The sequence below is a fragment of the Columba livia genome, chromosome 5, assembly GCF_036013475.1.
Source record: "Columba livia isolate bColLiv1 breed racing homer chromosome 5, bColLiv1.pat.W.v2, whole genome shotgun sequence".
Classification (NCBI taxonomy): Eukaryota; Metazoa; Chordata; class Aves; order Columbiformes; family Columbidae; genus Columba; species Columba livia.
In genome coordinates this window covers 2,707,130-2,973,598 of record NC_088606.1, presented here as the reverse complement: position 1 = coordinate 2,973,598, position 266,469 = coordinate 2,707,130, and the positions used below count along the sequence as shown (strand labels likewise).

At 51.2% G+C, this 266,469-nt stretch overlaps 8 protein-coding genes and 1 long non-coding RNA gene across 29 annotated transcripts; 7 read left to right on the top strand and 2 right to left on the bottom strand.

The window, feature by feature from the left end:
- Positions 1-994: 994 nt before the first annotated feature.
- LOC135579500 (inositol 1,4,5-trisphosphate receptor-interacting protein-like 1) lies at positions 995-2,645 on the top strand. The gene has a single exon (XM_065063083.1). The coding sequence runs from the start codon at positions 1,030-1,032 to the stop codon at positions 2,494-2,496; it is 1,467 nt and encodes a 488-aa protein (XP_064919155.1). The 5' UTR covers positions 995-1,029; the 3' UTR covers positions 2,497-2,645.
- A 2,173-nt stretch (positions 2,646-4,818) lies between these two features.
- On the top strand, positions 4,819-7,005 carry LOC110356718 (inositol 1,4,5-trisphosphate receptor-interacting protein-like 1). The gene is made up of 2 exons (XM_065063082.1): positions 4,819-4,956; positions 5,387-7,005. The coding sequence occupies exon 2, from the start codon at positions 5,390-5,392 to the stop codon at positions 6,854-6,856; it is 1,467 nt and encodes a 488-aa protein (XP_064919154.1). The 5' UTR covers positions 4,819-4,956; positions 5,387-5,389; the 3' UTR covers positions 6,857-7,005.
- A 329-nt stretch (positions 7,006-7,334) lies between these two features.
- On the top strand, positions 7,335-22,291 carry LOC110360688 (uncharacterized). 2 transcript variants are annotated; one of them, XR_010472673.1, is made up of 5 exons: positions 7,335-7,545; positions 14,146-14,484; positions 15,424-16,782; positions 16,934-17,047; positions 20,845-22,291. It is a non-coding gene; the product is annotated as an uncharacterized LOC110360688 (long non-coding RNA). The 2 variants fall into 2 exon arrangements; XR_010472672.1 differs by having other exon boundaries at positions 14,146-14,672.
- A 22,276-nt stretch (positions 22,292-44,567) lies between these two features.
- On the top strand, positions 44,568-110,361 carry TRIM9 (tripartite motif containing 9). 6 transcript variants are annotated; one of them, XM_065063063.1, is made up of 13 exons: positions 44,568-45,481; positions 83,015-83,110; positions 83,543-83,665; positions 89,550-89,660; positions 90,403-90,556; positions 92,011-92,156; positions 94,451-94,589; positions 99,740-99,928; positions 102,614-102,655; positions 103,273-103,296; positions 104,717-105,020; positions 106,145-106,307; positions 108,623-110,361. In XM_065063063.1, exons 1-13 carry the CDS (start codon positions 44,666-44,668, stop codon positions 108,683-108,685), a joined length of 2,370 nt encoding a protein of 789 aa, XP_064919135.1. In that variant the 5' UTR covers positions 44,568-44,665; the 3' UTR covers positions 108,686-110,361. The 6 variants fall into 6 exon arrangements, with proteins under 6 accessions (XP_064919135.1, XP_064919134.1, XP_064919137.1 ...); XM_065063062.1 differs by having other exon boundaries at positions 91,999-92,156; XM_065063065.1 differs by lacking the exon at positions 99,740-99,928 and having other exon boundaries at positions 91,999-92,156.
- Positions 110,362-112,421: 2,060 nt separating this feature from the next.
- PYGL (glycogen phosphorylase L) lies at positions 112,422-129,742 on the top strand. Its single transcript, XM_005505160.3, has 21 exons — positions 112,422-112,608; positions 113,823-114,075; positions 115,541-115,642; positions 117,325-117,403; positions 118,420-118,523; positions 119,997-120,128; positions 120,606-120,717; positions 120,801-120,883; positions 122,081-122,224; positions 122,407-122,499; positions 123,397-123,543; positions 124,597-124,760; positions 124,862-124,976; positions 125,630-125,731; positions 125,806-125,953; positions 126,067-126,125; positions 126,456-126,597; positions 126,763-126,970; positions 127,051-127,185; positions 128,476-128,542; positions 128,917-129,742. The coding sequence occupies exons 2-21, from the start codon at positions 113,833-113,835 to the stop codon at positions 129,103-129,105; spliced, it is 2,568 nt and encodes an 855-aa protein (XP_005505217.1). The 5' UTR covers positions 112,422-112,608; positions 113,823-113,832; the 3' UTR covers positions 129,106-129,742.
- Positions 129,569-135,231, bottom strand: ABHD12B (abhydrolase domain containing 12B). The gene is made up of 13 exons (XM_065063073.1): positions 135,074-135,231; positions 133,264-133,391; positions 132,692-132,794; positions 132,485-132,604; positions 132,179-132,209; positions 132,002-132,047; positions 131,782-131,911; positions 131,511-131,551; positions 131,168-131,247; positions 130,938-131,020; positions 130,300-130,378; positions 130,038-130,162; positions 129,569-129,703 (listed from the first exon to the last, which is right to left on the bottom strand). Exons 1-13 carry the CDS (start codon positions 135,154-135,156, stop codon positions 129,682-129,684), a joined length of 1,071 nt encoding a protein of 356 aa, XP_064919145.1. The 5' UTR covers positions 135,157-135,231; the 3' UTR covers positions 129,569-129,681.
- A 6,120-nt stretch (positions 135,232-141,351) lies between these two features.
- NIN (ninein) lies at positions 141,352-210,787 on the top strand. Of its 12 annotated transcripts, XR_010472669.1 has the most exons (31): positions 141,352-141,486; positions 148,338-148,541; positions 155,432-155,513; positions 162,736-162,905; positions 169,031-169,070; positions 170,805-170,995; positions 172,138-172,284; positions 173,513-173,680; positions 174,974-175,110; positions 176,526-176,666; positions 176,845-177,019; positions 177,805-177,915; positions 178,993-179,082; positions 180,177-180,330; positions 180,655-180,776; positions 183,068-183,594; positions 184,262-186,253; positions 188,100-188,225; positions 188,846-188,915; positions 189,818-190,033; positions 190,401-190,514; positions 191,378-191,500; positions 192,024-192,137; positions 192,917-193,063; positions 193,984-194,139; positions 195,537-195,686; positions 196,078-196,176; positions 197,277-197,337; positions 199,602-199,784; positions 205,660-205,773; positions 207,015-210,787. XR_010472669.1 is itself a non-coding variant. In XM_065063052.1 (30 exons), exons 2-30 carry the CDS (start codon positions 148,359-148,361, stop codon positions 207,222-207,224), a joined length of 6,252 nt encoding a protein of 2,083 aa, XP_064919124.1. In that variant the 5' UTR covers positions 141,352-141,486; positions 148,338-148,358; the 3' UTR covers positions 207,225-210,787. The 12 variants fall into 12 exon arrangements, 9 of the variants coding, with proteins under 9 accessions (XP_064919124.1, XP_064919128.1, XP_064919132.1 ...); XR_010472670.1 differs by lacking the exons at positions 205,660-205,773; positions 207,015-210,787 and adding an exon at positions 203,431-203,610; XM_065063052.1 differs by lacking the exon at positions 197,277-197,337.
- Positions 210,788-211,530: 743 nt separating this feature from the next.
- On the top strand, positions 211,531-229,030 carry SAV1 (salvador family WW domain containing protein 1). Of its 2 annotated transcripts, none has more exons than XM_065063072.1 (5): positions 211,531-211,699; positions 213,834-214,280; positions 222,736-223,006; positions 223,926-224,069; positions 227,888-229,030. In XM_065063072.1, the coding sequence occupies exons 1-5, from the start codon at positions 211,606-211,608 to the stop codon at positions 228,084-228,086; spliced, it is 1,155 nt and encodes a 384-aa protein (XP_064919144.1). In that variant the 5' UTR covers positions 211,531-211,605; the 3' UTR covers positions 228,087-229,030. The 2 variants fall into 2 exon arrangements, with proteins under 2 accessions (XP_064919144.1, XP_005505216.1); XM_005505159.3 differs by having other exon boundaries at positions 211,692-211,974.
- A 1,041-nt stretch (positions 229,031-230,071) lies between these two features.
- On the bottom strand, positions 230,072-259,171 carry ATL1 (atlastin GTPase 1). Of its 3 annotated transcripts, XM_065063069.1 has the most exons (14): positions 258,976-259,171; positions 247,257-247,504; positions 246,783-246,917; positions 246,017-246,121; positions 245,442-245,492; positions 243,581-243,637; positions 239,871-239,963; positions 238,346-238,484; positions 237,051-237,178; positions 236,337-236,393; positions 235,084-235,155; positions 233,292-233,723; positions 231,830-231,844; positions 230,459-230,796 (listed from the first exon to the last, which is right to left on the bottom strand). In XM_065063069.1, exons 1-14 carry the CDS (start codon positions 259,007-259,009, stop codon positions 230,686-230,688), a joined length of 1,677 nt encoding a protein of 558 aa, XP_064919141.1. In that variant the 5' UTR covers positions 259,010-259,171; the 3' UTR covers positions 230,459-230,685. The 3 variants fall into 3 exon arrangements, with proteins under 3 accessions (XP_064919142.1, XP_064919143.1, XP_064919141.1); XM_065063070.1 differs by lacking the exon at positions 231,830-231,844 and having other exon boundaries at positions 230,072-230,796; XM_065063071.1 differs by lacking the exons at positions 231,830-231,844; positions 258,976-259,171 and adding an exon at positions 251,950-252,375 and having other exon boundaries at positions 230,072-230,796.
- Between the last annotated feature and the right edge of the window lie 7,298 nt (positions 259,172-266,469).

Sequence of the window (266,469 nt, the reverse complement as noted above, 5' to 3'; positions counted from 1 at the left end):
CTCCAAGCTCAACAAGCCAAGGGAGCTCAGCCACTCCTCAGACGTCTTGCTCTCAAGGTCTTGCACCATCCTGGTCACCCTCCTATGGACACGATCTAAGAGTTTGATGTCCTTCTTATCCTGTAGCGCCCAGAACCGCCCACAGTGCTCCAGATGGGGCTGCACCAGCACAGTGTGGAGCGGGACAATCTCCTCCCTCGCCCGGCTGGCGATGCCGGCCTTGATGTGCCCCGGGACATGCTTGGCCCTTTGGGCTGTCAGGACACACTGTGACTCATCTTCAGCTTCCCCTCAACCCAAACCCCAACATCTCTTTCTGTCTGGCTGCTCTCCAGCCTCCCGCAGACTCGACGATCTTAAGGCTCTTTACCAATTTACATGGTTTTATGACTGTGTGATTTAACTTGAAGCTTGCCCGGTGCAGAGTCAGGGGTTGGCCTGGAGAGTCGTCATGGGCCCCTTCCAACCCCAAACGTTCTATGATTATGAGATTGCCACGGGCAGGCAGAGGACAGCAAACCCAACGTGAAGCACCACGCAGGGGCCCGTGAAGAACATGAACTCTGGCCCAGCCTTCACGGGGACAGCGGGCAGCTGTGAGTGGGGCCGAAGGGCGGGGTGGCCGGCGGGCGTGCCTGTGACGCGCTCTGGCGCCTGTGACATCACAGGGGACGAGTCCCCACGGGGCGGTTATCAGGGGCGCCAGCAGCAGCGCTGCCCCAGTCCGGCCTGGGCCAGCGGTGAGTGCGCAGGCGGGGGGAGGCCGGGCTGGACGGGGCCGGGGCAGAAACGCGGCCCCCGGGGGTGGGTTCTCACCCTGCATGGAGGGCCCGGCCGCTCGCGGGAGCACCTTGGCCAGGGCACGGAGCCGCCACCAGGGCCGGGGCAGCTCTTGCTGCCTCCCAGCTGCCTCGGCCCCGCTCCTGACTGCCCCCAGCTCCCTGCGGCCCCTGTCCTGCTCTCCCCACCACCAGCACCCTCCGTCCCGCCCAGCCCCACTGAGCCCCTTGTCTCTCTTCTCTGCAGGCCATGGCTTTTTTGGACGTTTTCTTGGTGATTTGGCAAATTCTTACGCTGAAAGTGCAGTCGGTCGGCTATGAGCCGGACGAGGAGACGTGCGAGCGCATGGAGCAGCGTGTGGAGATGCTGAACCGGGAGATGACTCGGCTGTGGCAGGAGGTAGAGGAGAGGAGCCGTGAGCAGAGCAACCAGGAGCAGAGCAACCAGGAGCAGAGCGGCTTTGCCTGGGCATCCCTGCTCCATTCTGCCTTGCAGCACTGGCACTGCTGGGCCATTGCTGGAGTCCTGGTCCTGCTCTTGGGGCTCTGCTGGTGGCTCAGGAAACGGAGCCGTGAGCCAGAGAGAGGTGCAAACGACCTGCGAAGGCTTTTGGCGCGGCACATCCAGAGGCCAGTTCAGAACTGGGACAGAGAGAGCGAGGCTGTTAAGTACCTGGTGGAAAGATTCATCTTGCTCTTCAAGTATGTCTTCTTCGATCCCTGGTACCAAGTGCTGGAAGATGCCATTGAGGTGGGCAGCGCCTTCGAAGGCTGGAGTCCCCGTCAAGAAGACATCACCTACCGCCTGCTTGTGCTCCTGAAGCCCCCCCGTGGACACACTTTCCACCTGGAGCCGAGCCACCTGGGGCCGGTGAGGAACTTTTGCGTCCGTGTGGACTTGGTGTGTACCTGTGAGATGGAGCGGCCGGCAGGAGAGACACGTTGCTTCCTCCACGACCACGAGGAGGAGCAGTGGAGGAACGAGGGCCCCAGCATCCTACACGACCTCTGCACTGACTCCTACCTAGATGTGCAGAAAATTGCCCGCTGTTTCCAGGACATGCTGAGACATTCCTGGAGGATTCTGCCGGAGTCAGCCACACACCGCCTAACAGTGCTGCCCTCCGACCGCTCCTGCAAATTCCAGGTGACACAAGGCGGGGGGAAAAGGCTCTTCATTGAGTTGATGTTTGGGGTGAGGCAGGGCGACTCGGACATCTTCGTGAGCAGCCAGAATACAGAGGCCGCCTACACACCAAGCACCATGTGGCCAGAGAGCTACGCTGTGGCAGAGATGAAGTTCTTCAGGCATATTGCCAGGCACGCACAGCCTGACAGCATCCACCTCAGATGCCTGCAGCTCTGCGCCCGCAGCCTGCTGGACACAGACTTTTCCACCCGTACGTTAAAGACCGTCGTGATGCACCTGCTGAGCACCATACCCCCGACAGACTGGGGCAGGAGGGATTTCTTGGAGCGGCTGGAGGACATTCTGCAGTACCTGCAGAGCTGCCTGGAGGAGGGACGCCTGAACCACTTCTTCATTGGCAACGAGAACGTGCCTGAAGAGATCATCTTGCCCCAGGCTTTGCGAACGGCTGAACCGCTCAACCTCTTCCGCCACCTGGAGCAGGATTCTGATGCCTGTGAGAACGCGTGGCTTGAGTTTCTCATGCTGCAACGTCGGCTTCGTACACTGGTGCTCCAGGGACGCTGAAAGAGGTCTTCCTGCACAGAGCTGGACAGGCCATCGCGAGGAGGCTTGTGACAGGGACTCCATTACCACCTGCTCAGCGACCGCACCCCCGGCTTTGAGAGCGTCCATTCCATCCGGGAGCTCTGCCATTTGCAAAATCGCCAATAAAAGTTGTGTTTGAACAAATGCTGCATCGGTGTCTGTGCATCACTTGCTCGAGGAACACAAGCACAGGGTGCAGCTTCTCACAGAAGACACCCCTGTAACCCCGGGCAAACAAGACCTTGCCTCACAAAGCCAATACGCTGTGAGCTGCTGCAGAAGCAGGGAGCATTTTGCAGAAGGGCTGATGTGGATGTCAGTCATTCAGTGGCCAATGACAAGTACAGCAGCGACTACAGAGCAACCGCAGGAGATTTAAATGCCATGAACTGACGTGCAGAGCCACAGCTACGGTAAGAACCAAGGCTGAGCTTGGCCACAGATTGAGGAGGCGAGGGGGAGATCCCAGAGCTGCGGTTCCACCAACCGTATCGCCCTAAAAGCAAAGGTGAATACTCCACAATCTACAGGAATGAGGCAGCAACTCAGCCAGAGCTGCCACAGGAACATGCAGCCACCCAGAGCTCAGACTGCAGAGCATGTCAGACCGTTTCATGGGTATGGAGCGGTAATACAGAAAGCAGTTGTGCGAGGTGTGAGCAGGCGGATGATCTGCTCAGCCTGGTCGGAGAGCTGCGATTGGAGGTGGAAAGGCTGAGAAGGAGCAGGGATCTGGAGAAGGAAATCAACTGGTGGGATCAAGCTCTGGCCGCCCGTGGGCAGGTAAGACCACCAGCAAGAAACGGAGATCAAGGGATTCCTGTCTCCTCCGCTTGCCTGACTGAGGAAGGCAGGTCAGCAGCAAGGGATGAAGAGAAGCAAGTCCACACTCGGGGTGGCAGGATGTCCTGGTTTTGTTAAAAACAAGACCGGTTCTCTTTCACTGATTTTTCTTTCAGCTCAGTTCTTTAGGTGGCTGTACTTTTCTGAGTTTTAGCCTGCATATTTTTCCTAGGGTGCTGCACTCGGTGCTGATCAGAGACCAACAGAATGCTGAAGAAGCTCATGGTTACATTTATTACTATGGTAGCCAAGAAAGACTGATCAGTTTTCCCCCGTTCCATTGTGAGAGGGGCGTGTTTGAGGAGGGGTGGATGGAACAGGTGACTAGAACTGACCAACAGAAGTATTCCATCCCATAATCCTCATACCCCTATATAAGAGGGTGATCACAGGGTCACTCTCTCTTTGCCCATGGCCGGCATCCAGAGAGGCCCCTGTCTGTCTGTCTGTCTGTCTGTCTGTCTGTCTGTGATCCACAGCCCTCAGGCCCTGCATCCCTCACCCAGGTTCCGCTTTGCTGTGCAGTCCCGCCCGGGACTTCCGGGCCCTGAGCTGCAGCTGCTGGAGCCGCCAGCCCCGCAGCCCCAGCTCTGCTGCGCAGTGACGCCAACCCCACATCAGCACTGGAGATTGGTTTGGTGTATTTGGTGTACATGTTCTCTGTTTATTACTAGCATTAGTAAAACCCTTTAAAACTTTCCAACCTGAAGTCTAAGTTTCTCTTCCTTTTCCCTTATCTTTTGTTGAAGACCCTGTCAACTGACCAAGGGTCCCACCCCTCCTGCCCATCCGGTAGGTGGGAGGTGAAGTCACCCTGCCCCCAGGTGTGGGGAGGACGTGACTGTCAGCACCAGCCAAGGTGTGAACATTGGCAATGGCTCAGTGGGGCACACAGGGGCACAGCAGCTGTTGAAGAGCCACCAAAGGCTTCGGACATGGTCAGGAGATGTGCAACTGCCACAGGAAGCTGTAGACTGCAATGAGGTCAACCCTCAGCCTTCTCCAAGCTCAACAAGCCAAGGGAGCTCAGCCACTCCTCAGACGTCTTGCTCTCAAGGTCTTGCACCATCCTGGTCACCCTCCTATGGACACGATCTAAGAGTTTGATGTCCTTCTTATCCTGTAGCGCCCAGAACCGCCCACAGTGCTCCAGATGGGGCTGCACCAGCACAGTGTGGAGCGGGACAATCTCCTCCCTCGCCCGGCTGGCGATGCCGGCCTTGATGTGCCCCGGGACATGCTTGGCCCTTTGGGCTGTCAGGACACACTGTGACTCATCTTCAGCTTCCCCTCAACCCAAACCCCAACATCTCTTTCTGTCTGGCTGCTCTCCAGCCTCCCGCAGACTCGACGATCTTAAGGCTCTTTACCAATTTACATGGTTTTATGACTGTGTGATTTAACTTGAAGCTTGCCCGGTGCAGAGTCAGGGGTTGGCCTGGAGAGTCGTCATGGGCCCCTTCCAACCCCAAACGTTCTATGATTATGAGATTGCCACGGGCAGGCAGAGGACAGCAAACCCAACGTGAAGCACCACGCAGGGGCCCGTGAAGAACATGAACTCTGGCCCAGCCTTCACGGGGACAGCGGGCAGCTGTGAGTGGGGCCGAAGGGCGGGGTGGCCGGCGGGCGTGCCTGTGACGCCCTCTGGCGCCTGTGACATCACAGGGGACCAGTCCCCACGGGGCGGTTATCAGGGGCGCCAGCAGCAGCGCTGCCCCAGTCCGGCCTGGGCCAGCGGTGAGTGCGCAGGCGGGGGGAGGCCGGGCTGGACGGGGCCGGGGCAGAAACGCGGCCCCCGGGGGTGGGTTCTCACCCTGCATGGAGGGCCCGGCCGCTCGCGGGAGCACCTTGGCCAGGGCACGGAGCCGCCACCAGGGCCGGGGCAGCCCTTGCTGCCTCCCAGCTGCCTCGGCCCCGCTCCTGACTGCCCCCAGCTCCCTGCGGCCCCTGTCCTGCTCTCCCCACCACCAGCACCCTCCGTCCCGCCCAGCCCCACTGAGCCCCTTGTCTCTCTTCTCTGCAGGCCATGGCTTTTTTGGACGTTTTCTTGGTGATTTGGCAAATTCTTACGCTGAACGTGCAGTCGGTCGGCTATGAGCCGGACGAGGAGACGTGCGAGCGCATGGAGCAGCGTGCGGAGATGCTGAACCGGGAGATGACTTGGCTGTGGCAGGAGGTAGAGGAGAGGAGCCGTGAGCAGAGCAACCAGGAGCAGAGCAACCAGGAGCAGAGCGGCTTTGCCTGGGCATCCCTGCTCCATTCTGCCTTGCAGCACTGGCACTGCTGGGCCATTGCTGGAGTCCTGGTCCTGCTCTTGGGGCTCTGCTGGTGGCTCAGGAAACGGAGCCGTGAGCCAGAGAGAGGTGCAAACGACCTGCGAAGGCTTTTGGCGCAGCACATCCAGAGGCCACTTCAGAACTGGGACAGAGAGAGCGAGGCTGTTAAGTACCTGGTGGAAAGATTCATCTTGCTCTTCAAGTATGTCTTCTTCGATCCCTGGTACCAAGTGCTGGAAGATGCCATTGAGGTGGGCAGCGCCTTCGAAGGCTGGAGTCCCCGTCAAGAAGACATCACCTACCGCCTGCTTGTGCTCCTGAAGCCCCCCCGTGGACACACTTTCCACCTGGAGCCGAGCCACCTGGGGCCGGTGAGGAACTTTTGCGTCCGTGTGGACTTGGTGTGTACCTGTGAGATGGAGCGGCCGGCAGGAGAGACACGTTGCTTCCTCCACGACCACGAGGAGGAGCAGTGGAGGAACGAGGGCCCCAGCATCCTACACGACCTCTGCACTGACTCCTACCTAGATGTGCAGAAAATTGCCCGCTGTTTCCAGGACATGCTGAGACATTCCTGGAGGATTCTGCCGGAGTCAGCCACACACCGCCTAACAGTGCTGCCCTCCGACCGCTCCTGCAAATTCCAGGTGACACAAGGCGGGGGGAAAAGGCTCTTCATTGAGTTGATGTTTGGGGTGAGGCAGGGCGACTCGGACATCTTCGTGAGCAGCCAGAATACAGAGGCCGCCTACACACCAAGCACCATGTGGCCAGAGAGCTACGCTGTGGCAGAGATGAAGTTCTTCAGGCATATTGCCAGGCACGCACAGCCTGACAGCATCCACCTCAGATGCCTGCAGCTCTGCGCCCGCAGCCTGCTGGACACAGACTTTTCCACCCGTACGTTAAAGACCGTCGTGATGCACCTGCTGAGCACCATACCCCCGACAGACTGGGGCAGGAGGGATTTCTTGGAGCGGCTGGAGGACATTCTGCAGTACCTGCAGAGCTGCCTGGAGGAGGGACGCCTGAACCACTTCTTCATTGGCAACGAGAACGTGCCTGAAGAGATCATCTTGCCCCAGGCTTTGCGAACGGCTGAACCGCTCAACCTCTTCCGCCACCTGGAGCAGGATTCTGATGCCTGTGAGAACGCGTGGCTTGAGTTTCTCATGCTGCAACGTCGGCTTCGTACACTGGTGCTCCAGGGACGCTGAAAGAGGTCTTCCTGCACAGAGCTGGACAGGCCATCGCGAGGAGGCTTGTGACAGGGACTCCATTACCACCTGCTCAGCGACCGCACCCCCGGCTTTGAGAGCGTCCATTCCATCCGGGAGCTCTGCCGTTTGCAAAATCGCCAATAAAAGTTGTGTTTGAACAAATGCTGCATCGGTGTCTGTGCATCACTTGCTCGAGGAACACAAGCACAGGGTGCAGCTTCTCACAGAAGACACCCCTGTAACCCCGGGCAAACAAGACCTTGCCTCACAAAGCCAATACGCTGTGAGCTGCTGCAGAAGCAGGGAGCATTTTGCAGAAGGGCTGATGTGGATGTCAGTCATTCAGTGGCCAATGACAAGTACAGCAGCGACTACAGAGCAACCGCAGGAGATTTAAGTGCCATGAACTGACGTGCAGAGCCACAGCTACGGTAAGAACTAAGGCTGAGCTTGGCCACAGATTGAGGAGGCGAGGGGGAGATCCCAGAGCTGCGGTTCCACCAACCGTATCGCCCTAAAAGCAAAGGTGAATACTCCACAATCTACAGGAATGAGGCAGCAACTCAGCCAGAGCTGCCACAGGAACATGCAGCCACCCAGAGCTCAGACTGCAGAGCATGTTCCTCGGATCAGCTGACTGAAGCCAGCTCTGCCGGAGCCGGGAGCGAAATCTCGAAGCTACTGAGGTAAGAGAGGGTAAAGAGAGGGGTTTCTGGTCGCATTTTCGATTCCGCTACCCGGGAGTCCCCGGCAGCCCTTGCGGAACCGGCTGACGTGGCGCGACCGTTTCCACGGTGACGGTAGTCACACCCCTCCCCCTTGCTTTGAAAAAGCCTCTTGGAGGGCAGCGACGTGTCGCTGCCCTCCAGGCGCTGGAAGGTGAAGTGCTTGTGAGGCGGGTGAGCACCACCCACACGGTGCTGCAGCAGCGACTGGGGCTGCTCGTGCAGTAGGGCTCAGAGGTTCTGTCACTCCTCGCTGTTAGACCTCTCACTTGTTGCTGGTGACACAGACTGGGGTGTGGCAGGGCAAGTAGACTGGACACAACTAGCTCTTGTAGGTGAGTTTGTCCGGGGTTTCATTTTGTTTTCTTGTCCCCAATTTAACTAAGGGTAGCAATGGTTTCTAGAAAAAGGAAAGCTGTTGCTGCCGTTAATACAAAGAGTGTGTCTACACAGACACTACCTGCCAAGAAGGATGCAGCCACCCAGGCTTCTGGCTGCGCAGAGTGTCTGTGCCTGGCATTAGTATCCGAGAATGGTATGGGAGGCACCTGTGTACGATGTGACCAGGTGAATGACTTACTGTGCCTAGTGGCAGAGCTTAAGGAAGAGGTGGAGAGACTAAGGAGCATTAGGGAGAGTGAAGAAGAAATAGACTGGTGGGGTCAGGCTCTTTTGACTCCTAAGGGTGTGCAACAGGAGATGGCAAAGCCTTGTCCCTCCTGCCATAAGGCGGATACAGCAGATCTAATTAATGGGGGGGAATGGAAACAGGTCCCTGATCGGAGAGGTACAAGAACCCTCTCTCAAACCCCATCACCACCCTTGGTGCCCCTAACAAATAGATATGAGGCCCTGGACCCTGAAAATCCGGCAGAGGATAGCCAAGAAGATCCACCTGGAGAGCCCTCTGGATGGACCTCATCAACAAAAAGAATCATAACTGCAGCTGTAAGAGGAAAAAAAAAAAGAAGAGTGGTAGTAGTCGGCGACTCTCTTCTGAGGGGAACAGAGGGCCCTATATGTCGCCCAGACCCATCCCACAGGGAGGTCTGCTGCCTTCCTGGGGCCAGGGTGAGGGACATTAATAGAAGACTTCCAGAGCTAATTCAGCCCTCAGACTACTATCCCCTGTTAGTAGTCCAAGCTGGCAGCGAGGACATCAACAGAAGAAGTATCAAGATAATTAAAAAGGACTTTAAAGCACTGGGTCAGTCAGTTCATGGGACGGGAGCACAAGTGGTATTTGCCTCAGTTCCTGTGCTAGCTGGGATGGATGAGGAACTAAATAAAGAGAGGAGCAGAAAAGCCCATCTCATCAACAGGTGGCTTAAGGATTGGTGTCACCGTCAAAATTTTGGGTTTTTTGACCATGGGCCAAGCTCCGTGGTACCCAGTCTCCTCAAATCAGATGGGCTTCATCCTTCTAGGGAGAGCAAGAGGACTATAGCCCATAAGTTGGCAGGGCTGATCAGGAGGGCTTTAAACTAGGTTTGAAGGGGGAAGGGATTGAAACTGGGCTCTCCAAAAATCAGCCTACGGATGGAAAGCCCGAATTAAGAGGGAAATCAGCAGCCCACTTGAAGTGCATGTACACTAATGCACGCAGTATGGGCAACAAACAAGAGGAGCTGGAAGCCATCGTGCAGCAGGAAAGCTATGACATAGTTGCCATCACAGAAACATGGTGGGATGACTCATATGACTGGAGTGCTGCTATGTGTGGCTACAAGCTCTTCAGAAAAGATAGGCAGGGTAGGAGAGGTGGAGGGGTGGCTTTATATGTTAGAGAGTCACTCGACTCTGTTAAACTTGAGGTCAGCAGTGACAAGGTTGAGTGCCTGTGGACCAGAATCAGGGGGAAGTCCAACAAGGCTGACATCCTCGTGGGTGTCTGTTACAGACCACCCAACCAGGACGATGAAGGAGATGAATTATTCTACAAGCAGCTGGCAGATGTCTCAAAATCGACGGCCCTTGTTCTTGTGGGTGACTTTAACCTGCCGGATATCTGCTGGGAGCTCAATACTGCACAGAAGAGGCAGTCTAGGAAGTTCCTAGAGTGTATAGAGGACAATTTCCTTAATCAGCTGGTAAATGAGCCCACCAGGGGCAAGACCCCACTAGACCTACTGTTTACAAACAGAGAAGGGCTGGTGGGAGATGTAGTGGTTGGAGGCCGCCTGGGGCATAGCGACCATGAAATAATAGAATTTTCAATACTCAGAGATGCAGGGAGAACCATTAACAAAACTTCTACGCTGGACTTCCGGAGGGCAGATTTTTGCCTATTCAGAAGTCTAGTTCAGAGCATACCCTGGGAAACAATGCTTAAAAACAAGGGGGCCCAGGAGGGTTGGACATGCTTCAAGCAGGTGGTTTTGAGTGCACAGGAACAGGCTATACCAGTGTGCCGAAAGGCCAGCCGGCGGGGAAGACAACCGGCTTGGCTAAACAGGGAGATTTTGAATGAAATCAGAAATAAAAAGAGACTTTACCGACTGTGGAAAAAAGGGCTGGCTACTTATGAAGAATTTATGGAAATAGCTAGATCATGCAGAAAAAAGATCAGGGAAACAAAAGTGCAATTTGAAGTTAACTTGGCCAATTCTGTCAGGGATAATAAAAAGTCCTTCTTCAAATATGTTAATAACAAAAGGAGGGGCAAGGAAAACCTCCATTCTCTGTTGGACTCTGAAGGAAATATAGTTAACAAAGATGAGGAGAAAGCTGAGGTACTTAATACCTACTTTGCCTCAGTTTTTACCAGTAAGACAGGTGGCCCTCAGGACAACTCATGTCTGGAGATGGTTGGCAGAGATAGAAAGCCAAATAGGCCCCTTGTATTCCAGGAGGAAATAGTTGGTGATTTACTGAGCCATCTGGATCCTCACAAGTCTATGGGACCAGATGGGATCCACCCTAGGGTGATGAGGGAGCTAGCAGAAGAACTTGCCAAGCCGCTCTCCATCATCTTCCAACAGTCCTGGCTCACTGGGGAGGTCCCATATGATTGGAAATTGGCCAATGTTACCCCAGTCCACAAAAAGGGCTGCAGAGCTGACCCTGGCGACTACAGGCCTGTCAGCCTGACCTCGGTGCCTGGCAGGGTTATGGAGCAGATCATCCTGAATGGAATCACACAGCACCTTCAGGATGGACAAGCGATCAGACCCAGCCAGCATGGGTTTAGGAGGGGCAGGTCCTGTCTGACCAACCTGATCTCCTTTTATGATCAGGTGACTCACCTGATGGATGAGGGGAAAGCTGTGGATGTGGTCTATCTGGACTTCAGCAAGGCCTTTGACACTGTCTCCCATAATATACTCTTGCAAAAGCTGGTAGCCCATGGCTTGAACAAGTGTACTCTACGCTGGGTTAAGAACTGGCTGGCGGGCCGGGCCCAGAGAGTGCTGGTGAATGGGGCTGCATCCAGCTGGCGGCCAGGCACTAGTGGTGTCCCCAGGGGTCAGGGTTGGGTCCAGTCCTGTTTAACATCTTTATTGATGATTTAGATGAGGGGATTGAGACCATCATCAGCAAATTTGCTGATGACACCAAGTTGGGAGGGAGTGTGGACCTGCTGGAAGGCAGGAGGGCTCTGCAGAGGGATCTGGATAGACTGGAAAAATGGGCTGATTCCAATGGGATTCAGTTCAACAAGGCCAAATGCCGGGTGCTGCACTTTGGTCACAACAACCCCCTGCAGCGCTCCAGGCTGGGTGCAGAGTGGCTGGAGAGCAGTCAGGCAGAAAGGGACCTGGGGGTACTAATTGACAGGAAGCTCAATATGAGCCAACAGTGTGCCCAGGTGGCCAAGAAGGCCAATGGTGTCCTGTCCTGTATCAAAAACAGCGTGGTCAGCAGGACAAGGGCAGTGATCCTTCCCCTGTGCTCTGCATTGGGGAGGCCACACCTGGAGTGTTGTGTTCAGTTCTGGGCCCCTCAGTTCAGGAAAGACATTGAAGTGCTGGAGTGGGTCCAGAGAAGAGCAACAAGACTGGGGAAGGGACTTGAACATAAGACCTATGGGGAGAGGCTGAGGGAGCTGGGGTTGTTTAGTCTAGAGAAGAGGAGGCTTAGAGGTGACCTCATCACTCTCTATAACTACCTGAAGGGCAGTTCTAGCCAGGTGGGGATTGGTCTCTTCTCCCAGGCATCAGCAATAGGACAAGGGGGCATGGGCTTAAACTCTACCAGGGGAAATTTAGGCTGGATATTAGAAAGCAATTCTTTACAGAGAGAGTGATCAGGCATTGGAATGGCTGCCCAGGGAGGCGCTGGACTCGCCGTCCCTGGAGGTTTTTAAACTGAGATTGGACATGGCACTTAGTGCCATGATCTAGTAAACGGACTAGAGTTGGACCAAGGGTTGGACTTGATGATCTCTGAGGTCTTTTCCAACCCAGTCGATTCTGTGATTCTGTGATTCTGTGATGTCAGACCGTTTCATGGGTATGGAGCGGTAATACAGAAAGCAGTTGTGCGAGGTGTGAGCAGGCGGATGATCTGCTCAGCCTGGTCGTAGAGCTGCGATTGGAGGTGGAAAGGCTGAGAAGGAGCAGGGATCTGGAGAAGGAAATCAACTGGTGGGATCAAGCTCTGGCCGCCCGTGGGCAGCAAGAAACGGAGATCAAGGGATTCCTGTCTCCTCCGCTTGCCTGACTGAGGAAGGCAGGTCAGCAGCAAGGGATGAAGAGAAGCAAGTCCACACTCGGGGTGGCAGGAGAAACACCCCCCTACCCACCCCACCTTCCCAGGAGCCTCTGGCAAACAGGCATGAGGCTCAGCATGTGCAATGAAGCAACTTCAGGAACAGGGGGAAATGGCAGCAAGTTCCTGCCTGGTGCAAAAGGAGGAGGGTCCCTAATGTGACCAGCCCACCCTCCCAGGTTCCCTTGCAAAACAGCTTTGCAAGCAGAACCAAACAACATTGAGGACGGCAGTTCCACTAAGTTGGAGGTACAGCAGAGGATAAGTGACTCTGCACCCTCCATCAAGACAACTCCCACAAGTTAAAACAGGCGGATTGTAGTTGTAGGAGACTCCCTTCTCAAGGGAACAGAAGGCCCTATATGCAGGCCAGAGCCACTTCTTAGGGAAGTCTGTTGCCACCTGGGGCCAGGGTTAAAGATGTGAAAAGGAAACTTCCTGCCCTGGTCAGGCCCTCAGGCTACTACCCACTAATAATTTTTCAGGTAGGCAGTGATGAAAATGAAAAGGGAAAGCTAAAGTTGATCAAGAGAGACTTCAGGACCTTGGGACAACTGGTCAAGGGATCAGGAGCACAAGTAGTGTTCTCCTCTATCCCCACAGTTGCTGGGTATGATGAGGAAAGATACAGGAAGACCCAGCAGATTAATACCTGGCTACGAGACTGGTGGCAACGGCAGAATTTTGGGTATTTTGATCATGGTTTGGCTTACATGGCTCCTGGTCTGCTAGCGGTTTAGTGCTGGAGTTAGGTTAGGTTATGGTTGGACTTGATGGTCCTGAGCGTCTCTTCCGAGTGAAATGATGCTGTGATTCTATAACCAGTCACAGCAAATGCTATAGCTGTGTTAATCTCCTGTGCCTTGTGTCCTGGCCGAGGAATGGGCGAGAGCTCTGGGCACTCAGGATAGGTCGTGGCTTCGTGAGGTGAGAAAAGTGCTGTCCATGACCACAGGGAGAACAGATTTCCCCCACTCCAAGCCCTGCTGCCCTCTCCCACATCTTTAGTTACTGACGGCAGAAAGTAACTTAGCACTTGAATGCTTAGTTCTCAAGCAAAAGCCATGAAAAAGGTTGCTGGTAATGAGCAGACTAATCCCACACCATTTCACTGCAGTCTATCAACACCTTCAGCTTCCCAAGGGAAGGAACCTCTTTTTTCCATATGCACAGTGTTTCTGACACAAAGTTTTCTCCAGCAGCTGCGATGCTCTCACCTTTCCTTGGATCGTTCCTCTCCCTGCATCTTTCATAGAAGCCTTTGCCATAATTCCATATCCCATCATTTAAGGCCTTGGCAGGTGGAGAGAGTTGGCCTGCAGCAGCCATTAGAGCAGAACACAAAAAAGAATAAAACAGCGTTTGTTTGGGGTTTTTTTCAATGTTGGCAACTTTTCCATAGTACAATGTCTATGTTCCTTTTTGTAGAAGAACACAAAGGCATTACCAAGGATTTGATGAAGCTTGTTACTCACTGTTTCAGGGTCCAGCGATAAATCACTGCCTGCTGCACTCTCCCTGCTCGTCTCCGTTCCATTTGAGTCATAATTGAATTTTTCAAATTTGTTATTGATAATCCAAGAATACCCCTGTTTGGTAATGAGACGAGATGCGAAGAAGTGTCTTTGTCTCTTCAGGGTAGCAATATTCACCCTGGTAATTTAAAATACTTTGAAGAATAAGTGCATAAACAAATGTGTCGCATTACCATGTGGAGCAGAGGTTGGGTGATTATTTGCTTTGACCTTGCTTTGACCACCTGGGGAAGGTGGCTAGAACCATGATCCCACCTTTTACATGTGCTGAATAAGAGGATAATTAAATGTTCCTTTCTTCTTTGCATCCAAACAGATGACTGCATGGAAGATGAATCTGATTTAATCCATGTGCAGGTTAACAAAAGAGAAAAAAGGTGACAGCGTGCAGGCAACAACAGGAGCGATTGCAACACAGCCTTTCGATGATGGCAGAGGAGAGCTCTGCTGGGACCCACATGTGGAAGCGTGAGACGGGGGGAATGACTTTGCTATTTAATGCTCCCAGGCTCAAGGGGAAAGGGGCTGGTGGGCATTCCCTGTTAATAAGCAACAGTTTCAAATGCACATCAAGCACCCTAAGGAAACAGCTTGAAAGACCCTGAAAAGTATGACTTCGTACCTCCTTTGCTTGGTTCCAGTAATTATTATAAGGGTAATGACTGTTGTGAATTACTTTTTATCTCCGCTATTATTACATGGACATCGTCTTTTTGCTTTGTACAATTTTGAGGCATTTGAGAACAAGAAGGCCTCGGCTGTATCTTTTATGTGCTCTTCCTCCAGCCTATTCATCTCAGCCCTCCCAAGCTGCGTGCAGAGATGTCTGCCTCATCTTTCAAGGTTTGCAGCAGAATGAAGAGATTTAATAATCAAACAAACATGAGGTGGCTCTGAGTGACCTTAAGAAATGAACATTAGCTCCTAACACTACTCCTTTTCCCTTTTTCTGTGCCTGCTCTCTTCTTGTGACATGAGATTCACAAAAAAAAAACTTATTGCTTTATGACTTATTTTCAGCAATGTGAGGAGGGTGGGTGGCCAGCACTGGTTTCATCACTGGTTAGTCACCACAGCCCAATCCCCTTCTTCCCCTTATGCTTCATTAGGGGCATCGTACTCCTCCATGGAAGCAATGCCAGGTAGTTTTATATTTACAAGGCTGCAGAGCCCTGTGAGTCTGATCTTGACCAACTTGAGGTGTCTGCATGAGGCTGCAGAGCCCTGTGACTCTGATCTTGACCAACCTGTGGTGTGACCATCCTGGCACCGCTCCCTCTGCTTAGTCCTGCATCTAAAAATCAGGCATTGGAATGGCTGCCCAGGGAGGTGCTGGACTCGCCATCCCTGGAGGTTTTTAAACTGAGATTGGACATGGCACTTAGTGCCATGATCTAGTAAAAGGACTAGAGTTGGACCATGGGTTGGACTCAATGATCTCTGAGGTCTTTTCCAACCCAGTCGATTCTGTGATTCTGTGATCTTTGTGATTCTAGACAAGGTTCTTTCCCTCTGTGGGTGGCAAGAGTTAAACTGCAGGCCAACACGTTACATAAGTTCTACTACAGGTCCTTAACATTCTCTCTTATTGCAGAGTTTGTCCACAACTCGTCGCACACTGAAGTGAGAAGAACACATGGTCCTGCCTGTCAGGGGTGCTGTGCTAGTGTTAAAATTCGGTGATAGTGTTTGCAGGAAGAAAAGAGGTTTTTCTGCTGTGTTTTGTGACAAGAACAACTTGTCTTGACTTTACAGCCAGTATTGGCCGCCAATTGCACCTCCACAAAAGTAGGATCAATGGTGAAAACTCTCCCAAGCCCTGAGGATCGCTGTCAGGCTGCCCACGGCTTTCCTTTCGGCAAATGCCGATAACCAGCCTCATCCTCCGATAAAGTCCCAAGCGGTTCTGCAAGACTCCAGCTCCCCTGGTGGGACAAAGTTCCTGTGTTGGAGGTCAGAAGGTGCAAAATCACCCACACAGTGCACAGCAGGGCCTTTCTGGCCCGGGGGGATGAGCTCCGCACTGGTGAGCGATTTTTTCACTGAATAGCAAATGTTTTTAATGTTTTTTTCAGCGCTGCCACACAGTGGCAGTGTTGAGGCTCCTGCTATACGGCAAGAGACCGAAGAAAATCCTCTTCAGTTAGAAATTACCTGGCTCTCCTGCTAGGGACACCCTGTCGTCTTTCAAGGTATTAACGTGGAGAGCATTTTCCTTGTCCAGTAATACTGTTACTCGTGTTTTTAGGTTGTTTTCCTAAGGAGCTGAGATAAAGGGGATGTTATGGCCAGCCTACAGTCCTTCCCCACAACACACAAACACATTAGGGTGGCAAAAGCATCGAGTTTAAGTTTCATGAAAAGAGTTGGCCAGTTAGAGAGAGTGAGCACTAGCAACGTACAGAAGGAGGTCGAAGCACAAGCCCGGATTATTGTTTGACGGAGGGAAAAGGAATTACGAGTGTCTTAACCAGTGGAAAAGCTTCAGTCAGCAAGAACACTTGTCAGACAAGGGAATGTTCAGCTGTGAGGCACTGAGTCCGCTATGTTCTCCTGCCCACAGAGCTGGTTGGTTTTGATACAGGTTAAAATATGATAAAGTGAAACATGCATGTGTAATCAAGAAATCGTCTTTTTCTCGATGACATCTGTGCCTCGGAAAGTCACATCCCACAGGGAGGAGTGGGAGTAGAAAAGCTGCTTCCTTTGGGTCTTCTTTTGAGCTGATTAAAAAAAAGACCAAAATGCTTGAATGCCTCAACATTTTCCCAAAGTTAAAGCCACGGAGATGATAAAATTTTCCAAATCATAGAATGTCAGGGGTTGAAGGGCCCTGGAAAGCTCATGCAGTGCAATCCCCCCATGGAGCAGGAACACCCAGATGAGGTTACACAGGAAGGTGTCCAGGCGGGTTGGAATGTCTGCACAGAAGGAGACAAATGCAGCCAGTTCTGTAAGCAGTCAAAAACATTTAAGAAATCCACACAAATTCACCCACCCTTTTCCTTTTTTTTTTTTTTCTGGATGTTAATTCATCCCTGTTTGAAATGTGAACAGATTGAGCCAGCTCTATTTTTATGTATTGTCTCCCTCTTTTTTTTAAGTGCCCTTCCACGTCCTGCCGATGAGCTGAACACCAGACCAGCAGGAGCACAGCGGCTGCCTGCCCAGGGCCGACCTTTTGAAGGACCACTTGGAGACGGCAGAGGACCGGCCAGGTAATTATCTCCAAAGACGACCCAAGCTCCGCAGTCCCTGGATGAGGTACAACAGCAGAGCCCTGACCTCATTTCCAGAGCCTGAATTTATGAAATGCCAAGAGATTATGCAGAGAGCTTTCCTGCGGGTAATCATATGAGGCGGGAGATGTGAAGTCATCGTCCTAAAGCCCAAGGTGAAATCGGGCTGACCCTGAATGTCCCGCACAGGCCTAGGGTTGTGTTTTGTGCTGCTGTAGGAAGTAAAACTGATCCTGGCGGATTTATTCGGCTGTTTTCTGGCTTTGGCGTTTTGGGAAAGTTGGCATTTAGAATTCCACTCAGAACAGTTTTCTAGGCTTCAGTATTAGAACAATTAAAGTCAAGAGCTAATTACTCTTCTGTAGCTCTGGATTTCATTCCAGGAAGACAATCCATGCATCAATGCTTCCTCCCGCAGAAAAACCCTCTGTATTGGGGGAAATAATTCAACCCTACCCATCCCAACTGAAACCCACAGAGGGTACTACTGACTTCCCAGAAGCCAGACGGGGCTTGTTGCCTGTGAACTTGGCTTTCACACTGTCCACAGCTGGGGAGGATTAGCAGAACCCTCCACCACATGGGACTGTGCTCCAAGAAGCCCCATTTGAAGCACATTCCCATCCAACAGCCCACTCTTTCTGCTCCCTGGTGCCTGAGCTGCCTCAGCGCGGTCTCACAGGGTCCAGAAGTCCCTTGTGTTTGGGGTTCAGGTTCTTGAGAGCTTCAGCATGGGCAAAGAGCTTCACAGTCTCTGCTTCTGCCGTTACACAATCCATGCTCCACTGCATTTTGCGTCAGCTGGTGGAAAACTCTCTGTGCAGCAAGGTTTGCTGCTTCGCGCTTTGCACAACTACTTGGGAGACTTCAGAATTAACAACAGCTCTTCTCACAACCCCTATCCATCAGCCTTTCCTGCTAAGAAACTCCAGTAACTGCTAATTATTCAGTAATTAAGTGTCTCGCTAGGGTCATGATTGGAAATCTGGCGTCTCCCAGTCACTCTTTGCTCATTAGGTAGCAGTTTTCTCAACGCAAAAACAAATTCTCTTCTTTACATTTGATTGGATTACAAAATTGCTTTAAAGTCTGTGGAGATGATTAGAAAAAGTGTGCTTTTGCGCAATAGTTGCCATGGGAACTAAAGTGGAGAGGTCCTTATAAACCAAAAGTCAAACAGATTGTGTTTCAGACAATTAATATTGTCTCACATGTTTATTCATTTTCTTTAACTCTTTTGTGCACTATTTTGAAATAGTTTTTATCTCTTTTTCGGTGTTGAATGCCGTGTCAAGCAGATTCTGCTCCCTTGAGGATTCGTCCCTCTCTCCTCTTGCAAGGCCACCTTGCAGCCCTGGTGAACTTCATCTTCTTCTGCTCTGCCTTTTTGGTCTGGGGACATCTCAGGGTGCAGATTTGGTTTGGGATCGAGACACATGTGTTGGGAGAAGTGTCAAAGCTCTTGTTGTGTCAGTGGAGCCCAGAGAGCTCCAGCAGACCAGGGCGCACTTGTGGGCGAGCTGAGGTGCTGTTTCTCCAGTGCAAACCCCTCTGCTGTCTTTTCTAACACCCAGGGCTCCTCAAACCTGCATTTCTTCTAGTTCCACATTTGACACTTTGGGGAAGAGCAGCTGATAAACTGACTGAGTGCCAGCAGCTGTCCCTCTGCTCTCCTCTCTGTGCAAACCCTCCTCCAACAACCTGACCCTATTCCCACCTCTTGATTTCTCTCTCACCTGCGCTCAGCTCTCTCCAGAGCATCTTGCCATCCTCTGGCTCTCCCCTCACAGCACAGCCTATCACATCTTTAAAATGATTAGCGTTTTTCCCACTCCAGCCGTTTCCATTTGTCTTTCTCCCCTTTGCATCCGAGATGTCCAGAGGCTGTCACTGTTCCCAGCTGCCACCACATTAACAGCATTGCTCTTCGCTCTGGCTGCCGTTGCCTTCGTGCTCCCGTCACCTGCATTCATGGGCTTTCTGGCGCAAGGTTTTGCCCAGCGTTAGTGCAGCATTTCTCGGAGCAGGGTTTTGTTGTGAGCATGCCTCTAAGAATTAACAAATAAGAAGGCAACATCCTCATTTTCCTCCAGACCTCTGCCTGACTCTGTATACAGGAAGAATTCCCCTGCCAAGGGAATTCAGTATTCATGTATTTAACAACCAGCCTCCCCTCAGCCCCCTCCCCTGTGTACTCCTGACCTCCTTCCCCTGCGCTGGATCTGGGATTACTCATTTCCTCAAGGGCTGTTGTTTCAGTTCTTCACAAACAAATAGGATTTCTCTCCTCTGTCGGAGGTGCAGCGAGGAAAGCTGCGTTCAGCATAGAAGCCAGTTCATTTTCAGACTGTGCCGTGCCACAACAGCTGCTAGATTAGATCCTGCATCTTCCCCCACCGTACCTGTTTTCAGAGGAGCATCGTGCAGCCACGGTTTGCCAAGCTTTGGCAGGACTAGCAGAAGGCAAGGGTGGCTCAACTCCCAAATTTCCAGTTCCTGATCGAAACTGGGGAAGAATGAGACAACCTCAGAGAAACGTGGGTGAGAATCAGCGGTGCATGAGGCAAGCCTCCTGTTTTCCCCAGCTTCAGCCTCAGACTGCTGGACCCATTCTAGCAGAAACCTTCCGGAATATTTGTTGCAAGGCAGCTAGGTGGCCTGGAATACATCAGCAGGAGAGATTTCAGCTTAGGAGAGACTGAAAGCAGGGGCTTGCCATGGGAAATGTTGGGCAGCCAGAAATATAAGTGTTGCTACTGCCTCTGCTGATAGCATTTTGCTGCAAAAGATGCACAAACCGGAGCTTAGAGTGTAGAGCAAAGCATGCGTGTGTAAAAGGGGGTGAGTACTGTCTTGCACACTCAAGCCAGGGACAAAATTACATTCTCTTCATCTCCAATTATTTATTTACTCCAGGATGATGTGGATGTAAATCCCTACAGACCTGCTGGTTTTCCATCATTTTGCACCAATGTGAGAGCTGTTGGTTCCAGGAGACAGGGAATGTTGTGCTGATTGAAACCCATTTGCAGTATTTTAGTGACAAGAAACCTGTTGCCCTGAGGCCAGCACAGGAGTCTGCCTAAGGGTGTCTGAAGACATACAAGAGAAAAGGATATTAAAACCATTTTCTTGTAAAATGCCACTTTTGCAAGAGGAAGGTCTGTGCAGGTATTCTTGTACTGACTACATGCACAGGGCTCGTTCAGACAAGACAAAAATAGGCCATAATTAACTCGTATGTCACATACATTCCCATTTGGGTCCAGTTTCTGTCTCTAAAATGAAACCTTCATAACACGAGAAGCTGGAGCCAGACAACAAGAACCAGAAAGAGTTAATTGTGGTCAGTGCTGCATGTGGATCTCTTGCCATTCTCAAGCCGAGCAGACCAGTCCCAGCCTTGCGCAGGCTTTAAAGATCCAACCTGCATTTTCAGTGCGGTCTCTGAGGCTGGAAGAGTTTTCCTGGGGGGCTGGTGGGGAAGTAATGTTGCTTTTGAAGCCAAAAATAATCCTTTCAGATAGGCAACACAATCTGTAACAGGCCAGCACTTCCCAGCTATCAGATAATGTTGGTGAAATGCAGTTCATGACACTCTAGAAGATTATGTTGGATTAGATTTTATTATCTTCCTGGATATTGAAGTCAGAAGGGCCATGGGGACAAGGGGAGATACAGTCTGATTTTCTGCATATCCCCAGACACCAAGCTTTTCTTCGGGGGGCATCACGCCACTCCTCCTTTTCTTTACATCCCTTTTTCATTCACTTCAGGCTGCCCTGTGAGGGTATCGGGGCCAACCTCTTCTGAGTCATGTCCTTGCTGCTGAGATCAAACCCCACTGTGCCAGACAACACCACAAACCGCGCTGTAGCACCTTGAAAGCGGGACGCTTGTCTGCCTTCAGAAGGAGCCAGGCTGGCTGGCTGCTGGCAGAAAGCCCACTGCAATGTAATTGGAAGAAGAGTTTTAAATCAAGTTGGTATTTTTTCTTTAAACAAGACATCTCAAATGGAGTGCTGAGCATCAAAGGATCGAGCAGAGCGGCACAGAAATAGCAGCAAGATCATCTAACGAGGCAGAGAACAAGACTCCCGACCCCGGCGAGGCTAGCAAGGGAGACAGCACTTCCAAAGCCGTCGTCTTTGAGCACAGGGGAACATTTCTCCTTATGAATTTTCTATTTTCCAGCAAAAAGAGAAACACAGTGGTAGTATGGTAACAGAATGAAAACCGTTCTTCCAGAAGGAACCAGCGTTATCCAGCCAAATATCTTCTTATGGACACTGGTGGGCTCTGAATCAGGCTCACAAGAATATGAACAGCACATCACAATGTTGTATTTAGCACCTCTCCTCCACTTCCCTCCCCGGACAGTCGTGCTGTGAGTACCCTGTTGCTGGCTGGTGCTGATGGGTATTTGCTTTCCCAAGCTGGGATTAAGATGACAGGAACTTGCATGGAGCCCAACATAAAGTCTGAGATTCAAACTCCCTGAGATTGGAAGAGTTTGGATCCCGCTCTGGACTTTATTATTTACGTTTTCTTTTCCTGGCCACAAAAAGCCCAGATTTAGCATACAGAGTCAGTCTGCAATCGCAACCTGGTCAACAAAGACCTTCTCTGAGTTGATCACAGCAGGATGAATCTCTCCCTGCTCTGCTGGCACCATGGAATCCCGTGTTGGGCCATGGAGCAGCCGTAAGTGGCAGCAAGGGACGCGGTGGTAGCAGTGTATTCATGCTGCACACTGTTGGTTGTGGAAATGTGTTATAGTCGTATTTTCGCCTGTTGCTAGTGCCTTTATACAGTGGGCGTGCATTTGCCACACGCATTCTAACGGACATCTCGTAAGCTTTTCTAGAAACTTCTCACACTATTTCTATAACCAAGTTTCACTTTGAGAATTGCAGTCGCAGAAGCAGGGCTCCTAACACAATCACCAGGTACCGCACAGCCAGGCCATGGGGAGTGGTGACGGGCAGGCTGTGATGAGGATGGATGTGCTGTGTCACTCACAGGACAGGGGTTTTTGTCACGTTGTACTTTCCTCCACCACTCTCTGCTGTTGCTCATGGCCCGAGGGGTTACACTGAGCTGCCTGCAGAGCAAGAGCTGGCTGATCCTTCATGCCCTCTGTAAATTCAAATGGAAACCTATTTGCACTGACAAAATACAGATTTATTTATCCCTTTGCAATAAAAAACAGAGTGATTTCTATATGCTTTCAGGGAATAATTGAGTCCATGATTCTGGAACAAGAGCTCTGCCCTCTGTCCCTCAGAGGGTGTTCTCTCTGGCACATATATCCGCATTTCTGCTGTGAAGAGCCCTGTACGACTTGCCCACACGCTACTTACCGAGGGTGCTGTAACTGCTGTGTAGGCTGATGCAAAATGTTCCTTCACCCACAGATCCCTGCCTGCCTCTGCCTTAAAATGCCATTGAGAAAGCAACCCAGAAGCCGTGCTTGTTAGAGAAGCTGCTCTCCTAGGAGTCCTCTCCAGCACGTACCCATTTACCTGCAGGTAGCAAAGGTAACACTGGGCCAGAAAAAAGTCTCCCAGAGCAAAGCACACTCCTCTAGTAGAGCTCAACCTGCTGAACCCAGGAAAATAAATGGGCACACTGTAATCATCACAAATGCTTTCTTCAGCCAGAATATGCTGCATAAAACTAAATGTCGCAAGGTGAATCGGAAACCCAACAGGGAGGTGGTGATTATCACGCTTAAACATCTCCTTGAGCATGCCTGGAGAGCGCTACCGGAGTCATTTTCTTGTTATCCTAATGCGTGACGGGCCGGGAAGCAACGTGTGGGTCTCTGATACCCACAGACACAAACCAGCAGCCCCAACACGGAGATGAGCAGCCCGAGAAGCTGAGAAGGCTGCTGTACAATCCCAGCTCTGCTGCAGAATTAGTTTGAGAAGTGCCAGGGTATTTGGTTGCCATTCAAAGGAAAAGCGTGGGGACATCTCGTTATATGCAATAAATCAGCGTGTTTCTGCACAGTGTGGTTCCCACACCCCGCAAGAGGAGAAGGTGCTGGTGATGGGTGAGAAACTGAATATCAAACACGGGAAAAGTGGGACCCAGGGGTTTCTACCAAAGCATCTAAACCAGAGACCAAAGAGACAAGAGGGATTTTGATAAAATGGGCCCATAAACAAGCAGTCTTCCCTAGCACCCAGTCTTGCCCCTCATTTTCATTTATTCGTGCCTTTCTCCCATGTTGATAACAGCCCAGCCTGCTGCACGCCGTTAGAATCAAAACTGAACCTTCAAACAAGAAATAAATGGACGATAAAATACTCCCCAACAGAAACTGTTTAATTTTCTTGGTAACATAATGCAATGCAGCGATAGCAGGGAGGCAATCTGTCATTGCCAGGAAGGTGAACTCTGCTCTTTAACAAAATCTATCATAACCGCCTTCCCTTCCCTCTCAGAGCAAACTCTCAGCAGATAATGTGCACAACAAGGGGAACAGTTTAAGGCTGTTTTACTAGAGAACCAAACCAGCACATGTTCGCTGCGGGGAGGGCAGGCCAGGCTTGCTTTAACCAGCACAGGGGCTGGGAAAGGAGCTGGGAAAGAAAGGACGGGCACCGCTGGTGACGTGTCAGTGTCCCCTCCCGTGGGGCTGCTGCTGAGGACGGGTGAACCATGTTCCCAGGCTGGTGGAGACGTGGTTCCAAGGGCTTCTGGGAAGAGCTGCTGTGCTTCCCATGGGACTTGTTCTCATCTTTCCCACCATACCAGGGGCTGGCATGGGGACAAAGTCACCCTGCGAGCCCGGGTTTGAATTGGGCAGCGCGGGCTGGATTGTGGATGGGGAACACAGGAGGGAGAAGTGGGAACGAGACAGCTGGGACACAGCTGCAGGAACAGCACGAACCACAGCAGAGCAGAGCCCAGGGCCACGGCTCCGGTGTGACATCCCGCTTTGCACACCTTGTCACCAGCACGCACACCCGGGCGCGTGGATCTGGTCCCCTGTGCTGGCACCAGCATCAGCGAAATGGTTGTTCGGCAGAAGAGCTCCCCATGTGTGGCAACCGCAGAGAAAATCCACCCTAATGAAATGCTTCCCTGCAGTAATTGGATTTCCACTGTAAATGAAGTCATTATGCTGATTGTCCTTGTGCGTTTGAAGACAAGCAGCAGCTCTGGCTGATGGACCCATTTGTGTTTCTCTGCAGCAAGGAGCCGTGCAGGGGCATTTCCCTGCTCAGGAGAGCGTGTGCGAGGTTGAGGTGGCCACATGGCTCCAAATACTCACAGTTCTGCTCCAAAAAATAGGCAGGTGAGAGGCTGTAAAGTGATTTGTGTGGTGGCCAGAGGGCTTTCCAGGGGCATGTCTCAGCTGCGGTGACACTCCTGGGCACAGTGTGTCCTCCCTGTGGTCTCCACAAACCTGCTGGCTTTGGAGATGTGGCCTGCCCTGGTACCATCAATGGAAAAGAGGTGACAGCGATTTTGGGGTGGTCTGCAAAAACCCACAATTCAAGCTGGGGCTTGAGCAGGGCTTTGTCACCACGGTGCGATCAACAGCGAGTCACTGCCTGTGCCATCTCCTCCCCGTTTTGTTTTGAAGTTTCTTTAGTCATATAGGAAAATGTCATGCTATAAAAAACTCCCAGCACAAAAACAAAAGCCCAAGTGAAAAGAAAAATAAAGCTGCAACTCTGAGGTTACTTGTCAGGTTGGCTGTGACCAAAATCCTTTCAGCAGGCGCCAGGATCCAGGGCTTAGTGCTGCTGGGTCAAACAAAGCTGCACAGCTGGCAAAGGAAGGCAAACCACCATTTGAGACCAAGATACCTGGTTGGACTGGGGACAGATGAAATAAAACTAATGTAAATTAGTGATTTGAATAATCTGTGAAAGGTATCAGTTTAAATGACTGAGAAATCTTGGTTTGCATCTATACCTCGTTTCTTTCTAGTGAGAATTTGTTGTGATCAGTGATGAAGCTGATGAAGGACACGAGCAGGGGCTGCACCAAGCCTCTGCTCCCTGGCTGCTGCCTTCTGCCAATGGGGACAACATGTTGAGCTAAAATACACTCACAGAGGTGTTGCTCTGCTTTGGCAAGTCTTAATTCTGTATTTATGTAGTGTGATGCTTGTGCAGGCACACTGTCCCTATGGGAGCACTTGTTTGCGTCCTGAAATGCTCTGGACACACGTTGAACCGGGCTGGCAAAGGGACTTCACATGATGCTCATGGCTGCTACCAGCAGGCCCAGGGCAGTGACCGTCCCTGTGCTGGGCACTGGGGAGGCCAAACCTCAAATCCTGGGGACAGTTTTGGGCCCCTCACACCAAGAAAGGCCTTGAGGTGCTGGAGCGAGTTAAGAGAAGGGAACGGAGCTGGTGAGGGGCTGGAGCACAAGTGTGATGGAGCGACTGAGGGACCTGGGGGGTTCAGCTGGAGAACAGGAGCTGAGGGGAGACCTTCTGATCTCTGAACTGCCTGAAAGGAGCTTGGAGCCAGGGGGGTTGGGCTCTGCTCCCCAGGAACAAGCGCCAGGAGCAGAGGAAACGGCCTCAAGTTGCACCAGGGGAGGGTGAGGTTGGATCTGGGGAACAATTTCTTCCCCAAAGGGCTGTGGGGCATTGGAACAGGCTGCCCAGGGCAGTGCTGGAGTCACCAGCCCTGGAGGGCTGGACAGACGGACATGAGGTTCTCAGGGACATGGTTTAGTGGTGGACTTGGCAGTGGTGGGTTAATGGTTGATTATCTTAAAGATCTTTTCCAACCTAAACAATTCTATGATTAAATGGCTTCAGGGTGTAGCTGGGGCCAAACACATAAACGAGTCCAAGAAGGGATTTGAAAGACGGGCTTCTTAGTGGCTACTGAGCATCATGGTCCACAAGCCACTGCCAGCTCCACAGGTCCCTGCTGCCGGGGGGGAGGTTGGTCTCTGCTCCAAGCCCTGCAGCCGTCCTTGTGTCCCCAGGGTAAGCTGGTCCCCTGTCTTCCTTGCAGAGCCCTTATGGCCAAGCCCCTTTCCCTCCCAGAGCCCATCCCTGCTCCCAGAAATGCTGCAGGGAGCTGGGTGCTGGCACAGCCGGGTTCCCATCCCAGCTCTGGGTTCCCTCACCTTCTCCCCAGCCTGCTGGGGAGTCCCCTTGTGTCCCCGTGGCCGGAGGCCAGCGGGCAGAGCAGAAACTTCATGCACGGCCAGCTGGCAGCCAGCGGGAGCTTCACAAACCCTGCGGTGCCGGAGGAGACAGGCGATTTATTTCATCTCCATCCTTTGTGCTGCAAGGGACCGTGTCCCTGCAGAACTGGTGCCGAGCCAGGGCTCACTCCTGCGAAAGCAGCACCAGGGCTCGGGTGGAGGAAAGCAGGGCCAGCCCCTGAAAAGTGGTGCCTGGGAGATTTTAGTGTTTTACACAGGATTTGGAGCAGCCTGAGCCTGTTTTTAACACTGGGCAAGAGCAACTTGGAGACAAGAGGCTGTGTCCCCATTGCTGGATCTGCAGGAGCCTATGGATGCCCAGGGGCCTCAAGTTGCGCCAGGGGAGGTTGAGGTTGGATCTGGGGAACAATTTCTTCCCCAAAGGGCTGTGGGGCATTGGAACAGGCTGCCCAGGGCAGTGCTGGAGTCACCAGCCCTGGAGGGTTGGACAGACAGAGATGCAAAATCATCACATCTTAATATAGCAGAACAAGGGCCTGGGGAATATACTTCTAACACTGCCATTTAATTTATGCACAACAGTCAGATTAATAAATGAATACATGCCCAGCCCTGCCACTGTTACAGTCCATCGATATTTCTCCACGCCTGCATCTGGACGTCTGACAGTTTGTTTACATGATCACCAAAATTAAAAACTCAAATTATTTGGCGTAGCACCAAGAGCAGCCTCTATTTTAGCAGCCTGCAGTGGCAGCTCCCAGTGAATTCTAATAACCCGTTAACGGTGTGTGTGTGCTGTGTTGTTGTCAGCGGAAGCGCGCGAAAGGACAGGGTGACATCGACTTATTGTGGGATATAGAAGGATTAATAATCTCTTTCCCGTGCGTCCTGCATGGCCAAGCTGCCTCCCAAGGTGGTTCACCCCCTTTGTCACCTGGTGGCAGAGCTGGGTGACAACACAGACCCGTCCCCCATCTGGTGGGGTGGCAGAGCCGCGTTGTCCCTTCCCAGCTTGTCCTTCTCGCGGTGACTCCCTGATGAGGCTCATTAAAAAGGAAAAGGGTCACAGTCGCTGCGTGGTTTTCCTCCGTCCTTCTGGAAGGTTCTTCTCCAGTGCTGGCTTGTATTGCCCACAAGGAAGCGGTGCAGGGTCCATTTGGCAGCTGAAGCATCTGAGCCATCAGGTGGGTGTCACTGGGGCTCTGCTGATGCTCGGGTTGGTTTTCCAGCCACCCCGGGGCTCTGCAGGGCCTTGCTGCAGCCTTGGGAAGCAACTTTGCTCCGAGCCCACCCGTGTGCAGCCCTGGGGAGCCACGTGTTGCTGTGGCTGTGTGCCCCCGTAGAATCGTACAATCATTTTGCTTGGAAAAGAGCTTTAATATCATTAACTCCTACTGTTAACCCAGCACTGCCAAGTGCACCACTATCCCATGCCCCTGAGAACCTCATGTCCGTCTGTCCAACCCTCCAGGGCTGGTGACTCCAGCACTGCCCTGGGCAGCCTGTTCCAATGCCCCACAGCCCTTTGGGGAAGAAATTGTTCCCCACATTCAACCTCAACCTCCCCTGGCGCAACTTGAGGCTGTTTCCTCTGCTCCTGGCGCTTGTTCCTTGTGTCCAGCTCAGGGCTGAAGAGAATGCTTTCACAGCAGGGCAATATATATGACATAGGGCTCACTGGCCAGTCTTTTACCTGCTAGAAGCAATAGAGCAGGTTCACACAACATGGGTGAGAAACAGGCGTGTGCCCAGGGATGGACAATGCAGCAGACACCTGGCAGTGCTGTCAGATGTTCAGGTGACAGCCTACCTCTGCTTAGGGGCATCTGTCCATCTGTCCACTCAGGAAACCTCCTCCAGATGCTCCTCCAGCCCTGGGCTGGTACCAGGTTTTGCCAGTGCCAACTAAGGGAGAAGCCTTGAGGCAAGGCAGAGCTAATGGGAAGTGGTGCAGAGCATGGCTAGCTGGTGGGAAGATCTGCTTTTGGAAGTCTGGGTTGTTCCTTCCAACTGATGAGCTCCAGAGGAGGTCACAAAGATGATCCAAGGGCTGGAACAGCTCTGCTGGGAGGACAGGCTGAGAGAGTTGGGGTGTTCAGCTGGAGAAGAGAAGCTCCGGTGAGACCTTATTGTGGCCTTTCTGTACTTAAAAGGGGCCAATAAGAAAGATGGGGACAGACTTTCAAGCAGGGCCTGTTGTGATAGGACAAGGGATGATGGTTTTAAATTAAAGGAGGGAGATTCAGGCTGGACATGAGGAAGAAATTGTTGTCCCTGGGGGTGGTGAGAGCCTGGCCCAGGTTGGCCAGAGAGGTGGTAGATGAACCATCCCTGGAGACATCCCAGGCCAGGCTGGACGGGGCTCTGAGCAACCTGAGCTGGTGAAGATGTCCCTGTCATGGCAGGGGGGGCACTGGGGGAGCTGGGAAGGGCCCTTCAACCCAAACCGTTCTGTGGTTCTATGGGCAGGGGTGGTAGAAATTCTCTAACAGCCAGATCCGAGATCAGCACATCCGGAGGACTGGATTTCAAACAGAAAGGCGTCGAAAGATCTTGGGATTTTATTTTAACATCCTAAAAGAGAAGATTTTACAATGCAAATATTGTAGCTCTGTACCAGAGCCAGGGGACCATAACCAGCACACGGGGATACGGCACATCCACAGTTTGCCCCAAGCCAAGGAGCTTCCAAAAAATATCTCCTAAAACTTCATTTCTTTATGCCCACTCTAGTGAGTGCAAAACCACAGCCCAGCAAGAAAAGCACCCGCCAGGACACAGGTAGCATGCAGGGACCGGGTACGTGACGAGACGGGGTGGTGAGGGCTGTGAGACATCAGCCCACCCGCCATCTGCAGGTAGGAGCCCAGCAGGAGAAGAGGCAGGAGGCTCGGGAGGAGCAGCTAAAAAGGGATTTGTGCGGTCTTCTATTTTAGCAGAGCTTTAGTCAGAGCAACACGTATCCCCTGGGTATTTTTATCTGTTGCAGTTTGGGAGTGAATCTTCGGGTATCCGGCTGGCTTACACAACAGAGCCCATACAGACCTGGACTAACCAGCATGGTGATGGTCTCACCATACCACAGCCCCTCCATGTCCCCTGGCTGCCCTGCTGTCCCCTGTGTCCCCGCGCCATAACAGGGGTCGGGGGGGCTTGGCAAGAGTTTGTGGGGGAACCACAGAATCATTTTGGTTGGAAAAGACCCTCACGATCACCAAGTCCAACCATTTCCCTACCCCTGGCATTGACCCATGTCCTGAGAACCTCATGTCCGCCTGTCCAGCCCTCCAGGGCTGGTGACTCCAGCACTGCCCTGGGCAGCCTGTTCCAATGCCCCACAGCCCTTTGGGGAAGAAATTGTTCCCAGATCCAACCTCAACCTCCCCTGGCGCAACTTGAGGCCGTTTCCTCTGCTCCTGGCGCTTGTTTCTGGGGAGCAGAGCCCGACCCCCCCTGGCTCCAAGCTCCTTTCAGGCAGTTCAGAGATCAGAAGGTCTCCCCTCAGCTCCTGTTCTCCAGCTGAACCCCCAGGTCCCTCAGCCGCTCCATCACACTTGTGCTCCAGCCCCTCACCAGCTCCATTCCCTTCTCTGAACCAGGATCATTGCACACTCTTGCTGCCATGTGTTAGAGGAAAAAAGCACCTTCTGGTGCTTGAAACCTTTAGAAGTTGTATCATTCCCTCTGCAATGACCATTTTGGACAGCACATTGACCAGGCTTGTGACTTCTCCTTGGCTTGAGCTTTCCCTGTTGCCCTTTCAGAGCATCTCTGGAGGTGGTATCATCTGCTGGGTACCTTTCCTTGCCATTAATATATCAGCAGAGACTTTTAAAGGCATTTGGGGAAGCAATCAGCCTGGACAAGTGGAAATGTGGACAGAAAGAATGATGTGTACAATTAATATCAGCACCAGTGGGGTCTCTGCCATATTTCTTTACCTACAATTTAAAGCTCCCTGTGGTTGCTTGATATTTTCCCATGAAAAGTAATTTCTCCTATAAACATGAGTCAGTGATGCTTGGGAACAGTTGTGTGGAAGAGTTTTCTTACCCCTAGAGTCATCCTCTTTCTAAAAGGCAAATGTCTTACCTTTTCCTTACTTGGATAAAGGTTTTTCATTAGCATTTATTATTTCCTTCTTCTGCACTGTAAGTCAGGGCACCTTGCACGGGAACTGTAAGGCTGTGTCATGCTACAGCTGCTTATTTATGTAAGGGTAGATAATTGCAGCCATTAATTGAGAATGAATGAATTGTATGCAATCCTCAAGCAGTTTTCTGGTTGCACAAAGGCAGAAGCAGAGCTGCAATGGGCGCCAGGGGAGAAGGTCCTCACCAGGGCTGCTCAGGACTAAAAACCCCTCTAAAAACTGAATTTTAATGGGTTAATTTGTAAGCCAGCGTAAGGGTGCTTGGAGCTGTTTGATGCGGAGCTTGGCTTCCCACAGACACTCGCCAGACCCTGGAAAATGTTTTTAAAATACAGACTAAATGAGGGCAACTCTAAAAGCCTCCCTAGCCTTTTCAAAACCACAAATGCTCCATATGAAGGACCAGGCTGGGGTGACCCAGACAATCTTGCAGCCAAACGGCCCAGCCTGCCCATCTGCTGTGGGTTTTGGTGCCCTGACAGCACCTTGTCCCCACCAAAGGGCTGGCACGGGTCCCTCCGCCAGGCAGCTCTGGCACTTGGAGGGCTGCCCGGTCCCTCAAACCAGCCGGACCGCGTGATGGGCGCCCGGGACACGGTGTCAGCAGCTGAGGGCAGCAGGATTGTGCCCGCGCCGCAGAATTGTAGAATTGTTTTGGTTGGAAAAGACCCTCAAGACCATTGAGTCCAACCATAACACACCCCTGTCCCTGCCCCATGTCCCTGAGAACCTCATCTCTGTCTGTCCAGCCCTCCAGGGCTGGTGACTCCAGCACTGCCCTGGGCAGCCTGTTCCAATGTCCCACAGCCCTTTGGGGAAGAAATTGTTCCCAGATCCAACCTCAACCTCCCCTGGCGCAACTTGAGACCATTTCCTCTGGTCCTATTGCTTGTTACTTGGGAAAAGAGATGAACACCCCCTGGCTCCAAGCTCCTTTCAGGCAGTTCAGAGATCAGAAGGTCTCCCCTCAGCTCCTGTTCTCCAGCTGAACCCCCCAGGTCCCTCAGCCGCTCCCATCACACTTGTGCTCCAGACCAAGAACATCCAGCCCAGCCGTGCCATCAGCAGCCAGCACAGGCCTTTGCCATCAGTACCACTTGGAGATACTTAAATCCCCTGGGATCATCTTGGGAATGCGCAGTCAAGACTCCCCATCACCCCGTGTTGGTGCAGAGGCTCAGCAAAGCAGCAGCTGAACAGCTATAAATAGGGTGCTTGAGGAGCCTGTTTCCAACCGCAAACGGCAGAGCTGCAGGGACGGCTTTGCTCCGCTCGGATGGTGCTAAATTTTCCTGAGCTCAATAGCAGAGAAGACAATGAAGATCTCAGATGCTGGGATCCTATTCTCTGGCTGCCTTCGCCTCGGTAATTTTGTCTGCCCACCTCCTGCTCCTCCTCCGGCAAACCTCCACCCCTGGGCACAGATGGAGCTGCAGCAGCCACCAAAGAGGATCAGGAGAGAAGAAAGGGAGCTGGGGAGACACTTCTGCCTTCAGCTGCGCATCCCTCCTGGGCCTCATCCTTCTCTGATGGGAGCTGTTTGCACCGAGCCTTGCAGCACAGAATCATAGAATAGCTTGGGTTGGAAGGGACCTTCAAAGGTCATCTGGTCCAAAATGCCAAGATCTAGTCCAGCATGATGGGACATCACACCATGGGGCCTTTCTGCTCCACCCCATTCCTTCCCTGGCCCTCACCACATCCCATCTGAGCCCACAGCCTCCATGGGGCCCTCAAGGAAACATCTCAATAGGGATCCAAGTCCCTGAGCCACCAGAGGAGGTCACTTGGAGAAGGGTGACTCTGTGCTCAACCCTGTACTTTTCCACTACATGTTCACTGTTGACCACTGAAGCTCCCAGCCCAGGGTCCAGCACTTGTGGCCAGCCTTATCCTCTCAAACATCTGCAGCTTTCATTCAAGAGCATCCTTTCATGAAAGCTATTCCCTTGTGCGGTCTCAGCATAAGCAGACATTGCATGGTTTTGATGTCCCTGGCAGACGGGATCATTTGATCTCCAGATTTCTCAGTGAAGTCAAGTCAGAGCCTGCAATTTCCTTTCAGATGCATTAAGTTCCTGCATAATTTTCAATTCACTCTTCTTTTGTGGGTAATGAATAGAGAAGGGTGTTCTCCATCAAAGGCAGTTTATTAAAATGCAAATAAACTTCAGACTGAAGGTCCATTAGAGCACTGAAAATCATGTGCATCAACAGAGAATATCAATTTTGGTCCCAAAAAGAACCAAGGAGCAGATTTTTTTGGGGAGGGGAGCCAACATCATCCCCCATCATAAACACTACCCACCTCCTCCCACTGAAAGACCTTTATCGGTGGCTTCTGGCATCACCCCAAACTCCGGGCAGCCAGAGCTAACACTTCCCATGCCAGGTCTCTTGGGACAAGTTTAGTCAGACCAAGCCAGACACTTCTAAGGAACAACTCAATGCTAAAATGTTAAGTGAATTACCAGGTTAATGAGGATTCAGCAGTAAAAACTGTCAGCAAAATAAAATATTGCAAAGCGCACAAGGACCTTTTCTTAAATGTCCCGGGAGATTTGGGAGCCCCTGCTTGTGGGCTCTGAGCTGAGAAGAATTCAAGTCTGGGCTCGGCTTCTTATCATGCTTGACCACATCTGAACCACCGCTGGCCTCATGGGCTAGGCAGGAACCTCTCAAGCCAAGCGAGGAGACTCCAAAATACCCCAGACTTCAGCCGGTGTTTGGCTACAACACATTCCCAAGGGCCGCAGGGGAGGGTGGACGAGTCCATGGAAGAGGACTCTCTGGACACTTGCTAAGTTCATAGCAACGGCACCTGCTTGTGCTGAGCATGGATGGTGTCTGGGAAGGTCTCCTGGAAGAGATGGTCTCACCTGAATCTACCTGGGGCTCCGCACATGCCAAGTCCCACAGAGCCTGGAGCTGCTCCTTGGCAGGAGTGGGGATTTTGAGTATCATGGGAAGGTTCTTCACCCAGAGCGTGGTGGAGCACTGGAACAGGCTCTCCAGGGAGGTGTCATGGGGAGCGTGTCCTGGGAGGGCGAGCTCTGCTCTTTGCTGGGATCCAGCGAGGTCCCTGCCCGCAGGGGACATCCCCAGCCCTGCTGGTCCCTGGGAAAGTGTGTCACTTGTTGGCTGATGTTTCTCTGGCCATCTGCAGCCGGGGAGACCAGAGGTGTGACCAGAATCTGTCTGGGTTGCCATGGCAGCAGGGAAAAAAAACACAAGGAAAGAAAGGGGAAAAAAAAAAAGAAAAACAAGCAATAGGTACAGGAAAAGGAATCTTCAACAAAAATGAAAAGCCAGCAGCATCTCAGGGCCAGCACAGACCTGGAGGAAGCTCCTGGGTCTCATGGGTCACACTGGGCCAGCCTGGGTACCCGAAAGCTGAGCAGCCACCCACTGCAGCCCTGGTTCTGTGACGCCTTGCAGTGTGCATAGAACCATAGAATCATTTTGGTTGGAAAAGACCCTCAAGACCACCAAGTCCAACCATAACCCACCCCTGGCACTGCCCCATGTCCTGAGAACCTCATGTCCGTCTGTCCAACCCTCCAGGGCTGGTGACTGCAGCACTGCCCTGGGCAGCCTGTTCCAATGCCCCACAGCCCTTTCTGAGAATGATTTTTTCCTATTATCCAACCTAAACCTCCCCTGGCACAATCTGAGTCCATTTCCTCTTGTCCTATCAGGTGACAACAGCAGCACCCGGTGGCATCGAGTTGCCACCAGCACCTTCCGAGGTGCAGAAGGGCTACACTGACTCATTTTAATTCTCTTCCTTTTCGTTTGCAGGTTGATTTTCCTCCAGTCCCGTTCCCCACCTCCCCCTGCTCCCACCTGCTCAGCACTAAGGCACAAACACAAGTCCCCAAACCTTTCATTTCGCTGGCATTTCGGCAGCCCGTTCGAACTGTGTGGTTGCAGCACGTGGGTGGCTGGAGTCTCTGTACAAATGATGCCCTTTTTGCTTTCCTGGAAAAAGCTTTCAGTGTTTTTCTGCTAAAAATTGAAGCCAAAAGCAGGGGGGGAAGCATGAATTACAGGCAAGAGCCTTGAGAGCTAAGAAGAGTGTCCAGCAGGTCCTGGTCCTCTGCAGTTAAGCCGTGCCAGGACCATGGTTGGTCAGTGCTCTCCTCTCAGCCAGGAGACAGCCTTACCCTGCTGATGATGGCCCTTTGGTAGATATACACGTATCTTCTTGGCTGTTTCTGAGCCTGAAGACACTTACTATGGAGCAGACATGAAGCACTGGTGTCCTGGTGTCCATCCCTTCCTCTTCCCATGGTCCAGACATCTCCTTCCCCTCAAGCTCCTTTAGGAGGTTCAGGCTGGAGGTTAGGAGGTTCAGGCTGGAGCCTCTTAGCTCCAGCACGGCAAAGCCACATCTATACCAGCTCAGGTCTTCCCCAACCAACCACATCCACAACCGGCATCTCCAAACATCCCGTCTGCAACATCTCTGCACTCGCCTGGGCGGCCCAGGGGCTGGATGGGTGGTGGAGCTGGGTGGGAACACGCCAAAGAAGTGTCCCAGCAGCAAACTTCAGCACCGCACGTGGTGGCCTTGGTTCTGCCACTGGGGACAGGACAGGCACATTGTAGGGGCCCATAAACCATTTCATAGAACCATTTTGGTTGGAAAAGACCCTCAAGATCACTGAGTCTAACTGTTAACCCAATGCTGGCACTAGCCCATGTCCCTGAGAATGTCCTGAGTTGGAAAGAACCCACAAGGATCATCAGATGCTGGGTGCTGGATCCCCTAAATGCACAGGGAATGTGTGGGTGGTTGGAAATAATACCCCATAATAAAGATTTATGACTTTTTTTGAAGTTAACCTTGGTAGCAGAAGAGCAGGAGGTAGCGATGGTGTGTAGGAGCAGCCGCAATGGACACCCATGGACACACACTGGTCTTCTGGATGTTGACCTGGGTGAGTGACAGCCCAACATCCTCCCTGAGCCCAGCTGCCAGCTGGCAGGAGATGCTGGTTCCTCTGTGTCCTCCCAAGGTGTTGTCCATTTATTGAGATGAAAAATGTGACTTTGCCAGGCCAGAGGCGAGTCTCCATGAGGAGTGGGCTCTCAGGGCTGGGAACATGCCTGGTTTGCTTCCCTCACATCTCCCCAGCACTTCCACCACCTCATTGATTCATCCGAGTGTGTCACTGCATGGCAACAGGCTGGTGGGAACACCCGCGCCACGTTATCCACGACAGGAGGAGAAGGAGACTTGCCAAGAGCTGGAGGCAGCAGTTCCTCAGTGGAAGGTGAGAGTGGGATCACCACCACTGATCCCACCCGGGGACACGGCACCAGGACAGCAGCAACGGTGTCACACCACCACGAGGTGGGACGTTTGAGCCCATCATTGTCTCTGCCGGGGTTTGGCCACTACCATGGCCTCAGGACAGGTCAGATTCTGTCTGCCAGGGTTTGGCATGTGGCCGGCAGGACTCGGGATCTCTCCTGGACACCTGCCCAGGACACCCAGCTTCTTCACCCTTACCTTCCTTCTGGTGAGAACCCACCTTCCATGTCAGCTGTCCTGGAAGGGAAAATACACAGCAACGTGAGCAGGGACAAAGTCTCACAGTGAGGTGTGGTGGCACCTTCTGCTGACCTTGGCAGAGACAACCCCTGAAACAAGATGAGTGTCCTGCAGTCATGGGCTTCATCTGAAGGCTGCTTAGAGCAACAGAAAAACCCAGCACGTGGGTATCAGCCCAACTATCTCATCCCACCTAACGCTAGATGTCCACCATGAAGACATCTACAACTGAGCAAGCCTCTCCAGGCCTTCCCAAGCCCCTGCCTTACTTCAGATGTCGGATTTAGGAGGAGATGAATTGAGCCCTTGGACAGAGGCACCAGACAGGGGTGTCCTCCTGTGAGCTACAAGCTGGTGAGATACCTGCACATCTGGCAGTGAGCAGCTAAAATGTCCACAGGGTCTCCCCCGTGGGCTGGTTGTCCCGGTCCACACGGTGTTGCCACCTGAACAGGCAGATTTTCCAAAAATGTAGATTTTGCCAAGCCCTGGGTAATGGTTTATTTAGTGGTTATTTAGACAACACGGACAACACCAGTGATTTCATGAGCGCAACATCTCCCTTCACATGTAACACATCATCACAGATGTTAAACAGCTCCGCTAAGCATCTAATTAGCACATTAACAACATAAATATCAAAGAATACGGGGAAGCTGACTGACTACCAAAGCTATGCAAAACATCTAACCTGGCGACAATTTTTCCGTGTAATTACTGTAATGTTAAACATAGTTACATAATGATCACAGATTTCAGGTCAGATACTCCATACGTCATGGAAGCCATGGTGTGTTTTGACATTTATGGGAATACTTTTTATTTTTAGTTAGTTTGGTTACCATGGCAGCAAGGAGAAATCTGCACCAGCCTCAGCTATACATTAGATTTGTGGCCTCCCACTTGATAACACCCAAAAACTTTTCAACTGATTTCTCCAAAAATTGTCAGCCATAAGCTGCAATGGGTGGAATGAGGCTTGAAAATAAGATATTCTGCATTCTGCTGTTTAAAGGGGAGGCTATTCCTGAAGATCCTCTCTAATGCCTGGATGAACGCAGGCACTCATTAGCACATCAAATTTTACTTATTTAGATATTTCAACGAAGCAAACTGCACTGCAGAGGTTAGTAGAGGTTGAATGGGTTTAAATCACAATGAATGAGCCGCGTTCTGCTCCAAGCGGGAATTTTGCAAGCATAAATTGTCTGCAAACAGGAATATCTTGCAAATACCTCGGGTCCCATTCCTGAGCTGGAGTTTGCCAGCAGGGATGTGACCCCGGTGCCCCATGAAAAGGTGGCTTTTACAGCGCTCCTAACTGGGAAACGAGAAGCAAAACGCCTTCGCTGTCCTCCTGAGCCTCTCAGCCATTAGTGCAGCGAGGGGCGGCTGTGATAAATAACCGCCCGGTGGCACCGCGTCGCTCCCACGCTCCGCTCGGTGAAATCACTGCGAGATCGCTGAGCTGCAGCTGGGCTGAGCCTCCAGCAATGGGGATTTAACTCCTGGGAAGCCTCTGGAGCGGGAGCACCGCCGAGGGAAAGGAAGGGCCCTGGGTGGCATCTGCACGGGTGGGAGCAGGACACACAACCCTGGGGACAGCCCGCTCTGGGGTGGTGGCAGGTGATGCAGAAAGACGGGGTGTCGTGCACTGGATCAGCCATCACAGAGGGACAGTGTTGGGACAGACCTGGCTCTGCCATTAGCGCCCCCAGAGGTGGGAGTTTGGAGTTGGGGTGATGCTGAGGAGGGTGGTGAGAGCCTGGCCCAGGTTGGCCAGAGAGGTGGTGGCTGAACCATCCCTGGAGACATCCCAGGCCAGGCTGGACGGGGCTCTGAGCAACCTGAGCTGCTGAAGATGTCCCTGTCATGGCAGGGGGGGCACTGGGGGAGCTTTGAAGGTCCCCTCAACGCACACCATCCTGTGATTTTATGATAATCTCCCCTGTGAGAAGCAAGAATGAAACTTTATCATAGAATTCCACGTTGGAAAAGAGCACAAGGATCATCTGGTCCAACCTTTCTTGGCAAAGCACAGTCTAGACAAGCTGGCCCAGCACCCTGTGCAGCTGCATCTTGAAAGTGGCCAATGTTGGGGAATCCACCACTTCCCTGGGGAGATTATTCCACTGGCTGATCGTTCTCTTCATGAAAAATACCCTCTTGGGGAAGTGCGTCTGGTGTGTGTGCGTTGAATCTCTACTCAGGGAGAAAATGACCCCATCCTAAATGTTGAGGGGATCAATCCCCCCAGTGCCCCAGGCTCTGCTTTTGAAGCACCAGCACCACTGAGTCCTGGTGCTTTCGTAGCATCCCGCAGGCAGGTCCTGGCCACGGTGGTTATGGCTGTTTTGCTGAGACCTTTGTGCTCTCCCCCTGCTCCCCTCCTGCAGCGCATGGCCATGGGCTCCTCCTTCCCTCAGCATCTCAACCATGACACCCTCAAACCCCTTTAGATCCCTACTGGCTTATCTGTGACATCCATGTCACTCACATCACCTCTCCAGGTGTAACCAGCTGTCATCTTCTGGCTTGCAGTGAAGAACACAGAAGAAACTTGGAGGTGAGGTTATATTTGTGGAAACCCTCCCAAAACCAGCCTCCTGGGAACAAAGTTTCCCCTCCCTTTTCCCAGCAGTTAATGAATGCTGCTCGGAGTTTCCTTTTCGGTGCTGAAGACGCAGAGGATATCACACCTTCAGCACATCTTCTGCAGCACCAAATGTTCCCCAGCTGAGCCTCTGGGCAGCAGAGGAAGGACGAAGAAGACAAGCCCAGACCGTGGGAGGAAAGACAGATTTCTTCGGTGGGATGAGTTCTGTGTTGCCGTTCTCCAAAATGAGTCACAGGCCGGAGAAGTGGGGCATTAATCTCAGGGGAGATGAGTAAGTGGGTAGCACGCGAAGGCGACGGTAAAGGAGCATCACGATTCATCCTTGCAGCTCAGCTCAGCTGTATTAGCGGCGGCTTCTCCTCCCTCTTGATTGAAATCAGAATTTTTCTACCAGCTCCCCAGAGTAATAAATAAATAAATAAATAAATGATGTCACCTTTGAAAGTATTCAGCAAATTTAGATTTGCAGGTTTTTCAACACGTCTCACTCCGCGGCATCATTTAAGCCTCTCTCTTCCCTTTCGCAGTCCTGCAGCAGTCAGACATCCCCAGGCCATTGCGTGTCACCAGGCTGGGAGTCACTCCATGGAGCAATTTTGCTCTTATTGTCTTATTGTCAGCAGGTGACAGACAGGCAGTGCCACCCCGGGGCTCAGCACCCACACATGCCCACAGTCACTGCTGGTGCCACTGACGAAAAGTCCTCAGAGAGGAGCAGCGGTTCTTCAACATTTGGGTTTTTATCCTTACACTGCGCTGCCACTTCAGGGCTGGTTTTAATATGGAAAGTGCGTGCTCAGCGATTGTAATTAAAGTCTGTTAAAGGGAAAAAAAATCATTAAATATTTAAAATGGTTACACTGTAAATGTTCTCGTTAGCGTTTCTCCCCGCTGAAGAGCTGAGGCTGCTCAGAACAAGTCCCTGTCCCACAGCAGCCCCGGCCACCTCCCCAGGTTCTTCAGGGGGTTATTTAACACCTGCTCTGCGTGGGTGGCAATAACTCTCTTGGTGTGTCGGACACAATCATAGAATAACATCATAGAATCATTTAGGTTGGAAAAGACCATCGAGTCCAACCATGAACCTCAAGGTTGCTCATCAGATGAAGAAGCTCTGAGTGCCATCGTTTGGGGAGCGAGGGCAAGAGGGAAGCACTGAGATGCTGAACGTCATGGTGATTCGCGTAGCTCCTGACCCAGAGGCTGCTGGAAAGTCTCTTCCTGATACCAGTTCAGCCCCAAGCTCAAAAATGGGCAAATCTGTGACTGGATGAGTGCGGCTTGTCTCAAATCAGAGTTACAGTTCTGCGGTTCGATGGTGCTCACGCCGTCGCTCAGGTATGGAGGATTTCCTGGTTACCACTTCCCAGCAGCTTTGCCTGTCTCCTACAAAACAGGAGGAATCCTGACTTTGAGTGGTTTACCATTGGGAAGCTCCCCTCACGTTTCCAAAATAACCCAGCCTCAGGAAACCTCATCGCTATCCCAGGAAGTCCCAGCGATGCAAAGCAACCTGTTCTGGGCAAGGGGAGGTCTGTTCTGAGAAACAGGCATCAAAACAGTCAAAACCATGAAGGTTTGGGTACAGGCACAAAGTATTTCTTGGATCTTTCCTGTTCAGGCAAGTTGGCAACAGTGAGATAAAATGGGCAAAGATGCCACCCGGGTTCAATAAAGGTCGATGATCTGCAATAATTTGGCGCTTATTTTTGAAGAGACCTCAGAAACAAATGGGAGGTAGTTTCAACTTTCTGGGCTTCTTCGGTGCCTCTGGAATGGTGCTCGGAGCAAACAGTATAACCAGGAGGAAGCTCTGAAAATTGTGCTGTGAGATGGTTATTGCCGCAGCCCTGTGAGTTCCAGACCTGGGACGCTGTCAGATATCTCACCAGCCTTTCTGCTGATGATCTTGGCGACAAAGACGAGGGTGACCTCAGCAAACGTGCTAATGATGCGGAGCCAGGAGGTGTCCTCAGTGCAGAGAAGCAGCAAGATATATTGAAAAGTCTGAATGACCTGCAGGGGCGGAACGACAAGAGGGATATGGATTTCAAGGTCACGCGTGCATGCAGGGACTAATAAACAAGGATTTCTGCTGTCAGCCTAGAGCTCATCCGTTCAAAATGACTGAGGAGAAGGAGGATCAGGGTGTATCGGTTGATTGTGGGATAAATTACGAGCTGCCAGTGTTTTAAAGTCATAAAAAGGCAACTCTCATCCCAGGCTGCATCCGCTGAGATGTTTTCAGCGGACACAGGGAACAGGAATGTTCCTGTACGAAGGGCTGGAGAGGCCCCACGCCAGGAGGACACGTTTCCAGAGCCTGAAGCAGGTTTCCCACCTGGTACTGGAAGATTTGCTGTTATTTATTAGCTCCAAACCAGCTCAAGGCTTCATAAATCAACCCAAACTCACCCTCCAGGCTACTAATTACCCGCTGTCATCTGTCCAGTCCACCTTGAAATTGCACCCCAGACCTGAGGTCCCAGCACAGCACAGAGGAGCAGTTTAGGAGATTGATCAGCGTCACAGGGATGATGCTGGCAGATTAATTAGCAACAGACAGCCGTCAGCTCCGTGTCCTGCTGCTCCTCGCTCCAGTCTAAGATGTGAATGTTATTGATTTTCCCAGTCTCGCCTTCTTTCCATCCTGTAATCCTTTTGCTGGGGGGGGGTCTCAGCAGGAAAATCTGTAGCGAATGCGTGTTTGCACCTACATATACATAAATGTAAAGCAGTGCAGGTTTAAGAAAGAACAACTGCCCAAAGCAAATGAAGTTTAGGTTATTTGTCATCAAGGGAATATTAACAAGAAGAAAATCTTTAGTTGTTAGAATGGAAGAAACAGCTGCTGCCTCCCAAGCAGGACTCCCAGCCCTCGGCCCCGCAGCTCCCCCTGCCCACGGCCACCCTTGTGTCACCGTCACCAACAGCCTCCCACCGCGGGGACTGCACAGAACAAAACACTGCTGAATTTCCATGGGGAAATGCTGGGGTTCAGATGCTTTGTCCTGGTTTGTGATGATTTTCCATTTCCCGAGATAACTCCGGAATGTGATGATTTTTCCCCCCAGCTCCCAGTGCTGGGCAAGGCCTGGTTGTTACCCCAGCCCTCACCTCCATCCCCGCAGGGAACTGGGGGTCGAGGGCCTCTCATGCTCCCCATCCCATTTGCTTTCTCTCCTCATGGTCCCTTGTGGTCCTCGTGACATCTGCCCATCTTCTCTTTCCCCATACTCTTACATCTCAACTCAGCGACACAACACATACAATTCAAACAGCATCGCCCACCACCCCATTTCACCCCTGTCGATCTCTCCAAGCTGGACCCTGATTTCTATTCTGCATTTCCAGCAGACAAAGCAAACAGAGCTGCAGGGAACAGCCAGGAGCGGGCAGCCGATGTTCATGGTAACAGTCCTTGCTACTAAAAATCACTAAAGGGATGCAACAGCACTTGTAGAGCCCCAACGATGTTAATTTATCTCAGCCCAGCGGTGTCTCTTGCATTCCCCAGAGCAGAGGCTGTTGCAACAGAAGTGGAGATGAACCATTCCCGCAGTGGGAGCCGGGACTGCTTCCAAACCTGAGGCTCGTAGCAAGAAGTACATGAGAAAAGGCAGCTTAGAACAAGATGACCAAGTTAAAAGGGGCCAATAAGAAAGATGGGGACAGACTTTTGAGCAGGGCCTGTTGCAATAGGACAAGGGGTGATGGTTTTAAACTAAAGAAGGGAGATTCAGGCTGGACATGAGGAAGAAATTGTTGCCCTGAGGGTGGTGAGAGCCTGGCCCAGGTTGGCCAGAGAGGTGGTGGCTGAACCATCCCTGGAGACATCCCAGGCCAGGCTGGACGGGGCTCTGAGCAACCTGAGCTGGTGAAGATGTCCCTGCTCATGGATGAGCTTGTAATGTCCCCTCCAACCCAAACTATTCTGTGATTCTTTGATTCTACGCCTTCTTGATCCTTTAACTTGTTACCACTGGTCACAGCGACACTAGACAAATGAATGTGGAAGCTGGGTCAAGTAATTATTGCGGGTTCGCAGCTGCACAGTTCTCGGGGCAGTGACAAGTCTGACAATTGCAAATAATAGACAGCCAGAGCACAGGGACACTTGCCTCCTGCTGAGATGGAAGTGAAGGCGTAAGCTGCTGCGCCAGGAAAACAGCAAAATGTTTACGACCAAGAGTTGCTTCCAAATGCACTGGCTGCGCTCCTCTTCGCGGGGCTTTTTCCTCTTTCTGCCTGTTTACACAATCAGCACATCACTATGGCAGAAACGGCATCGCATACCTGCCAGAGTGAGAAATGGCCACAGGAAACAAGAGGCAAACAAGGAATGATGGTTTTACTTCAGCAAAAGGGCAGCTAGAGGAATGAGAGCAGGAATAAAAACGACCAGGTCTGAGCAGACGCCAGAAGGGAGCATGAAGTGTGTAGGTAGCCCTGTGTTGGGGACATACAATCCTCAAGCAGAGAACAGCCAAGGGGTGTCCCCATTACTTCTGCCACCTCCCCACCATGGAAACGGGTGCGCCCAGGGGCAAGTGCACTCTGTGGCTTGGCTACTTCAGAAAATAACCTTGACTTCTGGGGCAGTGGAATCCGTGCGAGTTGCCAGCACTCTGGATGTGCACGTACGAGCAGCTGGAGGAGAGAGCACTGGTGACCACCGTGTTGTGTCCCAGTGTCCCCAGCACACACTATGTCAGGGCTCTGAGAACACTTAATTGCCCTAAGGAGCCTCACGGGGGGCTCCCCCATCTCTCTGCTCAGGTCTTGGCCCTTGGCCACAGACTGGCCAAACCCTCGGCCACAGGGACCTGTCAGCATCCAGCCCTCACCCTCTCACAGTCACTTGGGAGCTGCTATGAACGTGCCTCAGTTTCCCCACCTTTGCATCCAGGCCACCTGTGTCACCCCATGGCTCAGCCAACGAGCACCAGGATCCCCAAGCTGGTCCCCCTTAGTGACTGTCTGTGAATGGTGGCACCGGATCATCCCAGAATCCCAGAATGTGAGGGATTGGAAGGGACCTGGAAAGCTCATCCAGTGCAATCCCCCCATGGAGCAGGAACACCCAGATGAGGTTACACAGGAAGGTGTCCAGGCGGGTTGGAATGTCTGCACAGAAGGAGACTCCACAACCCCCTGGGCAGCCTGGGCCAGGCTCTGCCACCCTCACTGAGAAGTTTCTTCTCAAATTTAAGTGGAACCTTTTGTGTTCCAGTTTATACCCATCCTTTCTTTCAGACCAGGGATCAGGTCAAGGTTCTTCAGCCCCTCGCTGCCTCCGCAGGGACTCTCATGTCTCACCTGGACCCCCGGCTGCCACACCTGGCTCCTCACACTGCAGCTTCGTCCCAAGGAGGGTCCAGCGACACCGTCACAGGAACCACGGAGCAACCGCGCAGCCCCGGAGGGACAGAAGTGGCAGATAACACCGAGGCATTCCGAGCAATTTTATTTTTCCGTTGGCTGAACGGCACCGCTGTGCCGCGCCGCACAGAGCCCGGGTCACCTTCCCCCGAGGGCTGGGACCCGCCTGTCACCGCGGCAGCCCAACACACGGCCCTGACATGCCAGCAGCACCCAGCAGACACCGAAGCCCCTCGCCAGGCCAGGCTGCGGGCCTGGGGACACCACAGTGTAGGGCCCGGGGAACACCGCCATCTTGGGGGGCACCTTGGGGGCAGGCTGCCCACAGGGACAGCGAGGAGTCGCTGGCGGTAGGGACGCTGGCCCTAGGCGCAGGGGGAAGCCGGGACGAAGGAGCCGGGCGGGGGGAGCCGGGGCAGCCCGGGGGCGGCCCCACGCCCCGGCACCGACCCCACCGCCCCGCAGCCCTGCCGAGAAACCCCTCACGGCAGCGCCGCCGGCGGCAGCGGGGGGACGGGCAGGTGGCAGAGCCAATGGGAAAGTGAGGCCCGCCTCCCTGCCAGTAGCGGACCAATGGCGAGGCGCGGGGCGGGGCGGGGCGGAGCGCGCGGCGCGCGGGCGGCGGGCGGTCCGCAGTCGGCGCCGAGGCGCGGAGCGGTGCGGGTGACTTCGGGGGCTCAGCCGCGGCCGCTGCCGGCGCCGCGTCGCTGCCTTCTCTCCCCTATGGAAGAGATGGAAGAGGAGCTGAAATGCCCGGTGTGCGGCTCCTTCTACCGGGAGCCCATCATCCTGCCCTGCTCGCACAACCTGTGCCAGGCGTGCGCCCGCAACATCCTGGTGCAGACCCCGGAGTCGGAGTCGCCGCAGAGCCGCCGCGCCTCGGGCTCGGCCGTCTCCGACTATGACTACCTGGACCTGGATAAGATGAGCCTGTACAGCGAGGCGGACAGCGGCTACGGCTCCTACGGGGGCTTCGCCAGCGCTCCCACCACCCCCTGCCAGAAGTCACCCAACGGCGTCCGCGTCTTCCCGCCGGCCGCCCCGCCGCCTCCCGCCACCCTGGCGCCGCCGCCGCCGCCCCGCAACGCCTGCCTCACCTGCCCGCAGTGCCACCGCAGCCTGGTGCTGGACGAGCGCGGGCTGCGGGGTTTCCCCCGCAACCGGTTGCTGGAGGGTGTCATCGATCGCTACCAGCAAGGCAGGGCGGCGGCCCTGCGCTGCCAGCTCTGCGAGAAGGCGCCCAAGGAGGCGGCCGTCATGTGCGAGCAGTGCGACGTCTTTTACTGCGATCCCTGCCGCCTGCGGTGTCACCCGCCGCGGGGCCCGCTGGCCAAGCACCGCCTGGTCCCGCCGGCCCAGGGCCGCGTCAGCCGCCGCCTCAGCCCCCGCAAGATCTCCACCTGCACCGACCATGAGCTGGAGAACCACAGCATGTACTGCGTGCAGTGCAAGAGCCCCGTCTGCTACCAGTGCCTGGAGGAGGGCAAGCACTCCAGCCACGAAGTCAAGGCCCTGGGTGCCATGTGGAAGCTCCACAAGGTGAGCACTGGCTCTGGGGTGGCCTCTGCCAGCAGCCCTGGTCGTTCCCCGCGGTTGTGCAGCCTGCCCAGCACATATTGTCCTGCCTGGTCCACCTTCCTGCAGCTCGCAGCATCACCACCTGCCCTCTGCCATACTGGGGATGTGTTTTGCACCCTTGCTTGAGAGTTGTCCCCTGGTATGGGGAGGCTGGCAAAAGGCAGATGATGCTCCCCTGGGACGGGGAGGCTGTTGTCAGACAAGTGATGCTTTCCTGGTATTGGGAGGCTGGCAAAAGGCCGGTGATGCTCCCCTGGTACAGGGAGCCTGGCAAAAGGCTGGTGATGCTCCCCTGGTACAGGGAGGCTGTTGTCAAACAAGTGATGCTTTGCTGGTACGGGGAGGCTGGCAAAAGGCAGGTAATGCTCCCCCCGGTACGGAGAGGCTGGCAAAAGGCAGATGGTGTCCCCCTGGTACAGGAAGGCTGGCAAAAGGCAGGTGATGCTCCCCGTGGGTCCCCAAATCATGCCGTGCCCTCGGGTTCCCACAAGCTGAGGAGCTGGCAGGGCCTGCGGGGGATGGCCTGGCGGTGGATCGGGGACATCTGCGCTGCGGAGCTGGAAAAGCGATGGGGAGCGATGCTTCAGTGAGGAGGGAGGCGTGAAATCCGCTGCGGGGGAGGACGGGGCCGCGGCAGCGGGTGCCGTGGGGTGCTGCTGGGGACGGGCTGCTGCCGCCTCCCGCACACTGAGTCATGAGGAGGAGGAGGAGGGACGGCGGCGGGCGAGCGGGCAGCGCGGTAGCGAAGCCTTTCGCTGAATACTGATCAGCTCCTCTGGAGCGCACTCGCTCCCACACATGTCCTCGCTGGAGGAGAGGGTCCCAGCGCTTGAGGCGGGGACGTGGCTGTCATTAGCTTCAGCTCAACTCCATCCACCCTGCTGCCACCCTCCCCGTTCGCACCAGTGACCCCCTCGCTGAGGGAACTGGGGCAGAAGTGACTGGGACGCAGGCAGACAGGGTGTCAGGGGATGGGTGTCACTTCTAGGATGAACATTGAAATAATTGCCCCCCGCACCACTCCAGCAAATCGCTGCTGGCAGGAGCAGGTGGGGGGACCTGTGACAAGGGGTGGGAGGTGTGTGACTCCCCTGCTGAAAGGGGTTTGGCCAGTTCACTCTCTAGGAGCTGCTGTGCAGCTCAATGGGGGAATGCAGCCCTGCACCCCATTTGGGTCAGTGGGTGCACACAGGGACAGGCCGTCGCTTCTCATGATGCTGGAGAAGTGGTTGACCATGGTACGTTGCCGTGTGGGAGGAAAGGGCACAGTGGGGCGTGTTGCTGCTGGAAAGGGCTCCTCTTGACCCCCTTCTCCTAGGAGCACAACCACCTCCTCTCCAGCTTTCCTGCACTCTCACAAAGATGACACCCATGTGCCGGAACAGTTTGAGTGCCCGGTCCCTTGTTGTCACACGTGGGGTGCTGTCACTGCTCCCAGCTGGTGTTGGGCTGCCGGGGTGCACCATGGCACAGGTGACAACCTGCTCACGGGGGTGCGGGGGCTCTTCTTGGGCGTGTTAGCCTGACATGAGCTGTCAGATGCTGTGAGCATCTTGCTCCTCTTGCCTGTTACGAAACCCAGAAAGTGGTGGCTGTGCGGGAGCAGCCTGGGTTTTCTGACCCACCTCCTGAGGAAGGATGAACCCATTTGATGTGTGCAGACACAGAGCAGAACCAGGTCCAGCTAGCCGTGGTGTTCTCCGTAACAAGAGAAATCTAATGGGTACCAGGACCTTTCATAAGGTTTGGACTTCACCCTCCTGCTTTGATTCAGGTGTGGCAAGGCACTTAGATACACGCGTGAGCATCTGGACAGCTTTGTGTGCTCAGATACTTCATGTCCAGTGCTCGTGTCCATCATTAGCATGGCTTATTCTTCCTGGAATGCTTTTTTCATCTTTCGAAATACCTTTTCACAAGGCAGAGCTTTAGCAATGCAGTATTTTGTTGGTGTAGCTAACAGCCATGGAGCTGTAATGTTCTTTGAAATGACGGTTTTCATGCAGTTTCTCTCAAATGTTTGGAAATCAGAATGTGAAGTCACACCTGCCTTGGGTGATCCCGTGTTTCTGCAGGTTGTCAAAATGGCTTTTTTGGTACGACAGTGTAGGGGTTTACTGCTATTCCCTGATCTTTCCTTGTTAGGGAGGGAAAAGAGCCTGTTGAGTCAATTGTGGCAATACAGTATAATTGAAGGAGTGATTTAGAAGTGCTCCCCAAGGTGCTGCTTAACTGAATCAAGGGGAGAGGCTATTGACATTGCAAGCTTTATCCTGGGTGGGATGGGGCGTTGGGAACCAAACCACCTGTGGATTTGGCTGGTGAACCTCTTGCAAAAGTATCCGGGCGTCATTTTTTGAGGGGAGAAGCCTTTGGCAGCAAGAGAAACTTCCTGAAAGAGCAACCATCCCTTTTTTCCTGATCTTTTCACAGCAATGAGTGGTTGTAACGAGCACCTACAGCTCATAGGAAAGGACAGAGTCATCCGCTCTTGACTTTTCTGCGATTACAGCCCCGCTCAGTGCAAAATATTCTTAGGGATACATCTGTGCTCTTAATTTCTGACCCGAGGAGACTGTGATTCTCGCCATGGTGACCCGAGGGTGCCTCGATGAGCTGTTGTTCTTGAAAGCAGCGTTCACGCCTGGGTACATGATTGCCGGGCCCGGGGCGATCGCTGTTAAGCACAGCATGTGGAAAGGAGACCAAAGGGCTTTTTACAGATCTCTTCAGGAACTGCCCCAATTTTTGCTTTTCTCTGGTGGAGCGTTGATTGTGTGGTTCTCGCAGATGATCGTTTCAAAATAATCTGTGCTGCGGCGCAATCAAATATCATTCAGCGAGCTGGGATTTCTAAGCCGGACACAGATCACGGGAAATCCGCTCTCTTCTATCTTCCTTTCAGGACAGCTGTTGGGAGAGGGGTTAATATTCAGAGAAATATAGAGGAAAATGGGGTTTTAATCTGAATTGTCCCAGTTTTGTACATATATTGCAGCTGTCTGGATTGGGTCCTGACAAGTTGGAGTGCTGCTTGGCATGTCAAAAGCAGAAACGCAAGATGGAGCTGAATCATTTATTCTTTGCGCATTCGAGTCCCCCTGGCTTTTGCTGGGAAGTGTTTGGTGAGTGCAGGCTCAGCAGCTTGGTAACGGCTTTTTATAGATAGATAGACAGATAGATAGATAGATAGATGGATGTATATAAACGGACTGCAGCAAATATCAATCTGGCTTTACCGTGCACAGAAATAAGATGAAGAGGTCAGTGTGCCCTGGTGAAGGGTGGTGCAAGCGTCTGTTCTTTTTGGGCAGTCAAGCAAGAAGCTTCTCTCTGCTTTGGGTTGGGATCACGGGTTTCCTTTACACGGGCTCTGCCTCTTTTTTCCACAGGCGTCTCATTCACATTTCTTTTGCCTTAAACCAGGACTCTGGGCTTGGACCATTGTCTGCTTTACCTTGACACTGAGAGATGCCCCATCCCTGGAGACATCCCAGGCCAGGCTGGACGGGGCTCTGAGCAACCTGAGCTGGTGAAGATGTCCCTGCTCATGGCAGGGGGGGCACTGGGGGAGCTGTAAAAGTCCTTTCCAACCCAAAATGTTCTGTGATTCTATGAGAGGGGAGCAGGTTTACAGCCTGTCCAGTTCACAGGATCACAGAATCACGGAATGTCAGGGGTTGGAAGGGCCCTGGAAAGCTCATCCAGTGCAATCCCCCCATGGAGCAGGAACACCCAGATGAGGTTACACAGGAAGGTGTCCAGGCGGGTTGGAATGTCTGCACAGAAGGAGACTCCACAACCCCCCTGGGCAGCCTGGGCCAGGCTCTGCCACCCTCACCAGGAACAAGTTTCTTCTCAAATTTAAGTGGAACCTCTTGTGTACCAGATTGTACCCATTGCCCCTTGTCCTATCACTGGTTGTCACCAGAAGAGCCTGGCTCCATCCTCCTGACACTCCCCCTTTCCATATTGATCCCCATGAATGAGTCCCCCCTCAGTCTCCTCTTGTCCAGCTCCAGAGCCCCAGCTCCCTCAGCCTTTCCTCACACGGGAGATGCTCCACTCCCTTCAGCATCTTGGTGGCTGCGCTGGACTCTCTCCAGCAGTTCCCTGTCCTGCTGGAACTGAGGGGCCACAACTGGACACAATATTCCAGGTGTGGTCTCCCCAGGGCAGAGCAGAGGGGCAGGAGAACCTCTCTGACCTACTGACCACCCCCTTCTAACCCACCCCAGGTACCATTGGCTTCCTGGCCACAAGGGCCCAGTGCTGGCTCATGGTCACCCTGCTGTCCCCAGGACCCCCAGGTCCCTTTCCCCTACAGTACATCATGTAGTGAAGGAGAAACAGGTCTTGACTTCAGTGGAAGGTAAATAGTGCTCCTGGTTATACCTTTACATTGGATTTAACTGCCCAGGGTGGCATTGTCCAGGCTGAAGACACAAACTTTCCTTGGATTTCATAGAATCACAGAATGGTTTGAGTTGAAGGGACGTTCCAAGCCCATCCAGTGCCACCCCTGCCATGAGAAGGGACATCTTCACCAGCTCAGGTTGCTCAGAGCCCCGTCCAGCCTGGCCTGGGATGTCTCCAGGGATGGTTCAGCCACCACCTCTCTGGCCAACCTGGGCCAGGGTTTAATATTTCAATTTAGTATTTCAAACCCCAGCAGCATCTCTGCACAGATTGCGGTAGAGACCAACTCTGTGAGCTGACCTTATGCACTCCATTGAATCAGCTGTAATGATTGTTAATGGTCAGAGGTCAATTAGCAGAGCAACGATTGAGACCTCAGCTCATCCGGGCTGTCGCTGGCACAGATGTCTTGAGGGATGTGGAGAGAGCTCTTCTTTGAAGATTCAAGAATCCCAGGTACACTAAGGGCGTCTTTGTTCCAGTTGGTTTGCACAGTCCTATTGCAGTTAGCAATAGGACAAGGGGGCATGGGCTTAAACTCTACCAGGGGAAATTTAGGCTGGATATTAGAAAGAAATTCTTTACAGAGAGAGTGGTCAGGCATTGGAATGGCTGCCCAGGGAGGTGCTGGACTCGCCGTCCGTAAAGGTTTTTAAACTGAGATTGGCCATGGCACTTAGTGCCATGATCTAGTCAATGGACTGGAGTTGGACCAAGGGTTGGACTCGATGATCTCTGAGGGCTTTTCCAACCCAGTCGATTCTGTGATTCTGTGACCTGGGGTGAACTAGGAGGTGGAAAACACCACCAGCGTCTCATAGTTTCTGTCTGGGGGCAGTGGGTGTCACAGCCAAGACAGGGACAAGCAGACAGAGTTATTCATTAATTACTTGGCTGGGACTCTATTGGCTGCCACAGAAACTTTGAGGAGCCACTTTTTTGAGGCACCGTCAATGTGCTGCGGTTGGGTCCATGGGAATTCCTGTAGCCCACAGCGCTCCTGGGAAGTATCCAGGGAGCTGCTGTGTGACAAAGATCTGTTTGCATTTGCAAAGGAAAATATTTGCTGCGAAAACAGAAGCGGTGAGAACCCTTAAGCTTTTCCTGTTGCGAAGCGAAGCACTTTCCCAAGCCTTGGTTTGGTGGCCTTCCTGAATCCCACTGCACTTGCTCCATCACTCCCGTCCTTCTCTAGCCAAACACCCTTCCCCATCGCTCCACTTTTCTGTGGCCAAATCCTGAGAGTGGCAAACGGGACAAGATGCTTTGAAGTCAGAAAAACGCAAAGAAATGTCACCGAGGCGCATGGATTTACACCAGCGTGTGTCTGTCCAGGATCCGGAGGTGATGCTGCCGCCTTGTATTGATTTATTTAGAAAACAGCTCTATGTCAGGTGGCTCTTACTGCAGTTAGTAAAGAGCAACCGCAAACATCACCTTAATCAAAGGTAACGTGGTGCAGAAGTTCTATGAGGCGTTCTTGACGCCAGGAGACATCCTCTTTCATTATCTGCACATGGAAATGGGCCCGGGGCCATCTCAGAGCAGGTGTAAATCAGTTCCAGTGGGAAAGCCAAAAATACCCCAACCTGACAGGGCGATGCTGGGTTGCACCATCTGTGCTCAGATGCTCCAAATGCTCTTAAGCATCTCGAAGTACGGACTGGTGGGATTTATCTTCTCCACTAAATTCCTGTGCTCTGTGAATACCGAGCCCTTTACGTTCTCCCCACATGGTTGTATCTGATTATTTTCTTTTCCTGGCCACTTCATGAACAAAGGGTCCCACTGGGGTGATATTTCTTGCTGCCTTTGCTGTTATGCGAGTCAGGAGCATCTCAGCTGGGGCGGGTAAAAAACCAGCCCGTGGACCAATTCTTGTTTCTCTTTCATGGAAATATCAACAGGTGTCGGTGCGTCACCCGGGGATTCTCCTCTCACCACATCCCTAGCCTGAAAAACCAGAATTAGCAGAGCAAACACCGCGCCGGGTGTTAAGTAAATGACATGAGAGCGATAAAAAGGTGTTGCTGTTTATTTACCAGGTTTCACAAGGAGCGCTCGGAGAGCTGATGGTGCAGGGTGGATCTTGGTCGGGATTGTGTTCTCAAGAGGCACATGGGGCTGCTCTGCATCGCTTATTCCCACTCATCTAAATAAACCAGCACCCAAAATTCAGCTTTTTAGAGGGAAAACTTTGCTTGGAGTCATTTGCTAGAACCTGCTCACGTATGTCCACAAAATCCTATTAAGGAGCCTCGCAGTGTCTTTTCTAGAGATCCAATATGTACCATTTTATGAAGATATTTTCATTCTCGTCCCTAAAGTTTGAAGGAATTTTCCACATCCCTTAATTAACTTGTGTGATTCACATACATATTCATTTAAAGCTGAGTGCTTTCGAATTGCACGTGCTCTTCCCAGCTGTATCAAAGAATAATTAAAAAAGAAAGAGAGGTGAATTGTTACAACTCCCCAGCTCTCAGAACTGCCCTTTTGGCAGCCTCGTTCCCTGCTTTGTTTGTTCTGGGGATGAGGTGTTTTGTGTGCCTGTGGTATGTGGTTTACCTATTAAATTGGCTTATAAATAAGCCAGCTCATTCCCTGTTCCTCCAGCTAGTCCTACTGGGATGAATTGGATAAATATCTATTTAGAGCAAGCGCATAAGCCCAAGGGAGCTCACGGTGTAAATCTCTGGTGACCCCAGCTCAGGTGGTGTCCCAGAAGGACCAGCAAAGGCAGGAGCCTTGTTACTGGGAAGAGCAAAGCGATGGCACCATGGATGCAAGTGTCTCAAATTCTCATGGACCATCCAAGTTGTGAGTGAAGAGACTGATGGTTTGGTGAACGGGTGCTCTGGGTCTGCAGTTGTGGGGTGGATTAGTGGATAAAGATCAGTCATGAAAAGGAAAACTATTAAACTTTCTAACAAGGAGATATATGGATATAAAACCCCATACCGGTGGCTCTTTGCTGGTGAATGCGGGAAGGAGACACGTCTGTTTATAATGCAAAAGAGACCTGAGTGAGAAGAGCTTGTCAAAGGATTCAGCGTTCCTGTTCAAAGGAAAATTTTGTTGGTGATCAGACCTAAGTCACATTTTGCCTTCAGGATCGGATGCGGTTTTTGGGGCCAGGCTGACCTGGAGCTGGCTGGAAAGGCTCAGTTGGAGGCTCAGCTGGTCTGTGAAGAGCAGAATTTCTGGCTGGAAAGAATCAGCCCAAGTTCATGGTGGAATTTTTGTGAGCCAGCGTCTGGCTGGAGCAACCGGTCCCTGGCCGTGAGGGGCGATGCCAAAGCACAGCACAGCAGCCCCACCACGGACCAGCTCTTGGGTTGTGTTTTTTGCATTTGATTAGCCGCTAAATTCCCCATGTTACAGAAATAGGGGGGTGGTAATAGGTGCACGCTGGGTTCTGTAGGACAGTCAGCAGAAACCCCTCTGGAAGGGATACACAGTGACAGATTTCTTGTTGGTGTTAATTACCCCTATACTAACCTTATCTTAGTTGATGGATTTAAATATCAGTTAAATTATTTGCATGAACGCTGGAAGTGTGGCATCTTTCAACCAGTGATTCTTTTCTTGTCTTTTTTCTTTTTTGGGAGTCAGACCTTTGCATTTACTTCCATTTTTTTTTTTCTCTTTCCCCTGTCCGGTCCTTCTGGATTTGCACCATCAGTTCCCATCGTCCTGCGACTGGATTGTTTAGTGTGTGTGAATGAACGGCGACTTATGGTTGTGTTTTCCGCTCGAGGGTGCACGATGCATCTCTTGTTTAAGCCCGTGCTGCGGAACCGCAGCTGCTTCCCACCTGGGGTCTTCTCTGCCAAAACCCCTCTGTCCTCCCGGATAACCCCTTCATTCGACACACATTAATTCAGTAATTCTTTTAACTTCACCGCTTTCCTCCTCCCTGTTCTTTACCTCTTGACCTCTGCGGGCATCGGCGGTGGATGATGAAAAGAGCTGCTGCTAACACTGGGCAATATTTCAAAGATTATTCGCAAAACAAAAGCGAACTGCAGATCCTCAGCTGGCACAACGTGATGCTGTAATACTGATGTGAATGGAAGCTCTCACTCCTGTCATCTGCTGAGGTTCTCAGGGACATGGTTTAGTGGTGGACTTGGCAGTGTTTGGTTTATGGTTGGACTCTGATCTTTTCCAATCAAAGTGATTCTCTGATTCCTGGCCCTGCGCTGGGTGCGGTGGCTGCGCAGGGTCTGTGTCCCTTTGCTAGCTGAGGATCTCACCATGCCAGTAGCCTCTCTGCTTGGGAAGGACCTTTTTGTCCATAAGGCAGGCTCAGAGGTCTGGTTTTGGCTCCACGGAGTTGTTAGGAAAGCATCCTTTTCCTAACAAGTTTCCCTGATTTTTATGCCGCGGTCTCTCCGTTGGACTATGTAAAGCTGGGAGAAGGGAGGGATGTGTCAAGCTTTGAAACAGATCGTTTCTTACAAGGCATGTTTATTGATTTCAACACACAGACGTGCTGCTTTGGGGTCAGAGCCACCATTCCTGGCGGGGCTGGGCTGTGTTACCCAAAGCAGCTGTTGATCCAGCCCAAAGCAGGGGAGGAGAGGGATGGTGATGGAAATGTGGCTCCGGCTGTTGATATTGCAGGAAGGAAGGGAGCTGTGGCTGGAAGAAGAAAGGATGGGCTCGTGGCTGTGTCTTGAGATCAGCAATCCCTACCGAGGATTCACCTTGTGCTCCTGGACTAATAATTGCTTAGTCTCCCTGTCTGTCCTTTTCCTCGAACTGCCAGAGCTTGTCCAAAGCTGTATATTCAGCACAGCTCCCTCCAGCCCAGAAACCTTGTGCTGTAACACAAACTCATCACCAAGCACCTTCTGCTGCACGTGGAGATGTGCTGAGAACTTCCAACACCACAGAGGCTGCCAGGACGGGGTGAAATCCCATCAGGGACACAATGAGAGCGTCTCCTCCCTCCCTGGGAAAGCACTTCCACACATGCTCGGTCTTCAATTGAAGTCGCGGAGATTGAAGGGCATGACTTAAACGCTTTCTGGAGTTGAAATGGTGAAGCTGGTGAGAGCCCTTGATGTGCAAACCATGGTGGTGAGTGCTGGCATTGTCCCTTGGCTGGGTGACAGCTGCCGCAGGTTCCCGGGAACACAGCGCTCTTTCTTTGGCAGGATACAAGACAGAAGTGTAAAACAAACCTCGACTTTCATGGCAAAGCCAGTGAAGTCTCAGTCTTGCCGTCTGAGGAAGCAATCAAAATGCCTCTCTGATTGTCCCGACGTATATTTTATTGTTGCTCCTTTGTAGCTCCGCCGACTGCCTCTTTTTTTTTATGCCAATTTTAATCTACAGCCAGCGCTTTGTGAGGGTCTTTTCTAGGAGGAGCAGCAGCTGTGGTTCAAGTCACGCTGTCACATAAACCCCACTCATCTCCGCAGCTCAGATGTGGCCAAGTTTGTCCTGTATCCATCCCACAGCCACACTGGTTCCATCTTGACGTTGAATTCCCTGGAAATGAGGACCCGAAAGGGCGTTTGCTTCAGTCTGTGCCACCATCAGCCCACAGCTCAGTGAATCAGAGCAAGTGCGTAGACACAATTTCTCACCTACGAGATTATTTCTCACCTCCCCCAGAGCACAGCAATTAGAATCTGTTGTTAGCTTAGAAAAAAAATCCTATACCCGCAAAGAGTTGTGGTTTTGTCTCATTTTGAATGTTGCCCTCTGGGCTGCTCGGCAGGAGGGAGGGGAGCCGAGCGCTGCCCCTTCCCCGCCGCTCCGCTAATGACAGGTGACAGCCCAGATCCAGGGGCCAGAAGGTTATTTGATGGTATCGACTGTGCGTATCGTGCTGTGCTCCGGGAGTTACGAACCAGACGACCCACAGGTCGATTTACCAGTGGCTTGGGCGGTGGTTGAACTCTCTATTGATCTCCTGCCGCGGCGCCGGGCTGTCAGATGCTGAGGACTGTGCTGCAGCATCTCCGAGGAGCATCCTTCCTCCCTTTCTGGCTGCCCGCATCCCTGCTGAGCAGACCCTGCCCAGCTGCCTGTTGCAGCGGGTTTCTGGCTCGTGTTGCTGTGCCACCGGTGTTTGCTTTCGGCAGATGCGCCAGATGTGGCTGGTTGGCCTGACGTGCGATCTCCTGATGGGCTGTGAGCGGTAGGTAAGTGCCACCACGCTGCTCTGCTGCTGGGATGTCTCATCATGGTGTGAAGCCTGCAGGAACGCATCTGCGGCAGGGAAAAAGGGGAGAGGAGCAGGAAAGGAGGTAGGATCCCACCTGGTGCTCTCAGCTGCTTTCTCCTTCCCGACCTTGCAGCTGCAAGGCCTCAGCAGCTGGGGAGCATCCAGGGAATGTGGAGTGCTATTTATTTAGTAGACATAAGTTTGACTCCTTTCCCAGCTGCGCTCAGGAGAAATCCACCTCTTTCCCTAGTGATGGAGCTCCACCCGATGACACTGAAACGGCATTTGAAACCTCTTGTGATAGAAGCAGATCCACTTTACGATTCAAGCGAGTCCGCTGGCCCCAGGATGCTGTGAGAACCAACGCAGGTGGATTTTGTATGGAAACAACCCCATTTCTGCTCGAGCAAAAGATATTATGTTCAATTATAGCACTGTTTTGGTGCATAGCGAGCGAGAGGAGGAACAAGCAAACCACGTCTCCTCGCTGGGATCCCAAGGCTCACATGAGTAGGTTATCACAGGGAAAAATGCCAAAACTGTCCATGTGGTGCTTTAGCTCGCTCTTAGTTTGTGTCTCATGGGTTTGGTTCCAGGGTTTGTAGCTGCATGGTCGGTCTTCCCCGGAGAGCGGGCGCAGTTGGGAGGGACAGTCTGGCTGCACTCGGGGTCTTGGAAAACACTGGAAGTGTTTATAAGTGTTTATAAGCAGGTGCTCTTTACCCCAGGCTCCTGCCTTATATCTCAGCTGGATTAAATCTACAGATGCCTCAAATTAAGTGTCTTCTTCCCTGAGAATGATCCTTTCCCTATGACTCCTCTAGACACAAAGATGATGCACAGCCACCCCCCTGTCTTAGGGAAATGGGTTAGTGCCAGAGTTGGGTTATGGTTGGACTCAACGATCTTAAGAGTCTCTTCCAGCCAAAATGATTCTGTGATTCAAACATGAGCGTGACCGGGAGGAACACCACCTGTGATTCTGTGATGTTTCTTCCGATCCTTGAGAAAAGTGGGACCCTTTTCTGGGACTGTTTCAGCTCCTGGGATCGTTTGCAACCCAGCAAAGTCAGGAGGATGACAGCGCGCAAGGTCGTTTGTGGCAATTAGCACAGATCGTCTTTCTGCGGGAGCACATGCACTCGGCATTTGGCATCTCAGTTCGTCTTGTGATGCATCAAAAGGAAAGTTGAGGGAATAATTTATGTCAGGACTACAGCAGGCTGTGTATGGTGGGATGAAAGCTCTTCCTGCCATATGCCACAGATCTGGCTTCAAAAAAGCTGTGAAACGGCCTCAAGTTGCGCCAGGGGAGGTTTAGATTGGATGTAATGAACAATTTCTTCCCCAAAGGGCTGTGGGGCATTGGAACAGGCTGCCCAGGGCAGTGCTGGAGTCAGCAGCCCTGGAGGGGTTGAACAGACATGTAAATGAGGTTCTCAGGGACATGGTTTAGTGGTGGACTTGGCAGTGTTGGGTTAACAGTTGGACTTGATGATCTTAAAGGTCTTTTCCAACCTGAAAGATTCTCTGATTCGATGAATTGTTACAGTTGTCAAGAGTCAGATCAGGTCCGAGAGCCTTGGGTTTTACAAAACCAGCCTGTGCGTCCAGAGGGCTCTGGTTGGGAGGGACAGTTGAGCAGTTTGGTGACAGATGGGTCTGGACTGGCAACATGTGCAGAACTTGATAGTCTTAAGATAGAGCTAAAGCCTCATATAGATTGTGCCACCGAATGCCATTGACCACAATGATTTGTCCCATCTCTATTCTGGACATGCGATGAGAGTTGACGGAAAATCAACCATAGACCTAAATACTCTTGCAAAACGAGGGATTTATGGTTTCCCAGCTCCAGATATAACACCTGACTGGCACCCACAGTGCTCCTGCCCAGAACCCATAAAGCTCCATCATCCCCCAGATCTGCAAAGGCTCCTTGGGGTTTTAACACCGAATTGGTGGCGATTCCCTGCTGCACAGAGCAATTGTTGTTGTTGAATGAGAGGAAAGCTGCTAGCCAGAAAATAAGTGAGTTGAGCTCATCTTTAATTAGGAAGCTGGGACTGGAAAGGTGGGATACTGGAGTTTTTCCTCACAAAGTATGCAGACCGGTGGTTTCCAGCAGAGGTCACCAAGGCTGTCCAAAGGGTACCAGGCGGTGCGATTTATTCAGAGTTGTCTTCAGGTGGGTCATGGAACAGTCCCCTTCTTCTAGTCAATGTGTCTTTCATCACCTTGTACATTATAAACAGTAAAACCAGTGTAATTTAAAAGGAAAACACGCAAGTAGAGTTTGTATCTATGCAGCCACCAGGTGTTAAGCTCTTTCCGGAAGAATTTACATCACAGCAGGGTTCCTGAACCCAAGAAAACATCCATTTTATTTGCATATGCCCCAAAATACATTTGATTTTAATTAGATATAATGAAGCTTCCAGGCCCAGCATCATCACCTGGTGAGGCCATGTGCTGCAGAGCTGAGTTCAGTGGGGCTCTGCTGATTTAGGCTGCCTGAGATTCCGCTATGATATATGACCTTTTAATAAATGTGCTTGCCAGGGATGCAGAGCAGAGTTATGTGCCTAATGACCATCCCTGTGGAAAGCTTTTAACCTCGGCAAAATGTTTACAAAATCAATATTTATGATATTGCAGTCATTTTGTTTAAAGAGACAGTTTGCTTGGTTTGGGGTCTCCGAGTTGATTTGCAGTTACAGTTTGAAGGAGCCAAGAGATCTCTGAATACAAGTAATAGCACAAACGTGTGTCGAGTGTGTAATTTAAGGCCAGATTCTGGTTCTTTCATTTCTGCAGAGTGGTCCCTGCCGTCAGGAATAACCGCGGTAACTTGAAGTGATTTACCCCTTTAGCATGAGCTTGGGGGAATTTGACTCTGAAAATTTATATGTGATCGGTAGATAATTTATATAACAGTTTATATAACGACTTACCACGTTCACAATTTTGCGTGCGCATAAATACATTCATCTACCTCATCGTTACTGAGAATATTTATAAAGCTGGCGGCCTCAGTGGCTGCACAGCTCTGCAATAAAGCATCAGTACTTCTTGAGAGGCAGACCTGATACACCAAAGATTATTTTTAACGTATATGTTTGGAGTGGCGGATGATATAGTCTGTAATTAAAGATCAGAGACTAGACAAGGAGTATGGAGGTGATAGGATGAAGAGGATGAGCGGACAGAGGGGACAAGGGTCTCTGGTTCTGCTGAGAAGCGTTTTGGTCCCGGCCCAGCACATCCCTCCACGTGACTGGTTTCCAGTGGTCTTGGTCAACTGGGTGAGCCCTCCCATGCCCGGGAGAGACTGATCCCTGCGGGAAATGGAACAAGGGAAAGTGTAGAGTCTTGCATCTGGGCAGGAACAACCCCAGGTTCCAGTATAAGTTGGGGAACAACCTGTTGGAGAGCAGTATAGGGGAAAGGGACCTGGGGGTCCTGGGGACAGCAGGGTGACCATGAGCCAGCACTGGGCCCTTGTGGCCAGGAAGGCCAATGGTACCTGGGGTGGGTTAGAAGGGGGTGGTCAGTAGGTCAGAGAGGTTCTCCTGCCCCTCTGCTCTGCCCTGGGGAGACCACACCTGGAATCTTGTGTCCAGTTGTGGCCCCTCAGTTCCAGCAGGACAGGGAACTGCTGGAGAGAGTCCAGCGCAGCCACCAAGATGCTGAAGGGAGTGGAGCATCTCCCGTGTGAGGAAAGGCTGAGGGAGCTGGGGCTCTGGAGCTGGACAAGAGGACACTGAGGGGGGACTCATTCATGGGGATCAATATGGAAAGGGGGAGTGTCAGGAGGATGGAGCCAGGCTCTTCTTGGTGACAACCAATGGTAGGACAAGGGGCAATGGGTACAACCTGCAACACAAGAGGTTCCACTTAAATTTGAGAAGAAACTTGTTCCTGGTGAGGGTGGCAGAGCCTGGCCCAGGCTGCCCAGGGAGGTTGTGGAGTCTCCTTCTCTGCAGACATTCCAACCCGCCTGGACATCTTCCTGTGTAACCTCATCTGGGTGTTCCTGCTCCATGGGGGGATTGCACTGGATGAGCTTTCGAGGCCCCTTCCAACCCTCGACATTCTGTGATTCTGTGTGGTTCTGTGACTTCCACAGCCATGACGATGTGATGTCCCCAAAGGGTGGCAGGACCTGCTCGTGTGTCCCTTGGAGCGGGGCTTCACACATGCACCCTTAAGCAAGCCCTCAAATTGCACTGATTTATTTGCCTTGTGAAACAGAGAGTTTTATTTTGGGGCTGTTACACCTGGTGGCATGAAACGTCTCCTCTTAAGGGCTCATCCTGTGACCGCAAGCACCTCCTGGGTGGCTTTCCAGGGTGGCAGTGCTGGCAATGGCTCAGAGCCTGCGGTGCTGTTTGCACCACGGTGTTTGCAGCAAAGTGTATTTTGCTGCTGCTCTGCTGGGAGCCCTGGGAGCCCCTTCCCTGTGCTTGAGAGAGGGAAGGGAGGACAAGCCTGGGCAGGCTTTGCTAATGAGCTGGTTTTCCCTTTAGTATTCAAAATTAGTTGTAAGTTTAAGTAGAATGTTTCTACTTATAAGTAATTTAAGTAAGTAAGAATATTCAAGAATCAAAGCCGTAACCCAAAGGAAGAAGCCCTGGCACTTACAGAATCACATAATAGAATCGTTTTGGTTGGAAAAGACCTATAAGATCGTTGAGTCCACCCATTTACCCAGCACTGCCAAGTCCGCCACTACCCCATGTCCCTGAGAACCTCATCTCCGTCTGTCCAGCCCTCCAGGGATGGTGACTCCAGCACTGCCCTGGGCAGCCTGTTCCAATATCCCACAGCCCTTTGGGGAAGAAATTGTTCCAAATATCCAACCTAAATCTCCCCTGGTGCAACTTGAGGCCATTTCGTCTCATCCTGTCACTTGTTACTTGGGAGAAGAGACCAACACCCACCTCGCTGCAACCGTGCAATGTGCCGCTGAAAAAAGCCCAAGTTCAACATTTTAGAGTCATATTAGAAAACCTGGATTTTTGCGACGTTTGTGTTCAGAACATTTGTCCTTTTTCCCTTCTAAGCTGTCATGAGAAGCAACTGCAACCTCTTCACAGAACCAGCACCATGAAGCCTGCGGTGCTGGCGGCAGAGGCGACACACGTGCTGCCCCGTACAGATTCTGCCCGAGCTGAATGATACAAACTGGTGAAAGATCACAAGACAACCACAAACCCAGGCTCGTCCTGTTCACGTGGATTGTGAAACCAAGGGGTCACAGCAGGGAAACCCAAGCTGACCACATGGGAGCTAATTAAGAGTTGAGGCTAATGAGCTCAGGCAGAGCACTGGGCTAATCCCGCTGGAGTAGGTCTGTTTTCATGGGCATCCCAGCTCAGACACCCATGGGAGTCCCTGCACCCATCTGGTCTGCACCGAATGAACACAGAATCATAGAATCATTTTGGTTGGAACAGACCCTCAAGATCATCAAGTCCAACCATAACCCAAGCCCGGCACTGCCCCATGTCCCGAGAACCTCATGTCCGTCTGTCCAACCCTCCAGGGATGGTGACTCCAGCACTGCCCTGGGCAGCCTGTTCCAATGCCCCACAGCCCTTTGGGGAAGAAATTGTTCCCCACATCCAACCTCAACCTCCCCTGGCGCAACTTGAGGCCGTTTCCTCTGCTCCTGGCGCTTGTTCCTGGGGAGCAGAGCCCGACCCCCCTGGCTCCAAGCTCCTTTCAGGCAGTTCAGAGATCAGAAGGTTTCCCCTACCTAATGAGACCAACACTGGTCACAGCACCTTTGGATCCTCTCAGGCTACATGAAGCTCCTCTGCTACATGTAAAGTGCTCAGATGCACTCTCTCCTGAGCACATACTCTTTCCTTACCGATGAGGTAAGACCAGAATTAAGTAGCAGGAGGAGCAAAACTCATCTGAGATTTGCTTCTGCTGCTCTTCATCCCCGTAGCCCAGCAGCGGGTAGAACAAAGAGCATTTTAACAAGCTGCTCCCAGCCCCTGCCGGCGCATTGTGGAGTGTTTGCTTTCCGCACCCGGGAGATCCTCTCACATTCTCTTTAAAGTTTGTCGGCGTCGCAGTGGAGCTGGGGACGGGATCACAGAGCTCCCGAGACGCTGCAGACGGCTACGGCAAGCTGGCCCGCTTAGTGCTGGGTTCAAAGCTGAGCTTATAAATATTGCTGAAGCACCTGTTTCCCCAAGTGTTTTAAACCCTGAGCGGGCGTGTTGCAAGAGGCTTCTTTTCCTCCTAAGTTAAACGAGTGACTTAAAACAAACCCTTCGCCTAAGTGGAAAGAGTGGAGCTTTTGCTGACTCTGCAAAATGAGAGGGGTCTTGCAGTGCTTGTTGGATACAGATTGCACAAGGTCTCTAGAGATTCCTGTTTTTTAAAAAAAAGAAAAGATTTTCTGTAAAAGAGATCAAATTTACCACTTTCAACTGTGTTTGTACCTTTGTGGTATGAAAGGGCTTCTGTGTGTAAAGATAAATACTGCGCAGCCTTGTCTGAGATGTGAGATACCGCCTGCTAATCCCGTACACGGCTCTTTACAAGGCAGCTTACAACTCCAGACAGCCATTTGATGTGCCTTCTGTGAACCAAAACTCTCATCTCCCCCCTTCCCCGCTCTTGTTTTTAAATTAGAGAGTTTCTCCAGTATTTTCCTTTACTCTGATAGCTCTAGGGTTAAAAATCACATGTTCCTGTTGGGTTCTCTCATTACCGTGACTAGTAACAGCAGCAAGTCAGAGACCAAGGTGATGGGCTTTTATTACACCGGTTGTTACTTATTAGGAGCGGTTGTGCATCCTGTGTCTTCTCAGTTGATGTGCCCTGGGGTACATGGAGATGCCGGTCAGCCCAATGGGGAGTTGTAGCCTCCTGCCCAGTGCCCCTAAGACGCTTCGTTTGGAGGTATCGGGGAGGTTTAGCTTGGACATGAGGAAAAGGTTCTTCACCCAGAGGTGCTGGACACTGAACAGGCTCCCCAGGGAGGTGTCACGGCCCCAACCTGACAGTGTTCAAGAGACTGGACAACGTCCTCAGACACACGGTGTGACCTGTGGGGTGTCCTGTGCAGGGACGGGACTTGGACTCTGTGATCCTTGTGGGTCCCTTCCACCTCAGGACATTTTATGATGCTATGATGGCACAGCATCTTCCACACCACATCCCTCCTGACTTGGATGCCAGCCTGTCCCCTTGGATCTCCTGGTGTCCTTTGGCTGGCACACCCCAAGGGGAGGTCACCATCACTTCTGTGTCACCCCCAACTGTTCTTTCACTGTCAGGAGCTGCTCAGTCTTCTCAGACCCTTCTGCATCCTTCTGCCCTGGCCTCCTGGAAGCTTCTTTCTTCCCTCATCTGGAGCATCTTTCTGATGAGAAAAGGCTGAGAGGGCTGGGGCTGTTCAGCTGGAGAAGAGAAGCTGAGACGGATCTGATCAATGGGATCAGTATCTCAGGGTGGGTGTCAGAGGATGGACCAGACTCTGTTCAGTGGTGCCCAACGCCAGGGTGAGGGGCAACGGGCACAGACTGAAACACAGGAGGGTCCATGTGAACATGAGCAGAAACTTGTTTGCTGGGAGGTGCCAGAGCCTGGCCCAGGCTGCCCAGAGCGGGTGTGGAGTCTCCTGCTCTGAGACATTCCAACCCCCTGGACCCACCTGTGTGATCTGCTCTGTGACCCTGCGGGAGCAGGGGGGTTGGACTGGGGGATCTACAGAGGTCCCTTCAACCCCAACCACCCTGTGATTCTGTGACTTCTGTTCCCTCTCCTGGTCAGGCAGAGCAAGCACAGAAGAAAGTGTCAGGTTTATATGGATTTTTAAAGGTGTCATCATCAGCTGGAGGAAACCCTGCACATGGTGAGCACATCAGATGCCGTATGTTTGCTGGTCCTTCCCAGCACATCACCTCCCTCTCTTGCTGTCACCCCGTTTCTCCTGCCCTTCCCAGATTCCTCCACCCTGCCAGGCTCCTTCTCTCCGAGGTTCTCTGGTGGTCACTGCCCCTTCTCAGCCCGGCTGAGCCCTGTCCTTGCACCGGGAGCTGGATCCATGCTGTGAAGTCACAGATATCTCTTGCACACCTCTTCTTTTTTTCTCATTTTGCAATTTCCCAAGAATCCATTCATTTCACACTGGTTGGAGGTGATTGCTCCATGAATCTTATGACATTCTTTTTGGCTAGAGCTCACATCTATGCGTGTTTATGGCCAAGATCTCTTAGAGCTGTTTCGATTCCTACTCTTAGTGGTGCCATCAAACCCTCATTTACCTTTCCAGGCATATTCCTCCTTCATATGACGCTCGGATTCCAACCACGTGTCTGAAGTCCTTGCAGAAGCCAAGTTTCTGGGGTTCCTCCAAAGGGCAGGGACCAGGCTCCCCGCAGTGATTTATCTTTGCTGCAGGGGCATGTGAGAGCCCAACATCCAGGTGTATCCACCCCACACCGAGGACATTATTTTCTAGAGACTTTTAGAGGTATTTACGGTATTTGTGCCTCCTTTTCTCCTTAGGCTGTTTTTTTCTTTAAGATCTTGGGAGTCCTTCTTTCTTTCCTATAAAAAAAAATATTACAGAAGTAAATGTGAATTATTCCCCCGTCCCATCCCTCGGTACTTCCTAGATTCTTGACTTCTTCATAAATAATCATGAATGATTCAGTGAGTCCATTAAGCACTGTCCTCGTGACACTAAGATGTATCGCTCGGCTCCAGCGATTCGGAAATCCGTCACTCGTGGGGACGGAGTCCCCTTGCCTCCTCGCACTCTGTACATACACTGACAAGTTCTTCATTACTTCCTAATTACCCATACGTCCTTTCTTATTAAAGAATAATTTTTTTAAAGGCACCCATTATCTCAGCTCTTCCAGAATTATTGATTGATTCTTACTTCCTTTTTGTTAATGGGTCTGCCATCTTCTCGTAATCCATCCAGTTCATTTGATGAGCTTTCGTGATAATGATTCTCATCCTCCGCTGCCTGCACCCTTCCCACTCTCCTGCTGCCTTCGAGTGCTTTTGTCACTCTGTGCAGCTCTCTGTGCTTTATTTTCCTTGAAAATCTTAGTGCGGGCTGTCAAGAGGCCACTTCAAACACGTTTTCTGAGCTCGAGGGAGCAGGGTTTCCAAAGAGCTCGTTCCTGAACTGCATCAGAAGAGCTGGAAGTTGAAATCTTCTGAGGTTTTGAATCTTTGCGCTTGCTGAATTCACACCCGTCTCTGCTGCGGGCACCTCACTGGCTTTGGGGGCTCCTTCCCGGAGGACCTGGTGTTACACCACTTCCACCCATGGCTCGTTCCTTCCTCCCCTGTGCTGTGCCATGTTGTCAGGATTCCAAAAGGGGTGATGGGCCTGCAGGGTGACAAGCGAGGAGACCTCTCAGTGTCCTTTAAGTGCTCCTGAGCAAATGGGACATGCACATAGCTGCTCGTTGGTTTTGTTGTAGCATCCTCTGCTCAGCCTGGAGACATCAGAGTGATGTGTGTGTCCTAGTGCCAGGGCTGCTCGCTGTTCAGTGCCCTCAGAGCTAAAAAGCCACGGCGTATCTCAAGGGGTTGATTTGATGGCCTGCAAAATGCCCCCCATGCAGGGATGGAGCATCTGGCACATGCACAGGTTTCTTAGTTACTCTTAGTCTGGGAATTAGATGGTTTTTTTTGCCCCTGAGGGTGGTGAGAGCCTGGCCCAGGTTGGCCAGAGAGGTGGTGGCTGAACCATCCCTGGAGACATCCCAGGCCAGGCTGGACGGGGCTCTGAGCAACCTGAGCTGGTGAAGATGTCCCTGCTCATGGCAGGGGGGGCACTGGGGGAGCTGGGAAGGTCCCTTCAACGCAAACTATTCTGATTCCCATCTCTGCCCTTCCCTTTAAGTCCTAGTCCCTCCTTGTTTTGAAGTGTCCCTGACGCAAGCCAGCTCTTTGGACATCTGCAGCACCAAATGCAATCCAGTTGCTATCACATTTTGGGAGAAATCTCAAATCCAACCCTTTCAAACTCGGGAAGCTTGGAAGCGGATGTAGAAGCTCAGACTTCAGTGCCTGGAGGAAGGAGTTAACATGAGAAAAGCCGGGTATACTTCTGAGTTTACTGTGTTTTTCCTGCACTTGAGGTGAGATCTGAGCTTCCTCGCTCGGCTCTAAGTGCTTTCCTGGCAGCAGCTCCCCGAGCATCTCTGCCGCTGCCATGGTGAGTGTTGCATTCCCAGTGCTCCCGTATCCATGGTGACAGGAAGCATTTATAAAGTGGTGCTTCAAAAGAAATATGAAATCCTGGTCCTTGGACCTGCCCTTTGATCTCTGTTGCATCTGCCCTTGGTTTTTCTCCTTGGAGAGCAGGAAGAGCCCTGCCTGATGCACAGCAGTGGAAACACTTGGTTTAAATGAGCATGAGATCGATGCATTGATCTTGAACAAATCATGGACGTAGAGGTAGGACTATGTGAAGCCCAAGGGGTTTGGCAGTGGCATTGCTCTACCCTTGTGATGAAACCCCGGTGGGCAACTAGATGGGGACATCTCTGCTCAGGCAGGGATGTTCACAGCAGGCAAAAGCTCTTTTTATAGTATAATAATAAAGCTTTGGTGATAGGAAACTTCAGATGAGAAGGGACCTCAGAGAGCTCAAGTCCAGCCTTCTGCCCAGAAGCAACAGCAATAACTGAACGAGACGGTTTCTCTAGTAAGCTCAACCTTGGAGCAAATCCCTCTGCCCTCTGCTTTGTTGAAGAGACACAAGAAGTGGTGGCAAACCTGCAAACCCCGTGAGTTCCCAGGCACGAGAAACACTTTGGTGTTGCCCAGAGCTCCTTGTGTTTCACTCGTGCTGGCTGGACTCTGCAAGAGACCCCTGGCTGAAAACAAACGTCCGAAGGGGCTGGTCTGCAGAGAGCAGCTTCCCGTCCTGTTGGAGAGGGAAGGAACGGAGAAGAAAAGCCAATCAGTCTGTGTAAATCTTGATTTTGCTTCCCCAGTCTTCCTCCCGCCCCCTGCTGTGGCTGTGTGGTACCAGCGATCTTAGTAAAAGCAGAAAGCATAAAAATAGTAATAATGTGCTGATGTTTTGTTGCTAGTGAAGTCTTGTTTTCCAGTGACTTCTAGCAAAGCGGGGATCTTCTGTCTCTGCAGAACAGGCTGGCTGGTGCAGGCGGGGAGTCAGTCAGATGGGCGGTTTGGCTGTGTCCCCTCCATGTCCCCATAGAGCTGTCCCTGCACCGGGGCTCAGGTGTGACAGCGAAACGGCCCCTGAGCGGTCGCACCTTGGAGCTGAGTGTGTTCAGGCCATGTCCACTCCAGCCCACTTCATTACTTTTCAGTACTTACAAGGGGCTGATAAGAGAGATGGGGACAGACTTTTGAGCAGGGCCTGTTGCAATAGGACAAGGGGTGATGGTTTAAACTAAAGGAGGGAGATTCAGGCTGCACATGAGGGAGAACTTGTTGGCCCTGAGGGTGGTGAGAGCCTGGCCCAGGTTGGCCAGAGAGGTGGTGGATGAACCATCCCTGGAGACATCCCAGGCCAGGCTGGACGGGGCTCTGAGCAACCTGAGCTGGTGAAGATGTCCCTGCTCATGGCAGGGGGGGCACTGGGGGAGCTGGGAAGGGCCCTTCAACCCAAACTACTCTGTGATTCTATGATAACATACCTAAATGATAGGATGGAGCTGTTTCAGGTGGTATTGCCGGTAATTCAGCCATCGTATGGAGGTTTCTGGGGGAGCCAGAGCTCGCTGCTGGTTCCTAGAAACGTGAGGGAGAGCTGCGGAGAATGCTCTGGTCCCCAAACCTCTTTAACTGCTGGCTCTGGGCATCTTTGTTAAGCAGAACATCTCTGGAGACTCAACGTTTCGCTTTTATGCTCATCGGGCACTCACCGTTAAACACAAGCTTTAAAGCAGTACCCAAGAGCAACATTTAGAACAAAAACAGGAACAAAGAACCCACCCACGTTCTCTTAAAAACATGTCAGAGAAGCAGAGAGGGAGGGGTTGTCCGTGTACTCCAGGGTTAGGTAAGTCACGGTGGTTTTGCCTGAAGAGCTGCTAATGCCCAGTGATTTATTTGGTCAAGTCGCAGTCCACTGAAGACCTCAGAGGAGAACACAAGACACACTCCAAAAGCTGGAGGATGGTGGTGGTGTGGGGCATCCAAGTGTCAAGGCAGTTTCAAATGTGGGGAGAACAGTCCACAGGGGAAAGAACCAATGAGCTGGGCATGTGTGGAGAAAGAGATTGGAGAGGGGAATTGTGATGGTCTTCAACCCTATAGTTGCAGGCTTTATATTTCAATGAATGCAGCACTAAGTTTGGTGCTTAAATTGCAGCAGGGGAAATGTGGTTAAATTTACGCTTTTTGCAGAGCAGGCTTTGTGAGTGAGAGTTTTGGCATGTGGACAATGGCCAGAGTAAGTGCTCCTGACCCCAAATGCCGTCTCCTTCAACAGGTATTAGCCAGTGTCCCATCAGGGAGTATCAGATTGGGCAAGGTGGCCTGAGGCTGAGAGCACTGAGCTTTGAGATAATGATGGCAAAGGCCAACTGCTGGCTGTAGTCATAGACTCATGGAATGGTTTGGGCTGGAAGGGACCTTTTAAAGGTCATCTATTCCCACCCCTTCGGTGATGATGCTGTTTCACTTCAGCACATGCCAAGCTGCGCTCTGCAGGGGCAGATGGTTCAGAGCAAATAGCCAGAAGGAACACACGCAGAAAAGCAACAGTCCTGTAGTTGTCTTGTCCCCAAGGTAAGATGAGAGTGGGAGAGGAGATACCTTTTGTTTCGCTAATTCAGTTGGGAAAGGCAGACAAGCTTTTGGGTACCCCAGCCCATCAAGCAGCATCAAGGATTCATTGGGAAATGCCAGCAGATGGGTTGCCCGCAAGGCCATGATGCAGCCCCGCTTCGTGGAGATGCTGGGGGATGCACATGCGTCCTCCCGCTGAGGGGAAGGCCTGTGTGTCGGTAGCCCAGGGGGATGAGATGCCATCTGCACCTTTGAAAACCTCCCTTTGGCTAAGCCACAAAGCACTTGCTGATGTCCTGTGAAATCCCCATGTTGGTCTGTAGCCAGAGAGGCAAAGGGCTGTGAAATGAGAAGCTGCTGGCAAGGCACCGGGCCGGGATTTCTGGAAGCTGTCTGGGTTCGGGTATCGGTGAGATACGGCACAGGAGTGACGGCACGCAGAGCCGCGAGGATGCGAAGGCTGCGTGACCCGCTTGCTGCCAGCCCACGTGCTGCTGGCATTTGAAAGTTGTGCTTTTACCTTTGTATGAAGCACGTGAGACCTCCGTTGACCAGGTGCCCACTCACCCACCTACCCCAGAGCTTTCAGGAGATGGAAGAAGTGCACTTGCCCAGCATCACACTGGTCATCTATGGGAGAGCAAGGCTTGGACTCCAGGCCTCCTGGCTGCCATATCATAGAATCATTTTGGTTGGAAAAGGCCTTTAAGATCATCAAGTCCAACCATTAACCCAACGCTGTCACTAACCCATGTCCCTAAGAACATCTCTGATCTTTTAAACCCCTCTAGGGATGGTGAGACCACCACGTCCCTGGGCAGCAGGACCACGTTCAGTAGGAAGGCAGCTTCACTGAGCTGGTTCCTTGGTGGTCATCAGTGGTGGTGCTGATGCGTTGCTGTCGTTCCCCCACCAGCCCTGGTGACTATGTTGAACGGTGGCAGCGATGGGCTGTGTTCCTTTCCTGTCGTGCCTCGGTTGCTCAGAGCTGGAGAGCGCAGCACAATTTGCATTTCGAGGCAATTAGATGTCAAAACAAAGTCAAGAAGCTGGCTAGCCGTCAAGCCCATTTAGGACTGTGCCAGGTTACAGCACACAGATGGTTATTAAAGGCTACAGGACAAGACAAAAGGATGGTCAAAACCCTCGCTGCAGAAAGAGGAGTTGCCCCATGGGGCTCTCAACCTGCTTTCTGCTGTATTTGGGCTAGAACTGGTAAGAATCATTGTTTATGCACTTAATCATGTTTAAATTTAACTCCGAACAAAGTAATCAGATTTAAAGACTTAATGCAATAATGGGATGGAAGAGCTGAAGTGTGAGTAACCGCAGAGGCAGGCTGAGTGGGAAGGCGGTAATTGGATCGAAGGCAAAGGGAGCATCATTTTGAGGCAGAAAGCATTAAGATCTGCATTTTGCACCTTCCTGGGTGTTGGGCAGTGCCAGGACCTCGCGCGGTGTTGGGCCAGTGTTTGCCTGGATGACTACATGGGAGGAGATGTTTGGTGCTCACACACAGCAGTGACCTGGCACCTGTGTACTCTTGTGCTAACTGTACCCCAAAAAATAGATGTGCTGATCCACTTGTACACCCTTAGGACCTTTATTCTGTACAGGACACAGGTTCTGGCCCATGAGAACATAACCTGAGTCTTTGCTTACATGTTTATCTATGCACTGTGGAGGAAAACGGGGTCTAAGGAGACGAGGGTTTGCCTGATGGGACTTCATCACCATTTGCAGGAACACCCTTTGGATTTTATTAATAAAAAGATGCAGCAGTAGTTTGTGTCATCCCAGCCTAGCCAGATGCAAACCTTTCCCTATCCCTGACCTGAGTGGAAGTGGTTTAAAGCTCCTTGACCTTTTCTAGCAGTTCTTCCCCTGGTGCTTGTTTGTTCTGCGTAAACATTTTGTAGCCATCCCTGGGAAGCTCGTTTTCTTCTGGATTAATTCAAACCCTGTGGCACTCCTTGAGCCCAAAGGAGAAGGGAGGTCAATGGACCGTTGACCTGGGGGTGTTTGCTGGGTAGATGACAGCAGGTTGCTGCTGTGTTGCTTTTCCTTCATTGTGAGAGATGCCAAATGTCTATCCTGATCGCTCTGCCAGCAAACCCGAGTCCGACCTGTGGGAAATGGGCTGTTTGCTGGGTATTTTCACAATGCACAGGTGGGTTTAAGGAATCCTGCAAGAAAAATAATGAGGGGATCTTGCCAAGAAAATGTGGACCAAAATGTGAGAGAGTTGTCTTGGTGTGGGTGCAACCCTGGTGTTCAACCTGGAGAAGAGAAGCTCCGGGGAGAACTTATTGCAGCCTTTCCATACTTCAAAAGGGCCAAGAAGAAAGCAGGGAGTGGAGAGCTGGAGGGATGCAACACCAGCACGCTCCTTTATCACCCACAAAAATGCTGCGTTTGAGCCCATTTCTCCAGGTTCTCCTTCTTCAGCAAGCCCAAAAGCTCCTGAAAAGAGTCCACACTTTTACCAGTGCATTCTCATTGAGCCATTTGGGTTTTTATCTCATCCGTTCTCCTCCACTGCCCCTTCTTTTAATTCCAGACCCCTTGCAGAGGCAGCTCCCTCTCCATATGCCCCGGGATGGTCCCTGGAGCTGGTTATTTGGGGTTTCTTGTGTGCTACACCTTGGGAAGGGGGATCCAGGGCTCAGAGGCTTAGTCAGAGCGAAGGGAAGATGCCACAAGGAGCAGCAGTCTCAGAATGGATGAGCTGCCCTGGAGATTAGCAGCTAAGCAGCCTTCTCGGGAAACGCAGCGTCTGGTTTTATTAACTGCCTTTCTCTCTAATTAAGGCCGTGCAATGAATTTATTGCTTTTTAAAACAATAATAATGCTATTTCCAGTGGCTGCCTGAGATGTGGAAGATCTTGCTTGATGAGCCAGTTCCTTCTGACCCGCAGATCGCTCTTCCAGAAGCTGACCTGTGTGCTTTCCGAGGCTGATGGTAACGACAGCAGTTGCCTCAATTACCCTGCACTGCCAAACGTTATTACTCTTAATATTTGCTGTGCGCTGCCTTCCTCAACAGCCATACAGCAGACCTGTGGGTAACACCATGTCAGTAATTCACCTCTCTGTTTCCCTCCTGGATGCTCCTTCAGGGCTGGGTCAACGCTGGTAGGGGTGGCAGAGAAAAGCAGCTCAGAGTAACATGGGTCTCACTTTTAAGGGTGCCAGGAAGCCAAATTTCTGCAGTTTCCCTTCAACACAGACTCGTTTGCTGGGTATTTTTTCCTGGCCGTCCATCTGCAATGTCTCCTGCCCTGTGTCATCCTGAGGGGAGAGACATCTGTTGATCAGACCAGAATGTGCCTGCTTTCTGCAGGCAGCCCCAGTGACGTTAGGAATTCGACATCTCTATTCTTACACTCTGTCCTACCTGATTTCCATCCAAGGAGGACCTTTGCTGGCTGGGCTCGACCCCAATCTGCTCATCTCGAGCAGGAGACCACAGTGCAGCTCTGTGGTGCCATTTGGAGACAGAAAAGGGGCCAATAAGAAAGATGGGGACAGGATTTTCAGCAGGGCCTGTTGCAACAGGACAAGGGGTGATGGTTTAAACTAAAGGAGGGAGATTCAGGCTGGACATGAGGAAGAAATTGTTGTCCCTGAGGGTGGTGACAGCCTGGCCCAGGTTGGCCAGAGAGGTGGTAGATGAACCAGCCCTGGAGACATCCCAGGCCAGGCTGGACGGGGCTCTGAGCAACCTGAGCTGGTGAAGATGTCCCTGCTCATGGCAGGGGTGGCACTGGATGGGCTCTGAAGGTCCCTTCAACCCAAACTGTTCTATGATTCTGTGATTTGAGATCTTCCTCCAGATACAGCCCGTGCAGCACAGAGCTGCAACCAGGACAATTAGCTCGATCACCAGGCGTGCTAATGAGGCTATGGTGTGATGCTAACAGGGCTGGGGTGTGATGCTAACGGAGCTATGGTGTGATGCTAACAGGGCTGTGGTGTGATGCTGAGCCGTGCTGCTTGGTGCCATGCTCAGCTCTCACCTGTGGATTTCTGACACCACATGGCCCAAGGATCCCAAGGCACACTGTCCTCCTCATCTGTGATTCTTCTCTCTTGGCACAAGGAGCTCTCAGCAACCTGGACACGTTCCCGTCTCCTCTCTCATTTCCGATCTCCCTAATTGGATTCAGCTCTGCTCGTTTCATGTCTCTGCCCCTGCGCTGGCAGCAGCTGCATTTGGAAGCGGGGCAGCCTGGCAGAAGCCGTGCCCGGTGGCAATGTCCCTCTGCAGATGAGGTTCTTAGGGATGTGGTTAAGTGCCAGTATTGGGTTAATGGTTGGACTCGATGATCTTGAGGGTCTTTTCCAACCAAGATGATTCTGTGATTCTATGCAGGGGTTTGCTCCAGTGCTGAGCCCTCTGAGGGCTGGGGGGCAGCAAATGCTGCTTAAACTTCCTTTTTCTACAAATATAGGAAGAGCATGTTCAAGATGGTGTGTTGCTGGCTTCTCCAGAGAGGAAGGCAGGTGTAGCTGGGCGCTTATTCTGCCTGTACATGGCACCTCTAGCAAAGAACCAGTCCATCTGCGCAAGGATGTGTCCATAAGTGCCTTTTGCAGCCAAAACATCTCTTTGCTTCCTCTCATCAGCCTCATCACAACCCATACGGAGCTGCCCGTACTTCTGTTGCTGGTACGTGTCACTTTGGTGTCTGCATCCATCACATCTGTGCATCTCTTGGGCCCAAAGTGCATTCCTTTAGCACACACCTGTGGGGCCGGAAAGGAGCCCAGCCCCGTGTTTTGCCCTCGGTACCTAGGAGCTGTGCCCAGGCTGTGGGAGGATCTGCACAGTGCTGGTGGATCACAGAATGTCCTGAGTTGGAGGGACCGACAAGGATCATGGCGTCCAAGTCCTATCCCTGCACAGGACACCCCACAGGTCACACCATGTGTCTGAGGACGTTGTCCAGTCTCTTCTTGAACACTGTCAGGTTGGGCCGTGACACCTCCCTGGGGAGCCTGTTCAGTGTCCAGCACCTCCAGATGAAGAACCTTTTCCTCATGTCCAACTGACCCTCCCTGGTATTGCCCGAGATAGCGTGCATTTATACCAAATACCATAATTATGCATACTTGTCTCTATCTAATAGGCTAAGCACATTTACTTACTCCACCTACTTGGGTTTAGCTAGCTATGCGCATCCCACATTCTTCTGACTCTTATCTCTTCAAAAATATCCTGACCCTGCCTTAGTTAGTACTTTTCCGTTCCCCCCTTTCCCACGGCCTAATAGACAAGCTAACTAGGGCCTACTTATGTCAACTAAAATGGGCTCTGCTCGTACAGTTGCTTGGTGGACTCATGTCTGTGCTCCTTGAGCCAATCCCCGACACCCTGGCACATCTTCCTGCCTTTCCCTGGGCTGCTATCAATAGGACGAGAGGAAACGGCCTCAAGTTGCGCCAGGGGAGGTTGAGGTTGGATGTGGGAACAATTTCTTCCCCAAAGGGCTGTGGGGCATTGGAACAGGCTGCCCAGGGCAGTGCTGGAGTCACCAGCACTGGAGGGCTGGACAGACGGACCTGAGGTTCTCAGGGACATGGGGCAGTGCCAGGGGTGGGTTACGGTTGGACTTGATGATCTTGAGGGTCTTTTCCAATCAAAATGATTCTATGATAAGAAGAGATCAGTGCCTGCCCCCCTTCCTTGTGAGGGAGCTGCAGACCGCGATGGGATCTCCCCTCGGTCTCCTCCATGCTGAACAATACTTGGCCTTTTTTAAACTGCACCTCACCCTTACCTTGTTTGCCCCGCCATGTACCCGTGGGTGGGCAGCAGACCCTGGCTTAGCTCGTGCTTTTCTCAGCATCCCTGTAACAGAGCTGGCAGTTCTCTGTGTGATTTCAAAGAGACGTGCGTTAGTTTTGCCAAAGAAAAGCTAAGATGATTTGTTGTTGAGTGTTAATGAAGCAAAACGGGAGTTAATTGGACAATATCAAAGAGCTGTTACTAATATCTTGGGGCTCATATTTCTTCTCCCTAAAAATCAAAGCAAGGGCTGTATCCTATATCAAAGGCAGGACAGAGCATCTTCAACACATCCTGTCAGCAAAGAGCAGCCCAGGACATCACATACCTCTTGTATGTGCTTAGTCCAAATTGCCGCACATGAACCAATCCACATCAAAAGTCCATGTACAAAGCTGGGTTTTGGCTACAAGGAATCATCTGAATTCTACCCTGTTCTGGGGCTAAGCTAAACTAAGGCTGATCCCACAGCAGTGCTTGAGATATAGGTCACTGAAGCTCCATGGGTATCTAAGAACTTCATCTGGTGTCCTCAGGTTTTTGGAAGGAAGCCGGGGATGTGTTGGATAACAATCTGTTGGACCTGCTGGAGAGGGGCCAGAGGAGCCACAGGAATGATGCGAGGCTGGAACAGCTCTGCTGGGAGGACAGGCTGAGAGAGTTGGGGTGTTCAGCTGGAGAAGAGAAGCTCCAGGGAGACCTTATTGTGAACCTTCTGTGCTTAAAAGAGGCCCATAAGAAAGGTGGTGACAGACTTTTGAGCAGGGCCTGTTGTGATAGGACAATGGGTGATGGTTTTAAACTAAAGGAGGGAGATTCAGGCTGGACATGAGGAGGAAGAAATTGTCCCTGAGGGTGGTGAGAGCCTGGCCCAGGTTGGCCAGAGAGGTGGTAGATGAACCATCCCTGGAGACATCCCAGGCCAGGCTGGACGGGGCTCTGAGCAACCTGAGCTGGTGAAGATGTCCCTGCTCATGGCAGGGGGGGCACTGGGGGAGCTGGCAACGTCCTTTCCAATGCAAACCATTCAGTTATTCTATGATCTCACAGGCCACTTGGCACCTGCACTGGAGAGTTTTGTGTGCCTGATGGTTTGCCTGTTGAAAAAGTGGGATTACAGTGCAAGGATACTGGAAGCTGCAGGTTCAGGTCGTCCTCCTTGTACAGGCTTCTCCCAAAGCCCGCAAAGAAATCACTGCAGGCCACAGAGCACCAGCTGTCCTGGCCACCGATGACCTGCAAACGGGGACGCAGGAGGTTCAATTGAGCACACGGATTCACAGCAGGAGCAAAATGCTGTTTCAGAGTGGAAGAAGTGGCGTGTGACCTGTCCCCCCAGGCACGCACAGCCCCGTGTCCCAGCCAGGCTGTCCTGTGTGCTGCTCCTCGCAGGGGTCTGGAGTCCAGAATAATTCTTCTGCAATTTATCATAACAATTGCATGCGTTAAAATGCATGCAAAGAAAATAACTGAGGTTTTTACCCCGAGTCTCTTGCTTCCAGCAGTGTCCCCAGTGCTGGCTAATGCGGGGCTTGGTCACCAAGTTGCAGCAGGTCATTTTGCAAACATCAGAAATCTCCTTTCATCAGCAAAAATTAGAAATGTCCTTTCAGAGAGGACTCCTGGACACCTGGGGCTGGTTGGGGCACAGACTCCTGTCCCCACCACAGCGAGGGGCTCCGGGCAGCAAACTGAGCTTAGGAAAGTCACCACGCTAATACGGACAGACTGATGGACACAGCCCCTGCAGCTGTGGATTATAATTGAGACTGGGCTTAATAAAACGTGCAAGAAACTCAGCGTGAACCCAGCATTTCCTGCAGCAAGGCTGGGAGGAGGCAGAGCGGCCAGGGAATCCCGGAGCAGCACCCGAGGCAATGAAGGGGTTTTAGCAAGGTCACGCGCTTGAGAAGAATATAACCTTGTTTTATTTCCAGGCTGGAGTCTTTGAATCAGTTCTGCCTGCTGAGGAAATACACTGCTCCAGTGTGTGAGTGAACAAAGCCGGCGGCCGGGGCCATCTGTGCGCCGAAGTGACAGCACCTCGGTGCTGGGGGGTTCAGCTCCTGGCTCGTTATCGCAGTCACCATCCTGCAGGGAGCACGGGGGAGATGATGTGGTAGGATAGGGATCCCAAGGAAGCAAATAATCCCACAAATATGGGGCTTGGGCACAGAAATGGCTCAGACCCAGATTTAGCCATGTACCAAAGGGGTGGGTTAGGCCAGCGCAGGGATCTTGGTGACATCCGTGTTTGTGTGGGACAGGCAGCTGACACTGGTCCCACCTGAGCTCTCGGGGTTTGTCCTTCACAGGGACATCCCAAACGCTGCTCCTGGTGACACTGCCTTCCCCAGAAACCACCCAAAACCCTGCGGCAGCTCCTTATTGCCAGGAGCACAGGAGTGCAACATTCACCTGGATACACAATGACTCGGGCAGGTGGGGATAATTAAAAACAACCTGGCCCGAGCTGATAGGACCCCCAGCATGGACACTGCCTGGATTGGCAGTGATTTCCGCTCCATGCTGCAGTACCCAGCACGGCTTTGCTGTTCTGTTATCAATGCTATCAAAAAATAAGGGGATTTAATAAAATCCTACCAGCTGGCGGGCAGCAGCCCAGCCTTGGGGCTTGGCATGGGGAAACACAGCCTCAAGTTGCACCAGGGGAGGTTGAGGTTGGATCTGGGGAACAATTTCTTCCCCAAAGGGCTGTGGGGCATTGGAACAGGCTGCCCAGGGCAGTGCTGGAGTCACCATCCCTGGAGGGCTGGACAGACGGACATGAGGTTCTCAGGACATGGGGCAGTGCCAGGGCTGGGTTATGGTTGGACTCGATCTTGAGGGTCTTTTCCAACCAAAACGATTCTAGAGCAGACTCAGGAAGGAGCCTGGTGTCCCATGGGGACCATCCCTGGTGTCCCATGGGGACCACCCCTGGTGTCCCATGGGGACAGTCACCTGCAGGACCCCAGTCTGGTCTCCCCACACCCCAGGCTGGAGACTCCTGTCCTGAGGAGCAGATTCAGGCCAAGCTACAGTTCCTGGTTTCTCTTCTTAGGCAGCGTTGAATCCAAAAGTCAAGCTCTTGTGACTGGAGCCAAAAGCCAATTAGCAGCGGTTTAGCTTCATCAGCTTCCTGACTGGATGCAAGTTTTAATTAAACATCCTATTTTAATTAGTCGGGCATCACGTACAGTAAGCTCGCCTCAGGATTCAAAGGCTGTAGGTCCTATGCTTTAATTAAATGAAAGAAGCACCTGACTTCAACTCCAGCATCTGTGACATCTCACCCTTTCAAGGCTACAAGCAGAACAGCTGGAAACAGCATCTTTTCTTGCTGTGGTTGGTCTCTTCTCCCACATAGCAAGTGATAGGATGGAAAAGGCCTCAAGTTGTGCCAGGAGAGATTGAAATTGGATATTAGGAACAATTTCTTCCCCAAAGGGCTGTGGGACATTGTAACAGGCTGCCCAGGGCAGTGCTGGAGTCACCATCCCTGGAGGGCTGGACAGACGGAGATGAGGTTCTCAGGACGTGGGGCAGTGCCAGGGGTGGGTTATGGTTGGACTCGATGATCTTGAGGGTCTTTTCTGACTAAAATTATCCCATGATTCTTTTACCTCCATATGGAAGCTCCAGCATAGGAACTGGCTGTGAGATGTTTGGAAGGAGAGAAGGAACAGGAGCTGGTTGCAACATTTGAGATGTCAGAGCAGGTGCTGGGCTCCAGTATGATGCTGAGAGCTCTTTGGGGGTGAGTTTTCTGTCCGGGGGTGACGGGTGGGGCTGGTGAGGAGGTGCATTCATCTGAAATCCTGGGTGCAAATGGCCTTTGACGCAGGTGTGGTCTGCAGCAGCCCAGCGGAGGTGTCTTTCACAGGGCGCACACTTAGAACCATTGTGCCTCCTGAAATAACAGGCTGAGCCTGCTCCTTGCCTCAAGGGAAACGCAGAGGAGCCCCATCGCTGGCTGCTGGGTTATATGGAAGGAGAACCACACCGGCTCTATCTGAGAGACGACACGGAGTTTAAAATGGTGTTTTTTCTCCATTTCTTGGAGCCTGCTCAGCCCCACTGAGCCACCAGCCTTCTGTGCTCACCCCTGCGCCGGGAACCAGAGACAGAGACCCCTTTGTCAGCCCTGCCTGGGAAGAAGGGTTACAGAGCTATTAGCAGCACAAAGAGGGGAAGGATTCTCTCCTAAGTGCTCTGGGGACAGAGATTTAAATGCTTAGCTCCCATTAATGCTAATGTGCATTACAGAGGTCTCTTCTTTAGTGCCTTGAAACAAGAGCATTGAAAAAGAGGCCAGCTTTCCGCAAAGAACAAATTCACTTGACTTTAAGACGGCGCTAAATGGGATTTCTTTTCCCTTCATTTCACACTCATTAATTCTCCTGCGTGTGCGAGTTCAGGGTGAGACTTTGCTCCGGTCCAGCCCGTGCGAGCTGCACGCTGATGGACACTTTGTCCCCATCCACCGTCCCCTGCTCCGCGGGGGGACAGTGGTCCCCAAAGCGGGGTTCGCAACCCTGAGAACCCCGAAGATTTTGTTTCACGTGTAGATGCAAAGTGCAGCATTCCAGCTTTTCGCAGAGAGGGGAAATCCCTCCAGCGTGTGTCAGAAATATTAACAGCATCGTTTCCTGCAGTGTGGTACAGCACCTGCAGGAGACAAAGCTCAAGGTCCTTATGACCGGGGACTCATCCTGAGTCTCCATCTCCTGCTCCCTCCAGGTAGATCACACATTTGTGGGAAACCTGTGACTCTGCCGTCCGTGTCCGCTGATTAAATCCTCCTCCCAAGCGACAGACTGCAATAAAGCTTGGGTTTGCTCCAAGGGTCGTGGAAGGTACCTGTAGAATTTACGGACACAATCAGTCATTTAATTTCTCTCCACAGCCTCTGACTTATTAACATAATAAGAGAAACCAGAAGGACTGTGTTTTTCTGGGGTGTGCAGTGATGAATCATGTTGTCACCGTGCCTGCAGCGCTGCCCTTAATGAATACATCCAGGCATGCCCGCAAGTCCCCGCGCACATTCCCATAGGCGCTCCGGTGTCGTATAGCATTAATTAACCTCGGTTAATGGGCTAACCGTGATGGCTTGCGGCTCTGAGTCCCCAGAGGGCTGACTTGCCATAAGCAGCAGGGATGCAGCGGAAGATTCGGGCAGGTTTCTGTTTCAAAGGGACATGTCCAGGAATGTGTCTCGGCTCCAGGAGAGTCTTGGTGTGATGGGAACCCTTCCTGGAGATTGATACGAAGCTCATAGTGATGAAAAATCAAACCTTAGAGCTCCCGTGTCCGGTGAGCGTGTGGCCACCCGTACATAGGAACTGGCATCACCAGCTTTGCGCAGGGCGTGCTAGTTCTTAATGCACATCACACCCCAGTCTCCGTACTGGGGACAAGGGATGGGGCAGGGTGTCCCTGTGCACTTCATCAGCCTTAAGTGTATGGAAAAAATAGTTTCTTGGTTAGTTCATGCCCCTCGTCTGCAGGAGCCAGTGGCAGTGAGAACATAGAACCACAGAACAGTTTGGGTTGAAGGGCCCTTCCCAGCTCCCCCAGTGCCACCCCTGCCATGAGCAGGGACATCTTCACCAGCTCAGGTTGCTCAGAGCCCCGTCCAGCCTGGCCTGGGATGTCTCCAGGGATGGGGCATCTACCACCTCTCTGGCCAACCTGGGCCAGGCTCTCACCACCCTCAGGACAACAATTTCTTCCTCATGTCCAGCCTGAATCTCCCTCCTTTAGTTTAAAACCATCACCCCTTGTCCTATCACAACAGGCCCTGCTCAAAAGTCTGTCCCCATCTTTCTTATCAGCCCCTTTTAAGTACAGAAAGACCACAATAAGGTCTCCCTGGAGCTTCTCTTCTCCAGCTGAACACCCCAACTCTCTCAGCCCGTCCCCATAGCAGAGCTGTTCCAGCCTCGGGTCATCCCAAGGTTCTGGGCTGAGGAGGGGGATGCAGGACCAGGGAGGGAGGGATGCTCAGAAGGCGATGGACCGTGTTTTCATGGACGGGCTCAAAGCTGGAAGCCGCTGTGCTGTGAGACTGAGGGTGTCCGGGGTGAAGCAGCAGCACATGGACCGTGCACACGGGTGTCACTGAGCTCTCATTAAATTTTAAGAGCGTGTTTAAAACGCTTGCCTATTAGGAAAGCCTCAAAGAGTTATGTTGATATTAAGATGCCCTTTCTGAAATGTATGTTGATAGAAAAAAAAAAGCCAAAGACTTTATTAAAGGAAAAAAAAAACACTATGCTGCAATTTTAATGAGGAGCTTGTAAACATAACAAACTCCCGCTGACTTTCTCTGCTTATCGAAGCCCAGGGCCCTGCAGCGCTCGGTTCTCAGCAAACCAAACCACCTTGATGGGATTAAATCATCTTCTTAAGCTTGGGGGAGCTGGAGCCGTGTGGGGGTTTTGGAGGGTGAGTGTGGGGCAGGGTGACAGAGGCTTTTTCGGGGGTGCAGTGGGGAGGACGAGGCAAAACTGGTGGTTTTGGGGGTGCCAGCGCCGCAGGGAGCAGCTCAGGCTCCCACCTCATCTCTGTTCCTTTGCTCGGGGATGGGGAGGCCCTGCTGAGCTGATTTAGTAATCCCATTTTTATTAGAGATGCATTCACTGATTAGCTCCACATCCTAATGACTCGAGCACAATAAATCACAAAGGAAATGCAGAAATCGCTAGGGTTATATTAGTGTCCCCTGGGGAAGCAGCAGTAAGGTCATTTTCCGGGCTGTTAAATGGTCGCCATCCATTTGCTGTCTTGTCTTTCCGATAGCAGGGTTTGGTTTGGTTTTGTTCTCTTGATTTCGGCCCCAGCATCATCTCAGCAGGTGATCTCGTATCCCTTCTGCACCATCACCCCCCTGCTCCCATCTCATCTCCTCCCTGTCCCATTCACACCAACGCAGCACGATGGGGAAGGTGTCAGCGTCCTGACCACAGTGGGGACGGTCACATTAGGCTTTTGGAGATTTGGGGACATCAGCCATCTTCTGGGTCCCCTTCTGTGTGTGCCACAAAGCAAGATCACACCCCAAAACCTTGCGTGGTACGCGGAGGCATTTTGCAGCCCACCAAAGCGGCAAAATCTCTCCGAGAGGTTGGTTGTTGTGGGTGATTTGCCCAGTTCTTGGGATAATAACTCTTTCTGAAATCATGGCAAAGGGGGAAGGAGATTCCTAAGCTAATGTTTCAAAAGAGCCATGAACATGAAAAATCACAAGTCATTATCATTATTATTGCTTTGTTATGCCACTCAGCTCAGCATGAGCCAGAGGAACGAGCCATCAGTATTTTGCATGGTGGTGGAGGACCCTGCTCTACCTTTGCTTTCAGGAGAGATTGGGAGATTTTCAGTCTGATTTGGGTGACATGACCTGTTTCTTTTTGCTGATCATCTTCAGCAGACGTGCATCAGATCCAACGGGATTTTTGGTGTCTGGCTCCCCAGAGAGCAGAGATCTAGGGGACATAGTGACTTTGAGACCCAGGAGGGATGTGGCTTGTCTCTCATCACCCAGGGAAGCCTGTGGAGGAGGTGGACACTGAATATCTGCTCCCCAAACCCAGGGCTACCAGAGTAGTGACCATCCCTGTGCTGGGCACTGCGGAGGCCAAACCTCAGATCCTGGGAGTGGTTTTGGGCCCCTCACACCAAGAAAGGCCTTGAGGTGCTGGAGCGAGTTGAGAGAAGGGAACGGAGCTGGTGAGGGGCTGGAGCACAAGTGTGATGGAGCGGCTGAGGGACCTGGGGGGTTCAGCTGGAGAACAGGAGCTGAGGGGAGACCTTCTGATCTCTGAACTGCCTGAAAGGAGCTTGGAGCCAGGGGGGTTGGGCTCTGCTCCCCAGGAACAAGCGCCAGGAGCAGAGGAAACGGTCTCAAGTTGCGCCAGGGGAGGGTGAGGTTGGATGTGGGGAACAATTTCTTCCCCAAAGGGCTGTGGGGCATTGGAACAGGCTGCCCAGGGCAGTGCTGGAGTCACCAGCCCTGGAGGGTTGGACAGACATGTAGATGAGGTTCTCAGGGACATGGAGCAGTGCCAGGGGTGGGTTATGGTTGGACTTGGTGATCTTAAGGGTCTTTTCCAACCAAAATGATTCTATGGTGGTTAACACTCCTTTATCTCTCCTTACTCTCGGGGCAGCAGGACCAGGACACCTCAGCGGGTAGCTGAAGGCCACACACCCCGGGAAGGCAGCGCTGGGCTGCAGTCCCTCCCCAGCCCAAGCCACACACACCAGCTCCTCCAGCACAGGGATGAGCTCAAGACATGGCAATGACCCTTCTCTTTTCTTCTCTCTGCAGAGCCAGCTTTCCCAGGCCCTGAACGGGTTGTCAGACAGAGCCAAGGAAGCGAAAGAGTTCCTGGTCCAGCTCCGCAACATGGTGCAGCAAATCCAGGTACTGTGTCTCCTGGCCGAGGAGCAGCCTCTTCCCCGGGGGATGAGCTGCTCTCTGCAGTCCTCTGCCCTGGCTTGGCTTGGTGGGTGCTCTCCCAAAGGGGCCCACAATCAACACCCCCCTGCAGCCCTCCCAAAAACTGCTGCTCTCAAAGCTGCCTGTGTCATGGAGCAGAGACCCCAGCCCTTCTCTTCTCTGCCACAGGCAGATCCAAGGATGCGACAGGATGGACCAAACCTGTTGCTCACCTGCCACAGCCACATTTGCCGTGAGCCAAAGGCATATATGCACCCCATGTGCTGATGGTATAGATTTATCGCAGTGGTGCGGCTGCATGTATAAAAATGATCCATGTGGTAGCATTTAAAAAAAAAATCAGGTTTCCCAACTGGAGACATGCCCTGGGCTGTATTGCTCCTTTCTGACCCGCAGGAGAACAGCGTGGAGTTTGAAGCCTGCCTGGTGGCCCAGTGTGACGCCCTCATCGATGCCCTCAACAGAAGGAAAGCCCAGTTGCTGTCCCGGGTCAATAAGGAGCACGAGCACAAGCTGAAGGTGAGTCCCTACCCGGGGAACTTTCTGCAGGGTTGGAACCAGACGGGGACAAGGACCATGGTGCTGTTTGTTGGGGTGAAGTGCTGTGGGAGGAGCAGGGAGGTTGCTGGAAAGCTGCTCTTCTTGCTTTTCACTTTGGTTGAATTCCATTTTGCTGCAGATGCCCAGCCCGCCCCGAGCATGATGGGCACTGAGCAAGTGCTGCTTCCTCCAGGTGGTGGTTCCTGCTGAATTACTCCATTACTGGGCTAATTACTGGTCATTAGGTCAGCAGAGCCACACACAGAGCACCCACAGGCTGGAAAAGAGCCTTGTTCATGTCCCTTCTTACTTCTGAGCCACTAGCCTGATCCCGCAGGATGCTGAGTGCTTGGAACTTCTGCTGGCTTCAGCTGAAGTCCTGGGGCACTTGGTGCCATGAAACACCAGTTTTGTCATTGGCCAGGAGTAAGAATCATTCCTTTTTCTGTTCTGTGCTTGGTGAACACCTCATGGCTTCAGGTTGCACCAAGCGGTGAATTGTTGGCACTGCGGGAGCTGAGCTATGTCTCTCAAGATGGACGTTGAGGTCAGCTCTGAAAATGGGCTTGTGGCATTCCTGCAGTCACTATGCTGTGTCTTTTCAGCTGGTTTGGGGCTAAGAAGTGAAGCAAAGGGCCAAATCCCACCTGGGGGCAGTGGAGCAAGTGTAGCAGTGTCTGGTGGACAAGGTGGTTGGGCTCGGGCCATCACTGATACCGCACAGCTGAGGCATTTCACACCGACATCATTTCATGCTTCCAGGATCCTTATTCCAAGGGCATTTCAGTGTTTGGGCTACAAACACCTGTGTCTCTTCTCTGGCTCCACTTGCATCCTCCCCTGCTCACTCTTTGGGCTTCCAGAGGGATTCCTGGACCTACCTCAAATGAGGGAGGCCACCGGTCTCTGGTCCACCTACAGATGACGGACACCACAACACGAGGGCTTGTGGGCATTTCCATTTGGAAACAGGATCATCGAATAATTTTGGTTGGAAGAGACCCTCAAGATTATCGAGTCCAGCTGTTAACCTCACACTAATGGGCTTGTGCAAGTGTCCAGGACGTGCTGCTATCGGCATCGCACGGGGTTGTTATCACGGCAGCTCCGCTTCTCCCAGCTCCATCCAGAGCCTCCTTTCCCAGTAACAAGAAGCAAGTCACCATGGAAACATCCACCTGGAGAAGCTCTGCTTGAAAGACGTGCGCTTGTGGGATTCAGCACAAACCATCAGGATCTGTCCCGCGGATTTTTCCATCTGGGTTTTTCCACCTGGCTTTGCAGCACCGCTCCCCGTGACACATCCCTCTGTCCCCAGGTGACCACGTCCCGGCCACCCGGGTGCGGAGGCTCCGTGTCCTCCAAGTGACATCCCTGGCAGGACTTGGGCTCTGAGGAGCCGGGGTTCAAGTGAGGCTGAGTGCCTTGAAAACCGCTAATCTATCCAAGAATTAAAATGTAGAGGAAGGTGAAGAAGATATTTAAGTCGAGCGCAGATGTTACTGCCTTCTAGGAGCTGGATTAAAATGTAAATTATAGTTAATGTCATCTTGCAGGGAAGAAAAGCTCTTGAAATAAATTTCCTATTTTAAGGTAGTGGTGAGGTGCTGTGAGTGCACAGCAAAAGTCCTTTTTATAGGTTGTAATTAGGAGCCAGGTTCTGGCTGTTGCCTCCATTGCACTTAAAGGGGAAAAAAAATAAAAGACGTTTAATAAAAACGCCCACAAATAAAACGCATGGAGCTGCCCAAATCCCCTCGCCAGCTGAGCCATTACCCCTTTCCCAGAAGGTGCCAGTGCTCAGTGAGGTGTGTTACCCACATGGCTTCAGGAGAGGTTTATAAAATATCTACTTCCATGCAAAATTCATGGCAACCTGGTTTTCTGGGCAATCTGGTGAATCCTGCAAGTCCTCTGAGTCTTCCTGAGGCTGCCCCTCAAATGTGGAAATCCCTGGTGCACGAGGACAACCGCAGGATGCTTAAGGCCATATGGAAAACTTATAGGCTTCACTAGCCCCACTGGGTTTAGACCGTGCCTTTGAAGGCATGGGGGATGTTTACATCTTATTTTTAAAACCTTTTATTCCCGTAATCAAAGCAATTCATGGCGTCTGACTGTTCCTGCCCGCATCCCGCTTCTCTGGTACGGGGCGCAGAAGCTGTAAAGCCACCAAGTCCCACAAGATCCCAACCAAAGATCCCTCTTCTTGCCTTGAAAAGGGTTTGTTGGCGGCGAAGGGAAACGAGGATTTCTGCTGTCAGCTCGCCTGCTGTGTAGATGCTGCAATTAAACCGCTGTTTCATGCTCTAGTTCTCCGGATGAATAGGGGCTCGGTCCCCGAAGGGGATGGCAGAGTCACAGAAGGGCAGGATCGCTGCTTTGGCTGCGGTTTCTGAGCACCTACAGCTGCTGCCCTGGGCTGCCCGGGCTCAGGCTTTAAGTATCTCCAAGGCTAGAGACTCCGCAGCCTTTCTGCTCCACTCTTTGACCACCTTTATGGCAAAAAAAACCAGCTTTTACTTGTGATAAATGGAATTTCTTGTATCTCAGTTTGTGCCCTCATGCATAACGATTTACGTAGCCTCGGTGGCACCCTGCAGCAAGCACTTCCACTCCGGACCAGAGGTTTATTAGCGGGATAATCTGCCAGAAAGCTCGGTAATTAATGAGCCTGGAGCTGCCTGGCGCTGGCCTCACCTCACCCGTGGCGGGAGCGCGCAGGACACAGGGACAAAGCCGGGGCTGGTGTCTCTGGGTCCAGGTCCCTCCTTCCCGACAGGGCCATGAGCCTCGCGGGGCCCACGCTGGCACCGGGACAGTGGTGGCAGGTCCCCCTGCCCCACCTGTGACCTGTCCCTTGGCTACGAGAGTGACAGGGAAACACATGTCCATGGCTGTCCTGGGACACCGTGCCTGTCTTCACTGAGATTGTTCAGCCTGGAGGAGAGAAGCTCCAGGGAGACCTCATTGTGGCCTTACGCTACTTAAAAGAGGCCCATAAGAAAGATGGGGACAGACTTTTTAGCAAGGCCACTTGTGATAGGACAAGGGGTGATGGTTTTAAACTAAAGGACGGAGATTCAGGCTGGACATGAGGAAGAAATTGTTGTCCCTGAGGGTGGTGAGAGCCTGGCCCAGGTTGGCCAGAGAGGTGGTGGCTGAACCATCCCTGGAGACATCCCAGGCCAGGCTGGACGGGGCTCTGAGCAACCTGAGCTGGTGAAGATGTCCCTGCTCATGGCAGGGGTGGCACTGGATGGGTTTTGAAGGTCCCTGCAACCCAAACTGTTCTATGATTCACCGAACAAATGCTGTTTCTCGGAGCCATGTGTTCTGGCTGCCGGGAGCAGATGGCAATTCTGCTGGTAATACTTCAAAAGCATCTACTCAGGCAGGGAGAAGCTCACAAATTCATTATCCTGGGCAAACCAGACAGAGATTTAAGCTGCAAAGAAGATAAGAAGATTGTTATATCAATCCCATCTTTACTGTCTTCCTGGCGGCATGTGCATTTCCCCAGATAGGGGTCTCACACGACAGAAGGACACCGCATTTTTGGGCATTCGGGGTGTGATCCCCACTCACCCCTCTGCAGTCCGTCAGGCCGGGAATGCAAAACCTCACTCTGTCTCAGTCAGGATTTGCTCAAGCAGCGAGCTTAGGCTGGGCTCATCTCACGCTCAGTGGTAACACCGCAATCTGCAGCCAAGAGACCCAACATCACATGGCCAACAACCCTTGCACGAGCAGAACGACCCCCCGGCACCTTCTCTCTGGGCAGAAGGGATCAAATTGATGCCGGGGCTTCTTTGTGTTGCATGGCAGGGGCTGCAGGTTGCTGCAAGGGTTTGTACCCGCTCTGCACCTTCTGGATCCCACCCCAAAGGACTGACCATCCCCACGGAGAAAGGAAACCCAGGGGCTTGCCCATGCTTTCAGAAAACTTTGGTGTAGGAGTCATAGAATATCTCCAGTTGGAAAGGACCCATAGGGGTCCTCGAGCCCAACTCCCTGCTCCTCACAGGACTGCCTGGCACTAAACCATAGGACTAAGAGCATCGTCAGGCTTGGGCCTGTGACCGACCACCCTCTGAGCTAAGAACATTTTCCTCATGTCCAGTCTGCACTTGAATTAGCATCTTTATAAATGCTTGTGTGATTATAGCGCCTAACTAACATAACTAACCTGGGACAAAATCAAACACTGCTACTTCCTTGAATTCCAGAGCAATCAAGAATGATCCATCACAGACTTAGTCATGGCAATAACTGTTCTGAACTGGTGCTACACACTGCAACTGCCAGGAATCAGTATTTTTACCTGTTTTTTTAATGGACCAGATACACTTTAAATATTACAAAGATAAGAACCCAAATAGAAGCGCTATCACGCATTCTAAGATGAGTGACAAGTGAGCAGAAAGCTGTGAACGCTGGGCCGAGGTTGTCACACGTTGCTGCCATCTGACCCGCTGAGCAAAACCGGATCTGCAGGACTCGCCGTTCTCTCTGCTCCCTCCCAGCACAACCATTCCAGGGCACTCAGGTGTTAGAAATAAGGGAGCTTCTTCTGCTGCGTTTTCTGCCCTGTACATGGGGTGTGGTGGCTGCAGCTCCCTGGCACAGGCTGGGAAAATAGGGCTTGGATTGTTAAAGCAATCATAGTTGGCTCTGCAAACAGCAAGTCCCTAAAAGATTAAAAAGGAGCCAGCTAGGAGAGTGCTTCATATTATAGCATTTCTCAGAAGCAGGTATGTTGTCCCCAAGTTGCACGACTGGTGAGTCTTTTCTTCCTGTTGGGTGATTAAATGATAATTAAGCAACGCACAATGTGATTGATTGCCCTGCAGGAGTCATCGCCTCCCATGAAACCCCCGGTTGTTCCATACAGGAGGCTGACACGTGCTTCATTTTGCCTCCCCAACGCTCAGACCAGGGGGGATGCTCATGGGAGGAGCTGCTTCTCAGCCTAGGGCAGTCGTTCAAGCTTCCAGAAGTGTTAATCGCCGCGTCTTGGAGCTTTTTCCATCACGCTGCAGCTGCAGATGCTGATGGGAAGCTCGTCTTTACTGCCTGTAACATCCTGAATAGCCGCGATCCCTAGAGCTGCGTAGCTTTGTTCAGCCTCTACACAGCTTTAAAGCTCTTCCAGGAAAAATAAATATTATCTACCATGGGCACGTTCCTCTAAAGCATAAAATATCTCTTCCTGAGCTGTTCTGCCAATCTTCGTCAGCCGCCAGGTCCTGGGCACGTGGTAGGGATCCCTGCCATGAGGTGCACAGGGTTTATCTCCTCTCAGCAGCACACCTGAGCTCTTCCCTTGGCTCCCAACAGAGAAAATGAGGCAATTCCGTACCGTGGTCCATCTCAGCCGATGGGCAGATGAGCATCTCAAACAGATCGTTAGGCAGAGCAGAAGCTGAGAGAGGTGATGTGTTCGTTCCTCATGGAATCCCAGGCTCACTCCTCACCCGGGGCCGTTGGGTGCAGCTGCCCCAGAGCCAACCCCACAGCCAAGGAGTGATGGGGCAGCCCCATGGATGCTGTGGGGCTGGGCATTTGCTTTGTGTGGAGTTCCGAAGCTGTCTTAATTAAAGACAGAGCGTGGAATTGCCCTGTTGCTTTGAATAATTACATGAGTTAATAATTTTGAGCTAAACAAACCTCATTCTTCCCCAGGTTTTCAAGGATCTGGAATTCTGTATCATGGCCAGTTCTGCCATTTTCTCTTCCCTTGAGTCTCTGTCTCCCTTTGTGTCACCCTGTCTCTGTGCCCACGTGTCACCAGAGCCTGTTTGCTCCCATCTCCCAAAACCCAGCAGCTCCAAGCGACGCCGCTCTCCTTGTCCCGTTGCAGGTGGTGCGAGACCAGATTTCTCACTGCACGGTCAAGCTGCGCCAGACCACGGGCCTGATGGAGTATTGCCTGGAGGTGATCAAGGAGAATGACCCCAGCGGCTTTCTGCAGGTTGGTTACACCCAGGGTGATGTCCCACAGCTTTTCCAGCCATGAAACCAAGGGCCAAGCTCTCATCACCTCCGGATTCACAGCAGGACAGAGCAGAAGGAGGCCAAGGACGTTGCTTGCTCTGAGCACAGGGTGGCAGCAGGCGGTGCTGTGTATCTGGAGCAGTGATCGTAATGCACTGTCTCATGGTTCTCCAGCACAAGATGGGCAAACAGCACTTGAGAACAGCATCCCGCTGTTCATGCATGGACTGGTCCCTTTGGTAGTGAAATCTGCCTTTAAAATAGTCCCCAGAGCTCCCAGGGTCCCTGTGCCAGTCTGAGCCTGAAGCAAGGGGCAATGATGGAAGCCCCTCACAATAGGACTAGGGGTGATGGTTTTAAACTAAAGGAGGGAGATTCAGGCTGGACATGATGCAGAAATTGTTGTCCCTGAGGGTGGTGAGAGCCTGGCCCAGGTTGGCCAGAGAGGTGGTGGATGAACCATCCCTGGAGACATCCCAGGCCAGGCTGGACGGGGCTCTGAGCAACCTGAGCTGGTGAAGATGTCCCTGCTCATGGCAGGGGTGGCACTGGATGGACTTTGAAGGTCCCTTCCAACCCAAACTATTCTATGAAACCACATGTGATGTCCCAGCTTTTGGCAGTCAGGGCCAGAAGAGGGAGCTCCAGGCGGGGAACAGGGCAGGGACAAAGCCCAGCCCAGGTGTCCCTCGGGTGCTGAGGCTGCTCCTTGTCACCAGATCTCGGACGCTCTCATCAGGAGAGTGCACCTGACTGAGGACCAGTGGGGAAAGGGGACGCTCACACCTCGGATGACCACGGACTTCGACCTGAACCTTGACAACGCTCCTCTGCTACAGTCCATCCACCAGCTCGACTTCGTGCAGATGAAAGGTAAGAATATTTCCAGTGCCTTTCAAAAGCCCCTCTCTGTTCATGCTGATCCAACTCATCGCAGGGAAGGAGCAGCAGAGCAGTTTTGCATCTTCTCCCAACAAAACTGAGCACCCCAGAACCAGAGTTACGCCGGTCCCTGTGTATTTTGCACCCCTGGGCCAGCCATTTGCCTCCCTGTCTTGCATCAGTGGGCTGCTGTGTGCCAGAGCAAGGTGCCGGGAGCTTGGTTTTGTTTTAGAAAGTGCTCTGCAGTGCTAGGAGAGCCAGGCTGGTCCCTGCTCAGCTGGTAGAGGTAGAGACCATGGTCTCAGGAGTGCTTCCCAAACCTCTGCTCACATACATTTGGTGCTGAGCAGCATCTGGCAGGGGACAGCTTGCAAGCTGCCCTCCAAATGCAAAGGCACAAAGAGCCACGCCACTTAGCTCAGGCTCTTTCCTCTCTCTCCTTTCCTCCCTGTTGTTTTAGACCTTTATTTCAGTTTTAATTTCTTCATTGTTCTCCTTTCCCTCTGTGCTCCCTCTCCTGCACCACAGCGAGCCGCTGCATTCACATTGCTTTGCAGAAAGCAAAAGGGCCGCTGCAACCTGTGAGCAATTTGCAAGTTGGCAAGTCCTGGGAAGCCGACAGGAGATGCAGATGGGCTGGGAGGCAGGGAAGCTCAGGGGATGGGCTGGAGGAAGAGCGGCTGGAGAGCTGCCCAGTGGAAAAGGACCTGGGGATGTTGGTGACAGCGGCTGAACATGAGCCAGCATGTGCCCAGGTGGCCAAGAAGGCCACCAGCATCCTGGCTGGTACCAGCACTGCTGTGGCCAGCAGGCCCAGGGCAGTGACCGTCCCTGTGCTGGGCACTGGGGAGGCCAAACCCGAATCCTGGGGTCAATTCTGGGCCACTCACGCCAAGAAAGGCCTTGAGGTGCTGGAGCGAGTTGAGAGAAGGGAACGGAGCTGGTGAGGGGCTGGAGCACAAGTGTGATGGAGCGGCTGAGGGACCTGGGGGGTTCAGCTGGAGAACAGGAGCTGAGGGGAGACCTTCTGATCTCTGAACTGCCTGAAAGGAGCTTGGAGCCAGGGGGGTCGGGCTCTGCTCCCCAGGAACAAGCGCCAGGAGCAGAGGAAACGGCCTCAAGTTGTGCCGGGGAGGTTGAGGTTGGATGTGGGGAACAATTTCTTCCCCAAAGGGCTGTGGGGCATTGGAACAGGCTGCCCAGGGCAGTGCTGGAGTCACCAGCCCTGGAGGTCTGGACAGACAGATGAGGTTCTCAGGGACATGGGGCAGTGCCAGGGGTGGGTTAACGGTTGGAGTCAATATTGAGGGTCTCTTCCAACCAAAACAATTATATGATTCTAACATAGGAAAAAGCAGAGAAGCTCTGTGGAAATCTCTCCCCACTCCTCCTCCATGCTGCCAGCAGCCAGGGTTCCACTAACTTGTGTTTAGTTTCCTCCCCAGTGCCGGCTCCCCCGATCCTGCAGCTGGAGGAGTGTTGCACCCACAACAACAGTGCCACCTTGTCCTGGAAGCAGCCGCCCTTGTCCACGGTGCAGGTGGAAGGCTACATCCTGGAGCTTGATGACGGCAACGGCGGACAGTTCAGGGTAGGTGCTCGGAGCACAAAGCCGGTCCCAGCAGCAAGCTGTTGCTCCTGGCTCTGCTGTTGCCCCGCCGTGAAGTGACCAAAATGTTCCCCAGACTTCTTGCAAGTCCTCTCCTTCCCTGGGAACACCAGACACACTGCTGCGTTGCTCAGAGAAGCTGGCAGTGCCAACAAGCTGCCGGCTCTTCTGCAGGGCAGGGTTATTTGGGGGAAAGGTAATAACCTTCCGAGTGACCAATATGACTTGCAAATGCAAAAAAAACATATTTGAAGCTCCATCTTTTTAGGTTGCTAAATATTTCATACAATGTATGCTAATTGCCATGAAAGACTCATGGCTTGCCAGCTGCCAGCAAGCAGAGGTGTTTAAGGCCTGAGGGCTTTTAAATTGCTGTAATTACACAATTAAAATATGATTTTTTTCTCTAATCCAACACGCTAATAATTATCCTGGCGTGTTCACATCCACCGCGAGCGGGCGCAGGGACTAGCCCATCACATTTTCTGAATTCATTCACGAGAAACTCAGGCGGGCAGGAGCCAGAGCGGAGTTGAGGCAGGAGAGAGGTGATGTGGGGGGATCTGGAGCGAGAAGGGAGCAGGAGGTCGGGTGTGGGGACACCAAGACGCAGCACAGCCACCCTGGCAAGGTGAGGGCAATTCCCCAGCACACCAGACTTCTCTTGTCCCACCAGTGGTCAAAGGGGCTTGGATGTGCATAGTGCACCTGCTGTTATAGGACCATGTTAATGTCACGTCACTGATCTCACCCAGTTCATTAGGACACCTACCTTGCTCTCCTCAACCCCAAACACTGACCAGTCACTCTTCCTGGGTCTGCTGTGGCTTGTGACACAGCTCAGGGTCTCGGGAGGGCTGGAAGCCATGATCACCTCTGCTCTGCAGTGCAGGGGAGCATCCGGGTACGTGAGACATGAGGAAGAAATTGTTGTCCCTGAGGGTGGTGAGAGCCTGGCCCAGGTTGGCCAGAGAGGTGGTGGATGAACCATCCCTGGAGACATCCCAGGCCAGGCTGGACGGGGCTCTGAGCAACCTGAGCTGGTGAAGATGTCCCTGCTCATGGCAGGGGTGACACTGGATGGACTTCAAAGGTCCCTTCCAACCCAAACTGTGCTATGATTCTATGACCCCTATAAGCTCTGGGGACATGCACCCACCTGCAAAACAAAGGAGCCAGATTCCAGCGTTGGCTCTGGAAGCAGCAGCACCCGGCAGCTCGGGCAGCACAACCTGCCTGTGCAGAGCCTCCATCAGGGGCAGCAAGCAGGGCTTTATTGTGGGATCTGCTAATTACAAGTCAACGATCTGTGAGTTGAGTGTCTCAGTAGCCCATTGGCCTGTTCACCAATATCCCTGCTTGCCCAGCTTCTCTGAGCGGGGCTACAGCAGCAGAAGTGTGACATGCCCGTGAGTCAGTGCCCAGTCGGTGTGATCACCTTGTCTTCTTTCAAGGAACACTGTGATCCTGCCACCAACAGCATGCAAAATTGTTTTCTGCAAGGATGTTTCTGTCCCGGGCTCAGTCTGTATAGATTCATTTCCTTTGGGATTCAGTGGGAGTTCAGCTGGGATTGATGTCTTACAACTTACTTGATGTCTTATGACTTATTGGAGGGAATCCAGAAGAGGGACACAAAGATGCTGAGGGGTCTGGAGCATCTTTGTGATGAGGAGAGATGGAGAGAGCTGGGGCTGTTCATCTGGAGAAGAGAAGCTGAGAGGGATCTGATCAATGCTGATCAATATCTCAGGGTGGGTGTCAGAGGATGGACCAGACTCTGTTCAGTGGTGCCCAGCGCCAGGGTGAGGGGCAACGGGCACAGACTGAAACACAGGAGGGTCCATGTGAACATGAGGAGAAACTTGTTTGCTGGGAGGTGCCAGAGCCTGGCCCAGGCTGCCCAGAGCGGGTGTGGAGTCTCCTGCTCTGAGACATTCAAACCCCCTGGACCCACCTGTGTGATCTGCTCTGTGACCCTGCGGGAGCAGGGGGGTTGGACTGGGGGATCTCCAGAGGTCCCTTCAACCCCAACCACTCTGTGATCCTGTGTCTTGATCCAATGTGAACAGCATCTCCTTCTCTTACAGAAACTGGTTTTATGGTGTCAAGGAACAACTCATAGGACCATTTTACCCTGTTGTAGCCATATCCAGTGCCCATAAATCTGCCTCGGGTAGCAGAGCACGGCCAAACCCCACGTGTCACAACCAGGAGCTCTTCTCCCACCCCTGGCACTCCATGTTCAGGGCACTAACCCTGTGCTTGCTTTGCAGGAGGTGTACGTGGGCAAGGAGACCATGTGCACGGTGGACGGGCTTCATTTCAACAGCACGTACAGCGCCCGTGTCAAAGCCTTCAACAAATCGGGGGTCAGCCCATACAGCAAGACCCTGGTCCTCCAGACATCTGAGGGTAAGGCATCGTGACAGCCCCGGCCCCGGCTCGGACACGGCTCACACGCACGCGTGGGGCTCCTCCAGCACAGCCCAGCTTAGCATCGCCATCAGGGAACCGCTCCGCTGGTCCTCCGGTGTTGTACCAAAAACAGGATCCACCCGGTGTGCAATAAGCCAAATTTTAGCAGACGGAGATGAGATATGGTTTATTACAGAGTTGCGCAAGGCTGGATGCTGGAATAAAGCCAGCAGGCCGGAGAGAAAACTAGCAGCCATTATATACAAAATCTTATAACTACATTCACACCGTCAGGGCCATCCTGGAGAGCCAATTGGTTATACATTTATGTATTGGTTTCATAATCATTTTAGCATAAAATGAGCAACATTCAGCTAAAGAACACTATTCAACAGTCTCGAGTTACATGTTAAAAAAAGACACAGCTAATGGTGCAGACTTCAAAATTCTAAAGCTGCAAGGTCAGTAATCTCTGTAGTTTCTGATTAAGTGTTTTGCAAGTCACTCTTATCTTTGTTAGAGGAGCAGACTGACCTAAAACTGAGAGGAATTACATTTCTTTAGGTTAGCAGTCGCCGACAGGATTCATCCTTTTAAGTGGTAACAACTACACCACTACCTCAGCAATCATTGCAGGAAGGCCAGAACTGATGGGAGGAAGAAAGGTTGGGTCAGGAGCCTCAAACAGTGCCAGAATTTCTCTTTCACCCCTTTTCCTTTACAGAAGATGAGGCATCAGTGAGAGGCATCCCGCAGAGAGGTATTTAAAAATTGGGTTGCAGCAGGGGTTGTGTTACACAAAGGGAAGCTCAGATGTTTCCATGGATTCCATTTAAAACAAAACAAAACTGGCAATGTTGCTCTGAGACACTAAGGGCTGCACAATGCCAAAACCACACGATGTCCCCTCCAGGCCCTGGCAGCACAGGACAGAGAGCAGAGCAACCGCATGGGTGTCCTTGCAGACCCACAGGACTCGCAGCCAGCCACACCGGCACCGTCTGCACCATCCCCGCTCAGCCGGAATATTAAATACTCCCTTGCAGCTTGCGGTGGAGTCTCCCCGCTTGACTTTAAGTACATTTGTCACACCAGGCGCTTAATCCGTCACGGAAAATGGGCTTGTTTCTGCCGTGCAGGTGGAGAGCGGTAAGGTTAGCTCTGAGAAACGAGGTGGGAGCCAGACGCAGCGGGCGATGCCGCTGTGGAGGAAGAAATCAGCCCCCACTGCCATATCTGCTGCCCCAGAGCCTTGTGCCCAAGGAGAAACCCCTCCTGGGGGGCTTTCCACGCTCGGTGGAATCCCTTTTTCTTGCTCCCAGAGTAAAATCGCTCTTTTCCGAGCTGTGCGATGGTTTTGTTCCGCAGGCAGCTGGCTCTAGAGCAGCAGCGTGTTCCCGCAGCCCCAGCAGATACCGGCAGACATGGTCTGGGCTCAGGGGGTGACATTGGTGGAGTGGAAGGAGGGTGTGAGAGCCCTCTTGTCATAGAGCATCTCTGGTGGCTTTGAGCAAAGAGGGAAAAAGGGTTTTCTGCTGAAACAGTAGAAAACAAAAGCAGAGCAAGGCTATGCAGAGCGTTTTCACTTGGTTGCCTGCGCTTGTCTGCAGGAGATGACCCTTCCAATTGGGAAAGGGCACGTGCTCAGTTTGGGTGCGTGGGCAGGACAGGTTGGCCAGGAATGGACTCAGGTGTGACAGAGGTGACAGCAAACATGTGAGAAGCCCTCCTCATGGGAGAGGCAGAAAGCCCAAATCACGGGCTGTGTGCGTGTTCATAAAGCTGAGTACCAGCGTCAAGGCAGCTGCAGCGCTCCTCTGGAGATCCAGGGATGGGACAACCCCGACCCAGCCCCACGCTGGGGCGACCACGACCTCTCCCAAAGCCTGAAGGTCAACAGTTCTTGCCCTCTTCACTACCCGGCTTCACCATTTTTTGCCGGAGACAGCAGAGCTTTGGCTTCTCATCACATTTGCGTCTCATAAAACCCACTTGAGACATAGTTTCCTAACCAAAGCCACTTGGGCTTTAAGTCATCCCCACTAGGATTTTGCAGAGTCCCTGCTATGGTCTTTCCAGCTCTGCTTTCCTCTCCTGGCTGTTATCACTGTTGAGCCAAACCTGCCTATTGCACAGCTCCAAAATACAAAGGAACCTGGGAGAAAATCGCTGTTCATGGTCGCAGCAGGTCAGGCTGTGCTTGGGGCCGGTGCCTCGATCTGTGCCAGCAAACACAAGTTTCACTCTTCTGAGCATCGGATGAAAGTTTGCTGCATTCATCCTTCTCACTGGATGGGTTTTTGCATTTGTTATTCCAGCACAAAAGTAAAGCAGGAGAAAAAGTCAAATGGGCCTGGAGCATTTTCTGAGCTTTTTGGACTCAAAGTGAAATAAATTACGTTTGTGTGCGGCTTCTGGATATCCGAATAACTTGTTGAACAAAGCCACCTCACACATCACAGCTCTCGGTTTGGCTTTTATTACTGACCTTTACAGCAGCATCAGGCCTTTAAGTGCTATTTTGTCTGAAGTAGGCTTAGCTTTTCCCTTCAGCCGTGCTCAGTTTGTGCGGGAAGCGGGGACAAAAGAAGAGACAGGCTCAATGTGGAGAGAACATCTCTCTGAACGCAGCTGTAAGTGGTTTTGAGAAATCCTGCTTCGAGGGTGTTATTTAAAAGCTGGTTTCTGGTCTTGGCACACGAATCCGCAGCCTGTGGAAGTTAACTGGAGTCTTTCTTCTGCCTTCAGTGAGCAGTGAAATGGGCTGTAGAGGATGAGGGGGATTGAAACGTCTGGCAAAGTCCCAGCATCTGGAGAGAACAAAGATGAGAAGGGTTTAAAGCCCAGGTGAGCCAGCCAGCACATCGGGAATGTCCCACAGAAAGTCAGCAGGCACGTAAGCCTACAGCAAACTGCAGAGCACCTTCCCAGCCCGCGGCGTGGCACGTCTTCTGCTCATCCCAAGGGAATGATGTTTTCCAGCTCGGTTGGTGATGGCACTGCTGGGCTGTCCTTGTCCCTCAGGTGTCCCCGCAGCCTCCTGGGCTGGGCAGCCCCAGCTCTCCTGGGCTTTCCTCATCCAGCCAGTTCTCCAGCCTCTGGCCAGTCTCCTGCTGATTTTGGGACCAGGTCTGTTTTCCTCTCGACACGTTCCCATTTTCATCCTGCCCGCAGCCTCCTTGGAGCGGGCATGGAACAGGCTCTGAGAGGCTTTGCAGCATCCTTGTCTCTGGTCTCCTGGTCAGGCAAACAGATGCTCCCAGGACCAGGCACCTAATGCGATGGCAAGGAACCGAGGAGGAGACCTGCTTTTCTCTACAGGGATTTCTGAGATGGCTTCTGAGTCCATCCAAGGTTGTTTCTTTCCATGGGCTGTCCAGAAAGTTGGATGGTGGGATCAACTCGCTCCAGGAGGAGATGGAGCAGAAGAGCTCAGCAGTGCTGGAGGAGACTGTCCACCTGCTCCCCTGGCCCAGATCTGCCCTCTTGGCTGGTGCAGAGGTTTGACCTCCGTCCTGCCAAAACCTGCTGCTCCATTCTCACCCTTCCTTGGGTCTCTTTGCCCACACCTCAGCCCTTCCATTGGGCTGCTTGATGCCTCCAGCCCTGCTCTCCTGGGCAAGTGCTGCCTGTGTCTGTGCACCAAGAGCCAGCGCCGGGAAGAGCTTTGTCCCCCTTCTCCCTCCCTTGGCTCCCCCTTCTCTCATCTGCACTGAATCCCCAGTTTTAGGCATTGCTGCAGAGTTTCAAGGCAAACCTGCTTTTGGCTTCTTATTTCTTTGGTGAGACACAAGCCTTGGAGCAGAGGATCAGGGAGGAACACTGGGATTGTCACACTGTGCCCTGCTGTCCCCTCTCCCAGGTTCCCAAACTTGGCCAACTCTGCCAACACCACGAGCTCCCGGCTGCCTCTGCCACCCGCCAGAGCCGGGGATGTGACAGAGGGACTTGGTCACCACCCTTGACGAGTACCAGAAGCTTTCCTCTTCTTTCAAGCCCAGTTCCTCATCTGAGACCCAACTTCAAGGTCCTTAACGGCCATGGAGTGACCCTGAGCAGCAACCAGGGCTTTTTAAGCAGCAGCTTTTGGAAAGAAGTGAACACAAGGGGAAATACGCTGCGAGGAGCTAGAGGAACATCACATGCTCGTTAGGGAGAGCCATGAGCCTGGCTGCTCTTGGTAGTAGCTCCTCTCTTGGTAGGTGTTAGAGGCCACATCCCTCCCTAACCTTAAGCTCCATTTATTGAGCTGTTGTGCAATAATTTATCTGACCCCACTGATGCTCTTTGCTTCCACAGCCTCTGCAGCAGCAAGTTGCAGAAGTTACAAACCACTGTGCAAACACTTCCTTTTATTTGTTTTAACGTGATTTTCCAGCTCAGTCCGTATTTACAGCTGAGACAGCAAGGCTGGGGATACAGCGTCCAGGAGTTTATCTGATTTAGATGTGTGGAGGATGGTGGATCTTACATGTTCACGTTAACATATCCCTCAACAAGGCTAGGGAAGGAATTGCAGGAGGTGACTGGTAGCGGGGAACAGAAACCAATGACCTGAGAGGTTCCCCCTACTCTGACATTTAGCTGTGAATCACATGAGTTAAATTCTTACCGTAAGGCCCAGATGTGTTTTGACAGGTACAAAGGGAAACCAAGAACACAACATCCCGAACAACCTTTGAGTAAGGTGGGTGCTTGGTGGTGCTCAGGGTTCTGTAGCTCAGTACAGCCCTGCAAAGTGCCTTTCAGCATTACCAGCCAACTTTAACACCGGTAATTATTGTGCACAGAAAGCATGAGGTTTATTAAAGAACCATGGGAAGTGTGCATGGTAACGTGTGAATTTCTTTAGGTGCAGGGCTCACCTTAAAGAAAAGCGTATTGAATTTGTCACGGTGACACGGGAACATTTTGGAAGGTGAAAACAGCTTTATTGCCAATGCTGTCAGAGGCAAAGCTTTCCCGAGGGGTCTGGTGGGGTCGCACAGCACCATACATTCCTGCTCCACGCACCGTCCTGCAGCGGAGCAGGATCCATGCGTGCCGAAGCATCTGTGCTCCGCTCCGAGGGCTGGTCTTGGGCCGGGGGTGACAGCGTCCGGCAGACCCCATTTCTGATCTCGAGTTTGCATTGATCTTACGTTTAGACACGCAGTCAGAAGAACAGACCCTCCCTTTTCCAGTGCCTTTGGAGAGATCGCAGCTTCGTAGAATGAGTCCTTTCTCCTCCACCCTTAATCTACAACCCAGCTTTGCGGGGAGATCCTACTTTGAGCTAAGATCTTCGGCCCACCAGCTGAGCTTGCATTCTTCTTTACAGTCCCTGAATTCAGCCGGTGAGCCGAGTGCCTCTGGCATGTCCCCTTGCTCTGTGCTTCTGGGCATCTCCAAGATATTTGTTTCGTTTCGTTCTGTTGTGTTTTGTTTTTGCCCATGACATGCGGATGGCAGGGGGATCTCCTTCTGTTTGTCACTGGCCTGTTCCTGCCGCCCAGGGACGTTTTGGGGATGCAGTTCTCGTGGTGTCTTCATCTCTACGTACCAGCATGGGCAGCTTTAGGTGTGGGGTGATGGAGCAGCGCAGTAAATCCTTATGTGGGTGCTGTTTTTGGCAGGGCCTGGCTAGACCATTTCACCCAGCCAGCCGGCAGAGCAGATCCCTCATCTCTAGTTCACCTTGACCTTGTGTCTGGGACAGTCAGAAGAACAGCCCCTCCCTGGGAGAAACCTGTGGGGACATCTCGGGGATTTGCTTTCCCTGTACAGCCAGAAAGCTCAGCCTCTGCTGGGAGATTTGTTCTGTGAAATTCAGTTAGCTAGATTAAATCTAGATCCCTCTTAAGAAAGAAGCAAGTCAACATGCAAGCTGAGCACAGGACACACACGGACCTGCTGGAGAGGGGCCAGAGGAGCCACAGAAATGATCCGAGGCTGGAACAGCTCTGCTATGGGGACGGGCTGAGAGAGTTGGGGTGTTCAGCTGGAGAAGAGAAGCTCCAGGGAGACCTTATTGCGGCCTTTCTGGACTTAAAAGGGGCCAATGAGAAAGATAGGGACAGACTTTTGAGCAGAGCCTGTTGTGATAGGACAAGGGGTGATGGTTTTAAACTAAAGGAGGGAGATTCAAGCTTTACATGAGGAAGAAATTGTTGTCCCTGAGGGTGGTGAGAGCCTGGCCTAGGTTGGCCAGAGAGGTGGTGGCTGAACCATCCCTGGAGACATCCCAGGCCAGGCTGGACGGGGCTCTGAGCAACCTGAGCTGGTGAAGATGTCCCTGCTCACGGCAGGGTGGCACTGGGGGAGCTGGGGAGGTCCCTTCAACCCAAACCCTTCTGTGATTGTATGATTTTAAGCCCAGCTCACAGACCCCCTGCAGCCTGGCTTATTAAGACCCTGAAGACGTGGGTTCTCATCCACTCAGCTTTGAGCACTGGGCTCGGCTTTTTGCAAAACCAGACCTGATCATATCCAAGTCTTGTTTTCTGCAGAGCAGAGGAAACCCCTCCCGTGACACCTCGCTGGTCTGGCAGCTCCCACAAGCGCTGTGCTTGTCCGTGGGGCTGCGGTGGGACATAGGCAGCCCGGGCAGGATGAGTGACGGTATCGAGCAGCCCACGAAGGAACCACAGGGCATCTCTCCCAGCTGTTTTCTAACCACTCTTTGCACATCTGCCGTTGCTAAAGATCCTGGGCCCCGATTCTTCTACCACTCTGGATTTACACCACTCCAGTGGAGTAATTCACGGCTTTCTTTGGTGTAAGCCCAGGAAGAATGGGGGCCCCCGATTGTTTGATTTCCATCCCATAACCCAGAATGAGGAATGCTGCAGCATGACCCTTGCCAGAATAACCGGGGGACCCTGCAACTTTCTTTTCTTTGTGCTTTTTCTGTTCGTTTTTGGTTTGGTTTGGTTTTTCTTCTCATCGTACTGCTCTGCGCTAATGGCTTGAACTCTGTTTTGTTACGGACGTTTCTTATTTTGTGTCCGGTGTTACCGATATCTCCCGCGACGGCTGTGAGCAGCATTGTGTGTGCAGTCCGGGGTGGGGGGACAGGGCACAGCGGGGTGAAGGGTGCACCCGTGTGTCCGTGCTGTTTCGCACTCAGGTGAATTTGTATGGCAGGGATGCACAGGCACCTTGAAAATCACTCTTTGAGCTGCGACACGGGGCGCGATTCATTAAAACAGCCTGAGAGGTGACGCTTGGCATGGAGCACAACTGCAGCCAGATGCTTTCCCACCAACACGCACACCGGCAGGGTGAAAAGCCTCCTTCCTTGCCAGGGGAGAGCTGAAAACCAGCCACAAGACAGGGCTTTCCTTAAAATCCAGCACCCAACATGAATGCCCTCCGTGCAATGCCAATGTGGGGCTTCATAGAATAGTTTGGGTTGGAAAGGACCTTCGAAGGTCATCTAGTCCAACCCCTGCCATGAGCAGGGACATCGTGTTGCCCCCTAATCCTGGCCAAGCTCCTGGATCAGGACAAGCTCTGGATCCATCCCAGGAGGTGTTTCCAGCCTGGTCTCAGGAGGATGAAGGACACCCCAACACATCCTGCCCGTGCAGCTGCAGCCAAAGCTCCAGGCTGCTCTTCCATCAGTCCTTGTCCTCCAAGGAGTGTTGTTTTATTAAAGTGATTCAACTGAGGGTCAATCTAGAGAATACTTACCAAGCACCCAAGGTTTTCCACCAAGGCTAAAATTTCCTGCCCCTTTTCTGGTGGAAAGACCCGCGATTTGGCATCCCCAGCAGGCAGTGATCAGACTTGGTGCTTCCAAAGGCTACGATGGGACCTGGCGATGACAGAGCAGATGTTCCACACTGCCCTGAGCTGAGACTCACCAAAACAGCCGCACCCAGACTCACAGGTCCTATTTGTGACCCCTCTCCATGCTCTGGCTTTTAACGAATCAAGCCTCCCGTGGCTGCTTAGCTAATGGTTAAATACTCACGAGTGGTTTTCAGGTGGTTGTTGTTTCTTAGCTGTGATGTGTGAAATGTAGTATCTCTTTATAGGATGCAATTTTGACACACAAGGAACGCCTTACTCTCAATTGGGCAAGTATATTTATTACGATTATCTGCCACCTTGCTCCATATTGCTCGTATTTTTTTCTCTTTTTTTTAATCTTTAACTTTTCTTTGGCGGGCGAGCAGCATTTCTTGCTCATACCCTGACCCTCTGGGATGTCCTGGCAATAGGCAAATTTGGCAGAGGAATGGTCGTTGCTGTATGATGTAAAGGCATTTTAAATTTCATCCCTATAGCCTGAAGTCACCGCTCTGGAAGTGGCCCCATAATTAAGAACTGACCCTGCTGCTCAAAAGAATGGATATTCCAGTTCGTTAGGAGCACTTGAACGTGGGGCAAATGCCAAGGAGGTGATTAGCACCTCAGGAGATAATTGCAGTGAGCGCTGGTAACTCCTCACCTGTCCCCTTCAGACCTTCTGCAAGAATCAATCCCCTCCATTCCCCCAGGATAAGGAGCCTGTGTCCATCCCTGTGGGGCTCCCCCTTCCCTCTCTCCCCACTTTTATCCAAAATGCTAAAATTCAGGTCCGAGCGCCTGCTGGAAAAGCAGGCAAAGCAGGAATTGTTTCTCATTCCTTTTCTTTACCCAACTTTACGTGCTGTTTTCTCTCCTGCATGCCTTTCCTTGGGAATGACCACAGTTGACATTAAAAAAATGGTGGCAGGTACGGAATCGCCTCCGTCGAGTTGCGGAACTGGGGCGCCCGCATGCACGTGAGCTGTCTTGTGGAACGATCCAATAAATCAGTGAAGAAATCTCACCGGAGTGTTTTATTTTTCAAGGCGTATTTGCTCCTGCAAGCGTGAGAGTGTTTTGTGGATGTGTCAGTTCACGTTTCAGCTGGTTGATGGGGAACCGGGCTGGTGGCTTGTGACACCCTGTGCCTCAGTCTTGATGTGACACCGTGTCTGTCAGATTTGCAGTAACCGAGTCCTGTGCATTTAAAGCAGCAGCTGTACCGAGCCGTGGAGGTCTTGGGGTGTGTTGCAGCCTTTCCATCAGCTAGATGTTGTCCGACATGTGGCCGGTTGCTCCGCAGGGAGGTTTCTTGGTGTGATGTAGCATCTCTGTCAATGGAGATCTTTGGATGTGCTTTTGGTTCCCAGGACTGCCAGCCCTCAAATACACACACAGAGGAGCCACAGAAATGATCCGAGGCTGGAACAGCTCTGCTGGGGGGACAGGCTGAGAGAGTTGGGGTGTTCAGCTGGAGACGAGAAGCTCCGGGGAGACCTTAGTGCAGCCTTTCTGTACTTAAAAGGAGCCGATAAGAAAGATGGGGACAGACTTTTGAGCAGGGCCTGTTGCAATAGGACAAGGGGCGATGGTTTTAAACTAAAGGAGGAAGATACAGGCTGGACATGAGGAAGAAATTGTTGTCCCTGAGGGTGGTGAGAGCCTGGCCCAGGTTGGCCAGAGAGGTGGTAGATGAACCATCCCTGGAGACATCCCAGGCCAGGCTGGACGGGGCTCTGAGCAACCTGAGCTGGTGAGATGTCCCTGCTCATGGCAGGGGTGGCACTGGGGGAGCTGGGAAGGGCCCTTCAACCAAACTGTTCTGTGATTCTATGATTCTATCTGCTCCTTTTCAGTCCCCTTCCCACGCTGGGCCTGGCCCTGCAAACCATTCCTTGCATGAGTAACCCATAGTTGTAGAAATAAGTTAGGGAGCCTGGAGACCTGGATGGCATGGAATGTCAACTGTTAGGACCAGATTTTATGAGATCAGGATTCTTCAGGCTCATAAGATGAAACAGACAGACAGCAGGAGGGGATGGGACAGACAGACAGCAGGAGGGGATGGGACAGACAGGCAGCGGGGGCAGCAGCAAGAGCAAAACCAGTGTGAGTCCTGGCCGTAAAACCTCAGCCGTGCTGGCACCAGCTCACAGCATCCCCCAGGATGGGGGTGCCCTCCGGGAGCCCCCCAGCTCCGCAGCTCCCTGCCTGCTCCTGGCTGCGTCCCGGGCGGGCAGACCCGACGTCCTGCATGTCGCATGTGCTGTTCCGTGTCCGCTCCACGGGGCTCGGCCGCAACGGCCACCGTCCCGCCACACTAACCTTGTGCCGTTTGTGTGTTCCAGTTGCTTGGTTTTCTTTCGATCCGTCCTCTGCCCACGCTGACATCATCTTTTCTAATGACAACCTGACTGTCACCTGCAACAGCTATGATGACAGGGTGGTGCTGGGGAAAACGGGCTTTTCCAAAGGGCTCCATTACTGGGAGCTGTCGATCGATCGTTACGATAACCACCCTGACCCGGCCTTTGGCGTGGCACGCATCGACGTCCTCAAGGATGCCATGCTGGGCAAGGACGACAAGGCCTGGGCCATGTACGTGGACAATAACCGGAGCTGGTTCATGCACAACAATTCGCACACCAACAGGTACGTGGTCTGGAGCAGGGTCTTCCTTCCAGAGACCACAGCCCAAGGAAGAGCACACGGCTTTTCCAGTGGCACCTGCAGGTGCCCGCAGGGTGACATTGCTCCTTGTCCCCTCTGTTAGAGGATGTGCCCTTGCCCAAAGGGATGGACCGTCTTGGCCTCCTTGGGTCTGCCTTGCTCTAACTATTCCTTCCCTGTTGGAGCCACAGAAATGATCCGAGGCTGGAACAGCTCTGCTGGGAGGACAGGCTGAGAGAGTTGGGGTGTTCAGCTGGAGAACAGAAGCTCTGGGGAGACCTTGTTGTGGCCTTTCCGTATTTAAAAGGGGCCGATAAGAAAGATGGGGACAGATTTTTGCACAGGGCCTGTTGTGATAGGACAAGGGGTGATGGTTTAAACTAAAGGAGGGAGATTCAGGCCAGACATGAGGAAGAAATCGTTGGCCCTGAGGGTGGTGAGAGCCTGGCCCAGGTTGGCCAGAGAGGTGGTAGATGAACCATCCCTGGAGACATCCCAGGCCAGGCTGGACGGGGCTCTGAGCAACCTGAGCTGGTGAAGATGTCCCTGCTCATGGCAGGGGGGACACTGGGGGAGCTGGGGAGGTCCCTTCAGCCCAAACCATCCTGTGATTCTTTGACTGTTTCTGTGTTGACTCTTCCCCAAGCCTGCATGGCACCACTCCTGTGCTGCACCCCCTTCCCATTAACACCCAAAGCTCATGCAATGAGAAAACAGCGTTTGCTTTCATCCCTGCACCACAGTTCTTCCTTGCTTTCCCTGTGGGCCAGCAAAGCTGGGAGCTTTGAAGCTTGTGGTAGGTTGAGGGGAGCCTGGTGTCACCTTCCTGCAGCCTCAAGAGACATTCCCTGATGGGTCAGCAGGTTTTGGAGTGAACCCTGCAGCTTTGCTGCCCTGGGACACTTGCTCCCTCCCATGGTTGTGTTCCTGTGGCTGCTCTGGTAGGTGGCTTTGACCCTGGGGACACCACAGCAAACAGAGCGACCTCTGTAGGGGGCTTGAGGAGGAGGCCGGAATGGGTGAAGGTCCATGGGCTGAACCCTGAGCCAGGAGCAGAAGGGACATTACTCCACAGAGATGTTCTGATGTTCTTCTTGCCCCCACAGAACCGAGGGTGGGATAACGAAAGGTGCCACGGTGGGAGTGCTGCTGGATCTGACCAGGAGGACCTTGACGTTCTCCATCAACGAGGACCAGCAAGGGCCTGTTGCCTTCGAGAACCTGGAGGGCCTCTTCTTCCCCGCAGTCAGCCTCAACAGGAACGTCCAGGTACGCGCTCTGACCGCGCTCTCCGGAGCACCGCTGTCACCGCAGCGTGGGCTGATGCTCATCAAAATGGGGACTTGGTGGAGTGGTGGCTTGGCAAAAGCTAAACTTACACCCTAAACTGCCTGCAAGTCTAAAATCAGGACATGCCTTCCTGCAGCTGCTGCGTCCCGCTCCCCACTCCAGGTTTCTCCATCCGGGAAGCACCAGGGTTCTCCAGCCCTCCCTGGTTGATGGGTGTGACAGCTCCATCTCCTGGTACTACCCCCAGGAGCCTCACCAGCTCTGGCAGCTCTCCCAGGACCCAGCCAGGAGCAGTACCAGGGTCAAGGGCACCTTTTAAAGCCTATTTTCCTCTGAGGAGTTTCAAACCCCTCTTCTCTCGCTCTCTCCCAAGCTCTCCGCTCTCCTGAACATCACCAAGCAGTGGCTCCCTTGGCCTGTCTGGTATTTCCATCTTCTGTTTTTCTTCTCACTGATCCCATCCCTGCTCTCGTCTCACCCAGCGAGTCTTCTGCACTCACCAAACCTGACTTAGTCACATCCACTCTGTCCACTTGCACCTCCAGCCCTGCACGAGTGCCCGGGCACATCCTAGGACACCTTGCACCTCGTCACCAAGGCAGTGACACTTTTCCAGCAGCACAGAAGTTGGGTGGTACCATCCCAAACCCTGGCAGCATCCCTGCCCAAGTGTCCCACCCCAAGGGCTTTGCAGGCAGGGGAGTCCCCTAGCTCAGAGAAATTAGGAGAGATTAATTTAATTAGGAAAAATTAAAGAAGCCTGACTTATCCACGCTGTTTCCAAAACCTCCTGCTCTGTGCTGGGTTTAATTCCTACCACGATCCTCTACACAGCCCTAAGAGACGAGCGCGTTTCTGGAGCCCCTCTGCTTTTGGACAGTTCTCAGGGCAAGGCAGAGCTTAAACCCCCTGGCAACAAAGAAGTCCCACAGAACGTTGCTTAAAGGCTGCTAATAAACTCCAGCCATTCATTATCCTTCTTCAAAGGTATATGAGTAATTAAAAATTACTCTAATTAGGAGGGAAATAATTGTGTTTTAGACAAAGTTTCTATAAATCTATATCTGAAGGGGAAAATGCTGCTGTTCCAACAAAAGAAGGAATTGTGCTTTCGTCCCAAATTAAAGTACTTGTGAAGGGAACTGAATTACCCCTTCCCACGGACCGGGGTTTTCCTAGACAGAGTGAGCGTCACATCCCTGGTATTTCTGTCACTGTCCCTTTGTCCCCATGTTGCAGCCTCTGCCGCATCGCTCCCCATCCCCGGAGGATGCTGAGCTGAGCACCTCACTCCCACTTTGCACCTGAGCTTTCCCCCAGTGTCCCCGCGGCAAAGGTCCTTCCTCCCACCCTGCTCATCTTGGTGGCTTCTCGGAGGTCTCCTGCACTGAGCACCTTTGCTGTCCTTCAGTCCCCTCCGTACCCTGTTGTCCTGCCCATCTGCAGAAAGTCACGACTGTTGCCGTGTCCCACCTGCCAGCTGTTGGATCCGTCTGCAGCAACTGGGAGTATTTGGGGATTGATACCACTGGCACCAGCAGTGCCAGTTCACACTGGAGTGGTGTAGGGCTCCTGCAGTGCAGTGAGATGGAGCCACCACCGTGGTCCTGGGGACAACCTCAGCACCCCCCGACCCCACAGCAGCGGGGAGGATGCGTGACAGAGCAGGAGGAGCACTGGGCTCCCCAGAATGTCTCTGTTCCCATCCCTCAGCACAGGACACACATGGACCTGCTGGAGCGGGGCCAGAGGAGCCACAGAAATGATGCGAGGCTGGAACAGCTCTGCTGGGAGGACAGGCTGAGAGAGTTGGGGTGTTCAGCTGGAGAAGAGAAGCTCCAGGGAGACCTTATTATGGCATCTCCATACTTAAAAGGGGCCCATAAGAAAGATGGGGACAGACTTTTGAGCAGGGCCTGTTGCAATAGGACAAGGGGTGATGGTTTTAAACTAAAGGAGGGAGATTCAGGCTGGACATGAGGAAGAAATTGTTGCCCTGAGGGTGGTGAGAGCCTGGCCCAGGTTGGGCAGAGAGGTGGTAGATGAACCATCCCTGGAGACATCCCAGGCCAGGCTGGACGGGGCTCTGAGCAACCTGAGCTGCTGAAGATGTCCCTGCTCATGGCAGGGGGGGCACTGGGGGAGCTGGGAACGTCCCTTCAACCCAAACTATGATCCTGCCCTCCCCAGGTGCTGCTCCTGCCCTCCCTGGGGTTGATGTGCCAGCTGCTGTGCCATGAGCTGTCCCACCAGGCTCAAAGGGATGCTGCTGAGCCCTGTGTCTCTCATTGCAGGTGACACTACACACCGGCCTGCCGGTCCCTGAATTCTACGCTTCACGCTCGGCCATGCCCTGAGGACACTCCTGGAGCCGGCTGGCTCTTCTCAGGATGAGAGGAGCGAGCCCGTTCCCTCCTGCAGGATGAAGCTGAACTCCGAGCCACCAGGTCCCTGCTCGGCCACCATGTCCCTGCTCAGCCACAGGGTCCCTTCTTGGCCACCACGTCCCTGCTTGGCCACCAGGTCCCTGCTCAGCCACAGGGTCCCTTCTTGGCCACCACGTCCCTGCTCGGCCACCGGTCCCTGCTCAGCCACAGGGTCCCTGCTTGGCCACCAGGTCCCCACTCGGCTACCAGCCGGAGACAGGGAGGCAAAGTGGGAAGGAAGAACCCGGCTTTTGGCCGTCTCCGATCGCCGCCCTCCCGCGCTGTCCTGTGTGTGTGCGCTTCGCTGTTTAGCTCTTTTTGGCTGATGAAGTACCTAGGTAGCCTGAGGTGTTCCTTGTGTCCGCTTTTAGGTTTGGTTTTATTGATTTGAGTTGGGGTTCCGGCGGGGGAGGGAGCAGTTTCATCTCATTTGGCAGAGCGCTTTCCCCTCTCCTGGGGCTGGCCAGAGGGACCCCTGCCCCGGGAGAGCTGCCCCCCACACCAGCCCCATTTATTTTGCAGGACATTCCTTCCCCCCGTGGCCTTTCTTGCAGAGCACCCTCGGTCCTGTCTAGAGGTGGGTCCTGGATTACCAGTCAGTCCCCGTGTCCTTACCAAAACGCCCAGCCCTGTCTCTTGTCCCCCTAGAGATGTTTCTGTGGGGCAGGGGGTGCCAGCAGACCCTCGGTCCGGCACCGAGCACCCCTTCAGTGCTCTCCCCACAGCCCCGCACGGGTGCCACAGCCATACGCCGGAGAGCCCTCACCGGGCTCTTTGGAGATTATCATTTATTTTTTTATAGTTGCCGTATAAAGCCTAGCCTTAAATACTACCTGATAGTGTCCTTCCGTTCACAGGAGAATTCATTCTGCAGCGAGGGTCTGACAGGGAGCCCGGCGTCGGGGATGGGGATGCGGACAGGGATGTGGATGGGGATGAGGATGAGGATGGGGATGGGGAGGAAGGAGAGCTGGCCACAGCCCTGCCACACACTCAGGAATCCGTGCCCGCTGCCCTGCGCCTCCGCTCCCTTGCCCAACTTTCTGGTAATTCAGGAGAGGATCAGGAGCCCGTGGGCGCCGTGCCTGGTGCCGGCCCCCGTTCCCGTGCCGAGGGCGCCCGCATGCGCATGTCCCCACGCTTGGCTTTTCGGTCCCTTGCTCTCCCCCGGGGCCGGGGGGGAGCTCCGGGAGCACCGGTCCAGCAGAAAGACCAGTGTACATAGACCATTCCCTTCCAGCGTGCCCTCCTCTAGGCCGGTCTCATGCGTTCCCTTGTCGCTCTAGTATTAAGTTTACCTAATTTATTGGATGGGTGCTATCTCGTTGACTCACACCGAGGAGCTTCTCTGAGCTGCAGGAGAGCCGCGTTGCGGGACAACGCCGAGCAGCTCTTTGGTGATTCCCAAGGAGCCCCCGTGGCCGGCTCACCCGGGGCTCCTCTCCCCACCCTTCTCCCCCGTTCTTTAGGATGTTCATGGTGCTTATTAGACTCCCAGTGATTGTAAGACGTCGTTCCCCCTGTACCGCGATGATCGCTGCATACAGCCGCTGTACTGAAGAGAAGTGTCATGTTTGCTGTTCTAATAAAGGACTTTTACGAGAGAAGGGCAGAGCTTCCCGGAGTATCTCTGCGCCGCCGCAGCCCCTAGCTTCGGTTCCCATCTTATCCCCCGAGCAGTGCGGGTCACCGCAACACCCTGCACGTCCCGCACTGTCCCTCTCGGGTGATGGCAGCAGAGAATGGGCAGAACTCGGTTTATGGGAGGGAGGGGGCGCAGGTGCTGGATGAAACCCAGCGCTGCAGTGGCACCATGACATGATGGAGGGGTGGGGGGAGCTCGTGCCACTGTGTCCCCTTCCCCAGCATGGCAGCACCCTCTCCCCATCATGGTGCTGTGACAACTTTTGTCTTCCACCCATGACCAGGAGATGCCCCAGGAGGGAGACAGGTCATTGCAAACCCCATGTTGTGCCTGTGGGCTCTCAGGGAGCTAACCCAGCCATGAACCCCAAGTCCAGCAGCCCCACATCCTCCCCAGCCTTTTCCTGACCCTTTCCCTTCCCCAGCACACTCCCATCTCCGTTCTTGTGCATGAGCAGCAGCAACAATTCCCCGTTCCCAGTGTGGGTGCTGAGCTGGGACACTGGGAGAAGGAGGGGGCAGCTCACGGGGCCCACTCGGGGCTCCCCACGCCTGCAGCCATCAGCAGCGGGATTTGGGGGGCCAGGGGACAGCCCTGGGTGCCAAGGAGCTGGGATGGAAGGAAGGAGGGAGGAATTACCTTGGCTGGATACCGAGCAGCATCCACCCCTAAACCAGTCCCTGCCCAGAGACCCATCCAGGCTGAGAGAAGGTGGCAAGGACCAGATGGGCAAGAGAGATAAAATGATTAGAAATCACAAGATGTCAAGAAGGGAAGGAGCCCAGCATTGTGCTGGCAGCATTCAAATCCCTGTGGGGGGTTGTTCTTCCAGAAAGAGGGGAAATGCTGAGGGGTGAGTGGTGTTGGGGCTATTTCCAAAGGAAAAGCAAGGGCAGCGCTCCCAGGGGCCTGGGATGGACTCGCTGTTGGGATATCAGCAACTCTCAGTGTTCTCAGGGTGCCCCAGGAGAGGTTTTCAACGCGCGGCCTCTGAGCTCATCGCGGGCTGGAGTCCAGGGCTAAAGAGAAACCGCTAATGCATTAAGTGCCTTTGCGTCTCAGAACAATGCTTGTCCCTTTCAGAGACGGAATGTGCCCTGGACACCAGAGATAAGGGAAATTCCATCCTCACTGCAGCATGTTGAAGCCAGACTGCAAGTCATGCGCGGTGGGAGAGAACAACCTGAGCAGAGGACACCAGCCACCCAGGGATGGGTGAGGGCAGAGACACCAGCTGCATCCCGGCTTTAACTTGGAATAGAGCAGGGCTGGGGGTCTCAGGCTGCCCAAACCCCCCCAGGGCTCTGCCGCACACCTGGCAGCTCTTGGAGCACTTTGCATGGCACCATTAAGTAGCAAGTGACAGGACAAGAAGGAACAGCCTCAAGTTGCTCCAGGAGAGGTTTAGATTGGATTTTAGGAACAATTTCTTCCCCAAAGGGCTGTGGGATATTGGAACAGGCTGCCCAGGGCAGTGCTGGAGTCACCAGCCCTGGAGGGCTGGACAGACGGACATGAGGTTCTCAGGACGTGGGGCAGTGCCAGGGGTGGGTTATGGGTGGACTTGATGATCTTGAGGGTCTTTTCCAACCAAAATGATGCTGTGATTTGCACAGCTGCAATTTCCACCTGTGTCAGAGGGCAGATCCCAATGTAAAACACCTGCTCTGGGCACTGAGCCCCCATCTACTCTATCTGGCATCTCCTGGCAAGGAAACCATGCCAAGGCTTCTACCCGGACAATAATCCTCCCATTTGCCCTGTGAAAAAATCAGGAAGATGGTGCACTTCCCTTCTTTTTCCACATCGTACATGTGCAGTTGAGGCTGGTTCCTGAATTTGGATGAGCCCCTGCAGCCCTTTGCTGGGACCCGGCTCAGCGTGGAGCCTCGTGCTGCTCAGTCCCAGCCAGGGTGACAGTCGGGGTGACCCCAGGAGCACCCTGTGGGGACACGGTTGGTTTATCTTGCTTTCAGCTGCTTGTGGTTTAGCTTTGCAGAACTGGGCAGGGAAAACACGCAGGGCTGGAAAGCCTGCGCAGGCATGGCTGGAGGAAGAGGAAGAGGTGTTGTGTTGTGCGCTCATATCGGCTGTTCTTGCCCTCCCGAGGAACTGCAGGCAGGGCAGGCAGCCAAGGAACTGCGCTCGGAGCCCGTCAGAAGAAACCCCACGCCATTTCCAGAGGGATTCCAGAGAGCAAAGGGAGGAGGTGAGGGACAGGAGGCAGGGAGATAGATGGCTGCACGGGAGGGGGTGCAGGAGAAGGGGGTTCAAGGGGTGGGATGCAGGGAAAAGAGGTGCAGGGCAGCAGTGGGGCAGGAGTGAGTGAGATCGTGACACTTCCCATCTCAACCATGAGAGCAGCTGTTCTGTCCAGGGCCGGTAGGACAGGCCTTGCACAAGCCCCAAGAGCACCCCCGGGCACCCCCTTTGCATGTTCTGGGCGTCTTCCACTCTTTACACACCCTCTAGGCACCCCCGGGTGACAGTCCCCTGTGCACCTCCTTTGCATGTCTGTGGGGTCCCCCCTTTGCACAGCCTTCTGTGCATCCCTAGGGCAGCTGTCCCCAGGGTACCTCCCTTTGTTCCCCACTCTGTGCATCCCCGGGTTGCAGTTCCTGGGGTACTCCTACCTTTGCACAGCCATCTGTGCACCTCCGGGTGACAGTCCCCGGGGCATCCCCTTTGTGCTTTCGTGGGGTCCTCCTCATTGTACACCCCTCTGTGCATCCCTAGGGTCGTTATCCTCAGGGCACCCCCTTTGCACCCCTCTCTGTGCGTCCCCAGGCCTCCTCTTTGCAAGTCCATGGGGTCCCCGCCTTTGCACACCCCTCTGTGCATCCCTAGGGCAGTTGTCCCCAGGGTACCCCCGCTTTTGAACCCTCCTCTATGCATCCCCCGGTCGCAGCCCCGGGGCACCCCCTTTGCCCTTTCGTGGGGTCCCCCTCGTTGCACCCACCTCTATGCACCCCCGGGTGGCAGTCCCCGGGCCTCCCCTTTGCACGTCCGTGGTGTCCCCCCCCCGCTTTGCACAGCCTTCTGTGCATCCCTAGGGTGGTTGTTCTCAGGGTACCCCCCTTTGCACCCCTCTCTGTGCATCCCCGGGTGGCGGTCCCCAGGGTAGCCCCCTTTGTACCCCACTCTGTGCATCCCTAGGGTGGTTGTCCCCGGGGTACCCCCGCTTTTGTACCCCCTTCTGTGCACGCCAGGTGGCGGTCCCCGGGTTCCCCCCCCCCGGGCACCCCCACAGGGCTCCGCTCCCGCCCCACGCGTGGGCGGCCCGTGGCGGCTCAGCCCATCCCCATCCCCTCCCCGGGGCGGTGCCGGAGCCGGGGGCGGAGACGGAACCCACTCACCGGTGCCCAGCCCCGTGTCCCCACAGCCCCGCCGTGGCGGTGCCGCCACCCCTCCGTGTTCCCACAGCCCCGCCGAGATGTCGCGTCCGCTGTCGGACCAGGAGCGGCGAAAGCAGATCAGCATCCGCGGGATCGTGGGAGCCGAGAGCGTGGCCGAGCTGAAACGGGGCTTCAACCGGCACCTCCACTTCACCCTGGTCAAGGACCGCAACGTGGCCACCCCCCGCGACTACTACTTCGCCCTGGCCCACACGGTGCGGGACCACCTGGTGGGGCGCTGGATCCGCACCCAGCAGTACTACTACGAGAAGGACCCCAAGGTGGGAGCGAAGGGATGCTGGGGGGGACCCCCTTTGCAGGGCGGGGGGTGTAGGGGGGTGGGAACCCCCCCCTTTGCTTCCCCAAGTTGGCTCCTGCATCGTGGCCAGGGTGGGAATTTGTTCAACCCTCACAACCCCTTGGGTGCAAATCTTCCCGTTGTGGGAATATAGGAAAGAAGGGGGCCGCGTTTTCTTGTGTTTAGGGGTATTTCCTTATTTTTGGCGAGCGTCGGGACTGGACTTTAACAAGCGAGGCCACTGTCCTTTGCTTTGCAAAACAAACAGAGCGCGGTTTGGCCCGGCGCTGGGTGCAGGGCATGGGAACAGGGTTTGTTGTCCCGCAGCGCCGGCGTGGGTGCGGTCTGCCCCAAGCAGCTGCAAAGCCTTCTAGGGAGAATTAATTGAAAAGGCTTAAACGAACCCGAAGGCAACTGCGAGCAAGCCTGGTTTAAAATAGGCACAAGCCTAATCTGCGCCACAGAGACCCTGAGGGTGAAAGATCTGGGCTGTGCAGGAGTTTCTGTCCTGTTGCTCGCACGGGGCTCAGGGTGCTGGGGGATTAAGCAGTAATCCCCCCTGGCACCTGGACGGCCCTGTCGGTTCCAATTTGGCCCCGCAAACACCTTGCTGGGACCGTGCCAGCCCCTGAGAGCTCAACCCCCCTCGTGTTGTGTAGGGGTGAGAAAAAAAGATGAGCCTCTTGCAGGACTTGAATCTGGGGGTTTTGCTGTGGCGTCTGCCCGGCGGTGCTGCCTCCGGCTCTGCTGGGACCAAACCCCTAAGCCCCGATCAATCGTGCCCAGTACATCCCAGCCCAAGCCTGCGCAGGTCCTGGGGAAACCTGTCAAGTCAGCAACTTCCTCCGGCCTAAATCCTTCCTTAAAACCTGCGGTGCTGACGCCGAGGGGCGGCTTACACAAGCCTCCGTCTTACCGGCCGCATCCTGCACCCGCCATTGCAGAGCGGGGAGGTGACAGTGTGCCGTGGTCCCGACCCCGGGGGACGGCAGAGGAAACTCGTGTCCCCGCCGCTGTCACATGCGCCCGGCCCTGGCAGCTTGCTCGGTTTTCCTGTTGCTTTGCAGCTCCGAGCAATGTTAGGAAATGTCTCCTTTTTTAAAGTTTGACTTTGTACCAACGTGGCCACCAGCGTGCTCAGGGGGACCACCCGGAGCTGTCGCTGCTCTCGGACAGCGCTCTGGGGCTTGTCCAAACAAAACCGCCTCGGCATTGCTCTGGTCCCCGCTTGGGAAATCGCAGCGGGAGGAGAGCAGGGCTGGGGCTGCAGGACACGGCCACCTCGGGGCCTCCGAGCACCCCCAGATTCCCAGTGCAAATCACCCTGCTCTGTTGGGAGTTGGGGATTTTCCTCTTGTTTCCAGATAACACCTGAAAGCGGCTTCTGGGGTCCAGGGGAGCTTCCTCTGGCCCTGGGGAAGGTGACTGGGGGTGGTTTTCTCTTTCAGAGGATTTATTATCTCTCCCTGGAGTTTTACATGGGGCGGACACTACAAAACACCATGATCAACCTGGGGCTGCAGAACGCTTGCGATGAAGCCGTCTACCAGGTGAGCATCCCCGGGGGTCAGTGTGGACCCAGACTGGGGACACTCAGTGCTTGCCAGCTCCTGGAATGCCCATGTTTTAGTGCACTGGCTGCAAACTGCTCCCTGAGCATCCTTCCTGGATAAATGCTGCTCCAAGAGCTTTTCTCGAAAGACCTGGGGCCACAGGTGGGATCTGCAGCCTGATGGGGGCTGCCCAAACCGGTGACCGAGTGCCGCAGGGTGCGGCACGGCGCTGCTGAGCACTGCTCAGATGGACAATCAAGCCCATAAGCAAGGAAGCTCATGTTTGTATGTATGAGGCCACTAATAGCTATAATCAATAGCAGAGGGGAATCAAATCTTGGCCTAACTTAACCCCAGGGTGGTGCTGGCACCGTGTGGCACTCAGGTTATCAAAGGTTTTTGGGTGACTCCTTTTCCCTCCACCATTCACTCGCACCCCTTGTGACCAACACTGTTGTATGTGGCTGCGGTGGTTGCACAACAGCCAGAGCAGCTTTTGAGCTAATGCATTCAAAAGAGAGGAACTTATTTTTAGGTTTTTTTATCTGTTGACCTTGCACTGAAGGCGGCAGCTCAGCCAGGGTGAGGGTGCGGAAGAGCCTGGGATGCTGTGTGCTGGTGGCCTGGGGAAGCAGAAAGTGTGAGCTTATTTGGAAATCTCGTTTGCAGAGATGGCATGTAAAGCTCTAGAGGAAAAATCCTCCTTACTGCGTCCGCTGAGCCTCCCGGACAGAAAGGCCAAACATTTCTAAAATAAGATAGTTGGCATAATAGAAATCGCTTAGGATATTTCTGTAGGCATTCAGGGCTGCTGCTGAGATTAAGAGCTGTACAGCGCAGTGCCGCAAAACAATGGCCTGGCTGGTTTCGGAGAAGGTGCTGCCTGCTTACACATGAGCAGTGCAGGATCTGGCCCTCCCGCAGGGCTGTCTGTGGGCTGGGGTTGTCCCTGCGTGCTGTGACCATGGAATATCAAGAGGACATTGGACCGAGAGTTGCCCGTGAGAAAAGGTGGCTCGGCCCTGGCAAGGCGCCGTCTTCCTGCTGTGCTGCATAAGGGGCTTTGCATAGGCAAAACCTCTTTGTCATACAGCATCCCAGGCTGAAAAGTTCATATTTCCTTGTAAAAGCGGTGCAGCTGCTTCTGTGTGTGTCTCTGTTAAAGGGCGATGCCTGGAGCCAGGGGACGGGCACCCAGGTGGCGCCCCAGGGGGATGGGGTGCTGGGGGAGCAGGAGCAGGTGCCTGTCCCCGTGGGGCTGGGATGTAGAGGGATGGAATGATCCCTGGAGACTTGCCTGAAATGTCTGAGGCCACAAGAGCAGCACCCTGGTTATGGCTGGGTGCCCCCCACCCCCAGGGGCTTGTCCGCTCCAAGGTCAAGGTTGTGTGTGTCCTTTGCAAAGGCTGGTGGAGTGACTTAAACCCCAGAGCTGGTCCCTGCCACAGTGTGAAGGGACAGAGGTACCACTTTGGGTAGGAATCCCCGTGTCCCAGCTGCAGGGATGGCTCTTACAGGCTGGGGTGCCTTTCTGTCCCTCGTGGAGCCCAGCTGTGAGGGGGCACGGCGGTGCTGGGCACAGGGCAGCACTCAGGGGTGCGTGTCAGCAGTGTCACCCCTCCGCAGGGCTGGGCACCACGAGAGCTGCCAGCCCGTCACCTTCTCCTTCTGATCTGCAGCTCGGGCTGGACATGGAAGAGCTGGAGGAGATCGAGGAGGATGCTGGTCTTGGGAATGGTGGTCTCGGCAGGTTGGCTGGTGAGTGAGCCCCCAAAAAATGGTCTTACTGCCTAGGGAGTGTCACTGAACTGTTTGGGTTGGAATGGACCTTCCCAGCTCCCCCAGTGCCACCCCTGCCATGAGCAGGGACATCTTCACCAGCTCAGGTTGCTCAGAGCCCCGTCCAGCCTGGCCTGGGATGTCTCCAGGGATGGTTCATCCACCACCTCTCTGGCCAACCTGGGCCAGGCTCTCACCACCCTCAGGGACAACATTTTTTTCCTCATGTCCAGCCTGAATCTTCCTCTTTTAGTTTAAAACCATCACCCCTTGTCCTATCACAACAGGCCCTGCTTAATAGTCTGTCCCTATCTTTCTTATCAGCCCCTTTTAAGCACAGAAGGGCCACACTAGGGTCTCCCCAGAGCTTCTCTTCTCCAGCTGAACACCCCAACTCTCTCAGCCTGTCCTCCCAGCAGAGCTGTTCCAGCCTCGGATCGTTTCTGTGGCTTCTCTGGCCCCTCTCCAGCAGGTCCATGTGTGTCCTGTGCTGAGGACCCAGAGCTGGACCAGCACTGCAGGGGGGTCTCACCAGAGCGGGGCAGAGGGGCAGAATCACCTCCTTCCACCTGCTGGCCATAGGGTTGGGGATACAGCCCGAGATACAATTGGCTTCTGGGCTGCAAGCGCACGTTGCCAGCTCATGTCCCATCTTTCACCCCTCAGTACCCTAAGTCCTTTTCCACAGGGCTGCTCTCCATCCCTTCATCCCTGCCTGGCTTGATACCAGGGATTGCCCCCACCCACATGCAGGACCTTGCACGTGCCCTTGTTGAACCTCGTGAGGCTGGTGGGTCACAGCCCTGGGGCCTTTGCATCCTAAATATGGGTGGTGTTTATTGCTCCAGCCTCTCTGTGCACACAAAGGCTCTGGGTGGCCAGAGGGCGAGTGGCGGCTGCTGGCCCTGGCTCGTGTCCCTGCGGGGTGGCTGCTTGTGGCCCTCAGCTCTCCATGGGGACAAGGACAAGCTCACAGCTCTCCTCTCTCCCGGCAGCCTGCTTCCTCGACTCAATGGCAACACTGGGGCTGGCAGCCTATGGCTATGGCATCCGCTACGAGTACGGCATCTTCAACCAGAAGATCCGGGATGGGTGGCAGGTAAGGATGGAGACGTGTGGCCCTCGCTGTCCCCCAGCACTGCCAAAACCCCAAGCCCAGCCAAGATCAGGACAAGATCAGGGTGCACAGACTCTCCCTTAGCTCGGAGCCTGCTGGAGGCAGAGCCGGTGCTGCGATATTTAAAACTCGTCAGATGTTTTCTCGAACCAGTTTAACTTCTTAAACCAGTGCAAGCACTCAGCATCCCTCCCTGCGGCGGGGAAGCTCGTTTTTCATCCCGCTGGCTCCAGGCTGGGATCTGCCCAGTGTCACCGTTCCCAGTCGAGCTCATTAGCGGCTCGGTGCAGCGGCGTGGAGGGGAGCGCCCTGCTAATTAGCAGAAAGCTGCAAGTCGTCAGCGTGGCATCCTTCCCTCCCGAGCCGGGGCTAGTGGGATGCTCTCCCTGGGAGTTTTCTCCCGCAGCGTGTCCCGCTCAGGGCCAGCAGCACCACGGGAGCTGCCCCGTGGCTGTACGGAGCAGGCGAGGATGCACAAGTCGTGTCCCTGCTCCCGGTGGGGTGGGGATGGTTTCGCTGAGGTGGTACGGGGATGATGTGGGGAAATGCAGGGACACCAGATCCAGCCCCCCCAGCCCGGCTGTGCTGCTCCACGCCTGGGTTAAACATCAGAGGGTGGAAGAGGCTGTTCTGGAAAATCCATGGAAAATGTGTGTGTATGTATGTAAAACCCCTGGTGGGAAACAACCCTGAATACCCAGGGGAACCCTGCAAGCACTCTCAAAAAAGCCAGCAAGTGCAGACCTTTCCTCCTTGGCACTGTTCCCTGTCTGCTGCATCCTAATGGGACTTTTTCCCCCTGACACCTGGCCTGGCCGTGCCAAAGGTGACATCTAACCCAGGCTGTCCCCTGTAACAATCCTGCTGAGGTAGGAATGAGCCCCCTTGGTTAGCCAGCTTGCAGGCTGAGATCAAAAACCCAATTAAGATATTAATGGCACCTCAGCTGCAGCACAGCAGTGTTAGTGGTGCACCAAGAGAAGCATTGCTCTTCATCCCCACCTCCTCATCCTCATCCATCAACCCTCTGGCAGGGAGATGCTGGGGTTCGGGGTGTTCTGTCAGAGCCCTGACTCTGGGCTCACCCCGCAGTGCCAAAACCTGGGTTTGGGGCAGACAGACTCCAAAGCATAGAATCACAGAATGGTTTGGGTTGGAAAGAACCTTCAAAGCTCATCCAGTGCCACCCCTGCCATGAGCAGGGACATCTTCACCAGCTCAGGTTGCTCAGAGCCCCGTCCAGCCTGGCCTGGGATGTCTCCAGGGATGGTTCATCCACCACCTCTCTGGACAACCTGGGCCAGGCTCTCACCACCCTCAGGACCAACAATTTCTTCCTCATGCCCAGCATCCCCTTTTCCGGAGCCTTTCCCAGCCATCCTCCATGTGGCACAACCCATGGAGGTGTTCCCAGCCCTGGGTGGCCCTGTCACTGCTCTCGCTCCCTCTTGGCAGGTGGAAGAAGCCGACGACTGGCTCCGGCACGGCAACCCCTGGGAGAAAGCCCGTCCCGAGTACATGCTGCCTGTGCACTTCTACGGCCGGGTGGAGCACACGGCCACCGGCACCAAGTGGGTGGACACCCAGGTAGGACCAGTGTGTGTGAGGAACCCCCCTTGCATGGCTTGTCCCGTCACCCAGGTGGCTGTCGCTGGCTCTCCTGGGTCCTCCATCCCAGCTGGGGGGGTTGCACTGGTGAGGCTGCTTCACTGGGGTGGAAAAGGCAGCAGTGGAGCAAACTGGGGAGGAGATGGATGTGGGGATGGGGACAGGTTTTGCTGCTCCAACCCCCAAAATACCCAAAACCACCTCTAGTGGGTCTGTGTACAATGCACACCTTGGTGTTGTGGCTTAAGTTAAGCTTCTCCTGACCTCCTCTCCATCCTCTCCATCCCCTGAGTGCTTCTGGCCAGCCACTGTGCAGACCCAGGAGAGCCATGGTGTCCCCAAGGCTGGGGGCTACCAAGCATGTCCCCATGCATACTGCCCTGGGAGGGCCTGTGGATGGGCTCCAGGGGACAGGGGGACACCAGCTGGGGACACAGCCTGGCTCTGATGTCCTAGGTGGTGCTGGCGCTGCCCTACGACACCCCTGTGCCCGGGTACATGAACAACACAGTCAACACCATGCGCCTGTGGTCGGCTCGGGCACCCAACGACTTCAACCTGCGGGACTGTAAGTGGCTGCTTGTGGGGTGACACATGGGGATGGGGCACAGGGGGGTCCCACACCCACCTTATCCCTCTGCTCCTCCCCAGTTAACGTTGGAGACTACATCCAGGCCGTGCTGGACAGGAACCTGGCGGAGAACATATCCCGTGTCCTCTATCCCAATGACAACGTGAGTCGGGATGGGGGGTGTCCTGGTTTTAAGGATGGGAAGAGATTGCGGAACAGCCCCTTTCACCAGGATGTTGCAGAGATGTTTTCAGTTGTGTTTCAAGCCATCTGTAGGGCTTGGCTGGGGACTGCGCCTCTCGCCAGCTGCAGCACGGGTGACTCCGTTCCTGTGCAAATCTATGCTCAGCACGGTTAGGGAAGGGAGCGAGGATGAGCACGTCCTGCTGCAGAAATATCCCTTGAGTGTCAACAATTAACATGAGGGCAAACCGATGAACACTGCTGGGGTTTTCCTGCCAGTCCCTTATAGCCCTGGACTGGACATTGAGCCTCTAATTGCCTTTTGCATCCTGACACCTCGCTGCGGGTGTTCTTGCTGTGCCGCACAGAGATGTGGTGGGATGTACAGCCCTTCCCGGGCACAAAACAATGTGTGGAGCAGGGAAAGGGGGTGAAGGGCAGCTCTCCTTGCCCTGCAGCCTGTTTTGGGGGGCCCTGATGGTTTTTTTTTTCCAATTTAATCCTACCCCAGCCTTCCCAGCTGGTGAGGGAAGCTGGGGGCACCACAGCTGGGGTGGTGAGGATGCCTTATGCAGATCCTCTCTAGCAGACCAGCGGGTTGATGTTTTGTGCTGCATGAATGGTGCTTTTATTTCTCATCTTAGAAAGAGCTCTGAGGTGTTACAACCCCTGTGAATTGCTTTTCCATTGCCCAAAATTTGTGGCCAGAAGTTTCAAACCAGGGAGAGCAAATTTTGATGATGCTCAGGGGATGTTTAAACCTCTGTTTGTACCAGCACATCTCAAAACTCCTGTGCTGAAATCTGAAAAGAGAGAGGATAGAATTACAGAGGAGTTTGGGTTGAAGGGACCTTCAAAGCTCATCTGATCCCACCCCTGCGATAAGCAGGGACATCTTCACCAGCTCAGATTGCTCCGAGCCCCGTCCAGCCTGGCCTGGGATGTCTCCAGGGATGGTTCATCTACCACCTCTCTGGCCAACCTGGGCCAGGCTCTCACCACCCTCAGTGACAACAATTCCTTCCTCACCAGTGCTGGGGGAAGCACCAGGGGCTCACACTGTGCTGTGGGGTGGACATGTGTGTGCGTGGGTCCCTGTGTGGTGGGAAGCCTCAGGTGCAGCCATGCCGGAGCAGAACGGTGCGATTCTGCAGCATTCTGCTCCTCTGCTCAACAGTTCTTCGAGGGGAAGGAGCTGCGGCTGAAGCAGGAGTACTTTGTCGTGGCTGCCACCCTCCAGGACATCATACGCCGCTTCAAAGCATCCAAATTTGGGAGCACGGAGAGTGTCCGAACTGTGTTTGATTCCTTCCCTGACCAGGTATGAGCCAGGGTTGCTCTGACATGTGCCTTGGAGCTCATTTCAACACCTCCCAGATGCACATCCAAGGCTGGAGAGGTTTGGTGGACCCTCTGTGGGTGCTTGTGCCCAGCTGACTTGGGCAATGGGATCTCTGCGTGTCCTCTACATGTCCCCATGTGCCACCCCTGCTCTCCCTGCAGGTCGCCATCCAGCTGAACGACACGCACCCTGCCATGGCCATCCCTGAGCTGATGAGGATTTTTGTAGACATCGAGAAGCTGCCGTGGAACAAGGTGGGGGAGACATGGGTCCTGGTGGACAGCAGGATGACCATGAGCCAGCACTGGGCCCTTGTGGCCAGGAAGGCCAATGGTACCTGGGGTGGGTTAGAAGGGGGTGGTCAGTAGGTCAGAGAGGTTCTCCTCCCCCTCTGCTCTGCCCTGGGGAGACCACACCTGGAATATTGTGTCCAGTTGTGGCCCCTCAGTTCCAGCAGGACAGGGAACTGCTGGAGAGAGTCCAGCGCAGCCACCAAGATGCTGAAAGGAGTGGAGCATCTCCCGTGTGAGGAAAGGCTGAGGGAGCTGGGGCTCTTTAGCTTGGAGAAATGGAGACTGAGGGGTGACCTCATTAATGTTTACAGATATCTAAAGGGTGAGTGTCAGGAGGATGGAGCCAGGCTCTTCTCGGTGACAACCAATGGTAGGAAAAGGGGCAATGTGTACAAACTGGAACACAGGAGTTTCCACTTAAAGATGAGAAGAAAGTTCTTCCTGGTGAGGGTGGCAGAGCCTGGCCCAGGCTGCCCAGGGGGGTTGTGGAGTCTCCTTCTCTGCGGACATTCCAACCCGCCTGGACACCTTCCTGTGTAACCTCATCTGGGTGTTCCTGCTCCATGGGGGGATTGCACTGGATGAGCTTTCCAGGGCCCTTCCAATCCCTCACATTCTGTGACCTGACCTGGCCCATGGGTCCCCTCTGCTTGTCTCCACCCTCCCATCCACCCATGGCAGAGGAGCTGGGGAACTGTTTTGGTAGCTGGGAATGATGTGGTGTGGTCAGGTTGGGTTTAACCAGGACAGACTTGGAGGACCCAGCTTGGCCATGCTGCTGTGGGAGGACCACGAGTGGGTGCCAGCACCCACGGGTCCCCCACCATCGCCGCTCAGCACTGGCTCTCTCGCTGGCAGGCCTGGGACATCACCAAGCAAACCTTCGCCTACACCAACCACACGGTGCTCCCTGAAGCCCTGGAGCGCTGGCCGGTGGACTTGGTGGAGAAACTGCTCCCCAGACACCTCCAGATCATCTACGAGATCAACCAGAGGCACCTGGATGTAAGTGCCTTGGGGTCAGAGGAGCGGGACGGGCAAGACATATATGGGGATTAAGGGGATGCACAAACCGATGATGTTTGGTGTGTGGCCAGGTGGTTATGGCTGTAATTTTGGGAGGTTCATATATAGGGAAGCCTGGAGCCCTCAGCACAGGACAGACATGGACCTGCTGGAGAGGGGCCAGAGGAGCCACAGAAATGATCCGAGGCTGGAACAGCTCTGCTGGGAGGACAGGCTGAGAGAGTTGGGGTGTTCAGCTGGAGAAGAGAAGCTCCGGGGAGACCTTATTGCGGCCTTTCTGTACTTAAAAGGAGCCGATAAGAAAGATGGGGACAGACTTTTGAGCAGGGCCTGTTGCAACAGGACAACGGGCGATGGTTTTAAACTAAAAGAGGAAAATTCAGGCTGGACATGAGGAAGAAATTGTTGTCCCTGAGGGTGGTGAGAGCCTGGCCCAGGTTGGCCAGAGAGGTGGTAGATGAACCATCCCTGGAGACATCCCAGGCCAGGCTGGACGGGGCTCTGAGCAACCTGAGCTGGTGAAGATGTCCCTGCTCATGGCAGGGGGGGCACTGGGGGAGCTTTGAAGGTCCCTTCCCTCCCAATCTATTCTATGATTCCCACCAGCCTGTTTCCATCCCACAGTTGGTAGCTATTATAAAGAATTCACCCGTTGCTCCAGGGACTTACCTGTTGGCATTTCTTTGCTCCCTAAATGCTCAGTTCATCCTGGAGAAGGATGAGGTTGGGGGTATAAAGGAGACGGTAGTTTGGCCTCCTGGTCTGGCAGGACGAGGCTTTGGCCATAACATCCCCTCTGGCTATGCATGTGCCCACAAACCCCTCTCCACAGGGGCTGGGGTGGGGGGTCCTTGTGTCGAGAGACATCCCTGCTGGGGAAGGGTTTACACCGTCACTCTGGAGTAAAAGCCACCACTCTGCCTGGTGTCAAACGCATTTGCGACATTGCTGTGGCCTCCTCCTTGGTAACCATCAGGCAGGACATCCCAAACTGCCAGCACCACTCACCACCTCTCCATCCTCCATTGGCAGCACATCGCATCCCTCTTCCCTAATGATGTGGACAGGCTGCGGAGGATGTCCCTGATAGAGGAGGGAGGTACCAAGAGGATCAATATGGCCCATCTCTGCATTGTTGGCTCCCACGCTGTCAACGGCGTGGCCGAGATCCACTCCGAGATAGTCAAGACTCAAGTGTAAGTGCAGGGTGGGAGGCAGTGCTGGATCAGCCTCGGCTTGGCAGTAGTGGTGCTGCCGGGTGGGTGAGCCTGAAAGTGTCCCCTCCTTGTCCTCACAGCTTCAAGGACTTTGCAGAGCTGGAACCAGAGAAGTTTCAGAACAAGACCAACGGCATCACCCCGCGGCGCTGGCTCCTGCTCTGCAACCCGGGGCTGGCGGAGCTTATTGCAGAGGTAACGGTGTGGGGGGAGCGTGCTGGCCCCAACCCTTCCTGACCCCGGGGACACTGATCCAACCTCAGCCACAGGAATGATCTGAGGCTGGAACAGCTCTGCTGGGAGGACAGGCTGAGAGAGTTGGGGTGTTCAGCTGGAGAAGAGAAGCTCCAGGGAGACCTTATTGTGGCCTCTTCATACTTCAAAGAGGCTGATGGGGACAGACTTTTGAGCAGGGCATGTTGTGATAGGACAAGGGGTGATGGTTTCAAACTAGAGAAGGGAGATTCAGGTTAGAAGTGAGGAAAAAAAATGTTGTTCCTGAGGGTGGTGAGAGCCTGGCCCAGGTTGGCCAGAGAGGTGGTGGATGAACCATCCCTGGAGACATCCCAGGCCAGGCTGGACGGGGCTCTGAGCAACCTGAGCTGGTGAAGATGTCCCTGCTCATGGCAGGGGTGGCAATGGGGAGCTGGGAACGTCCCTTCCAACCCAAACTATCCTATGATTCTACAGTTTACATCTTCTAAATGGCCAATCTCTATTTCCATCTCACCCGGGTGCTCTGCTTTGGCTTTCCAAACACTGCCAACTTTGCTGGGCAGGAGCAGTGTCCCCTGTGGAGGTCACTGTCCCCATCCCATGGTCAGCATGTCCCTGTGGTCCCATTGCAGAAAATCGGGGAGGACTATGTGCGAGACCTGAGCCAGCTGACGAAGCTGCACGAGTTTGTGGACGATGACCTCTTCATCCGCGAGGTTGCCAAAGTGAAGCAGGTGAGGGGTGCGGGCAGGGGGGATGCAGACAGGGGGACAGGCTTGGGGCTGATATGGTCCCTGTCCTTACCCAGGAGAACAAGGTGAAGTTCGCCTCGTACCTGGAGAAGGAGTACAAGGTGAAGATCAACCCTTCCTCCATGTTTGATGTGCATGTGAAGAGGATCCACGAGTACAAGCGGCAGCTGATGAACTGCCTGCATATCATCACCATGTACAACCGTAAGCCACCATGTGCCCTGAGGGGACAGGCTGCCCTGGGGGTGCTCAAGCATCCCTGTTCCCCAGGGTTGTAGCTAAAACAGAAGGTGACACCACACTGATGTCTTCTCCAGGCATCAGGAGGGATCCTGCAAAGGTGTTTGTGCCGAGGACAGTGATCATTGGGGGCAAGGTAAGATGGGTCGGGAGTTTCAGGAATTTTGGAGAAAGTCCTTGAAAATGCCCCAGAGGTTTTGGGTGCAGGTGGGGCCATGTCAATGAAGGTAAGACGTGCTGGAGTAGCACTTGTTGGCTTCAACCCAAGCAAGGCACCAAGTTTTTGAGTGGGCTGGCACAACCATATGCTGCCTGTGGTCATGCAAGCCCCCCAGACACTTGGTGGCACAAGAGATGGGTTGGGTGAGGTGATGAGAGCGACGCTGGGTGGGTGCTTCCCTTGGTGGGTGCTCCTCACCTGCTCCTGGCACCAGCTCTCCGGGCTCACCCATGGCTTTCCTCCTAGGCTGCCCCGGGATATCACATGGCTAAAATGATCATCAAGCTCATTAACGCTGTGGCTCACATGGTGAACAATGACCCCGTTGTGGGGAGCAAGCTGAAGGTCATCTTCTTGGAGAACTACAGAGTCTCGCTGGCAGAGAAAGGTAAGTCTACATGGGGCACACTGTGGGGAGGGAATGTTCACCCCATGGATTTCCACCAGCCCTTGGTTCCACCACCACGAGACAGCAGGCCTACCCTCCTTTGGCACAATGTAAACCTAAAGCTGGTCACCATGACCCCCTCGTGTCCATGTGTTCTGTTGGCAGTGATCCCAGCTACCGACCTGTCGGAACAGATCTCCACGGCAGGCACCGAGGCGTCGGGTACAGGGAACATGAAGTTCATGCTGAACGGGGCTCTGACCATCGGCACCATGGACGGAGCCAACGTGGAAATGGCCGAGGAGGCTGGAGAGGAAAACCTCTTCATTTTTGGCATGAGGGTGGAGGATGTCACGGAGCTGGACAGGGAAGGGTGAGGGCTGGGGATGCCGTGGGGGTTGCTACCACAGGCAGCGGGAGCAGCACCATCTCACATCAAGCCTTTCCCACCAGGTACAATGCCCAGCAATACTACGACCGGCTCCCCGAGTTGAAGCAAGCCATTGACCAGATTAAGAGTGGCTTCTTCTCCCCAGAGGAGCCTGACCTCTTCAAAGATGTGGTCAACATGCTCTTCCACCATGACAGGTGAGGCCTGGGATGCCATCCATACCCTGGGGTGGGTCTTTCCACCAAACTCCTCACGTCCGTGCAGAGCAGCCTCCCTGGCTGATAAGGTCCCATTTTCTGGCACTGATGTTGCACACATGGGGGAGCAATTCATGCCCCAAAAAGGCTTTCCAGAGAATCACAGAATGGTTTGGGTTTAAAGGGATCTTCAAAGCCCATCTGGTGCCACCCCTGCCATGAGCAGGGACATCTTCACCAGCTCAGGTTGCTCAGAGCCCCGTCCAGCCTGGCCTGGGATGTCTCCAGGGATGGTTCAGCCACCACTTCTCTGGCCAACCTGGGCCAGGCTCTCACCACCCTCAGAACCAACCATTTCTTCCTCATGTCCAGCCTGAATCTCCCTCCTTTGGTTTAAAACCATCACCCCTTGTCCTATCACAACAGGCCCTGCTCAAAAGTCTGTCCCTATTTTTTTTATCATCCTCTTTTAAGAATGGAGACGCCACAGTTAGGTCTCCCCAGAGCTTCTCTTCTCCAGCTGAACACCCCAACTCTCTCAGCCTGTCCTCCCAGCAGAGCTGTTCCAGCCTCGGATCGTTTCTGTGGCTTCTCTGGCCCCTCTCCAGCAGGTCCATGTCTGTCCTGTGCTGAGGACCCAGAGCTGGATGCAGCACTCCATGCACAGCATTTCACATGCCACATTAAAGCCAAGGTGCATTTTGGGTGTGCAGCAATTACCAGATGCTTTTCTGTATCTCAAGGGCTGGAGCACTGAGCAGCCAAGGTTGTGGGCGTTCACATGGGGAAATGTTTTCATGGTGAGGTGACACTGGGTGTGCCCTCCCAGGGCACCCGTCCAGCCTGTATCACAGCACCTGAGGGCCCGCAGGGCTCTGTACGAGCACAGCTTGGTTGGGTGAATTTGGCTGAAGCAGTTTTCATCTCTCAAGTGACAAGACAAGAAGAAAAGGCCTCATGCTGCACCAGGGGAGGTTTATGTTGGGTTTTGGGAACAATTTCTTCCTAAAAGGGACTGTTGGGCATTGGAACAGGCTGCCCAGGGCAGTGCTGGAGTCACCAGCCCTGGAGGGCTGGACAGACGGACATGAGGTTCTCAGGACAGGGGGCAGTGCCAGGGGTGGGTTAATGGTTGGACTTGATGATCCTGAGGGTCTCTTCCAACCCAAATGATTCTGTGATTCTACCATTTGTGTTGGAGGAAGCCCCATGACCTGCAGCCACCATCTGCTGATGTTCCCACCTATGTATTTCTGCCATTGTTGACCACTCCTTTCTTTCCTGCTACAGGTTTAAGGTTTTTGCAGACTACGAGGCTTATGTCAAGTGCCAGGAGAAGGTCAGCGAGCTGTACCTGGTGAGTGCCAGCCTGGCAACAAGGCAGGGGAGCTGGGATGGGGACACAGCATCCCATTCTGGAGCTGGGGTCTTGTGAGGCTGTGCAGGTGGATGGGTTCACAGAATCACAGCGTGGTTGGGGTTGAAGGGACCTCTGCAGATCCCCCAGTCCACCCCCCCTGCTCCCGCAGGGTCACAGAGCAGATCACACAGGTAGGTCCAGGGGGTTTGAATGTCTCAGAGCAGGAGACTCCACACCCGCTCTGGGCAGCCTGGTCTTGGCGAGGAGGCTCCTGACTGTGCTGCTGCAGGGCTTGAAAGCCACTCTCCCAGCTAAGGTGGCACCCATGGGCACAAGTATCTGGCCTCACCATCCTACCATTCTCCTTGCAGAACTCCAAGGCCTGGACCAAGATGGTCATCAAGAACATCGCGGCAGCTGGCAAGTTCTCCAGCGACCGTACCATCAAGGAGTACGCCCGGGACATCTGGCACGTGGAGCCCTCTGACCTGAAGATCCCACCACCCAACCAGCCCCGGGACGTGGCCGAGGACAAGACCCCCAATGGCACGGCGGCGTAGGGGACACGAGCACGTGCGCTGTAGAATTGTCTTTGCTGTCTAGTCTGTGTCGCTGCTGCTGGTTTTGCTCCGGACCAGGAAGCGGGGGGGTGGTTTTTTATAACGTAAGTATTGTGCGGAAAGCGAAACCACGTCGCCCTGTTGCTTGTGTAGGTGCTAAAAATAAAAAGTGCCATTGGAGTCCAAGGAGTTGCTGAAGCCTAAAATTAGGGACTGGTTTCATTTGCACCCACACTAACACGGAAAGCAGGTGTAAGAGGTGAGTAGCTGGGGTTTGGTGGGGATGGGAGTTGCAGCACAGCTGGACACAGCTGGTTGAGCCTTTGCAGGTGCTGCTGAAGCATCACCCATCCCAGCCCATGTGCTGCTCCTAGTCTGGGCTTGTGTGGTCCCGTCCCAGGAGCAGCACCCAGATCCCCCAGCACCACCTCCACCCCCTGAGTAACCTGCAGCATCCTCCAGGTTAGAAAGTTTCTCAGTAGTTTTTATTACCTATAGCAGTAAATTCAGTGCCATGAGGGGTTCCGGGTGTGGGGTTGAGGGAGTGCTCGTGGTCGCTGCCTGCAGCAGCCGCCATCACTTCATGTTTAAGAAGTCTCTGCAATGAGACACAATAAACCTTACGCTGTATTACCCACCCAGAGCCTCATTTCTCATTCCTGGATGTGGGGCTGAGCTGCGCTTAGAGCAAAGCGGCAGCTCTGTCCCCAGAGGAGCTGGGGACTGTCCCCAAGGACCCCTCCCCGTGTCACCCAAGCTTAGGATGGGCTCAGGGCAGGGAGGAGTGACTGGACCTCAAAAAGTGATGCTAGAAAGTACCACAGGGAGGGGAAGGAGCAGGGACAGTCAGCAGCAAACAGGGATGCACCCATGGAAGAAGCGGCCAAGGCTCATTCTATACCCCCTCCCCATTTCTGCAGAGCAGCACTTACTTCACCAGGGTGGGCAGCTCCGGGTTGAACGAGATGTAGTCATGGCCCAGGCCCAGCTTTTTGGGGAAGTTAATGAACTTCACCTTGGTTTTGTCCTTGTAGGCGCTGTGTGCCACCTCGAAGAGCTGTCGCGGAGTGAGCGTGTTTAGTGGCATGCACAGGGACCCCCAGACCGCCTCCTGGCCCCTGGGGCTCCCAAAACCAGGCTAAACTAGCCCCCAGCCCCATTCAAGCCCACATGAAGGGCGATGCTGGTCCCCACCTTGTGGCCCAGGTGCGGAGGCAGCACAGCATCATCTTCGGCGTGCAGGATGAGGAGCGGGCAGGCCAGCACCTTCACGCTGTGGGCAGCAAGCACAGCACCCACGAGTCACCCCTGGAGCCGAGAGACCCAAGGGAGCCTCCCTGGGTGCTGCCAAAACCCCCACAACAACCCTGACCTCCCCCACCAAGTACCTTTCAGAGCCATCCCAGCCCCTCGGTGGTTAAGGGCAGCTGAACTGCCCCAGGGTGATGCCCACCCTGCTCACCCCAGCACCCAAATGACCTTAAACCCCTGCCACAGGTTGCTCAGGCTTCAAAAGCATCCACAAACCAGGTGGGTTTTAGCCCAAGCACCCACAAACACGGGGGGAAGGACCTGCTGTCAGTGCGTGTGCTGCAATGCGGCCAGGACTCAAAAAGAAAAAAGGATGTTGGCTTGCGGACTTTGCTCGATAGTAATATTGATATCTGAAGTTATGCAAACAAAAAGCTACTTTTAAAGCATGAGGAAGCTGGGTAAACACAAATGACATGGTGTGATAGGTCTAACCCGCCCTTCCTCGCCCCGTTGGTCCCAGCCTCACCCCTGCAGCCCCGTGGGGACGGCTGTGCCCCCCCGTCCCTCTGGGCACTCACTTCTCATCGCTGCGGAAGAACATGTTGCCCAGGGCTAGCGAGTCCAAGATGAGATACTCGAAACCTGGGAACTGGCGGTAGATCTACCAGGGAGAGAGTTTGGGGGGTGCTAAGTCGTGGCTTTGATTGCTGCATCCTTGCCCTGTCCCGGGGGAGACGCAGGGGGCCAGGGCTGCCACCACTGGGGGACCCTGAGGGCAAAGTCCCCGACCCGTCACCGCTGGCCTCACCTTGGTGAGGGGGATGTTGGCGGCCGCATCACGGATGTTGGTGTAGGGCGACTCCAGGACCACGGCATCAACCTGGACCCCTGAGGACAAGAGCCGACACAGCTGTGGGGGGGGCTGTGTCCCCCCACCTGGGGCTGCTGTCATGCTCCTGTCCCAGGCAGCAGCCAAGATGTCCCCATTACGCTAAGGAAGATGGGGACAACCACTTGTCCCTGCCATGGGGCCGAGCCTGATGCTCAAGCAGAGAGTAAAGGGGCTCCCCAGCTCCTCTGCGGCCCACGAAATCTGGCCAGGGACATGCAGAGGGACACCATGGGGCCAATGCAACCACGCTGGCCATTACCTCGCTCCTCCTGCAGTTTTCTTGCCGCATTGGTGGCAATCCTGTGACAAGAGAGGGGACAGTGAGGAGTAGCAGCCACAAAGCACTGGGGCGGTGCACAGCACCCTTAGACACCCCTGGGTTTTGTTTTTCAGTTACCTCTACTGAGGAGATGCTCCAGCCCCTTGGTCCATCCCCGTGTGGCACCGGTCTGGCAGCAGTGTCACAGCCTGAGGACCGGCCGTGGGCTCGGGCATCACCCAGCACCCACGGGGTGTCCCCCCACACCTACCCCGTCCCCAGGGAGTGTCCCCAGAAGAGGATGCTGCTGTTCCCGCTCCGCGCTTTGGCCCAGTCGTAGAGCGCCAGGACGTCCGTGGTGAAGCCGCTCTCCGTGGGGTGTCCGCTGGAGTCCCCATAGCCTGCAGGGGACATGGCTCTGTGTCACCACCCAGGGGGGACCAGCCCCAGGTGGGTCACTCAGCAAAAGGCAGAGCAGGGGGTGACTTTACCTCTGTAGTCAAGAGCCAGGACGTGGAAGTCAGCAGCCCCCATGGTCTGTCAGAGGAGCGGCACCGCGTTACGCCATGAGGTGGGGGACACGCACCCCCGGGTCCCTCTTGGGTTCCTGGAGCCAGCATGACCCTTACACCCGGCAGGTCCCTGTCCCCTTGCAGGGGAACACTTACCTTCAGGAACTGGATGCGGTGGCTGGCAGCCCTAATGGGGAAAATGACATTAAAGGGACCCTCAGGGGACCGTCCCCTCCAGTGTCAGCTCAGGAGAGGGACCGGGGTGACCTTTTCCCAGGAGGGAAGAGCCGGGTGCTCTGCAGTGGGTGTGTTTCGACATTTCCCTCTAACTCAAAGGGATTTTTCTTGGCTCACAAGGTCAGAAACCACCACAGCAACCCTGGCCCACTGGCTCCTCCACCGAGTTTGCTGGTTCTCAACTCCTACAGAGACACTACATGAGAGAAGCACCCAAATACCCACCTGCTCCCCCCGTTGCCGTGCAGGTAGATGATCACAGGATGAGCATCGCCAAGTGCCTCCTCATACCAGCGCTGGTCCTTGCCCTGCGCCTCGGCCCCTCTGCTGCCCGGCACCGTGTGCCTGGGGGCCAAGAGTAGGGTTACCCGTGGCAGGGACACCCAGTTTGGCCACTGTGCCCACCCGGTATGCCGGGGCTGTCCCGCTCACCAGATGCCGACGGTGACGCCCGGCTCGGTGTCAAGGTACAGGCTGACGGTGTTGTTCAGCAGCAGCTCCGGCCGACGAAGGTCCACGAAGTACGGGAATGACACTGATGGAGAAATTGCGCAGCCATCATAGGGACAATGCAGGAACCCTCACACCGACAACCCAGGAACCCCCACACCCAGCTGCTTTCACACATTTTTCCAAAGTAACATGTTATTTTCTTTGAAATAAGGGCTGTGCTACAGCCAGCTCGGGGAGTGGGTGGGCGAGCACAGCCCTCTGTCATCACCTCCCACCCAAATTTCTAGCCCCATCGATGCTGTTCGTGCCCAGATGTGTTGCAACTTTTGGCGCTAAACAGGGTCAGCAGCACAGCATTATTACGGCTTGCAAAACACAAGGCGCCGACAGGTCCCTCTGTGCCTCCTCTGCAAGCCAGGGGGGTTGGCTGGGTGCTGTCCTGGAGCCACCCAGGTACCAGGTGCGGCCTCTCCCAAGTTTTGGGGACCCTGTCCCCACCCCCTGTGTTGCTGAATCCCTAGTGGGGGGCTCTCCCAGTTAGGACAACTTACAGAAGTTCAGGAAGACGAATTTGGTGAGCAGGACGGGGAAGAGGCGGATGAGGAAGGGCACGGAGAGGTAGATGAGGAGCAGGTCCAGGAGGAGGGTACGCAGCCGGGGACACCAGGACAGCCAGCTCCTGCAAGGAAAGCACCTTGTCAGCACACCCCCTCCATCCCAAGGGATCTGGGGCACAGCGGAGCAGGGTCTCCATTCCCAGCCCCACTCGTTATGGTTGGATACAGCAGCTTTTCCCTCGCAAAGGTCTGAGGCTGCAGGTTGTCTCCCCCTGAGACTGGGACTGGTTCCCCACACCGGGGTTGTGTTTGGCTCCTGGGGATGGGGATGGGTTGGAACAGCCCCACCGTGACACAAGAGGCCAAGATCTGGTCCCCTGCAACCTCAGGGACAGCAGAAGGCAGGAGGGGCAGGACACATGTCAGGGCTGGGAGCTGCAACCCAAACCGGCAATAAGGAGCGATCGATGCTCTGTGGCAACGCCCCAAGCTGTGGCTGGTGAGATATCATCACAGATGTGTTCACAAGAGCCTCTGCAACTCTTCAAGAACAAGGAGAAAAGGGAAAGGGGCCTGGGGAGGCCACAGCACCACAGGAGAAACCAGTTCCCAGAGCACCAGCACAGGGTGACAACCTCCAGCAGTGTCCTGCCCCAGCCCCTGCCTCCGAGAGGGAAGGGAACGCCAGGAGCCACAGCTTGCCCAGCATTACTGTTCCTTGTGGGCTGACAGTGATGGGCAAACTAGTCCTGGTGCCGGGGGATTTAGGGCAGAGGTTTCTGACGGGCGTCCAAGCACAGCTCGCTTCCTGCCAGCACATGCCCAGGGTCATTGTCACTCCTGCAGAAGCGGATTTAGTCCACTGCCTGCCCTAGGGAGTGCTGCAAGATGCTGAGAAAGATTGCAAAGGGGGTGCCAGGGCAGGATGGCGTGGTCCTCCGGGCACAGGCACCTTTCCTGGGAGGGTGCAGGGTAGCACGAGCTGTGCTGGAGTCACGGGGGGCTCCTTGAGCCTCAGAATGCCCTGAGACTGGTCTGAGCAGGCCCACTGTATACTGGCCAGCAACGCCCTCACAGTCACTACCGTCAATTTTTAGGTGTTGCTCTTGGTGTACATCTAATATTGAAGCGCAGGGGTGAGCGCTCACACCCGCCCTTGCACAACACCTGCTGCAGGTGAGAACTGACAGGTCCAGACTGGGGCAGGGGGATGTCCCACTAAAGGGCACCCCTGACAGCTGGTAGGGCAACAGGCCACCACACGGCATCATGGGGATGGCAAAGTGACATGGGGACATCGCCATAGCATGGCATCGTGATGGGGGGTGGTATGGCCACACTACTGCACCACAGCCATGGCAAGGTGACATGAGGACATGGCCACAATATGGAATCATGGCAGGGTGACATGGGGACATGGCCACAGTATGGGATAATGGCTTTTGCGGGGTGCCACGGTGAGGGGGGTCAAACTTCATGGCTCCAGTAGGGTGCCAAGGCCACGGAGCGGGGACACATGAGCACAGCCACCACATGGGGACAGACCTACGGCACGGGGACACACGGACGGCACAGGGGACACAGCGGTAGCACACGGACACAGGAAAAGCGGCAGGCGACACGGCTTGGGTACAGCGCATGACCACCACAGGGAGACCCGGCGGATAAACACCGCCCGCGGACAGCGACACTGTCCCGAGCTGCGCAGCGCGGCGTTGCCCGGCCCCGGCTCACAGCTGAGCGCCCTGCAGCGCCCCTACGCCGGTCCAGCACCCTAGGCTGCCCGCCCCCGGCGGGTACTCACCGCTGCTGCCGGGCCGGGCGGACCCGGCCCCCCGTTCGGCCGCTGTCGCCGTCGCCACCGCCCCGCTCGCCACGCCGCCGCATCGCCCCGCCGACCGCCCGCGCCGGCGCGCCCGCTCGCGCAGCCAGATCCCGCCCCCGCAGCCAGGCCCCGGCCCCACGCCATGCACGTCCCAGGCCCCGCCCACTCCCAGAACAGCATGCCACTCGCCGCTACCCTCTCGGCAGCAGGCCACGCCCCCGCAGCTAAGCCACGCCCCTTCGAGCCGAGGGCGGGACCAGGTTAAAAAACCAAGCAAACAACAGTGGGATTTGGGGGTCTTGAGGACAGCAGGGTGACCGTGAGCCAGCACTGGGCCCTTGTGGCCAGGAAGCCAATGGTACCTGGGGTGGGTTAGAAGGAGGTGGTCAGTAGGTCAGAGAGGTTCTCCTGCCCCTCTGCTCTGCCCTGGGGAGACCACACCTGGAATATTGTGTCCAGTTGTGGCCCCTCAGTTCCAGCAGGACAGGGAACTGCTGGAGAGAGTCCAGCGCAGCCACCAAGATGCTGGAGGGAGTGGAGCATCTCCCGTGTGAGGAAAGGCTGAGGGAGCTGGGGCTCTGGAGCTGGACAAGAGGAGACTGAGGGGGGACTCATTCCTGGGGATCAATATGGAAAGGGGGAGTGTCAGGAGGATGGAGCCAGGCTCTTCTGGTGACAACCAGGGACAGGACAAGGGGCAATGGGTTCAAACTGGAACACAAGAGGTTCCACTTAAATCTGAGAAGCAACTTGTTCCCGGTGAGGGTGGCAGAGCCTGGCCCAGGCTGCCCAGGGGGTTGTGGAGTCTCCTTCTGTGCAGACATTCCAACCCGCCTGGACACCTTCCTGTGTAACCTCATCTGGGTGTTCCTGCTCCATGGGGGGATTGCACTGCATGAGCTTTCCAGGTCCCTTCCAACCCCTGACGTTCTGAGATCCTGTGATATATTTATATAAATATATATATATATTTTTTTTAAAAAAAAAAAAAAAAAAGAAATGTTTCAAACCAAAGCTGTTGTCTCAACTGGATTCTCTACCAGCTTCACCTGGTGGAGAATGTGACACTTTGATGTGACATCACCTATCCCTTACAGTTTTTTACCTAATTTGTTAAAGTGGTGTTTGATTTGGATTTTTTCTCCCCAAGACTACATGGTTGTATTTTGTCTTTTTCTTCTTTATCTTTACATTTTCCTACCTCCTGATTTAAGATGGAGCCTCTAAATGAAAGGAATGCCAAGTCTCATACAGAAACTCAGTTAAATCCATTAAATTTCACCTTCTTGAAACTGAAACTGAGTTAAATTACGAATTTCATCTGATCTCAGGGGAAGAAAAAAATAGCTCAAACAAACTAGAAATTTGGGGTTCATACTCCTTAAAACAAGCATACTGGGAACCTCTCACAAAGTTCCAGTAGGGTCAGAGAAGCTGTGCACTCAGTTGTTCTTATGAGGCTTTTGCGTACTGCGTACCTTATATTGCCTGAGTTAGTTCTTTATCCTCAGCATCCTATAGCAACAGATTAAAAACAGAGAAAATAAACCTTCCCAAAATGACCAAAAGTGTTTATGTTTATGCTATAATGATATTGAGTTGCTTCATTTCTTTTGATAGTAACTACGTAAGTTTAAATACCTCCACAAAAGAGAAACATTTTGTCAGGGCCAGGCAAGGTGGGACAAGCTGCAGGAGCTGGCACAGGGCCCTGCAGCACCCAGGGTGGGCGTCTGGTGAGGGGCTTAGAATCATAGAACCACAGAATCATAGAATCATTTTGGTTGGAAAAGACCCTCAAGATCATGGAGTCCAACCATAACCCACCCCAGCACTGCCCCGTGTCCTGAGAACCTCATGTCCGTCTGTCCAACCCTCCAGGGATGGTGACTCCAGCACTGCCCTGGGCAGCCTGTTCCAATGCCCAACAGCCCTTTGGGGAAGAAATTGTTCCCACATCCAACCTCAACCTCCCCTGGCGCAACTTGAGGCCGTTTCCTCTGCTCCTGGCGCTTGTTCCTGGGGAGCAGAGCCCGACCCCCCTGGCTCCAAGCTCCTTTCAGGCAGTTCAGAGATCAGAAGGTCTCCCCTCAGCTCCTGTTCTCCAGCTGAACCCCCCAGGTCCCTCAGCCACTCCATCACACTTGTGCTCCAGCCCCTCACCAGCTCCGTTCCCTCCTCAGAACACAAATCACTGTGGTTTAACGTGGATGCTCCAAGCCCCAAATGCAAACAGAAAGACAAACAGGGCCGGTCAAACCGGGCCCACCGGGGCTGTGGGCAGGCGGGTGCGTGTTCCCCATCAGCAGATGATGCAACAAGGTGGCACAAACCAGCCGCAAGCTGCTATTCTTGTGCCATAGGGGCAGGAGGACAGCGGAAGAGACCAGCAGATCTGGCTGGTTTTACTTGCTGGAGCTTTTTCCTTCCACCCCCAATTTTTTCCCCATTCCCAGGAGGTGCTGCGGGACGTGGCTTTGACACAAAGGTGCTGGGAGAGATCACCTGCAGAGATGGGCAGGGTGCAGCCAGCACTGCCTGTAGGGGCTTTATTTGGCAGTGAGAGCTGGAGGGGATTGGCACAGTTATGGCAGAGAATTTGGAGCGTCTTATGGAGCAGCCATGCAAATAGTTCTCGCAATAAGGAGCCAGCACAGCAAACACAACAAATATAGAATTGTCAGCTAGTTTGAGTTTGAAGAGACCTTCCAAGTTCATCCATGAGCAGGGACATCTTCACCAGCTCAGGTTGCTCAGAGCCCCGTCCAGCCTGGCCTGGGATGTCTCCAGGGATGGTTCATCTACCACCTCTCTGGCCAACCTGGGCCAGGCTCTCACCACCCTCAGGGACAATTTCTTCCTGAATCTCCCTCCTTTAGTTGAAAACCATCACCCCTTGTTCTATCGCAACAGGCCCCGCTCAGAAGTCTGTCCCCATCTTTCTTGTTGTCCCCTTTTAACTATGAGGGTCTCCTTGGCTGGAGGGAAAATCCTGGAGCCCGAAGGATGTGCAGGATCAGGCCTGAGCAGCGGGGACAGAAATGCAACTTGTACAGTGGGGGCTGGACGTGCGATGGCAGCAACGAGCTGCAGCCGGGAGGCACAGCACTGCTCTGGGTTAGCCGAACCGCCATTGTTTTATGAACTAAAAAAAACTAAAAAAAATAAGAGTTTGGGCTTGTTTCAGTCCAAACTTCTCCCTCCACCAGCTGCGAGATGGGGAGGTTTCCGGCTGTTTTTTCCTACAGCATCTTTTCTTAAATGAGCCATTTGTTTACTTTTTGCTGGTGGTTTCATAGCTGGTTTTGCTCCTTTTTTTGGCAGTTTTATGGCGCTGCGTTCCCCCGGCCTGGCGGGACGCCAGGATGAAGGGTGTCTCACAGCAGGAAGACACCCCCAGCTCCCCCCTCAGCTCCCCAGCCGGACCTTCCCTCACCCCAGCAGAACAAAGCTCCCCATTGTGCAGGGGAATGGGCAGGACAGCGTGACGGGGCAGCGAAAGCCATGTCAGGAGGGTGTTTCTGCAGCGACCGGGCACCCGCAGCCTCGCAGCGGGGTCACCCAGTGCCTGCGCAAGCGCCTGGTGCTTGTGACCCTGTTTTGGGGTGGCCCCATGCCAGCCCCCCAGCTCAGTCCAGCCTGGGTGTTGGAGCAGCTCGTGTCCAGCAGTCCCGGATTTTCTCACATGCCCCTTTTTTTGTCGCATGTGACGGCGTGGGCGAGCGGAGCTTTCCTTCCGCCGAGCTCGCTCGCAAGGCGCTCGCTGCAAACACCACCCTCAAATGCAGCTGTTTGCTGGAAGGGGGCTCCAAAAATAGGCTGGCGGGGTCTGCGTCTGGCGGGGCTCCTAGAAACGTGCTTTCCTCCTTTGCGAAAGCGGGGGGAAAATAGGATCAGGATGCCTCTGCTAACAGCTGGTCCTATAAATGAGTCAGGAATTTGCACTGTGGCGATACAGCCGAGTCGGGGGGCTGCGCATCCCCGCGGGCTGGCTGGGGACACGGGGACACCGAGTGTGCTGCCTGTCCCCATCACCCACCCGGCTGCACGCAGGCGAACACGCGCCGAGTCGCTTTGTTGGGTGATGTCGGAGGGTTTTTGGGGCTGTCGCTTGGATTAGCGAGGGAGCAGCGCTGTGGGGGTGAGGAGGAGGGTGAGGGGATAAAGGTCCTGGCACTCTCCGGGCTCACAACAAAACAAAGCACCAGATGGTTTCAACTTCGGCATAATGCGCGGTGAAAAAGTGTTTGAACCGGGGATGAAGAAAGCAAATGCGGGAAGAGAAAAGAAAGAAAAAACCCTCAGCAAGTGTCAGAGCAGAAGAAAGCCTTGGAGAAAAATGGCAAATGTTTAAAAAAAGAGCCCTCCCTCAGCACAAAGCTGCTAACATCTGTCCAGCAAAGCCTCTCGCCAAGGCCCCCTTCCCTTTAAAGTCACCTTTCCTCGCCTCCGTCATTGCGGGGACACAGCCCTGTCCCTGGGCAGGACTTTGATTGATGCTGAGGGACCCATTCGGCTCTGCCATGTCCCCGGTGCTGGGGCAGCCGGCAGTGATGCACCAAGCGGGGGCACTCGGGCAGCAGATCTACCCCAGCTGCTGCAGTGGGTTAAATATTACATTTTTAAGCTCATCTATGGTGTCCCACATGTCCCTGTCACCACCGGTGGGACTGTGTGGCAAACAAGCCCGTATCTCATGGGGTTTTAAGCCTTGTTTGCTACACAGCCAAACCAAGGTTTATACAACCCATCATCCATCCACACACCCGGCTGCCAGGCTTTTGTGTTTCCCTTGCTCCTCCACCATAAATATTTTGAACCTGCAAAGCAATTTCAAAGTTGCTTTAAAAAAAGGGAAGAGGGCTTAAAAATTATTACATCCATAGCACTTTTGGAAAACAAACAGCAAAATAAGGCCATGCAACTGTGCGAGAGCAGATTACAGGGTGAGCTGAACCCCTCATTAGCCACCAGAGAAGCCACAAGCCTTGGGGACTGCCAGCTCCCTGCCACGCAGGCTGTGCCTGCTGGCGCTGGGCAGGAGCGATGGCTCCAGCCTCTAATGAGGGCTGCCGAGGCTTAATTAAGGGTTTGAGTTTTGCTGGTGCCTGTGGATGTTGTGTCAGCAGCTCCGGAGCTCCTTCCCTGCCCTGCCATGGGATGGCTCATGAGACAGAGGGTGACCCCTGGTTGTGTCCCCCTCAAAGCAAGCGGGGGGCACAGGCGGGTGGGTGTGCTGGGCCACTGTGGGTGCTGGGGTGAGCGGAAGGGCTGGGTGCCATGGGGCACAGTGTGGCGCCTGTATCACAGTGACATAGGGGGACCCAGAGGGATGCTGACCCTGCAGGCCTTGGGATGGCAAGGAGCCAGGATGCTGTGTCCTCAGGGCTGGGGACAGTGGGGTGATGTGGTGCAATGATCTTCAAGCATGGGGCAGCCCAGGTGTTGTGCTGTTGTTCTTTTGAGGATGATGAGGTGCTGCAGGGCTATGTCCCCAGGGGTGCGGGAGAGCAGGGAGCTGGGATGATGCCACCTGGGGGACAGGACAGTGGGGAGCTGGGGTGATGCCACCCCAGGGGGCAGGGCAGGAGGGAGGTGGAGTGATGCCACTCTGGGGTGCAGGACTTTGGGCAGCAAGGGCTATGCCACCCTAGGGTGCAGGGCAGCGGGGACTCCAGGTGATGCCACCCTAGGGTGCAGGGCAGGAAGGAGGTGGGGTGATGCCACTCTGGGGTGCAGGACTTTGGGCAGCAAGGGCTATGCCACCCTAGGGTGCAGGGCAGCGGGGACTCCAGGTGATGCCACCCTGGGTTGTAGGATGGTGGGAACCAAGGTGGTGCCATGCTGGGGTGCAGGACAGTGGGGAGCTGGGGTGATGTCACCCTGGGGTGCAGGATGGTGGGAACCAAGGCGATGACACTCTGGGTTGTAGGATGGTGGGAACCAAGGCGATGCCACTATGGGGTGCAGGACATCGAGCAGCAACGTGACGCCACCCTGGGGTGTGGGACAGGAGGGAGCGGGCATGACGCCACCCAGGGAACAGGACAGCGGGGAGCCGAGGTGATGCCACCCAAGCGGCAGGACAGCGAGGACCACGGCGCCGCCACCGGTGGTGCGGGACAGCGTGGCGGACCCCACGCAGCTGTCACCCGTGGTGCGGGTCGCCGCTGACGCCAGGCGGGGGGCGGTCCCGGGCGGTGCCAGCGGGGCCCCGCCGCACAAAGGCCGCCGGTCGCCCCCGCCCCGGGGCCGCCCCGCACCCCCGGGGCCGCCCCCGAGCCGCGGCCCAATAAACGCCGCCGCATTTGAACGCGGCGCCTCCCCCGGCCCCGTTCCGCAACGCTCCGCTCCGCCGCGCCCGGAGCCACCGGGACCGGCAGCCGCGCCGGGTGAGCCCGGGAGGGGAGTGGGGGTGCAGCGCCGGGCACCGCGGGTGGGGGGATCACCGAGCCCCGGGGCGGTGCGGGGGGTTCTGGCCGCTGCCGGTCCCTCCTCCGCGGGCGGTGCCGGGGCTCAGCCCGCCCCTTCCCGGTACCGCCGGCCGCGTGTGCGGGGCGCCGGCCCGGGGCGGCGGGGACGGGGCGCCGGCGGCGAGGTGGGTGCTGGGGAAGCGGGGGGGATGCTGGAGGAAAGGGGGAGGAAAGGGGGATACTGGAGCGGGGGGGAGGGGATGCTGGAGGAAGGGGGTGATGCTGGAGGAATTGGGTGCTGGGGATGGGGGCTTGTAGCCAGAGATTGCGGGGAGGGGAATTGAGGCGTATGTGTGCGTGAGGGGGACACCGTGCACAATGCCCAGCAGTGGCCTTCGTGCTGGTGGCAGCACCCAGTGCTGCTTCCCCCTCCTGCCAAGGGCACCCGGTTCTGTGGTGCGTCCCTGTCCCCCGAGAGATGCTCCAAAAGCTCCAAAACGTGGAGGGTGGGAGGCGGTTCTGGCCCAGCTCTGCCCGGCCTGGGCTGAGGAAGCAGCAGGCTGTGGCTGGGGGAATTCAGAACAGCAGTTGTTTTGTCATTGGCGAAGCCCTTGCTGTCACCAGGGTGGCAGACGGCATCTGCTGTCTGGTCGCAAACTGTGGGCCCATCACCTCTGGCACGTTGGGGTGAGGATGGGGGTGAAGTTTTCAGTGAGAAAACCCCAAATGTGCAGCCCGGGAGGGTCAGCAGCCAGAGCCGGGCGCATTGGGGGGTTGTGGTGCAAGTGGGTGTCTGTTTGGGTGGGTGTGTTGGTCCTGCCCGTCTTTCTCGGTTGCTCACCGAAGCGGGGATCATGGTGAGAGACTCGCCGCCCGGTCCCCGCAGCATGATGGATGCGGCGTTATCGCCGTGATTCAGCACAGCCCTGGTTTATCGGACCCGGTGCAGGGCTGAGCTCCGCGGGAATTACCCAATTCCTTATTTCCCGGTGCATGAGGCATCGCTGGATAAATTCCCATCTTGCTTTGTTTACTTCTGAAATAATCAGCTTTGTGCCTATACCTTGGGCTTTATCGCATCCAGGGCTCCCCGAGTTATTGCGGTGCAACTCCAGCCCAATTTGCAAAATCAAAACAGATGGGCGCTTTGTTTTTCCTTATTGAGGGGAAGGCTGCTTATTGAAAGGCCCTATTACAATGCAAATACCGGGGTGGTGTGAATATTCAAAACACTGCGCTTCTTTTGAAGCTCTTTACATAAATTTATAGCACTTTATGTGCCATCGCTGCTTTGCTAATCTGGAGTGGAGCTTGGTTAACAGAATCGTTTTATTTTCTCTTTTCCTGCCAACTTTGGAGGGTTTGGCTGTGTTTTGGGGAGCAGGGCAAGAGGTGGCATTGAGGTGCAAAGCAGCCAGCACTGGGCTGCAGGAATTATGACCGTGCTCAATGGGGGAGGAGGCACCGCCAGCTGTAAAGCTGACTTTGGTGGTGACCCTTGAAGAGCCGGGCGTGCTGTCGAGTGATTTACTGATATTTGGGTGCTTTATTGTCCTTTTGGGGTTTTGTCCCTTTCCCTTTAGTTTCTCAGTGGGACCTTTTGTGGAGCTGCTGCTCCCCAAGAGGAGATGGGGTGTTGCGGCATAGACCCAGCTCAGAAGTTGCTGTGACCCAGGCAGCAACGTGGGGGTTTTGGGGTGTACGCAGCGAATCACGGCAGCTCAGCCGCAGCTGCTGTGGATGAGGTGGTTCATTAGGGGAAGGAGATAATGAGTTAGATGAGACAACCCCAGCTCCTGCTTTCCAGCAAGGGCTCAAGGGTCTGGGTTCAGTGGCTGCCGGGCATCTTATAAACTCTGCCATTAAAAACTGGCGTCCTGGTGGGTTTTGCCAGTTGTGTTCGCATTGTCCCGGTTGTCCCAAGCACAGAGGGACAGGCGAGTTGTTTTTAAGCTTCTTTTCTTGAACAAGATACCACTTCTACTACCTCTTTTTTTTTCAAGCCAGGGGAGGGGAATCTCCTGCATATTTCAAGATGCATCTGATTTTTCAGATTTTTATGTAATGCAGGGAGCAGTCAGCAAAGGATCAAAGTGACACTGAGGGGACCAATTATTTAATACTCTTTGTGACAGGTAACAAACAGGATACAATGGCTGATCCTATTGTTTGAGCACACTGATACGTGAGCACAGGCAAGAAATTAATGTCCTGTTTCAGGTATAGTCACAGGTTTTGTACACACACTTGGAAAAGTTTTTGATTTAGGTTTTAACCTAAACAGATCATCAAACTTGGTCCTCAAATACTGCTACGTGGCAAACAAAGAGAAGAGAGTTGTACCATGTAGACAGTTTTGATGGAAAGGGTACCTTGGCAATGTTATGTGTGCAGAAGCAGAAAATTTCCCATGTGAACACTGAAGTAAGGCAGTAGGATAAGTTGGTGTTGAAGATAGCAAGGTGAGTGGGAAATCAGGTTTAAGTTGTTTTTAAGCTACTGAACCATCCTGTCTTGGGGAGCGGGTGCTTGTGTTTTGGAGGTGGCTACATGGTGCTGCTCCACTGGGCACTCGCTGCTAATTGCCAGCCCCTCGTTTGGGTCAAAGCAATCAAGAGGAGCAGCAAAAGCAACGTTGTCCTTGCTGTCCCTTGCAGGAGGTGACTCGCTGGAGGCTGTTCCCTTCTTGCAGAGGGCTACTTGGGTTGAAGGTGGGGTAGCCCACAGCCCTGGAGAGTTGGGGATGCAGCCCAGGGCAGAGCATCCCCAAAATCTCCATGTGGTGCCACTGGGCAGCAAATGTGCTGTTTGCGTTAATACTGTTTTGCACACAAAAAAGGACATTGTGCTAATTGTATTGTTTTTACTTGATGGTACCACTGATTGACCAGGTAATCTGTGTCTTTATTAGTTCGAGGCTAAATCTTGGAGGTTGGTATTGATTCCAAGCACTTAATATGCGAAGCGGTAATTACGGTTTAAGCGTTTATTGTTTGAGTTAAATTTAGCTGAGAATTTAGCCGTATCAGGCCTCTACATTGTGCGCCGTGAAGGTTATCTGGCCCTCAGGAGGGGCCGGATTTAAAGGAGAGAAAGAAACACCAGTGAAAACTTCCTTTTCTCATCACCCCTGAGCGCTTTGCTTCTCAGGACTTGTAATAGGGAGAAGAGAAATAAAGAATAATATGGTTATGACTCCAAGTGGTTCTCTTAAACCTGCACCTTTCTGTGCCATCTGCTCAAGCTGGTCATTTGGGGGGTTTAACAGGACACAGAAGGCCAGCTATAAATCTGAACAAAGTGATGCCCTGTGCCGGGAACAGGCAGGGGACCGGGACCCCCCCCCCCAGCTGCTGCCTGCCCACCCCTATTATCCTGCAGGCTCCGGGCCGCCCTCCTGCATCTCAGCTGCTGGCCCATCTGGAGCGGAGATGAAAGGCTGGGGGTTTAATTCGGGCTTTGTGTGACTCTTCTGTTCCCCCCCTCCCCTCTCAGCCCTTTCTCTGCTGCCGGTCGCCCATCCCCGGCCCTGCCAGGCGCGTGGGTGCGGAGGATGCCGCGCACCCCGGGTCCCTGATGCCGCTGACCTCATTATTTTGACTGCTGGGTGATGCCCGGCAGCCTCCTGAGCTCATCAGGTAGGAGGGTCGGGGTTTGCTGTTGGTTTTTCCTCCTCTCTCCAAGCGCTGCTGAATAATTCAGCCGGGAGTAGGCATCTTGGGTCACCTTGCGCAGCCGGCTGCGTGCCAGAGCCGCTTTCCTAAGATGGAGGTTGTGCGGGATGCGTGCGGGATCGCGGCAGCCTGCCGGCCTTGACTGACTGCAGGTAGGCGAAAAGCGTGGCCCTTCTTTCTTTATTGCTGATGCTTTTTGCTCTGGAAAGCATGAAATCCCCTCCCCGGGCTGTGTGGGGGTGGCTGCATCTCACTGAGCTGGTGCAGAGCCTGGTGACTGTCCCTTGCCATGGGGACACGGTGCCCTTGCCCAAAAGTCACCTGGGCTGTAGCACAGGTCTGTCCCCAGGCAGGGACTGTGCACCTGATGCTCTTCCCCTTTGGGGATCGCATTTTTCTTGCTGGTTTTATGGGGTTCCCAGTGCCTCCTCCCTCACCTGGACCCATGTGGGGTAAGTTTTTGGGGCTGACTGCTGCAATAACACTGAGAGGGGGTGACCTCAATGCTCACCTTGGGTGGTGGCATTTAGCTTTCTGCACTAACTAGGGGAGCTGGTTCTAGTCGTGTGGAAGTAGCGTTGGGTGCTGGAGAGGACTCTGGGGGGCTGGGAAGTGGTGGATGCTGAAGATAAGCTCCAAAATGCCCAAGAAGCCCCACGGGTTGGAGTCACCTTTGCTGCAGGCTCGGCTGTGAGGTTTGCGGCTGCCGGGGCTCTCCCGATGCCGGTACCCGGCAGCAGCCGCCATCGAGTGCCCTGAACCGTGCGTGCGGGTGGGAAATGGAGTTACCAGCGTGAGAGCCGGGAAACCAGTTTGTCATTTTCCTTCTGCTCGTGGGTACCTGAGTTTTCGGGTGCTGCCTCCTCCCTTGCGCCCTGGGTTGGATGCAGATGTGTCTGCACCCTCTGTCCTCCCCGCAGTGCTTGGGTGCTTTGCTGAAGCAGCTCAAGAGGCATCTGGGGGTAAAACCAGGGGACACAGCGGTGTGAGGCTCAGGGGGAGTGATGTGGGGATGGGGAGGGATTGTGGCGATGCTGCTGTGCTTGCTGGTGTCACCGCGGGAGGAAGGACAGCCAGGCTGGGCTATTTTTGTCCCATGGACCCTGCGCGTTGCTTGGTACCAGCCTTGCGTCCCTCAGCAGGTGCAGGAGCCCGATGCCGCCCTGCGTTTTCATCTGCTCCTGCAGATGAAACTGAGGATGTGGCTACTGTGGTGTCTGCCCTGGAGATTGCCCGGTTTTCCAGCCGTGTTGGTGGGATGGGTTTTTCTGGTTGCCAGCCTGTTGCGGGGTGCTTGCGTGAGCTGGAGTGGTGGCTCACGATGCTCTGGGAGATCAGCGGGGTGTTTGAGGCTGCGGTGGGGCCAGGGGGTGAGGTGGGGGTGCACCGTGCAGTTGGGGCAGTTCTGCCTGTTCTGGGATGTCCCTGCGCACCATCGGTGACACAGGCGGCTGCAGGAACCCTGCGATGCCCACGGGGAGGAGGGGACATGGCTGCTCCGTAGCAGGTTTGGGTAGGAACCCCCTCTTTGGGAACTCTGGCTGAAACAACCTGCAGTGATGTGGGTGAAACAGAATTCATGTGGAGACCTGGCTGGTGCTGGTCTGAGCTTGGCTGAGCATCCTGGGGTGCCCAGGTGTGTCCTTGGAGCACTGGGTCCCTGCAACGCCCATTGCCACCCAGTGCCCCCAGGCTGGTGGCACGACCCTGGCAGTGGCCATGCACACCACGGCAGTTGTGGCACTGGGTTACGCTGCTGCTGCCCTGCAGCCAGGCTGGGTGAACAGATGCCAGCCAAATCCTTCATTTCAAACAGGAAATTTCCCTCACCAAACCATTTCCTGGGGCTGTGATGCTCTGCTTAGTGATGGGAAGAAAGAGATGGAAAATTATTGGCTTGGAGGGGAGGACAAAGCCCTTGGGCGAGTGGCAGGGAGACCTCCCCCAGCACAGGGCACCGTGTGGCTTTGTGCCGAGGTTTTGGAGGAGAGCAGAGATGCCACACGCTGGCATCAACAGAGATCATGCAGTGTTGGGGCTCCCTGCACCCAGGCCAGTATATAAAGGAGCATATCTGGTGCAGGGATGCATTTTGTGTTCATGGAGGGGGGCAAGTGGCACCAGGGGAGGTTGAGGTTGGATCTGGGGAACAATTTCTTCCCCAAAGGGCTGTGGGGCATTGGAACAGGCTGCCCAGGGCAGTGCTGGAGTCACCAGCCCTGGAGGGTTGGACAGACGGAGATGAGGTTCTCAGGACATGGGGCAGTGCCAGAGGTGGGTTATGGTTGGACTTAACCCTGAGGGTCCTTTCCAGCCAAAATGATTCTATGTGGTGACCTGAATTGTATGAGCTGGGGCAGGGATTGGGATCTCCTGCCCTCCCCACAGCAGACAGAGCCCCACACGTTGTTCCCTGTCACTGCTGAGTTGTTGTTGCTGGGATGGTTGTTTATCTTCTTGCTAAGGTGGGCAGAGCATCACCTGCAACACCTGGGAACCAGCTCAAGGGAACAATTGTCCCCTGCAGCACCAGCTGCTCCAGCTGAGCCAAATGAGCTGCTTGTGGAGCCAGTGTGAGGTGACAGGTAGGGACATGCAACCCGGGGATGTCCCAGCCACCTGGGCTGTCCTCAGCCTTGAGGGTTGGGTGCAGGGTTTTTTCCCTTGGTCTTTCTGCTGTGTGAATTCAGGCTTCACCTGTAGAATCACAGAACGGTTTGGGTTGAAGGGACCTTCCCAGCTCCCCCAGTGCCACCCCGTCTGTCCCCATCTTTCTTATTGGCCCCTTTTAAGTATGGAGAGGCCACAGTTAGGTCTCTCCAGAGCTTCTCTTCTCCAGCTGAACACCCCAACTCTCTCAGCCTGTCCTCCCAGCAGAGCTGTTCCAGCCTCGGATCATTCCTGTGGCTCCTCTGGCCCCTCTCCAGCAGGTCCATGTGTGTCCTGTGCTGAGGACCCAGAGCTGGACCAGCACTGCAGGGCGGTCTCAGTGGGATGTGAGAAGCTGGAGGGGTTGGTAAAACACCAGGTTCACTTAGTGCAAACAAAAACTGCAGCTAAAAGCCTCATGAGCTGCCCCTGGACCATCCCTTGGGGTTGTTTTTGCCTTTGCCTTCCCTGTTGCAGTTGATGCTCACCATCCCCATCTTTCTGCAGGTGAGCGTGGCAGGCTATGGGATGGATGAAGCTGAGCAGGACCAGTATGAAGCTCGCCTCAAGGAGCTCTTCGACAGCTTCGACAGCACGGGCACGGGGTCTCTGGGGCAGGAGGAGCTCACCGACCTTTGCCACATGCTGCACCTGGAGGAGGTGGCCCCGGCGCTGCAGCAGACCCTCCTGCAAGGCAACCTCCTAGGCAGGGTAAGGCTGGGGTGATGGTGGGGGGCCATGGGGGGATCAGGGCCTGGGAGCGAGGCAGAGCCAGGCAGCTGCTCCTGCACACCTGGGATGGTGATGGAAAAAGGCTGAATATTTGTAGTTTGTGGATGCCCAACATCACTGAGGTTCTGGGGCTGCAGAACTTGCAAGGTTGTTCTGTTCGGTGTTGGTACAGGGTGTCTTCTGAGAGTGATAAAGGGTAAGGAAACTGCTTGCTGATCATAGAATCACAGAACAGTTTGGGTTGAAGGGACCTTCCCAGCTCCCCCAGTGCCACCCCTGCCATGAGCAGGGACATCTTCACCAGCTCAGGTTGCTCAGAGCCCCGTCCAGCCTGGCCTGGGATGTCTCCAGGGATGGTTCATCTACCACCTCTCTGGCCAGCCTGTTCTGATGTGTGTTCCCTGTCTGGAGGCAACCTGAAACTCTCAGAAACCACCTCTTCATGCTTAGCCTTGTGTGCTGGCATTGCACTAATACAGGGTGCAGTTTCTCAGTGTCCAAGGCCAGACCAAGCGCCGGGTCCCCGCTGCCCTTGCACCAATGCTGGAGCTTGGCCGAGCACATCTGGCTCACACAGCACATGTGTCCCCCAGCTCCAGTTAGTGCCACTGCCGACCTGGGTCATCTCCTTGAACCAACTCACCAGGTGCTTGTACAAACCCTGTGGTGCTTGGGATGTGATGGAGACCTAAAGCCGTGGCTTGATCCCATGATTTACCTTGACTGGTAGGGCTGTGTGCAGTCATACACATTTCTCTAAAGTAGACAATATTGTCCAACTCCAGCTGGCCTGAGTTGCCTTTGCCTGTGTTACCTGGTGTTGGTGTCTACAGGCAGCTGTGGTTATCACAGACCCTCCTGAGACAGAATTTTGGGGACAAATGGCTCCTTCCTTTTCCAGGGCTGCAGGATCCTGCCATGGTGAGCTCACCATGCTCTCCAAAGCAATTTTTCAGTTGTGGTTGTACCTTTATAGAGTTAAATTCCAGGGTGTGGAGCACAAGCTGCTCATCCTTGGGGGCCTTCATGTTCAGCATGGATGTCCTTGTGCTCCTGCCTTACCCGCTTGCCGGCACGCTGCGCTCCGAGCGCCTCGGGTGCGTCCTTCAAAATCACCCTGAAATCCCATCCCTGCTCATTAATATCAGAAAACACAGAGTGGGGCATCCAGGGTTCTCTATAGACATGAGCTAAGCAGCCGTCTCGACTCCAATTTCCTATCAAACTGCAGCTTTCATGAAACAAAATAATTCCTTTAACGAACAAAGTCTCCTCTTCCTCGCCTGCCCCAGGGCTGTAGTGATTCTGCTGATGGTGCTGGAGCAGGGATGGATCCAGACGGAGGTTTCTGACCTTTGGAATTGCAGTGTGGCATTTGCTTGTGCACCCGGGACTTTCTGTACTGCTTGGCTGTCTTGAGCTCCCACTGCTCGGATGCCGCTGTCTGTGCTGGTGGGATGGTTGGGGATGGAAGAGCAGGGCTAAAGATGTGGTTGTCACAGCTGGCCAGGGCTAAAGCGATGGCACGCTCAGTGGGTGAAAGCAAAGTTGAATGCAGCAAATGTGCACCAAAAAGCCCCTGTTAAAGCATCCCACGTGCTGGGTCGCGCTCGCTCTGTCCGGCCAGGAGCTCCATCCCTCCCCACCCTTTGTCTTTGGGGACAGTTCTTGTTTACAATCTGCGACTTGAACGTCAAAATAATCTTTGTCTCCTACATTTCCTCCTGTCTCCCCGGCATTTATGCTCGTTAGCAGCAGCAATGGCCCATGTCTAAGCGCCAGCCTGATTTAATAGCTCTCGAATCCTCTGGGTTTCCTAGGGAGCTCGTCGGGAGAATAGCAGCAAACATGTTGCTCCCCGAGCACGGGCTCCTTGCACCTGCCCCGCCGGCTCTTTGCCGCAGATGGTCCCTCTCGGCGCCGGGAGCAGCTTTTGTTCTCCTGTGCTTCCCGGGGCCGGGTTTTATGGGAGGGCACCGGGGAGGGGGGAGCGTTTTGTCTACTGAGGGGGCGACTCGGTGGGGCCACGCGCTTGCTTTTGTGCAGGGGTTTCGCTCTGGGGATGAACGTGGGGCTGCTGGGCTGGAGCGGGAGGTGAGCCGGCATCCCGGTGAAGGGCTGGATGCGCTGCATCCCCCTCTCTGTGTGATGCTTTGGGGATTAACGGGTACATGATATCTCCGGGGGTGTGTAAATCCTGCCCTGGCTCACGGCAGAGCCAAAGCATCCCAGCGCTGCTCTCCTCACGCGATGGCGTGCGGAGGCGATGCTTGCTGCCATTCCTGGGATTCCTCGGGAACGCTGTTTCCTCCAGCCCCTCGGGCTGAGATGACGCTTGCGGACATGCCCTCTCATCTCACCTCTGAGGTGCAGCGCCCATTAATTAGCAGCTAACGCCATGTGGTGTCTCTGGGTTGGTGCTCATGGGCTGCAGCGATGACTGTGGTTATAGAATTTGCAGGGCTGGGTAAATCAGATTGATATTAGGAAAAAATGAATCCTGGAGAGGGCTGTTAGGCATTGGAACAGGCTGCCCAGGGCGGTGGTGGAGTTACCATCCCTGGAGGTCTTTAAAAGGCACATAGACAAGGTTCTTAGGGATGTGGTTTAGCGTTTGAGTTAGTTTATGGTTGGACTTGCTGATCTTCAGCGTCTCTTCCAACCAAAATGATTGTATAAACCAGGCACCTCCAGCCCCTGCCCAAGGACCGTCCTTGGTGGCTGTCGCAGTGGGGACACGGAGCCTGGGTTTCCCCCTGTCCCTGCACGAGTGAGCCCGCGGCAAGGACACTGTGGCGTGGGGTTTCACTGCTCAGCTCCCTCCAGTGCTTTTCCTGCTGACCTCTTGCGGATATATTCCCTCTGAGCCCACCGTGGCTTTTTGCACACCAGGCAGGAGGCTTGGTTGCAAGGTTACCCTGTTCCTATATTGTCCCCACCTGATGTTTCCCTCTGCAACCTTCTGCTGCTGGAAGGAGTTTGTGAGCAGGGATGGGGCTTTGGGACAAGAACTCTGCTCAAAGATGGAGATGGAGCTGGAAGGAGCCACCAATGCTGGCTTGTCCCAGAGAGGCCAGGGCTGCAGGCTGCTGCTTTGCATTGCAGGGACAAACAGCGAGAAGCAGCAGGTAGCTTGGCACACACACACTCTCTTTCTAGTGCTAATAAGTCACAGCTTCATAGGAAAATCGCTTTAAAGCGGGCGTCGGGATTTCTCAGAGGTGCTGGGATGCTCAGCAGCTGGCAGCTTGGTTGATTCCCGATTCCCTTGGGGAAGCTGGGCTGGGTTTGCTCTGTCTGTGTGGCTTATTAGTCTTGTTTGCCTCTGATTTGCTCGTTCTGGGAAAATTCTCCTCAGCAGGGACTTCACACGTCCCCAGCACCACACAGAACCAGGTCTCGCTGTGGGGTTTGCAGGGACGTGTGTTCTGTTCCTGATCTGTGCTTTGGGCACTAACACACTCCATGTCACTGCCTCTCAAACTCTGCTGCGTTCGGGCTGGTTTGGATTTGGATCAGCCCTCAACTTGCTGTTTGAGAACCCTGGGAGCAGATGAATGAGCCGATGCCTCCAAAACACCCCAAATTCAGTCGAGCAAGTGGAAAAGAGCATTACGCTTTGAGCACCCCAACACTCCTTTGCTGCTGGGTACCTTCTGCCTTGCCTTTGTAAAGGTTTTGGGTTGGCTGCCCAGGGAGGTGCTGGACTCACCATCCCTGGAGGTTTTTAAACTGAGACTGGACATGGCACTTAGTGCCATGATCTAGTCAATGGGCTGGAGTTGGACCAAGGGTTGGACTGGATGATCTCTGAGGGCTTTTCCAACCCAGTCGATCCTGTGATTGTCTGAAGCTGTTTTCCAGAAGTGGATGGTGCTTTGTGCAATGCTGCTGTAATCAGTGCTCCCCTCCTTTCGCTGGGAATATTCTCTAAGCAAAAAAAAGAAATAAAAGGGTTTTTTTTTTTTCCTTAAAGGAGAAGATTGCTTTCCTTAAAATGTGAGGTATTGTGGCGTTTGTGGCTTTGCCTGGCTCATACTTGAGCACAGCTCTAATTTTAACGATTGCATTTCTCTCAGTCTTGAAGTACTCTTTGTGTACAGACATGCAGCAGCCAAGGTCAAATGTGCACCACAAACAGATGCTGTTTTTCCTGGTTATCTAGTGTTAGGAATGGGCTAGAGGTTTCCCTGAAGAAAAACATGCCCCCTCTCCCAGCTTGGGCTGCACCTCTGGAGTTGGTTGCAGGACCCCCTGAGCCTGTTCAAGCACTCTCCTTGTGTCTCCGTGCTGCCCGTTTGCATTTTAAACATTCAAATCCTGCCGCATGGCGATGGCACAGGGGGCTGGAGGACACGGCCACCTCCTGCCCCGCAGCCTAATCTTCCCCAGCATCCTTTGGTCGCGGTGGTCACGGTAAAATTGCTGTACAGGCTGGACACGGAGCCATCTGTCCTGCGCACAGCTGCGGCGGGGGGCTCAGTCCCCGCTTCTTTCTTCCTCCTTCTCGTCATCGCTGCTTGGCAAACACAAGTCACAGGCGTCCTTGGAGCAGGTTGTGTTCCCCAAGTCACGGGGCGTCCTCAGGGCAGGTTGTGTTCCCCAAGACACGGGGCGTCCTTAGAGCAGGTTGTGTTCCCCAAGTCACGGGGCGTCCTTGGAGCAGGTTGTGTTCCCCAAGTCACGGGGCGTCCTTGGAGCAGGTTGTGTTCCCCAAGTCACGGGGCGTCCTTGGAGCAGGTTGTGTTCCCCAAGTCACGGGGCGTCCTTGGAGCAGGTTGTGTTCCCCAAGTCACGGGGCGTCCTTGGAGCAGGTTGTGTTCCCCAAGTCACGGGGCGTCCTTGGAGCAGGTTGTGTTCCCCAAGTCACGGGGCGTCCTTGGAGCAGGTTGTGTTCCCCAAGTCACGGGGCGTCCTTGGAGCAGGTTGTGTTCCCCAAGTCACGGGGCGTCCTTGGAGCAGGTTGTGTTCCCCAAGTCACGGGGCGTCCTTGGAGCAGGTTGTGTTCCCCAAGTCACGGGGCGTCCTTGGAGCAGGTTGTGTTCCCCAAGTCACGGGGCGTCCTCAGGGCAGGTTGTGTTCCCCAAGTCACGGGGCGTCCTCAGGGCAGGTTGTGTTCCCCAAGTCACGGGGCGTCCTCAGGGCAGGTTGTGTTCCCCAAGTCACGGGGCGTCCTCAGGGCAGGTTGTGTTCCCCAAGTCACGGGGCGTCCTCAGGGCAGGTTGTGTTCCCCAAGTCACGGGGCGTCCTCAGGGCAGGTTGTGTTCCCCAAGACACGGGGCATCCTTGGAGCAGGTTGTGTTCCCCAAGACACGGGGCATCCTTGGAGCAGGTTGTGTTCCCCGCACCTGCCTGGGTGGTTTTACTCTGCCCGCTCATTCGGTGTGTTTGCAAAAGTGATTTTTAGTGTATTTTTCTTGCTGCTGCGGGGTCCCATCCAAACCTGTCCCCAGCACCTGCTCAAGGGACCGGCTGTGCCCGTCCCCATGGCTGGTGTCACCGTTCCCTTCCTGAGAAGATCCCACGGGGAGTGGACCTGTTATTCGAACACCCTCATCTTTTATTCATCCTCATTTAGTCTAAATGTCAAGTTTTTTTTAATCAGGCAAATTCTCCTATCTCTATAAACTGTTCTTTTGAAGTACACCAGGCCTTGGAAACAAAGGGCAGCAATTAGTATTCAGACAAAGGCATCCCTGATGAGTTTCTCTGCCGAACGTATTTCTAACTGTTTAATGACTGGGGGTGCCTGTGTTTAAAACCGCGGTGACGACTTGCATGGCTGGATCTGTGGAATGAGGAGGTTCCCTTTCTCTGCTGTTGTCCCCTGTCTGTCAGGGCCAAGTTGCTCTTTTTTGGGCTGGCTCAACCCTGAGAACAAGCTGGCAAAGTTTAGACCTGGACTTTGCAGCTTGTGCCTCCCCCAGTAGCATTAAAACCTTCGTGATGGATCCGCAGCGATCAGACCTACCAGCAAGAGAAACCTCGGTGCGTTCTTTAAATATAAAGTCTCTTGTTCAATGCTAAAAATTCCCTGGAGAGTTATTTATGAAAAGGGGGGCAGCCAGCTCTGCCTGGCGCTGACCCACGCCAAATCGCTTGCCCAGCTGTCCCCGGGATCCCGTCCCCCGCGGCTGGAATCGCTGACATTCCCCGGCGCGGCTGCGAAGGATGATGCTCCAGCCCCTTGCAACTGCTCGTGGTGGTGAGGCGGGAGGCTTTCCAGGGAGACACAGATGGAAAAGAGCGGGGGGGAGGATAATCCTCATTCCTCCTTGTTTTTCCCATAGCCACGCTGGGAATCCAGACGTGGTATTTCCAGTGGTTGCGGAGCAGTAGCAGGCAGGAGCTGGGGCAGGGCTGTCCTGGAAAGGGTGCGACTGTCTGCCGTGTGCTTTGGAAAGTGTTTTGTGAAGCTTAATTAGGGCACTGGAGCACTTCCACAACCCAGTACTACATCACTGGTCAGGACTGGGGTCCCCCTGGAGGAGCCACCCGCCCTGGCTGGGTCATCTCAAGTGATGGAGATGCTCCCTGGTCCTCTGGACACACTCTTTTGGCTTCTTGCTTGATGGAAAAACCCAATTAAAGCGCTAAAGCAGTGGCTTTACATCATTATGGCAATAATATTGGGTTTTTTTAATGTGTTCAAAGACACTGGCTGTGTCTTCACGTTGCTGGCTGTCATTTCTCCAGGCCCCAACACTGAAGGAGCTCAGGTTCATCATGCCCCATGTCAAGGCGCTCGGCTCAGCATGGTGGTCCATGAGATTTGCATTGCTGCTCGTCTTCCTGCTGGATTATCGGCTTGATATTTAATTATCTGCACCAGTTGACTTCCTCCTTTCCTTTTTTTTTCCTCCCCACAGGTCCACTTTGATCAATTTAAAGAAGCACTCATCCTCATCTTATCCAGAACCCTGTCAAATGAAGAGCACTTCCAAGAGCCAGGTAAATACTAAAATTATCTGAAAGAGCACGTTTTAAGCTCAACAGGAGCCACCAGTGTACCCAGGTGGCCAAGAAGGCCAATGGTGTCCTGTCCTGTATCCAAACTAGCGTGGTCAGCAGGACAAGGGCAGTGATCCTTCCCCTGTGCTCTGCATTGGGGAGGCCACACCTGGAGTGTTGTGTTCAGTTCTGGGCCCCTCAGCTCAGGAAAGAGATTGAAGTGCTGGAGCGGGTCCAGAGAAGAGCAACAAGACTGGGGAAGGGACTTGAACACAAGAACCATGGGGAGAGGCTGAGGGAGCTGGGCTTGTTTAGTCTGGAGAAGAGGAGGCTTAGAGCTGAGCTCAGCACTCTCTAGAACTACCTGAAGGGCAGTTCTAGCCAGGTGGGGATTGGGCTCTTCTCCCAGGTATCAGCAATAGGACAAGGGGCCATGGGCTTCAACTCTGCCAGGGGAAATTGAGGCTGGAGATGAGAAAGCAATTCTGTGCAGAGAGAGTGGTCAGGATTGGAATGGCTGCCCAGGGAGGTGCTGGACTCACCGGCCCTGGAGGGTTTGAAACTGAGACTGGACATGGCACTTAGTGCCGTGATCTAGTCAATGGGCTGGAGATGGACCAGGGGTTGGACTGGATGATCTCTGAGGGCTTTTCCAACCCAGTCCATTCTGTGATTCTGTGTGATTCTGTTTTCTTTGGCAAAGACGTGGGTGGCTCTCACAGAGGAACTTAGAAGATAAAATGCTCTTTCGGTGCTCTTCTGCTTGGATGCCCAGACCCAGGGAGAAGAGAGAGTTAAGGTCTGTTGTGGAGCCTTGTACAAAAGCATTTTCTGAGCTATTAGATATTTATATCCCATTACCATGATCTAAGTGCCCGGAGATGCACGTGATGTCTGTCTGTAGACAGCTAACAGCACTTCAGATGCTCGAGATGTCCCACAGCTGCTAAATGGGCTGAGATCTCTCCATCCCACACTACAATTCTGGTGGCCAGGGATGCTTTAGGAGCTCTCCAGATGCAGCACATCATTATGGGCAGTTCAATCACATAATTGCTTTAGTACTTATCAAAAACCCACTCTGGCTTTGGATACTGCTGTGGTTTTTGTGATGGTTATTAGAGGAAGAGCTCCTCCCAGAGATGGGCCACCGGACATAGAAATATAAATACCTATCCTATCTAGCACTGATTTTTTTTAAACTCCATTCTGTTTTCTTGTGTCTGAGATGAGCAGGGTGAGCTCAGCACCATAGGAAGCTACTCCGAGGTGACTGCATTTCTCTCACCATCAGTTTGGCCCAAAGATGCTTCCAAACAAGATGAACCCCCAGTTTGGGGCTGGTTGGAGAAAGCAGCGGCTGCTGCGAGTCCTCGCTGCCCTGTTTTCTCCTTCCTTTGTTTCAGCGTGTCTTGAAAATGTGGCTTTTCAGACCCTCAGGAGCACGAAATCCCCAAAGGAGCAAACAGCTTAGCAAGGGGGGAGAGAGAAACTGCAGGTTTCCTCTCCTGGACCATCAGTCTCAGCTGGACCATCAGTCTCAGCTGGACCATCAGTCTCAGCTGGACCATAAATCACGCAGCCAGTCAGCAAAATTACAGTTTTCCCCCTTAAATAGGCTGCAAAAACCACAGGGCCCAAGAGATGTAAATGGTAGATTCTTATATTTTCAAAGCTGTTAATGCTTAGAGGGAGATGGTGATGACAGCTCCTGCACCCAGCATCCCTTAATGTGGTTTTCCCGCAGGTCAGGGGATGCTCAGGAGCGAGTGGGGAACCTTGTCCCTTGCTGGATGGCTGAGAAGCTCCGGCTTGATTTAAATATAAATAAATCTTCTAGAAAAGGGCAAAATTTGGGATTATCACATTATCACAAATGCAGCAAGCAAGAGGCTGCGTTGGAGCTGGAGAACCCTCCCCGGGGACACGTTTGTCACCAGGTTTTGCAGGTGGTCAAAGGGCGTGCGGTGCAGGTAGGGAGCCTGCGCCGGGCAGGCCTGCGAGGCATTTATTTTTAATAGGTTTTGACAGGTCAGTTAACGCTGAAGTCTTTGCTGCTTTTAATTTAGATCAAACTCGAGATTTGGAGAACAAGCTGCTTTGTGCTGTTGGTGTCAAACTGTCAGGGACTGTGGAAACGCTGGTGTTACAGCCTGCCCCGGGCTTGGGGAAAATTGAGTTAAGAGCTCCAAATTGTGTCATTTAAATGAAAATTTAATTTGGAAGGGGGAGGGGGGGGAAAGGCACAGAATTTAAGTCTGTTTGCTGCATCTGTGGAGTTTGTGAGGAAATAAATGTGTGCCTTGATGCTGTGGTTTTACATGGGGACTTTTGGGTGACAGGAAGGTCCCTTGGGTCTGTGAGTGGCCGGAGGGCTCATGTCTTTGTCCCCAAACCAGCTGCTACCTGGCCAAGGGGACCCAGCATCACTGTCCCCATGGATGCAGCACAAGGAGCCCGTGGGTGACAGGGCAGCCCCTGGGGTGACAGCGGGACACAGGGAACCAAAACTGCTGTAGGATGCAAAAGCAGTTCCTGCAGAAATTGGGGGGTTTCCCTGTTTCGGGGGGTTTCCCCGTTTTGGACGGAGAAGCAGCAGCTGGGAGCACTCAGGCTTGCAAGGAGCAGCCAGGATACATATTTTGAGTTACTTTTTTTCTTGGCAAAGAAGCTGAATTGTGTTTCCAAAGGGCAGGCTGGCAGGGAGGATGGTCCTGGCGTGCTGCGGGCACTTTGCCTGGGAAACAGCCCTACAAAGCCAGGCAGGCGGAGTTCCCAGCTCCGTCATCGGCTCCATCCCCTCGAGGACATCGGTGTGGGGACACAGACCCAGCTGCGAACTGGAGCATCAACCACTGGGAAAATCCCAGCTGGGATTTTAAGCTGTGTCTTAAATAGAGCTTATTTTAGGACCCGTCACCCTCAGCAGCACCTTTGCGGAGCTGCCTGAAAAAGGTGGTGTGTGCAGGTAAATTATAACCTGAATTATTGGGGTTTGATGCTTTGGAGAGACGCTGCTGAGGGACCCAGGCTGGGTGCTGCTGCCATGGATGCTCTTTGTCCCCAGGTCACTGTAGCAGTGAGAGGGGATTCTGGGGACAATAAAATAGATATGAGGGAGAGAAAGGGAAAAAAAACATCAGTGATGTGGGTGATTAAGCGGGGTGGGGGGGGTGGGAATCAAGCTTTTTTTCCAACCCCCCTTAGGGCAAATAAAAAGTCAGCTCTGTGTGTTGGATAGGGAGGGATTACCGGGGTGGAGCGCAGGATTACAGGAGCACCCAGGACAAATTAAAGAGCAGCTTGATGCCATCCTCCCTGATCCTCCCTGTGGCTGCTGGGTCTCTGTGGGCTTTTATTTTGCTTCCAAGCACATGGAGACAAGAGAAATGCCCTCCCAGGGATGGGGATGATGCCCTCCCGGGAATGGGGATGATACCCTTCCAGGAATCCCCCCCGTGTGGGAAACATCACTCATGTGGATGCATAAGGTCTGGGAAAAGTATAAAGCAGGTGACACTGTCCGAACAGGGATGGTTTAGGCACAAGCAATGCCTTTGGGACGAAATACATTGATTTTAGGGCTGTGGTGACCCAGCCACCACTCGTCTCCATTCAGCTGCTGAGCCTCAAGTGTGAAATAGTGACTAGGAGGAGTTTAGACAGTACCTGGTGCCTGGGGGGATTAGGATTTAGGATTTAGCAGATCCGAGCTGTGATGGGCTTTGCCCAGCACTAAGCTGTCTGGAGGATCCCTTCTTTCCAAATCTTCAGCAATTAATTTCTCCCCCAAACACCGGGCTCGCCGAGCGAGGGTCTCCTGCGCTAAACCCCCTTTTGTCTGCGCTCTGTGCCTTTGATGCTGGGCCCAGGAAAACGCTGCTCAGCATCATGGGGAGCCCCCCCTGCCCCTCCCCAAGCATCTGAGGGCAGAGCAGGGTTTTGAAATGACTTATCTAGCGTAGAAAGGCAGGGAATCGAGTGTAAATCTCTAAGCATGGAGACGCTGAACTGCAGAGATGGATGGAGAGGAAGCGAGCCAAGGGATTGATGGCTCTGTCTGCAGTGCTTTAATTGGGGGGGGTTCTTGTGAAATGCAGATTTAGGGTTGACTTTTGTTTTTTCTGGGGCAGTTTGGGGGCCACAGACCCCCCCAGACAATGGGATTTGCTCTCTTGGAGGCTCCTGCTCTCACCCCCAGCCTGGGGGCAGTTCAGGGGGACAGATCAGACCCCAGTGTCTAATTAGGCGCCAGCTCTGGAGTGTGTGTTTTACTAAGCCCGCGTGTCGCCAGGGGCTGTAGGAAGCAGGGAGGGTTTGACCTATTTTCTTTTCTCCTTTTTTCCATTTCTCGGTGGCTTGTCAGCCACACAATGCGAGGTTTTCTGAGGAGCCGCATCTCTGGTTGCAGAAGCGGGTACCAGGGGTCGGACCTGAGCACGAGCAGCATCCCCTTGGTGTTCGATACAGGGCGTTTCCAAAGGATGGACTGAATTTCAAAGTGGTTTCAATTTGAAATCAGGTCCATCTTTTTGAAACACCTTGTATTTTACTTTTTGGGGGGGATAAATAACACACAGGGCTGTCTCACCTGCATCCTTCTCATGGGAAGGAACAGGCTGCCCAGGGCAGTGGTGGAGTTGCCATCCCTGGAGCGGTTTAAAAGGTGTTTAGACGAGGTTCTTAGGGACATGGCTTAGTGCTAGAGCTGGGTTATGGTTGGACTTGATCTTGAGAGTCTCTCTGAACCAAAACGATCCTATGTTTTTTGACATGTCCCTTTGGTTTCCTCACATGCCTTTGGAAGCAGGTGAGGATTGAGCAGCTCTTTCCATCCTTTCTGCTGAGTTTTTGGCTGGAAATGAGAAACTGTTCAGCTCACCAGCGAACTTTCTGCACTCAAGGAGGGTTTTGCTGCTTTTTGCTGTGTGTGCAGCTTTCCCTAAATACTGGGGGTGGTGGGAGCATCGACACTGGTGCTATGCTGGGGGTCTGGGTTGGGAAGCAGGAGGGCAGGGGGCTCAGAGGGTGCTGACCCTGGTCCGGAGATAATGGTGCTTGGGGCTTTCTGCAAGGGAGAAGGCTCTGGAAATGGGATTTCAGGGTGCCTGAGCTGCCATTCAGCAGCTGGGCTTAGGCACGGCCTATTGCAAAGCCGGAGCTTTGCAAGGCGGGAGCAAACTTTCTGCTCTTCTCGTCCTGTGAGCTGTCACCTTTCCCTCCCAGACTTTATCATTTTCTAATTGCAAAGGAACAACAAGGACACCCAGGTGCTCAGAGCGAAGAGGAATGAGAGAAATCAGCTGCCCGCCTCCAAATGCTTAAAACACAAAAGCGGGGAAATGTTCCCATTTCCCCGCTTGCTGTTAAAGTGTTTGTAGCATGAAGGCACCTGTGCTTCCATATACAGCTGGATTTTCAGCTTCAGCAAGGGTTAAACACATTGTGAGGGTGGGGAGGGTGAAAAAAAGACTCTTCTGAGCATTGGGAAATACAAAAGGAAATTAAGCCATAGCTTAATTATTGCTAAATTACAGCTGCTTTTCCCCTACGTCTTTCCGAAGACAGATGGGCGTGGAGGTGCGTTTCTGTCTTAGAGGAGAAAAAATGACTTAAAATAAAAACCAAAGCCCCCCAGCTCTTTTCTGCAAGGGCAGGGGGATGGCAGAATAAATGGGTGAACGAGTAGCCACAAATATTAGCATTTCAGAGAGAGCTGCTCGATGGAGATTGTTCACCACCAGGCAGGCTTTAATAGGAGTGATAAGGTTTGCTTTTGTTCTGGGGCTCTTACTTAATCAGCCTGTCTCATTGCGATTTTCTTCATCACACAACTTTCATGTGCGAGTCCCAGCTGCAGCAAATCTTGTTAAGACGGCCTCGTTCAAACGTGGGCGCCGGGTTTGTTCCCTAGAGCTGCAATATGGATGGCTGGAGTGCAAGGCTGGAGGAATCAAAGGACTCCTCGTCCTGTGTAGTTTATAATTCATTGCATAGCTAAGTTGCAGAATATATATATTTTCCCTCTAACAAGCTTGAAGCCTTCTTCTATATCTAAAGGAATATTATCCGAGGAGGCGTTTGGGCAGGGGGGTTTAGAGACCCGCTGCTTTCTGTGTACCCTTTGTCAATGATTGAACAGCTTCCCCGCTCCTTATTAGTATTGCACCCTTGCATTTATTTTGTATCACAGCGCTCCGCAAATAAAATTTTAAAAAGCTGCTGCTTTTGCCGCTTCAAGTGGCAGAAAATAAAGATGATCGGGTCCTGGGGGGGTTTGGAGGGGAAGGTTTCAAACACCGAAACAAAGCGCGGTGGCAAGCCTTTCCCTAATTGAATCCCTGGTTGATTTGGTCTCGGGTTTAATTTGCCCCCCGCTCCAAACTCGTGCTGCAAATAGCCCAAAACATGCTTATTTATTTTTCCATTTTGATGCCCCTCCTGGATAATTCAGTCCCCGAAGGCAGGAGCTTGCTGCGGGAAGCTGGAGCCGGGGAGTGCGAACGGAGCCCCCTGTAATTAGCCGATGACTCCACAGGGTTATTTAGATCTTGCAGTTGGCTTTAGTTGCGGAGCACAAGCCGGGACCTGCCCCACCGTCACCCGCATCAGCTGCTCCCGGTGGCCCCCGGGGGGGACATTTGCCTCCAAACTTGCCCAATTTTTTCCACTCGCTCGGTTGTTTTAACACTTTTAATGGAGCTGTGATTTAAATCCAGTGAAAGCAGCAGCGCTCGCCCAGGTGTCTGTGTCATCTGGAGTCTTGAGCCGCCGAAGTGCAGCGCTGTCCCTAATTAAACCTGCCCATCGCCAGTAATGAAGATTAGTGCAAGGAGGAGAGACCTAATTGACTTTCCGTCTGCGGCCGCATTTGCAAGGTTGAGGGTTTTTTTGTGGTGCTGTTGCTTTGTGTTTGGGTGGTTTGGTTTTGATTTGGACTTTATTTTGATTTTTCATCTGATCGACAGCACAAACTTAATGTGGGAAGGGTGAGGAAGATGTAGCCCCGATTCTACCTTGTGACAGCTTACTTTGGGTTTTATGGAGCAGGACCAATTCCAACCCACCGGGCCTGACGCCATGGTGAGGGCAGTGCTCCTGGAATGGTGGTGGCGATTCGGTGCTGGAAATGCTACAACCAAACCAGTCCTGTGTGCTGTGACCCAGGAGCCAGATCTGCAAAAATCCCGTCACCGATGCGCTTTGTTCTTGAATTTCACAGACTCCTCCCCAGAAGCGCAGCCCAAGTACATCAAAGGCGGCAAACGCTATGGCCGGCGGTCCCTGCCCGAGTTCCAGGAGTCCGTGGAGGACTTTGCCGAGGTGACCGTCATCGAGCCGCTGGGCGAGGAAGCGTGTCCCCAACACATCACCGCCGACGGCTGCGAGGAGGTGAGCAGGACCGGGCTGGGTGCTGGGGGGGGCTGTACCCTCAGTGTCGATGTCACTCATCCCAACACCATCCTGAGGTGCTTTGGATGTCCATGGGGTTGTTGCAGACAATGCGATGGTCACCTGCACATCTGTGAAAACCCGGTTGTGGCTCTGCTGCTATACAGTCAAGGGGATCATAGAATCACAGAGCGGTTTGGGTTGGAAAGGAGCTTCCCAGCTCCCCCAGTGCCACCCCTGCCATGACAGGGACATCTTCACCAGCTCAGGTTGCTCAGAGCCCCGTCCAGCCTGGCCTGGGATGTCTCCAGGGATGGTTCATCCACCACCTCTCTGGCCAACCTGGGCCAGGCTCTCACCACCCTCAGGGCAACAATTTCTTCCTCATGTCCAGCCTGAATCTCCCTCCTTTAGTTTAAAACCATCACCCCTTGTCCTATTGCAACAGGCCCTGCTCAAAAGTTTGTCCCCATGTTTCTTATGGGCCCCTTTTAAGTACAGAGAGGCCACAATAAGATGTCTCTGGAGGCTTCTCCGTGGGGATGGGGAAGAAGGGTGCTGAGCAGTAGAGCTTTGTCGCTGCTTTGGGACAGTGCCCTAAATCCAGAGCTGTCTGCTTCTCCTTTCAGTCTTCTACTTTTAATTTTCCCAGCAAAAAGCTTGTGTGCTCCTGTACTGAAGGAAAAGATTGGCTGCCCTGTGCCCCACCTACACCTGTGCAAATGCTTGCTCGAATATCCAGATTATTTGTTTTTCTCCTTCTGGTTTTGTGATCAGAAATTGTGGCTCTCTCTGTGCTAGCGCTTTTAACCCCTGAATTTCCCACAGCTTCTCTAGAGCAGACAAGTGGTTTGGTTTGGTGACGTGTGTTAGCATACGGCCACGGCAGCACTTCCCTGGAGCTGGGCTCGTTCCAGCCCACCCCAGTTTGCCAAGCATTGTCCATTCAGTATTGCGTGTTCAGGAGCCCGTGGTGGAAGTTTTCCAGTGGGAGGGAGACCTGCTGCTGCTTTCTCTCCTCTACTGTCTCCTGGTTTCATTTGTGCTTTCCTAGAGATAGGGGGAGGCTTTGCAGCCACCTGCATCGGGGATGCCCAACCCAACAAGGGGGAAATTTCCAGCTTCTAGGTTTCTGTGTTATTCCTATGCAGCTGAGCTTGAAAATAAAATGAATAAAACTCAAAGTAAAGCTTTTCCACCAGAGCCAGCCTTTTTTACCGTGTTCTCAGTAAGCTTTGCCCATCACCACAGGGATGCTCATCCATCTCCTGGCGCCGGCCACATGGGCTGCCCTGACCTTGAAATCAATGTTAATCTGCCCACGACCCCCAGGGAAGTGATGCCCTGGATAGAAGAGGCCACTGTAATCTTACTCCTCTGTTTCAGCTGTCAAGGAGGTGTAAAAGGCTAGGCTGTTAACAGGGTCAGTCAATTAACTCAACCAGTACGTAACCAGCCTGTGATTCTGTGATCCCCGTTGCCTCCATCAGTCTCCTGGTGGGACCTCTTGTAGCACTTCTTGGGGTGGATGAGATAGTTAATTCTCTTGCAACTTGAGCAAAAAATCAGGATAAACTTCTATGGTGATTTTACAAATCCCCATTTTTTTATCTTTATCAGCATTATTGTCTCAAAGAACATCCTTTTAGTACGCATAGAAATGAGTTGCTTGAAGGTATTGGGGGTCCTGGGGCTGAAATTCTGGGCAGTGTTGGAGACTCCTGGAGCTTGGGGCTCAGCACATCTAGCAGCTTTAGCCCAGGTTTCTCCTGCTGTGCCTATAACACGCTGCTGCCCGCGCTCCTCAAGCCTGTCTCCAGCCCAGGGTGTTTTGCTGGCCTGAGAACTGGGGCACTGTGGCTTAATTGGTGCTTTCTTTCAACCGGTGCCAATTAAAAGGGCTCAGGCTCTGTCTGAGAGGCTTCCTTCCCATTCTCGTCTCTGTAAACACACAGGGAGAGGTGGGAGGGCTGGTGTGTGTGTGTGGGATCGGCTGCCCGGAGTGGCTGTCACCTCCAGCCTTGGTGACTTTCCAGGTACCGCTGGACAGAGTCACGAGCAGCTGGGGTTGAATTCAGCATCATGGAATGGTTTGGGTTGAAGGGACCTTCAAAGCTCACCCGGTCCAAGCCCTGCCATGAGCAGGGACATCTTCACCAGCTCAGGTTGCTCAGAGCCCCGTCCAGCCTGGCCTGGGATGTCTCCAGGGATGGTTCAGCCACCACCTCTCTGGGCACTGACCCTGCTGTGAGCAGAGGGTGGTGTGGGCATCTCCAGGTTCCCTCTGACCCGTGTGAGTTTGTCCCCACAGATGCTGCTGGGCTGATGGGTGTTGAGAACCGAGTGGCTTTGGGAGCTTCATGGATGTGGTGCTGGTGGAGCCGCAGCCACAAAAGCACTTGGAAATGCCATGCGAAAGCTTGTGGTGGCCAAAGCTGTCGCTTGAACTTTTTTGTCCTAAACACTTAATACAGGTGATGGTGCCTGTTGGGTTTTCAAGCCCGTGGCAGCTGAGAGCTGGCTTGTGTGCCTGAAGTGCTGTGACTTTGCTTTTGTTTCCTTTTCACCTGGAATTACACCTGCTGATGGTCTGGGCAGTGATGGTGGTGGTGCAGGGTTGGGGTGGGGAGCAGGTTTGGTGGCCACGGGGTACCAACCCCAAGCTGGTGGTAGGGCAGCAGCATCCTTTGGCTCCTGGGTCCTCAGCCAGTCTTAAGGCCATGCTGGATTCCAAACCTCAGCAGAGGGCATCTGTGATCTCCCCGTCCCCAGCTGCTGGCTCAGCTCTGGGAAAGGTCCCTTCTACTTGCGAGTTGTCGAAACTGCTGTCACATCCCAGCTCTGTCCCCTGCCAAAGCCACTCGCTCCCCAGACATCTGCATGTTTGCTTCTGCAGAGAGTGGTTTCCAGCACGGCACAGCCTGTCAGAGCAAAACCTTCTGGGAGCATCAGGCTGAAACTCTTTGTCTTCAGCTCCTCGATGTACAAACATGCAACTGTCCTGTAAAGTCAGGATTTGCAGATGACAGCTCAGGATAGTGCTCGTTCTCCCTGCAAAAGTGCATTTATTGATGTGACTCTGGTGCTTTGCAGCTGAAGGTGATTTGCAAAGTGGGTTGTGGAGATTTGCTGCATCTTTTAGGGGTGTCTGCTCGAGCTGGTCCCTGGACAAGCAGGGAGAGAGGCAAAAATAGGCCTGTTGGTGTTGGAGCGAAGGCTCACCTTGCCCTGTGCAAAGCAGAACGGGCTCAGCGTGCGCTCCTGATCGTCATTTTAATTAGCAATATATTCTGGCGGAGAACAAAGGTCTGTCTTGCTGAAGCAGATGGCAGGGGGGGAAAGAGGTTGCTGCCTTATTATGGGGAAGAGGCCACCGCGAGCAAACGGCAAGGCTGCAGATGCTGGAGGGTGGGTGAGCATTGAAAGCCGCGGCCATCTGCTCCTCAGCCCGGCCAAGCACGCGCCTGCCCAAATAATCATCAATAATGCATTCCTGGGATGGCTGCTCCGGCGCGCGTCCCGCCGATGCGTGTGACCCGCATCCAGCTGGAGCATCACCGGGGCCGGGGAAACAATGTCGTGTCTGACATGGGGTGTACCGTCCCCCCGCGCCCGCCCCGGCCCCGCTTTGTCCTCCCGACGGTGGTGGCCGACCCCGAGCCCCTGTCGCACAAAGGGACCCCCTGAGCGCTGCACAATGGAGCCCTGGCACCGGGGGGGAGGTGACACGAGCTCCCCAGGGGTGCTGGCGGTGGATTATCAGCCTGCAGCTCCCCCTCATATTCAGCATCTCCAGGTTGTTGTATTTATGGATATATTCAGCACCTTCAGGGTATTTATAGTGTCACCATGTGCTGGGGCTTGAGGTTCTTCGTTTTAAGAGGCAAGTTTTTGCAGTGAGAGGGTCTGGTGCTACATGGTTTAGATCTGATTCTATATAAGAATATATATGTTGCTTATGCAAAAAAGATATTGACAGAGCGGTGGACTCCCCCATCTGAGCCTCGGTGCCCCTGCCAAGGATGCGCAGCCTCACAGGGAACCACTCTGTCTGGCACCCAAAAATACCTTCTCCCAGCACCAAACTGCCTGTTGCATTTGTACAGGAGCTTATGGGCTGGGGTGGTCTCAGTTCCTGCATTTTTTGGGAAAACGGGCTGTTTTCTGCCTTTGCAGGTGGTACCTTGACAGTACCTGTTGCCTCGGCTCCTGAATTTTGTGTGTTTGTCCTGATGGTTTATGAAGCAAATAGGAATCTGCCACCCTAGTGCCTCGATGGCGATGCTAGCAGGACTGCCCTTGTTTGGGACAAAATTGGCAGTTTTCTGGTGCAGTATTATATCTGTTCTTGGCTTTATCCAGAAGAGCTGCAGATTCCAGCCCTGCCTGTCACCTCCTGCCTCTCTTGGGCTGATTTCTGCCTGAAGCAAAGGTTAAGCCCCCCTCTCCATCCAAGATTGTCCCCGATTCCAGCCCTGTGACTCGTCCCCAAAGCAGCGGGGACATGGAGATGCTGCGGCAGCAGCGAACAGCCCGTGCCTGGTTTGGCAGATGAACCAGGAGCAAGCAGCAGAGCTAAAAACAAGTCCACTGACCTAATCTAGTTTCCATGGTAATGTTGTAGATTAATGGCTTTTAGCTGTAATCTGAATGAGATGAATTGAACTTTTTTTATACGATGATTTAGAGCCTCTTTATGTCCTGGGTGACTTTGACTTCAAATCCATCGGTCACGTGTGTGCAGAAGTACCCTCTTATAACGGTGGAGAAGTAACATCTGCCGGTGCTGTTGCTAAACCAGAAGTTAATATCGCTGAGCGTGGCGTGTGAGTTAATACCCTCGGCTGGTACAAGGGTGGTGGAGACAGGACAACATGTAGTACATGGGGAAATAATTGTAGATAACATATTTCTGAGCTGATGTGGTATTGCCACAGCGGAAGCGGGGTGGCTTAAGACCAGCAAAGAGGATGTTTTTTCTCTCGCTGGCTCAGCAGAGAGCTCGTTTCCAGCCCGGTTCCATCTCCTGACTCGTAGCTTTGGCCAGCAGAGGCGTTTTGGAGCGGGCTCGGCTCCCTGCAGGCTGTGGCCTTCCAGCAGATGGGTGCCCCTTGTCAAAAGGGAAAGCAGAAAGCAGCAAAAGCTTAATTTCCCAGATTGCATGTGCTCTGGGAGCAGATGTCCCCGTTGTGCTTTTGGGTTCATTGCAGCTTAATTACCTGCCATGGATGTGCGTCCCTGGTACCTGGCACACTCGGGTTCTGCATCTGCCATGGGTAGAATCACAGAACAGTTTGGGTTGAAGGGACCTTCAAAGCTCCCCCAGTGCCCCCCCTGCCATGAGCAGGGACATCTTCACCAGCTCAGGTTGCTCAGAGCCCCGTCCAGCCTGGCCTGGGATGTCTCCAGGGATGGTTCATCCACCACCTCTCTGGCCAACCTGGGCCAGGCTCTCACCACCCTCAGGGCAACAATCTCTTCCTCATGTCCAGCCTGAATCTCCCTCCTTTAGTTTGAAACCATCACCCCTTGTCCTATCGCAACAGGCCCTGCTCAAAAGTCTGTCCCCATCTGTTTTATCAGCCCCTTTTAAGTATGTAAAGGACGCACTAAGGTCTCCCCGGAGCTTCTCTTCTCCAGCTGAACACCCCAACTCTCTCAGCCTGTCCTCCCAGCAGAGCTGTTCCAGCCTTGTATCATTTCTGTGGCTCCTCTGGCCCCTCTCCAGCAGGTCCATGTGTGTCCTGTGCTGAGGACCCAGAGCTGGACACAGGACTCATCTCAACCATTGACACATCTAAGACAAGCGGGATGGTTTGCTTGGAGGGCAAATCCCTCCCCATCAACCTGCTGGACTCAGATCAGCCGCTTCTCCTGGGTCATTTGTGGGGCTCCAGGCGTTTTGCTGCAGCTGTGGTTTATCCAGTGAAGCACCTCGCCTGCCAGCCATGGGCAGCATCAAAGAGCTGTGGATTTGCCAGCCCAGCCCGTGGGGAGCGGGGAGATGAAAGCCTGGCAGCGTTGCTGGAGCCCTGTAGCTCGTTTGATGCTGATCGCGGAGTCTCTTTCATATGGGCCGTGTCTTGCAATAGTAATAACTCAGGAACCTTTTGTTTTCTCCCCAGCACTGGAAGACGCGAGACAGCGAGGAGTACGAGGCCGAGGGTAAGAGCAAGCAGCAGCACTTGTATCTGCTTATTCCTTTTCTGGCTTTGAAGATGAATCAGAGGAACCCTTGGAGAGGGTGTTGGGCTAGCTGGGTGCACTGGGCTGTCCCAGCCCCGTGTGGTGAGAGCTCAGCAAGGTGCACACAGGACCCCCAAGCCCCAAGATGGGAAAAAAGCTAAAGCAGGGCTTCTTGGAGGGCACTTTTTTGTGCCTTACCCTTTCTGCCCTCTCTTTTCCTCCTGCCTGGTGCAAAGGCTGTAGTGTGGGTGCTGCCAGTCTCCCAACACCCCCAGAACAGCAGTTAGGGCTGGTCCTGGTCCCCAGTCCTGCCCTGGGGGCTGCTGGCTGTAGAGGAGCACAGTAGGTACTACATGTCACCACAGACCAGTTATTAAATGTTTCCTAATTGTCCTGCAAGGGGGAGCGGGGTGACCCTTGGAGTGTGGAGACGCTCCCCATCCCATCCTGCTCCCTGTCCCACATGGACACTGTGTGTGGGGCTCGGGGACTGAGCAGGGACGGCAGGGGGACATATCCTGCTGTGAGCAGGGACGGCAGGGGGCACATCCTGCTGTGAGCAGGGACGGCAGAGGGCACATCCTGCTTTGCTCTGGGATGTGACCACAGGTTTTTCTACCACCGGTCCAGGCAGGTATGCTCAAGGGGGACCCCGCAGTGTCACAACTCCTGTCACCGGGCTGACAGGCTTTGTCACCAACCCTCAGCACGCAAAGATGCATTTCTAACTAAGCCATGTAACTTTTAGTTGCTTCAACACCTTTTCCGTAGTTTGGCTGCTTTCTAATCTTTACCCCATGCAAAGCGACCAGATGTTTCCCTCTAAAAGCTGCTTTTCTAGCCCCAGGGTGAGATAGTGGGGACGAAGATTCTGGCCTTGCAGCTGAGCAAGCTCTGACTGTTTTGTGTCTAGTGAGCGTTTCCCGCTGGGTGAGGCTGCACTCGGGGCGTTTGCTGGAGGTACAAGAAATATGCTCAGCTGAAGGCTACTGCTTTGTTTGTTGGGGTTTTTCCTTCCCCTGAAGGGGTGTTGGGAGGTACTTAGATGAAAACATACACTACAGTTTACATTCAAAGGGGATGGGAGTTTAGGCAGCTCCACCTGGGGGATTACATTTCTGGAAACAGGCAACCACTGAAGTTCTCAACCTGGTCAAGGTACATATGGATGTGTAATGTGCTCAGTGCTCTCTCTTGATCCCATAACTGCCCAGAAGAGGAGAGGTCCTTTCTCTGTGTCAGTGGTAGGGCTGTGTTTCTCCTGGCCACCAGCCCACATTGGCCATTGGTGAGGAAAAACTAAGAACAATTTCTTCCCCAAAGGGCTGTGGGGCATTGGAACAGGCTGCCCAGGGCAGTGCTGGAGTCACCATCCCTGGAGGGTTGGACAGACGGACATGAGGTTCTCAGGGACATGGGTTGGGTGATGGTTGGACTTGATGATCTTGAGGGTCCCCTTCAACCAAAATGATTCTATGGTGGTACGTGCTGGTTGAACACTGAGCAGGATCTGCTCCTTTTGGTAGAGTCCAAAAGACCAGGATTTGCCATACCTCAAAACGCCAAGTGCTCTGGGCAGGACGAAGTCAAGCAAACAGTCCCATGGGGTGTGATGAGCAAGGAGGGAGGCTCTGCCCTGTGGTGTGCAGAACCCCCAGGTCTTCTGGTGGCCACTTGTGTGCAGAAACCATAGCGGTTTTCCCCCCTTTCTAGGGCAGCTGCGCTTTTGGAACCCAGACGACCTGAACGCCTCCCCTGGAACATCGCTGCCCACCCCGGACTGGATAGAGGAGAAACTGCAGGAGGTCTGCGAGCACCTGGGCATCACCAGAGACGGGCACCTGAACCGCAAAAAGCTCATCTCCATCTGTGAGCAGTACGGGCTCCAAACGGTGGCCGGGGAGGTGAGTGACCACGTACGGACCCGCTCACGCCAGCGCGCACGTCTGGGTTTTAGTGTGGCCCACACAAAGCCTGACCTGCGGTTGACCACAAGCCTAAAGCACAAGCTCTGCTTAACAGGTCGCTACTTGGAAAGTGGTTTTTCGGCTCCAGCTTGTGGCTTTCTGGGGAGTTTGGTGTTGAACCATCAGACGTGGGAGGCTGCTGTGGCACAGAGCAGCTGCCAGCCCCGCTGACACCATCGCGTGCGTGTCTTGTCGTGCGATCGCGGAGTAAACTGGAATTTAAAAACATATCCTGGATTCCAAGCATGGCTCCTTAATCCCAGAAATCTTCTAGCTAGACAGTAAATATGGGTTAAAATATACATAGGTGGTTGCTTTTGATTTTTGTGGAGGCCCGCGGGCGGTTTCTGTCTTCCAGGAAGAGTACAAGAGAAAACTATTTCTTTAGCAAGAAGTCTCTTGTCAATTTAGGGTTTAGTCTTATAAAAAAATCAGATTGCTTTGCATCTTAAAATAACATGGCTTGTAATCATTTCCTTCATAAAACGTGTTTCTGAGCAGGTATTCCTTTGCAGCATTTGCAACAAAATGTTTACAGGATATTAAAACATAAGCAAGGCAGAAAATGGGGAGGAAAAAAAAATGGAGACAAAGGAATAGCGAGGGACTGCCCCTAACATCTCTGATCCTAATAAGGTTGGTCTTGCTTTCAGAAAGCAGACTGCCCTGAAGCATAAAACAGATTTATTATAACCTTGCAGTGTCTTCCTATGGGTTTTTTGCCTGGTCGCTTCACAAGCTGCTGGGATTTTGGCATCTGTCTTGCTGCGTTACACTGAATTCCTGAGGTCACCCTGTCTCAGGAGCAGGATGAAACAAGGGGGTTTTTGTGCTGCCCCACAAGGTGGAGGCTCCAAGATGAGCAGGAACATGGACACTTTTACAGGCAGGATTTTCATTGTGTTTGTGGCTCTGCAATTTTCTATATGAAGGTTGCCGTACCATGTTAGGCTGGTGCAGGGTACCAGGGAACTTTGGCTTTGCAGCCGTGGGAATAGGATGATTTCTACTGTGCCACATTATTACTGTGGTGTTTTTTGGCAATAACAGATGTGATTTCTTCCCCCCGCTGCTTGCAGGTACTTGAAGAGGTGCTACATAACCTGGGGCAAGATGGCACCATGAGCGTAGAGGAGTTCTTCTACGGCTTGTTTAAAAATGGAAAGTCACTGACACCTTCGGCGTCCACCCCGTACAGGCAGCTGAAACGACACCTCTCCATGCAGGTGAGAAACCCAGGTGGATCCCGAGGTGACGGCAAGAGAAGGGAACGGAGCTGGTGAGGGGCTGGAGCACAAGTGTGATGGAGCGGCTGAGGGACCTGGGGGGTTCAGCTGGAGAACAGGAGCTGAGGGGAGACCTTCTGATCTCTGAACTGCCTGAAAGGAGCTTGGAGCCAGGGGGGTCGGGCTCTGCTCCCCAGGAACAAGCGCCAGGAGCAGAGGAAACGGCCTCAAGTTGCGCCAGGGGAGGTTGAGGTTGGATGTGGGAACAATTTCTTCCCCAAAGGGCTGTGGGGCATTGCAACAGGCTGCCCAGGGCAGTGCTGGAGTCACCAGCACTGGAGGGTTGGACAGACGGACATGAGGTTCTCAGGACATGGGGCAGTGCCAGGGGTGGGTTATGGTTGGACTCAGTCTTGAGGGTCTCTTCCAACCAAAGTGATTCTATGATTCTAAGAAGAGAGAGAGGATTCCTGAGCAAATCTCACTTGGCCAGTCTCCTCCTCTTCCATATTTGTCCCTGTGATGGGGCAGCTCTGATTGTCCCCTTGCCCCATCACGGCAGCAGGTGCTGGCAGAGCTGGGCATGTTCCGGTGAGCAGTGCAGCCAGAGTGATGGGGAAGCTGCTGCAGGTTTCCTCTGGATATGTTGGGGTGTGTGGGGGATAATGCAGAAAACACCCTCGCAGTAAATGGGAGTTGGGTCCACATTATGGTAGTGTGGCTTGGAGATGGTTCTTTAAAGCCGCAAAGTGCAGTAAGTAAATGGGTAAAGTAGATGCCAAATGGTGGCCTGGGGTAGGCAGGAGATTGTGGGCATGCAGGTCCCATAACCTTTAAAGAAAAAAATCATTAAAGAGTTTGATATGTGCTACCCATCTCTGGCTGGAAGCTGAGGGTTATAACAAGAGTACCTGGGCACCTGCTCCCTGCAGGCTTTTGAGGGGAGGTGATGCTTGAAACCAGAAATGGACAGTGCAAAAACACTTTTTGAAGCATTGAAGGCAGCTCTGAACTGCTCCTCCCCGGATATACTTTAAATCCCGAGCGTCTGGCTGTGGTGCCGTGGGGTCAGCAGCGCCATTCCTGCCGGGGGTTTGTGAGGAAGAGCCAGACCTTAATCCTTAATCTCCAGGGGACTGTTAGCGAAATTGCATTGATAAGCCTTTGTGGCGGCGGGGCTGGCAGATGCCCGGCTCTGCCCGCGCCCCATCGCACCCTCTCCCGACAGTCCTTCGACGAGAGCGGCAGGCGCACGACCACCCCCTCGGCCATGCCCAGCACCCTCGGCTTCTGCCTCTTCTCCAGCCTGGACGACGGGATGGGATACGGCTGCGTGGAGGGTGTCCTGGACTGCTGGCACCAGGAGGGCATCGAGAACAGCCAGGAGATCCTCAAGGTAACTGGCACCTCCATCCCACCCTTTTTATTTGCATTTTTAATTATGATTTTCCACAGTTTGGGGTGCTGGAGTGTAGCTGGATTATTCTTTTTCCCTCTTTAAAACTCCCCATCCTAACAACAACATTCCAACTGTTCTGGGAAATTTCCAATCATTTCCTTTATTGAAATGATGGGGCATCCCAGAGAACTAAATGTTAACGATAAAAATGTTATGTGACTTTCAGCTTAGCTCGCAGAGGTCACCGATATTTGTAGAGAGCACTTTAATTCCTTTACTTTGCTAAATAGCTGCACTTACAAACCTTTTAGTGCTAGAATGACCTGAATGATCACTGGTGCTGGGGTGGAGGACAGCACTTGAAACCCTGCCCAGTAATTAGCGTTTTATTCTATAGAGTAAAAGGGTGATGCAGGTTGCAAATCAGAGACCTGAAGTAAACCCCATCCCTGTCCATCTTGAAGCTTTGAAGGGGAAAAGACAATTTCACGTGTCTATTGTGAGCATCGCTGGGTTCCCAGCAGCAATCATGACAGATTTCTCTTGGGATTTAATGCCTGCGTGGATATTGAATATCCAGGTTATAATAAATTCTGCCATTGCCAAGGCTTTAAAACTCACTAGTAGTCTGGGCTTGTGCTGACCAGTTTGCTAACCTGGTACTGGCTTTGCTGGACTGGCACTGCACACCTTTACCTTCGCTTCTGCTCGTTGCTTTCCACGGGTAACTTGCTGTCACTGGTGTCACTGGGGTGGTTTCTCCAGTGTACACAGAGTTTCAGCCCCACCATTATTCCTTCTGCACTTAGAGTGAAGTTGAAGGAAATCACAAAGAGTTACCGATGATTTATTTTCAAAGAGGTGGGATCTTTGCTACCAAATACCTCCTGCGAGGCTTCTCCTGTGCCGTCTCTATTGCAAGAGCTGGTTGTGTTTAACATGAACATCTTCAACCGCTTTTCTTGCGGCGTTTTAACATGTAAAAAGGCCAGTGTAGTGAGGTCCCCTAGAGAATTAATACTTTTAATCAGGCGTGGGCTTAATTTCCTGTTGGTCTTGCAGCACAACCAGGACACTTTCCATCTCCGCAGCTGGCAGCAGCTCTTTAACGTCGGGAGGTGACAGAAATGTCTGGTTTATCCCCCCACGGGCATTTGTGACAAATTAATCAGCAAGCAAAAATCTTCCCTGAGCCTCCTCGTTTTATTCTGTCACTTCACATACAAATGTCTCCAGGCTCCTGCAGGGCAGGAAAGCTCGTTCTGCTCTAACGATGCTGTTGTGTTGCAGGCTTTGGATTTCAGCTTGGACGGGAAGGTGAACTTGTCAGAGCTGACGCTGGCGCTAGAAAACGAGCTCTTAATAACCAAGAACGGAGTCCACCAGGCAGCCCTGGCGAGCTTCAAAACGGAGATCAGACACTTGCTGTAAGTCACCGGGATCGCCGGCTCTGCCGTGTCCTCCCGGCCTTCTCCGTTTGGCCATGCAGACGCTTAATTAGCAGCTGATTAATGGCAGCTCGTAGCACCTCTCCAAGCGGCTCTGGAAGGGTTGGTTCTCTGTTAGCTTGGGCAGAAACTTTCAACTCTCTTGTTTTGCATGGCTAGAACACTCAGAAACAGTTATTACAGAAAAAAATATATTTAAAATATATTTTAAAACTATTTTCAGCCCCTCTCTGTGGTCTGGAAACGATCACTGCACTCCGCAATGGTCATTGATGGCCGCAGATTTAGCCGTGTGACAGAGGTGCGGGTGAGGTACAAAAACACTGCACACCACTCACCTTTTCCATTTGAAAGTCAACACAGTTTGACTTTGCCCTGGACTTGCCATGCAGGCTTCTCCAGTGCGAGAGTACAGGGCACAGGAAACATTTCCCTATATGTATTTCCTTGTATGTATATTTATTAATTTATAAATTATGTACATGCACTACTGAAGCTCAAGTATTTCTTCCCACACACCAATGGATCATCTTGTCCACCCCACTTGGGGACCCTTGCTGGAAGCATTTGCACCCTCAGGTTTGCATCCATCTGCCATGTGCACAAGCTCTATTTTTAGAAGTCTTTTATTTGTGCTGCAAATCTTTGAATAGAATCACAGGATGGTTTGGGTTGAACGGACCTCCCCAGCTCCCCCAGTGTCCCCCCTGCCATGAGCAGGGACATCTTCACCAGCTCAGGTTGCTCAGAGCCCCGTCCAGCCTGGCCTGGGATGTCTCCAGGGATGGTTCATCCACCACCTCTCTGGATCTTCATGCGACACCATAGATGACTTTTGCTGGTCATTAAGACTGTGTGTGTCCTGTTAACTCTTTGTTTTACCCCTTGTGCTTGTGAGCTGCCCACTTAGGTTGTATGAGACCTCACAAGATGAGGTTTCCCACTGTTGGTTTGCATCTACATCTCTAAATGCCTTTTTACGTTCACTCAAAGATTTGTTGTCAAGTTCCCATCAAGAAAGCTGCTCAAGGTAGCAGACCTTACAAGTTGTGATCAAGATCAGACTGGATGTAGTGTAAGGATGAAGTGATAAAGGTAATAAAATGGTGAGAACAGGTAAATGAGGCAAAAAATGTCTTGGAAAAATGGCATAGTGCTACAATTTGTGGGGCTAGAGCACAGCTGAGGAGTTCAAGTGTTGGGGTCTCAGGAACTTGGGGGATACCGAGACAGGTCCAGAGCTCTGCAAGTTCATATCTAGTGACTAAGTGCAGCTGATGATAAAAGGCCCTTGGAGAGCTTTTCGAGCTGTTCTTCTCTGCCAAGCCTCTTGCAAGTACCTTCTAGGGCACCAGGAGGGGTGCCCTGACCCAGGCCGGCTGTCCTTCCCCTAGGGAGCGGGTTGACCAAGTGGCCAGAGAGAAAGAGAAGCTGCGGTCGGACTTGGAAAAAGCCGAAAAGCTGAAATCCCTGATGGCCTCGGAAGTGGACGATCACCACGCCGCGATCGAGCGCCGGAACGAGTACAACCTCAGGTACGGCATCCCAGCTCAGCCCTCCCCTCTTCTTTGGGATCGCCGCTGTGGCATTGCGCGGTCTCAAGTGATGGAGGTAGAGGTTTTGTGCCCGCTGGTTGCCACCAAGCTCGACTCGCAGCGGCGTTTGCATCTTGATTCTTTTTCCAAGCTCTTCTTCCCTGTGATGTCTCTGTAGGAAGCTGGACGAGGAGTACAAGGAACGAATTGCAGCTTTAAAGAACGAGCTCCGGAGGGAGCGGGAGCAGATCCTGCAGCAGGCTAATAAACAGCGGCTGGAGCTGGAGCAGGAGATAGAAAAGCTGAAAACGGATGAGAACTACACCCGGGACCGCCTGGCCCTTTCCCTGAAGGTAACGGGAATGAAATGCAGCTGGCATTTTCCCCCAAAAGGGGCAAAGATGCTCAAAAGTGGGGAGCGATGCTTGCAACATCATCCTTGTTGAAAGGCTGTGTTACAGTGTGCATGTTGAGCTGGTGGAGAGTGATTTCAGCAGCAAGACAGAGGTGTATCCATGAGAGTTGGGTTTTTTTGGGTCACCTGGACAGGTTACTCCTTGGATTCATAAGGCTCCAGTTGGAATCTCTGCTGCCATCAAGTGCAGAGTGTGTGTGTGTACAGCTATCAGACAGGCTGGCAGCCTCGCTGGCTGTTTTGCTGTCCAACCTGGAGATAATGTCTTGATAAAGCTTAAAATATTGCTTAAAAAAAAAGAACTCTAAAGCAAGTTTGTTGTTATACCTTTGGATAAACTACCTGCTGTCTAATGCAATGGTATCATTCACCCATGACCCCACAGATTCGCATCCTTTTCCAACATTTTATTACAAAACACTTCAGTCACAATTTTCTTCTGAATCTGGCAGCTGCATTACCATATAACTTAAAATTTGTTTAACCTGAGCAAATGTTAAAGGGAATGGTGGTGTCTGACAAGCAAAAGTTGCTGGTTTGACATGACAGGAGGGCTTGTATGTTCACGGGTAACAAATTCACATTTCCTCACTTTGGCTGAAGATGTAGCAGTGATTTACTCCGACTCAACCGGGAGACGACTCTTTCCTAGTGAGTTACCACGTCCTAATGTTTTCCTTCTCCAAATGCTGATGCTGTTGTGGGGGTGTGTGTTTGGTGCAGGAAAACAGCCGCCTGGAGAGCGAGCTATTGGAGACAGGAGAAAAACTGGCCGAGTGTGAAAGTTTGGCAAGCAAACTGCAGAGGAACTTGGAAAACGTCCTGGCTGAGAAGGTAAATCCTCCTGTTCCCAGTATGCGTCCAAAATTAAATCACTATTCAGTTACTGCACTCAAGCTGCCAATTTAACTCGTAGCTGGAGGTTTTTGGGGTGTCTATCCAGATGTGAGCGAGGCACAAGCCTTGGTTGATGTGCACCAAGCCTTGGTTGATGTGCACCAAGCCTTGGTTGATGTGCACCAAGCCTTGGTTGATGTGCACCAAGCCTTGTTGATGTGCACCACCTGATGGACTTACAGTTAAGGAAATTAAAGATATCCGACTTTAGCTGTAGTTTTAAGCCATTTAACATTGGGAGCCTTGCAGTGAAGAAATCATGCTGCAGATGTGCAGGGATTCTTTTCCCCAGCACATAGTTGTGGGTAGACCCAATGTGCATGTGCTTTCTAAGGCAGATGATCCACGAGGTGCTTGGTGCTACCTGGCATCTCTGCTAAACTCTGGTGAAAACCAAGGTGAGCAGCAGATCATGGTTGTACCACAGAATCATATAATGGAATCATAGCATAGTTTGGGTTGAAGGGACCTTCCAAGCCCATCCGGTGCCCCCCCTGCCATGACAGGGACATCTTCACCAGCTCAGGTTGCTCAGAGCCCCGTCCAGCCTGGCCTGGGATGTCTCCAGGGATGGTTCATCCACCACCTCTCTGGCCAACCTGGGCCAGGCTCTCACCACCCTCAGCATAAAAAAAACCCTCTTCCTCAGAATATCACTTCTCCAAAGGCATTTCTTTGTGTGTGCACCTATAGACAAAGACTCATATACTGGGATTCTCACCCAGCATCTGTTTTGCAAACTACTTTTAAGTCGGGACTATTTATCCAGCTGGGATGTGCATACGCTAAGCCAGACAGCTGTGGTCTGAAGTCCAAGTTAGCATGAGAGCTATGGTGAGATGGCAGTTAGTGTTTTTTAGGGAGGTTGCTCATTGTCTCCTACCAGCAGGGGAGCAGATTTTGTGTATTTCAAATAAAAAGCAGAGGGGAGAGGGCGCAGGCTGCAGGACGGTTTGCGAATGGCATCCGGGCTGGTTGGTGGGAAAATAACTGGTTTTATTGGTGCCGTTTCAGTTCGGTGACCTGGACCCCAGCAGCGCGGAGTTCTTCCTGCAGGAGGAGAGGCTGGCGCAGATGAGAAGCGAGTACGAGCGGCAATGCAGAGTAAGTGGAGACCTGGCACCCATCTGCCCTTTCTGCAAACTACACACGAGGCGTTTTTTGATTTATGAAATAAATTTGCAATACAGAGTTGCGGGAAGTAAGAGCAGAAATAAGATATATCCAAGTTTTGGTGGTTTCCAAACTAGTAGTATATTCTTAAAATAAAACGGAAAATGTACAGTTTGGCTTCTCCTGCCCAAATCTTGCATGGCTGAAATACTTATTTAAAGTGGGCTTGCAAGTTATGTGTTTACATATCTACTTTCTGATGACCGCTATGGTTACGAGCATTCGGTTCATCTGTTCTGCATGATCCTTTTCATTCAATAAAGAACTACCTTGGCAAAAGGCCGTCTAGATCTCAAACAACATGGTAGCTCTGTTAGGAAACGGCAGTTTGAAAGCAAAGATTGTCTAGCAATATTTGTTGAATTGATGCTTCTTGATATGACATTGCTTGAATATGCGGTTGATTTGTTCTTTTTGAGTGCTGGCAGATATGAATCGGTGCTCAGGGTTCACTTTCCAAAGCTTTCAAATCTGCAGAGCTGTGTGTTTACACATTCAGGGATTCGTTTTCCTCAATAAACGCTGTTCGTTGAGCTGAGCACATGGCATTTGGCACAAACACTTGGGATATTCCGCTGGCAAGTGGGCAGAAGTACCAGATGGTAAATGCAGTAATGAGGGTATCTCTTTGCTAATTTGATCTTTTGCTTCTGATTTGATTTTTCAAGTCGATAAGTGCTCAAGGAGGTATTTCTCGACTGTTTGAAAATGTTCCTAAGCTGCTGTTTAAAAAAGGTCGTAGGAAGAAGGAATCAAGTGAAAGGTCCTGGAGCACAATATGCTTTATAGGCAGAATATATCCAAGCTGTCAGTCTGAAGAAGGTTTTGCTCTTTTAGTAAGAAATGCATGTGTTGGAACCTGGAGAAGGGTGATGTTTAGCTGGTAGGGGGATGGCTGACTGTGGCGTGACGGCAGGATTATTGACAAGTCTTTCCCTACTCTAATTCCCTCTCCAACATCTCATCATGGGAGATGCTCAGCTGCCTTGGTTGCTTTCACTCAAGCTTCTTTTTCCCCCTTGCAGGAGCTGCAGGACCAGATAGACGAGCTGCACTCGGAGCTGGAGGAGTCCCGTGCCCAAGGCAAAGCGCTCAGACCCCCGCTGAAAAGTTCACTGTCGGAAGAGTTCGACATCGATTTCAAAATTCATGGCAATAGCGGTATTGAACCTGACCAAGGTAAAGCACATCTCCTCTATCACCAACTTCAGCGCTGTAGTTATTTATTGTAACATCTTAGAGGCAATTATGCAAAAACTTACCCAAACTTTCACAATTAGACTCAAACACCGCCCCTGTTTTGCTGTTTAACGTTAAGTGGAATGCAACTGATGTATTATATTCAAAGCTGAAGTTAATGTTTGCAGTTTCTTGTCTGTGTGCGTGATGTGAATTTAAGAGCTGCAAGTAGCTGCCTAAACAAATTTAAATTGATGAAATAATTCTGTTGAGAATGTGTCTCTTTGGGCTTCAAGTATACATATATAATTACTGTTTTTAAAGGACTTGGTTCAGAAGACTGCAACCCATTAAATATGAGCATTGAGGCTGAAATGGCTATTGAACAACTGAAGGAGCAACATCACAGGGATCTACATGACCTCAAACAGGAGCTTGAAGACACAGTAAGCTATTTTAACTTCACAATTTTTACAGCCTCTTCATACAGGTGGAATGGTCCTAAATGACTTTTAATTCATGGTCAAATAATAACCTTTCTATGTATGTGAAGCTTTACCTTCTCTGCTCTTTCTGAACAACGGTGGGCGATGGAGAGGGCTGAAAGAATCGTAGAATCAGAGAATGGTTTGGGTTGAAGGGACGTTCCCAGCTCCCCAGTGCCCCCCCTGCCATGAGCAGGGACATCTTCACCAGCTCAGGTTGCTCAGAGCCCTGTCCAACCTGGCCTGGGATGTCTCCAGGGATGGTTCATCTACCACCTCTCTGGCCAACCTGGGCCAGGCTCTCACCACCCTCAGGGCAACAATTTCTTCCTCGTGTCCAGCCTGAATGTCCCTCCTTTAGTTTAAACCATCACCCCTTGTCCTGTCACAACAGGCCCTGCTAAAATGCTGCAGTAGATCCCCCAGCTCAGGAGAGAGCAGTGAGCCTTTCTGAGGCTGTATTGTGTTTTTTGTCTGGAAAGCCTGCTGCAGCCAAATTATCCACTTCATTCCTGCTAGCGTGGGATCATTGTGGGTTAGAAAAGCTGCCGGCAGGAGCCTGTGGTGCTAAATGCCGTGCTTGAGCGGTACAGTGGAGTTGAGATGTGACCTGTGCTGTGGGATTATGGAAGCTCTGCTGTTATCATAGCTGTGCTACTGAAAATTAGCAGTCAGCTCCCCATTTGGCCCAGGTGGCCAAAAAAGCCACCAGCATCCTGGATTTTACCAGCACTGGTGTGGCCAGCAGGCCCAGGGCAGTGACCGTCCCTGTGCTGGGCACTGGGGAGGCCAAACCTCAAATCCTGGGGGCAGTTTTGGGCCCCTCACACCAAGAAAGGCCTTGAGGTGCTGGAGCAAGTTGAGAGAAGGGAATGGAGCTGGTGAGGGGCTGGAGCACAAGTGTGATGGAGCGGCTGAGGGACCTGGGGGGTTCAGCTGGAGAACAGGAGCTGAGGGGAGACCTTCTGATCTCTGAACTGCCTGAAAGGAGCTTGGAGCCAGGGGGGTCGGGCTCTGCTCCCCAGGAACAAGCGCCAGGAGCAGAGGAAACGGCCTCAAGTTGCGCCAGGGGAGGTTGAGGTTGGATCTGGGAACAATTTCTTCCCCAAAGGGCTGTGGGGCATTGGAACAGGCTGCCCAGGGCAGTGCTGGAGTCACCAGCCCTGGAGGGCTGGACAGACGGACATGAGGTTCTCGGGGACATGGGGCAGTGCCAGGGGTGGGTTAATGGCTGGACTTGGTGATCTTGAGGGTCTTTTCCGGCCAAAATTATTCCGTGATTTTCTGCGTGTCCATCTGCAGATTAATCTTTCCACACGTGCAGAAATCTCTCTGTTGGCTCTATGTGGAGAAATTTCGGGTCAAGATGGGTTTAGGAGGCTGGGGCAGCTCCCCTGCAGTGCCTGTGGTATTACAGTCGCTATCATGTCCTGGTCATGCTGTTTCCAAGCAAGAAAGACTTGCCTTGCTCTGGTCAGGATGTGTCCAAGTTCGCTCTGCAGGAGTCATTCAGGTCCAGAAGATGGGGGTCCCATCAAGCTTCCAGTTTCCACCTCCAGATGAGAGATGCTTATATGATTATAGTTGTTATAGAACTCTAATCTATTCATTTCGTGTATGGCATAACACAGGTGCACTGAAACTGTGTTGGGATGGGAGTGGGAAAAGGCAACTGATAAAATATTACCCCCAAATCATTATTACGCTGAAATCATTCATTTTCCTTAAGGGTTTGTCTCATGTCACTTGTAAAAGTAAAATAAATAAATGTAATCTAAAAAAACCCACCACACAAAACCACAAACACATGCAAGAACAATAAAGAAACAAAACCAACCAAATAAACCTTTTTAAAGGGAAAGGCCTTGTCTGCCTTTTAATTTGGGGAAGGTTTTGAAGTAGTAATCAGTGAAATAATCAATGAAAGAAATAGGCCACTTGCAATTTGCAAAGCTAATTTAGGGCTTGAAAGTTGCTGGTTGCTTCTCTCTTTCTTTTCTTTCTGCTACAAATTTGTTTAATGGAAAAGCCTGAATTTCACTGGCTACTGCACAATAGTCTTTATCACAGTAAGAAATAAAGCTGAGCGCTACAGAGTTCTTAGCAGGTGAAATCAATATAAGATGCGAATGTGTAAATCAAAATATTCTGTAGAATACATGGAAATACGTAATACAGAAACGTTGAGAAAGCATCTATGTAGAACATTCCGTAGGAAATGAACCATCCCATCTGGTTTTTCCTTTTTGCAGGTGAGCCATTACGAGAAGCAGCTAAATGAGATGAAAACCCACTGTGAAAAGGAGCAGGAGGATCTGAGGCAGAAGTACGCTGGGGAGATGCACGTCATGGAAAAGCAAATAGCTGCCCTTACAAATCAAATTGCAGAGCTGCAAGGAGAGGCAGCACTGCTCAGGGAACAGCAAGAAAAGCTTGGTTGTGAACACAACGATGAGAAAAACAAACTAAAACTGAGTTTCGCTGAGGAAAAAGCCAATTTGCAAGAACTACTGAGGCAGGAGCACGAAGAAGACGTCAGAGCCAGGCTGGAGGAGGTGAACGAGAAGTTCAGTCGAGAGCGGGAAGAACTGATTCAAAACGGTGTCTGGGTGGAAGAGAAGATGAGGGGTTTGGTGCAGACGCTGCAGGAAGAGAAGGGAGAGCTGGAACGTGGCTTTCGCGAGCAGCTGGAGAGGATGGCGGAGCTCCATGCCCTGGAGAAGGAGAAGCTCCAACAGGAGCTGCTGAGGAAGCATCAGCAGGACCTGGAGGAGGAAAGGTGAGTGTCACCTCCATGGCTTGGTGTGGTGACCAAGGCGTAGTGCAGAAATCAGTGCCGATGTTTAATTCACCCGTACTAATTGTCACCTGTTTTATTCCAGAGCACTGGGCTGCTATCCAGGGGTTTTTTCTCTGACCTTTCTCAGATATTTATACTGATTTTTAGCTCACCCAGAGGCAACAATAGTGCTAAAGCATAACCAGACGTGATTAATTTGAGCTCTGTTCAGGATCCCTGGGCTTTACAAGTCCTTGCTTTGTACTTTTAAAGCATTTGGCTTTTCAGAGTTGTTCTTTTCTGAAGAAATCAAGGGGTGGCTGGTAAATGCTTTTTGAGCCAGGACCAAGTGTCAAAAGAAACTGAAATGGCCCCTGTGACAGGGACAGATGGGGGTAAGAACGATCTGCCCCCACAAATCTGATCGGATTAATAGAAGGGCATATCTTGTACATGAAACCTTTTCTGAGGACATTTTGTGAGTTATACTTTTCCAGTGCAATTAGACTTGTATTTCTGAGATTTCAACAAGTTGCCCTAAATGTAACTTTGGCTCTCAGAAACATCCATCAAATCATGCTTCGATTTATTTTATTCAGCCTGAAAAGGCATTTGAACCTCCGAGTTAGCCCGGAGTTTGGTAATATATTATGTTAACCGTGTTTAGGAAAAAAATGGCAAGTGACTATAACAGAAGAGCGTCTCATGCAGAAACTCAGTTTTCTGTCGACACACAAACACTTGTGACTAAATATGAAGAAAGGATCCAAAACCTAGAAGGACGTCACCAGCGAGAGCTGCGTGAACTTGCCGAACAGCAAAGAGAGGAGAAGTCGCGGTGGGAGTTTGAGAAGGATGAGGTTGCTGAAGCCCACGAGCGACTGAAGGCGAGTCTGGCGAGTGAAAAAGCTGTTTCAACTGCCCTGAGCCTGGAGAAAGATCTCCTGGAGAAGAACTTCAAGGAAGAAGTGAACAAGCTCGTGTGCGACAGAGAGCAGCTTCAGAAGGAGCTGCAAGACCTGAGGAACGCTGCTGAGGAGCAAGAGAAAAAGCTGAACGATAAAATAACGCAGCTTCAAAACGACCACGAAAAAGAGCTGAAGGACAAAGACGAGCGTATATCCGTGGTGGAGGAAAATGGGAAGCTGGTTAGGCAAAAGCTGGAGAGACTCAACAGTGAATACAAGCAAGAGAAAGAAGACCTCAATTCCAAACTTGTTGCTTTGGAGAGTTTAAACCAAGACATTTGTGTAAGAGCAGAAACTGAAAAGGCCGAGCTGAGTCTGGAAATCTCAGACCTTCAAGGGAAAATACACAAATTGCAGTGGGAGACCCGTAGCTTTTCTGCACTACAAAATCATTATAGGCTCCTGGAAGATGAGTATGCAAAAGCAAAGAGCAAAATTGCTGCTTTCCCTGGTGTGGCGCCTCTGGGAGATGACGCGGATGTCTTCTTAAACCTGCAGAAAGTGCACGAGCGAGCGGTGAAGGAAAATGTCCGGATGGCGGCCGAGATCCTGAGGCTGCAGCACAGGCTGCGGGTGATGGAGCGGGAGCCCCTGCGACGCCCCAGCTCCAGCTCAGAACCATCTCAGCCGCCGGATGACACAGATCCCATTTTTGAAGGGTCACCCAGCGATTGTAAAGATGCAGAGGAAGGAACAGATTCAAATGTCCTTCTCCTTTTGGAGGCTGATGCCACAGACCTGGAAGAAATGAGTGAGATTGATTCAGATTTGGAGAAACCATTTGTTCAAGCCCAGGCAGGTGGCCGTGCCCTTGAGGTACAGATGCAAGGAAGGAAAGCGGCGCCGGGAGCCGATGGCCATCAGGGTCGTGATGAAAATCTAGAGCTGATTTCTTGGGTGCCTCTGCAAGAAAAGAAAGATCTCGAGAAAACTCTTGAGCGAGGTCCCAGACCAAAAACACTACATAAGGATGTGAAACAGCAGAAGGTTCACCTGCTAAATCACAGAATAGCTCCCAAAAATAAAGGGTTGGTTTCTGATGCGCTGAAGCTGCAGGTTGAGCTTGAAAAGGCTGAAGAACTGAGTGAAGCCTCGGTCCAGCTTGATCGCACTCCTGGGTTGGCAAATGGTGACCTGAAAAGCGTAATAGCTCAGCTTTGGACAAGGGTGAAAGAGTTAGAAGGCAGATCAACAGCACAGGCTCAACTTCTGTTGCTACATGAAGAAATTCAGGAAGAAAATGAGGATCTGAAATCTCAAATGATAGAGTTAGTTGAAAAAAATAGAGTGCTAGAAGACAACCTGCATAAGCTGAGCAGCCTTCATTGCCAACTAGAAGAAAGTAAACTGGAAAGTATTAAGCTCAGAGAGGAAAACACAGAGGTCCTCCAAGAAGATGTCCAAGATAGCCAAGGGAACATCACTGCACACAATGACAAGTTAAGGCTGCAATGCCAGCTGGGGAAGCTGGAAGAACACGGAGCCATGTCTACAGGTCAGCAAGGCAAACGTGCCCAAAGCGACAGCGCGGTGACAGAAACGTCGTCGGAAAAGAGGGACCTGCTGGAACCCAACAGAAAGCTGAAGGAGAAAATAGCTGCTGGGGTCATCCCCAAGGAGGAGAGGAACACCGTGCCGCACGGCTTGCAAAGCACGTGCGCTGAGCTGCAGCAAAAAGTTGATCTTTTGAGGTAACGTACGCTTAAAAACAAAACCCAAAACACTGTGGGAAACGTGCCGGCCCCACGGGAATCAAATCTAAAAAACTAACCTAGCGTCCCACTCATCGCTTCGTAGCCGCCCACGTGCTGCACGGCAGCTGCGTTAACCGCGGTAGTTTAACTCTGCTTAGAAACTGGTGCCTTGGACTCTAACAGTGAACAGGCTGATTAATCGTGGATAACAGCGGCTGAAATAAACCCGTGTGACTTACTCCTCTCTGAGCGTGGCCTAACACTGTGTGGTAAACCAGGAGCAACCCGCCAGCTGTTCTGTCTGTGGATGTTGTCACCTTCGCAGTGTGTAGCTGACGGTGCATCAGAAACCCCTGTGTTTTTATGTCCAAAATACTACGGTAACACTTCCAGAATGCTTTTAGCTTTTACTAATATCACCTCTTCACTTGGTCTCTTCCTCTCTAATACTGAATGTTACTTGGAATGCTAAAAGTGCTTCTATTTTTCCCAATATTTAAGTTAATACTAGAGAATTACAGTAACTTTTTGCCCAGCAGAAGCACTTAAGTGTTAGGAATCCATCAGGTGTGTGATATGGTAAATACCATTATAACACAGAGAACATAACAGGTTACCTACTTGTTTTTAACCACAAGGATTATTTTGAAGGCCATAAAGTGCCTACAAGTGGCTTAATTATTGTTCAGCACCAGCTTCCTGCAGGAAATTGGGGTTTTTTTGGGTATTGCACCATGGTTAAGTTATTTTTTCCAGTTGCCTCAGGACAGAAAAAGCACTTTAACACTGTTCCCAGCATACTGGGTTCTAGAAACAGCTGGGGAAACGGCTCACTCTTCTAGGAGTCTGCATATTGTGGAGTTCAGCTGTTTAAAGTTATGTCATTTGTAACTTAAGGACTGAAAGACATAGAATCACAAAATCTCAGAATGTCAGGGGTTGGAAGGGCCCTGGAAAGCTCATCCAGTGCAATCCCCCCATGGAGCAGGAACACCCAGATGAGGTTACACAGGAAGGTGTCCAGGCGGGTTGGAATGTCTGCACAGAAGGAGACTCCACAACCCCCCTGGGCAGCCTGGGCCAGGCTCTGCCACCCTCACCAGGAACAAGTTTCTTCTCAAATTTAAGTGGAACCTCTTGTGTTCCAGTTTGTACCCATTACCCCTTGTCCTACCACTGGTTGTCACTGAGAAGAGCCTGGCTCCATCCTCCTGACACTCCCCCTTTCCATATTGATCCCCAGGAATGAGTCCCCCCTCAGTCTCCTCTTGTCCAGCTCCAGAGCCCCAGCTCCCTCAGCCTTTCCTCACACGGGAGATGCTCCACTCCCTTCAGCATCTTGGTGGCTGCGCTGGACTCTCTCCAGCAGTTCCCTGTCCTGCTGGAACTGAGGGGCCACAACTGGACACAATATTCCAGGTGTGGTCTCCCCAGGGCAGAGCAGAGGGGCAGGAGAACCTCTCTGACCTACTGACCACCCCCTTCTAACCCACCCCAGGTACCACTGGCTTCCTGGCCACAAGGGCCCAGTGCTGGCTCATGGTCACCCTGCTGTCCCCAGGACCCCCAGGTCCCTTTTCCCTACACTGTGAAACTTTTACTAGGTATCTTAGATTTATAACTAACTTTAGCTGTACAAAAACATGCATGAAAAACCCCTTTTTCAAGGATTTTGGAAGCACTCTTGCTAAACAAAATGTAAAATCTGTATACAGTTCATACATAAAATAAGTCAATTGTAGCTTTGTTTTGAAATATTACAAGTACTGGCTTTTAGGGATTTTTCTCCCTGTGGGCCCAGATGATCTAATAGAAACAGTTTACGCTTGTCTCTCTGCCACAGGTGTGAAGCTGAGAAGCTCAGGGAAGAAAATACTGTTCTGAAAAATGAAGTGACTTTGTTAAATGAGGAAGGCAATGCCTCCAGCCTGAAGCTGAGGGAGCTGAATGGATCCCGAGAAGAAATGCGGTAAGAATTCAGCGGGATGTGCACCTCCGGGCTCTCCCCGCGGTGCCAGTGTGATGGTCACATCCCTTTTCTTAAAGCTCCTTCGTGTGTTAGATGTTCTACAAAACCTGAAATGGGGGTTATTCCACGGCGCCTTTGGAAATCCAGCCAGCTGACAGTTTGTTTGTTGTCCTTTTCCTCTGCCTTAGCTTGTCCTGCCCGTTCCTAGAGCCAAAGCAGGGGCTTAAATGTAGGGGTTGAGATGACCCAGTGACACATGCAAACCAAGAGCTACTTATGAGGTGACGTGATGTGATTATTCTGGTTTCAGCCAAGGCAGAGCTTGTTGGGCTGGGGTAGCCTTAGAAAAGACGTACAGTGTGAGAGCGTTGCAGTGGTTTGGTCTTTTGTGCATCAATAACCATCCATGATCCTGGGACTGTTCTTCCGTTCTAGAAAAGAACTATGTGGGGAACCTTGAGGAGCGGAGCGGTTGCCAAGCTCATGCAAAACGGTGATGCCAAGCAATAAATAAATATCCACAATTACCGTTTCGGGAAATGTCAAAACCCAGCCTGTTCTTGTAGTTGTGTATATTAAGAAGTGACCCTCATATTAATGAGCTGCCATTCTTTCCTTAGGCAAAAGATAGAGGCTGTGAGAAAGGAGAAGGTGGCTGTACAGAAGATGGTTGACAACCTGAAAAAGCAGGTATACGACTGAGCCCATCACCGCTTCTGCAGAAATCATCACTGTATAAAAGTTGTTCCTTAGATGGCCACAAAGGCAACAGCAAATGACCATTATATATATTTAACTTCTTGATAAATGTTCTCATTAGCTCTTTGGGATTGATATGAGGTTTGTTTGACCTAAACAGGAGACACCCGCAATGCTGCTGTAACTATCTTGCTTACAGACTTGAGAGCACTTTTGGAAAGTTTATTTAATAGAAATATAAAGTTGAAAATCTTTATTTTGTAGTCTCTGTGGGTAATGCTTATGGGAAACAGAGGTTATGTGACTCAGCCTCTACTTGTTTCCCAGCGAGCTGGCTCCAGGAATCCTGCCAGCCCTGAGCATTTGCTCATATCCGTGAGACTGCAACTTCTATTTTAAGGGTGGTTTGTTATGCTAAATGGCAAGGTAAAAGGTTTAAGTAGCTCTTACATCCTTGTCCCTCTTGTTATTGCTTTGTAAAACTCTGCTTGCTCAGAATAATCCACTAGCTCACCAGCACAACCCTCAAAATGGGAAGGAGGAACAGGGTGCTTTGCCAGATGACTGGTACCAAAGCTGCTATAATTAAGGCCAATTATGAGAAATTAACAATTTGTAAGGCTGACCATCAGGCAGATTCCTACTCCTAAATATGCTTCTACTTGATTTGGCATATAATTAGAGCCTGAAGCAAGTTAAATAGCTACAGGGAAATAAAAGTGGTGCTACAGAGAAGAGAGTAGAGTTAATAGCTGTGCCCTGCTGCTCAGAGTCACCCTAGAACTGGAGTGACACTTGGCAGTTCTTTTAATCATCTTAAGAAAGGAAATGTTTGACAAAATCTCATCTCTGGTGTAAATGCAGTCATTGCTGACACTACTGTCCCAATCCAGGTGGCAGATCTGAAGACCAGGAACCAGCAGCTGGACTCTGAAAATACAGAACTTAGCCAGAGGAACTCCAAAAATCAAGCAGATGTGCAGGATCTGAATCAACAGCTGGCAAGGGTGCTCAAGCAGAAGGAAAGGGAAGCGGGAAAGTGTACGCTGGAAGAATGGGAAAAGGAGAGACTGGTACTCCAAGAGGAACTGGAGAACTCCAAAGTGAAGGTAGGAGGTTACACTGTGTCTAAGGGGATGAGACAACTGAACTTTTAGGAGATGCTGTGGAATGAGCATCCCTTTCTTGAACTTTGCGGGGTCTTTCAAAGCTGAACTTTCCTAAGTGCGAGCTGCAAATGCACCTGTGTGCAGCAGTGGGAGGAGAACGTGGCAAGAGCCAAAGCAGCCAGGTGCGTGGGTTTGTCCTGAAAACGGAGCGTAGTGATGCTCAGTATTTACCTGCGTTTTCCAGCCTGCCTGTTCCATTCAGTCCAGTGCCATCCCAGCTCACAGCTGTGTCACGGGCTGCAGCATCCTCCGCTTAACCTTTGTCACTCTGCGTGTCCCCTAAGTTGAAGCCTTGTACTTTTTGCAGTTATCAACTATGGTGTCTTCCTTGGAGATGGAGCTGTCGAAAATGAAGGTTCAGGCTCATGTATTGGAGCAGGAGAACCACATGCTCAAGCAGGAACTCGAGAAGACAAAGCAGGTATGGTGTTCTATTCGAGTGCTATCAGATATCGCTGGCTGGCTCTTAATGTGCTCTGCTCTTTTGCTGGAGTTGGAAATAGCTGATTTATTTAAAGAAAGGTCATAACACTAGGGGAATATAAAACCTCTTGAAACAGTCTCTTGCTACAATGCAGAATTGTTCAAATAAGGTTTGTTTCCTGTGGCCTTCACCAAAAGGTCTTCCAGAGTAGTGCATCTTACAAAGTCAGGCTTTGACAATGGAGACGAAGATTTAAAGCTCTAATTAAGGAATGGACACAGCTTTTCTAGTTTGTGCAGACACTATAGGCAGGGGAACATTTTCCCTGTGTACCTGGTGATACCCATATAGCTCAATTTAAGGATGGGTCTCTTCCAGCGTTTCCTCTTGGAGATAATTCCTATTGCTAAACCCATCTGGAGACTGTGATGTCTCACAGCTTCTGGGGATCATTTCCTGGAGTGTTTAGTTATCACCTGTATAAACGCAGTTCAATCCGCTGTAAATATATGCTAATAAACATAGATAATGAAGGCTACAAATGAGTTAGCTCTCCTGATTAGGGCTCCACAAAGTAATTTTCCTTACAGCGTCAAGCGCTTGCACCCAAAGCTTAGGATTGATAATGGTCTTAAAAGCAGATGAGGCCTATTCAGTGAAGAGTGGATTGTGGCTTGAGTGTAATTAAAGACAGAAGATTGAGTGAGTGAAGACAGAGCAGCACAGGGGAAGGCAGAGTGTTAAGCTGAAGCGCTGTATCAAATAGGAAAAGGATCAGAAGTCAGCAGTGCGGTATTATTTTGCATGCAAAATTTGGAAACAGCACAGAAATGCAGCTGTGAGGGGTTTGTTTCCCACAGCTGCCCAGATGTCCCGACCTCTCGGACCTTCACAATGAAGTTTCGAGCTTAATGACTAAAAATGAAAAGCTGCAGAAAGAGAAAGACGCCCTGAGTGAGGAATTAAACAGATGTATTGATAAGGTAAGAACAAACTGCAAATCCACGGCGCTACCCACATGCTGTAGTGGGCTGTTAAAATTCTTATATCAATATCTGTATCACTCTAACTTGTAAAAATACTTTGCATTTTGGTTTTTTTACCTTCAAGCCAGATAAAGGCTTAGTTGCCTCTGTTTTTTTCCTAGCTGGTTTTAAAGAGAAAGCTTAGATTTGGAAGGTCAGCTTTACTTTTCTTTGATTATATAGAAAATTCCAACCATTGCAAGGAACAGAGGCCTGGATATAAATATTGCAGCGGGACAAGGAAGACAGTGTTATTGTGCTTTTATTGCAACTCTAACATATTCTGATGCTGAACTTGAGCAGTGTAACTGATATACACGCTATAAATAATGATCTCATTGTGTGGAGATTCGGGCTGAAGGGTTTTTTTGCTCTCCTGCAATTTTCTCTGCGTAGCTGTAACTCCCTCTGGCTTAACACTCAGAGTCAAATAGAGTTAAATCCGGAATGAGTCGGGCTTACTGATGTAATCTTATTTCAGGTAGCTCAAGTAAGCTGCTTAGAGAACGCAATCGGCAGCTTGAAGCAGGAACAGAAGACCTGGGAACAGCAGAGTCAGACCCTGACAACACAGCTCGCCGTGTCACAAGAAAAGGTATAACAGTGGTTTTTATTATAGCCTGAGATCAAAAGCACTTTTAAAACCTTTCAGTGCCTTTTTTTCTTATAAATCAGCCATCTCCTAGCATGTGTGAAGATGTCACACAGCTAAGAATGGCCGCTTTGATGGGCTTTCCAAGCGACATTCTTAAAGGACAAGAGGCAACTTGTTAAATGCAATGAGGGAGATTTTTCCCTGAGAATAAGCTATGTTGTTGTGCATCTAAAAGTTCCTTTTGCCAATTCATTCTGCCTGGTTACTCCTAAAATATTGCAGGGACTCTGCCCTTCTGTCCATGGCCCATCTCTCACCAGGCAGGGAAAAATGGCTTGTTGCTGGGCTGATTACACTCGAGGTTCCTTGTTGGCCATGGGCCACCAGGAAGAATAAATAATTCAAGAGAAATCTTCTCTTCCCAGCACGTCACAATAAATATTCAGGGGTGGAAGATGTCTCTGAATGCAATTTCGTTGCCGTATTCAGAGTCGCTGAATCACAGAGTCGACTGGCTTGGGAAAGACCTCAGAGATCAGCAAGTCCAACCCTTGGTCCAACTTCAGTCCATTGACTAGATCGGTTCCTAATTTGGAACAGAAAGTCAGAAAAACATTTAGCATTTTTAAAGGGGGGCTGTCAAAGTCCCTTTGAGTTAAAACTTCTTCGATCTGAGAACCTAAATGTGGGTGATTTGTGGTGCACAGACGTCCTAGCAAACCAAAGTTAGAAGTGTTGGTCCAGCGAAGGCCAAGCTGTGTGTTGCTGCTCTTGGACAGGTTCAGAGTCTTGACGAAACGCTGCAAAATACCAACCTTCAAATGTCCCGACTCCAATCGGACTTACGGGCGAGCCAACAGGAGAAGGAAGCTCTGAAACAAGAAGTGATGTCTTTGCACAAGCAACTGCAGAATGCCAATGAAAAGGTAACGGGTTCGGGTGCCTCGGGGTCGGTTGGCTTTGCATGCCGGGGTTTACAGACAAGTGATATAAAGCTAATTTAAAAAAAGCTTAAAGGATGTGGGTACAAAAAAGCCCTATTTTGATGTTCTCTGTATTTAGTAGTTTATATACAATCCTGTTAGATTGTATATAAAGCGCAGATTTTAAAGTTATTTTTAAAACACTTGCAATAAGTTTTGAATATAAGGACATATCGGTCCATCTCCTGCGTGTCCCTTCTTCCCTCAAAGAAATCTTTTGCAAAAATAATTCAATCTGTGGGACATGTATGAATTTACACCTATCAAAGCTACACGCTTATTAACAATCAAACCAGTAATTGACAGGGGGCTCTAATTTTCAGTCAGACTTGGTTTTGAAAGGCACAGTATTATGTCAGCCTCTTAACTGATGAGGAATTGTCACTGAAAGAGGTTGTAGACAGCAGTCTTGGGATTGGTATTATGAATTCAGTCACTAATTTAGCTCGTTTGCCGTGTAATTAAGGAATATTTAATGTCCACATGGAAAAGAGGCTGTTTCAGAATTGTACAACAGGAACTAAATTACCGCTATTACTGAATAATATATAATAGCGAGTTCTATTATTTGCTTGATGAGGCTGTGAAATGGAGCACAAATCGCTTTTTTGTGGTGTTGAACTCTGTGCACTCGCATCACCCGCTCTGGCGCGCAGCTATTAGCCGGGATTTTAGCAAAAGGAAGCGCTTTGGGTTGGCACCATGATTAATATGTTGGGTTTCTTGGTGGAAAACGTAGGGTGGGAGGAGGACAGGAATCCTGCAGCTTTAGAGTTACCGAAAGCCAATTAAAAACCACCTGAATAGAGAAAATGTCTGCTTCTTTGTTGAAGGCCTAACCCTGCAATTCTGTCTGTCTTAAGAATCGGGTTCTAGAAGGGGCTGTGCCTTCCTCAGGGCTGCAGGACCACCAGGAGCAGCTGATGGACCAGGAGCAGCAGCTGCTCCGGCAGGAGAACGAGAGGCTGCAGAGAGAGGTCCAGAGCGCTAAGACGGACCTAACGCACTCCAGGGAGAAGGTAACGTGAGCAAGGTGTGACGGATCACAGGTGGACCCTGTGTGCTAGGCGAGGCTTAATGATTCGTGTTGGAACAGGCTGCCCAGGGCAGTGGTGGGGTCACCATCCCTGGAGGGGTTTAAAAGACATTTAGATGAGGTTCTTAGGCACATGCTAGAGTTAGGTTATGGTTGGACTCGATGATCCTGAGGGTCTCCTCCAACTGAAATGATTCTATGATTGTTTGGCAGAGGTAATATAGGAGAAGAAAGTTGCTCATTAGTTTGCGGAAAGAATGCACAATGGAATAGTTTTTCACAGAATCACAGAATGTAAGGGGTTGGAAGGGACCTGGAAAGCTCATCCAGTGCAATCCCCCCATGGAGCAGGAACACCCAGATGAGGTTACACAGGAAGGTGTCCAGGCGGGTTGGAATGTCTGCACAGAAGGAGACTCCACAACCCCCCTGGGCAGCCTGGGCCAGGCTCTGGCACCCTCACCGGGAACAAGTTTCTTCTCAAATTTAAGTGGAACCTCCTGTGTTCCAGTTTGTACCCATTACCCCTTGTCCTACCATTGGCTGTCACCCAGAAGAGCCTGGCTCCATCCTCCTGACACTCACTCTTTACATATTCATAAACATAAATGAGGTCGCTCCTCAGTCTCCTCTTGTCCAGCCCCAGAGCCCCAGCTCCCTCAGCCTTTTCTCACACAGGAGATGCTCCACTCCCTTCAGCATCTTTGTTTTGTAGAATCATAAAATCATTTTGGTTAGAAAAGACCCTCAAGATCATCGAGTCCAACCTTTACCCCACCCCCGGCACTGCCCCATGTCCTGAGAACCTCATCTCCGTCTGTCCAGCCCTCCAGGGCTGGTGACTCCAGCACTGCCCTGGGGAGCCTGTTCCAATGCCCCACAGCCCTTTGGGGAAGAAATTGATCCCCAGATCCAACATCAACCTCCTCTGGTGCCACTTGAGTTAATAATGGGCTGATTGAGAGATAGGGACTGATGTCTTATCCGTGCCAGGTAGCACTAAATATGCCCTTTGTTTTCCTTTATATCTGCACTGAGTATGTGGACACATTTACGATGTTTCAAACAGCTCCTTTTTAAAAGAAAATCCTGATAATCCTTGTCCAACATTCTGGTCCCTTAATATTCCAAGCATTCCAAGTTCTTAATATTCCAAGCATTCTTTAAATTCAGTTTCTTGGTGCACAGCATTAGGCAGATTAGGAGGAGGAGGAAAGGAAAGACCTTTTGTTCCTCAAAGCCTAAATGTAAAAAATATACCAGAATCTGTTATGACTCCGAAATCAATTGGTACTCGGTATTTTAGATGAAGTGGATATAATTTGATTTTTGAATGGTCTGGAATGTCCTTCCACATCTGTTCATCTCTGGGCTCTTTAGATCCGACAGCTGGAATCCACAATCCTTTCCCTAAAGCACCAAAAGCATCAAAGCCAGTCAGGTATCGTCAAAGCCATAGAGCAAGAGAAGTTAAGCTTGAAGAGAGAGTGCGAACAGCTGCAGAAGGAGTTGTCATCTGCAAACAGAAAGGTGAGTTTTAGATGGTAAATGTGACTCAGTGCAAGACTTTGCATCTCTAAGAGCTAATGTGGTAAGCTGTGATTTTCTTTTTCTATGCTCAGCTTTGTGTTCTTGGTCTCACAAATCCCTGTCCCAAGTTGCTGACTGTCTCTGTGCTTTTGCAGAGCGGGCATTACCACTTCTAGATTAAAAATCAGTAGCTCTGTCTATTCTTTGAAAATTGTGTCAGAGTTGCTGTATAACATTGTCTTAGATATCACTTTTAGCGAAACATTTTACTTGTCCAAATACCTGTGTCTTTTAATCTTGAATTGTCTTCATGTGCACTGATTTGTGACTTGTGTATTAAAAAAGACAAAATAAGAAATGACCATCTAAAGTAACTTCTTGTCCTTAACAGATCAGTCAGATGAATTCTCTTGAACGTGAACTGGAAACCAGCTCAGAAAATGAAGGGCTAAGAAAAAAGCAAGTCAAACTGGACGATCAGTTAATGGAGGTACTTTTCAGTCAGTACTGAATAGTGTGGGGCTTCATCACTATCTCATTGAATCTATTAATTCATGTTAAAAAATTCTATATGTGTAGGAACAGAGGAAACTAATCAAAGCAAGAATTAATCTCCTCTAGTGCCTAATCTCATCTTTCATGATCAAGGTGTTACTGTGACAAACACATTTCTCCTGTTGTGATTCCTCATAATTCACATAAGGCTTCAGTTATAAAATCAAAGAGCGAAGAAATGTTGTTTCTATGCTTGAGGCAAGGCTAACACTTCCATTTTCCTTCCTGAAACATGTAACCTCGAGTTTCCTAACTAATATTTGTGTAATACTGCTCTAAACCTATTCCTAAGTACTGTGGGAGTAATCTGCTGAATTTAAACCTTGCTATTTAATCCAGAGCGTGATAGATTAACAGTTTGCATAATTTGCTGTTAATCGAAAAGCATGTGTGAGTGAAAACTTCAACTGAGGTTCTTCCCAAGCCTGCTGTAAGTGTGGATGCTTGGTCAGCACTGCTGGAGATGGATCATGCTGGATCTTAGCAAAATTGCATTATTCAGTGTCCTCCTTTTACAGGAACAGGCAAATTAAATTAGTTTATGCCTGAAGGTCAGGCAAGACGTGCGAGTTGTGTCTCAGCAGTCTTACCTGAGCTTGATGTCCTGAATTCGAGTTTAAAAGCGAACACCAAAAACCCACCACAATTTTGACTTGTTCAATAAATCAAAGCATCTTCTAGATGAGACTTTCCCAACATTGTTTCTTAATAGACTTCATGTTTTTCACAAGTAGGCAAATGGGAAATGTTGTGCTGAATATACTAAGTAGCTAGCTGTAAAATTGTGAAAACTTGATGAGAAAAGATGAGATTTTGACAAATTACCGAAAAGACTTGTTTCCATGCCCTGCCCTTTTGTTTGTACAGTCTTAATTAAGCTTTGGGAAAATTCCAAACACTCTTAAACCCCTTCAGACTTTATTTACTCCTGATAGGACTTTCTGAGCAGGTGTGTGTAACGTTCACTTAGCACTTGATGACTTCTAACTTTCTCTTTTGTGCTGTTCTCCTTTTGTTCGTGGCTAACGTGTCTAGAGCTCAGTGGTTGGAACTAGCAGAGAAGGGTGCAGTTCTCTTTCTGAAATAGTGTGCGAAGGTAGAGCAATCGTTTTCAATGTCCTACCCTAGCATGGAGAAAACATTTATTTTATGGATTTTTTTTTTTTTTTTATTCCATGCATCTTTTAAGTAAAGAAGCCACTATTCATTTTAATGTAAGATTTTTACTTGGACAGCCGCACGAAAATCTTTGCGGTCAGTATATTGTGCAGTTTGATTCTGTAGGCCAAGGCGCCTACTTCTAAGGCATTGCCATGAAAACAGAAAGAAACAATCAATTGCATTCAAAAGAATGAAATTGAACATAAGAAAATGAAAAGTGGCTCAACCCCTTCCTTCTAACCCATTGACTGTGAGGCTTGAAGGTGTTTTCATATTTATCTCCAATATCTGCATGCTTTCTCACCAGACTGTCAAATGTTTCCTTAATATTAACTGTGTCATCCCTAATAGTTTAGCAAGCTCGTTATTGTTCCAATTTCTTCCACAAATTAATATGACAAGACTATATTGTTTTCATTAGCCGTGCAACTTGTGTTTATTTTTAAGGTGCCATGAATATTAACTGTTTCTACAGCTCTTCTATTAGGTATTTGTGTGCCTACAGGAAGCACTGAACAAATCCAATCTCGAGCTCAATATCTTTACTGTTTATATTGTCAATAAAATAATAGCTCCTTTACAGACGAGCTGATTCAAGAGAACGTCCTGATAGCTTAAAAACTACAAATAGTTTTATTTTAAAATACATACAAGCCTGTTTGTTGTTTACCTGGGCCAGCAGAGATGTACAGATGCTAAGATGGCCAGAAGAGCTGCTTATAGATGATTATATTACAGGAGAGAGATGCTTACAGATGAACTCAATAACTGAAATATAATTGAATTGAGGCCTTAATTCTACCACTTCTGAAAGGGAAAGTTAAAAGCACTGCTATTATCTTAATGCCTCTTCCTAAGGGAACAGAGCAATGGTTTTGAGTTAAGAGGTGAGAATTTTATGATGTGGTCATCTGAACTTTATGGGAAGAAAGTATTAAACTTATGCAAATGCAGCTTGTCTGAAACATCAGGGGTTGTTTTACTGTACAGTTCTGGTCTTTTTCAGTATTATAACCATGAGGTAGTCTTACCGGACTTTTACTTTAGCCTAGAAGAATGCTAAATAGTCACGTGAAACAGTCTTAGCTCTTAATATTGTCTGAAAGCTCATCTGCTGCTGGGCAGGTTTATCTAACTTGGGCTCTTGTGGCTGCAATTACCACAGTGAGGTAAGGCCAGAAATGCCTTTTTTTCTAGCCACTTTCATCAGTGGGACCAACACCTAATTAAATAACATGGGGAAGCTAAACCATTTGGGACAAGACTGTTCCGAGGTGCTTTTTTGGCTGTAGCAAGAACTATTATGAATTTGATCCTTTTATTCCACGTGAGAGGCCTAGTTTTGCCAACTACAAGATTCCTCTGGTAGCAAAACTTCATAAAGGACACCCAGTGTGCATAAACTCTTTGGTACATGCTGCCTTTACACCATATAGACTTGCTGATGCATTTGGTGAACTTTTAAAGTGAAAGCAAGACTTAAATGTGGAATTAAACTACTTCAAATTACTCCATGCATCCATATCTCAAGGGCCCCTCTGAGTGTAGCACAGACACTTAGTTCTCTAGACCTGCTATTAAACTCTGCTTGTGGTACGACTTGAATTGACAATTATAAAATGTGTTAATTCCTACAGTCAGTAGAGAACATAACAAAAGATATATGGGATTTAAAATACTGAATTCCAAATGTAATGTAGCAGCTGGCATCAAACTACTTAAGTCATCAAACATGACATTGAAAATTTGTTTGGCTTTTGAGGGTGTTATCTCCTCATCCTAAATTAAAGACGATATAGAAGACTAAAGAAGTAATTAGCACTTGTGGGCAGCTTCTTCAGCCTGCCTCATGCTGCTGCTTTTATTTGTAAGTGGATACTATCTTTAGAAGAGCTGCTGAGATCAAGGTTAAAATTAAAAAGGACATTAAAGCTCACCACAGGCACATTTAACTTGGACAGGATGTCATCAGAAATTCTGTGAATTTATGATTCAGCTCTGAAATTAGGAATCAAAGCTCCGATTCCTTTAGACTCCAGAACTGCACGTAAAGATGCATCTTTTTTCATTGCAAAGAGAGAAGTTGCCTGTTTAGGCTCGTTCCTCTTGCGCCCGGAAATTTGTTCAAGACTTAGCCTAGTGCATCACTAAAAACCACGTTGAACAAAGGGCTGATGGTTGGTTTATGTTGCTGTCCAGATGCTCCAGGCCAGCGGCAGCGCGATGCTTAGCCAGCCATCCCGGGAGCTCCAGCAAGGCTGTGCCGTGGTGCCCAAGGACCAGCTCCTGCAGCTCCAACACCAGCTCCTCCAAGCAGAGAGGAGAAGCCAACGTCTTCAGGAAGAACTCGAGAGCAGACCCTCTGCAACGAACATGCAACAGGTAAAGCTCTCTTTACTCTGCAGGTGACGACCTTAAAATAATATCTGGTTAGTCATCTCATTGTTTAGTTTTTGTTGTTTTCCGATTCTGATGAGATCCATTCTCTGTTTATGCCAGTTCAAAAATGAAAATTCATTTTATCAAAGATAGGTACAAACCAAACGACTTCCCTAGCATATTTAGCTTGAGCCATAGCTTCATTCTAAAGTTCTCTTAACCTTCTTGAAATAAAAAAACCACTCCCACCCACATTCAACTGGCTTTTCTCCTTCTGATCAATACGCAGAAAGTGTTTATAGGGGTTTGTTTTCTTTACCTAAAGTCCATGTTTGGAACCATTGTTTTAAAAAACACACTACACCACATATTGCACAAGCACATAGACATAAAATATGCATTTGGGCTGTTGCTGTCATATTCTGTCAGCTGTAATACAAACAAATTAATCCTTTTTATAAGGTCAGCCTTGCTTCATTAATTGGCCGTAAGACAAGACATTGTTTGGAGAACACTGTTAACATTATACAGAAACTTGAACTTTGGCATTTCTGAGGAAAAATAATTGAATTCCAAGAAAGATTACAGCCAGTGCACATATTGGTTAGAGCCACATTTCGTGTTGATTTGGGTTTTTAACATGTAAAACTGAATTGTAGGCAATAGGCAGAGAAGTTGGCATCTCCCATATAGGTGTAAGCTTGGGAACCAGGCTTGCCAAATGACTCTTTTCTTCGAAAAGTAACCAAATCTCTAAATCTCTGAAGCTTTGGCTCACAGAATCACAGAATCCCAGAATGTCAGGGGCTGGAAGGGACCATGAAAGCTCATCCAGTGCAATCCCCCCATGGAGCAGGAACACCCAGATGAGGTTACACAGGAAGGTGTCCAGGCGGGTTGGAATGTCTGCAGAGGAGGAGACTCCACAACCCCCCTGGGCAGCCTGGGCCAGTGTTCTGATACCCTCACCGGGAACATGTTTCTTCTCATATTTAAGTGGAACCTTTTCTGTTCCAGTTTGAACCCATTACCCCTTGTCCTGTCATTGGTTGTCACCAGAAGAGCCTGGTTCCATCCTCCTGACACTCCCCCTTTCCATATTGATCCCCAGGAATGAGTCCCCCCTCAGTCTCCTCTTGTCCAGCTCCAGAGCCCCAGCTCCCTCAGCCTTTCCTCACACGGGAAATGCTCCACTCCCTTCAGCATCTTGGTGGCTGCGCTGGACTCTCTCCAGCAGTTCCCTGTCCTGCTGGAACTGAGGGGCCACAACTGGACACAATATTCCAGGTGTGGTCTCCCCAGGGCAGAGCAGAGGGGCAGGAGAACCTCTCGGACCTACTGACCACCCCCTTCTAACCCACCCCAGGTACCATTGGCTTCCTGGCCACAAGGGCCCAGTGCTGGCTCATGGTCACCCTGCTGTCCCCAGGACCCCCAGGTCCCTTTCCCCTCTGCTGTTCTCTAGTAGGTCATTCCCCAGCTTATACTGGAACCTGGGGTTATGGCTCAGGCCACAGGTCTTAAAGAAATAATATTACAACTTTGTCTTCTGAGAAAATATGAAGCTCTAAGTAACTTAAAATTCTAACACCTTTATTAATCTTTTAGCAGAAAAAAAACCTTAAAATTTAAAATTGAGATTGCAGCTACACTTAAAAATATATACAGATATATATATAGCAAAGAGCAAGAATTTGAAGCTCAAAAATATCTGAACATGCTAATAGGGTATTCTGGAAAAAAGGTGTTATGGAGGGATAGTATAAGCAGTAATAGTTTCTAAGGTTTCCAAAACTTGAAGTAAGAATTCTTTTTTTAAAAGGCGTAAAATCAAAAAGTTCCCCCCCAAAAAAGAACTGAACAGCAAATAATATAGGATAAGTAAATATAAATCAATTGTAGGTTCTCTCCCTTTCAGCTGGGTCCCAATAGACGTGCATTACCAGGCTAATGTACTTGGTTTCATAGAGCGTGCAGTTGAATTTTGAAATGAGTAAAAGCCATATTGCAGCAGTAGGATCTGCAGATGAATGTGTTGTGTATTGCATTAGGAGCGATGACTTTGTAATTTCTCCTGTGAAAGCCTGAGAAACAATTTGCAAACTGGTCACATCCTGGAAATGTACTTGTACAGATAAATCACTTCTATGTTTCCTGTAAAAGCTTTTCTTCTGGAAAGCTTCATTAATATAAAAGTAGTTTCAGAGAGGTTTTGCAAATAATTGCAAAGGCACCAACACACTTTATAACAGTCAATGCACTAACGCACTTAATCCATGTTTTAGGGTTAGCATTTAGTTGAGCTTATGTCCCTTTTAATGTCCCCTTTAGCATCTTGAAAAATTGCATCCTAATCCCTCTCCATCATCTTTTCACCAGTGAGTACAACGTCAGGTTATCCATGCTTTCTGTGTACATTTAATCACCTAGTTTTGCTACTTTGCAGCTTTCTTAGATCCCCGAGTCCTTCTGTGTAATATAAGGTATCCAAAGCTATCCCCCTCATTTTTGGGAATTATTTGATGTTCCTCATGCTTTGCGGTTTTCATTGCTTTTCAGTCGTTGCTATGGTGGTTTGTGTTCTCATTCATTTCTTGAGCTATTGTCCCCGCCAAGAATACTGTCATATGTTCAAATTTCACTAAACTTAAAGTTCCTGAGCCTTTTCTACTGTGTTAATGTGTCTGGACTCTCTGAACTTCCAATGAGTGTTTCCGCTGTGTCTGGTGCTGTGATTTGTACCCGCTGCACGGCAGCAATCTCATATTCCTTGCCCAATAACTAGATTCAGGAGCCTGTTAATGACCCAATCTTAAGTTCTCTTAGAACCTCTGCTAACCAGTATTTTTGTTTGGAGTTAGTTGCTCAATTTCCCCTTTCTTCAGCTCTTTATTTGAAAGGTCAAATAACCTCTGACCAACAGCTTGTTCACCTGTTTCAGGAAAAGACTTAGAGCTGGGTTTAAAATAGAAATGTAAATAAGTTCTTTCAAAGGTCAGTTGGACTACATTTTTCACAAATGCTCTTCAGCAATCTGTAAGATTATATTTATATATATAATGGTAGATTATTTCACAGAACCACAGGGTGTTTGGGGTTGAAGGGACCTCTGTAGATCCCCCAGTCCACCCCCCCTGCTCCCGCAGGGTCACAGAGCAGATCACACAGGTGGGTCCAGGGGGTTGGAATGTCTCAGAGCAGGAGACTCCACACCCGCTCTGGGCAGCCTGGGCCAGGCTCTGGCACCTCCCAGCAAACAAGTTTCTGCTCATGTTCAGATGGACCCTCCTGTGTTTCAGTCTGTGCCCGTTGCCCCTCACCCTGGCGCTGGGCACCACTGAACAGAGTCTCTAAGATACTTCACTGCTTTGCTAATTGCAGTTAATTGCCACCACTGACCTTTTTAAATGGGTGAGCCATCTGAAGCCTCCTTACATCTAAAAAAAAAGCATCCTGAACATCTCAATGCGTAGCGCTATGTAGATAAATATAACATGTGATACTCTGCATGCTTTCTTTTGTGCGTGTTTTTGTTTGTTGTGCGTTGCTTGCTTTGCTTGTATCGGTGCTTTGCTTGAAGTACGTGTAACGTATTTACGAGCGAACCTGGATCTGAGGGTGAAGTATCCCACTTGCCTCCTTTCTCTAGGCCTTGCTACCGGAGCAGCGAGCAGTGCACGCAGATTCCTACCGGAGGATCGGGCACCTCTGACAGCTTGGCTGCTTGCGATCTCATTCCTTACCATGACAAACACACACAAACACACGAACTGGCATAAGCTGAGAAACTTGAGGATCAAATTATTTTGTACTTTTTCTAAAAAAAAAATAATATAATAATAATAATTTTTAAGTCTCCACAGTGTTATTTCCTATTTATTCATCTATTTTGTGGAAGTTCATAAACTGTCTTTTTTTTTAACTCGTTACAAATGCTTTTTATTTATGTTATTTAAAACGTGGAGTTGCTCGATGTGGAAAGAGACTATTTTTCTCAAATGCTACTAATTTTATACGAGATTCGAAGAAAATCTGGGGTATTTATATTGCGTTTTTGTATAAGATGTATAAACTTTTTAACAGGGGAAGATGACATTTTTGATGTAAACGAAAATAAAATTGTTTTTAAACATAATGTCTCTTGTCTTACTAATATCAATAGTTTCAGCTTTAGAAACAAGAATTTTAGACAAAATACTTGTCTTTGATACTGAGGATTGTCGTATCAGGACTTATGGGAAAGATTTGTAATAGGGGATATACTTAAGAAAAGCAGAGTATCTGTACTTTAGCAGATGTACCCCCACATTTAAGAATGTGTAGTATATGGCCAATCCAGCTGTCGTGCCCATAAATAAAAAGGCAGTGCCAAAAAAGGGAAAATTATTAACACATTTGTTTCTTGGGTAGCATTCCTTAGTGGTTTATTTTGCCCCAAATTACTAGATTAAACTGGATTTTTAATACTTGAAGAGGTCAGGAAAACACCTTTTTCAGGCCCGTGATTTTTCGAGGCGGGAGCCACGCATCATTTCAGCTCTTGGCTTTCAAAGGTATTTTTGCTGTTATCTTTTCAGTGACTTTAAAGCTGATGCTTGAGCTGGCTTCTCCCATTACACGTGAAATAATATGAAGTCAGTTAGAACATTCTCAGATCAACTTTAAGCCAAAAACCAGGGATTTCAGGTATTGAGAGTGCTATAACTTGTAGTTTCTACTGAACTACTCAAGGCCGCTGTGACCCGTGTGAAGTGTAAATTAGTAATGGGTTTGAATTCCAATCAAATTACAAAAGAACTTGACTAGAAAGTCCCCTACAAGTCTTTCTGAACTGTACTTTTTTAATCCAGGGAAATACCCAGCCCAGCAACTCTGTGCAGCTGCGTTCTCTGTGACCCTACTGTAACGTCTTTCCATAGGCCTAAGGGATTTCTGGTGTTATACCAAATAAAACGTTAACTGGACTTCAATCAATCCGCTGAGGGGATCTTTCTACCGTGGTTTAGATGAGCAACCTGTTTCCTGAAACACTCCTCCCTCGGCTTTTCATTCATTCTCCCTCTGTTTTTCATTTCTCCTCCCCTATGTGCACAAAGGTACTTTGGTTTTGGAGGAATTTTGGGGAGGTGGTTTGTGTTTTCTCAAAGTCGAGATGTCTCAGATGACTCCCTAGAATTAGAGTAACAAGCCAGCAATACAATAAAGAATCCCCTTCCCTGCAGTCAGCAGCTGAAGTTCCCAAATGCAATCAAGCTTTCCTATTGTTCTGGTGTTTCTAATTAAACCGTTGGTTTAATGGGCACTCAATTCAGTGAGACTGTCTGTTACCTCACTGAAGAAAAAGAGCGAAATAATTTGAGTTACTGGTTGAAAACATTAATTATCAACAACTAATCTAAAAACAAATCGATTTTGGAGTAATAGCATCCTGCTTTTTTTTAGGATATTACTCAATTTCAAGGGGTCTTCGGTGTGGAAAAGTTATACTATCAAATTAACATGCCCTTATGACTTCACCTTAACTTATTTCTCAGATCGTTAAGGTTTTGATTGGTGTTTTGTTTCCCATATTCAACAGAAATATGGCAACACCCAAGAACCAGGAAAGGAAACTACCCAGATCTGACTCTCAGGTTCAAGACAGAACTTAGAACTTTGTATTAATTTTTCTTAGATCTGGTAATGACAAGTTTAACTAGTTCAATACTGTGAGTGTCCCTTAAGTGTTGCCACAACATTTTGCTTCCACAAATGGTTTAGTAATTTAGTCGACTCTTTAAAATAGACTCAAATGTGTCTTAAGCATAAACTGAGAAAAAGAATGGTTAATGTGAACTGATTTTTCTTAACTGATTCTCACGTAAATGTTGCTTTGCAGGGGGGTCACGAGCAGCTTCTAAAAATGATGGAAGAGCGTATGATGGATGTTGAACAGAAACTGAGGCTTGTGAAGAGGCTTCTCCAAGATAAAGTGAATCAGCTGAAAGAACAAGTAAGCGTTCTTATTCTCTTCTTCAAATCATCCCCGTTATTTCTATAAACAATTAAGTGGGCAAAAGCTGCCAAGCCATTCTTGCTTGGAATAAAGTTAAAGGTGGAGCGGGTCCAGAGAAGAGCAACAAGACTGGGGAAGGGACTGGAACACAAGCCCTATGGGGAGAGGCTGAGGGAGCTGGGCTTGTTTAGTCTGGAGAAGAGGAGGCTTAGCGCTGAGCTCAGCACTCTCTAGAACTACCTGAAGGGCAGTTCTAGCCAGGTGGGGATTGGGCTCTTCTCCCAGGCATCAGCAATAGGACAAGGGGCCATGGGCTTCAACTCTGCCAGGGGAAATTGAGGCTGGAGATGAGAAAGCAATTCTGTGCAGAGAGAGTGGTCAGGATTGGAATGGCTGCCCAGGGAGGTGCTGGACTCACCGGCCCTGGAGGGTTTGAAACTGAGACTGGACATGGCACTTAGTGCCATGATCTAGTCAATGGGCTGGAGTTGGACCAAGGGTTGGACTGGATGATCTCTGAGGGCTTTTCCAACCCAATCCATTCTGTGATTCTGTGCTTTCCTTTTTATTTTATTGCTTCTAAGCTAAAGCACAGCACATATGCCCGAAACTACCTAAAAATTCAAATTGGGGACAGAATCCACCACTCATTAATTTCCTAAAAGCTGTGCTCGTTTGGCATGCTGATGCACTTAAAATCAGGAAACAAACATCCAATTCCAGCCAAGCATCTTAACCAGAAAAGTTGCTTGGGAAAGGAGGAAGAAATAATTTCTTGAGCAGTATAGACAGGATTAATGTGCAGTTATTGATTCTCCACCCGCCCTGTCCCAACATATGCTTTGCTTCATATGGTTTGGGGGGTTTTGTTCTTCAAAAATCCTCAATAATTTAGGAAAAAAGGAGGTCGAGGGGGGACCTTCTTGCTCTCGTTACCTGAAAGGAGGTTGTAGCGAGGGAGAGGTTGGTCTCTAAGTGATTGGAGTATCTGCTTGATCTCCTTCCAAAGTCTTTCCACTTTCAAAATATTCATAGTATCTGTAAAGATTCTGTAGACATTTAGGTTTTTAACGCAGGAAAATAAGATAAATGGGTGGGTTGTCTTCCTTCCTTCCTTCCTTTCCTCCTTCCTTTCTTCCTTGTCTTCCATCTCACACATTCGCCTACTTCCCCAGCAATCTCTTTGCTTTTAATTCCTTTGTAATTTGCTGAGGAATTCTGTTCCGTTCACAATTCAGCTTTCCAAGAACACCAAAGCGGATGCGATGGTCAAGGATCTCTATGTTGAGAACGCACAACTGCTGAAGGCTCTGGAGATGACAGAACAGCGGCAGAAAACGGCTGAAAGGAAAAACTATTTACTAGAAGAAAAAATCGCCAACCTCAATAGAATAGTCAAGAATCTGGCATCCCCATCATTTCATTCAACATCTGAGATAAGGTCGTAGCAAAGCCAGTAAGTCTGCCACAGTCCCATGCACTTTACTGGAATGTTCATATTTCAGCTTTTCACTGTGTTGCCTTTTTGTATGGATGAATTGTAGTTAACAGAGAGGACAGAGCTAAATCCCAAACCGCACACTGCCAAAAGAGGATTTTTGTTTATTCCCAAACCGCTTTCCTGCTAAGTTTTGCCTAAAAGTAATCTTCATTGTGTAAAAAAACCAGACATATGTTTTTCTAGGTTAACTTATTTTGATACTTTGGTTTTAATTTGAAATGTAAATTCTGAATTTACTGTACTGAATCGATTATTCCTACCCAGACTGAAGCCAAGGTCTAATGCAGACTTAGGTTACTGAATCCGAAACTTGAAAATAGTTTTGGCTTTCTAGAATACTTCATGGTCCAAACTTAGTAATGTTGATAGGTGAGTCCGCAACACTGTCAGGAAAGTCTTGCTTTCCATAGCAATTACCCTGATGTGGCGTGTCCTGCAAACTGACTCTGGTTTCTGTAAAGCAATATGTTCAATCTTATGGGTTATTCTTCATGGCTGTTTCTCTGCAGAGCTCAGAAACAAAACCGCCTAAAAATATGTAACTAGACTACTGCCTCCAACTAAGCATAACAGCTTATAGAAATTGTAGAGGCCTTAATTTTTTTGTGTGTGGAAATAAGTGATACTAAACAAAGGGAAGAGTCACTAAACAGAAGATGTGAGGTTTGTTTATATAAGTTTTAAACTCAGTAAAGGAGTGGAGGATGTTTATTAAACAGCTGGTAGAAGAATGAAAAGGGGGACTCAGCGGTTTCTTCCGTGGAATCCTGTCATTAGGCCTCACAAACAGGGATCTTTGCAATTAATGCAGAGTTCATTTAGACCCAAGTGATCAAGGCCTGTCTTTTGTAGTAGGTCCTGGTACAGAATCTACGTTTGTCATTAATTGTGGAGAAACTTATTCAGTGTGAATATGATGAACTCAGGGAATAGCAGCTTAAATTAGCTTCCTCCAACGTTATAAATGTGGGTATTCATGTCAATAATAATTGTATAAACATGCGTTAGGAAAACCAGGATGAACCAAATTGTATTTGGAGGAGTTTTACCTTCGTACTCCTCCCCCGACACGCTGAAGTGCTGTAGCCGTGAAGGTGGAAGAGTGTTGATGTTTGTAATGATGGGTGATGCCTCCCATTCCATCCATCGGTGAGCCTGGGGAAATTCAGGGTTTCTGGGAACCCTTCCAAACCGAGACGGGTCCGACACCGAAGCAGCTGAGCAAGAGCTTGCACATTCAAACGCTTGTCTACTACTGCAAAGAGTCGAAATGCCCCAAGAATGCCTTGCCCCTATCCCACCGGTCAGACACTTCTAAAGAAGGTAAATCCAACTGGTGCAAGGGGCCACGCTGGCAATACTTGAAACCGGACCTCTTTAAATATGCACAAACCAGAAGCAGAGGGCGAGATGTTTTGTCTCGGAGACCTCTCACAAGGTGATGATTCTGACAGCACTTGCAATGAGCCAAAAAGTCCCCCAGAAACCGGGATAACACATTTACGAGCTGTGGAGCAACCTCTGGAAAATGGCTTTTGCTTTTTCATGTGGCTGTAGGGGATGCTCTCTATGTCCACATGGTTCCTCGGCAGTTTTGGAGGGTTGAGGGACCAAACTACCCATATGATGACTTCTCCTGCTCCTCCTTTGCTTTACACAGGCAACAGAGTAGAAATGGAAATACAACCATGGAAGAACACCTTGGAGTAGCACAAAGTCCTCATAAATAATTTCACTTCTCTGCAATTCTAAATGCCTCTACTGGCTATTTCTCCAGGTAATCCCAAATTAGGGATCTATATATCCCATTTTTCACGGGGTGCAAAAACTTTTCCACAAATTTTGAGATGTGTGAGATTGACAAATTGCATTGACATGAATTGGAGCTTTCTTTTAAAAATTTGAAGTAGGGAAATTGTCCATCTTTTCAATGTTACACAAGTGGTAGCACTTACAATAAAGGTCTGGTGTGGGTACCAGGGCTGCACATGAGCAATATGGGAGTTGAGCACGGCAACTCAAAATACTTCCAGGAAACCGTGTAAATGAGGTTCAGATGATCAGAATCATATCTGGAAAAACATTATCAGCTGGCATGTTTTAACACTACTTCATATCTTGACTTAGATTTATGTCTAATGCTCAGTATGTGACCAAAGTCTGAACACTGAGCAGGGGGGATGAGTACTTCACTTAAACTATTGTGGAATTAATTTCACATTAGTCATTTTAAAGGCTGGACTACTTAACTAATTCCTTTAGTCTCCTGGTACTAACCAGGCTTTTAGAAACCAAACACACAGACCTTTCTAGAGCACCGTACCAAAAAGGGAGCCCAGATGCTGGAATAGAAGGGAGAAACAGAGAAAAGGGATTTTGATTTCTCCCTTTTTCACCCCATCCTACCTTGCTGTACTTTTCTTCCACTTCAAAAAACTAACCTGACCACAGAAGAGAGCAGGAGGCGAATCAGGAAAATTTCACTGGAACGCTTGTGTGAATTAATTCTCAGAAGTGCCTTTTGTAATTGCGTATTCTAGAGCCGTTCCGTACCGTACTGTCTTTTTGCTGCTGCAGGAGAATTCAGGACAATCCCTTCCCAAAAGGAGGGAACCCAGAGAACGGTGGTGCTGCTCACAAAAGAGCATCGTGTTGCTTACCGGGTCGTTGTGTCTGCTCAGAAGAGAAGCAGCTAATTTTACAAAGTCCAGGCTACTGAAAATAAGCATAGAAATATCTAAGTTATTAAGCATTAGCGGTCTTTTGTGTGTGAATGTGTCTCCTATGCAGTATAGGCATTATAAAGATACCAAAGTATTTAATGCTGTTGTACCAGTCAAAAGTCACTGAATCTCTAGGCTTCACTCATACAACAGGTCTTGTCAATTAAGGTGTTAACTACTTTATTACCAGGAGGTGTTTTAAACTCTTGCTTTATGAATCACTGTGAAAATAAAGGCACATAGCAATCCAGGGTTAGGAGGTTTGGAGGATGGAACACCCCAGGTTAAATTCACGTGTACTAAATTCACACAGCTGAAGTGCTACTTGTCCATTTATCATTATTTAAAAGTGTACAGTGCCGTATAGTCTCCAATTACTGCTTTAAATACGAGGAAAACTAAATTATTGGAATTCTGATTTAAAAAAACAAACAAAAAGTATTGTAACATATTGGATTTTAGCCGGATTATATGTAAGGTAGAGCAGGGGACAGTCTGGATCTATCAGGAATAAAATACTTTCATTTAATTTCAATAAATGACATCACTGTCTCTCAGGTTTTCCATCATTTACCTGTAAAGTCTCCTGTTCAGTGTCAGATGCTGTAATTTCATGACAAATGACTTCTGTATAAATGAAAACAATTGTATATTTTTTTTTTCTATTGACTTTTTTTCTGTTCCGGTGTAATATATTGTCCTTACATCATGTAAAACTGAAAGATGAACCAACTTACGCGTTATTTATAATGAATGTAAAGAAAAATAAATTACTGTATGATCTGTAGTTGTGTCTACAATTGTTTCAGGATCTTCCCATGGAAGTTGTAGGCACTTCATGTAGTATCTGCAAATTCATTAAATGCCTACACAGAGTTATTTTAGTTAGTCAAACTAAAAAACAAACACAAAGTTGTTTATTATTATGAAGTTGTAACGATAAAAAGCACAGTCTGGCAGCGACTAGGAGTAGTTATGAAAGCATACAAATAGATTGCAGGGTAAGAAAGGGATGGGTAGTGAACACATCTCTTAGTTTTTCCAGGCACAGCCTGTTCTCAAGCTTTGCAAACCTCTTCTTCACTTTTATATGAAAAATGTGGAGTGTTGTAGGTGTTTAACTCTCTAAAATCTAACTGTTTGGTGACCTCTGTGCCAGGCACACACAGTCAGGGAGGTGCCACCTCAGACCACCCCAGCCGGCCGAGGGGTCACCAGGGAGGTGAGGCCGGGTCTATCCCCGTCAGCGAAGCCCGCGGGGGGCGGTGGGTCGGTACGGGGGTCCGGGAATCGGTTCGGGGGACACCCAGGCCCTGAGGCGCGCCCCTTCCCGCCATCGCCCCGCGGCGGGCGCCCTCCCCGCCGCGCGGGGGCGCTGTGCCCCGCGGCCCGTCCCGCAGGGCGGAGGCCGCTTTCCCAGCATCCCCTGAGCGCCGGGCCCCGTTCCCCCCTCATACCCCCCGGGTCGCGGCCATGCGGGCGCGGAGCAACCGCCACCGCGGCTGCTGAGGGGGCCGGGGCGGCCGGGGCTCTGCCCTGCGGAGCGGGGGTGGGGGGGAAAGCGGCGCCGGGTATGCGGGCGGGGGTAGCGGGGCGGGAGGTGGGATGCTGTCGCGGAAGAAGACGCGGACGGAGCTCTCGAAGCCGGGCGAGGTGCAGGGGAAGTACGTGAAGAAGGAGACCAGCCCTTTGCTGCGCAGTGAGTGCGGGGACGGGCTGGGAGACAAAGACGAGGCCTCCGGGGCGGGGGGCGGGCTCCTTTGTGTGTTTTGATTACGGCCCTGAGGGGTTTGGGGGGTTCCCCTGGTCAGGGGGGGACACAAGATCCTGTGAGGAGGTTCAACCTGAAGGGGAGGATGTGAAAGAACCTACACGGTGTGTCCCACCAGCTGCCCACGGCTTGTGAAACAGAGAAATACACTTCTTTTTTTTTTTTTACAAACTTCAGGCTGCTGAAAATAAGCACAGAAATATGTAAGTTGGTCTTTTGTGCGTGTGTCTCCTACACAGTGTAGGTGTTTTAAAGATACCAAAGTATTTCACGCTATTGTACTAAGTCACTGCATTTCTAGGCTTCATTCTTGCAACAAGTTTTGCCAGTTAAGGTATTAACTACTTTATTACCAGGAGGTGGTATTGATGATTATTATTGATGGTGGTATTATTGATGAAACCTTCTGGGATGCAGTGAATTTTTACCCTAATTTATAAGAGTTTATTAATAAAAAGTGTAAATGTGTAAAAGTGTAAATGTGTTCAGCTCTTACTTTATGAATGATATTTGCAGGATAAACTTTGTGATTAGTGGAGAAAGTGTGAATTCTAGTTCTGTTCTGGATTCCTGAGAGCGTGTAAGCATTAATGTCTTCAGTTATTCCAGGTTCATAATTGACGATGTTGGTTATAATTCTTTAGTTTCTTACTTACAATGCATCTAGTAATGATTAGTTAAATATAAACTAAGCACGCTGCTTGTTAACAATGTATCACTCGATCTTGTGTCTCCCTCTTGTTGTGCAGAAGGATCTAAAACTTGAAAAATATCCTCTCGTTTTGCAGGTGGTCAGAAAGCATTTAGCGTGTCAGTTGGTTAACGATGGCTACACGTCTTTTGTAACTCGGTCACGGTGTACATTAACTTGGCAGCTTCTATTCAGATGGGTGTTTTATTTTCTCATCTGCCGTCGCTCAGCTGCAACAGGCAGGGCTTAAGATAAATCTCCAAACCTCAGCAGGGTTTAAGCCTCCAAACAGGCATCTTTTGGACAAGCGGAACACATCATCTCCCTCTTTCTTGGAGCGAGCGGGTTGTTTTCCCTGTTTGCGCTGTCAAAAGGTGTGCGCTTTGACAAATGAGATAACTGTACAGGCAGTTGTGTGGAATGCCAGCGGAAGCGAGTGATCTGGTTCTAAACCCTGAGTCAACTCGCTGAGGTCACCGCTACGTACCTCAGATGCTCTGATCTTCCTGTGGTTAACCTGAGCCTAACACCGCAGCCCTGGACTATACAAAAGTCTAGCAAATACACAAGGAAAAAGCACACTTAGCTTGCTTTTTGTTAATCTTTGAAAACAACCTGAGACTGAAATGTGTTATGCTGTAATTGCAGGATTAGTTTGGAGATCACAACTAGCAACAAGTGATTTGCTGGCAGGAGCAGGCGCTCAGCTTTTCTGGAAGTATTTGCTGCATGAACAGCTGGTTCCACAGTCAACAGGCAAAATCATTTAGTAGTCTGATTACATTGACTTAGTCTTTAAAAAAACCAACACAAAAACCCACTAAGGTGGGTTTTTTAATATTAAACTGTAGGCGTGCTTAAGGGATTGATGCTTTTTGCACCTTTATGCTATTTATCACGATGTAATGATAAGCTATTACCTGACAACTTTGTAGTGATCGTTATAAATTTATTGATGAAACCTTCTGGGATGCAGTGAATTTTTACCCTAATTTATAAGAGTTTATTAATAAAAAGCAAATATTAATAGGCATAATTTCCTCCTATATGAAAGTAAGAGTTTGTATCAAGTCACCTGAAGGGAAACTACCTATTTATATCATGTTGAAAGAAATAGTAAGGAGAGGAGTAATGTATCACTTACTGGAGGGAGGCAGTGAAATTGTATGAATAGGTGTCACTGTTTATGTGCAAAACCCATTTATGTAAAGGAAGAAGTGAAACATCTTCAGGCTAGTTTGAGAACAAAATGACAGCATTTTGCTGGCTCAACTTTGTGATTAGTGGAGAAAACATGAATTCTGGTTCTGTAATGGATTCCTGAGAGCATGTAGGCTTTAGTTCTTCTTTCTGTTTTGTTCTATGTATCAGATCTGATGCCTTCGTTTATCCGTCACGGTCCAACCATTCCAAGACGAACTGATATCTGTCCTCCCGACTCAACTTCTTCTGCATATGCTTCTGGTGGAGATGGGATTGTTTCCAGAAACCAGAGTTTCCTTCGAACTCCAGTGCAGAGGCCGCCTCATGAAATAATGAGACGTGAAAGCAACAGGCTGTCTGCACCGTCCTATCTCGCAAGAAGTTTAGCTGACGTCCCCAGAGAATATGGCTCTTCCTCGCAGTCCTTTTTAACAGAAGCTAATTCAGTTTTGGAAAATGGAGACGCTGGTGCCCGTTGTTACTATTATGATCATTTTTACGATGCCCAGAGGAGGCGGCAGTTGAATGATCGCGTACACGAGGACTACAGGTATTATGAACACAACAGCGACCTTTTCCAGAGGATGGCCCAGAACCACGGGAGGCACACTTCAGGTCAGTATTCATTGTGGCTTTTTAAAAGGTAGGTTTTTGATAAGACTTGAAGTGCAGAGATGTATCTGAGTGAGGAACGTTGGGTTTTTAGGCGTTAGGCAGTGTAGGAGTGCACGGAGTACATGTTCATATTTCTTAAGAGCTTGATTGCATATATCCAGAAGGGAAAAAATATACTTAAAACATGATTTATGTATTCAATAAATGGGGTAAGGTTGAGCAAGGGTTTTTTTTACTTATGACGAAGTTGATTCAGTTGCAAGAAGTTTTATTCGTTAGCGGACATCTACTATATTAAATTTGCAGAGGGTAATCAACAGCTCTAAATTTTAACATTACCATTTCATTTTATTATTATGATATTTTAACTATCATTGTGTTAGTATTTAATTTTATTGTGTTAATTTGACCTCAGTAATTAAAATAATATAAATAGTCAAAGGAAGGAATGAATGCTTTGTGTAATTAGCAAATTGACATATAGTTGGTGCTGAAATTGACTTCCTAGTCCTTGACTTTTTGGGGTTTTTTGGTAGGTTTTAATATTGTTTGTAAATATGCCTGTTTCCCCCTTGAATTCACTTTGTAATGAAAGAACAGCATAAGAACAAAGAATCCATTAAATACTACTGTAAAACATACTCATTATATCAGTGATGACACTGGATTGGTGCAGTGTGTTGTTGTGAATCTATCGTGGAATAAAAACTCTGGGATTACAATATTGCCCATAGAAAGATGATGTTGAAAGTAATAAATTGGGCTGAATTCAAGCACTGTATACACTACAGAAAGGATGTTCAAGGAAGAGTTTGAAATAAATATTTCAAATCTGTAAGTAGTGAAATATGTTATTAGTTTGTCATTACTTGTAATCTGGAAACAAAAGAGTAAATAGTCTGTAGTGAAATAAGTCTCCTGTCTAGAAAAATAAATCTTGTAGTAAGAACATCAGCATTTAAGGCTGTTGATGTTGTGTGTGGACCAACCTGTCAGTGCTTTGTGGGTTTGTTGACTCCAGAAGCATTTTGGTGAAAAGGGGCAGCAGAGTAGTGCCAGTGTTACTGTCAGCCAGGAAATCCTGAAATACCAGGGTTTAAAACTTGTTACTTTATCCTGGTTTATTTTGCTAAATGCGGATACATGTGATGTACCTGCATTCTGCAGGAAAGCCCTTGATCTGTGTCAGTCGTTGTTCAGCCGCTGTCATTAAACATTAATCTGGCGCGGATAACGAGCACCTGTTAGCGTGTGCCGGGATATTGCGGGGAGACTTTCGTCAACCAATCCATCCGTTTAACATTCAGAATTCCTGCAGTAACTGAGGAAGACTTCAAAAAGTGGTATTGCTGCTGTGGAGAAGTGAAACAGTCTGAAATGAAAATGGAGCTCTAGTTATTGGTTTGAAAGTGTGGTTTAATCTGACACATGTTTTGAACAAGCTAAAAATGAGGCTTTCCAGCCGTATTTTTCTCAATTGGAGCAACACAGATTTATTTCTAAAAAGACTTTTTTTCCCGTTTGTCTGTGTGCCCCCTCATCCCCTGGAAATCATAAGGGAGCTGCTGGTGCCTGGTTGGTCTTTGTCATTTACTCTGATATTTTGACTTTTGATGAATTTCATACGTGTTTTGTGATGGGTGACTATTCAATTTTACACATTTGTAGGAAGAGACAAAAAAAGGTGAATCTTTTGTCTGCCAAAGCGTTTCCCTTTTCCTCTGCTATTTTGTTGTTGCATTTATTTTTCTTCCATCCCAGCACGGAATATGAAACTGTTAAATTCCTCTTGCAGTGTCACTGCAGCAAGAATACTGACCTATGTCCCTAACTTCTGTACATCATTTCAAGAGTTGCTGGTATTTTTTCTCAGTAAAAGAATCATGTGGCCAAAAATAAGAAATCCTTAGATTCTCTTACTTCTTTCATTTGACCATTACACTTCTTTTTATTTGAACCATCCATTGTCTTCGAATCTTCGGTGTTTTCCTTGAGCTACACAACTCTGTGTAATTTCTGGTTCACCTTTCCTGCATTTCCAGAATGCTGGGGCAGGCCTTTTACTTTCATTTTCATCAGCTAAATCACTTTTTCCTTCCACATCTCCATTGTTGTTTAAGTGTTTCACCTAATCAAAATTCTTCATCAAGATAATTGATGACAAAATTGCCTAATACCTACAGTTTCGACGTATAAGATGGATTATTAGCTAGAATCTCTAAGTGCTGCCTTCTACCCTTTTCCTCCTCTCCCACCCCCCCTCAGCAGGTCAGTTCTGTTATGGTTTGGGTTGATTCCTTCAGAAATGTTGCCTGATGTTGCTGTTGGTGAGTGATTATTATTTTCTGTTTTAATTTCCTTCTGTGTGGGTTACAACCACGGTGACTTTGGCCAAGCGGTGGTGTGGACGTGAAGAGGTGCGTGTGAATTTCAGCTTTCACGCACAATAAAGATTCCCCCCTCTATAATTTGGAGATAACTTGAAAACGTGTTCTCATTGAAATCCTCACACGCCAAGTATTCAGCAAATACTTCAGCAAGTCCCATGATTTCTCAACAGTTGATATGTTGTTTCATAAGTATTTCCCCTTGAAGTCCTATTTTCTCTCTCACTGTGATTCAATTCTCCATGTCTTTCTCTTTTTCATTAGATTTGTGTTTAATTAGCAATCTAGTGCTGCTGGTTTTCCTGCAAAATGTCTTCACTTGCGGTATCTCCTCATTTTGTATGTTTAGCTCCCTCTGTGGCGTTTCTTGCACGTTTTGAGTGTCCATTTCAAACTGAATTCTAAGAGACTTTTCCTGTCTTTCCTCGACATCTCTTTCCTCTCTTCTAGGTTAAAGGTTTGGGGAGGTCTGTGGTTGAAGTTATATCTACAGTATAGATTGGAACTAACTTGTAACCAAGACCTCAGAGTTATTTGTACCTGTTTGAGCGGTAAGCTGAAAAATTCTTATGTGTATATGAAAATTGCTGAGATTAAAATCACAGTGTAAAGGGACTTTCTGATGGTAGATTGTAAGCGGTTGGCTGTGATGGCAGAGGAGAAAAATGATTAATCCTGTGAACAGAGAATCCAGGGCGTTTTAGTGAAAAGCAGGCTCATCTGGTGTTATGTTGTACCTGTTAAAGTGGTATTTGTGTTTAATATAAGAGCAAAATAAATATAAATTAGCAAATGAAACCTATTTAGAGCTGAAGTAGCATGGCTTTTCTTTTGAGGTGCGTAAACCACACTCATTTTTAAACAAACGGCAATTCCTGCCCTTTATTTGTGCTGAGTCTGCAGTAATTTCTTTGTAGCGTGCTTTATTTAAAGTGCTTCCCGTCATTTCCTATTTGTGAATTTATGCTGGCTCGGAACGCCCCGTTCCCTCTGCCAAATGAGGTCCTTGTGCTCAGGAAGTACCTCCAGATGCTTTGGGATGGGTCGGGAGGGCCTAGAACCTGCAGATCTGTCTAAATGGGATAGTTATCAAAACTTCTTTTAGTTATTATCGCTCACACCCTTCAAATGGAACAGTTTGTGCATCTTCTCTTCCTGCTCTTCATCCTGGTTTGATGAGGGGAAGGGAGAGGATTTGGGCATCCTGAAAAACGGCTCTCCAGACAGTTGACCTGATTAAGGACTAATGCGAAGGCCTTTTGTTTGGCTCGATTTGTTCTTCAACACTTGGAAATTTAGTTGAAGCTGGTTGTGGGGAGTTCAGGGGCTCTAAAACTTCTCTGCCTCCATCACTACTAATCCACTATCTAATCCACAGTGAGACTTGCTTTTCAGGTTATTTGCTCTTTTCCCTTACGTTTGACCTCTCTGGGGATAAGATTTTTCTCCCGTGCTTTCTACCAGTCAGGCTGGAGAACTTTGCTGACCTGGAAACCTTTTCTCCTAAGAACTTGCACTTCCTTGACAATCAAACCCCTTTGTTGGGCTGGGAGAGCATTACACGTATCACTTAGAGTTTTATTTGTTCCATACTGCTGGAACAAACTCAACAGAGCCTTCTTGATCAAAGAAGATACTACATATTTTTCACATTTGTGATGTTATTGGCTTAAGATGTGTTTTTAGAAGAAGAACGTTAAATCAAGGAACTCTTTGCATTGATATCTTACAATGCGCTGGAATGTGGAGCTCAAAGCTAAAGTTTAGGTTCTGATATTAGGACACCCTGGTGTTGAAAATCTTGAAAATAAGACCAAATATAAGCCTTACTTAAAACTCTGAGTATTTTTAATGCTCATAATAAGTGGTTGCTGTGGTTTGCACTTGGTTTTTCAAAGCGTTGGGAACATACACAGTGATGCTCCTGAACAAGCAAACTGCATTGAAAAGGATTTTCTTTTGCTTTGGAACAGCAGATAATTTCTCTTGGCCTGGGTGACAATTCAAGACCTCAAACAGAAGGTACTATATTTTACAAGAGAAGGAAAAATCAGAGCTATGGATAACAGTCAATATTGATGTTCCTTCAAAGCAGCCTCTGAACCAGAAAATATATACTATTATAAAAGAGAATCACCAAACGAGGCTAGATGAGTTCCACAGAGGCAACCTGAAAAGGATTTACGCTCGCGTGAATTTAAATTCATTGTTGACCGTTCTTGAGGTTTGATAGGACCACTTAGAGGAGTTTATAAAGAACTGTGCTCATCCTTAAGGAGAGGAAAGGAGACTTTTAACATTTGGTAAAAGTAGATAATTTCAACAACTCCCTTCCTTGGGAAAGCAGGAAGAATTATAATTGCTGCCTTGTCACAGATAAAAGCAAGAAATTACAGTGAAGTGGATCGACTAGACTGTTTTTGCTTGTCCTATGGTAGAGATCATATCCTCCATCATAGTGGATTGATGGTCGTAAGACACTATGAGTGTTACCTGACATCTTAAAACTCCCAACAAGGAGAACATTCCAGTATAATCTCTGATTTTAAGGGAGAAACAGCCATTAAGACTATACATGATAGTCTACAAGCTGGAGTATTTGCAACTATCTGTTTATAAATCTGGCCTTTGATTTCATAATTAGAGCTTGTGGGTTGGAGAAGCTTAAAACATGATTCAAAACTGGTTACTGCTGCAGCTGTGTAAGTTTATCATAACCATGTGGCTCTGCTGCTTCGTATATGAAGTCAGAACGGCAAAAGGAATGTATAATGTGTTTGTGCTCTGGTATGATTGTTGCTCTTTGCATCTTGGAAATGAAAAATAATAAGCCGTCACTGGGAGAAACCATGTAGCCAGAATTAAGCGATTGTGGCGCCTTTCCGCTGGGTGCAGCATTGGTTTTTAGCCTGGTTTTTAGATGATTTCTCTATGTAATCAGATGTTGGCGTTTCCTCGCTACCTGAGTCCAGTTCCCAGTCTTCTCAGGCTTTTGCATGAAAAGATGCAGATGTTGTGTCAAGACTTGGGTGCAGTGGATGTTAGAAAGGAATCACCTTTAACCCAAGGAGTAAATATAGATGTATTTGCTGCTGGAATCATGCTAGTATTGACGTAGGGGGAACTGTAACAAAAATACAGACATGTGCTGGTTGTAACAGTAAACAGAAAACCATCTTGATGAAAGTTCTTTTCCCCCAGTGGAGCTCATGTGCTCAGATCTCTCGGTAGTGGTGATTTAATAGCCGCTCTTTATACATACATGAAATTACAACACAGCAGTCCAGTTAATTGGAGAAAATACTGCATTTGTTTATCCGAAGCGCAGTGTTTTTCAAGAAGCTTCAATGTTTGTATTTTGCCATTGGAATGAAAACAAAAGCAGTGACTTAAGTGTAGCCAGGATCTGAAATAGTTTCCCCGCCCCAGTGCTGCGAAAGGTCAGGAAACCTCCAGGATGTTCTTCTCATTGGAAGTAAAGGTCTAAGTTCCTTAATCTTAATGAGAGATGGGAACTATCATGAGCACAGCCAGCAATTTTCCTTTATCAAGGTAACAAACAGGTAAGTGCTGTCACAAGAGGAAATATTTTAAGGCCAAATAGTTGAGAATGCGACAAGGCTAGAGAAAGATTGGTAGATGAGCATAAATATTTTAAAGAACAGTGCTCAGGAGGAAGTTTGTGAGGTATTTTTAATTGATTCTTTTGTTTATTCACTTAGTTTGGAGCCTGAGAAATAGAACAGTTTTGCTGCTACTTCAGTATTACAGTGTTAATGGCCACACCTGAAACCTCTTTATTCTTTACATGAGGCAGGCTGTGCCTTTTCCGTCCACTCTCTCAATAAAATAGTCCCACACAAATGTTATTTCTGAAATAGGTCAAGAGAGGTTCTCCTGCCCCTCTGCTCTGCCCTGGGGAGACCACACCTGGAATATTGTGTCCAGCTGTGGCCCCTCAGTTCCAGCAGGACAGGGAACTGCTGGAGAGAGTCCAGCGCAGCCACCAAGATGCTGAAGGGAGTGGAGCATCTCCCGTGTGAGGAAAGGCTGAGGGAGCTGGGGCTCTGGAGCTGGACAAGAGGAGACTGAGGGGGGACTCATTCCTGGGGATCAATATGGAAAGGGGGAGTGTCAGGAGGATGGAGCCAGGCTCTTCTGGTGACAACCAGTGACAGGACAAGGGGCAATGGGTTCAAACTGGAGCACAGGAGGTTCCATTTAAATTTGAGAAGAAACTTGTTCCTGGTGAGGGTGGCAGAGCCTGGCCCAGGCTGCCCAGGGGGTTGTGGAGTCTCCTTCTGTGCAGACATTCCAACCCGCCTGGACACCTTCCTGTGTAACCTCATCTGGGTGTTCCTGCTCCATGGGGGGATTGCACTGGATGAGCTTTCCAGGGCCCTTCAACCCCTGACATTCTGGGATTCTGTGACAAACAGAAGGGAAGGGGCGTCTTCCCCAGCCAGTCACCGCGGTGCTTGTGGTGACTGCGTTGACTTGAAAGAAAGTGGAAAAGTGGCTCCTGAACCTCTTTATCTGGCTACGGGAAACAGTGACACACAAGCTCTGAACGCTGTGGTTGAATAGATGCAGTTGATTGTGGGATGAGAAGATGATTTCTTTAAAGCCCAAGGCTGTGTAACTGTGGATAACTGAAGGTAACTGCTTAAAAGGATTAAAAAAAGAGAGTTGGATTGGGAGAGCACATCCGGTTGGTGGGAGACTTTGGAGGAATGGAGAGAGACCTGCACAATTCTTGATTATGTCACTGGGGTTCTGTGGTTGGGTTTGGATTTTTTGGTTTGGTTTTCATTCTCTATTATTATTATAGTTTTAACTTCAGCTGGTTTCCTAACTATCCATAGTATATAGAGGGAAGGAAAAGGTGAAATTGGAATGATGTTTCTTCAGTAAATGTCTCAGCATCCAGCACGCGCATTTTTGTAATATAAAAACTGTGCGTATATTACAACAAATCGCATCTTTTAAAATGCTGGTGAACAGTCTCTTAAATCAGCTATTTAGTGATCTTAATAAATCCTAAATGTGCTGTGTTTGTAGGGCAGAGATGGGAACCTCAGTACAGATTGCACTCGGCCCTGCTACCCCAGATACACCATGAACCCCTTCTCCCTGTGCAACCTACATCACCAAAAGCTGAAATTCCCTTTATTTTTCCATGCATTGTGAAGCGTATGTGCTCGAGTTTAGAGAAGAAGCAGCTGCAGAGCAGCGGATACACAAGATCTGAAGGTTTTGTGACTAGCTCTGCAGAAAACCTCTCTAAATCTTGTCTGGATGTATTTAGGAGCCCTGACTGTCCCACCGGCACCGCACAGAAACGGGCTGGTCTGACAAGTAGTTTTAGTGAAGAAATCGAGGTGCCGTCAGCTTAAGGGTGCGCAGGATGAGTGTGTTCAGCCCAGGGCTTGTGCAGCACCCTCTGTGGGTCCAGCTTCCCCCTTTTCCCTTGTTACCGATGACATTTTTGGCCATGATTGCACGCACCTCTTTAATAACAGTCAACATGGTATAGTGCTCACCTTGTCCCTCTTCTCTTCATTTACCTGGTTCTGTTACTGTTAATCTGAAAAGCTCTGTTGTTGTGCAGTGATTTTTCTAGATAATTGTGGTTTCCGATGGTAACTAGAAAAAGAAAGGGGTGTGGGGTTTTTGTAGATCGTTTTGCTGCAGCTGTGATAGCGTATAAACAGAAACTGTCGTTAATGCAAAGCTTTGACATTTGTAATCTTAGGGCAGCGCTCTCTGCTCAGCAAATCAAGGCAGTAATAGGATGCTATGCTGATGTATGTCTCTAATCGCAAAAACAAAGATGCTTTCACTGTCTCTGAATTGAGCTGCCCAGTGAAGCTGGAAGAGAATGAAACAAGTGAGGCTTAAAAGGGAAACAGCTATTTTAATTTGTTACCAACCTACAAGCACATAAATAATAAACGCCATGCTATTGCTCAAAGTTCATAGAGTGGTGGGGGGATGTTGGCTTCGTACACGACGTTGGGTTTGGGTATTATCAGTTTAGCTAATCGTCGCTTTTCCTTTTCTTTTAGGCATCGGTAGAGTTGCTGCTACATCTCTAGGAAACTTAACAAATCACAGTTCGGAAGATTTACCTCTTCCTCCCGGCTGGTCGGTGGACTGGACTATTAGAGGAAGGAAATACTACATAGATCATAACACGAACACGACTCACTGGAGCCACCCGCTCGAGCGCGAGGGGCTGCCGCCGGGCTGGGAGAGGGTCGAGTCCGCCGAATTCGGGGTGTATTACGTAGATCACATCAATAAAAGAGCTCAGTATAAACACCCTTGTGCGCCCAGGTAAGACATGCGCCTCCTCAGGGGGATTAGACAAAACACAACCACAGAAGAGGCCGTGGAGCTGGGTTTGTCTCGTATATAACATGCCAAAAAGTTGTTATTTTTAGGAGTAAGCCTTACTGGTTCTTGACAGAGATTTTTAGAAGTTGTAATTGTCAGGTTTTTGGCTCATCTGTTACTGTCTTGAAGTTTAGAAGCAGGATCTTGTGCCTCACTTGTTAAAACAAAGCAGCTATTCTCTTCAGCTCGCAGTAAAACAGCAAAGTTTGAGACCGGAATTGAACTGAAGACTGAAAAGAAACTCCATCTGATATTCTAGGAGTGTCTGAACAAATAGCACATACCAGCTGAAACACGAATTAAGGCTTGTCTAGAGTGAAAATCAGTATTTTAGCTACTCATAATTTACAGGTAAAATGACGTTAGTATGCACCCAATCTACTAGTTTATTCCTGCTATTACCTAGGGAGAGAAAGGGGTTTTTTAATGTGCCACACAAGAGAAACATATGAGGGTGTCCTTTGTTTTAAGTGGAATAACTCTTACCAGCTGCTGCCTGAATACATTTGTTCTAACATGATTTAATATGTTGGAGATATATATATATATATATATATATATATATATATATATATATATATATATATATATAGTGCCTTTTAAATCTTTTCAAAACAGTATTTCTGTGTTCTTCTTTAGTATTTGGGTAGCAGGCAAATAGGACTAAGGTGAACTTGTTACCAGTGTGATGTGATTGGGAGCGAAGCCCAAAAACAGCAGCAGAAATTCGCTCTCGGTGTCGCCTGCTGAGGCAACACTCCCATGCGGTTGCGCCATCGGCCTTCCCGTGGATTAATTTCTGTATTAATGTTAATTTGCCGATACCAAGTGACTTCTTGTTCTCTGTGCCCCTTTGCAGCGTCCCCCGCTACGACCAGCCGCCCCCGGTGAGTTACCAGCCGCAGGCGGCGGAGCGGAGCCAACCCCTCCTGGTCCCCGCCAACCCCTACCACACCGCAGACATCCCCGACTGGCTGCAGGTCTACGCCAGGGCTCCCGTCAAGTGAGACCCCTTTTTGGTTTTCCCTCTGCATTGCACACTTAGAAGGAAAACAAGTGAATTCCGATGGCTGAAAGCAAAGCTCCAGCTGATACTTATTTAATTGCGTCAGTGGGTGATGGGGTTGTACCAGAGGTTCGTTGCGTTATTTTCACAGAATCACAGAATGGTCTGGGTTGGAAAAGCCCTCAGAGATCATCCAGTCCAGCCCTTGGTCCAACTCCAGTCCGTTTACTAGATCACGGCACTAAGTGCCATGTCCAATCTCAGTTTCAAACCCTCCAGGGCCGGTGAGTCCAGCACCTCCCTGGGCAGCCATTCCAATCCTGACCACTCTCTCTGCACAGAATTGCTTTCTCATCTCCAGCCTCAATTTCCCCTGGCAGAGTTGAAGCCCATGGCCCCTTGTCCTATTGCTGATGCCTGGGAGAAGAGACCAATCCCCACCTGGCTAGAACTGCCCTTCAGGTAGTTCTAGAGAGTGCTGAGCTCAGCTCTAAGCCTCCTCTTCTCCAGACTAAACAAGCCCAGCTCCCTCAGCCTCTCCCCATAGGTCTTATGTTCAAGTCCCTTCCCCAGTCTTGTTGCTCTTCTCTGGACCCGCTCCAGCACTTCAATCTCTTTCCTGAGCTGAGGGGCCCAGAACTGAACACAACACTCCAGGTGTGGCCTCCCCAATGCAGAGCACAGGGGAAGGATCACTGCCCTTGTCCTGCTGACCACGCTGGTTTGGATACAGGACAGGACACCATTGGCCTTCTTGGCCACCTGGGCACACTGTTGGCTTCGTGTTGCGTTTTGCTTTGTGTTAAGCCTTAAAATCATCACAACGCTTCACATGACTTGCAGAATGATGCATTAGAGAGTTGAGGGTGTGATTTAGCTTGTGCATTTATGAGAACAGTACCACATGGTCTTAAAAACACATTAAATATATTTAGGGTGTTAAATTCTTTATGTATATCTTCGTCCTTGAAAAAAAAATATGCATTTCTCCTTCACAACTAACAATTGTGAACACAGAATCTCTAATTCTATTCAAGAACTTTAATTAAGAACTACGTGGTATTAAAAAGTCGTTTTCTCAAAGAAACAATGCTGTAGGAACAGGGAGCCTCCTCAGAAAAGCCTTGAGTCGGCATAATGAAATAAATCACATTTCCTAACAGGCACACTAAAGTAGCACTAAATAGAAAAGCAATAAAAAAATCCAGAAATGAAATCCAAATCCAAATGAAATTGTATATTTTTTCGTAAAGAGAATATGGAGAAACTAAGAATATGGAGAAACCAAGTTTTGCATCAATGAGCAGGTCAGTGTGTAGTTGCACATTCAAACTGTGTATGATCAGTGACGTACAGCTAAAAAAATCCTCTTTTTTATAGCTGTTTCTAGTATAATCTGAAAGGGTTTTATTACTTCTTGTGGCTACTGGGCTTAAATTGGGACATCACAGGATCCCAGAATGTCAGGGACTGGAAGGGCCCTGGAAAGCTCATCCAGTGCAATCCCCCCATGGAGCAGGAACACCCAGATGAGGTTACACAGGAAGGTGTCCAGGCGGGTTGGAATGTCTGCACAGAAGGAGACTCCACAACCCCCTGGGCAGCCTGGGCCAGGCTCTGCCACCCTCACCAGGAACAAGTTTCTTCTCAAATTTAAGTGGAACCTCTTGTGTTCCAGTTTGAACCCATTGCCCCTTGTCCTGTCACTGGTTGTCACCAGAAGAGCCTGGCTCCATCCTCCTGACACTCCCCCTTTCCACATTGATCCCCAGGAATGAGTCCCCCCTCAGTCTCCTCTTGTCCAGCTCCAGAGCCCCAGCTCCCTCAGCCTTTCCTCACACGGGAGATGCTCCACTCCCTTCAGCATCTTGGTGGATGGACTCTCTCCACACAGCACATTTAGGACTCTCTCCACACTAAGTTCCTGTAACCTTGTTTCCTATAAATATTTCGAGGTTTTGGCTGCAGCTGCATTTCTTTATTTAGGTCTTTGGCACATCCAGACAATGTAGTTTTAAATAGTTCAGCCTCTGTTGAATGGATTCCTGTTGGTACTTCTCTTGAAACTTGAGAAATAACTTGAAGACAATTGAAGCAATTTAAGATGATCAGGAATTTCTTCAGGAGGTTGAAACAAATTTAAAAAGATAATAATTCAAGCTGTGGGAATAGAATTTACATTGTTCAGAGGAATCAAAAATCATCTACTTTTCAGTATCCTTTTAGCTTTATGTTAAAGTAGCGCTGGTGGTAATGGGAATTTGTCATTCTCAGACACTTCCATGAAGGAGTAACATCTGGTTTATGTTAATATTAAATTGGAGAATTGAGGAATGGTCTCAGTGTCACCTCATGGTGAGGGTTTAAGGCACAATTCCAAAATCATTGTCACCGTTATTAACATCAAGATCACTTCTGATGTAATTTTAATAACGAGCCTCTTTGTTGCTAAAGCAAGTGCCTTAAAGCTTAAAAAACCCCAGTAATGCTCGTAAGTTGTTCCGTATTGTCCCAAAGCCCAGGTGAGGACTGTATGAATATCGTCCGTTTTGGTGCAAAAATGGAAGTAAGTGGGCAAAGCGCAGCCTTTTGTCATCTGAGTATCACTACGCTTGGACACTGGAATATTTTGTAATGATTTATTACGTACAGGTGACACCGTAGCTCGATTCAGCTGCGCAGAGGCCAGGCGTTCGGGTTGAGAAAAGTAGATAATAATAGCAAAATAGCTTTGGTTTCAACAGGTTTCTCTGAGGATAAGAACTCTGGCTGCTGATGGGGGGTTCAATTGGGGTTTGCCATAATATCTCCCTATTTTAATGAAAAATGGACAAACTTAAGATAAAACAGAAGATATTGGGCTCATATTTTAAGGTAAAACAAGAGATTGGGGCTTTGATGGCTGGTTATAGCTTAAGGTAACGAATTCCAGGATCTCGCTTTTGGGGCGAAGTGATTTTAGCAGCAAGACTTGGGATAAATTTAATATAGAAGTTGTTATTTTGGCAACTTAGAGAAGCCGCGGGTCACTTATCGTATTCTCTTGTTACCTATAGTAGTCAGCTGCGTGTTGCCAAGTTAAGAAAATTAAATTGCGAACGAACTGTATATATATGTTATAGAAACACTGGGAAAGAGCAGGAATTGAGGGGTGTTGCGGCAGCGATGTAAATACACCAAGATTTTAAATCAAAGTCGCATTAAAATGCCTTTTGCAGACAAAACGCAGCTGGAAACTGAGCCTGACACCCCAAAGTCTGAACGTGGGGACGTGTTGATGTTCAGAAACAGTATGAGGAGTCTCAACAGGAATTCGAAATTACTCCGGTTAATTATGGCCTAATTGCTTTCCCCTCATCCTCACAAGTGGTATTTAATACCCACTTTGGGGGTTCCCAACCGGCAGTTTGAAATAATCATTTAAATGTTGTTCTTTGTGTTACTCTGATTTTTAAAAGGTGTTTTACTGCTAAAACTTTGAGGTCTGTTGTCAATTGGGACTCGATGATCTTGAGGGTCTTTTCCACCCAAAATGATTCTATGAGTGGAATTGCTGGTTTAACGCTTCCAAAACGCATTTTCCACTATAATGGGTTAATAGGAGCTTTAGAGTGTTTTGGGAGCGATTCTGCAGCTCAGCCTTAGCGGATGTTTCTCCCACACGTCTCCATGTGTTTTGGCGCGAATTACATACGTCTTGACGTAAAACACGCTACCGTAGATGGCTGGAAACCCGATCGCCGGCCGCACAAGGCGAAGCGGCGGTTTCGAAGCGAGCGGGGCCGTGCGAATCACGCCGTTCTCTCTCGGAGCAGGTACGACCACATCCTGAAGTGGGAGCTGTTCCAGCTGGCCGACCTGGACACGTACCAGGGGATGCTGAAGCTGCTGTTCATGAAGGAGCTGGAGCGCATCGTGAAGCTGTACGAGGCGTTCCGGCAGGCGCTGCTCAGCGAGCTGGAGCACCGCAAGCAGCGCCAGCAGTGGTACCAACAGCACGCCAAGAACTTCTAACCCCCCGACTCTTGTCACCTTCCCCGAGGACACTAAGAGCTTTAAAAGGTTTGTTTTTCACACTTCAAACTCTGACAGAAAAGTGCTTTTGGTGAAAAGGCAGCTTATTTTTGTTGACGTTGCACCTTTGTTATTATCCTCTTGAATATTTTTCTACATGTATTATGTATTGTTTATAAAAATGAAAAATGTTTGTTAATCTTTTGTTTCCATACAAGGAGTAGTTTGTTATTCTGGAAACCAGCGCGGGGTTTAAGCACAGACTTGATCCCGGTATCTTTTTCGTAGCCGTCAGCTGTATTAGTAAGACGCTGACTATATATTTTTAAAAGGGCAATAGATGCAACTCTGTGAAACGTTCTGGATTCAAAACGTCCTTCAAATCCAAATGGAAGATCCGTGTGTGTTTCCCTGGGGACCCGGAACCCCCTCTGGAGGTTGTTTAAGCAGCCCGTGCGGGTTTCTATCCGTCTCCACCAAGCGCTTCACCAAAGTGAAGTCGAATTGCCTTATTTTCTACGTTGTTTAATACACGACCGCTCGAGGTTCATGAGTCTTCACAACCGCGTCGGAGGGGAAATCCTGGTACCTTAAAGACCAAGCGAACTTTTCACAGGTTTTTAAATGCGACGTAAGCTGCATTGGGTAAAACCCAACACAGCACAGGGGGGTCACAGCATTCCTGGCCTCGCCACCGAGAAATCAGGGATGGCACGACAATTCCTTCTCTTTTGTAAGGAGTTTTTGTCTTGGATTCGAGCTTCCTTACCTGGGGAACATTTGTAACTGTGCGGTTACCCTCTCCAGTATTTTCATTTGGTTCATTCATTGTCCTGGAATGTTATTTATGGATTCTTTTTAGTGCAATAAACATCGTTGCAGACAAATAAAATACATTTCTTGTAAAGCCTATTAATTCAATAAAAATCATTTTGTTTAATGAATGAGGGGTTGTCCAACTGACTTTTTTTTCCTTTTGGAACATCAAATAAAGTGGTTTTATAGTGGGATTTGGGATGGTGAAAGGAGCTCGGGCTCTGTGAGAACAAGTGTGGTTCTGATGCTCTGAGCATCCACCTTAAAGCACCTGCTGAAGGTGAAAAGGAAACTGAGAATAAAGAAAAAATAGAACAGAAGTGAAGTGGAGGGAACAGAAGTGAAGTGAAGTGGAGGGAACAGAAGTGAAGTGGAGTGGAGGGAACTGAAGTGGAGTGGAGGGAACAGAAGTGAAGTGGAGTGGAGGGAACAGAAGCGAAGTGGAAGGAACAGAAGTGAAGTGAAGTGGAGGGAACTGAAGTGGAAGGAACAGAAGTGAAGTGAAGTGGAGGGAACAGAAGTGAAGCGGAGTGGAGTGGCGGGAACAGAAGTGAAGTGGAGTGGAGTGGAGGGAACAGAAGTGAAGTGAAGTGGAGGGAACAGATGTGAAGTGGAGTGGAGGGAACAGATGTGAAGTGGAGTGGAGGGAACAGAATTGAAGTGAAGTGGAGGGAACAGAAGTGAAGTGAAGTGGAGGGAACTGAAGTGAAGTGGAGTGGAAGGAACTGAAGTGGAGTGGAAGGAACAGAAGTGAAGTGGCGGGAACAGAAGTGAAGTGGAGTGGAGGGAACAGAAGTGAAGTGGAGTGGAGGGAACAGAAGTGAAGTGGAGTGGAGGGAACTGAAGTGAAGTGGAGTGGAGGGAACTGAAGTGAAGTGGAGTGGAGGGAACTGAAGTGAAGTTAAATGAAGTGGAGGGAACAGAAGTGAAGTGGTGTGGAGGGAAGGGAAGGGAAGTGAAGTGAAAAGTGAAGGGAAGGGAAGGGAAGGGAAGGGAAGGGAAGGGAAGGGAAGGGAAGGGAAGGGAAGGGAAGGGAAGGGAAGGGAAGGGAAGGGAAGGGAAGGGAAGGGAAGGGAAGGGAAGGGAAGGGAAGGGAAGGGAAGGGAAGGGAATGGAATACCGGAGGAGCAGCTCTCGCCTCTGGTCAATAACTTCTTTGTACAACCAACTTCTTAGGAACCAAAAGCAACTTTAATAGTCCTGACGATAAAAGAATAAACTGTGAACACACTTTGTATGCACTAGAATGAATATATACACAGAAATACAGTGAGACTTGCTCCAGCACGTATACAGAGTGATACTTTGTGCATCGCTTACGAACAGGAAAATCTGCTTTCCGCACAAGGTCATGAACATACCACAGCAGAAGTGCCCTTGCAGCTTCTGATAAAGCAAGTTAATACATCTTTAAGTATGTTTAATTAAATAGTTAATTGAAGAAAACAATTGGTTATGTGTTACAGCTTGTTCAAGTACCTGAAAATAAATTGGCTGTTGAAGAATTGCAAAGGTCTGGAAGATTTTTAGTTGCGGTATCATGTAAATTACGTTTTCTTTCAGTGAACTAATTAAGGAGGAAAATAAGGCTTCATAAATTAGCTGGGAGGTAACGCTGGCTGTTACAAACCAAAAGCACTTTGGAGCCGCGGCGGTACCGCTATGTACATATGAACAGAACGAAAAACATGCCGGCGAACCAACACCAAACCGAACCAACAGCCTCGCTCTCCGCTGGGTCGGGGGCGGGGAGGGGACGTCCCTGGGGACACCCCGGGGACACTCACATGTTCTTCCTGTCGGCGCCCTGGGCCGGCGCGTCTCGCTGCGCGGGGAAGGCGTGATGGTACAAGTGTCTGTGCGTGGCGGCCGCGCTGTACAGCTTGTACAAAGCCTGCGGGAAGAGCAGCAGGAGGTTGGTTAGCGCAGCCCCAGTGCCGTTTGTGGGTGACAAAGCTCCAGCACGGAGAAGCAGTTGAATATTTCACCATACTGGGTTATGGGATAAATCAACGTTGAGCTGGAGTTGGTTTTTCTCTACGGGGTTCACTCAGAATTTAAATCTCTGCATCCTCAGCGCTTTGTTTTACACCACATGGAGTTTGCTACGGGACACGTACCTGCTTGCTCTAGATTATTATTCTCCTGCTGATTTTTTCCTTCTAATTTTGCCGTTTTCCACGTGTACCCGGGTGCATTTTGCCTGACAGAAAAGCCTTTTCCCTGCAGAACTAATGTCAGAGATGAGGCTCCAGTCCCCTGTGCAGCGGCTGAAACTGCAGCAGGAACGGGGTGAGGGGTTGAAAGGGCTCCGGGGGTCTTGAAGGCGATGCCCTCGCAGCATTTTGTGCTAATTTAGGCATAAGCTGGAGCAAAACCCGAGCTCAGCGAGGTTCGAGCTGCTCAGCATTTCAGCACCGGGAGGTACCAAATGGGTTGATTTTTAACTACTTTTAATTCCTGGGGAGATCAAATATGCTGCCCAGGCTCTGTGTTCCATCTGCTATGGGGTGGTTTTGCCCAAAACACAACACACGGCACGTCCAGAGAGGCCTCGCCAAGCACGGGGGCTCCTCAGCTGCGCGGCTGGTGCTACGAAACAAACTGGTGCTCTGCTTTGACCTCAGAAAATCCCCAAACAGATCTAGTGGGTGAAAAGATGAAATTCGCCAGCCTAACAAACGCTCCCCGCCCAAATCTCTCCCCGACTTGGCTTCCAGCGCCGCCGGGAGCACAGCGCCCACACTGATGTAATGCGCTTCGCCAGGGCCGCAGGGAGCACCCCCGGTGCGGGGTCAGGATGCAGCCGCTGCCCAGACCCCCCGCATCCCCCGGCCTCCACAAGCGCACAGCGACGCGGCCGAAACGTGCAGCGGGGGACAAGCAGCTTTTCCCCGGTGTCGCATGCGGAGAAAAGAGCCACTTACCTCGTTGGTGCTTCCCTGCGGAGAGGCATTGCGAGGGAAAAAGGAGAGAAAGGAAAAAAGAGGCATCTCTGTGTATCACACACGGCCACGGGGCGCACGGCGCGCACAGCGCTGCCCCGCACACGCTGTCCTTGCAGGACCCCTCGTGGCTCCGGCCACCCCCCGCTTGTTAAACACCCTGACGGCTCCTGCACAGGGATGTGCAAACACTGGGCTTCAACACGACATAATGTCCCAAAGGCACCCGGGACGGATCCCTGAGCAAACAGCACCGAGCGCAGCAGCCGCACTGGACGCTCAGCATCCCCATCGGGCAGCCGGGACGGATCCAGGCGCTGGGCTGCTCTTGTTCTCCATCCACCGTGTTTTAAAGGCAAAAAGGCCGAGCAGCAACCAACCCAGGGGTGAAGGAACTGAGTGAGGGTGGTGAGAGCCTGGCCCAGGTTGGCCAGAGAGGTGGTGGATGAACCATCCCTGAAGACATCCCAGGCCAGGCTGGACGGGGCTCTGAGCAACCTGAGCTGGTGAAGATGTCCCTGCTCATGGCAGGGGGGGCACTGGGGAGCTGGGAAGGTCCCTTCAACCCAAACCATTCTGTGATTCTATTATAAACGGTCATTTTTATCCCCCAAAGCTCTCTGCAGGCCAATGTGGTTGCTGTCAGTCAAAAATCTCGCTGGTAGATAAAAAGCAGAGAAGCTGTGGAGAATGGCCATGGAGCACTACAGAAATAAAACCTGCAGCTGTGGCTGGTGGCTCCTGAGGGCTGAGCAGACACTGAGCTCACCCAGCAGAGCCGGAGGCCATTGCAGCTGTTTGAGCGTTAGCATAGAATCACAGAATTGTTTTGGCTGGAAAAGACCCTCAAGATCATCGAGTCCAACCATAACGCTCCCCTGGCACTGCCCCATGTCCCTGAGAACCTCATGTCCGTCTGTCCAACCCTTCAGGGCTGGTGACTCCAGCACTGCCCTGGGCAGCCTGTTCCAATGCCCCACAGCCCTTTGGGGAAGAAATTGTTCCCAGATCCAACCTCAACCTCCCCTGGTGCAACTTGAGGCCGTTTCCTCTGCTCCTGGCGCTTGTTCCTGGGGAGCAGAGCCCGACCCCCCTGGCTCCAAGCTCCTTTCAGGCAGTTCAGAGATCAGAAGGTCTCCCCTCAGCTCCTGTTCTCCAGCTGAACCCCCCAGGTCCCTCAGCCGCTCCATCACACTTGTGCTCCAGCCCCTCACCAGCTCCGTTCCCTTCTCTCCACTCGCTCCAGCACCTCAAGGCCTTTCTTGGTGTGAGGGGCCCAAAACTGACCCCAGGATACACGGTCTGGCCTCCCCAGTGCCCATACAGGGCATCCAACAAAATGCAAAAGCCATTTCACAGAGGAGGAAAAGCCCCAGGAAACTCAACACTTAGGAACTTGTTGGGGTTTTGTTTGTTTGTTTGAAATCAAAGATTTTTATCCTACCTGGTCCCATAACGCTGCAGCCACTTGGTCTATTACTGCGCCCAGTTCTCTGTACTCCCCAGAGTATCTGATATAGGCCCAGGTGCACAGTGTGATCAGTGTCAAGCCCATGATCATGTTGCACAGACTGGCTATGATGTCCAAGCCAATGAAGCCGGTCACTCCAGCTATCACGTAAGTGATGAAGATGACCACAAAGAGCGTGGCGGGAGTGCGGGCGGCGTGGAAGATGTTCTTGCTGTCGTTGTGCTTGATGTACTGGACGTACAGCTCATCGATTTCGTTCTCCAGCTGCTGGAGGTAGCGACGGCTGAATTCCTCCCCACCCATCTTCTTCACCCCACGGAACAGCTTCACAGCTTCCTCCTTCAGCTCCAGGTGTTTGCTCTGGAGGTCACTAGGTGCGAGGAAGGGCTTGTCCCCACCACAGACCTGCGTGGAAAACACAGGAAACGCAGTCAAATACTCCAGAAACAGAATCACAGAACCCCAGAATGTCAGGGGTTGGAAGGGCCCTGGAAAGCTCATCCAGTGCAATCCCCCCATGGAGCAGGAACACCCAGATGAGGTTACACAGGAAGGTGTCCAGGCGGGTTGGAATGTCTGCACAGAAGGAGACTCCACAACCCCCTGGGCAGCCTGGGCCAGGCTCTGCCACCCTCACCAGGAACAAGTTTCTTCTCAAATTCAAGTGGAACCTCTTGTGTTCCAGTTTGCACCCATTACCCCTTGTCCTATCATTAGTTGTCACTGAGAAGAGCCTGGCTCCATCCTCCTGACACTCCCCCTTTCCATATTGATCCCCAGGAATGAGTCCCCCCTCAGTCTCCTCTTGTCCAGCTCCAGAGCCCCAGCTCCCTCAGCCTTTCCTCACACGGGAGATGCTCCACTCCCTTCAGCATCTTGGTGGCTGCGCTGGACTCTCTCCAGCAGTTCCCTGTCCTGCTGGAACTGAGGGGCCACAGCTGGACACAATATTCCAGGTGTGGTCTCCCCAGGGCAGAGCAGAGGGGCAGGAGAACCTCTCTGACCTACTGACCACCCCCTTCTAACCCACCCCAGGTACCATTGGCTTCCTGGCCACAAGGGCCCAGTGCTGGCTCATGGTCACCCTGCTGTCCCCAGGACCCCCAGGTCCCTTTCCCCTACGCTGCTCTCCAACAGGTCATTCCCCAACTTATACTGGAGCTCCTGTGCTGTGCCGTGCAAAGCACTGCAATTGGGGCTCTCCAGACCTGGCACTGCCCACCAGAAAGTTCTGCAGGCCTGTGTGTCCACCTGGGACAGCTCTGTGAGGCGCAGGGTACAAGGGGACAGCGGGCATCTGCACAGCTCCCCGGCTCAACTCCCTCACAACCCACGTGCGGACCTCGGACAACACTGAGGATCCTGCACCTCAGGATGTTTTAGCCCACGGTATTTTCCTTCTGCTTCAGAGTACAGACACGTGAGTTCTAAAACCCCGGGTGGTCCACAGGCAGCCTGGCCACGCGGCTCCGCACCTTTTTACTGCCTAGAAACAACGATTTCCAATGCTGATGGAGAGTGTCGAGCTCTGGAAGCAGCTGGGGACAGGCTGAGGTCTGAGCTTCACCTTAAACATCACAACCACCCTGAGCAGAGCTCAGAGAGGGGCTGCCAGGGCAGGGCACAGGTGAAAAGCCAGTTTGAATGACTTTATCCCCTAATTAGCAGCAGCCACAGCACAGGCAGCATGGTCACGCATCATATTGTTGGGCTGGGGAACGCTGGGGATGCGAACTCAGCAGAGACCACGCGCAGCACCACCCACCTCCTCCATTCTCCTGCTGTAGGTGTCTTTGGCGGTGGCAACTGCTGCTAAATTGTTGGCTTCGGCTGTGGCCTGCGAAAAGGGCAAAAGGGTGCAAAGATTAGCTGCAGAAAGTCAGGGTTAATGAGTCTTAATTACAGAAAGTAGCAGCCACCGGGTGCCTGGGTACCTATAGTCTGGAACCCCACACAGAGAGAATTAAACACTTCCCCTGTTGTAGCCAAGCACAGTCTCCCCAGCCACTGACCAAAGCCAAAGCAGATCATCCTGTATTTATACACCCAGTCTCCTCAATCCCCCCAGGCTAAAGCCCATATGAAGAGAGGATTCCTACCCTCCAAGCCACAGCAATGAGAACTTTGGCTTCAGCTGTGGGAAACAGCAAGAAAAACAGATAAAAGGCTCAGCCACATGTAAACAGCCACAGCTGTGACCTCCCGCAAAGCTCTGGCTTGGAGAGCAGAACTGCAGCCTGTGCGGGGCAATGTCACAGAATCCCAGAATGTCAGGGGTTGGAAGGGCCCTGGAAAGCTCATGCAGTGCAATCCCCCCATGGAGCAGGAACACCCAGATGAGGTTACACAGGAAGGTGTCCAGGCGGGTTGGAATGTCTGCACAGAAGGAGACTCCACAACCCCCTGGGCAGCCTGGGCCAGGCTCTGCCACCCTCACCAGGAACAAGTTTCTCCTCAAATCTAAATGGAACCTCTTGTGTTCCAGTTTGAACCCATTACCCCTTGTCCTATCACTGGTTGTCACAAAGAAGAGCCTGGCTCCATCCTCCTGACACTCCCCCTTTCCATATTGATCCCCATGAATGAGTCCCCCCTCAGTCTCCTCTTGTCCAGCTCCAGAGCCCCAGCTCCCTCAGCCTTTCCTCACACGGGAGATGCTCCACTCCCTTCAGCATCTTCGTTGTCCTCCCTGTGCCCTCCCTGTTGCCCTTTGTCACCTTCCCATGCAGGGCAATGTCACCTCCCCATGTGGCCCCACATATCGTCCCCATGCAGAGCCACCGCAGCCCAGGACAATGCGATTTACCTGCGGGGGAATCATTTCAGCTGATCTGGCTGATGCTGCAATTGCTAAGCCCTATTAGACTCATCACTGCCAAATATTTCCAGAAACGGTTGGGTTTTGGGTTGTAACACTAAGGTATTCAAAACAAAATCACAGAAGAGCCAACATGCTGCACTAGCTGGACACCTCTGATGATTAATTGGAAATTAATGGTAATTACAGCTCACGCATACCTGCAGCATGGACTTCGGGTGTGGCAATTCTTCCCCTTGGTAGATCTTTATGTACGCCTGCAAAACAGCGCACAGAAAATGAAATCACGCTGAACACGGCGTTTGGGAGCAACACACAAACACCCCCCCGGTTCCAGACACAGCTTTAGGAGGATGCTAAATGTACAGAAGAGGAGGTTCGTGGCACAGGGTGGTTTCTGCAGGGGATATCTGTCAGAAAATGCTCGAGGACGACTCTTTGGGTGGCCAGAGCTGGTCACTCAAGGCTCCCAATCCACCATTTATGCTCAAACCTCCCATCAGGTCTGCACCCACCTCCAGCATTCAGTGAAAGAGAAGCCAGAGTCAGGTAGCCCCAGAGAGCAGGTGGTGAGAATTACTCACTGATATCTTGCATTTAAACGTCCCAGTAGTCATGACAACAAACATAAGCTTTTGTTCCTAAGGCAATGGGAATCCGGCCCTCAGGCCACGGGTTCTCCAGGGCACGAGAACAGCCCTGTCTGTGTCTCAGGCTCGCTGCGTGGTCCAATAAGACCTCAACACCGAGGTGTTTGCTTTCTGCAGCAATGAGAGTCAGGACTGCTAGCTAGACCAAGAACATCTCCTGCAGCACCATGTGCTGGCCTGCCTGCTGCTTTCCTCTTTAATTACACCAAAAGTGCAAGCGTGCTGCAAATGAACAAGCCAGATTTCTCTTAAATAAGCCAATACCTTAAAATACTCCACAAGGCCTCGGCAGGTGATATGGTTTCCATTGATCTCCTTCACGTCCAGGCTCTCAGGACTAAGAAGCCAAGGAATCAAAATCTTCAAGTTCTTGATGAACTCATCATCTATTTCTGGAAACAAAACCCAATGTTGTCAGTACCAGCCCAATGCCAGACACGAAACAAGAGCAGGAGAGTCACGCCAGAGACTCTGACACCCTGTAATTCCATGATGTGAGCACTAAGAAATTATCATGGCCCCAATTAAATTGTTATTTAGCCCGCGGAGACAATATACAGCTGTGCACAGATCCACTAAACAGCATTGTGGTCTCAAAAATACTTGTACAAAATACAAATGTGACTGCATGGAGAAAAAAAAACTGCTTTTGCTGATGAGGCTGGTAATCCAGACAGCAGCATCTTCCTACTTGCACACATACACTCATTGCAAATCATGATCTTTAGTGTACAGACACTTGCTGTGCTTTCCCTGTTTGTGTCACTTCAACAGAGGCAGATTCATCTCCTAACAGTCATTTTTACCATGTCATAGTGTCTGGCATCCATTCACTGCCATTTAAATTAAACCGCACAAGGCTGGAGACAGAAAAATACAATGCAACGTCGAGGCATTTGGAAGGTAAGCAGAGAGGGGAAGTTTCCCCACATTTCTTCCATCAGAGCACAAACAGCTGAGTGCAGCTTTGAGGGAACGAGAAAATTGTGTCAAGAAGCCGCTGCTGCCAACCGCTGTGTCAGTTCTGCCCCCACCACTTGTTCAGTGTCTGAAATGAAGGGGAGAACCACCAGAGATGAGCTCAGCTTCCACCGGCCCGTCTGCCCGTCGCTGCCTCGCTGTCCTGTTGCTGGTTGCCAGAACAAGTCTGATCACCAGCCAGGCAAAACCAGAGAAAAAGTAACATCTTTCTGTCCATTAATTTATTTTAAGTGACTTGTGGACCACTTAATTGCTAAGATTGCAAACAGCCTGTAACCAGCAATGCTGTAAGCAGTTGGTTCTTAACATCTAACAAAAAAAATCGACAGCTTTGTTCCCTTCCCCTATTTTATTTTTACCTGTTGTACTGAGTCTGACCTGTAGGGAAAGAGCTGATCAGGTAAGTCAGGAAGATTAAATATTGCTTGGAAAGCTTTTCAAAGTGAAATAACATTTCTTTTAGAGCACGTGTAACCAGCCTTTCAGGGAAAATACTTATAGAGGTTTCGGGAACCAGCAGGACAGCCTGCCAGGGTATCTAAGGTATCCGCTTAAAAAACAGATCTTTGATTTCATACCTTTCAGTTTTCCATCGAAATTAGGGTTGGTGGCGACTTTCAGGCCGGGGTGAGGTAAGAGGAAGCAGGAGATTTTGGTGAAGCAGGAATGGATGTGCTTTCTGACGTTCTGCAGCTCTTCGTGCTGATTCCCCGAGACCTGCGAGACAGCAGTTTGGGGTCAGGGGGGTTCCTTTTGATGGGGACACCGGTGACACCGGGCAAGCGGTGCTGGCAGGAGCACGGGGTGCTGCAGACTGGCTGCTCACAGCACAAGGACAAAGATGCGGCTCCTCCAGCGACCGAGGGACCAGAGTATCTCTGACCACATGTTATTATCGTTTGGAAAATGTGCATGTCCACGTATGACTGGAATACAAAAACATTTGGGATTTCCCACTAGGGCCTTTCTTGTCTCCCCTTTAATTAGGTCTCTCCACTACCAAATCACTCATGCATTTCCTGATTAATCCCACTGGAGCCCTTGCCCACCACTGTAAAACTACCTGTGACTAAAACATCGTTCCTGCTCCCTAGGGAACGTATTGAGTCCCCTCTAACGCCTCTCCCAGCTGCTTCCAGTAAGAGACCCCAGGGAGCCGGGGTTGGGCAGAAGCCTCGCACAGGCGGCCTCAGCCCTCTGCTGAACGTAGGAAGGGAATTCACAGAATCATTTTGGTTGGAAAAGACCCTCAAAATCATCGAGTCCAACCACAACCCACCCCTGGCACTGCCCCATGTCCTGAGAACCTCATGTCCGTCTGTCCAACCCTCCAGGGCTGGTGACTCCAGCACTGCCCTGGGCAGCCTGTTCCAATGCCCCACAGCCCTTTGGGGAAGAAATTGTTCCCACATCCAACCTCAACCTCCCCTGGCGCAACTTGAGGCCGTTTCCTCTGCTCCTGGCGCTTGTTCCTGGGGAGCAGAGCCCGACCCCCCTGGCTCCAAGCTCCTTTCAGGCAGTTCAGAGATCAGAAGGTCTCCCCTCAGCTCCTGTTCTCCAGCTGAACCCCCCAGGTCCCTCAGCCGCTCCATCACACTTGTGCTCCAGCCCCTCACCAGCTCCGTTCCCTTCTCTCCACTCGCTCCAGCACCTCAAGGCCTTTCTTGGTGTGAGGGGCCCAAAACTGACCCCAGGATTTGAGGTTTGGCCACCCCAGATGGGAGACAGGGGACAATCCCTGCCCTGGGCCTGCTGGCCACACCAGTGCTGGTACAACTTCTGATATTTCAGCCTCTTAAAATGCCTCTTCTGTGATGTTAAGGCACTGGAGAAGCGTGACGGTGACCAGAATCCCTGTGCACACCTGTGGCCACCCAGCTGAGCCCTCCCTGGTGCTGGTGCCGTGTCCCATTCCCTGCTCCCCAGCACCAGCCGTCCCCCAAATCGAGGTGTCACCCCTGCACACCCTCCATCCCCACCAGTGCTGGCAGCGTGTGGTCCCTGGGTCACAAGCCAGATTTACCTCTTCCTTTTTCAACCCCTCTGAGCGTATTCCCAGGCTGCCCCTGCTCGTTAAACAAACCCAGGGCACAAAGAACGAACCTTCAGCCGCTTCTCCAAAAACCTCGCGCCGCCATCAGATCCATAGGAAAATTCATACGGGAAGCTCCAGTCACGAACAAGGAATATAAGGGACTAGAAAACAGAGAGAGAAACACATGGGGTCAATGCCAGACGGTACCTTCCAAGTCAAAGTTACCGGTTGCTCCAGCTCAAAACACTCATCTGTCAAAGGCATTGCTGTTGTTTGCTGTGAATCACAGAACCAGGGGTGGCTATGGGAGTTGTGTAATGGCCAAGTATTATCAAAAAGGGGTTCACAAGGGGGTTCAGGGCCTCCTGCACGTGTGGCTGTGTCCTACGAGGGGGAAGGGGGAGCAAACCCAGACCGCTGCACAGCTTTGCCGGGCGGCGCTTGGATCCCCTGGCTTGAAACCAGCATCAAGCATTTCAACTGCAAAACAAGAAAAGAGGTTTTTGCTAAGCAGGACAAAAGGCAACGAGCTCCCTAATTCCAGCCACATTTAGTTCCATCCTATGGGAATTTTACAGGCTCATTTTTGCAGGCTTTTTCACTGGGCAGCCTTCCAGACAGACTTTTAATGAGAAGCAGATGCAGGATAACGGGGGTGAATAAGCAATCGCTGGCTTTTGTAATCTTTATTGAGGCATTCAAAGTTCCTATGCAATAAATAAATAAATACCAATAGGCTCAACTTTTATTCTTTAGAAGAAAAGGGATGTTTTCAGTAAAAATCCTGTCTCCAGTGTCTCGTTTGTGCAAGGGACCTACGTTTCATGCACCAAATGCGCAGTCTGGGGGGAAGCCCTGAGTGCCGAGGTGCCAGCGTTCCTCCCATGCACATGAATAAGAAGGTCAGCGAGAGGAATCCATTCCATTGGAATTTCCCTAAAAATTGTCTATGTTTAGAACAAAGATTTAGTGAAGGGAGGGAAAATATTTCCTCTCCTTATTTCTCTTCCACGGAACATCAGGAAAGGTTAAAAAAAGAGCGAGCGCAGCGAGTTGCCCATTCCGGACTGCACCCATGAGCTGTTTCAGGACACGCTGTTCTTCCGAACACCAGGAGACATGTCCATGTTTAGGGCTTTTCCACAAACACATTATGCCTCACGCTGTTTGACTTGGGAATTATTTTCTTATTTTTCTGAAGCAATATTGTTCCAGACATGCTGGTTTTACCACCATCCTCAGCACAGCAAACTGCCCTTGCTAAACCATCACGACCGGGACCGGTGGCTGCTGAGGGCACGTTACGCTGTGAGGACACACCGTGGAGATGTTTCCGAAGGGAAATGTTCATTTTCCACTGCCAGGCGTTCCTTTCCTTCCAGCAGCATCAATGCAACTGCCTTGACACCAACGCTTCCTCTGCACTCCCTGCTTGGCCTTACAAATGTGTATATTTTAAGGATTAAAGAGGTTCAGTTTGACTTCCAGGCACGGAACCTCACCCAAGAAACTCAAGCTGCAACCTCTTCTTCAAAGCGAGCTCTGATGCTATTGCAGAGGCCCCTGCATCGCTCATTAAGTCACCCCGACCGTTAAATTGCCCCTCATTAACAACATGCTCCTGATGGCTACTCTGACAGGTCTCCCCTGCTCACCTGGCCACATCGCCACCCATCCTGCTACCAAATTCCATCACATCCACAAAGGTTACCACCAATCCTTTGCTGGTTTTCCCCAGATCATTAATGAAGACGACAGGGAATCACAGACCCCAAGGAAATGCTTCAGAAGGATGATGATTCCCTATTAAAATTAGTTCAGTGTGCTCTGTCATCTATCAGTTAATGAGTTTTTAATCCATTTAGAATGGATTAAACCAGACAGTGCTGACTTGGTATGCTGTTCACTTGCTTTTAATCGGCATCGTCGGGAGATAAGGCTACAGAAGGCAACATCTCATGGCGACAGTTCCCTTTATCAACCGAACTCACAGTCTTTTAAAAACTGACAATGGGATTGCTTGACAAGATTTGCTGTTCACAAAACTGTGTGACTTGACAGCAGTTACACCTTTGGTAAAATCAGAGCCTGCTACAACAGTCCTAACGACTTCAGCATATTCAAAAGTTTCCCCTTGCAGCCTCCGCTTTACTGATGGAATAGGAAGTCTTTCACTCTCACTGAAATATTTGGCTACGTTATCCTGATAGTTTTAAAATAAGTAACAGAAATATTTATTTAATGTCTGGCTTTTTTCTGTACCATGTTACAATTTTCTCCTAGGTCTTGCTACTACAAATAACATATTATGAGCAGCTTTCACATCATTTATCTGCCCATGCCAGCATCCTATATACCCTCAAAGCTCCCTGAAACCTCAATTTGTCCATTTGTTATATTTTTTAACCTTTTAATTTCATTTCCCGTTCCTGACCACAGACATGCTATAAATCCCCATGGCCGCCTAGCGTGGTGGTGAGGGCAGCAATTCTCTTTTTATATTGCAAAGTAAAATAACTGTAACTCACTCCCAATTACAATTTGCATTTCGGGATTCGGTGCAGCCATAGTCATAGAATCATAGAACCATTTTGGCTGGAAAAGATCCTCAAGACCATTGAGTCCAACCACAACCCACCCCTGGCACTGCCCCATGTCCTGAGAACCTCATCTCCATCTGTTCAACCCTCCAGGGACGGTGACTCCACCTGGTCTACTTTTGTTCGTATCCACTTTGCTACTGGCAGGGCCTGTCACAACCCACCATCCTCACAGCTCTGGTGTCCAGGCCAAGCTCTTGTCTGCCCAACACTCTCCCTTAGTTGAACGCCAGCTTTTCACAAGTTGGGAAGCAGCAGGGTGAACAGATGTCCCTTATTTGAAGTTAAAACCCCACTTAAACTGAGCCTTCCCACACTTGTGTTGCCACTCCCAAGAGCTCTGAGCTAATCCTCATCCTTTCATTTCACCAGGAGCAGGGATTTCCAGGGCAGGCGGGTTCAAACCTCTCAGAGCAACGGCTGGACAGTCCTGGGTGACAGTGTGACAAACCTGCTGCAAAACCTGACTGCTTTCCAAGCCTGGCAGGACAGGGCAGAGCTCTCAGGATGGCAAGGGTTCAGAGGGGAAAGAAAGAGGGATGTCAGATGTATTTGGAAGCCTCTTTTGGGGCAAAGAAGCACAAAGCCTTTGTTTTGTGCAGCTGAGTCAGTCCCCAGGCATGCCCATCTCCTCCTCCTCCTGCAGACTGCAGTGACACCTCGTGGTGAAGCTGACCAGATCAGGGCCAGGCCACCGCAGTGGAGGGGACATTAGAGCCACCAAGATGCTGAAGGGAGTGGAGCATCTCCCGTGTGAGGAAAGGCTGACGGAGCTGGGGCTCTGGAGCTGGACAAGAGGACACTGAGGGGGGACTCATTCCTGGGGATCAATATGGAAAGGGGGAGTGTCAGGAGGATGGAGCCAGGCTCTTCTCGGTGACAAGCAATGACAGGACAAGGGGCAATGGGTTCAAACTGGAACACAGGACGTTCCACTTAAATTTGAGAAGAAACTTGTTCCCGGTGAGGGTGGCAGAGCCTGGCCCAGGCTGCCCAGGGAGGTTGTGGAGTCTCCTTCTGTGCAGACATTCCAACCCGCCTGGACACCTTCCTGTGTAACCTCATCTGGGTGTTCCTGCTCCATGGGGGGATTGCACTGGATGAGCTTTCCAGGGCCCTTCCAGCCCCTGACATCCTGGGATTCTGTGACCATGTGTGGCCAGGACCCTCAGACTCACCTGGAAAGGTTTCAGGAATGTCTCCTCCATGGCCAGCCGGCCGTACTCAGTGAAAAGCTGTAAGAAGCAGCAAAGAACAACAGAACTGTTAGTCTGTCAGTCTGCACAACGGCTGCAGGCCACAGGCAGCAAGGGACAGTTGGTGACAGTCACCAACAGCAGCAGTTGCAGAGCTGGAACAGAATCTGGCTGTGGGCTCTGGGTTCCCACCTGAGGGGCACCGGAGCTGTTATGAAAATCACTGCGCTGAGCCCTCACGTGAAAGATCTCAGCCTGGAATTTTTGGCTGCCAAATCTGTGAGAAATGGCTCAAATTGGCTGCTTGGTGTTGCTTTCACACCAGCCAGACACTTCACGTGCTGGAGACCCCTCGCTTTAAACACACCAATAAATGAATTCAGAAATAAGTACTTTCCCTGCAGACCCCCACTGTGCAAAGACTGTAAAGATCAGCCTCCCAGCAAGATCTGAAGGCTCTCCAGTCTCTCTGGACTGTAATTTCTAACTGAAGGCACAATAATGTATTTCACAGATGCCTAAAAATGGGTCAACTTAAACAATAACGGCTTAAAATCCAAACTGAAAGATCAGAGCTGCATTGGGCAAGTTCAATGTTTAAAAGGCATTGTTGTTAAAAATATTTACTGACTGAAATGTACAAAATTCTTCACATGCTGATTTTTCCAGCTGGACTTTTGCTTTTCTTTTCTTTTTTCTTAAGCTCCTGGAAAAACCTACCTAACCAATCAATTAGGCATCTAAACAGAAGAGAAAGCTAGAGGTAATACCAGGAAATGGATATAAGAAGAGATACTGCCCTCTGCTTTGCAGCGGGCTGCTATGCAGCTGAAGACCATCACCATGTCCCCTCTCAGGCACTTTTGTCTCAACAGCCTCGGTTCTTTTGGCCTCCCCGTGCCCCCCACCCCCTGTTCAAGCATGAAGCACAGCCATGGGTCATTGCCAGCTCCACGGGCCACCAGCTGAGAGGAAGACACATGTCCCAGGGACAGGAACAGTCCCTGCTGGTGAGTGTCCCACTGAGTGCCCTGCCAGGGGACCCAGGCCCCCATGAATCCACGTTACAGGAGCACAGGGAAGACAGGTTCCAACCCAAGTGACTGTTCCTCCATGCCCATGAACCAGTATAGAACCACAGAATCATTTTGATCAGAAAAGACGCTCAAGATCATTGAGTCCAACTGTTCCCCCACTCCTGGCACTGCCCCATGTCCTGAGAAGTAAATCTACCATCAGTCCAACCCTCCAGGGCTGGTGACTGCAGCACTGCCCTGGGCAGCCTGTTCCAATGCCCCACAGCCCTTTGGGGAAGAAATTGTTCCCAGATCCAACCTCAACCTCCCCTGGCGCAACTTGAGGCCGTTTCCTCTGCTCCTGGCGCTTTTTAGTCAGAAGAGACCAACACCCACCTCACTACAACCTCCTTTCAAATGAGAGTTGGGCAACTGAGAAACCATTTTGTAGCTCCGAATGTGAAAGTGCCTTTACAGGAAGGGCAGGTGCTGATCCCTCCTCCCTGGTGACCAATGACAGAACCCCAGGGAAGATGTGCCAGGGAGGCTCAGTTGGACATGAGGTTCTTCCCCAGAGGTGCTGGACACTGAACAGGCTCCCCAGGGAGGTGTCACAGCCCCAAATCTGACAGTGTTCAAGAAGAGACTGGACAACACCCTCAGACACATGGTGTGAACTGTGGGGTGTCCTGTGCAGGGACAGCGGTTGGACTTGATGATCCTTGTGGGTCCCTTCCAACTCAGGACATTCTGTGATTCTATAATTTCCCGAGCACCACAGTTTGCAAGTGCAGAGCATAACCCAGACACAGGGACGAGGGTCTTACCTGCAAGTGCTGCAGATCATCCTCCTGCACGTTCTGGGACAAGTTATAAACCTGCATTTAAAAACAAAAACTTCAGAGCGCTCAGAATGGCATCTCCTTCGGGGCAACACGTGCGTTGATGTGGTTAAAGCCTACAGGACCATGGGGACACAGACCAAGTCCCACCCAGTCCGTGGTGCCGGTACAAGCCAGGTCCCAAACACGGCTGGACTGCCGGACAGACTCCCACTGTCAGAGAGACGTACACTGCTGCTCCCTGCGCAGAAAAACACTCTGGCATGGGAACACCAGGGGCTGATGTGACCCAGTCTGTAAGTCTGTCAGCTCCAAGACTTCCATCCCATTCACGCTGCCCTCCAAGAGCAGAGGCCAGACGGTAGGAAGGGAAGCCCTTGGGGCGAGGTGAGGAGATGAGACTGTTCCCTGCGACGATGGAATTGTGTGGATCCTGCCCTCAGTGCAGCCAACGCGATGGCCTTTGTCTCTCCCACCAAAAGCCCTGGCCGGTGCCAAGCTACCGGGTTTTTGCCACCACCTTTTAGGAAAGCGATTCCTGCAGACATCCCCCTTCCTACCTGGATCGAGCTGATCATTGTGCTAAGGGCAAACACGGTGGCCGAATCCCGCAGGGTGGACTGGCTGTCAAAGGTCCCCTGCGTGTCCATCAGCAACACTGCGACCTGAGGGGCAGAAAGCTCCACGTCAGCTTGGATGCACCCATTCAGCATCTGCATCCAAGCAAAATCACTCTCGAGTGCCAAAGGGGCTTGAGGGGTGAATGTCAGCTGCTTTATTGTGCTGGGAATCTCACTGCTTCTGCTTCAGACTTATACTTGGTGGAAGACGAAGGAAAAGAGCAGCAAATACTTGCTGTCAGTGTGGATGGGTCATTTCCTGAATCTGCATTTGCTTCATGTCACAGAAGACAACCACAGCAGCGTATTGCACCTCCTTAACCCAAAACACATCGAGACAGCATCAGAAATCACACCATGAATAATTCAGTGTCACTTTGGTGCTGGGCTCTTTGTTGAAGAGTAGGTGAATACAAATATTCCTGGCTATAAGCTGAATTTGCAACATGCCCCAAAATCCAGTTTGCATTGTATTTGACCACCCTGAACACTCCATTTTACAGCTACTGCTCTAAGAAAGGAGAGTAGTTTTCAAGGACCTCAGATTTGAGATCTCTGGGAATAGCACAGAAATAAACTCTGGGCTGCCCAAAGTTAGAGGGACACCTAGAGATCACATCAGGGACACCCAGACATCATAGCAACTCATCGCATTAAACCCATTCATGATAAATATGGGATTGAAGACCTTGGTCTTCATCTTCACCTTTTTACCATCGGGCTTGTCCACCAGGAAAACCTCGCTCCATATCTGAATGCCGGTCGTCTCCCGCTCGGAGCCTCCCCGCCAGGAGAAACCAGTCAGAGGCTCGTTGTAATCTCCAACCCAGTCCACCGCTTCCTGCAGGGAGGAACGCAAGTTGCTGGGTTCTCATCTCACTTTGATTTTACACCTTTCCTCTGTGCTCCCTCCACCCCAGCGCTGGTGAGGGGCAGCCCCTCTAAGAGAGGTTTGCTGCAGGGCAACTGATGTGAACAGCTCTGCTCCAAAATCAAGAGTCCAGTAGAAACCCACCCGTGCACGGGGCTGTGGGAGGACCTGCTCCATTTGATTTTGTGAAGCTCATTCTAATGAGAAGCTTGAGCATCCCCAAAACACCAAACCAATGTCTTGTCCAGCTCATCCCTGTGTGGTAGACGGGAGCAATGGGCAGCACACCATACCCCTGGGAATCCATACCTTATTGTACATATACCGCAGCATGAAGTCCATCAGGAATGATTTTCCTTTCCTAAAAGCTCCAGCGACAGACACGGCCACGACCTCTTTATCTCTGACAGCCTCTGCGAGGAGGATGCGGTTGAGCGCAGCTTCATCCAGCTCGAAGGAATGGTCATCTTTGACAATGAGGACTTGCACTGGTCCTGCCTTCCTCACCGACTCTTCCTCCTCTGAGCTCCACTCGTAAGTCTTGTCTGAAAAACTACCTGTATAAACAAATAAAACAAGGGCTGTTAGGTTCCTTCTTCTGCAGAAACACATGCAGCAGGGCTGGACAGGGCCTGAATTTCCACCCCAAAACAGCATCGTTCAGAGCAGATGTTTGTTGAGCCATTCCTCAGACATCTCACTGGAGACTCCCCACCGCTTTGGGGCCACCAGTTATTGTCCTACAAGAGTTGAAGTGGAGAACACATCACCCTCTTCTTGCCCACAACAACTTCTTACAAACCAAAGCCTGCTGTAACACCTCCATTAGACAGAATCCCAGAATGTCAGGGATTGGAAGGGACCTCGCAAGCTCACCCAGTGCAATCCCCCCATGGAGCAGGAACACCCAGATGAGGTTACACAGGAAGGTGTCCAGGCGGGTTGGAATGTCTGCAGAGAAGGAGACTCCACAACCCCCTGGGCAGCCTGGGCCAGGCTCTGCCACCCTCACCGGGAAGAACTCTCTTCTCAAATTTAAGTGGAACCTCTTGTGTTCCAGTTTGAACCCATTGCCCCTTGTCCTGTCACTGGTTGTCACCAGAAGAGCCTGGCTCCATCCTCATGACACTCCCCCTTTCCATATTGATCCCCAGGAATGAGTCACCCTCAGTCTCCTCTTGTCCAGCTCCAGAGCCCCAGCTCCCTCAGCCTTTCCTCACACGGGAGATGCTCCACTCCCTTCAGCATCTTGGTGGCTGCGCTGGACTCTCTCCAGCAGTTCCCTGTCCTTCTGGAACTGAGGGGCCACAGCTGGACACAATATTGCATGTGTGGTCTCCCCAGGGCAGAGCAGAGGGGCAGGAGAACCTCTCTGACCTACTGACCACCCCCTTCTAACCCACCCCAGGTACCATTGGCCTTCCTGCCCATTAGCCCTGGCACAGGCCACATTTATCGTGTCTCTATCAAAAGACGCTGCCTCGGTGCATCCCGCACGAGTGCTGTTTCTGTAGCAACCGCAGAGCCCTGCTCATCTGCAGCCTGCGCTAACGCTCAAAGCATCATCTACTGCCATTGACCACATCGACAGCATCCCCAGGGACAGGGGAGAAGTGACAAGAACAATCCTGTTGCCGAGCGTGGGCGCGGGGACCGAATGCTGGGGTACCCCAGCATTCGGTCCCCGCGCCCACGCTCGGCAACAGGAATGTGCCCAACAGATACGTGTCACTTGCACGATCCTCCAGACCGAAGCAGCTGGAATTATCATGGTTTTAAAGGCCTCACGGTCCGTCTGGGCCGCTTCATATACCTGCTGCCACCTCCAGGGATTTTCCTTTCCTCGTTTCCAAACTTTCCCAGCAGAGAGATGCCAAAGGTGATTAACCATGCCAATGAGTCGCCTACGGCCACGTGAGATCTCACCAGCGATGGAAAGTTCCCCCACATTTCTACAACATCTTCCCAGTTCGTTGGCTCAGGCTGCAACTTTGGGAGCCCCAAGTTAAACCTCCTCAGTCTGGGTTTCGGAACTTGATCTTAGGGACCCAATTTTAAGCCAGTTTCAAAGCACAAGAACTATGCATGCACATGTTACAAGGCAAGCTATAAATACCAAGAGGAATCACATTCACCCATTCTGGGCCTCTTTATAAAGAAGCCTCCAGCAGCAAGTTCATATATGAAATAACAGCAGTGCTTTTGTACGAGTTTCTGATTTCCTATGATCCTGCAACAAAATATTGGGATCATTAAGCCGGTTGCTAAGGGATTTCTGGTGCCTCTCAGACATATACTACAAGCTTTCTTTGCTCACAGTTGAAAGACAAAGATCTTTTCTTCCCGATGCTTGGAGGATTTTCAACAAAAGAAAAGTCCTACATGCTCTGAAACGTTAGATTCTCCACCAGCCCGCAACAGTCGGAAAGCAACACCACCCAGCTCCCCCCAAACACCAGCCCCATACCACTGCTTAGGGGCCTCCAGGGAAAAACAAACCAAACCAACATTATTTCAAATACACAGACCCACTGTCCTGGTTTTGTTAAAGAACAAGTTTCTCTTTTAGTGAATTTGCCTGTCAGCTAAAGCTTCATATCAGCTGCATTTTCCTGGAGAACCAGACACATGTTTTGGTGAACACAGCAATGGAATGCAAAGTTATTGATAAGCATGGATGGACATCTCGCCAGAGGGGCAACGAGAAACAGGTGACCAAGAAACTGACCAAGTATAACATCCCATTCACGTGATACTTCATATAAAAGTGGGAGATCACGAGGATCTCGTCCCTTTTCCTTATGGCGACATTAGGAGAGGACCTTGCGAGTCGTCCCTGTGAACTGAGGCCAGTGACAGACTGAATCCAGCTCCGGTTGGCTGCAGAGTCCAGTCCAGGACTTTGGGTGCCGGCTCTGCAGCTGCTGAGACTTTCAAGATTGGTTTTGTATATTTTGTATTATTTTCTCTATTCTTATCGGTAGCATTAGTAAAACATTTTTAATTTTTCCAGCTCTCTTCTCTCTGTCCTTCTGTCCCTCCCAATGGCCTGTGCTGAGTGGGAAGGGGCAGAGGGAGGGGCTGAAGGGGGAAGTGGGCGTTAACAATACATCCGCCAGGGTTTTATCGTCACCCCGCAATCCAAACCCTCACCACCCAGGATCCAGGCACGCATCACCGAATGACTTGAGAAATGAAGGCATCTGAGAGTGGTCAGTCCCTGTGCTGCCACCATTTCCAGCACTAACATCTCCCCAGCACATTAAAATCTCCCCAACGCGTTAAATCTCCCCAAAATGTATGGACAGGTACCCAAGGGTCACAGGCTCCCATGTTCTTTTTAAGCACTGCCATGCTGCAAGTGCCTTAGAAAGTCTAGGGCAGCAAAACCTCTCCCGTGGTGTTTCCCAACGCCCCGCTCAGCCGAGTCCAATTTGTTTTTACAGCTACACATTGCGGACAGCGGGGAGATCCTTGCACAGGATGTGACTCACTACAGAGAGAGGAAAAAACCTGTAATCTGAGTTAAATCTAAACGTTTGTGAGTGTCGTCAAGCGACCGGGCGTGCAGGTGAAATTGCGTTTTACTCATCCCACACATGCAGTCAATGGGAGCGCCCAGCTGGGAACCAAGATGGGCACAAACGTCCACAGGACTTCCCAGGTTCTCCTTCAAAATTCGAAGTATTGAGTAGGATATGTTGATTTGCCAGTTCACTGGAAATATCAGGAGAAAAGGCATTATATTAAGCAGGTATCTGAACTAATTTCAACCCTGTTATCTCTGCTTCTGTCATGTACGCCCTCTGCAGACAAAACCGTCTTTTATATTTATTTCCACGTGATGAAACTTCCATGTTCTGTTTATTAGATTATCTGCTGTACTGAAGAGCCAGGGATTATCTTATAAAATGACAGCGCATTACTGAAAAGCAACTATTTTAATTGGTCTTTCCGGTATAAATTAGTTATCTGCGTTGAAGGAAGCAACGGCAAAGCATCATCTGGACAAAAAGGAAAAGGAGGAGAGCTCGGCGTTCCTAAACACTCCGGTTTCCACTCGTTCTCTAAGTCGACTCCTCCTTTGTGCCGGCTCTCCCGGCGCTTTGCAATTACGTCAATTCTCAGGCTGCTCATTCAGAAATCGCCAGGATACGGCTCCTTTTCCCCATTTCATAACAGCTCATTTCCATGACTCTAAAGCGGGGTGGAATCCACGTCTCTTTTCCATATGGTGATTCAAGGGGGGAAGGCGAAGGAGATCAGAATTTGCATTCACACAGCAAAAAGGAAATGGCTCCGTTCACACAGGTAGCCCCAAAATACAGGACTTACACCTCGCTTTAGTAGAGTTTCAGGGAAAAATAAAGCATTCTTCAGCTGTCCTAGGACTTATATTTGGTTTAAATTAAATAAATTGAACCAGCACATTTCATCTTGTGCCTGGGTACAGACTGACCGCCAACGTCTAATGTATTTAAGCTCCTACAGAAGAATAAATTAGATAAATTAGATGTCACTAATTATGCAATGTACCTTTGCTGAGCGCTTGCTTAAGCCTGTTCTTCCTTAGCCATGAAGAACAGATCACAGAAACGCTGACTGCTTTCCAGAGACCAACTAATAAAGTCAGCTTTTCCCTTAAATGAGTTTGCATAATAAATACGTTTCATTCCAGGGAATGAAATGCAGACGTGACCCGTCGTCTGTGCAAACACAAGCCGCCTAACCAGCCCCTGAGAAAGCCAATTTGCAGCCCTGTTCTTGTGCTCTCTGGGATCCCAGGAGCCTCACCTACCCAAGCACTGCCCTTGAAAAGGCAGAGGCTGCAGCCTGGGCCATTATTTCCCCCCCACAATACACAGACATCATGCGGTGCTGCTATTCTGAGGGTATTTGAAGCAAGTTACTTTACTGCGTGGAAAAACAGAGACTACTAAGGAGAGAAAATAGAGGTTTGATGGGAAGCTTTCATTTGTTACTTCCCTGGAACGGAGCGTACCTTACCAGCAGCTCTCTAGGGATTAATTCAATCAGCAGTGATAGCTGCGCCGATCCTTTTTGAAGCTGTGCTCACCCCAGCCGTCTACATTACAAACGTATCATGGCACCGCCAACAATACCACGAGCCAAGCGCCGAACAGACCGTACAGTCAGTGATCCCTCTGCGCATTCTCCAGGGAGCTTCAGCTTATCTGCCCTCTGCAAACAGCGCTGGCAAAGAAAGACATCGCTCTCTAAGCCGCCGTCCCCCTTGTACTTATCACATGCAGTGCGGTTGCTGCTGTGACACGAGTTCATGCTGAACTACCTCCTGCCGCACAACAGCGATGGGAGGCTGGGAGAGGCAGCATCGCTTTGAGCATGCACCAGGCATCCTCGCCTTGTCGCCGAGACAGGCTTGCGCAGAGCTCTGCGTCTTAGCCGGCTAATGAGGGGAAAACGAGAAATAAAGCACTGAAGCAACAGCAGAGGGGATGTTTCACAGTATGTTTGGGATTGGAAGGGACCTCAAAAGATCATCTAGTCCAATCCCCCCATGGAGCAGGAACACCTAGGTGAGGTCGCACAGGAACATGTCCAGGTGGGTTTTGAATGTCTGCAGAGAAGGAGACTCCACAACCCCCCTGGGCAGCCTGTTCCAGTGCTCTGTCACCCTTACTGAGAAGAAGTTTTTTCTCAAATTTAAGCAGAACCTCTTGTGTTCCAGCTTGATCCCATTACCCCTTGTCCTATCATTGTTTGCCACCGAGAAGAGCCTGGCTCCATCCTCATGGCACTCACCCTTTATATATTTATAAACATTAATGAGGTCCCCCCTTAGTCTCCTCTTCTCCAAACTAAAGAGCCCCAGCTCCCTCAGCCTTTCTTCATAAGGGAGATGCTCCACTCCCTTCAGCATCTTGGTTGCCCTACGCTGGACTCTCTCCAGCAGTTCCCTGTCCTGCTGGAACTGAGGGGCCACAACTGGACACAATATTCCAGATGTGGTCTCACCAGGGCGGAGTAGAGGGGAAGGAGAACCTCTCTCGATCTACTAGCCACCCCCCTTCTAATACACCCCAGGATGCCATTGGCCTTCCTGGCCACAAGGGCACAGTGCTGGCTCATGGTCATCCTGTTGTCCACCAGGACCCCCAGGTCCCTTTCCTCTACACTGCTCTAAGCAATAAGCATGAAGGATGCACGGCTGAATCCCGAAGCGCTCCCGGCCAGCTGTGAGTTGGCAATTCCCCCAGCACGGGGCTGCCATTGGGTGTCTAGACTGAGGTGCTCTTGGGAGATGGTGAGGATGAAGCAGGGAAGTAAAGCCCTCTCTTGGACCCATGGCTCTGCCATCTTGCCTGCACCGCACTCTCTGAGGGTCACAAAGCCTCCTGAGCTGGGTTTAACACCACACACAAATCCGCCTCGCCTTTCTATCCTACCTGTGCCTCCTACGCCCAGGGCACGGCTGCCCACACAGCCCCAGCCTGGAGGTACAGATGCAATCACAGCGCTGCCATAAAACAACACGCAAGGCAGGCTCTTGAAACCTGTGGAAATGATGGGTAAATGGCAGAGCCCACCATGAAATCTGCACCTAGGGAGCTGCAAGGCATTGCTTAGAAACAGATGAAGAAAACCGTCGTGTAATAAATTAGCCCTGTCTTTCAACAAGCACGAATGGCAGGTGAAAGGCCACACTTGGTAGCCGTTTGGGGTCTCGCTTTGCGATCCCAAACTCTCCTCTCCAAAAAATTCTTACACCCCAGCTGCACAGCAGCGTTACCAGCTCTGCCCAACGCGATCGATCTGCACTCGCACGTGGCCCTGGCGAGCACCCCACTGCTCTGCACCCCAGGGTGCGGGCAGCAGGGCGCCCGGTAGGCTGGGAAACGCTGCCAGGCTGCGTGCCCATCCTTTGCTTTTTTTGGAGCGGTGGTAGGATGGAGAGTCCACCTTCTTCCCGGCAGCTCCGAGTCACCCAGCTGGCAGCACAGCAGCTTAACTAGAGCGTGGCCAACTCAGCTCCTTTTCCCTTTGGCAGGAGAAACGAGGAGATGAATGATGACGCTGATAACACGAGTGGTTTAGGACTTTCCTGTGTAAGACTGCTGACAGAAACAAGAGCTTTGGGTGATTACTGGCCACCAAACCTGTCTGTGACAACAGGCATGTCTCAAATGGCAACATCAAATGTGAAACTTTTTAATGACAACTCCTACCACTTAGGTGAAGTGCAGCAATGGAGAGCTGGGAGAGTTGGGCGGGGGAAAAAATGAAATATAACAAGGGCAAGTGTAGAGTCTTGAATCTGGGCAGGAACAACCCCAGGTTCCAGTGTCAGTTGGGGAATGACCTATTAGAGAGCAGTGTAGGGGAAAGGGACCTGGGGGTGCTGGGGACAGCAGGGTGACCATGAGCCAGCACTGGGCCCTTGTGGCCAGGAAGCCAATGGTACCTGGGGTGGGTTAGAAGGGGGTGGTCAGTAGGTCAGAGAGGTTCTCCTGCCCCTCTGCTCTGCCCTGGGGAGACCACACCTGGAATATTGTGTCCAGCTGTGGCCCCTCAGTTCCAGCAGGACAGGGAACTGCTGGAGAGAGTCCAGCGCAGCCACCAAGATGCTGCAGGGAGTGGAGCATCTCCCGTGTGAGGAAAGGCTGAGGGAGCTGGGGCTCTGGAGCTGGACAAGAGGACACTGAGGGGGGACTCATTCATGGGGATCAATATGGAAAGGGTGAGTGTCAGGAGGATGGAGCCAGGCTCTTCTCAGTGACAGCCAATGGTAGGACAAGGGGTAATGGGTGCAAACTGGAACACAGGAGGTTCCTCTTAAATTTGAGAAGAAACTTGTTCCTGGTGAGGGTGGCAGAGCCTGGCCCAGGCTGCCCAGGGGGTTGTGGAGTCTCCTTCTGTGCAGACATTCCAACCCGCCTGGACACCTTCCTGTGTAACCTCATCTGGGTGTTCCTGCTCCATGGGGGGATTGCACTGGGTGAGCTTTCCAGGGCCCTTCAACCCCTGACACTCTGGGATTCTGTGAACGGCTATCACTGCCAAATTCCCAGGCTGAGTTCATCTCCTTCAGAGACACAGGCACACAACTACCCTGGGTAAAATGCACATAGAACAGACGTTTTTCTACAAGTTCTACAGTCAGGGCATCTCAGTTCTTCCCCAAAAAGGGGACAGGCAGGCTGGCCTTCTTCCTGCTCAACTTGCACCAGTCCATGCTATTCAAATTCTTTGTACAATGCTGCTGCCAAAAACCAAAGGCACAAAGACCAAGCACCACGTCTAGTTTGGATTTAGGTCTCTAGCTTGTGATGTTGTCTCTTCTTTCAAGTCCCAACACTTCATTTTCTTTTCTCATTTACAAGCCTGCTAATGTGGTTGTGAATCTTCTCATATCTAGTGGCTTTCTGTGTAAAGACCTGCCTGTCTCAGCTTTCATTTGCAGGAGGTTCCCTGCAGTCTCACCAAGAAATGCCAGCAACTGGAATCTGAAAATCCACCATAAAAGGTCAGGAAACATATGACAAACAGAAAGGATGTTAGCATTATTAGTTAAAAAAACACAAAAACAAAGGACTACCAAAATCCTCCTTTTCTTTCCAGTTTAACGCATTGCTGTGCAGTCTGAATGGGTGGTGGTGATGACCTCAGTCTGTGCTGGAGAGGGGCCTCTTTTCCCCAAAACAGCTGCTCGGCCCATCCTGGCAATCAGACCCTTTAAGACCTGTCATGAATCTCACATCCAGTCTTAAAATCCTGACCAAGAAGTACGTATAACCTCTGTAATCCCTTTTATGGTTTTGGAACCAAATTCTTGATGAGTAGGTCATCCCGAATACAAGGGCCATGGTGGGAAACAGGAGAGACTTCACACACCTTGTTCCAGCCTGTGCTGTTTAAACAAGTGACTGGGAGCAGAGATCTCTAATGGTTTAACTGGGAGCCAGCTGCTGGGCGTCCACAACTGCCAAGCGCAAAGGATTTCAGAAAACATTGCTGTAACCTACTATAAGCCGTCACCGACCTGGCTGGACTTCACCAGGCAGGATTTATACTAAAAATCCTTATTTTGGGAAAAGCTGGGTCCCTTACTCTTACCAAAAAATAATACCAAAAAAACGAGACGTTTGCAGCTCCCTCAGCCATTCACCCAGCAACCAGGAGCAGTTGTGAGGTCTACGCACCACTTAGCACGTTGAGTAAAAGAGCTCTAACCAACGCACAGCCTCGCGCCGACCTTCTGCCCGCGGCTCAATCCTACGCTTGATGCATCACACGCCCCTGCACGAGCTCCCGGGGATGTACATGTGTGACAGTAACCCAGCTTTCATAGCCGACCCGAGGCAATTTCTTCTGGGTGCCATACTCACCCTAATTTGCTTTGTGAGCTTTAAAAATGCAAATTATTTTTATGAAACGAAGGAGAAGGGTTGCACTAAGCACTTGCCTGCTTGCAGGCCTGACTAATCAGGCAGCAATGAGGACAAAGTTTGCTCCGTTTCGAAATAGCGTAATATTTTTAATGACCCATAAGCCCATTTTTAGAACACGGCAAGGACTTTCTGCCTTAGCTTGAGTAAAAGCCTGAGCCTCCTCCTTCGCCAGCGAGGCTGAAAAACGTAACAGTGGGACAGTCACCCCCCAGACTGATGTCACCAGACAATGCTGCAGTCACTGCATGTAAACGCGTCTTTCATGGAACGAGGTTCTGTTGTATAAATGCGCGCTTTTATTAAAGGGGGCTCTTCTAGTAAAAAATGCAGGCATTTTGCTCTCTAATTTATTACCTGTTATGTCACCCAGCCTGGTAAAGCGCTGGGAAACATTTCTAGGAACAGGTAAAGCTCTGTGGAAGATTGGGTGTGATTTTGACCTGTGGATGGGTTGCAGAAGGCGGCTGATCCCACAGAGATCCACTTGGATCCACGGACAGCTCCAGATCCTTGCAAAACTTACCAAGAATGTAAGAAAGAGTTCAGTGACACATCACATTTCACTCGAGTACGGCTTGGCAGCACGTTTAGACTGAGGGATGTGTCTATTTGGCTTGCTGGACCAAGGTGATACTTTCAAAGACGATGTTTTCTCCATTTATACCCATTTCGGCATCATTTGCGTTCTCATGCTATCAAGATCTGACGGGAAAGCACCAGCATGTGTACATGTGTGCAACACTCAACACAAACACAGACGGGACTGACAGCCCTGCGAGACAAAGCTGAGAATGTCACCATATTCACGAGGAAGCTTTCCCTCCAGTTTACCCAAGGGTCTAACGACCTTTGTCAAGAGTCACTGTTAAAAACGGCACCGATCAAACGAGCGTTGCTCATTTTCTCCCCGCTCTCCTGCAAAAAGACCACGACCCACTCCGCTTACTCCAACCACACACTCCGTTATCTGAACGCTTCTGCAAACATGTCCCTCGTCTGTTAATCATTACCATGGGAAATACTACACTCATGTATACAAATTAGAATGTAATTTGTGTATCCAAACATCACAGCTCAGCTCACCTGCTCTGCCTGACTAGACAGGATACCACGAGTTCATGTGGAACACAACGCGGGGGAAATGACAAATCACACTCCCCAGCAGCCTCAAATAACGGCAAATGGCTGTATAAAACCTGATTTTCTATAAAACAGTGCACCAGTGGAAGCTGGTAAAGCAATCTCTGGTAACTGGATGCAGAAGGCTCGGTCACATCCCTGGAGAATATAAGGCTCTGAGGAGACCTTATTGTGGTGTTTCAATACTTAAAAGGGGCTGATAAGAAAGATGGGGACAGACTTTTTAGCAGGGCCTGTTGCGATAGGACAAGGGGTGATGGTTTAAACTAAAGGAGGGAGATTCAGGCTGGACATGAGGAAGAAATTGTTGTCCCTGAGGGTGGTGAGAGCCTGGCCCAGGTTGGCCAGAGAGGTGGTGGATGAACCATCCCTGGAGACATCCCAGGCCAGGCTGGACGGGGCTCTGAGCAACCTGAGCTGCTGAAGATGTCCCTGCTCATGGCAGGGTGGCACTGGATGGGCTTTGAAGGTCCCTTCAACCCAAACCATTCTGTGTTTCTACGATTCTAAAAGGCACCAGGAGCCCCCTTGCTTGCTGGTGCAGCCCACATGTGGGCCCAGCTCTGGCTCCAGAGGGGATGCAGCGGCTCCGGTGGGTCCCAGCCGGCTGCGGGCAGGCGGCTCTGGAGAAGCGAAGCTTTGCAGGAAGATGCCGCAGAACTTCCTCCTCCTCCTCCTCCTCGCAATCCCGCTCCCTGGCAGTGCTGCTGCCAGCTCCCCTGGGCTCAGGCGGGGTTTGTACTGAGCTGGATTTAAAATGGCCCCTCTCCGGAGGGGCTGACACACCAACAAAGCCCTGCAGCCCCCAGAAATGTGACAAACCCTCTGAAGGAGCGACCTGCCGGGGAAGGCAGATCTCTCTGGAGGGGAAGGTGGGGTGAGCCGGACCCCGGTCCCCGCCGAGGGGACACCGGGACTGAGGGCAGATGCTGCGGGGACAGCAGCGACGGGCGGAGGGACGGCAGGGCAGGCTGGGGGAGAACCGGGGCGGCCCACGGGCTCCCCACGGAGGCGGCTGCCGGCGGTTACCAGCCCCGGGCGGGGGTTACCGGCCCCGGGCAGTGCAAGGCGCGGCCGCCCAACGCCCCGGGGGTATCCCAGAATAACGGGCACTCCCAGCCTAACCCGCCCCACCGGCCATGCTCCCATCGGGCAGCCGGACACCCCGGCCAGACCTCCAGACGGGGTGTGGGGGTGCCAAAGATGTGGCCTCCGGGAGGGAGTGGGCAGAGGGCGGCCCTCCGTCCCCACAAGCCCCTCCCGGGGCAGCCGAGCCCCCCGCCGCCGCCCGCGGCCTCCCCCGCCGGCAGCCCCGCCGCCCCGCCCCGGCGGCCCAGGCCCAGGCGGAGCCGGGCGCGCCCCCCGCCCCAGCGGGCCGCCGCAGGCCCCGCATTGTTCGCGCCCGCCCCGCCCGGGCTCGTCGTCCCCGCTCTGCCCCGCCGCCCCTCGCCGCCTACCCCAGCTGCTCCTCTCCCGGCGGTTCCGGGCCATGGCGGCTGCGGGAGGCTCCGTGCGCGCTCCGAGCCGCGCTGCGTCTGGCGCGGCTGCCGCGGTGGCGCGGGGCGGGCGGGGGAGCCGGCGGCAGCAGCATCCCCGCCCGCCGCTACGGCGTGGTACGGCACGGCCGCCCCCGGGGACACCCGCCCACGCCGCACCCGCCCACGGGGCAGGCACACGTGGGGCATCAGGCGTGGACACGCGTGGGGCAGGCGTGGGCAGATCCACGTCCCGGGGCTGTCCCCACACCCGGGACACCCACCCGTGGGGGGGGGGCATGTCACAGAATCATAGAATCATTTCCGTTGGAAGAGACCCTCAGTTCCAGCAGGACAGGGAACTGCTGGAGAGAGTCCAGCGCAGCCACCAAGATGCTGAAGGGAGTGGAGCATCTCCCGTGTGAGGAAAGGCTGAGGGAGCTGGGGCTTTGGAGCTGGACAAGAGGAGACTGAGGGGGGACTCATTCATGGGGATCAATATGGAAAGGGGGAGTGTCAGGAGGATGGAGCCAGGCTCTTCTGGGTGACAACCAGTGACAGGACAAGGGACAATGGGTTCAAACTGGAACACAGGAGGTTCCACTTAAATTTGAGAAGAAACTTCTTCCCAGTGAGGGTGGCAGAGCCTGGCCCAGGCTGCCCAGGGGGTTGTGGAGTCTCCTTCTGTGCAGACATTCCAACCCCCCTGGACACCTTCCTGTGTAACCTCATCTGGGTGTTCCTGCTCCATGGGGGGATTGCACTGGATGAGCTTTCCAGGTCCCTTCCAGTCCCTGACATTCTGGGATTCTATGATCATTGAGTCCAACCATAACCTAACTCGAGGACTAAACCATGTCCCTAAGAACCTCATCAGGGGGACCTGTAAAGAGCCACTGAAGGAGGAATGTTGTTTTTACGAAATGGGGGACCTGGTGCCTGACCCCAGCATGGGGGTGAAGGACTAAGAGACATTGGACTATGAATCCGTAATGTAAAAGAAAGTCTCTTCAAACTAATCCCGGAATGCAAACAGATTATTTTAGAAGTTAAGGTAGGGGGAAGGGTAACCAAAGAGCCAAGAATCCATATTTTAAATAAATCAGGAGGGGGTGGTTAGAATTAGATGAATGAGATGGGTAAACCGAGGCAGGCGTTGGGTAGTCTAAACCCTGCAGTTCCCAACCAATGGGGAACAGGGGGGGGAATTTGCAGCTGGGATTTGGGGGGGATATAAGCAGGGGCTTTTTGCCCTGTTCCGTGTGCCTACCTTTAGGTGGAACACCCGGTCTTGCAAAATTATTAATAAAATATGCTTTGCTGAGAGATCCCACCTGGGCCTATTCTGTTGGCAAGGTAACAGTTTCCTGCAGACCCTGCACAACCAGGTCACTCCCACCAGGGCACGGGGCTCACTGTGGGGACACCCACATGGGGGACAAACACCTAAGCCCACCCACGGCACCTACACCCAGCAGCATCCACAGACAGGAGACAAATGTACATGTACAGATGCAGCATGAAAGATGCAGCTCAAGGACCTGGGCTTGGGCACCCCTGGGGAAAATTTAGCTTGCACCTTCCCTCCAGATTTCCCTCTAGCAGCAAGTGTTTGCCACCCCATCTTTGAGATTGACTCAGTGCTTTACCACGTAAGACCGTGACTCAGCCTGAGCACACAGGAACGCCCAGGTGCAAAACTTCTGCAAAGGAGCAGCGGTGCTGGGCTGCCCGGCTGCCCGAAGGTGTCCCTTGTACCCTCAGCCAAAACATCACACCTGGAGAGATCACGGAGTCAGAGAGCGGCTGGGGTTGAAGGGACCTCTGTAGATCCCCCAGTCCACCCCCCCTGCTCCCGCAGGGTCACAGAGCAGATCACACAGGTGGGCCCAGGGGGTTTGAATGTCTCAGAGCAGGAGACTCCACACCCGCTCTGGGCAGCCTGGGCCAGGCTCTGGCACCTCCCAGCAAACAAGTTTCTGCTCATGTTCACATGGACCCTCCTGTGTTTCAGTCTGTGCCCGTTGCCCCTCACCCTGGCGTTGGGCACCACTGAACAGAGTCTGGTCCATCCTCTGACACCCACCCTGAGATATTGATCCCATTGATCAGATCCCTCTCAGCTTCTCTTCTCCAGCTGAACAGCCCCAGCTCTCTCACTGTCTCCTCAACACAAAGATGCTCCAGATCCCTCAGCATCTTTGTGTCCCTGTGCTGGACTCCCTCCAGTAATTCCTTGTCCTTCTTAAACTAGGGAGTTCAGAACTGGATATACAACTCCAGCTGTGTCCTCCCCAGGGCAGAGCAGAGGGGAGGAACAACCTCCCTCGACCTGCTGGTCATGCTCTTTCTAACACAGGCATGCAGGGGCCATGTTCTGATTTTTTTTCTTTGCCTCTCTCTCTCACCCGCTGCAGCATCCCAGGCTTGTGTTTACTGAGCAACCCAGGAAAAGTGTTGCAGCCCTTTGCAATGCCAGCTGCCCACCCAGTCCCACCTGCACACCGCAGGCTGCCGTCCTGGCGAGCACGCTTGTCCTCGGCGTGCCCAGCTAGTGCTTGTTCGGACTTTTGATGCCAACAAGCTGCTGGTCAACTCGTCTGAAGCTGCAGGCCTGTGCTGCTCTTTGGAAGAAGAACAGCACGGCGCCCGAGACATGATCCCTAAACTGGAAATGTGGCAGAAATCGCCAGAGGATTGTACTGGCCGAAATCTGGAAGGATGAGAGGGAACAGACCCCAGACTGTGTTTGTAAGAGGAGATTTTGGGAGAGCGCTGCTCATTTCTGCACGCTGGCCTGCAGTGGTCAGGGAAAGCCGATGGCCGTCCCGCTTTGTTGGATTCTCAGGAACTGGCAGGATCCACGCGTTGTTTTTGAAAGCAGGAAAAACATTGAAACGTGAACTGCTCATCCGTGCCAAAGCCATGCGCTGTTGTGCTCCCATTGATATGCTGATAGTTAATTTCTAAGTGCCTTCTCCAATACTCCGCGACTGCCTCCCGTTGGCTTCCTCCCTGCGCTTTCAGCATCGCAGTGAAACAGATAATTCCGGCTGGCTGAAGCTGCTCAGGTGGCAGGCGGCTGAATCCTCCTGCCCGTGGCTGCCGGCCCCGCTCAGCCGCTCGTGGCCTTGGCAGGAGCTCCCTTAAAATTTCCAGAAGTAATCTCTGAAGTCGCATGTGCCTGTTGCTTCTTTGAAACAGCATTGTGAGGGGGGATTTCTTACGCTGGAGTTTGGAAAAGGAGATCAAAAGCAAAGCAGCTGGGAAACAGAGAGGAGGGGAAAAGGATGGAAAGGGAGATCGTCAGTTTGAAAGTCCAATTAAACTGAGATGGGCTCAGGTCCTGTTTTCCTCATGTGCTTTGAGAATTGCTGCTCAGGCCAAGCTTGTACTGCCCCATTTATTGGCATTTTTTCCCTCTGTCTTTCCATTATGGCACGTTGTATCAAAGGGAAAGAGGAGCGGAGAGGTTTGATCCTGTGCTGTGCCGGGGGATTGTCTGCATGAACTCCCAAGGCTTTTTCCTGCATTATTTCCTATGATCCAAGTCATGGTTTTGCAGATGGTGTCTGTCGTTTCCAGGGGGTGACTCAGCATTCGTTCATTTTCACACACCATCCGTCCCTTCACTGATTCATCCTCCCTTTATTTTTCCAGTTGCAAACGGCCCTTCCTAGGAAGCATCCTCACGTTCCTGCTGCCTGAGCTGCCAGGTCGCACAGAGCTGATTTCACAGCAGACGTGCCGAACAGGCGCACGGTGGAGAGATTCTTGAGGAAAAATGATACTGAACGGGGGAAAGGCAAAAAGAGAAAATACCCCGCAGAGAGAGCCCACAGCCGGGGGCCCCCAGGCCGGCGTGCCAGGCCACACAGAGCTGAAAAGGCCCCGGAATGAGGAGAAAACCTGGATTTAAATCCATCATGTGCTCACGCAGCTCGCAGAGGCAGTTTCATAATTCACCTTGATTCGACTGGCCCACTTACCCAGACAGCATTTGCAGTTGCTTCTTCATATCCCCAGCCCTTCGCAAACAGAAACCGGCTGTGTTGTGCAATCCTTATGCAAGCGGTGGGGAAGGGACGCTGCAAAAGCTCTGCTCTTTCGCAGGTGCCACCAAATACTTGTCGGGACTTGCTGCCGAGGGAAACGGTGCCGTCCCCACGAGTTTTCCTTGCTGGGACGCAGATAAGGTGCTGTCTTCACCCTGAGTGACAGATCTGTTCTTATGGTGGTTATACAAGGTTCTCGAATATGTTCGCTCCTTCCCCGCAGTTATTATAATCACTTCTGCCTTCTTGGTCTTTTCTCTGTCACTGCTTCTGCTTAATCACGTGGGACAGTAAAAGGAATATAGATCTTCACTGTGTTGGAAGAGCATTGCGAGGAGACTTCTCGCAAGCAGTTACACTCTGTGGCAGTGATTTGTCATTGCTGTTTTAATTGCTGTAACCTTATTCTTGGGTTAAGAGGCCAAAAATTCCTAGCAAATATCAAAAAGTATTAAAACAGAATCAGCTTTTCCCTCAATCTTCTTGAAAGATGAAAGCTTCCTAACATCTTACTGTTTTTCTCTTACTGCAATATTTTGAAGTGAAGCGGGTCTTGATGCTTAGGAAATCCTTCTATTCCTGCTGTTCCTATTTCTCTCCCCAGATAGTGTTTATGCCCACCTACATTTGCGTGGGGTTTGCAACCAGAGGAATGGCCTTTGCTGCTTCTGAAAACAAGATTGCACACTGTGGCTGCAACACAACCATCGTATTTCACCCATGGAGGAGACGAAATTTCAGCAGTTAATCAAACAACTAATCAGTCTGTGTCCTGCCTTCTGGAAGATGCTCTGTGAATCGAAGGGACTATGTAAAAAGACAAAAAGCCATGTAGATACAGGGCCATCAGCCCAAAACTTCAACCAATCTTCCTTCCTCTTATTTCTCCTTAGAGCTCATAAGATCCCCCCTAAGCCCAACTTCCCACCTGTTTCCAATATTCTTTTTAATTTGTTCTTTCTCTCCTGCACTGACAGGCAGATGGACACCCCAGTTGTTTCAAAAAGATGGACCCATTTTCAATATGTAGTGATTTCAAATTGGGTCCATCTCTTTGAAACACCCTGTGTATTCAAAACATCCTTCCTTGTCAGTCTCTTTTATTTTTGCAAACGTGGCTTTAGTAAGTCCAAGCCAAAATCTGTGTGTGCCAAGTTTGTTTCTAGGGTTTCCCCCTGAAGATACACATCGTCCAGGGAAAGGGTTCCAGCTCCTCTTGCATCTTGGCAGAAACAACCAATCCACCTGCCTGCGTGATTCAGCAAGATATTCGCAATATGTTCCAGCCAGGTTCATGCACCTGGACACAGGGGGAGCAGCCAGGTTTCCAGGCAATGCTCTCAAGTCTGCTTGTTAATGATGCTTTTAATTAAATGGCCACATTTTCCTGCATCCTCGAGCTGCCTGTTTCACCTCTGCCCTCCCGTGCTGCCCGGGGGAGGGAAGGGCATCCAGCTGGTTTCCTTCCTTTGAATGCAAACAGCACAATCAGCTGCAAAGTCTCCTGAGATGTATCGACGTAAACAGGGTGACACAAAAATAACGTATAGCCGATAGCACTCCTGTTCCTTCCGTGAAAAACAAATCCGTGCACAAGGACCTCAGTTAAAGCTGGCCGGGGGGGCTGAGCTGTATCTTCTTTAATCCTCCTGCTCCTGCAAGTGACACAAGTCCCCTGACAGCCTGCAAAGGCTTTGCCCTCCCTTAGTAACTTTTCTCTCTTCTCTGAGCATCTCATCAACAACCCCCAGGGAGATCCTCAGTCTATGGGAGGATGGTGGATGGATGAGGATGATTTCTTGAGCAAGAACATTCCCACACGGGACATAAGAAGCATCTCACAGGCCTGGATGCCATCTCCTACTTCTTCTCTCGCCCAAAGATCTGTTGCCAAGATCTCTCCTTCTTTCTGCTCTTGCAACAGAAATAGCATGTTCCCTTCAGAGCCTCCTTACCCAAGCTCTTTAGTTTTTTTCCAGGCATCTTTTTGTACTTGTCATCATGTGCTCACAGCAACTGCCCTCCCAGCTGCTCCAAAGGGACATTCCAGCAACAAGAGACCGTTAAGGTCCTTGTGAAACCTGCCCTGTCCCACTAGCAGAGCTCAACAGGCAGGCAAAGCGGCGTTACCAGCACCAAGAGCTGCCGAGGTGATGCCGAGAAGCTTTAGTAGGTTCAGCATCCTGGACTTGGTGGTGGGAAGCTGCCCGCAGAGAACCTGGAAACAGCTCCTTGCTGGTGGCCATGGGGAGATGGGGTGAAGCGACAGCATGTGTTCCATCGGGGAGGAAAACCAGCCTGAAAAACCCAAACCACAAGCTTAGCAAAAAAAATAATCTACATCTCAAATCACAGGGAGGGTGCTGCGGCATTTCTTTGGACTCCGCAACAATGGAGTTGGATATAAAATATAGTGTATTGCAGGAATCAATGAGTGGGAAAAGCTGCAGGCCCTTGAGTTGATTCATGAGCCTTCGGCCTTGGCATCGCCGTGCAGCTGATCTAGTTTCTTATTTAAACAGCTTGCAAACATGAAACGATCCCACACAATAGTACTGAATACCTTCCATGTGAGGTTGTTAAGACTACGTGAAATTAAAGACGCTTTAGCAGTCTGAGGCAAACTACGGCCAAAGTATTTTTTCTTCATGCTCAGAGTTTATTTGACAACGAACATCCATTCACACACGCGGCACATTCTGCTGCTTTTAAACCCACCTTTATTATATTTTTTTGTTAGAAATTTCTACAGTTTTGCATCTACCGTTACCAGTCTCATTAAAATAACCTTGGCTGTTCTTCCTCTTAACACTACAATGCAAACAGATCACATTCTCTAATCCTACGTAATGCCTTATGTAAAACCACTTAACATTCCTTTTAAGGCTGGGACCCATCCAGACGAAAGATGCTGCATAAAAGCACATTCCTTAACACGCTTGACCAGAAAAGCAACGTGGTCTGGGGTGGAAAATACACAGTGGGAATCGGCGTGTGTTCAAGAGTGCATGCCTGGCAGCGTGCAGGGGCAAAATAGTGGTCAATACAGGAGCTTTTGCATTAAATTGCAGTCGTCGGACGGCCCTTGGATCTGTACGATGTTCTAGGAGGCCAAGTCTTAATGCACCATCTGCTACTGGAAAATGAAATGGCCTCTTTCCTGTGCTGTCATCTGATGGCTCGTCAAGAGCAGCAAATCAGTAGAGCGAAAAGCGGCGTTTGAACCCTCAGCTGAGGAAGGGAAAAGAAAAGGGACGCAAACAGCTCACTATCAGGAGTGCAGGAAGCTAATTTGTGGGGGAAAGGTAATTGTTTTGTTAAAAATCGCCTGAGGAAATACAGCTCCCTAAAGGGTAAATAGTTTCTTCTGTATTTGCTGGGTGTTCAGGAAAACGTACGTATTTATGTTGGAGAGAACATA

Bases quoted from the DNA above. Each gene is read 5' to 3' on its own strand.
- LOC135579500 (XM_065063083.1), top strand. From the start codon at position 1,030: ATGGCTTTTTTGGACGTTTTCTTGGTGATTTGGCAAATTCTTACGCTG.
- LOC110356718 (XM_065063082.1), top strand. From the start codon at position 5,390: ATGGCTTTTTTGGACGTTTTCTTGGTGATTTGGCAAATTCTTACGCTG.
- TRIM9 (XM_065063062.1), top strand. From the start codon at position 44,666: ATGGAAGAGATGGAAGAGGAGCTGAAATGCCCGGTGTGCGGCTCCTTC. The intron at 90,557-91,998 runs GTAAGAATATTT...ACTTGTGTTTAG, and splicing joins CGACTTCGTGCAGATGAAAG to TTTCCTCCCCAGTGCCGGCT. The intron at 102,656-103,272 runs GCAAGTATATTT...GAATGACCACAG, and splicing joins AACGCCTTACTCTCAATTGG to TTGACATTAAAAAAATGGTG.
- PYGL (XM_005505160.3), top strand. From the start codon at position 113,833: ATGTCGCGTCCGCTGTCGGACCAGGAGCGGCGAAAGCAGATCAGCATC. The intron at 124,977-125,629 runs GTAACGGTGTGG...GTCCCATTGCAG, and splicing joins TGGCGGAGCTTATTGCAGAG to AAAATCGGGGAGGACTATGT. The intron at 126,126-126,455 runs GTAAGATGGGTC...CTTTCCTCCTAG, and splicing joins CAGTGATCATTGGGGGCAAG to GCTGCCCCGGGATATCACAT.
- ABHD12B (XM_065063073.1), bottom strand. From the start codon at position 135,156: ATGCGGCGGCGTGGCGAGCGGGGCGGTGGCGACGGCGACAGCGGCCGA. The intron at 132,210-132,484 runs GTGGGTATTTGG...TTTCCCCATTAG, and splicing joins CACGGCAACGGGGGGAGCAG to GGCTGCCAGCCACCGCATCC. The intron at 130,163-130,299 runs GTGGGGACCAGC...ACTCCGCGACAG, and splicing joins CTCCGCACCTGGGCCACAAG to CTCTTCGAGGTGGCACACAG.
- NIN (XM_065063052.1), top strand. From the start codon at position 148,359: ATGGATGAAGCTGAGCAGGACCAGTATGAAGCTCGCCTCAAGGAGCTC. The intron at 180,777-183,067 runs GTAAGCTATTTT...TCCTTTTTGCAG, and splicing joins AACAGGAGCTTGAAGACACA to GTGAGCCATTACGAGAAGCA. The intron at 186,254-188,099 runs GTAACGTACGCT...TCTCTGCCACAG, and splicing joins CAAAAAGTTGATCTTTTGAG to GTGTGAAGCTGAGAAGCTCA.
- SAV1 (XM_065063072.1), top strand. From the start codon at position 211,606: ATGCTGTCGCGGAAGAAGACGCGGACGGAGCTCTCGAAGCCGGGCGAG. The intron at 214,281-222,735 runs GTCAGTATTCAT...CTTTTCTTTTAG, and splicing joins CCACGGGAGGCACACTTCAG to GCATCGGTAGAGTTGCTGCT. The intron at 223,007-223,925 runs GTAAGACATGCG...GCCCCTTTGCAG, and splicing joins AAACACCCTTGTGCGCCCAG to CGTCCCCCGCTACGACCAGC.
- ATL1 (XM_065063069.1), bottom strand. From the start codon at position 259,009: ATGGCCCGGAACCGCCGGGAGAGGAGCAGCTGGG. The intron at 243,638-245,441 runs GTAAGACCCTCG...TGCTTCTTACAG, and splicing joins ATGATCTGCAGCACTTGCAG to CTTTTCACTGAGTACGGCCG. The intron at 238,485-239,870 runs GTTCGTTCTTTG...GCTGTCTCGCAG, and splicing joins TTTTGGAGAAGCGGCTGAAG to GTCTCGGGGAATCAGCACGA.